General features: G+C 38.6%; 1 protein-coding gene across 2 annotated transcripts; it reads right to left on the reverse strand.

The window, feature by feature from the left end:
• Nucleotides 1–85,884: 85,884 nt before the first annotated feature.
• LOC134527150 (protein AF-9) lies at nucleotides 85,885–221,398 on the reverse strand. Of its 2 annotated transcripts, none has more exons than XM_063359542.1 (5): nucleotides 220,559–221,398; nucleotides 214,726–214,903; nucleotides 170,117–170,340; nucleotides 111,348–111,500; nucleotides 85,885–111,255 (listed from the first exon to the last, which is right to left on the reverse strand). In XM_063359542.1, exons 1-5 carry the CDS (start codon nucleotides 220,625–220,627, stop codon nucleotides 109,447–109,449), a joined length of 2,433 nt encoding a protein of 810 aa, XP_063215612.1. In that variant the 5' UTR covers nucleotides 220,628–221,398; the 3' UTR covers nucleotides 85,885–109,446. The 2 variants fall into 2 exon arrangements, with proteins under 2 accessions (XP_063215612.1, XP_063215613.1); XM_063359543.1 differs by having other exon boundaries at nucleotides 220,929–221,310.
• Nucleotides 221,399–288,358: the final 66,960 nt, after the last annotated feature.

Below are 288,358 nucleotides of genomic sequence, written 5' to 3' on the forward strand. Positions count from 1 at the left end.
GCGCTGACCCTATCAGCCGCTGACCCCGCACAGGCGCCACGACGCCGCCCCCGGAACGCCTGCCACGACGGCAACCGGGGCGGCGCGCACGTTGGCCCAGTCGGCCTTGATCACCAGGTCCAGTACGCGGAGCCAACCAGCTGCTGAGCCGCGAACCACGCCGGGATGGAGCGGCCGGAGCTAGGGGTGGCCCCATGTTAGCGGGACCATAAGCGGCACAAGGTCGGGCTTCACAGGGGGGGGGCGTTTGACGTCGTCTGGCCGACGACCACCCCAGAGCCCGACCTGCACCCGCCAGTATACGCTCCCGCTAACGGAACACACCCCTGGCCATGGCCCACCCGAGTCAGGCGACCCGAACAGCAATTAAAGACAAAGCCGCGGAAACCTGAGTAGACAAGAGAAGAACCGTACCCAATCCTCCTGAAACATTAAATGAGGATTTTAGCGACAATAAAATCTCTTCCAGACACACCCGTTTGGAGTCTAGCGTAATGAGGTCACGCCTGGCGCGAGAGAGGCCGAGCCTCCCTCGGACGCCATGCCAGTTCGGCAGTTCAGCGCAGCTCATGGACCGGGGCGGACCTACGTCCCACGGAGAGGCAACATCCTTTGTCTACATTGAAAGTAACGTCCGGTAAATATAGTCACTAATTAACCAAACCCCTTTTATTACTTAACCTCTCCGTGAGTACCCGGTCCCTTTTTTCGGTCCCGGACCTAATCCGGCCGCATCAACTTAAGGACACCCCGTACCACACTTGGTCAGCAGGGCTGCTCTTCAGCATACGGCACGGGCCGTCTCCCGCAACGTACAGAACTTTATTTAAGGTCACGCGCACGGCGCTGACCACAAACCCGCAAGGGAACTTGGACAGACTTAATTGCGGTGCGTGTTTCACCACAGTGGGCACAACACCCGCGCCGAGACATTTGCATACGGGATTGGCCGTCTCCAATCGCGCACCCCCTTCATTAAGTGTATTTTTGTATCCCGTATTTTGTATTGCTAACTTACGTTACCCGAGTAACGAGTGCCACGGAACTTGTGCGCACCCCCTTAATTCAGTGTATTTTTGTATCCCGTATTGTGTATTTCTAACTTACGTTACCCGAGTAACGAGTGCCACGGAACTTGTGCGCACCCCCTTAATTCAGTGTATTTTTGTATCCCGTATTGAGTATTGCTAACTTACGTTACCCGAGTAACGAGTGCCACGTAACCTGCAAGCGCCCCTTAATTCAGTGTATTTTGTGTCCCGCCTTTGTGTTACGAAAAACGTTACCTGCGTACCCAGTGAGACGTCTGAGACATAACAGCATCCGAGGCCACGTAACGCGGAACACAAACAATACGGCGCCACGGAATAACAAGTAAAACCCCCCTGGGGACCTCTGTAGAGTGTTGTATTGTGTACGACCCTCTGAATAAAAGGTACGACACCGCCACCTCAACTCCACGCTTCTTATTTAAAATCATCTCACGCAACACCGCCGCCGGCCCTAGTGGGCCACGCAGGTGCACATACATCCACGACCCCAAATTCATGACTAGAAACGAGCTAGTCTGGCGCCCACCCGGACAACACAGATCAAGAACTGCCTTTTCCCACTAGGAGCCACACCGGGACTCGAACCCGAGACCCCGGACGACGGCAATGCAAAGTATCAGCTTCGTGGCAACATCATCTGGTATCCATTTTATAGTTTTTCGAACTTGACCATTTAAAACCATACACTACTCCTTGTTCGAAGTGTTGAAAAAATGACAAAAACACTACATACGTGAGACAGGACTAGTGCTCCTTAAAGAACACAAGCCTGGGAGTAATGCAAAGTATCAACTTCGTGGCAACATCATCTGGTATCCATTTTACAGTGTTTCTAACATGACGATTCATTACCTCACACTTCTCAGAGAACTGATATAAAAAAAAATGTAAAAAACACTACGTACGTTATACAGGACTAGTGCTACTTAAAGAACACACTCCTGCGAGTAATGCAAAGAATCAGCTTCGTGGCAACATCATCTGGTTTCCATTTTATAGTGTTTCGAACTTGACCATTATAACCATACACTACTCATTGTTCGAAGTGTTGAAAGAATGTCAAAAACACTACGTACATTATACAGGACTAGTGCTCTTTAAAAAAAACACTCATGTGAGTAATGCAAATTATCAGCTTCGTGGCAACATCATCTGGTTTCCATTTTATAGTGTTTCTAATATGACCATTCATTACCTCACACATCTCAGAGAACGAAGTGTTGAAAAAATGTCAAAAACCCTACGTACATTATACAGGACTAGTGCTTCTTATAGAACACACTCCTGCGAGTAATGCAAAGTATCAGCTTCGTGGCAACATCATCTGGTTTCCATTTTATAGTGTTTAGAACTTGACCATTTATAACCATACATTACTCATTGTTCGAAGTGTTGAAAAAATGACAAAAACACTACGTAAATTATATAGGACTAGTGCTCCTTAAAAAACACACTCCTGCGAGTAATGCAAAGTATCGGCTTTGTGGCAACATCATCTGGTATCCATTTTATTGTGTTTCTAACATGACGAATCATTACCTCACACATCTCAGAGAACAAAGTGTTAAAAAAATTAAAAAAACACTACGTACATTATACAGGACTAGTGCTCCTTAAACAACACACTCCAACGAGTAAAGCAAACTATCAGCTTCGTAGCAACATCGTCTGGTTTCCATTTTATAGTGTTTAGAACTTGACAATTTATTAACATACTCTACTCATTGTTCGAAGTGTTAAAAAATTCTCAAAAACACTACATATGTTATACAGGACTAGTGCTCCTTAAAGAACAAACTCCTGCCAGTAATGCAAAGTATCAGCTTCGTGGCAACATCATCTGGTATTTAATAGTGTTGCTAACATGACGATCATTACCTCACACATCTTAAAGAACCAAGTGTTAAAAAAATGTAAAAAACACTACGTACGTTAAACAGGACTAGTGCTCTTTAAAGAACACACTCAAGCGTGTAATGCAAAGTATCAGCTTCGTGGCAACATCATCTGGTTTCCATTTTATAGTGTTTCGAACTTGACCATTATAACCATACACTACTCATTGTTCGAAGTGTGGAAAAAATGTCAAAAACACTACGTACATTATACAGGACTAGTGCTCTTTAAAAAAAACACTCATGTGAGTAATGCAAATTATCAGCTTCGTGGCAACATCATCTGGTTTCCATTTTATAGTGTTTCTAATATGACCATTCATTACCTCACACATCTCAGAGAACGAAGTGTTGAAAAAATGTCAAAAACCCTACGTACATTATACAGGACTAGTGCTTCTTATAGAACACACTCCTGCGAGTAATGCAAAGTATCAGCTTCGTGGCAACATCATCTGGTTTCCATTTTATAGTGTTTAGAACTTGATCATTTATAACCATACATTACTCATTGTTCGAATTGTTGAAAAAATGACAAAAACACTACGTACATTATACAGGACTAGTGCTCCTTAAAAAACACACTCCTGCGAGTAATGCAAAGTATCGGCTTTGTGGCAACATCATCTGGTATCCATTTTATTGTGTTTCTAACATGACGAATCATTACCTCACACATCTCAGAGTACGAAGTGTTAAAAAAATGAAAAAAACACTACGTACATTATACAGGACTAGTGCTCCTTAAACAACACACTCCAACGAGTAAAGCAAACTATCAGCTTCGTAGCAACATCGTCTGGTTTCCATTTTATAGTGTTTAGAACTTGACAATTTATTAACATACTCTACTCATTGTTCGAAGTGTTAAAAAATTCTCAAAAACACTACATATGTTATACAGGACTAGTGCTCCTTAAAGAACAAACTCCTGCCAGTAATGCAAAGAATAGCTTCGTGGCAACATCATCTGGTATTTTATAGTGTTGCTAACATGACGATTCATTACCTCACACATCTTAAAGAACCAAGTGTTAAAAAAATGTAAAAAACACTACGTACGTTATACAGGACTAGTGCTCTTTAAAGAACACACTCAAGCGTGTAATGCAAAGTATCAGCTTCGTGGCAACATCATCTGGTTTCCATTTTATAGTGTTTCTAACATGACGATTCATTACCAATCACATATCAGAGAACAAAGTGTTAAAAAAATGTAAAAAACACTACGTACGTTATACAGTACTAGTGTTCCTTAAAGAAGACACTCCTGCGAGTAATGCAAAGTATCAGCTTCGTGGAAACATCATCTGGTATCCAATTTATAGTTTTTCGAACTTGACCATTTAAAACCATACACTACTCCTTGTTCGAAGTGTTGAAAAAATGACAAAAACACTACATACGTGAGACAAGACTAGTGCTCCTTAAAGAACACAAGGCTGGGAGTAATGCAAAGTATCAGCTTCGTGGCAACATTATCTGGTATCCATTTTACAGTGTTTCTAACATGACGATTCATTACCTCACACTTCTCAGAGAACTGAGATAAAAAAAAATGTAAAAAACACTACGTACGTTATACAGGACTAGTGCTACTGAAAGAACACACTCCTGCGAGTAATGCAAAAAATCAGCTTCGTGGCAACATCATCTGGTTTCCATTTTATAGTGTTTCGAACTTGACCATTTATAACCATACACTACTCATTGTTCGAAGTGTTGAAAAAATGTCAAAAACACTACGTACGTTATACAGGACTAGTGCTCTTTAAAAAAAACACTCATGTGAGTAATGCAAATTATCAGCTTCGTGGCAACATCATCTGGTTTCCATTTTATAGTGTTTCTAAAATGACCATTCATTACCTCACACATCTCAGAGAACAAAGTGTTGAAAAAATGTCAAAAACCCTACGTACGTTATACAGGACTAGTGCTTCTTATAGAACACACTCCTGCGAGTAATGCAAAGTATCAGCTTCGTGGCAACATCATCTGGTTTCCATTTTATAGTGTTTAGAACTTGACCATTTATAACCATACATTACTCATTGTTCGAAGTGTTGAAAAAATGACAAAAACACTATGTACGTTATACAGGACTAGTGCTCTTTAAAAAAAACACTCATATGAGTAATCCAAATTATAAGCTTCGTGGCAACATCATCTGTTTTCCATTTTATAGTGTTTCTAAAATGACCATTCATTACCTCACACATCTCAGAGAACGAAGTGTTGAAAAAATGTCAAAAACCCTACGTATGTTATACAGGACTAGTGCTTCTTATAGAACACACTCCTGCGAGTAATGCAAAGTATCAGCTTCGTGGCAACATCATCTGGTTTCCATTTTATAGTGTTTAGAACTTGACCATTTATAACCATACATTACTCATTGTTCGAAGTGTTGAAAAAATGACAAAAACACTACGTACATTATACAGTACTAGTGCTCCTTAAAAAAACTCCTGCGAGTAATGCAAAGTATCGGCTTTGTGGCAACATCATCTGGTATCCATTTTATTGTGTTTCTAACATGACGAATCATTACCTCACACATCTCAGAGAACGAAGTGTTAAAAAAATGAAAAAAACACTACGTACATTATACAGGACTAGTGCTCCTTAAACAACACACTCCAACGAGTAAAGCAAACTATCAGCTTCGTAGCAACATCGTCTGGTTTCCATTTTATAGTGTTTAGAACTTGACAATTTATTAACATACTCTACTCATTGTTCGAAGTGTTAAAAAATTCTCAAAAACACTACATATGTTATACAGGACTAGTGCTCCTTAAAGAACAAACTCCTGCCAGTAATGCAAAGTATCAGCTTCGTGGCAACATCATCTGGTATTTAATAGTGTTGCTAACATGACGATTCATTACCTCACACATCTTAAAGAACCAAGTGTTAAAAAAATGTAAAAAACACTACGTACGTTAAACAGGACTAGTGCTCTTTAAAGAACACACTCAAGCGTGTAATGCAAAGTATCAGCTTCGTGGCAACATCATCTGGTTTCCATTTTATAGTGTTTCTAACATGACGAGTCAGTACCAATCACATATCAGAGAACGAAGTGTTAAAAAAATGTAAAAAACACTACGTACGTTATACAGGACTTGTGTTCCTTAAAGAAGACACTCCTGCGAGTAATGCAAAGTATCAGCTTCGTGGCAACATCATCTGGATTCCATTTTATAGTGTTTCGAACTTGACCATTTATAACCATACACTACTCATTGTTCGAAGTTTTGAAAAAATGTAAAAAACACTACGTACGTTATACAGGACTAAAGCTACTTAAAGAACACACTCCTGCGAGTAACGCAAACTATCAGCTTCGTGGCAACATCGTCTGGTTTCCATTTTATAGTGTTTCGAACTTGACAATATATTAAAATACTGTACTCATTAATCAAAGTGTTGAAAAAATGTCAAAAATACTACGTACGTTATACAGGACTAGTGCGCCTTAAAGAACACACTCCAGCGAGTAATGCAAAGTATCATCTTCGTGGCAACATCATCTGGCATCCATTTAATAGTGTTTCGAACTTACCATTTATAACCATACACATTTCAGAATTCGAAATGCTAAACGAATGCAAAAAACACTATGTACGTTATACAGGATTAAAGCTCCTTAAAGAACACACTCCTGCGAGTAATGCAAAGTATCAGCTTCGTGGCAACATCATCTGGTTTCCATTTTATAGTGTTTCGAACAGGACCATTTATAACCATAAACTACTCGTTGTTCGAAGTGTTGAAAAAATCTCAAAAACACTATGTACGTTATACAGGACTATTGCTCCTTTAAGAACACACTCCAGCGAGTAATGCAAACTATCAGCTTCGTGGCAACATCAACTGGCTTCCATTTTATAGTGTTTTGAACTTATCATTTATACCCATACACATCTCAGAGTTCAAAATGCTAAATGAATGCCAAAAACACTACGGACGTTGTACAGGACTAGTGCTCCTTAAAGAACAAACTCCTGCCAGTAATGCAAAGTATCAGCTTCGTGGCAACATCATCTGGTATTTTATAGTGTTGCTAATATGACGATTCATTACCTCACACATCTTAAAGAACCAAGTGTTGAAAAAATGTAAAAAACCCTACGTACGTTATACAGGACTAGTGCTCCTTAAAGAACACACTCAAGCGTGTAATGCAAAGTATCAGCTTCGTGGCAACATCATCTGGTTTCCATTTTATAGTGTTTCAAACATGACGATTCATTACCAATCACATATCAGAGAACGAAGTGTTAAATAAATGTAAAAAACACTACGTAAATTATACAGGACTAGTGCTCCTTAAAGAACACACTCCTGCGAGTAATGCAAACTATCAGCTTCGTGGCAACATCGTCTGGTTTCCATTTTATAGTGTTTAGAACTTGACAATATATTAACATAGTGTACTCATTGTTCGAAGTGTTAAAAAAATATCAAAAACACTACGTACGTTATACGGGACTAGTGCTCCTTAAAGAACACACTTCTGCAAGTAATGCAAAGAATCAGCTTCGTGGTAACATCATCTGGTTTCCATTTTACCGTGTTTCGAAACTTGACCATTTATAACCATACACTACACTACTTATTGTTCGAAGTGTTGAAAAAATGTCAAAAACACTACATACGTTATACAGGACTAGTGCTCCTTCAAGAACACACTTCTGCGAGTAATTCAAACTATCGGTTTTGCGGTAACATCATCTGGTATCCATTTTATAGTGTTTCTAACATGACGATTCATTACCTCACACATCTCAGAGAACGAATTGTTAAGAAAATTTAAAAAACACTACGTACGTTATACAGGACTAGTGCTCCTTAAAGAACACACTCCAGCGAGTAATGCAAAGAATCAGCTTCGTGGAAACATCACCAGGTTTCCATTTTATAGTGTTTGGAACTTACCATTTATAACCATACACATCTCAGAATTCGAAATGCTAAACGAATGCCAAAACACTACGTACTTTATACAGGACTAGTGCTCTTTAAAGAACATAATCCTGCAAGTAATGCAAAGTATCAGCTTCGTGGCAACATCTTCTGGGATCCATTTTATAGTGTTTCGAACTTGACCATTTATAACCATACACTACTCGTTGTTCGAAGTGTTGAAAAATGTCAAAAACACTACATACGTTATACAGGACTATTCCTCCTTTTAGAACACACTCCAGCGAGTAATGCAAAGTATCAGCTTTGTTGCAACATCACCTGGTTTCAATTTTATAGTGTTTCGAACTTTCCATTTATAACCATACACATCTCAGAGTTCGAAATACTAAACGAATGCCAAAAACACAACGTACATTATACAGGACTAGTGCTCCTTAAAGAACACACTCCTGCGAGTAATGCAAAGAATCGGCTTCGTGGCAACATCATCTGGTATTCATTTTATAGTGTTTAGAATTTATCATTTATAACCATATATATCTCAGAGTTCGAAATGCTAAACGAATGCCAAAACACTACGTTCGCTATACAGGACTAGTGCTCCTTAAAGAACACACTTCTGCAAGTAATGCAAAGAATCAGCTTCGTGGTAACATCATCTGGTTTCCATTTTACCGTGTTTCGAAACTTGACCATTTATAACCATACACTACACTACTTATTGTTCGAAGTGTTGAAAAAATGTCAAAAACACTACATACGTTATACAGGACTAGTGCTCCTTCAAGAACACACTTCTGCGAGTAATTCAAACTATCGGTTTTGCGGTAACATCATCTGGTATCCATTTTATAGTGTTTCTAACATGACGATTCATTACCTCACACATCTCAGAGAACGAATTGTTAAGAAAATTTAAAAAACACTACGTACGTTATACAGGACTAGTGCTCCTTAAAGAACACACTCCAGCGAGTAATGCAAAGAATCAGCTTCGTGGAAACATCACCAGGTTTCCATTTTATAGTGTTTGGAACTTACCATTTATAACCATACACATCTCAGAATTCGAAATGCTAAACGAATGCCAAAACACTACGTACTTTATACAGGACTAGTGCTCTTTAAAGAACATAATCCTGCAAGTAATGCAAAGTATCAGCTTCGTGGCAACATCATCTGGTTTCCACTTTATAGTGTTTCGAACTTGACCATTTATAACCATACACGACTCGTTTTTGAAGTGTTGAAAAAATTTCAAAAACACTAGGTATGTTATACAGGACTAGTGCTCCTTTAAGAACACACTCCAGCGAGTAATGCAAAGTATCACCTTCGTGGCAACATCACCAGGTTTCATTTTATAGTGTTTTAAACTTACCATTTATAAACATACACATCTCAATTCGAAATGCTAAACGAATGCCAAAAACACTACGTACGTTATACAGAACTAGTGCTTCTTAAAGAACACACGCCTGCGAGAAATTTAAAGTTTTAGCTTCGTAGCAACATCATCTGGTTTCCATTTTATAGTGTTTCGAACTTGACCATTTATAACCATACACTACTCGCTGTTCGAAGTGTTGAAAAAATGACAAAAACACTTTGTACGTTATACAGGACTAGTGCTCCTTTAAGAACATACTCCAGCGAGTAATGCAAAGTATCAGCTTCGTTGCATTGTCACCTGGTTTCCATTTTATAGTGTTTCGAACTTACTATTTATAACCATATATATCTCAGAGTTCGAAATGCTAAGCGAATGCCAAAACACTACGTTCGTTATACAGGACTAGTGCTTCTTAAAGAACACACTCCAGCGAGTAATGCAAAGTATCAGCTTCGTAGCAACATCATCTGGGATCCATTTTATAGTGTTTCGAACTTGACCATTTATAACCATACACTACTCGTTGTTCGAAGTGTTGAAAAATGTCAAAAACACTACATACGTTATACAGGACTATTCCTCCTTTTAGAACACACTCCAGCGAGTAATGCCAAGTATCAGCTTTGTTGCAACATCAACTGGTTTCCATTTTATAGTGTTTCGAACTTACCATTAATAACCATACACATCTCAGAGTTCGAAATACTAAACGAATGCCAAAAACACTACGTACATTATACAGGACTAGTGCTCCTTAAAGAACACACTCCTGCGAGTAATGCAAAGAATCGGCTTCGTGGCAACATCATCTGGTATTCATTTAATAGTGTTTCGAATTTATCATTTATAACCATATATATCTCAGAGTTCGAAATGCTAAGCGAATGCCAAAACACTACGTTCGTTATACAGGACTAGTGCTCCTTAAAGAACACACTCCAGCGAGTAATGCAAAGTATCAGCTTCGTGGCAACATCATCTGGGATCCATTTTATAGTGTTTCGAACTTGACCATTTATAACCATACACTACTCGTTGTTCGAAGTGTTGAAAAATGTCAAAAACACTACGTACGTTATACAGGACTATTCCTCCTTTTAGAACACACTCCAGCGAGTAATGCAAAGTATCAGCTTTGTTGCAACATCACCTGGTTTCAATTTTATAGTGTTTCGAACTTACCATTTATAACCATACACATCTCATAGTTCGAAATACTAAACGAATGCCAAAAACACAACGTACATTATACAGGACTAGTGCTCCTTAAAGAACACACTCCTGCGAGTAATGCAAAGAAACGGCTTCGTGGCAACATCATCTGGTTTCCATTTTATAGTGTTTCGAATTTATCATTTATAACAATATATATCTCAGAGTTCGAAATGCTAAACGAATGTCAAAAACACTACATACGTTATACAGGACTAGTGCTCCTTCAAGAACACACACCTGCGAGTAATTCAAAGTATCAGCTTTGCGGTAACATCATCTGGTATCCATTTTATAGTGTTTCTAACATGACGATTCATTACCTCACAGATCTCAGAGAACGAATTGTTAAGAAAATTTAAAAAACACTACGTACGTTATACAGGACTAGTGCTCCTTAAAGAACACACTCCAGCGAGTAATGCAAAGAATCAGCTTCGTGGAAACATCACCAGGTTTCCATTTTATAGTGTTTCGAACTTACCATTTATAACCATACACATCTCAGAATTCGAAATGGTAAACGAATGCCAAAAACACTACGTACTTTATACAGGACTAGTGCTCCTTAAAGAACTCATTCCTGCAAGTAATGCAAAGTATCAGCATCGTGGCAACATCATCTGGTTTCCATTTTATAGTGTTTCGAACTTGACCATTTATAACCATACACGACTCGTTTTTGAAGTGTTGAAAAAATGTCAAAAACACTTTGTACGTTATACAGGACTAGTGCTCCTTTAAGAACATACTCCAGCGAGTAATGCAAAGTATCAGCTTCGTTGCAACGTCACCTGGTTTCCATTTTATAGTGTTTCGAACTTACTATTTATAACCATACACATCTCAGAGTTCGAAATGCTAAACGAATGCCAAAAACACTACGTACGTTATACAGGACTAGTGCTCCTTAAAGAACACACTCCTGCGAGTAATTCAAAGTATCAGCTTCGTTTTACCATCATCATGTATCCATTTTATAGTGGCAAACTTGACCATTAATAACCATACACTACACGTTGTTCGAAGTTTTGAAAAAATGTCAAAAACACAACGTACGTTATACAGGACTAGTGCTCCTTAAAGAACACACTCCTGCGAGTAATGCAAAATATCAGCTTCGTGGCAACATCGTCTGGTTTCCATTTTATAGTGTTTAGAAATTGACATTTTATTAACATACTCTACTCATTGTTCGAAGTGTTAAAAAATTATCAATAACACTACGTATGAGTAGTATATAATAGGGCATCCGAGATCGTGATTCAGGATGTGGATTGTGATTGTCGGTCCGCCATCTTGGATTTGTTTCGTCACGGCGGCAAAAATTCCTCAATAATGACTCAAAATGACTCAAAAATTCCCGTCTAGAGGAAAAATTTCCCGTTTTAATCCGTATAAATCCCAGCGGCTAGAAAAGTCCTAAAAGTGGCTTAAATATCCTTAACTCAAGCCACTGTTAAGCCGCTATCAGGACTTGACTTTGACCTTGACCCCGATGGCCATCTTGGATCCGCCATTTTGGATGACGTTATTGTGTTTTCTCGAACATTCGGGCGTTGTGTGTTCCTTCATCGTGAATGATGTCGTCACCGTTGCAATTTTAGTTACGCTCGCCAACTTTAACTTTTTTATTTATTATCCGATTTTAATGGAAAAAAATTTAAAATTATAAAAAAAAATACAATTAATAAAACTTCAATAAAAATTTATTATATATTGTAATTTTTACAATACGGAGCTCGGAGTCCTCGGTTCGAACCCGGCAAAGGCAAAAAAATTAAAAAATTACAACCGATCCTTCCCCCCGTGGTGGCTGCTGGCAGACTGACTCCCATCACTTTTTTTCAAAGCATATATATCGCCAGTGAGCATGACGTCATGTCCGCCATCTTGTTTTCGATGCTTGAAGCCATCATCATTGTAACGTCGGCGAGAGTGCGCTGACGCCATGTTAGTTGAGTTATTATCCGCTAGAGAACAGTAATTATTTATAATTGCTGTGTTACCCGCCATCATGAAATTTGGCTGCCATCTTGAAAATCTGTAATTATTTAGCTAGGAATTCGGGAAAAGTTCCAAAATTCATTAAATAAATCACTCATTAATTTACATATTTATTCGATCTGCTCCTGTCCTCGGTTCGATACCCGATCGATGGAATAATGTTTAATTTTATGTAAAAAATAATAATTTCCATAAACCACGTTCAACATTCTTAAAGAGACTTTAAATCCTCTACTACCATCATCCTATCAGACATCAAGACCACCATATTGGAAATTCGTAATTGTATGCTAGAGATTCGGGAAATAGGTCAAAATGCATTAAATAAATTTGTAATCTATATACTGATTGATAAGATCGACTAAGGTCCTTGGTTCGATCCCTGGCCTATGCAAATCAACTTTATTTAAAAAAAGTACCAGAAAAGTGTAAGGTTCGAGAAATAAAACACCACAAAGTCTTTTACAAACATAATATTAATTACACAATTTCTACCCTACTACAGAATCACTTGAGAAAGCCAGCAATATTATAAACATTTAGCCCTGCATAGACGTGCAACGACTACTTCTTAGCTCCAACAGCTCCAAATGCTCTAAATGGCTCCAAAAGCTCCAAATGCTTCAACAGCTCCAACAGCTCCAAAAGCTCCAACTGCCTTTTCTTTCAACAGCTCCAATGATATTGGGCTACATTGCTAACAGTCTAAGAGACTACGAGGCTACAAGGCTACGAGTCTAAAAGGATCTAGCTGGTACCGAGTTATACATGGCTGCGAGACTGCATGACTAAAAGACCGCATGGCTACGAAAATACATGTCTATAAAGCTACATGGATACAAGTCTACTCGGCTCCAACATGCAATGTACACAGTACACACAGGAAACTGAACGTACACACAGTACACACAGGAAACTGAATGTACACACAGTACACACAGGAAACGGAATGTACACACAGTACACACAGGAAACGTAAAGTACACACAGTACACACAGGAAACAGAACGTACATACAGTACACACAGGAAACGGAACGTACACACAGTACACACAGGAAACGGAACGTACACACAGTACACACAGGAAACGGAACAAACACACAGTACACACAGGAAAATGAACGTACACACAGTACACACAGGAAACGGAATGTACACACAGTATACACAGGAAACTGAACGTACACACAGTACACACAGGAAACGGAACACACACAGTACACTCACAGGAAACGGAACGTACACACAGTACACACAGGAAACCGAAATGTACACACAGTACACACATGAAAACGAAATTTACACACAGTACACACAGATAAACCGTATGTACACACAGGAAAACGGAATGTACACACAGGAAAACGTAATGTACACACAGGAAATCGGAATGTACACATGGTACACACAGGAAAAAACGGAATGATCACAACTATAGTAGCGGAAACACATGCTTAGTTGGAAATCAGGATACAAGAAATAAATCATACTTTTTTAAAATATAAATAATTCATTTATTTTTCAATAGTACACACATGACAGTTAAACAAATGATTATTGTATGTAACCAGCTTTTCGCAGTTCGTTAAGTATGGACGATACTTCCTCGATATGGGAGTAGTTTCCTCTACGAACAGATGCCACCAACAGTCTAGCCGGTCATCCATAATGTTAGGATCTTTCCATGATGTGGAATCAATCTATTCTGCCACCATCTTCCTTGCTTGTTTATTATAAATATTATGATCTATTTTGTTTTCCGTTTTAACACCAACCTCAGGGTTACTTTCTTTATCGAGACAGTGATCATCACAAGCTTGATCAGATTTATTTAATATATCTCGTCGTTTCCATCGCTTCGGTCTTAGGACACCACCACATTCTTCGATCTTGTCAGCTTTAGGTTCTGCATCACAGTCTATGCCTTTGTAAATAGCCTCAGAGTCACTGTAGCAATCACCGTAGAAGACAACGTCTTCACCCAGATTACTGCAAGAACTAGATATCGTTGATGTCGAAGTGTCTTCATCACCTTTATGCTTCCTTTTGAGGAGTCCATCATTTTTACAAAGTATGGAGGATCTGCTAAATATAGGCTTCAATGTATTCTCACTTTTCACGCTGTTGATACTTTCATTAGTTTCAGTCTTCCTGAAGCCATCATCATCCATCAATTTATGTTCTTCGTCACGATCGGGTGAGCTAATAACATCATGCTCTGTTCAAGGAAAATTATTGTCGTAATGCAGATCTCTCTTCTTTAGTCTAGTGGATCCATCGATGTCCTCTATGTCGTAAGTAGTCTTGGCTTTACATGTTCTACCATGTCCTTTTAAGCTGTCAATTCGTGTTAACGACCTGCCACATCGATTGCAGCTTAACATTCTGCGTAGTGGGATTTTAGCACAATCATTTTTCTCATGTCGTCTAGCATTCCTTCTCATGACAAAATCCTTGCCACAGTATCTACAGCGGCTCCCTTCCGATTCAGCTGCAGATAACAAACCATGATCCATGGTAGCTTCTGTGACCAATGCCAGACGCAAACTAAGAGTTTTAAATTAGATATATTACTTAAATATAATTTTTTAATTATTTCATCAGCGAGAATTAATTTATCTCATTCAAAGGTACTTTTTGCAAGTAGTTCTGCTTTTCAACAACAGATGTCGCCACATGTTAATTGCAGGTAAATAATATTTAGTTATTTTATGCGGGATGCGGGATGCTCAATAACGATCGCAAAGGAAGGATGGCTTCGCTAGACTCCAAGGAGAAGGAAGTTCGTCCTTCATGTTAGTGCTTCTTAGACTTCTCAGAGATTATTAGACTGAGTAATGATTTTTTTTAAATTTCCACCTGATAAAAATATTACAAGTGTTGATTAAGTAGCAGAAATTCACTAATTACATGTTACCTTGAAAAAAAAATGACATGCCGCATTAAGTAAAAAAATCTTTCATGCAGATATCAATTTCTCATCTGTAACCAGAAGCACTCGGAGAAAACCATCAGATGTCTAGTCAGGAATAATCATAAGGACCCAGAGAAAACCATAAAAATATTGTCAAGAATAATCAGGAGCACACGGAGATAACCACCATAATATTGTCAAGAATAATCGGAAGCACACGAAGAAAACCATCAAAATATTGTCAATAATAATCAGGAGCACACGAAGAAAACCACCATAATATTGACAAGAATAATCAGGAGCACCCGGAGAAAACTACCATAATATTGACAAGAATAATCAGGAGCACACGGAGATATCCGCCATAATATTGTCAAGAATAAACGGGAGCACACGAAGAAAACCACCATAATATTGACAAGAATAATTAGGAGCACCCGGAGAAAACTATTATAATATTGACAAGAATAATCAGGAGCACACGGAGATATCCGTTATAATATTGTCAAGAATAAACGGGAGCACACGGAGAAAACCCCCATAATATTGACAAGAATAATCGGAAGCACACGGAGAAAACCGCCACAAGTTTTCTTTGATATAAAATTACAAAAAAAATTAATAAAAAATTTAAAAAAACGAAAAAAATACAAACATTCTGCTAGCTTGTGAACTTCTCTTTGTTGTGCTAAGTTAGAGTTCTAGTACAAGCCAGAATCAGTTTTTGAATTTTTTTCGTTTTTATTTAATTTTGTATTAATTTTTTTTGTAATTTTATGATATCAAAGAAAACTTGTGGCGGTTTTCTCCGTGTGCTTCCGATTATTCTTGTCAATATAATGGTGGTTTTCTCCGTGTGCTCCCGTTTATTCTTGACAATATTATGGCGGATATCTCCGTGTGCTCCTGATTATTCTTGTCAATATTATGGTAGTTTTCTCCGGGTGCTCCTGATTATTCTTGTCAATATTATGGTGGTTTTCTCCGTGTGCTCCCGTTTATTCTTGACAATATTATGGAGGATATCTCCGTGTGCTCCTGATTATTCTTGTCAATATTATGGTAGTTTTCTCCGGGTGCTCCTGATTATTCTTGTCAATATTATGGTGGTTTTCTTCGTGTGCTCCCGTTTATTCTTGACAATATTTTGGCGGATATCTCCGCGTGCTCCTGATTATTCTTGTCAATATTATGGTAGTTTTCTCCGTGTGCTCCTGATTATTCTTGACAATATTTTGATGCTTTTCTCTGGGTGCTACTGATTTTTCCTGACTAGACATCTGATGGTTTTCTCCGAGTGCTTCTGGTTACAGATGAGAAATTGATCTCTGCATGAAGGATTTTTTTACTTAATGAGGCATGTCATTTTTTTTTCAAGGTTACATTGACGTCGTCCGACCGAAGGCCACCCTAAAGCCCGATCTGCAACCGCCAGTATTCAACCCCGCTAACGGAACGCGCCCCTAGCCATGGCCCACCCGAGTCAGGCGAGCCACCAGCAACCAAGGTAGAACCCGGCCCCCCTAATAAACAGACCGTCATTACAGCCGACCACGTTGCAAAAACAAACACAGAATATTAAACAATATTACGTATAAATTAAAAGTTGATTAACGAAAGTGCGACGTAGGAGTGCCCGGGCACTCACGTGTGTAAATGCATTGATACGCGTGTGAGTGTCCCCCTGGCGGCCTTCTGCCTAAATTAGTTAATTAACCCATGTGACATAATTATTAACCCCTTGTGTTGCGTTATTACCTCCCACCAGAGCAGTCCGACAAGAGACGTACAGTCGCTGGTGTGACGTATAATTTAAAGGACATAATTCGTATACATACTAACTTCACTTTGTAGAAAGGAAGAGTGATGTTAATTTAGCCTTAATAATTAATGTAAGAATTTAACGCCCTTAAATTCTCATATTAACACATCACATTGGAAACTAACGTAATAAGGTCAAACCTGGCGCGAGGGCCACCGAGCCTCGGCCGGGCGCCATGACATCACGCCAGTACAGCGCGACTCGTGGACCGGGGCGGACGCACGTCCCACGGAGAGACATCATCCATTGTCTGCATTGAACTCACTTCTGGTAATTATAGTCACTTCCTCGAAACCTCTTTTTACTTATCTCTCCGTGCGTACCCGGTCCAATTTTTGGTCCAGGACTTAATCCGGCCGCATAACTTTTAAAACCCCCCGCACAACACTTGGTCTGCGGGGTAGTTTCAGCATACGGCACGGGCCGCCTCCCGAAGAACAGAACTTGAACTAAAACCAGTCGCTCCGGCGCTGACACCACCCCGTAAGGGAACTTCAGCGAATTTAGCTGCGGTCCGCGCTCCACTACAGTGGACGCGAACACCGCCTCGAGACATTGATATACGGGATTGGCCGCTTCCAATCGCCCTCACCCCTCTTTTGAGTAACCAGGCTCAGAACCGCCTTGTGCCATGCTAATACGTAATATTTAGTAACTTTGTGCGACGCCTTGAATCTGGAACGTTTTCTTTTGTAAACTTGTGCGACGCGCCACCGCGTAACATTTAATAAACTTGTGCAACGCACCTTCGCGTAACATTTTTTGTGAACTTGTGCCACGTCTTATTACGTAATTTTCAGACTAACTTTGTGTAATTGTGTAACTTCTGTATTGTGTGACGTCACCCTCTGTACGACGTGGCGTGTAATCAACGGTATTACACCAAAACCACAGTCGCATGAATAAATGACACACGTCATTTGTTGCATCCCTTCAGCATCTGATTAATTAACCATACGACTCCCAACCACCACCAAGTAGGGAAACCCTCATAACCCACGCAACACCGCCGACAGTCCTAGTGGGCCACGCAGGGCAATCGACCCCACGACCCACCAATCGACTAGAAACAGAGCTAGTCTGGCGCCCACCCGAAAACATTACATCCGCAACAGCCATTCCCGCTAGGAGCCGCACCGGGACTCGAGCCCGAGACACCGGACGACGGCAACGTGTAATTAGTGAATTTCTGCTACTTAATCAACACTTGTAATATTTTTATCAGGTGGAAATTAAAAAAAATATCATTACTCAGTCAAATAATAATCTAAGAAGCACTAACATGAAGGACGAACTTTCTTCTCCTTGGAGTCTAGCGAAGCCATCCTTCCTTTGCGATCGTTAGTGAGTATCCCGCATCCCGCATAAAAGAACTAAATATTATTTACCTGCAATTAACATGTGGCGACATCTGTTTTTGAAAAGCAGAACTACTTGCAACAAGTACCTTTGAATGAGATAAATTAATTCTCGCTGATGAAATAATTAAAAAATTATATTTAAGTAATATATCTAATTTAAAACTCTTAGTTTGCGTCTGGCATTAGTCACAGAAGCTACCATGGATCATGGTTTGTTATCTGCAGCTGAATCGGAAGGAAGCCGCTGTAGATACTATGGCAAGGATTTTGTCATGAGAAGGAATGCTAGACGACATGAGAAGAATGATTGTGCTAAAAACCCACTACGCAAAATGTTAAGCTGCAATCGATGTAGCAGGTCGTTAACACGAATTGACAGCTTAAAAAGACATGGTAGAACATGTAAAGCCAAGACTACTTACGACATAGAGGACATCGATTGATCCACTAGACTAAAGAAGAGAGATCTGCATTACGACAATAATTTTCCTTGTCCTGAGCGTAATGTTATTAGCTAACCCGATCGTGACGAAGAACATAAATTAATGGATGATGATGGCTTCGGGAAGACTGAAACTAATGAAAGTATCAACACCGTTAAAAGTGAGAATACATTGAAGCCTATATTTAGCAGATCCTCCATACTTTGTAAAAATGATGGACTCCTCAAAAGGAAGCATAAAGGTGATGAAGACATTTCGACATCAACGATATCGAGTTCTTGCAGTAATCTGGGTGAAGACGTTGTCTTCTACGGTGATTGCTACAGTGACTCTGAGGCTGTTTACAAAGGCATAGACTGTGATGCAGATCCTAAAGCTGACAAGATCGAAGAATGTGGTGGTGTCCTAAGACCAAAGCGTTGGAAACGACGTGATATATTAAATAAATCTGATCAAGCTTGTGATGATCACTGTCTCGATAAAGAAAGTAACACTGAGGTTGGTGTTAAAACGGAAAACAACAGAGATCATAATATTTATAATAAACAAGCAAGGAAGATGGTGGCAGAATAGATTGATTCCACATCATGGAAAGATCCAAACATTATGGTTGACCGGCTAGACTGTTGGTGGCATCTGTTCGTAGAGGAAAATTCTCCCATATCGAGGAAGTATCGTCCATACTTAACGAACTGCGAAAAGCTGGCTACATACAATAATCATCTGTTTAACTGTCATGTGTGTACTATTGAAAAATAAATGAATTATTTATATTTTAAAAAAAGTATGATTTATTTCTTGTATCCTGATTTCCAACTAAGCATGTGTTTCCGCTACTATATGTGTGATCATTCCGTTTTTTCCTGTGTGTACTATGTGTACATTCCGATTTCCAGTGTGTACATTACGTTTTCTTGTGTGTACATTCCGTTTTCCTGTGTTTACATACGGTTTTCCTGTGTGTACTGTGTGTACATTTCGTTTTCCTGTGTGTACATTCCGTTTTCCTGTGTGTACTGTGTGTACATTTCGGTTTCCTGTGTGTACTGTGTGTACGTCCCGTTTCCTGTGAGTGTACTGTGTGCGTTCCGTTTTCTGTGTGTACTGTGTGTACGTTCCGTTTCCTGTGTATACTGTGTAAACGTTCAGTTTCCTGTGTGTACTGTGTGTACATTCCGTTTCCTGTGTGTACTCTGTGTACGTTCAGTTTCCTGTGTGTACTGTGTGTTTGTTCCGTTTCCTGACTGTGCGTACGTTCCGTTTCCTGTGTGTATTGTGTGTACGTTCCGTTTCCTGTGTGTACTGTATGTACGTTCCGTTTCCTGTGTGTACTGTGTGTACGTTCCGTTTCCTGTGTGTACTGTGTGTACATTCCGTTTCCTGTGTGTACTGTGTGTACGTTCCCATTCCTGTGTGTACTGTGTGTACATTCAGTTTCCTGTGTGTACGTTCCGTTTCCTGTGTGTACTGTGTGTACGTTCAGTTTCCTGTGTGTACTGTGTACATTGCATGTTGCAGCCGAGTAGACTTGTATCCATGTAGCTTTATAGACATGTATTTTCGTGGCCATGTGGTCTTTTAGTCATGCAGTCTCGCAGCCATGTATAATTTGGAACCTACTAGATCCTTTTAGACTATTAGCCTTGTAGCCTCGTAGTCTCTTAGAATCGTAGCAATGTAGCCCAATATCATTGGAGCTGTTGAAAGAAAAGGCAGTTGGAGCTTTTGGAGCTGTTGGAGCTGTTGGAGCATTTGGAGCTGTTGGAGCCATTTGGAGCATTTGGAGCTGTTGGAGCTAAGAAGTAGTCGTTGCACGTCTATGCAGGGCTAAATGTTTATAAGATTGCTGGCTTTCTCAAGTGATTCTGTAGTAGGGTAGAAATTGTGTAATAAATATTATGTTTGTAAAAGACTTTGTGGTGTTTTATTTCTCGAACCTTACACTTTTCTGGTACTTTTTTAAAATTAAAGTTGTTTTGCATTGACCAGGGATCGAACCAAGGACCTTAGTCGATCTAATCAAACAGTATATAGAATACAAATTTATTTAATGCATTTTGACCTATTTCCCGAATCCTTAGTATTACAATTACGAATTTCCAATATGGTGGTCTTGATGTCTGATAGGATGATGGTAGTAGAGGATTTAAAGTCTCTTTAAGAATGTTGAACGTGGTTTATTGAAATTATTATTTTTTACATAAAATTAAACATTATTCCATCGATCGGGTATCGAACCGAGTACAGGAGCGGATCGAATCAATATGTAAATTAATGAGTGATTTATTTCATGAATTTTGGAACTTTTCCCGAATTCCTAGCTAAATAATTACAGATTTTCAAGATGGCAGCCAAATTTCAAGATGGCGGGTGACACAGCAATTATAAATGATTACTGCACTCTAGCGGATAATAATTCAACTAACATGGCGTCAGCGCACTCTCGCCGACGATACAATGATGATGGCTTCCAGCATCGAAGACAAGATGGCCGACATGACGTCATGCTCACTGGCGATATAAATGCTTTGAAAAAAAGTGGTGGGAGTCAGTCTGCCAGCAACCACCACGGGGGGAAGGATCAGTTGTTGTTTTTCAATTTTTTTTGCCTTTGCCGGGTTCGAACCGAGGACTCCGAGCTCCGTGTTGTAAAAGTACAATTTTTTATAAATGTTTTATTGAATTTTTATTAATTGAATTTTTTTATAATTTTTAAATTTTTTTATTATTATAATCGGATAATAAATTCAAAAAGTTAAAGATGGCGACCGTAACGAAAATTCCAACTGTGACGTCATCATTCACGATGGTGGAACACACAACGCCGGAATGTTCGAGAAAACACAATGACGTCATCCAAAATGGCCAATCCACATTGGCTGCCTGGGTCAATGTCAAGGTCAAGTCCTGATAGCGGCTTAACAGTGGCTTGAGTTAAGGATGCTAAAGCCACTTTTCGGATTTTTCTAGCCGCTGGGATTTTTACGGAATAAACGGAAAATTTTTCCTCTAGGCGGGAATTTTTGAGTCATTTTTAGTCATTTTTAAAAATTTTTTGCCACCGTGACGAAACAAATCCAAGATGGCGGACCTACAATCACAATCCACATCCTAAATACTGATCTCGGATGCCCTACTATATACTACTCGTACGTAGTGTTTTTGAGAATTTTTTAACACTTCGAACAATGAGTAGAGTATGTTAATAAATTGTCAAGTTCTAAACACAATAAAATGGAAACCAGACGATGTTGCCATTAAGCTGATAGTTTGCATTACTCGCTGGATTGTGTTGTTTAAGGACACTAGTCCTGTATAACATACGTAGTGTTTTTGGCATTCGTTTAGCATTTTAAACTCTGAGATGTGTATGGTTATAAATGATAAGTTCGAAACACTATACAATGGAAGCCAGATGATAATGCCACGAAGCTAATACTTTGCATTACTCGCTTGAGTGTGTCCATTAAGGAGCACTAGTCATGTATAACATACGTAGTGTTTTTGACATTTTTTCAACACTTCGAACAATGAGTAGTGTAAGGTTATAAATGGTCAAGTACGAAACACTATACAATGGAAAACTGGTGATATTGCCACCAAGCTGATACTTTGCATTACTCGCCGGAGTGTGTTCTTTAAGGAGCACTAGTCCTGTATAACGTACGTAGTGGTTTTGACATTTTTTCAACACTTCGTTCTCTGAGATGTGTGAGGTAATGAATCGTCATGTTATAAACACTATGAAATGGAAACCAGATGATGTTGCCACGAAGCTGATACTTTGCATTTCTCGCAGGACTGTGTTCTTTAAGGAGCACTAGTCCTGTATAACGTACATAGTGTTTGTGAAATTTTTTCAACACTTCGAAAACGAGTAGTGTATGGTTATAAATGGTCAAGTTCGAAACACTATAAAATGGAAACCAGATGATGTTGCCACGAAGCTGATACTTTGAATTACTCGCAGGAGTGTGTTCTTTAAGGAGCATTAGTCCTGAATAACGTACGCAGTGTTTGTTACATTTTTTTATCACTTCGTTTTCTGAGATGTGTGAGGTAATAAATCATCATGTTAGAAACACCATAAAATGGATACCCGATGATGTTGCCACGAAGCTGATACTTTGAGTTACTAGCAGGAGTGTGTTCTTTAAGGAGCACTAGTCATGTATAACGTACGTATTGTTTTTTACATTTTTTTAACACTTCGATCTCTGAGATATATATGGTTATAAATGGTAAGTTCGAAACACTATAAAATGGAAACCAGACGATGTTGCCACGAAGCTGATACTTTGCATAACTCGGTGAAGTGTGTTCTTCAAGGAGCACTTGTCCTGTATAACGTACGTAGTGTTTTTTACATTTTTTTAACACTTCATATTATAAGATGTGTGAGGTAATGATTCGTCATGTTAGAAACACTATTAAATGGATACCAGATATTAATGCCACGATGATGATACTTTGCATTACTCGCAGCAGTTTGTTCTTTAAGGAGCACAAGTTCTGTATAAAGTACTTAGTGTTTTTGAGAATTTTTTTATTCTTCGAACAATGAGAAGAGTATGTTAATAAATTGTCAAGATCTAAACACTATACAATGGAAACCAGATAATGTTGCCACGAAGCTGATACTTTGCATTACTCGCAGGAGTGTGTTCTTTAAGGAGCACTATTCCTGTATAACGTACGTAGAGTATTTTATATTTTTTTAACACTTCATTCTCTGAGATGTGTGAGGTAATGAATAGTCATGTTAGAAACACTATAAAATTTAACCAGATAATGTTGCTACGAAGCTGATACTTTGCATTACTCGCTGGAGTGTGTATTTAATGAGCACTAGTCCTGTAAAACGTACGTAGTGTTTTTTAGAATTATTTAACACTTCGAACAATGAGTAGAGTATGTTAATAAATTGTCAAGTTATAAACACTATAAAATGGAAACCAGACGATGTTGCCACGAACCTGATACTTTGAATTACTTGCTGGAGTGTGTGTTCTTTAAGGAACACTAGTCCTGTATAACCTACGTAGTGTTTGTTACATTTTTTTAACACTTCATTCTCTGAGATGTGTGAGGTAATGAATCGTCATGTTAGAAACACTATAAAATGGATACCAGATGATGTTGCCACGAAGCTAATACTTTGAATTTCTAGCAGGAGTGTGTTCTTTAAGGAGCACTAGTCCTGTATAATGTACGTAGTGTTTTTTTACATTTTTTTAACACTTCGTCCTCTGAGATGTGTGAGGTAATGAATCGTCATGTTAGAAACACTATAAAATCGATAGAAGATGATGTTGCCACGAAGCTGAAACTTTGAATTACTCGCAGGAGTGTGTTCTTTAAGGAGCACTAGTCCTGTATAACGTTTGTAGTGTTTTTGGCATATGTTTAGTATTTCGAACCCTGAGATGTGTATGGTTATAAATGGTAAGTTCGGAACACTATAAAATGAAAACCAGACGATGTTGCCACGAAGCTGATACTTTGCATTACTCGCTGGAGTGTGTTCTTTAAGGAGTACAAGTCCTGTATAAGGTACAGAGTGTTTTTGATAATTTTTTCTACACTTCGAACAATGAGTAGTGTATGGTTATAAATGGTAAGTTCGAAACACTATAAAATGGAAGCCAGACGATGTTGCCACAAAGCAGATACTTTGCATTACTCGCTGGAGTGTGTTCTTTAAGGAGTACTAGTCCTGTATAACATACGTAGTGTTTTTGAGGATTTTTAAGCACTTCGAACAATGAGTACAGTAAGTTAATAAATTGTCAAGTTCTAAACACTATAAAATGGAAACTAGACGTGGTTGCCACGAAACTGATAGTTTGCATTACTCGCTGGAGTTTGTTCTTTAAGGAGCACTAGTCCTGTATAACGTACGTAGTGTTTTTTACATTTTTTTAACACTTCGTTCTCTGATATGTAATTGGTAATGAATTGTCATGTTAGAAACACTATAAAATGGAAACCAGATGATGTTGACACGAAGCTGATTTTTTGAATTACTCGCAGGAGTGTGTTCTTTAAGGAGCACTATGCCTGTATAACGTACGTAGTGTTTTTGGCATTCGTTTAGCATTTAGAACTCTGAGATGTGTATGGTTATAAATGGTAAGTTCGAAACACTATAAAATGGAAACGGGGTGATGTTGCAACGAAGCTGATACTTTGAATTACTCGCATGAAAATGTTCTTTAAGGAGCATCATTTCTTTATAACGTACATAGTTTTTTTTTAAATATTTATAGCCTTCCGAACTTTGAGATTTTGAGGTTATGAATGATCAGGTTAGAAACACTTAATAATTTAAACCATATGAAGTTGCTAAGAAGCTGCTACTTTGCATTAATCGACACATTGTTTTCTAAAAAAGCACTAGTTTTTGTATTACATACATAGGTCTTAATAAAAAATTTTTTAGCTCTTCGAAGTTTGGGATAAATTATTTTCACTTAGTCCCTTGTTGCGTTAACTTCCTACAGATTATTTTCGCCATGTACGATAATTACGGTACAATTTTCGATTCGAAGCTGGGCTTCGAAGCTAACTTATCCTCAGTCAACTAAGTCTTGGAGCTGATTTACATTAATATTTGTGCTAGACTGTAATTCTTAAAATTTTATTTTCTGCAATGTTCCAAAGATCATTGCTTTATTTTGGAACAAAACAATTTAATCTGACAGTTTGTTACAAAACTATTCTTCATAAAACAATGCACATTAGCCTGTTAAATATGAATTATGTCTAACATAACAACTACAAACTGCACATTTGTACTTAAAATATTCATCAAACTGTTAGGGAAAGAGATTAAACATAACATTTAACTCTTAAATCGTCATACTTCATTTTAGTTATTACACTTACCTATGCTTGTATGTGAACGGGATCAGATATTAGCACTGCAAATGCACATTTAACACTAATAATTATATGAAACAAAAATGATATCAGTAACATATCATACTTCATTTTTGGTGTTACAGTAAGCTTCCGTAAATGTTTCTTTTTCTCAGAACATACATCAGAAAACTTTTCTTGAATTTAAACATTACAATAAATTTTTAAATAATGATTTGTTACATAGCAAACCTTCCAAATATGATTTACTTCTAATTTTTGGATAAACACCATTGAAGTTTTGCATTGTTTGCCATGGAAAACTATGGAAATAAATAAACAAATAAATAATTAAAAATATAACGACACAAATGAATCATCTGTAGTTGAACATACAGAACCAGCGAGGGGAATAAAAATATAATAAAATATAATATGTCTACTAAAGATATGCGATGAATGGAGGATGCCCTTTATTAATAATAATTAGTAACAGAGAACAAAGCAAATTTGTAGAAAAGAGACTTTTAACAATAGTAGAATAATAAAATTCCGAAAAGGGCTGTTTCAAAAATTGCAAACATTCCTACGCATAAGAAGCCCTTAATTTCAAAGACTTCATTCAGTATACTAATCATTACCTGCTGCTCATGATCTGTAAAGGTAAGGTAATTAAATTAATGGGGGAAAAGGTAAAAAGCATTTGGTTTGTGGTCTTATAAATGTGGTCATTAGAGGCAAACATTAGGTCTCTGTGTTTAAGTGCTCACTTTTCTGTCACCAAAGTGATCTGGGTTTGATTCTCAGCAGGGTCATTAATGGATCTTTTGATAGTGGGGGACATTATGACGTAAGTCAGTGAAGGCCACGCCTCCGTCTGCCGGTGTAGGGACCCACCCTATGGCATAGACTACGAACCTTTCGGACCGTCCGACATTTACATTGGTGGGGCCTAGTTCCAGTATGGCGTCGTGCTCGGTCAACCAAGGTTGCCCTAGCACGAGCTCCTCACTTAAGTCGCTCACAACGATGGCAGTCGCGTTAGTAATCAGCTCCCTTAGGCTTATCTGGACGTCTGCGTATCCCACCATCTGGCCGGCATGCATGGTGGTGGCCAGGCGCAACTCGCCCCGGTGTGGGCGAAGGGCGCCGGTTGGTACCAGTGAGGGGTGGATGAACACATGGCTCGCTCCCGTGTCCACGAGTGCAATGGCTGGCTGGTTGTTCATTTCCACTGGTATGCAAAGCAGGTTGTCTGGTGGTTGGGTCAGTTGTCCCAGTCTGGGTGGGGGGTGCCCCCCGGGGGCTGTGTTGGTCGTCGCGTTTGGTTGGTTTTTATTGTGGTTTGTTGACATTGCGTTTGCGTGTGCGGTGGTTCCCTCGACTGTTGTTGTCGCAGGGGGGTGGTCGGTGGTCACTTGGTGGGTTGGGGGACTCTGTTTCAGTTCCCCCTTGGTCCGTTTCCCGCTTGTTGTGTCTCGCGCGGAGGTTGTTGACGTGTGTTACTCTGCGCGTTCCCCCTCTGTGGGCACTCATTGTGCCAGTGGAAGGTGCCCCTTGGGCATACCAGTTGGCAGTGTGGTGGTCGGGGGGCCGCGTTGGCGTCCGCTTGAAGTGACTCTGGCGCATAGGGAGGTTGTCGGCCGTCGAGGGATGGGGCCCCCCGTTGTTGGGGTGGTGGTGCCCCTTGGATGGCTAGTAGGCGCCGGTAGTTTGGCGGGTGGTGGTCCTCCCGGTTTGCCCTGCGAGGGTTCCTCCACCAGACCCTCTGGAAGTTTTGTTCTGTGGCCACTGCCAGCTGGACGTAGTCCTCGACGGTGGTGGCACGGCTTATGCGTAGGAAAGGCTGTAGTTCGTCTCTGAGTAGTAGTGTGATCGTGGGCAGTGCCCTGGTCGGTTCTACGAGTGGCGTGATCCGGCGGAATAGCTGTAGTTTGTGGGCTATGAAATTTTCAACTGGTTCCCCTTCTCGCTGCGTGCTACTGTAAAATTGTGAGGTGAAACGGTGGTTGAGGGCCTTGGTGAACTCTGGCCAGTCCATGTCGGCCCGTCCCCATAGTTGCCACCATGCGTGGGCGGGTCCCCGCTGAGTTCGAAGATGCGGTGAACAATATCTTGCGTGAACAACGGGACGTGTTCACAACCACTGAGCCCCTACGGCGCACAACAGTAGCCGAACATTCCATTCACACCACCACCGACCAACCCATCTACGAAACACCCCGCGGATACGGCTTTAACTTTGTACGACGTACGACATGCGCGACCTTAGGGGAAAAGAAAATGTAAGTTGGAGTAAGGCGGTGGCCCTTGCCATAATGTACACGTTTATTGAATTTTATGTGTTTTGTCTAAATTCCTTTTCGATCGCCACCTGGAAAATTACTTTTGGTTTTCATGTAACTTGACTTAATTTAACGTAACTTCACCTTGTTTGTAACTGTTCTCCCCTGAGTCGTCAAAGTATGTAAAACGTAACGTAATTATTCATTTTTAGATAATGTAACTTACTTTTGTAACACACGTAATGCGCATCACACGGTTAGACACCGAGCTAGCCTGGCGCCCTCCCGGAACAGAAATCTCTAAGAAAGCCAGCCACCCCGCTAGTACCTGCGCCCGACCTCGAACACGAGACCGTGGCGGACGGCAAATGGCGCCCAACGTGGGGCTAAATTTTGAACAAAATACGTGAAAACCGAACAAACTGCAAGAAAACGACCATTTTGGACGCGCGAGGGTTAGACAGGCTGACGCGCCAGGAGCAGCGGACAAAGGATCCCTCTCACCCCTCCCCCAGTGCACGACATTCCAGCAGAACGCGCGACGCAGGCGAGCGACGTCACAGCCCAGCAGCCACCCCCAACCCCTCTTCACTTCTGCACCATCCCGCTTTCTCTTTCGCGTTACGGGCCGAACACCCTTCCCCCCACCTCCCCACCTCTCCGCCCACTAGCAACTCACCACTTCGCGTGGCCATCCGAACAGCTTCCCCCTCCTTCAAGCCTCCACCCGTCCACTTTGTGCAACTGTCCAGGCGCTCTCGGCCATCGCCTCACACGCCCATCCGCACCCCCTCCTCCGCCGTGGACAGTTTCGACCTCCGCTTTATGCGGCTGTCCGGGCGCTCGTGGCCATCGCCTCGCACGACCATCCACACCCCCGCCCGCGCCGCGGCCATTCTCGGCCTCCGTTTTGTGCGGCGGTCCGGGCATTTAACCCTTCCCTCCCCCCTCACCACTTCACAACTACACCCGCGTGGCGCGCGCGCGACTACGTGCGCCCGCCCTGTCAACAGAGCTCAGCTGTCAACAACATCGCGCCTAACCACGCGCTATGCTGCCACACGTAGCTCACGCGACATGCACACAATGCCAACGGCCTAGAGCAATGGATCTACTGACAGGCCCATTACCTTGGCGGAGCACCTGCCAATGCCCACCACTGGACAAAACACCACCGGGGACCGACATGAAACACGAACCATGGGAAGTAAATTGGGATCAGATATGGAAAGGAAAAATAGAGACGGGATTAGCCATGCCACTACAACCTATGCCAACAACCACGGCAACCGATACGAAACAGCAACCATGCCAGGAGTGTGGACACGCAACCCGCACCACCACCGCGGCCGAGGGCGGGATAATCACCCGACCCGACACCACACATGCATGCACGGCATGGACAGCGAACTACATGTCAAAATTACCGGAGTTTAGCGGAGCACCACACGAAGAACCCCTAGCATACACACATCAATGCGAAGTGCGCCTGGCGCGCAGCGGGATAACCATCGACGAGTGGCCTGTGAGGACCAGCGAACGGTTGCGGGGACCCGCCCACAAATGTTGGCAAAGATGGGGACTGGCCGACATGGAATGGTCAGAGTTCACCGAGGACCTCAACCACCGTTTACACGCCGGGTCTACACTGGTAAAATGCACCTCACAATTTCACAGTAGCACGCAGCGAGAAGAGGAACCTGTTGAAGAATTCATAGCCCACAAGATACAGCTATTCCGCCGGATATCGCCACTCGTAGAACCGATCAGGGCACTACCCACGATCACTCTACTACTCAGAGACGAACTCCAGCCTTTCCTACGCATAAGCCGCGCCACCTCCGTCGAAGACTACATCCAACTGGCAGTGGCCACAGAACAAAACTTCCAGAGGGCCTGGTAAAGGAACCCTCGCAGGGCAAACCGGAAGGACCACCACCCGCCTAATGACAGGCGCCTACTAGCCATCCAAGGGGCACCACCGTCCCCAACAACACAGGGCCCCACCCCTCGACGGCCGACAGCCTCCCTATGCGCCAGAGTCATCTCAAGCGGACGCTAACGCAGCCCCCCGACCACCACACTGCCAACTGGGATGCCCAAGGGGCACCTTCCACTGGCACAATGAGTGTCCACAGAGGGGGAACGCGCAGAGGAACACACGTCAACAACCGCCGCGCGAGACACATCCAGCGGGAAACGGACCAAGGGGGAACTAAAGCAGAGTCCCCCAACCCACCAAATGACCACCAACCACCCCCCAACGACAACAACAGTTGAGGGGACCACCGCCCATGTGAACGCAATGTCAACAAACCACAACAACGACCAACCAAACGCGACGACCAACACGGCCCCCGGGGGGCACCCCCCACCCAGACTGGGACAACTGACCCAACCACCGGACAACCTGCTTCGCATACCAGTGGAAATCAACAACCAGCCAGCCATTGTACTCGTGGACATGGGAGCGAGCCATGTGTTCATCCACCCCTCACTGGTACCCCCCCGGCACCCTTCGCCCACACCGGGGCGAGCTGCGCCTTGCCACCACCATGCATGCTGGCCAGATGGTGGGGTACCCAGACATCCAGATAAGCCTAAGGGAGCTGATTACTAACGCGACTGCCATCATTGTGAGCGACTTAAGTGAGGAGCTCGTGCTAGGGCAACCTTGGTTGACCGAGCACGACGCTGTACTGGAACTAGGCCCCGCCAAAGTAAACGTCGGACGTTCCGAAAGGTTCGTAGTCTACGCCATAGGGTGGGCCCCTACACCTGAGGACGGAGGCGTGACCCTCACTGACTTACGTCATAATGTCCCACCTGAGTTCGAAGACGCGGTGAACAAAATCTTGTGTGAACAACGGGACGTGTTCACAACCACTGAGCCCCTACGGCGCACAACAGTAGCCGAACATTCCATCCCCACCATTACCGACCAACCCATCTTCGAGTCACCCCACAGATTCGGCTTTCGCGAACAGCGAATAATACGCGAACAGGTGATGGAAATGCTGCACGGTGGGGTAATAGAGCCCTCCAACAGCCCATATAACGCATGCATAGTACTGGCAGCCAAGAAGGAGAGCACCTTATGTTTTTGCGCAGACTTCCGCGCACTAAATCTCGTGACAGTCAGTTCGCCACCCCCACAGATCAGCGTCGAGACCGCCCTCGCCGGTCTCGGTAGGGCCCGTATATTTAGCACACTAGACCTTAAATCGGGCTATTGGCAAGTGGCGCGACAGGGAGCTCACCCCTCCCCTCGCGCCAGGGCCAGACGCCAGTACAGCGTGACTCGCGGACCGGGATGGACGCACGTCCCACAAGGAGCCAGCATCTCTTTGTTTCACCGAACGTCCATCTGGTAATTATAGTCACAACCAAAACTTTTTTTTAAATACTCCCCGTGTGCGCCCGGTCCTTTTCCGGTGTAGGGCCTAACCCAGCCGCGTCAATTTAACACGCCCCACACATAGCATTATGTGGGGACGTGCAGTATACGGTACGGGCCGTCTCCCGCCACCCCAGAACTTTAGTTAATCGCCCAGTGCACAGGCACAGGCTACATCCAAGCTTAAACGTGTTTTTAATTTAGTACCGAGCCGCGGTCCACACAGGTGGGCCCGTGCATCGCAAGTTACCGATTACGAGATTAGCCGATGCTAATCGAACGCTCTCCCTCAACTGCGACTGGCGGGAGGACTTAATAAGTAAACACACGAAGAGGCACGCAGGTGTCCCTCTCAGATAACATGTGCAGTGTAATCATGTACGTAAAAGCACCACAGAATGCCGTTTTGTCAAGTGTAATTGTAATAATAGTGTAATCAAAACTTCTACGTGTTCCAACGCCTCATTGGCAGTCATGTACCGCCGAGTAGACCTTGACGTTGTACCGACCATGGCCTTTAAGCCCGTGCTCCGCACCGCCAGTACCGTATCCCATTTTTGGAGCGCGCCCCTTGCCCAGCCGGATTGAGTCAGGCGAGCGTCCCGGGCGTGACCCCAATAGACAACAAACCTCATTAAAAGTCACCACGGCCACTGGCCTTAATTAAAATGCCAGTGACTATGATCGTGTCAGATTAGAAGAAATCCAACTAAAACGGCTCACAGTGAGACAATATGTTGATAAATTTACAGTCGCCAACTTGATGCCACAATTCAAATAATTAAATACTACTATAAAACAGTTGTTAAGCCTTAAGCACACAATTACCAGGTGCTACCTTTTAATTGAGCACCTGGAACGTGTTTTTAGCTTATAATAGAGCAAAATAAGTTAATATAAGTTTTTTGACGCCGACTCACAAAGAAAAGAAAGTTTCACTTCCTTGCGAGGCGGCCATGTCCGGCAGTCTCGAACCACTCTGCGCCGGGAACAGACGTGTGTCCGTGGGCAGCATCCAAGTTTCTTTCATTGATTAATTTTTATTCTATACTAAATCTTTAAAGTTAAACCTCATTAATTCATAGCTGCCCACGTCGACTCGGCGCGTATTTTACGGAACCGGGCCTATCCCGACCATCTTCACCGTGATACCGTGCTGCAGATCCTATCACTCACGTAAGTGTTTCGCCTAATTTAGGAGCCCGCTCATAGAGCCCCCCCTGCACCCGTTAATGTTCGGCGCTGGCCGTCTCCAGCGAGCATCGACCCGCGTCCCGCGAAACTGCCGCGGTAACCATTAGTGTCGTGTAGTGTTATGTTTTTTCTGTGTTAATTGTGTAACGGCTAGACATCGCCAAGTGTTGGTGAGAGTGTTTTGTAGCGGGACTAGATTAAAGGTAATTCTCACCAACTTGTGTATACTAATTTTCCGGAGTCTCCCGTCCTCCACACGGCCGAGCGGCCTTCACAATCAAGGGAGAGCCATTCAGGGTAGATTCAAGCTGTGTACCTGGCGGGGCACGCGGGGGCAGAGTACCCACGACCCAACACCAACGGCCTAGCAGCCCGCTAGCCTGGCGCCCCTCCGGACAACAAGAGCACCGCGACGCCTGTAACGCCCGTCAGGTACCCCCCGGGCCTTTCACATAGGTCGGGTGACGGCAAATGGCGCCCTTGCGTTGGGCATAACTACAGCCGAAAATCAGACAAAGGGGACAGAAGACGGCCATTTTGGATGCGCGCAGTGGAATTTGGCACACAGAAGGGCAGCGACAAAGGGACCACCCGGAAGCGCGCGTCACCGCCCGCGCCGACCCTCGCCAACTTTCACTTTCATCCCCACCCCTCCCCTTTGGACCTTCAGCGAACATCCTCGCCCGCACACCACCCCCCCACCCACCTTCACATCCTCGCGCTCTCAGCTTTGTGCGGCTGTCCAGGCGCTCTCGGCCGCCGCTACACACGGCTATCCGCATCCCCCCTTCGCAGTGGCCGGTCTCGGCTCTCCCTTTAGTGCGGCTGTCCGGGCGCCTCTCGGCCATCGGCCCGAATCAGCGCGCGCGCCAACCCCCCTCACCATTCTTCATTCATCGGGAGTCTGTTTGTAAACAGAGCCACGTGCGCGCACGAAGCGACTGTCAACACCGACGCGCCGCGCGATGCAATGGCAGACAGACTCAAGATGAACACCTGTCGAGTCTGCTACTGGCCACAGGGCAGGGACCTGGTAACAGGGAAAGCGAACCCTCTACAGACATGTAAATGCGCACCGGATTACTACTTGCCGGCAATCAAGGTCGAAGCGCTCATAGAACCGTGGCACGACAGTACGGAGACGGAATTACAGGCGCGAACACCACCGGTGGACCACACATCCCTACCGAGCCGTACCACCTTGGCCATCACCGCCCCCCCAACCACCCACGCCAGTGACTGGAGCTCGCACCCTGGCTGCGCGACGCACATGCTGGACATCACCGAGGCCAAGTGCGTGTGGCCCGGCCTGGAAGACCTGGCACGAGCCCTGCCGCCCCACAGAGTGACTCTGCCAGAGTTCGCCGGCGCCCCGCACGAGGACCCAGGGGAATTCCTGACGCAGTGCGAGGCGCGCCTGACCGGGTGCCGGACGCACCAATCGGAGTGGGCAGAGCGGGTCATCGAGCAGCTGCGAGGGACCGCTCGGAGCTGGTGGAGCATGTGGGGCTGGTTTGCCATGCCATGGGGCGAGTTCACGGACACATTCCGACACCGGTTCGACACAGGATCGCCCCTCGTCGAGTGTTCCACCTCATTCTATAGGGCTCAGCAGAAGGACAGCGAGGCAGTGGAGGCATTCATCGCCCCTAAAATTCCAATTGTTTCGCTGCATCCCGCCCGGCACCCCCCTGTCCGGGGCACTGCCCATTATCACGGGCTTAGTGAGGGATGAGCTGCAGCCCTTCCTGCGTCGCTGCCACACCGGCGGTGTAGCGGAGTACGTGCAGGAAGCACGCGAGACAGAACGCAACTTCCAGAGAGCCTGCAAGCGCGGCCCGACCACGAGCACTCGAGGGGGTGACAGCCCACCAGAACCCCGGCGGAACACCGCACTACGGGACTCACCCTCACACCAACACCGAGGACCACGAGCCATCGAGGCGCCGCCAACTTGGCGAGCAGAGCGACCGCGGGACGCCGGAGCACGAGAGCAAGTCCCCCTGTGTCGCTTGGGATGCCCGCGTGGCGAACGTCACTGGCACAGCGAGTGCCCACGGGAATTCCGGGCGGCGCGACCCGCCACACCGCTGCGCCAGGAGACGCACGTGGTACCACCTCCGCCACAGCGCACCAGCCCGGCCCAGTCGGGAAAAGACCCCCGGGGGGACCGGGATTAATTCCCCCTCCCCCCGCACAGACCATCAACCCCGCGCCTGGCGGGGTGCGCGCCCTCCCGACCCTGGGACAGCTGGGCCGCCCGCGGGACAACCTGGTCTGCAATCCTGTGGAGGTGAACGGCCGGCCAGCTGCCGCGCTTGTCGACACTGGAGCAAGCGACGTGTTCGTACGCCCCGCGTTCGTGCCCGCAGGCACGTTGCGTCCGGACAGCGGCGAGCTGCGCCTGGCTACCACCACACACACCGGGCGGATGCTGGGGCATGCTGAGATCATGGTGAGTACGCAGGAATTGAACAGTAGTGTGTCCGCAGTAGTCGTGCAAGACTTGTGTGAGGAGGTGGTGCTAGGACTCCCCTGGTTGGTCCAGCAAGATGCGGTCTTGGAGCTAGGACCCCCCTACCTCAACCTGGGAAGAGCCGAGAGGTACGTGGTGTACGTGCTAGGACAGACCCCCCCCCGACAAGACGCGGTGCTGACCCTGGCGGACGTGCGCCACGACGTCCCCCCCTCCTACCAGGCTGAGGTAAACAAGGTCCTCGCCGCCCGACCCGAAGTGTTTGCCGTGGACGGAACCTTGAGGCGGACCACCGTCACCGAACACTGCATCCCCACCCTGACTGATGACCCAGTGTTCTACCCGCCCGCGGCTACGGGTTTCGCGAGCAGCGAATCATCCGGGAGCAGGTGGACGAGATGCTGCACGACGGAGTCATCGAGCCGTCCCACAGCCGGTACAATGCGTGCATTGTGCTGGCCAACAAGAAAGATGGGACAAGCCGATTCTGTGTGGACTTCCGGCCGTTAAATGCCGTGACTGTCAGCGCCCCGCCTCCCCAGACTAGCGTCGAGGCCGCCGTAGCCGGCTTGGGAAGGGCCCAGGTCTTCAGCACCTTGGACCTGAAGTCCGGGTACTGGCAAGTGCCCATACGACGCAGGGACCAGGAGAAGACGGCGTTCACGGTGCCAGACGGACGGAGGTTCCAGTTCGGAGCCATGCCGTTCGGCCTAAAGTGCGCCCCGTCTACCTTCCAGTGCATGATGACCTGTGTGCTGGAGGGCTACATCGGACAGTTCGCCCTAGCATACCTGGACGACGTCATAGTGTACTCAGACACCTGGGAGGACCACTGCCGCCATCTGGCCTTGGTGATGGAGCGGTTGGCCACAAACCACCTGACGGCCAACCCAGCCAAATGCCATCTCGGAGCCGCCGAGGTCGACTTCTTAGGCCACGTGGTCAACGCGGAGGGGAACCGCCCCCAACTAGGTCACCTCCAGTAGATCGCGATGGCAGAAGTCCCACGCACCCGGAAGCAACTGCAGCGCTTCATCGGGCTGCTGAACTGGCTCCGGAACTATATTCCGAATTTTTCACAAGTCATCGCGCCTCTGACGGACCTGTTGTCGCCCCAAGTCCGCTACCACTGGGGCTCGCCCGCCCAGACGGCATTCGAGGCCGTCAAGAGCACGTTCACCCGGTGCCACACACTGGCCCGCATCGACCCCGAGCGCCCACTCATCCTCCAGACGGACGAAAGCACCCTGGGAACCGGAGCCGTGCTGTACCAGGTGAACGACCACAGAGAACGGCAGGTGGTGGACTACGCCAGCGCGAAGTTTGGCGCGGCGGAGAGGCGGTACCACAGCAACGAACAGGAGTGCTTGGCGGTGGTGTGGGCCGTGAAGAAATACCGTCCACACCTGGAGGGCAGGCATTTTACCCTCCGCACCGACAACCGCTGCCTCACCTGGCTCCACACCATGCAGGGGAGGAAGGGGAAGCTGATCCGCTGGGCGCTGCTCCTACAGTCGTTCGACTTTACGGTCGAGCACATGCCAGGCGCGGAAAATCAGCTCCCCGACCTGCTCTCGCGCGAGCCAAACGGCAGACGGGAGGTGCTGGACGAGGAGGAGTGGGATGAAATCCTGCCTCCACCCCACACCAGCACGACTGCCGATGGACACCCTACCTGCACCCGCCTCACGCTCGGCGTAGAAGGGACCAAAGACCCCCCCAGTACCGAGGCCGACCTGAAACAGCGCGTCCTCACGGCCCAGCGCCGCTCGCCGGACGCCGACTGGCGCCGCGAGACAGCGCGCGGAGGAGACCACCCCGCCTGGCAGCTCCGGGGCGACCGGGTCATGAACAGACCGCCGGGGGAAGAGGACGAGTGGAAAACCTATGTCCCACCCGAAGCGCGCGAGGCAACACTGCGATTCTACCACGATCATGACCTCGCCGGACACCCAGGCTCGGACCAGACCCGGAGAGCCGTCTGCCGGTACTACCACTGGCCGGGGGTGAACCGGGATGTCCGGGTCTACGTCCGGGAGTGCGAGATCTGCCAGCGCCGCAAGGCCCGCAGAGGCGACGGCACGCAGCAACAGCAGCCTCGCCAGCCGTCAACACCGTACCAGACGCTCGCGCTGGACGTGATGGGGCTGTACCCCCGCTCGCCGCCGGGTAAGCGCTTCCTAGTGGTCGTGGCCGACATGTTCACCCGCTGGACAGAAGCCTACCCCTGCGGCAATGCACGGGCGGCCACCATCATCGAAGTCCTGACGCGTGAATTCCTCACTCGGTTCGGCTACCCGGAGTCCGTCTTGACGGACAACGGCAGCCAGTTCCTGGGGGCCCGGTGGAGAGGGTGGTGCCAAGAGGCACACATCATCCACCACACCACACCCTCATACCACCCCAGGGCCAATCCGACCCGCGCAGGAATCAGGATTTGAAAACTCAACTGCGGCTGCACCTAGGAGAGGACCACACCCAGTGGGACCCCCACGTCACCGACGCACTGTTCTGCGTCCGGCGGCGCGTGAACGCAGCCACTGGGATGACCCCCGCCGAGATGATCCAGGAGCGTAACCTGCCGCTGCCCGGCGAGCTGGCAACACACGGCGTACCGCACCCAGAAGAGCAACCAGAGGAGCGCGACGATCGACGAACCCAGGAGCACGACGTGGCACGCGCAAGACAAGCCCGCTACAGTCAGGGAATCACGCCCCAGACAGCGCGACCCCTGGCACAACTGCGGGCCGGCGATCGGGTGTACGCCCGAGCGTTCCCCCTATCGGCAGCGCCGCGCAATTACTGCGCCGGACTCGCTCCCCGCTGGGAGGGGCCCTACACCGTGATGCGGCGCCTGGGGGCGACATCCTACATGGTGGACTTGGGCGGCCGCCGCGTACAGAAATTCCACCGGGACCACCTGCGAGTGGCGGCGACCCCCGGGGAACCACTCCCGACCGAACCCGAACATGTGGACACAGCAGACGGACCAGACATCCCCCTTGATGCACTCCCTCCTGGAGGACTGGAGCAACAGCGAGAGGAAGCCGAGGACACAGCTTCAGACGAGCCCGAGTACCTCACCGACGGGGAACTGGACGTGGACGCACCCCACGACCCCGGCGAGGCACCCTGTCCCGCAGAAACCGCGCCACGAGGGGAGGCCCCCGAGAGCGAGCCGCCCCCGCGCATGAGGCACCTACGGAGACTCACACCACGCAGCGCCGGCGGAGAAGGGGCCAGCCCTGCCACGCCAGTTGCCGGGTGACAGAAGTCACGGGGACGACTCCGCAGACCCCGCCGGAGCGACCCCTGACCCCGAACCCATCATATCCGACCCAGACGAGGACAAAGAGGAATCGCCCCCGAGCACGAACAGAGGTGGGTGGGGGCACGCAGGCCTCCCTTGCCAATGCAACTTTCCGTGTCACCGTCACACAACCGCGCGAGGAGGGGGCTGGACGTCCCCGTCGGACACGACGCAGACCAGCGAGGCTGCGGGAGTTCGTCCTGAACACCACCCCGGGGCAGAGCTCACCCAGCCCGGCGCTGATACCCGAGCGGGAACGCCAGCCCTACCGACGGCAAGGCCCGACGAGCCCCGAGGGGAGTAGTCCGCGAGAGCGCCCCCGACGGGAGCGCCGGCCCCGGCCCACCTGGGCGAGTACATTCTGGGCAGTCCTGTCATGCCGCCCCACACAACACGCGCCGCGGCGCCGCCTCCCGGCCCAGATGCCCACGCAGCGACTGAGGCGGCGTCCGCCTGCCCCAGCACCTCATGCGCCGCGGTGCCGCTTCCCGGCCCAGCTGCCCACGCAGCGACCGAGGATGATCTTCGCCCGCGCCGACACCTCTTGTGATGCGGCGTCGCCTCCCGGCCCAGCTGCCCACGCAGCGACCGAGGCAGCGTCCGCCTGCGCCGACACTCCATGCGCCGCGGCGCCGCCTCCCGGCACAGCTGCCCACGCAGCGACCGAGGCGGCGTCCGCCTGCGCCGACCCCTCATGAGCCGCGGCGCCGCCTCCCGGCCCAGCTGCCCACGCAGCGACCGAGGCGGCGTCCGCCTGCGCCGACACCTCATGTGCCGCGGCGCCGCCTCCCGGCCCAGAAGCCCACCCAGCGACCGAGGCGGCGTCCGCCTGCGCCGACACCTCATGCACCGCGGCGCCGCCTCCCGGCCCAGCTGCCCACGCAGCGACCGAGGCGGCGTCCGCCTGCGCCGACACTCCATGTGCAGCGGCGCCGCCTCCCGGCCCAGCTGCCCACGCAGCGACCGAGGCGGCATCCGCCTGCGCCGACACTCCATGCGCCGCGGCGCCGCCTCCCGGCCCAGCTGCCCACGCAGCGACCGAGGCGGCGTCCGCCTGCGCTGACACTCCATGCGCCGCGGCGCCGCCTCCCGGCCCAGCAGCCCACGCAGCGACCGAGGCTGCGTCCGCCTGCGCCGAAACTCCATGCGCCGCGGCGCCGCCTCCCGGCCCAGCTGCCCACGCAGCGACCGAGGCGGCGTCCGCATGCGCCGACACTCCATGCGCCGCGGCGCCGCCTCCCGGCCCAGCTGCCCACGCAGCGACCGAGGCGGCGTCCGCCTGCGCCGACACTCCATGCGCCGCGGCGCCGCCTCCCGGCCCAGCTGCCCACGCAGCGACCGAGGCGGCGTCCGCCTGCGCCATAACCTCATGCGCCGCGGCGCCGCCTCCCGGCCCAGCTGCCGACGCAGCGACCGAGGCGGCGTCTGCCTGCGCCGACACCTCATGCGCCGCGGCACCGCCTCCCGGCCCTGCTGCCCACGCAGCGACCGATGCAGCGTCCGCCTGCGCCGACACGTCATGCGCCGCCGGCGCTAAGGCGCCACGCGCTATGAGTTCGCGTGTCGAAGTGTGCCGACTGAGCTAGGGGGTCGTCTTACTGCGGGAGCGGGAACACGGGGCGGAGACGGGCTTCCACTGGGGGGGGGGGGGTGCATTTGACGTCGTACCAACCATGGCCTTTAAGCCGGTGCTCCGCACCGCCAGTACCGTATCCCGTTTTCGGAGCGCGCCCCTTGCCCAGCAGGATTGAGTCAGGCGAGCGTCCCGGGCGTGACCCCAATAGACAACAAACCTCATTAAAAGTCACCGCGGCCACTGGCCTTAATTAAAATGCCTGTGACTATGATCGTGTCAGATTAGAAGAAATCCAACTAAAACGGCTCACAGTGAGACAATATGTTGATAAATTTACAGTCGCCAACTTGATGCCACAAATCAAATAATTAAATACTAATATAAAACAGTTGTTAAGCCTTAAGCACACAATTACCAGGTGCTACTTTTTAATTGAGCACCTGGAACGTGTTTTTAGCTTATAATAGAGCAAATTAAGTTAATATAAGTTTTTTGACGCCGACTCACAAAGAAGAGAAAGTTTCACTTCCTTGCGAGGCGGCCATGTCCGGCAGTCTCGAACCACTCTGCGCCGGGAACAGACGTGTGTCCGTGGGCAGCATCCAAGTTTCTTTCATTGATTAATTTTTATTCTATACTAAATCTTTAAATTTAAACCTCATTAATTCATAGCTGCCCACGTCGACTCGGCGTGTATTTTACGGAACCGGGCCTATCCCGACTGTCTTCACCGTGATACCGTGCTGCAGATCGTATCACTCACGTAAGTGTTTCGCCTAATTTAGGAGCCCGCTCATAGAGCCCCCCCTGCACCCGTTAATGTTCGGCGCTGGCCATCTCCAGCGAGCATCGACCCGCGTCCCGCGAGACTGCCGCAGTAACCATTAGTGTCGCGTAGTGTTATGTTTTTTCTGTGTTAATTGTGTAACGGCTAGACGTCGTCAAGTGTTGGTGAGAGTGTTTTGTAGCGGGACTAGATTAAAGGTAATTCTCACCAACTTGTGTATACTAATTTTCCGGAGTCACCCGTCCTCCACACGGCCGAGCGGCCTTCACAATCAAGGGAGAGCCATTCAGGGTAGATTTAAGCCGTGTACCTGGCGGGGCACGCGGGGGCAGAGTACCCACGACCCAACACCAACGGCCTAGCAGCCTGCTAGCCTGGCGCCCCTCCGGACAACAAGAGCACCGCGACGCCCGTAGCGCCCGTCAGGTACCCCCCGGGCCTTTCACATAGGTCGGGTGACGGCAACCTCGCGCCCAATGTAATGAACCAGTGTAAATCGTGAACAATAAAACGTCCACCCCGCACATCCCGTGCGACCCATAGAACAACCAGAACAGTGTATTAAATTAACCTAAACAACCCAACCTAATCAGGAAACAAATTCCATCACCGCCGACGGTTCTAGCGGACCACGCTGGGGCAACGAACCCACGACCACCACAGGGTTAGACACCGAGCTAGCCTGGCACCCTCCCGGAACAGAAATCTCTAAGAAAGCCAGCCACCCCGCTAGGACCTGCGCCCGACCTCGAACACGAGACCGCGGCAGACGGCAGTAGTTATGACTACCTACAAGCATTCAAATAAATGTGTTTCTGGAAAGGAAGGGTGGGAAGATAGAACAATAATTTCCCACTGTTTTGCTTTCAATTTATTTCCTCTTGTTGGGGGAAATGATAGATTTATATAGTTCTCTTATAATTTCTTGGCAGGGTGATGTATCCCAACCACCTCCCCCCTCCTCGACATGTATGCCCATGTTTCTGACAATCACAACTACAAAGCTACTAAGTGTTAATTAATGGAACTTTCATTGAAAAAGTAAGAATAAGAACTCCTAAAAAATACACTTTATTCCTATATTTTGCTGGAAAACTAAATAATTCTGTGCAAACAGCACTAATTATGAAAAAAATATTCCAGATGTCCATTGCCATGCAATGCTCTGTTCATGAAACTGTATGCCAAATTAGAAATTTGCATTTTCTTAAAGTTTTAAACTGATCCTCAACAAAAGTGTCACCTGACCAAATCATCATTCACTTCAAAAAAAAATCTGTCCATTTATTGTCAACTTTCTACAATTAACATTAATGCAAGTGTAATCTGCTCAGGGAAGCCTCTTTTATGCTGGCTATAATAGCTATTGAAACATTGTCTTGCCCACTGTGAAACTGTGTCACCATCATGGCTGCCGGCGATGGTTCAATTGGAATCAAAGATGGCTTCCCACTAGGAGTTTATATATCTCTAGGGGCCGGTCTTACCATCCTCTGGGCAAACTTCCAGGTAGCTACCCTGCGGATAAGCTACCCGGACCCTTTACCCGATGGCCCTGTCTTACCATCCCATTTACACCTCCGTGTAGCTAACTGGAACTTGTCCTGTGGATAGCGAGGATGTGTGTTAGGTTGGTATATTTTTGACAGAGATATTGAAGAAACGATGATTGTGATTGGCCCTCAGATTTTTATTTTATCTAGCTAAACATTAGAGTACCGAAGGCTTTGTGTATTTACATTGTGATGAAAATTTGCCCGGTAATTTGGGAATATAAATAAACACTTGTCAAGGAAAAGAGGTTGAGGTAGTTTTAATTAGAATTTCCTTTCTCTTTAAAACAATTCTTGTCAAATAAGGCTACAGCTGTAATTCACACTGTGACCATAGTTTCTGTTTACCAAGTGCAACAAAGGGGGGCAGCAAAACGTGCAAAAAACTAAAGCTCATGTATACGCAAACTTATGCCCTATTATAGTAATGAAACATGATTTTTAAAAAATACCCACCTGGGGACTTAAGTTTTACATGTGTGCAATCAATAGCACCAATTACTTTTGGAAACTGGGCCATTTCGTAGAAATTTGTCTGAAAATTTCTTATTTCTTGCTCAGTCGATGGCATCCTAATATATGCAGGTCTCAATGAAGCAATTCCAAATGTCACTTGTTTAATTATTTTACAAGCTGTTGCTTTACTGACACCTACAAAATCTCCAACACTGGATAGCATTGTTTCCAGGGCATAAAATTGCAGTGTCAGCAACAGTTTGTTCAGTGGCGAGATTGCATGATTTATGGGGGAAATAAAAGCAACAAGATGACAAACTGTTGTTTACATGTAGGTTAGGACACTGAGGTAGGAATACAAACAGGCACTTTGAGAATTCAGAACAGCCAAAATAAAGCACATTCTGAATGTAATTTACAAAATAAAAGCAGGAATATTTTATTGAAGCGATGTTGACAATGTAAACATTATGCTCATGTAATGGTCCGATATAACCTATAAACCTATCAGTTTCATTCAATTTTACAGAATATATAGCATAAGCATACATTTGTAATGTAAAAACAAATGCATTTTTTTTGGTAAAAGCAATCACCTGTCTGTTCGCGATCTAATCAGTGGTTCAAACTCTTCCAAGTGCAGAACTGTATCTTTACTTAGCCTGAATCTCGCTGAAAACTCTTTATCGTTCCATTAGTTCAAATGGTCTGGTCTTTCTCTAAAAATACGTGGACCTCTTGCTAAACGAGGGAAGAAAATTACAGTCCATGCACCACGTTTTGTCAAACGAGCACAATTCAACACATTGCAATAAACGCGCCACGATGTGGCGCACAGATTATATAGTTATCTGCCGGGTAGCGATTTACCCAGAGCTTCAACCTCCCGGTAAAATCGACAATTATTTATCTTCCGGGTACGCCTACTCATAGGTGGTAAGACGCATTTTGTCATTTGCCAAGGAGATAAATTTTACCCGGATCTTGCCAAGGGATGGTAAGACCGGCCCTAGGTCCTTGCAACATAATTTAAATTAGACAATGTTTAAAATCTATTAATTTTGGTTTAATTAGTAATTATTTTCCGAACTAGCATGACTAGGCTGAAAACAGGGCTTGAGTAGTCCTTCTGCACACTGCACATTTTCGTGGGAACCGAACTGGGCATAGTGCGCGAAAGCCACAGCCTCGGCCAGTTCGTCACTACCCTTCAAGCAGACCATGCGCGTATCACCCTGTGGGGTACATCAACCTTTGTTCATTGGCATTATCACTACAAAAGCATAAGTTTCCAAATCCTTCTGCTTCAGGCCCCGTGAGTAGTCTGGGGCCGGCCTGAACTCACCGGCCACATAACTTAAATGTGTGTGCCCACACATGGGACTTTTGCATTATACACAATTTTGCATTTTAGTCTGGGCGTGGGATGCGGCCCATACCTCAAGTAATGAACTTTAGTCCGGTGGAATTTTGCAGCTTCGCCCGCACTGGGCTGTCAGTTAGGCGACACGTGTAACAAACGTTCTTTTCAATGAAGACCCACGGACTTTCAGGGCCCGTTTGCTGTTCGTCCACATAACATGATAAGTGGTGCTTTTGTATTTGCTTCGTGCCGTGACCAAGGGTATTTGTTTTTATTCCACGTGTACAACAATTGAGGGATATCTATGCTACATGTGTAGCAGTGTAACTTTATCGTATGTTTATTGACCGTGTATCCAAGGCATCTGTTTCACTTCAATGCAGCATTGCAGTAATGTCTGCCCTTCTCTAATTAAGGCCAGAGGGCCTGTATATAAGAACCTACATAACTGTGTACACATGGACATCACTTCATTACCACTACTAATAACGTGTCGCATCGAGCCTCAGCTCTGGACATAATCAAGTCTTGTTCACAGCAGCACCATTTACAAGTGATACGTGTAATTAAAGGCAGTCTTACCACAATAACTACCTTTCTCTTAGTAGCATAAAGTCATGGTCAATATAGTGTCTCTGGTGGCTAGAACAGCCGGGGGTGCCTCTGCCTGATCACCACCTGCCGACATCATGCCCAGAGTAAGGAGTGTCTCAACCAACCTGTGAACTAGCACATAGGACCCACTTAACATGTTAGTTGGTGCCTTGGCCAATTACTTTCATCATAATAACCAATGGCAGAAGGTGGCAGGTTGACAATACATACATACACACACAAATAAAGGAACAGATGCTTCAGGGTGTTTCGTGCTGAATAAATAACTTCATAGGTACATCATGTAATTTGAAAATGTGTTATTGAAATTCATTATGTACCTTGGATGATGTCTGCACCATGCTGCGCACCCACAGTATTCCTCATGTAGAAAACCTACTCATTAGCGTTCCCTCCTCTACCATGGAACATTGGTACATACGGCCTATTGGCAGCTGGGTGTATACCATTTGTCCAAGTGTCCACTTCTCCAAGCGACCACTTCTCCAAGCTCCGTTTGTTCGAAGGACCATTTGTCCAAGTGACCATTTGTCCAACCGACCATCTCTCCAAGTTTTGAGGGGTGGATGTGTCTCCCACTTGCCTTCCCATTCACCGCCATTTCCCCTCTCTTGGAGCCAATGAACACACGGAAGTCTAACAGCAAATCAGCGCTAGCAATTTTTTTATTTTTATGGCGAGATAATCGAAAACAATACCATGTCGCCTTCGTACATAAAGTAGCTAAGTGCTGGTATGTAAAAAAGGTTACCGCACTTTAAAAAACGAGAGCTGTGTTCAGGGTCTCGACGAGCGCCAGTAATCACGCTATCACAGACGTATCGTTTTTCCGGGCGCAGTTTATGTCTGGTGTAGAGAAAGTGGGACACATATGATACGCGGTGTTGCATTCCGTTATCCACATGTGACGCTCGCAGCTAGGATTACAGATCCATTACTCCACGTGGAGCTCCGATCTCGTGGGCCGGGTCGTGTCTGGCGTCCTGGGCTACCGGCCGCGAGTTCCGCGGCTGCTTTCAGAGTTATCAGAGGGCAGCCAAGTAGTGCTCTGCAACCGAGCGCATCCTGCTGGGTTTCCATGAATATATTGAATAGAAGCTGTTTTGACCATCTGGCCGGCTGGTGTTTCTGGCAATATGTTGGAGAGGGCATTCTGATACGATTGAGAGGAAGAAATAATATCGTATATACCAAATTAAATTCAAATTAACAGAGTAGAACTGACAAAAATATATGCAAATATACTGAACTTTGAGGAATTTTTGTGGAATTTTGAGGGTCAAGGTCAAATTTCAAGGTCAAGGTTATCCAAAATGGCCGCCGTGACGTCAGGTTGGTCGGGGTCAATGACCACCGCACCAACCAGAACCAGTAGCAGTATTGGCTATCATATACTAAAACTGTATTTAATTCTGTGAAGTACCGTGTACTCATAAAAATCAACATTTTCTGTATTTTGGCTGGAACATTGCAATTGATTGTACCTACTAGTGCTGGGGTTAGGTATAATTACGAAGCTATTTCGTAAGACCAGATTGCATAGACAGAAATTGAATAGCAAGTGTGCGAACATTTTTTTGTGGTTATCCAAAAAAATATTGCTACTAGTCTCGATTAGAAAAATCCACAATGTAATGACGGAACACATAGGGCCAACTTGCATTTGCTGTATTAAATTATATGCTTCGATTCCAGTGCGACAACTATACCCACCTATTCAATAATTTAAAATACATTTTTAGTAAATGTGTGTTACAAAACCACTAAATTTTTTTAGAGAAAGCGGATTCGTTGTTGATCATCCTTCATCCATACAGTTACGTACTATACAAGTTAAAAAGTCACATTATCACTCTCCTCGTTATTTCGGTCAAATGAGAATGGAGGAAAACGTGGGACTATGTACAATGTGGCTTGAGAACAAACCAAAGCCTGGACGAAATCCTTCTAGGCCTTCGAATCTTGAAATCTGTCAAAGAGTTTTGTTCGCTTTTTACCGTAAGTAAAGGGCATATAAACAAATTTTTACACCTCAAAATATGTCGTGCCTATTTTAAATAAAACACGAAAAAGTGTAATTTTAATAGTTTTCAATGTTACCGACTGTCTTAATGACTTAGTTATAAAAATCTAAGGCGAGTACTCAAGCAGTAAACTAAAACAACGAATAAATGAATTCCTTAATGAGCAAAAATGAAGTAGCTATACTTTCAAGAATATTATATAGATAGGCCTACAAGTAAAGTGTATTAAGGTTACCTAATGAAACATGTTACATTATTTTCAATCATGAAATATCCCTATGTTCAATTAAATTAACTTAAGAAGAGATTAATGTGTATCATCTTAGCTCTCGGTGTACGTCATTTTTTTGGAGTGATTTTGGGAATGCGACTGAAATAAATGAACGGAAAATATGTAGCACAGAGTGCTGCTATGTATGGTGGATAGCGTGAACACATTTCACAAAGCCAAAGGGAATCTTTATAGTATTAACTGATAGGTTAATAATTTTGAATAAAAATTCCTGGTTGAAAAGCAGTTCCAAAGCTGGAGGTCAATATTTTTTGTAATTTTCTTTTACCCTTTAGTCAGAGTTTTATTTTTTAAAAAAGTCTTAAATTTCTTTCTGCAAATTGAATGTGCCGGTAGCGAATTCTAGTGGTGGGTGCGGAAAAAAACTGTGATTCGCGTACGTTAAATTTAGAATGCAAATTTTGTATTATAATTTTATTTGCAACATAAGTACACGCGAATTTGCTCATTACCGAGATTAATTTTACACGTCCATGGCGATGATTGAAGGACTGACTACTAAGCTTTCCTGCTGCGTCAGACTACTGATCACTTCACGAACGCCACTATTAAAGTACAATATAGTAAATATTATAGTTATGTTGATAAAATGAAATTATTTTTAAACCAATTAAATATCAAGTCTCTTAGAAACGCCTCAAAATTCCTAAAAAATTCAGCAAAATTTCTAAAAATTTTCCATCTCCGAGGGAAAACTTCCCGTTTTGAGAGAAAATTTCCAGTTTTAGTCCGCGAAAATACCAAACGCCACAAATGTCCAGGAAAAGGCTTAAGCATCCATGAAGCTAGTCTCCCAAGCCTGTTACCAAATATGGACTTGACTTCGTCCGCTATCCTGGAATGTTGCACGTTTTGTTGCACCTGCCATCTTGGATATTTTTATTTACTATCCGATTTTTATAGGAAAAAATAAATTAATAACAAAATAAATAATAAATATTTAATTAAAATGTACCCAGACATCTTGAGGTATGACGTCATGGCCGTTGCTCTTTCCGTTATGCCCTCCGCCATCTTAGGTTTTTTATCAAAAAAATTATAAAAGTTATTTAAATTAATAAAATTTAATAAAATATTATTTAATAAAATATACTTAAATAAAAAACGGACTTACGTCAAAATGTCTTCGTTTCGAACCCGGTGAGGTAAAATAAAGAGGGCGACGGATCCTTCCTCCACAGAAGCTTCCAGCATATTGACCTCCCACCATTAACGCCAACGTATATATTACATCAGCCGGTATGATGTCATGGTAGCCATCTTACATTTTTTCTGCTGGAGGCCATCATCTTGGTTTTTTATGTCGTACTCGTGGAAGCCATCTTGGATGACTTCTTGTTAGTTTATTTAACCCCCTATAATACAATATTAATTAATTGCCTGGGCGTCCGCACATTTTGTAACTTGACCGCCATCTTGTTACTTGGTCAAATTCATGAAAATCCACAATTTTAGTGCTAGAGAGTCAAGAAAATTTTTAAAATAACAAAAAAATACAATTATTAAAATACTAACATAAAATCGTTCCAGAATCTAGATGTTCTTCCACCCTATAGGAAAATTTGTAAACATTAAGCTATAAATTCGGGAAAAGGTCCAAAATGAAAAAAAAATTGTATATTTAAACAAAAAAATTAAAGTTCGAAAAATAAAACACCACAAATAAAAAAGGACACACAGTACACACAGCACACACAGACGACACAGTACTCACAAAACACACAACACCACACATTACACACAAACAGCACAGTACATACAGTCAACACAAATGACACATACAGAAAACACAAATGACACACACAGTCCAAACAAATGACACACAGTAGACACAGTACACACTGTTAACACAGTACAAACATTCCACACAAATGACACACAGTACCACTAATGGCACACAGTATACACCGTACATGCAACAGGCAACACAGGCAGTACAAACGACATCACAGGTAGCACAAATGGCACCACAGGCAGCAAAAACGTCAGCACAGGCAGCACAAATGACAGCACAGGCAGCACAAAGCACACTCAGGTACACTCCAAACATACTCAATGGACACTCAGGAACACTTAAAGTTGGTACACTCAAAGTACGCTCAGTTACACTCCAAGTATATTCAACAGACGCTCAGGGACAATCAAAGTATGCTCAAACGGATGCTCAGGAACACTAAAAGTACAATAAACGGATGCATAGGACCACTAAAATTACGCCCAAAGAATGCTCAGGTACACTTAAAGTACACTCAAACGATGCTCAGGAACACACAAAGTAAGCTCAAAGGATGCCAGGTACACTACAAGTACACTCAACGGATGCTCAGGTACATTAAAAGTATGCTCAGGACACTCAAAGTACACTCAAAGGATGGTCAGGTACACTCAATGATGCTCAGGTACACTCAAAGATGCTCAAGTACACTCAAAGGATGCTCAGGTACACTCCAAGCACACTCAATGGTCGCTCAGAGAACATTCAAAGTATGCTCAGGAACACTCAAAGTACACTCAAGAAATGATAAGGAACACTCAAAGTACACTCAAAGGATGCCCAGGAACAAGCAAATTACACGTACAGGTCACGCAAAGGACACACAGCTTCAATAGCTTCAATAGGCCTCTAACTGCCGAAGTACTCCAACTGCTACCACATAATTTGACTACAAAATTATGCAAATTCGAGACATAGCACCACGTTGATACGCGACTTCGAGGCTTAGCTTCACGAAAAGTCGTGACTACGATACATATGATCACGAAGCTACGCGACTATAAGAAGTAGGTTCACGATGCTCCCTGGCTTATGGCCACAAAACTTCGATGCTGCAAGACTACGAGTCATGTAGCCAGGGCTACAGTGACACAAGGCTACTTGATTAGGTGGATATTTGGCTACATGGATAGTTGGCTACCAAGCTCCGTGATAACGATACTAAGGATAATGAAGCTACGCGACTACTAGACTTAGGTTCACGAACTTACGAGAAGAAGGTTCACAAGGCTATTCGGCTACGAGACTAAGGATTACGAAACTACGAGAATCCAGACTGTGGCCTGTCATAACCAGTAGGTGGTCATGCACATCGACTTTGTTCTGTCAGGTAGTTTTGACAGACCTGCTCATCCAGGCTAATACACACAGTTAGTGGTAAGTGACGCATAGTCGTTCAGCCAGGCACACACAGACTATCGGTTCGTTAGACTAACATGCTTCAACGGGATACTATGTGTGATATCCTGACCAACTAACTGGACGTGTGTGCTTTATCACCTACTGGACATGGCTGGCTGTTGCCTGGACGAGATAGCATGACCAACCGCTGGATAAGCAAGGCTGTCCAACATCTCTGACATAACCAAGTAGATATGCCTGACCGCCTACTGGACATGACTGGCTGCATTCTGGACGATCCTAGTCACTGCTTGGACGAGATGTGTGTCCTTTTTTGTTCTTTGCATGGCTACCGACTGAATGTGTTAGCCTGACGAACCAACAGGCTGTGTGTGCCTGGCGTTAATTACCACCTACTATGTGAGTTAGCCTGGCCAACTGACTGGACGTGTGTGCTTGACCACCTACTGGATATGACAGGCCGCTGTCTGGAGTATCGTAGTTTCGTAATCCTTAGTCTCGTAGTTATGTATTTTCGTTAACCTTAGTCTCGTAGTTGCGTAGCTTGGTAGCCAAGTATCCATGTAGCCAAGTAGCTTCGTAGCAGAGTATGCACGTAATCAAGTAGCATTGTGTCTTTGTTGCCAAGTATCCAGTTGGAGCCTTGTAGAATCGAAGTATTGCAACTTCGAAGTCCTATAGTCTCTTTGGTTCGTGATCATGAAATCTCGTAGTCGTGTAGTTTCCCGATTCAATGTTTCGTAATCACGTAGTTTTGCGATCCTGATGTCTTGTTGTCGTGTAGTTTCGCGATTATACGTCTCAAAGTCACATAGTTATATGAACCTATGTCTCTTAATGTCGCGAAGTTATGTAATCCTATGTTTCGTAGCCGCAAAGCTTCGTGAACCTAAGTCTTGTAGTCGCGTAAGATCGTGCACCTAAGTCTCGTAGTCGCTTAGCTTCGTTATCCTAAGTCTTATAATCACGTAGCTAGGTAGCCAAGTAACCATGTAGTCAAGAAATTTCGTAGCCATGTATCCACCTAATCATGTAGCCTTGTGTCCCTGTAGACCTGGCTCCAGTCAGAGCCTTGCAGACTCGTAGTCTTGCAGCGTCGAAGTTTCGTGGCCATATAGTTTCTAAATTTCGTAGCCAGGTAGCAGCGTGATCCTATACATCTCATAGTCGCGTAGCTTCGTGATCGTAAATCTCGTTGTCACGGCGTTACGTGGAAATAAGCCTCGAAGTCGCGTATCTTCGTGGCGCTGTCTCGAAGTTGCATAGTTTGGTGTTCAAATTATGTCGTAGCAGTTAGAGCACTTGGGCAGTTGGAGTACTTGGGCAGTTAGACTTATTCAAGCTATTTGAGATTATGAAGCTGCATGTCCTTTGTGTGTCCTTTGTGTGTACCTGTGCATCCTTTGAGTGTACTTTGAGTGTTCCTGAGCATCCGTTGAGTGCACTTTGGGTGTTCCTGAGCATACTTTGAGTGTTCTCTGAACGTCCGTAAAGTGTGCTTGGAGTGTACCTGAGCATCTTTTAAGCATACTTTGAGCGTTCCTGAGCACTCATTGAGTGTGCTTGGAGTGAACGTGAACGTCCTTTCAGCGTACTTTGAGTGTTCCTGAGCGCCCGTTGAAGGTGCTTGGAGTGTACCTGTGCATCCTTTAAGCATACTTTGAGTACTCCTGAACATCCATTGAGTGTCCTCTGACCATACTTTGAGTGTACCTGAGCGTCCTTTGAGTGTGTTCTGAGTGAACTTTGAACATCCATTGAGAGTGCTAGGAGTGTGCCTGAACGTCCATTGATCATCCTTGGGGACCTTGGGGTGTTCCTCAGCGTTCGTTGAGTGTGCTCTGAGCATAGTTTAAGTGAATTGAGCGTCCTTTAGTGTGCTCGGAGTGAACATTCAGCGTCCGTTGAGTGTGCTAGTAGTGTACATGAGCGTCCTTTGAGCGTACCTGAGCGTCCTTTGAGTGTACCTGAGCATTATATGTACGTATGTTAAGTGATCCTGGGCATACTTTGAGTGTTCCTGAGCATCATTAGAGTGTACCTGAACATCCTTTCAGTGTACTTTGAGTGTTCTTGAGCGTCCGTTTAGTGTACTTTGAGTGTTCCTGAGCATCTGTTGAGTTTGCCTGGAGTGTACCTGAGCGTTCTTTGTGCTGCCTCTGCTGCTGTTTGTGCTGACTGTGCTGCTATTTGTGCTGCTGGTTGTGCTGTGTATGCAGCCGTTTGTGCTGCTTGTGCTGCAGTTTATTCTACCTGTGCTGCCTTTTGTGCTGCCTGTGCTATCTTTTATACTGTCTGTTCTGCCTGTGCTGGCTTTTATACTGCCTGTGCTACCTTTTGCATGTACTGTGTGTACTGTGTGCAATTTGAGTGTACTGTGTGTCATTTGTATGTACTGTTCTATGTTAACAGTTTGTCCTGTGTGTGTTTGTGTGGACTATTTTTAGTGAGCTGTCTGTGTGTAATGTGTGTTGTTGTGTGTACTGTGTGTCTGTTTTGTAATTGTGGTGTTTTATTTTTTCGAACCTGTCATTTTTTATTAAAATATACGAATTATTTTAATAATTTTGGACCTTTTCCCGAATTTATAGCTTAATATTTACAAATTTTCCAATATGATGTACGAAAATCAGATGCCAGATTGATTTTATGCTAGTATTTTATTAATTTAAATATTTTTGTAATTTTAAAAATTTTTGCCGGCTCTCTAGCACTAACATTAAGGATTTTCAAGTATTTGACCAAATAACAAGTTGGCGGCCAAGTTACAAAATGGCGGACGTCCAGGCAATTAATTAATACTGTACTCTAGCGGGAAAAAATTAAAATAACCTGAATTCATCCAAGAAGGCGTCCTCTAGCCGAAAAATTGCAAGATGGCTACCATGATATCATACTGGCTAACGTAATATATACGTTAGCATTAGTGGTGGGAGGTCAGTCTGCTGGAAGCCTCCGTGGAGGAAGTTCCTGTCGCCATCTTTACTTTACTCCACCGGGTTCGAACTGAGGACTTTTTGTCGTAGGTCCGTTATTTATTTAAGTATATTTTTAATAAAATTTTCTTAATAAATTTTCTTAAATGAAATTATTTTCATTACATTTTCTAACATTAAATAATATGTATTAATTTTTTGATTAAAAAACCGAAGTTGGTGGAGGGCGTTTCGAAAAGTGCAACGGACGTGACGTCATAACTTAAGATAGCAGCTACATTTTAATTAAATATCAGTTTCAATAATTTTAATTTTTTTTCATAAAAATTGGATAATAAATAAAGTATCCATGATGGCGGGCGTAACGAAAAGTTCAACATTTCGAAATGGCGGGCGCGTCAAATTCATATTTGGTAACAGAGTATTGGGAGGCTAGCTTCATAGATAAGCCTCTTCCTGGACTTAAGTGGCTTCTGATATTTTCGTGGACTAAAACGGGAAATTTTCTCTCGAAACGGAATTTTTCCCTCGATAATGGAAATTTTCAGAAATTTTGCGGAATTTTTGAGGAATTATGAGGTAATTTGACACCAAAAATGGCCGCCTTGACGTCAAAATCCAAGATGGCGGACATTGGCTCCGGCTCCACACTCCGACTCCAGTTTCCGGACCGGCCAAGCTATCCTACTTATATCTCCTAGCAACAAGTTCTTTTCTGTAAAAAATATATATTTACTCCCGCTGACGAAATATAAACAAACATAAATAAAAAATATTGAAGTAATTGTTCTAATTCAAAACTGTAAATTTGCATCTGGTATTCGTTGCAGAAACTAACGTGGACTCTGGTTCGAAGCCTGCAGCTGCATCGAAAGGACATCGCTGTAGATCCTGCACCAAGAAGTTTACCTTGAGAAAGAATGCTGAAAATTATGAGAATAGCGAGTGTATTTTTGGTCCTTACAAAAAAAAACTGTTTAGTTGCAGTCAGTGTCAGAAATCCTTCGTCAGAGTTATTTCTTGGATAAACCTCGTAAGATTTGTATTACTCAACCGTCTAGCGATATAGTGGATACAACACCGAGGAAGATAAATGATTGCTTGTAATGAGAAAATACCCATGTCAGCACTAAAATCTCACATCTCTCATATGATTTAAAATTGAAAACTTAGATGAAAGTAACATTCTCATGAGAAATGAAAAGATGATTACCTACTCCAAATTCAAGTTCGTCTTCACGAAATAATGAAGAACAGAGAACGAGATGAAGTTGGCAAGATCGAAGACTGTAATGAAGCATCTGAGGCTGACGTGATAGAATACTGTGACATCACTGAGGCTGACATGATCGAAAATAATATAATTATTTAACTTCATTAATTTTTTTCATTTCCCGAATCTGCTTCCTTGTGTTTACGTGCTTCCTGTGCTTCCTTGTGCTGCCTAGTGTGCTTTCTTGTGCTGTCTAGTGCTGCCAAATGTGCTGCCGGTTCTGCCTGATGTGCTGCCGGTGCTGCCAAAATGTACTGCCAAATGTGCTGCTGGTGCTGTCAAATGTGCTGCCTGATGTGCTGCCAAAATGTGCTGTCGGTGCTGCCAAATGTGCTGTCGGTGCTGTTAAATGTGCTGCCAGTGCTGCCGGTGCTGCAAAATGTGCTGTCAATGCTGCCTGATCTGCTGTCAGTGCTGCCTGATGTGCTGTCGGTGCTGCCAAATGTGCTGTCAGTGCTGTCAAATGTGCTGCTAGTCCTGCCTGATGTGCTGCCTAATGTGCTGCTAAATGTACTGCCGGTGCTGCCTTGTGTTTCCTAGTGTGCTTCCTGTGCTTCTGGATCTTTCATTATGTGGTCGGTTTACTGTTAGTTATTATCAGTTAGTTCATGGCTTGGCGTGTACATTAGTTCTTTACGCCTAAATGAATCGAATATTTTTTTTTTGATAAATAAGAATTGCCTACATCGTGGTCGTATCGGCTTATTGTCGTTTGGTAGACGATGGACTTTAGCTGGTTTCAAGATTTTAAACATGGTTTATTAAAAAAAAGTATTTTTGCGTGGTCAAGGAATCATCGGAGACGTTCGTATCGGTCGGTAAATAAAAGACCGAATTTTTTGAAGAATTTTGGAATTTTTCCCAAATTTCTAGCTTAAAAATTACGGATTTACCAGATAGCAACAGTTTAACAAGATGGCGGACGGTTAACGAGATGGTGGATGGTATGTGACTAATTAAATTAAGTGCACTTTAGCGGTAAGATATTAAACTAACAAGGTGACGGTCTCCAGCAGGCGAAAACAAATGACTGCTGTAAAAAATATGGCCTCCTCCAGTGAAAGATTAAAAAACCAAGATGGCGGCGATGACGTCATGTCGGATGACGTAATATATGCCTTGATCCTAGTGGTGGGAGGTCAGTCAGTTGGTGGCTTCCAAGGAGGATGGATCTGTCGCCATTTTTTTATTTTGGTCTCGTCGGGTTTGAACCCAGGACTATAAGACGCAAGTAGGATTTTTTAATAAATTTTTTTATAATTTTTAAATTTTATAACTTAATTTTTTTATAATTTTTTAAAAAATAATCGGATAATAAAATTATACAATATGGTGGTCGTAACGAAAAGTGCAGCGCTATGGAGTGGGGCGTTCGATGTCAAGATGGCAGCCCTATTTTATAAAATTTATAAAATTATTTTAAATTTTTAATTTTTTCCGCAATTTTTCTAAGTTAAAAATTACGTAATTCCAAGATGGCGGCCGAAATTTAATATGGTGGAACGATTTTTTGTTAAAATTTTATTTATTGATTTTTTATAATTTTTAAGACTTTTTCCGTTGAAATCCGATAAAAATTAAAGATTTTCATATTTTTGGGCGTAACGAAAAGTGCAACGGTAAAGGTCAAGTCAAGAGATAATTCCTGAAAGTGGCTTACGAGTGGCTTGTCTTCAGGACTCTTAAGCCGCTTTAAGGAAGAGTCAAATTTTTAAATTTTTTAAAATTAAATCGGGAAATTTTTTCTCGAAAACGGGAAATTTTCTCTCAAAAACGGGAATTTTTCCCTCAAAACAGGACATTTTGAGGAATTTTTGCGGAAATTTGACACCAAAATAACGTCAGAGCGGTCGGTCGGTGACCCCATCCTCAATCCTCGCCTCCACTCCTCCGCTCCGAGCCCCATTTATATACTCATTTCTTTTATTTAATTGGTTTGTTTTACTATGTTACCTTGTTCTCCCCCCTCCCCCAATCGATATGCTCATATGTTATCAAAATATTGTGTTGTCTGTGATTCTTTACGTGTACACAAAATTTCAAAACATTCTGACGGCAAAAATTAGACAACATTTGAATGGAAAGATTTTATTACGTTGTCCACACATACATAACTAGTCCTACATAATTCAGATAAAGCTAATAAACTACCATCTAAATAAAAATATATACACTTTTCTGAAATTTTTGAATTTTAAGGGCATTACGCCCTAACATGGATTCAGTTTTAGGTATTTTATAATGGCAATTTAATTTATATATTTTGAATTGTAATTTGGAAAAAAGATGAACCCCAGCCACATGTTCAACCATAACAGGACGACCTCAGAAACACTCTAAATCGGAAAGAATATATTTTTAAAATTTTCACACTATAGAGGGGTTCGTTACACTCCATTCATTACCTGAGCAGATTTTCCACCTAAAACTTACCATTTGGATCAAAACATACAAGATATAAAAGTCTCTATGTTTTAAAATTTTCAGAACTTTATGTCTTTAAGCCCACATCACAGTCGACACTGGGAAAATTCCCACCATGCTCCGGTCCTCATGAATAGAAAAAAAACTGGTAGATATGGTTGTCTGTAAAGTTGGTTTACGGATGATAATTTTAATTCATAACGTCGTAAGAAAATATTGATGAAGAAGAACAAATATATGAGATTATATTGCTAATCAAATGCTTAAAATGCAAGAATTAATTACTTTTTTTCCACAATTGTTGTTGTAATAAACAATGGAAACTACATAAACTTTTCACTTCACTTTATAAACAGTTGACAAAACAGTTCGCATGTAGGTTGTACGCTGCCACTGCCTCTCTTCTACTCGGAAGCATCGGCCGATGGAGTGGAAGAGAGATTGATGCGTCACAAGCCGCGCTCTCACTTGCACTCTCAGCTCAGGTGGAACGTGACACTTTTTCGTGCGTGCAGCCGGCGTTCATAGATTTATAAGATGTTATCACGTCACATACGGTTTATTACATGTAACTTCAAAATGGTGTTTTTTTTCTCCCATAAACCCAACCCATAATTCTTATTTCTAAGGTCTTAAGTCATGAAAATATTGAATTGTCAACGGTAGCTACTTAAAACTTGTGAAAATTTTAATTTCTGTCAGAGACACACAGTAAGCGAAATTAGTGGTGGATTATTCCATTACATTGATACATACAGGTAAAACCAATAAAAGTGTGTTAAGAAGAATACATTTACAAAAATTGTTATATTTAGAGGATGTTAACCACCCCCCCCCCCCCCTCCTTTTCTAGATAAAGAAAACTAATCACCGTGCACATTTTCCACCATAACCTCAACTCGGAAATAGCCTAGGGGGAGGTAAGAAGGGTGGTCAGCAGTTCAAACCACAATTCACCGATTTTCACCATGATCATCATTGCGGTGTGAGATGGTGCGTTGTCTCGGTGGGAAACATTTTTTTGCAGCAAATATTGTTGTTTTCTGCAATTTCCGCCTTCAGCTTAACAAGTTATTTTGTGCAGTATGCTCCTGTCACGGTTTATATTTTTCCAATATAATATATTCAATAGCTTTATGAATATCCTAGAAAGTATTCACAGTCACTTTCCCACCCAAAAGAACAGCATTAGCCTTGTTTGGAGCTGATTCCCATTTGCAATCAACTATTTGGTGTTAATCTAGTTTGACCCCTCTACCGTAAAAAAATAAATCCGAAACTTTTTTTATTTAGTGCTACAAAAATTCCTCTATTTATAGTAAAAGGCGTACATAAGAAATTCCAACCAGTTTAGAAAAATTACCGTTGATATGAAAGTTTACAGTAGCTACCTGTTCGGTAAGGCGTCAGCGGACATTAATTGCTATTGTTTCTAAATCCGTGAGTGTAATTTTGAGTACTTTTCAATTAAGTATCTGACGTTCCATATTTTTTTTTTACAACAACTTACATGAGTTCCAACATTTTTTCTTCTTAAAATACGTAACAAATCTTAGACACTAACATCTGTGTATTTTCATAGGTATAGCATTTATTTTGCCATTTCTTTTTATTGGAGAATTCAAACGTTGTACTATTTTGTAGTATGGGAGGTAATCATTCAAATGGATCCATACACTGTTAATTTTCATTGTTGAAAACTATTGTTTACTTCTTGCATGAATTGTTTCAGTCGTTCAAGTCAATTCGTCAATCAATGCCGCGATAAATTGTGTCTTGAATATGGCTATTTCTTCAAGGACTTTTGATTGGAAACTATGCGACGAATTCCGCACGTCGTCGGGTACTTTGTGGAATGTATGTTCCGTCGGAGGTATCCCAACGAACGTGAACAATTTCGCGAAGAAACTGTACCGCCTCCAACATAGGAACATTTCATGTTGAATCCACTCCATTCATCCTAATGGCATGATCTTGCACACCTGATCCTGTGGTACATGATACTTATTTATTTTTTAGCAGTGGTGAGGCGCATAGCGCCAACACTTTTTGCGTGATAGCGCGGAACCTGACGTAAAAATATAAAAATTACGTAATAATAATAAATTACGTAGAAAATAATAAATTACGGAAAATATGAACTATAAAAAATATAAATTAGGTACAAAATAAATTACTTGCTACGTGCCTCCTCAAAGCAAAAAAAAACAAAAAACATCATGTACCACAGGATCAAATGCACAGGATCAAGTGCACAGGACCATGTTATTAGCTTTAAAATGATTAAAAAAAAACGGATAATGTGATACAAATAAACGTAAACAAATAACAACATTGCGGCTACAGCAACAATGCTCAGGCTTTATAGTGTAAACAATAAACAGTAATTTATATGAAACGAGTAGGAATTTCGTATGTCCGCCTGTTGCTTTAGATAGAGAAATATTTGTAGCACCAATTAAAATTGTTTTGGGATTTTTATTTTAGTATTCAATTTTTTTTAAGGAAGAGAGACCAAACTAGAAAAATTTCCACTGTTTTGAATGTGCTTTTGTTTCCGTATTGTAATGGAGAATTCAAGTTTCATTCAAGGTGATTAATCTGTGCAAAAACTATACTTTATTGTGCCTCAACTGTGCCAGGTTATTACCCATAGCTCTTAATAAATGGTTTTTAACCCTATGACCCCCTCCACCTTTTTATTTTAAGGTTTTTAGTTATCAAAATCTCATATTGTCGCCAGCCCTTGACAAGTGTGCAAATTTTAAGTTAATAAAATGTCTTTAATTTAATGAAAATTATGTCGAAATTATCTTATCCGTTACATTGATAGATACATACAGGTGAAGCTAATAAAAACATGTGTAGAGTAAGGTAGTTGAACGGCTCTTAGTGCGAAGGGTATAGGAGATCGAGACAAGGATAAGGTTCGAGTATAAATTTGTATTTGTCTTATTTAGTCACAACTCTATCGTTAAAGCAATCAAATTTCATGTTATAATTAAATTACAACTTTTTATATGTGTAATTAAACATTTAAACATTAAATATATATATTTTTAAATCTCACATCAAAATCATGTCTTGAAACAGGACTGAGTTTCTCATCTCTGGGCGTCTAGGGCCGTGCCTGCCCGACATAGTCGCTTTATGCACGTAATTGTAAGAGCGGTTTAAGTTTCAGTAGCTCCCTTGCAGTGTGAGAACTGATGTCGCCGATTGGCGGCTTATCTGCCGTGCTGGGATTAGGTGTCGCGAGGAGGCAGGGCGGAGCAAGATTGCGCGGGTGGGAGACGCCACCCACCCCTCAAAACTTGGAGAGATGGTCGGTTGGACAAGTGGTCACTTGGACAAATGGTCCTTCGAACAAATGGAGCTTGGAGAAGTGGTTAGTTGGACAAGTGGACAGTTGGACAAATGGTGGGCCCCCTTGGCAGCCAACCCAGGCTTGGCAGCGGCTTGTCTCACCATTAGCAAATTAACTATTCAACTGCTTAACAAACTGAAACTAAACAAGAAGCACAGTCAAGCAGTTCAGATCGTAAATTATAATTTTCAACTGCCATAGCTGGAATCGTTGACGATACTGATACAGGATATTGCTCAGTTCTTTGTTCAGTTGTTTTTACTTATGTTCTGCCATATTGCATAAAATCAGGACAAATTGAGTGAGAGTTTCTTGAAATAGTAAAACGGCTGTACAATATACAAACGGACCAACTAGGATTTTAGTTTTGTTTTTGGACTTCAATATTGAAATTTGTTATCTGCAAGAATCGTGCAGTTGAGGGACAAGCAAATAAAGGGGGGAAAAAGGGGTAGGGGGGAAATTGCTGGGTCCCAGTCGAGTTTTGAGATGAATAGAATTCATAGGAAACCTTACAGGTTATGCAATGCATGTAGATCTCATCTACTGTTATGGCCACAGTAATTTTTACATGTTTTTAGAGTTATTTTTAAATTACGGACATTGAAAAGTTGTTCAATAAATAATAGGAAGGGGGCCTGTCAAAACTATTTGCCCCCGGGCCCTTTGTTTCTCTCAATGACCTCTGTGCAGCATTGTGTATATTGGCAAAATAAGGGGAGGAAGTGACGTCACTGTGACCTTGCCAGGGCAGTGGCCATACATGGGTGTCACACCAGTGCTGCAAACTGGTACTAGGGCAGGTGCTAGCAACATTCAAGACTTTGTTTCACAATGCTGACATCAGCCAGGGGCTATGCCCCTTCTATGAGTATGATGTGACCTGCCATCATCCACCCCTCCTCCATCTCTCACGTGTTTGAACCTTCCGCCAGAGACATCACGATCCTGCCCTGCATAAGGCAAGTTTAAATTAATGGAAATAACAATTATGTAAATTTTACTTCTATAATTTCATGCACCAAGTGTTTATATTTAACAGGTTTAGTATAATAAAGACGGAGCAGGGTCTGCGTGTCCATTCATGTAATGGTGCCAATGTTAAACAACTGACGCCTGCTGTAAGAAAAACTCTCAAAACCCTGGAACATCAATACTTTAGGTATTACAGCAATAAGGACTAGTTTTAAATTAGAATAAATAAAAATTTTATCTTGTACTCCAAAACTCCACATATTGCATAGAAGGTGCAGCGTAAAAAGTTTATTTTTCCTATTTTTTTTTGTAAACAAAAATTGGCATTTAATGAGTAAATGCAATATTAATATTTGACTTTTTCTTAATGTTTTAGAAGGTGCCAATAAATTAAATTAACATTTTACTTCACTGGCAACTATTGCATTATTTTTTGTAATTTTTAACTGAAGAGGGTGAAATTTTCTATCAAAAGCCCAGTCTACAAGCAGATGTTGCTATGAAGTTATGCAATAAGAATTTAATGATGTAATAAGTAAAAGTCACAAACTAACTACTGAGACACTTCAGGTGTCTCATGTGATTATGTTTAATGTTTTATTATGTTTAATTATAATGTTAACGTAATTATTTTAGGTAATGTTTTCATATTTATTTTTATATAGGTCTTCAGTAGTTTCAGTTAAAATTTAATTAAAGACTGTGGTTTTCCGTGCGGCCATTTACCTCTGCTGAATGGACTTGTCCACGTATGAAAGAGGGGGAATTAGCGGAGGGAGGTGGATGACGTCACGGGAGTGTGACGTATGCGGGGAGCGGACTGTTTGGACTCTAGGCAGGGAGAAGCTTGCGGGCGTTGACCGACGGCGGGTCAGTTGTGAATATGGGTTCCCAAGGTAACTCCGTGCAAGGGAGTTGGGACACGACCCACACATCGTTTTGAAATGTTAACCCGGGAGACTGCTACGCGGAGTTATCGTTGCCGCGGCCCGCATCAGCTGGTTTATATTTTATATAATTAGGAATGAAAGGCAACGTATTTCCCATCAACGATTTTAAACTTTTCGTGAGTCGCGAGTGTTAATCCACCACGCCCCGAAGTGCGTCGACCGTTGCCATTTGACTGTGCAACATGTGTCACCTACACCCAGTCTACAGTCCGGGTACCCGGGTCCGCTACAGTTTTGATAAATTTCTACAGCACGGCGAGAATTACTGTAAGTAAAACTTTAACTTGTTATTGGTGGAAGAAGAAGTTGTTTTGGGATGGTAGCCAAGATTTGGTGTGGACACCCCCCCCCCCCAACCCCCCCGCCCCCTCCTCATGCGTGTTGAAGCAAGGACTTAGACTTATGCGAAGGCAAGGCTTTTGTGCCGCAGGTAACGTGATCGCTACGGCCGGGCGTCACGTATAGGATTTGTAACTTTTATGTCGTTTTTATGTATTTTATTCCACTTGTCTGTAGTTCATGTATTATAATTTATCCGGAATAAATTTAAATGTTTACTTATAAAGTAATTGGTATGAACGCTGCAATAACCTACTGCATACATAATCAAACTTTTGATTTAGTTTTGCGTCTCTACCGTGTTTACGCAACTAGCCTTGGCGAAGTCAGGTTAGCTGGGTTTGAAAAGCAATGATTGTAACTGGCGGTGCAGGTAGAGATGGACGTGGGCTGTTCGCCCCTGCACGGGGTAATATTTTACACCCACAAGTGCGCCACTCTGCTTTTAGAGTTGCAGTGGTTATTGCAGTTGCAGTAGTTTTACATTTGTCATTGATTCGGTCCACCCTAGACATGGCAAACAGCTGGGTATTCAACTTAGAAAGGGAGCAGTTAATTGCCAATTTGCATGCCGCAGGACAAATGGTAGAGAACGATGATGACGTGCACTTACTACGTCTTAAATTAGTCCAATACATCAACGGGAGAGACGAGTGGTCATTTATGGAAAGCCCTGAGAATGCTCGTAAACGGGATTTGGCAGCAGATGTACTGGCAACTATTGGTGTCATCAGGTTGAAAAATTTTCCGCGATTAGAGGCAAATAATGGTGATGAGTTGAGGAAAATATTGCTTGAAGTCGAAATGTTGAATGATACAAAAATTTTTTGTGATGATTAAAGTATGTTGAGGTGTCTTTTGGGGAAAAGTACCGGCATAATGAGGGAAATTATTGCGCGTGGATTGGTAGAAAAGCGTAGTTGGGAGCAAGTTCGTGAGATGTTGTGGGAGAATTTGTGCCAGAGGAGAGTTAAATTTGGTTTGATATACGAGTATGTGAGTCGTTTTCAGAAGCGTGGAGAAAGTACTGCGCAATTCGTGGTCGATGTCGTTAGGCACATAAAAATATTTGGAGTGAGATTTTTGGATCACGAAGTTATTTCTATGATTATTGAAAATATGGCCCCTGAAATACGAGTGGAATAATCGTTTGTTAAGAGGCCGGAAAGTATTTCGGGATTAATGGACTGGGCGGTGGAAATGGATAATGTAAATTATGCCAGCAGGAGGTCCAGCGAAGGGGAAGTTAGTGTGGCCGCTCAGGAAATAGAAACCGGGAATGCCTTAATAGAGGTGGGAGGCAAAAATAGGGGTATAGAACTTTCTAGTGAAAGGTCCATTGAGGAAAATTCCCAGCTTAGGGCGACGCCCTTAATATGAGATTTTTGTAAGAAAAAAGGTCATATAAGATATACGTGTTTTTGTAGGAATGGTTATGTGGGTAATTCTAATAAAATTTGTTTTTGTTGTGGTAACATGGGACATGTACAAAAATGGTGTAAGCAATGGAGGAGTGGTAAGAAGCGTTGCGGGTTCTGTGGTAAAGGTGGTCATTTAACGAGTAGATGTTGGCAGAAGATGAAACTTAATCATTTTCGATTTAAAGATAAGCACCATATGTTAGTGATGCGAAGTGGAAATAATTTATGTGTGGAGGTAGAAGTGGGTAAGAATACAGTCAAAGCCCTTGTAGATACCGGAGCGAGTAAGAGTTTCGTGAGCGAAGAATTTTTTGAGCAATGCCTGAAACAAGGGAAACGAGTTGGGCATATTTTAGAGAGAGGGGAAGGTATACAGGTGCAAACAGCTGACGGGAAAATTCATAAGAGTGTTGTGAAAGTAATTATGCATATAAAAGTGGATAAATTCTCGTGGGATCGGGAATTTTATGTGATTTCTAATTTGGTGTATAACATGATATTGGGAATTGATTTTTTGAGTGATACTCGGGCGGTTATTGATTGCCGGACTCGTAGGTTAAGTTTCGGTTTTGCACCAAAGTATCGTATTGGATTGGAAAAATCCCAGGGTAGCGAACAGGTAATTTGTGGAGGGATAGAGGGGTGCCGAGAAAGGTTGAGTATAAGCGAAGTTGAGAAAATTCAGGGAGTGATTGATGAATTTCAGGATGTCATTACCAAAAGAGTAGGTAAATGTGTTTTGGACTCCTATAAAATTCAGTTGACGGACAATATCCCCATTAAATGCGTACCATACCAGTGTTCGCCCCCAAAAATGAAAGCCTTTAGGGAAATTATTCAGGATTTGCAAAAAGAAGGTATAATAACTGCCTCAAAGTCGAATAATGCATCACCCGCATTTTTAGTAAAGAAGAAGAAAGCTGGTGAATTTCGTATTGTTTTGGAGTACCGTCTTTTGAATCAGAAGATTAGGCTTGATCCGTTCCCATCACCAAAAATAGAAACTATTTTTCAATATCTAGGAAAGGCTAAGTTTTTTACCATCTTGGACCTAAATGCTGCATTCCACCAATGTATTTTAGATGAATCGAGCCGAAAATATACTGGTTTCGTCACCCCTTGGGGACATTATGAGTGGACCCGCGTGCCGTTTGGGGTGAATTTTGGGGCAAAATGTCTGTCAAGAATCTTAGGAAAAAATTTGCAGGACGTGCAATACAAGTGTGCTCTGAATTTTTTGGATGATATTTGCATGTATTCAAATAGTTTGGAGGAGCACATTGAGCATTTACGCATAGTGTTAGGTAAATTGAGAGAGGCTGGGTTTACCCTAAATCCTGAAAAAATTTGTTGGGCAAAGCGGCAAATACACTTTTTAGGTTTCATCATTGGTGAGGGTAAATTAGTGATGGATCCTTTGAAAATCTTGCCTATTGTCAGTTATCCTCCTCCAAAAAATGTTAAAGGGGTTATGAGATTTTTGGGGATGATTGGGTTTTTTAGCCGGTTCATCCCGAATTATTCGGAACTTTGTGCCCCCTTAAATAACTTAAAAAAGAAAGGGATATCCTTTGAGTGGGGGGGAGGAACAAGAAAAGGCGTTTAAAACACTCAAAATAGCAATTTCAAGCCCGCCTGTTTTATCCTTGCCCGATTTTGAAAAGAGGTTTGTGGTGCAGGTTGATGCCTCAAGTTTGGCTTTGGGAGGAGTATTATTGCAGGAAGGCCCCCTGGGAATGCAACCTATAATGTACATCAGTCGTACCCTAAACCAACATGAACAGAAGTACAGCATGTATGAAAAGGAGGCGCTGGCCTGTATTTATGCCTTGGAGAGATTAGAGACGTTTTTAGAGCACGCAGAGTTTGATTTGTGCACCGACAATCAGGCATTAACGTGGCTGTTTACCCACCCCCGTCAGTTGGGTAAGATTGGGAGGTGGGTAATGCGCTTAAGTAGATTTAATTTTAAAATCAAGCATGTAAAAGGATCTGAGAATGTGGTAGCGGATGCGCTATCGCGTATGTATAATGCCGAGGAGATTGATGAAGTAGGTAAAAGGTTAGACAAAGAGAGTGAGGAGAATTTTGATGGTTGTAATGTATTAGGAAATTTCCCAGAGGGTTTTGTCGATTTAAAGGAATGGCAAGAGAAAGATGAGGAGGTAGGAAAAATCCGGGAAAACATTCAACTCCCCCAATACAAAAATTTTGAGATTCATAATGAAAAACTGCACTACAGTAAAGGGGGAAAGAGAAGGTTGTATGTGCCACGTGTGTTGGTCAATATGTTGATGCGTTATTTCCATGACTCGCAAGTTGGAGCTCACAACGGCGTCGATAAAACCTTAGACAAAATTTATGATAATTTTTATTGGCCTACCATTAAAGAGGACGTAAGAAAATATGTTAAAGGATGTGTCTCCTGCCAGTTGGCGAAACAACCTCAAAATAGTAAAGTTGGGTACCATAGTGTGGAAAGTATTACGCGCCCCTGGCAGAGGGTATTTTTAGATGTTTTCGGTCATTTACCCAGGTCGACGAAAGGGAATAGTTGTTTGTTAATTTTGGTTGATGGTTTTAGTAAATATTGTGTATTTTTGCCGTTGAGGGATATGAAAAGTAGCCAGATTATAAAAGCCCTTGTGGAGAAGGTGTGGAGTTTGTTTGGTGGGCCCGAACAGGTTGTAACGGATAACGCCAGTTATTTTTGTAGTCAGCTGTTTCAAAGCATGTGTCTTAATTGGGGTATTAAACACATTAAAACGAGTCCCTATTATCCGAACCCAAATATTGTTGAAAGGGTAAATAAAAATGTGAAAATAGCAATGACCATCTTTAGTGAGAAAGACCATCAAAAATGGGATGAGCCTTTAATTTTTTTAAATATGGCTTTTAATATGACCAAGCATGGGGCTACTGGATTTACGCCAGCGTTAATATTCTTGGGGCGAGACATCTGCCATCCCCTATTAAATGTGTGGGGCATTTCGCCAGAGAATTTGTTAATTCATAGCCCGCGTAAGTTGGAAGAAGCGTGGGTAGATGTCGCGATGAATTTGGAAAAGAGTAAGGAGGTAGTTAGGGGTCAATACAATAAAGGGCGGTCGCCAAATCCGTTTACAGTAAACCAGGAAGTTTTGTGTAGGGAGCACCATCTTAGCGATAAAGGAAAGCGTAAGACGGCGAAATTGTTGTATGCCTTTGGGGGTCCTAATGTAATTAAGAAATTTTTGGGGCCCGTTACCGTTTTGTTAGAAGAATGTGGGAACCATTTCCGGGTGAAAAAGGCTCACCTTTCGCAGTTGAAGCCCTATTGTCGGGGGTAGTCCGAATGTAAATTGGTTTCTAATTGACATAAAGGAGTTGTGATGTAAATAAGTGAGAAAATTTATATACATTTATATCTATATTTATATTTAATTTATGATTGTAAGAATATATTTTGTAATTTTTGAAAGTGTTTTAGGGAGTCTTTTATATTTACATATTGTAATGTTTGCCGTAATTTTGGCAGGTAGCTGGATTTTTGGACTCTAATAAATTTAGTGTGTATTAGACGTTTATCTAAGTCAGGGGCGGATCCAGTGATCAGTTTTGGGGGGGGGGGGGGGGGGGAACTGGTGCCCGAAGAACATTGAACGGTATTGACAACATGGTTCTTATGGAATCCTGGGCATAAAATAATTGTTATAGAATATAACATAGGCATATAATAATACCAACCAGATGAAAAAAATCAAAAATTAATTTTAAAAAATTAAATATCAAAATTAGTAAGCAAAATTTTTTATTACTGGAACAATTTATCTCAAGTAGAATGTAATACTTGGGGCATTTACAAAGTCATGGGGAAATGAAGTGGGAGGAATTGCAAATTATTCATGAAAAAAATTGGTTATCTAACTGGATTACTTCAAAACTGGCTACTTACAAAATCTAGCTAATTTGAAGTACTGCAATTTTAAATTCTTAGAGACCTTCCTCGTTTCCAATAAAAAAATATATAAAAAAAATTAAACCATGTTTTTTGACTGTAAAATATGTTTGGTAATTTCCGTAAATCTTTAAAAATAGATTGAGCTGGTTTTGAATAAAAACACTTTAATTAATGTAATATACACTGTTTATTGAGTATTATTTTATATTAATGTAATAATATTCGTTGTATAAATATGACATGACATAGAACATGTAATATATGCTGAATAAAAGCATATGAAATAAATTATTTTGCATCATATTGCAATTTAAGAATCATCATTAAGTAAAAATATATAATTAGAGAAAGATACGGCGTTTGCCAGATTTTGAGAAACGCTCAATCACGTGAAAAGGGTACACTGGTATGTCATAATGATTATGGAGAAGAGCGAGACCCTCAAGTCGTCTCTCAATCATTGTAGTTCGGAGCCACGTTTTGGTGCGACGTAACGTTGAGAAAGTTCTCACTGCACTGGCATTGCTGACTGGAAATGTGCAAAGAACATGAAGCTGTGTATAAATAATGTTGTATATGTCCTTGTCACAAGCAGCTAGTGCATCAATAGCTGTTTTGGGAAGTTCGGCACACCTAGCTTTTTCAGTTTTCCATGTCTGCTGCCAGTGAAAAATTTCACCTTTTAACTTTATTAGCTGAATTTCTTTGGTGCCCTCTAGTAATTGAGAAAACTTGTTTACCAGGAACCGAATTGAATCGTTTATTTCAGCTAAGGTTGTGTTCACTATCAACTGTGGAAGTAGAACTGGGAGTCTAAATATATCAAGGACTTTAGAAGAAAATCTTGTCTTGATATCTTGTAATATGCCATCTAGAAGTGGTATGAATACTGAAATTCTGTAATAATCCTTTACAGATTGCGACTCTACTGGTACCGGGTAGTTACTGCGATGAACCTGTCGCCCAACAGTCCTGGGTTTCCGAAGCTCAACATTAAGTTTCTCTGCCATTTTCTCTGTCTCTGCATAAATTTCTTTGAAGTAACTGTCACAATCCGCACGACGAGTCTCTAAGACCGAAATAACATTTGTAATGCTCTTAGAAGCATGTACAAGGTCAAGTGTTTCTTTTTGAAGAAGTTTGCTCAAAGGAAGTGTAAGGGCCAGAACATTACTGAGGCAGAAGACAACAACCAAAAATTTACTTTCACATAGAGCAGCTATAAGTGATGCTACTTTTCCAGCTACAGTTTTGTCTTTCCAGCTAGAAATCTTCTCGAGAGATTCTATTATTTCTGGCACATCAAAAACAAACTGAAGTACACTGTCATGTCGTTCGACCCAACTTGTATCTGATAAATGAGCTAGTTTTTTCCCCAAGAAATTGAAGAAGAGTTTTACTGCATTTTGGAAAAGAAAAGAAAGAAATAGTTTCTTTCATGATACCCACTGCATTTTGGACCACATGTATCTTTGAAGACTGAGATAGAGAATTGTTAAGTTTGTGATTGTAACATGGCATTTCCACAGCATTGGTTGTCAAACTCTGCATTTCCTTTACTGCACCTCTATCTTCTGATAACATGACAGAGCAGCCATTAGTACCAATTGCTACACACTGGAGGGGAAGAAGCTGCAATGATTTTATTTTCCTGATAATAATTTGACCTAGTGACTTTCCTGTAAGAGACAGTTCTTCAGTGGCCGTTCTGACTGGATTGTTTGTTGAATTATCTTCGATACCATTCTCAAGTATTGGAAATTTGTTGTTTGTTTGGAGAGCTGTGGTTTCAGACATATCACCAAATGCATCTATAAATGAAACAAAATCTTCCCTTACAACCGTGTTCTGACCAATATGTACATAGTGAAGGACAAGACTCACTTGGGATTTATTTGACATGTCACTGGTTTCGTCAAATATAATAGCATAAAACCCAGATAATCTTACTCTCTTGAGAATTTTATCTAATATGTCTAGTCCACAGCAGTCAATAAGCTCGTTTTGCACAGTTTTGCTGATATATGTAGCATTAAAATGAGCAGTTTTAATGTGATTTTCAAGTAGTTTATCTCCAGCATCCACTCGAAAACGAAGCATTGCCCGAAAATTTCCTTCATTATGAGATGGAGCATCGGTAGTAAGTGGACCATCATCCCGATGACCACGGAAAGGAATATTTTGCCTTCCAAGTAGTATAACTGTTTTCACAATCGGTAGTAGTTTTTTTCCGATTTTCCTCAGCCTCTTCCAAATGTTGTTATTTGACAAGACTTACTACCTCGGAGCAAGGATTATGATATGTCTTAAGGAAGTTCTACCCCATGGCAACTGCAGTCATATGGTATTGATGGCTTGCATGTTGTTCCAAGTAACCTTTAGCTCCAATCAAATTTTTAAAATTTGTAAGAGGTTCTGTAACTAGAGTTTCGAGGGGAACATTTCTGCAGTACCCACCTTCATTCCTAGTTGTAAACCATGGACAATATTTACAAAACAGACCTTTTTTTACATCTGATAGAACCAGCCATTCTTTGTAGGTTTGCAGATGACTCCGCCTCACAAAATTCCGCACAGGCTTTCCAGAGACAACACGGGTGGAATGTGGAAACACATAAGATTCTGGTGGTTGCCACGGATTTTTTTAGCAGAACGGACTTAGTGTAGTCATCAATATTTCCTCCAATAAAGTGGCCAATGTCACTAGAAACACTTCCAACAGAAGACGAAGAGCTAAGTAATGCTGAATGTAATATGCCATTGTTAACATCATCTGGATAAGGCTTTTGGATATGATATTGGTCAGAAGAGCTTGAAGATGATGTAACTTTCTCATCATTATTGATAATCGATGTAAAATCATTTTCCAAAACAATATCATTGTGTGTTTTACCACAATTAAAATCAGTGGGCTGCTCAACTGATTCTGAGGCATCCTCAGAATTCACTTCCACACGTGACTTCTTCTGAGGTGGCCCAAAGAAAGAAGATAGCAAGATTTGTTTTCCTCCTTGTTGAACAGCCTGTTTGGAAAAAAAAAATCATAAACTAGTACAAAAGAATGTTGCAAATCAACATTTTGAGTTTCTGTAAAACAGTGAAACCAACACAAGAAAGTGTTTGGCAATTTGTTGCACTTTTGCCATGCCTATTTTGAGCTAGCTCCTTCACGACAAATTAGCTTGGACACGAGTGTAATGTGTAATTTTAAACAGGTGTTAAGTATTTGCGATATATTATTTTACCAACCCCTAGTGGATATAACTTCAGCAGCTGACAATAATATCTTTAGTTTGGTGGAACACTCGAGTATACAACATACCCGCAAATTTATGTAGGCGGTAGGCCCCTAATTTAATGAACTTGCGCGAGACACAGCAGTAGTATAACATAGCCGGTCCGAGATCTGGGTTCTGGGTGTGGATTGAAGATTGTCGTCCGCCATCTTGGATTTGTGACGTCACGGCGGTAAAAATTCCTCAAAAGTCCTCAAAAATGACTCAAAATGACTCAAAATTTCCCGTTTTAAGAAAAAATTCCCGATTTTCGAGGGAAAAATTCCCGTTTCGAGGGAAAATTTCCCGTTTTATTCCTTAAAAATCCCAGCGGCTGAAAATTCCTAAAACTGGCTTAAGCATCCTTAACTCAAGCCAACGTTAAGCCATTTATAGGATTATGACGTCACCGCTGCAGTTTCCGTTATGCCCGCCATCTTTAAATTTACTATCCAATTTTAATGAAATAGAAAATTTTTTAAAATTTATAAAAAAAATCAATTAATAAAATTTTAATAAAAAATATTTAAAAAACATACGTTAACGACACGGAGCTCGGAGTCCTCGGTTCGAACCCGGTGAGGGCGAAAAAAAATTAAAAATGGCGACCGATACTTTCACCACGGAAGTTACCTACAGACTAACCTACCACCACCAATAACAAGGTCATCTAGTATGATGTCATGTCCGCCATCATGTCTTCGTCTGCTGGTAGCCATCATCATCTTGTTATCGTCGGCGAGAGTGCGCTGACGCCATGTTAGTTTAATTCTTATCCGCTAGAGTGCAGTAATCTTTTATTACGGAGGTGTCCCACGCCATCTTAAAATTCGGCCCCCATCTTGAAATCATGTAATAATGTAGCTACAAAAGCGGGAAAAATTCCAAAATTCATTAAATAAATCACTCATTAATTTACATATTGATTCGATCCGCTCCAGTCCTCTGTTCGATACCCGATCGATGCAATAATGTTTAATTTAATGTAAAAAATAATAATTTCAATAAACCATGTTCAACATTCTTAAAGAGACTCTAAATCCTCTACGACCATCATCCTATCAGACATCAAGACCACCATATTGGAAATGTGTAATTTTAATGCTAGAGATCCGGGAAAAAGTTCAGAAATCATTAAATAAATTTCCGATCAATATACTGATTAATTAGATCGACTAAGGTCCTTGGTACGATCTAGGATGATGCAAAAAAAATTAAATATAACATCAATTTAACATAATAGTAACAGGTTCGAGGAATTAAACACCGCAAGTTCTTTTACAAACATAATATTTATTACATAATTTCTATTCTACTACAGGATCACTTACAAAAGCCAGCAATCTTATAATCATTTAGTTCCGCAGCGGTGTGAAATGACTAATTCTTAGCTCCAATCGGTTTATACTAGACAGAGTCCAGCCAGAACCTTAACAGACATAGTCCACCTCTTCTTGACAGAGTTTCTGGATACCGTTTTTAACAGTTTGCTTCACATCGTTAGAACTGTAAATTACTGCAGCCGATGTCTTGAATGCACACTTCTTCACTTTGTCATCGAACGGATATGGCTTTCCACATATACAGTCTAACCACAAGTTATATTTCAAAGGTCCGTTTGTTGCTACATCATCAGTAAGCTCATTGATTATCTTCTGTCTGATATCGTCAAGAAAATTACAAATGTCCTTCGACTCACCGAACGTATTTAGATAAAAGTAGTCTTTCAACGTTCCACGAAATGCAGACTGCGCCAAGTATAAGACATTATCGTTCACTTGTAATGCTCCGAACACAGTCTTAGGTTTAGTTCCATGTTCAGAAGTCATAACAATCGGTTGCTGGACATCTGTTTTTTTTTTGGTTATACGCTTTCGTGTCTCCAATCTAAAGCGAGGAGTCGAAATGTCGGCAGGTAGTTCAGCAGTAGGAACACAGACTCCACCTTTACATTTTTTCGCATGATGTCGCAAACTGTCAATTCGAGTAAACCATTTAAGGCACTCATCACATCGAAACTTCATGCGAGAAGGATTCTTCGTGCATTTGCTCCGCTCATGTCTTCGTGCATCATGGGAAAATGCGAACGACGTATCACAGTAGCTGCAAGGATACCGTGGTGATGAAGACGATCCTTTCAGACCCGATCCAGATACAGGCGTTGCAACAGTAGTACCATTTCCAGGCATTCTCTTATGCACATCGATGCATCGTTGTTGCGACGAAACCTTTACTTTCTGCCGCACAGCAGGACCTTTGCATGCCTTCATGTGCGTTTTCATATTATCTTTTCTGGCAAACTGCTTATGACATTTCTCACAAACAGACATTTTACGATATAGGTTCTTGACACATTCGCTCCTCTCGTGTCACCGAGCATTGCTGTTGTTTGAGAAAATCTTGTCGCAGTAACAGCACCGATGTTCGCTAGTTGTCATATCAGCATCCATTGAAGTCTCCATCGAGGTCGTATCGTCGATCGTCGTGGTTTCCTGCACATCCAGCTCAGTAGTCATTAAGCTATCTTCTGCTGGTGGTATCACATCTGTTGAAATCTCCTCCAATGTTGACGTCGTCGTCGTTGCCAACGAGATCTGCTCCACCATTGTCGTCGCTGACGTCAAGGTTCCCGTAGACGATGATACAACGTCCATCGAGTTCGGCGTTAAAGTCGGTAAAGATGCCATCGAGTTCTCAAGAACAGGTAATTATGCGACTTATGTACCAGATGAAATAATCTAGGTGATCCTTACACCGTCGTTGACAGTAACAAACTGAGCGACCTGCTGTCTAGGACTCGCTTATATACATGCACTGGATGGAATAATACGCTAGTCAAATCAAGAATCATTTACAATAATACTACAGTCAAAACAACATTAAAAATAGAAGGACCATCAACGAAAAGGCAGCACATTTGGAAACACCGACAACGAAAAGGCAGCACCGACAACGAAAAGGCAGCACATTTGGAAGCACCGACAAAGAAAAGGCAGCACCGCCAACGAAAAGGAAGCACATTTGGAAGCACCGACAAAGAAAAGGCAGCACCGCCAACGAAAAGGAAGCACATTTGGAAGCACCGACAACGAAAAGGCAGCACCGCCAAAGAAAAGACAGCACATTTGGAAGCACCGACAACGAAAAGGAAGCACCATCAACGAAAAGGCCGCACCGCCAACGAAAAGGAAGCACATTTGGAAGCACCGACAAAGAAAAGGCAGCACCGCCAACGAAAAGGAAGCACATTTGGAAGCACCGACAAAGAAAAGGCAGCACCGCCAACGAAAAGGCACCACATTTAGAAGCACCAACATCTAAAAGACAGCACCGCCATCGAAAAGGCAGCACATTTTGGAAGCCCCAACAACGAAAAGGCAGAACCGTCATCGTAAAGGCACGGACCGCATGACCGGGTCATGTCAATATCAGACATATAGACCATGAACTCAGTACACACAGGAAAAAGGAATGTACACGCAGCAAAACGGAACGTACACGCTGGAAAACAGAATTTACACTCAGGAAAACAGAATGTACACGCAGGAAATCGGAATATACACACAGGAAAACGGAATTTACACTCAGGAAAACGGAACATACACGCAGGAAAAACGGAATGTACGCGCAGGAAAAGGGAAGGTACACGCAGTAAAACAGAACGTACACGCAGAAAAACGTAACGTACACGCAGGAAAAACGGAATGTACCCGCAGGAAAAACGGAACGTACACGCAGGAAAACGAAAGGTACACGCAGGAAAACGGAATGTACACGCAGGAAAACGGATCGTACACGCAGGAAAACGGAATATACACACAGGAAAAGGGAATTTACACTCAGGAAAACGGAACGTACACGCAGGAAAAACGGAATGTACGCGCAGGAAAACGGAAGGTACACGCAGTAAAACGGAACGTACACGCAGGAAAAACGGAACGTACACGCAGGAAAAACGGAACGTACACGCAGGAAAACAGAATGTTCACGCAGGAAAATGGAACGTACACGCAGGAAAACTGAATTTACACGCAGGAAAACGGAACGTACACGCAGGAAAACGGAAGGTACACGCAGGTAAACGGAACGTACACGCAGGAAAACGGAACGTACACGCAGGAAAACGGAACGTACACGCAGGAAAACGGAACGTACAACCAGGAAAACGGAACGTACACGCAGGAAAACGGAATTTACACACAGGAAAACAGAAAGTACATGCAGGAAACCGAACGTACACGCAGGAAAACGGAACGTACACGCAGGAAAAACGGAACGTACACACAGGAAACGGAACGTACACGCAGGAAACGGAATGATCACAGGCTCCAAAATTCATTGGCTCCAATATTCATTGACTCCAATATTCATTGGCTCCAATATTCATTTACTCCAATATATATTGACTCCAATATTCATTGGCTTCAATATTCATTGGCTCCATCAGTCATTGTCACCAACAGTCTTTTGGTTCCAAAAGTATTTTGGCTCTAAATATATTTGGCTAGAATTCTTCGAGTCTAAGAGACTATGAGGCCACATGGCTACGAGTCTAAAATGATCTAATATATTTTCGAGTTATACACGGCTTGCGAGGGTAGAGCTACGAAGCTTCTAATTCACAAGTTTACGTGACTGCGAGGATATAGGACTACTAGTCTACATGAGAACTTGACTACGAAGCTACTCGTCTACAAGGCTCCAATTACTACATTTGTCTTCGACGGAATTTTCTCTTTTACTACATCTGCTCCATCACCATTATGTTATAAGATTACAAGGCTACTTGCTTATGTAGCTTCAAGTCTACGAGGCTCCAATGCATCATGACTACGAGACTACGAGCCATGAGGTTACGAGACTATGCGATTGCAAGTCTTCAAGGTTACGTGATCCCGAGGCTATAGGACTACCAAGCTTCCAGAACGTATGGTTACGAGACTGCATGACTAATTGGCGGCGAGGCTACGAAACTTCATGTCTCTAACTGACTACAATAGCACTATTCAGTGGTGAGAGTAAATTTATCTCATGCAAAGGTACTTGCTGCAAGCAGTTCCGCTTTTCAACATCAGATGACGTCACGTTTTGCTTGCAGGTAAAATAATATTTATTTTATGCGGGATGCTCACTATCGATCGCATAAGAAGGATGGCTTCGTTAGTCTCCAAGGAGAAGGAAGTTCGTCCTTCCTGCTAGTGCTTCTCAGATTTCTCACGGTCCACCATCTTGGATTGCGACGTTACGGCGATCATCTTTGATGGGTGTGACCTTGACCTTTGACCGAAACCGCAGGAATGATCGCAAGCACTCGGATTAATCATCAAAATATTGATAAGAATAATCAGGAGCACACGGAGAAAACCATCATAATATTGGCAAGAATAATCAGGAGCACACAGAGAAAAACGACACACGTTTTCTTTGATATCATAAAATTACAGAAAAAAATATTTAAAATAAAAATAAATTAATAAAAAATTTAAAATAAAAACAAAAAATACATAAAATTCTGGCTTGGACTAGAACTCTATCTTTGCTCAAGAATGATAAGTTTACAAGCTAGCAGAATCTGTTTATGTATTTTTTGTTTTTATTTTAAATTTTTTATTAATTTATTTTTATTTTAAATATTTTTTTCTGTAATTTTATGATATCAAAGAAAACGTGTGTCGTTTTTCTCTGTGTGCTCCTGATTATTCTTGCCAATATTATGATGGTTTTCTCCGTGTGCTCCTGATTATTCTTATCAATATTTTGATGATTAATCCGAGTGCTTGCGATCACTCCTGCGGTTTCGGTCAAAGGTCAAGGTCACACCCATCAAAGATGATCGCCGTAATGTCGCAATCCAAGATGGTGGACCGTGAGAAATCTGAGAAGCACTAGCAGGAAGGACGAACTTCCTTCTCCTTGGAGACTAACGAAGCCATCCTTCTTATGCGATCGATAGTGAGCATCCCGCATAAAATAAATATTATTTTACCTGCAAGCAAAACGTGACGTCATCTGATGTTAAAAAGCGGAACTGCTTGCAGCAAGTACCTTTGCATGAGATAAATTAACTCTCACCACTGAATAGTGCTATTGTAGTCAGTTAGAGACATGAAGTTTCGTAGCCTCGCCGCCAATTAGTCATGCAGTCTCGTAACCATACGTTCTGGAAGCTTGGTAGTCCTATAGCCTCGGGATCACGTAACCTTGAAGACTTGCAATCGCATAGTCTCGTAACCTCATGGCTCGTAGTCTCGTAGTCATGATGCATTGGAGCCTCGTAGACTTGAAGCTACGTAAGCAAGTAGCCTTGTAATCTTATAACATAATGGTGATGGAGCAGATGTAGTAAAAGAGAAAATTCCGTCGAAGACAAATGTAGTAATTGGAGCCTTGTAGACGAGTAGCTTCGTAGTCAAGTACTCATGTAGACTAGTAGTCCTGTATCCTCGCAGTCACGTAAACTTGTGAACTAGAAGCTTCGTAGCTCTAGCCTCGCAAGCCGTGTATAACTCGAAAATATCTAGATCATTTTAGACTCGTAGCCATGTGGCCTCATAGTCTCTTAGACTCGAAGAATTCTAGCCAAATATATTTAGAGCCAAAAGACTTTTGGAACCAAAAGACTGTTGGTGACAATGACTGATGGAGCCAATGAATATTGAAGCCAATGAATATTGGAGTCAATGTATATTGGAGTAAATGAATATTGGAGCCAATGAATATTGGAGTCAATGAATATTGGAGCCAATGAATTTTGGAGCCTGTGATCATTCCGTTTCCTGCGTGTACGTTCCGTTTCCTGTGTGTACGTTCCGTTTTTCCTGCGTGTACGTTCCGTTTTCCTGCGTGTACGTTCGGTTTCCTGCGTGTACTTTCTGTTTTCCTGTGTGTAAATTCCGTTTTCCTGCGTGTACGTTCCGTTTTCCTGCGTGTACGATCCGTTTTCCTGCGTGTACGTTCCGTTTTCCTGCGTGTACGTTCCATTTTTTTGCGTGTACGTTCCGTTTTCCTGCGTGTACATTCCGTTTTCCTGCGTGTACGTTCTGTTTTCCTGCGTGTACGTTCCGTTTTCCTGCGTGTACCTTCCGTTTTCCTGCGTGTACGTTCCGTTTTTCCTGCGTGTACGTTCCGTTTTTCCTGCGTGTACGTTCCGTTTTCCTGCGTGTAAATTCCGTTTTCCTGCGTGAACATTCCGTTTTCCTGCGTGTACGATCCGTTTTCCTGCGTGTACCTTCCGTTTTCCTGCGTGTACCTTCCGTTTTCCTGCGTGTACGTTCCGTTTTTCCTGCGTGTACGTTCCGTTTTTCCTGCGTGTACGTTCCGTTTTACTGCGTGTACCTTCCGTTTTCCTGAGTGTAAATTCCCTTTTCCTGTGTGTATATTCCGTTTTCCTGCGTGTACGATCCGTTTTCCTGCGTGTACCTACCGTTTTCCTGCGTGTACATTCCGTTTTCCTGCGTGTACCTTCCGTTTTCCTGCGTGTACGTTCCGTTTTTCCTGCGGGTACATTCCGTTTTTCCTGGGTGTACGTTCCGTTTTTCCTGCGTGTACGTTCCGTTTTACTGCGTGTACCTTCCCTTTTCCTGCGCGTACATTCCGTTTTTCCTGCGTGTATGTTCCGTTTTCCTGAGTGTAAATTCCGTTTTCCTGTGTGTATATTCCGTTTTCCTGCGTGTACATTCCGTTTTCCAGCGTGTACGTTCCGTTTTCCTGCGTGTACATTCCTTTTTCCTGTGTGTACTGAGTTCATGGTCTATATGTCTGATATTGACATGACCCGGTTTTGCGGTCCGTGCCTTTACGATGACGGTGCTGCCTTTTCGTTGTTGGTGCTTCCAAAATGTGCTGCCTTTTCGATGGCGGTGCTGTCTTTTAGATGTTGGTGCTTCTATATGTGGTGCCTTTTCGTTGGCGGTGCTGCCTTTTCTTTGTCGGTGCTTCCAAATGTGCTTCCTTTTCGTTGGCGGTGCTGCCTTTTCTTTGTCGGTGCTTCCAAATGTGCTTCCCTTTCGTTGGCGGTGCGGCCTTTTCGTTGATGGTGCTTCCTTTTCGTTGTCGGTGCTTCCAAATGTGCTGTCTTTTCTTTGGCGGTGCTGCCTTTACGTTGTCGGTGCTTCCAAATGTGCTTCCTTTTCGTTGGCGGTGCTGCCTTTTCTTTGTCGGTGCTTCCAAATGTGCTTCCTTTACGTTGGCGGTGCTTCCAAATGTGCTGCCTTTTCGTTGTCGGTGCTTCCAAATGTGCTGCCTTTTCGTTGATGGTCCTTCTATTTTTAATGTTGTTTTGACTGTAGTATTATTGTAAATGATTCTTGATTTGACTAGCGTATTATTCCATCCGGTGCATGTATATAAGCTAGTCCTAGACAGCAGGTCGCTCAGTTTGTTACTGTCAACGACGGTGTAAGGATCACCTAGATTATTTCATCTGGTACATAAGTCGCATAATTACCTGTTCTTGAGAACTCGATGGCATCTTTACCGACTTTAACGCCGAACTCGATGGACGTTGTATCATCGTCTACGGGAACCTTGACGTCAGCGACGACAATGGTGGAGCAGATCTCGTTGGCAACGACGACGACGTCAACATTGGAGGAGATTTCAACAGATGTGATACCACCAGCAGAAGATAGCTTAATGACTACTGAGCTGGATGTGCAGGAAACCACGACGATCGACGATACGACCTCGATGGAGACTTCAATGGATGCTGATATGACAACTAGCGAACATCGGTGCTGTTACTGCGACAAGATTTTCTCAAACAACAGCAATGCTCGGCGACACGAGAGGAGCGAATGTGTCAAGAACCTATATCGTAAAATGTCTGTTTGTGAGAAATGTCATAAGCAGTTTGCCAGAAAAGATAATATGAAAACGCACATGAAGGCATGCAAAGGTCCTGCTGTGCGGCAGAAAGTAAAGGTTTCGTCGCAACAACGATGCATCGATGTGCATAAGAGAATGCCTGGAAATGGTACTACTGTTGCAACGCCTGTATCTGGATCGGGTCTGAAAGGATCGTCTTCATCACCACGGTATCCTTGCAGCTACTGTGATACGTCGTTCGTATTTTCCCATGATGCACGAAGACATGAGCGGAGCAAATGCACGAAGAATCCTTCTCGCATGAAGTTTCGATGTGATGAGTGCCTTAAATGGTTTACTCGAATTGACAGTTTGCGACATCATGCGAAAAAATGTAAAGGTGGAGTCTGTGCTCCTACTGCTGAACTACCTGCCGACATTTCGACTCCTCGCTTTAGATTGGAGACACGAAAGCGTATAACCAAAAAAAAAACAATGTCCAGCAACCGATTGTTATGACGTCTGAACATGGAACTAAACCTAAGACTGTGTTCGGAGCATTACAAGTGAACGATAATGTCTTATACTTGGCGCAGTCTGCATTTCGTGGAACGTTGAAAGACTACTATTATCTAAATACGTTCGGTGAGTCGAAGGACATTTGTAATTTTCTTGACGATATCAGACAGAAGATAATCAATGAGCTTACTGATGATGTAGTCAATAACGGACCTTTGAAATATAACTTGTGGTTGGACTGTATATGTGGAAAGCCATATCCGTTCGATGACAAAGTGAAGAAGTGTGCATTCAAGACATCGGCTGCAGTAATTTACAGTTCTAACGATGTGAAGCAAACTGTTAAAAACGGTATCCAGAAACTCTGTCAAGAAGAGGTGGACTATGTCTGTAAAGGTTCTGGCTGGACTCTGTCTAGTATAAACCGATTGGAGCTAAGAATTAGTCATTTCACACCGCTGCGGAACTAAATGATTATAAGATTGCTGGCTTTCGTAAGTGATCCTGTAGTAGAATAGAAATTATGTAATAAATATTATGTTTGTAAAAGAACTTGCGGTGTTTAATTCCTCGAACCTGTTAGTATTATGTTAAATTGATGTTATATTTAATTTTTTTTGCATCATCCTAGATCGTACCAAGGACCTTAGTCGATCTAATTAATCAGTATATTGATCGGAAATTTATTTAATGATTTCTGAACTTTTTCCCGGATCTCTAGCATTAAAATTACACATTTCCAATATGGTGGTCTTGATGTCTGATAGGATGATGGTCGTAGAGGATTTAGAGTCTCTTTAAGAATGTTGAACATGGTTTATTGAAATTATTATTTTTTACATTAAATTAAACATTATTGCATCGATCGGGTATCGAACAGAGGACTGGAGCGGATCGAATCAATATGTAAATTAATGAGTGATTTATTTAATGAATTTTGGAATTTTTCCCGCTTTTGTAGCTACATTATTACATGATTTCAAGATGGCGGCCGAATTTCAAGATGGCGCGGGGGCACCTCCGTAATAAATGATTACTGCACTCTAGCGGATAAGAATTAAACTAACATGGCGTCAGCGCACTCTCGCCGACGATAACAAGATGATGATGGCTACCAGCAGACGAAGACAAGATGGCGGACATGTCATCACACTAGATGACCTTGTTATTGGTGGTGGTAGGTTAGTCTGTAGGTGACTTCCGTGGTGGAAGAATCGGTCGCCATTTTTAATTTTTTTTCGCCCTCACCGGGTTTGAACCGAGGACTCCGAGCTCCGTGTCGTTAATGTATGTTTTTTAAATATTTTTTATTAAAATTTTATTAATTGAATTTTTTTATAAATTTTAAAAAATTTTCTATTTCATTAAAATTGGATAGTAAATTTAAAGATGGCAGGCGTAATGGAAACTGCAGCGGTGACGTCATAATCCTATAAATGGCTTAACGTTGGCTTGAGTTAAGGATGCTTAAGCCAGTTTTAGGAATTTTCAGCCGCTGGGATTTTTAAGGAATAAAACGGGAAATTTTCCCTCGAAACGGGAATTTTTCCCTCGAAAATCGGGAATTTTTTCTTAAAACGGGAAATTTTGAGTCATTTTGAGTCGTTTTTGAGGACTTTTGAGGAATTTTTACCGCCGTGACGTCACAAATCCAAGATGGCGGACGACAATCTTCAATCCACACCCAGAACCCAGATCTCGGACCGGCTATGTTATACTACTCACAGCATTAAACATGTTTGGGTTAACTGTATAAATCCGCACATATCATATACATAATTTTGTGACAGTATTAGACTGTGGTAATTTGTGAAGAGTAAGAAAACAGTTATAAAATGTCGCTTACTGCGAGCAATTTAAATGTGTCTTTGATGTTAGAATATGAAACGATGGAGTGTTTTAATATTTGTAATGCTTTGGATGTAGTTGTTTTAAGGTCTTTATATAAACTATTATATTTCTAATGCTTTTTAATATTTATAAAATACATGGTCACCTTTGACTTTGTATCACAGTTTAGTTTTATTCTGCTGACTTCCCTTTTTTTATTAATTATTACTTTATAAATGCACATTTAATAGTTTTTTTTTTTGCATTTGACTAAGAAATTATTTGCATGCGGATTTCTTAGCTAGGTTACAATTTAATATTCGCCAGATGAGACTTTTTAAACAGTTTGTAACTGTGGTTGGTGTATTAAACATACTGGTAAAAATATTATTAACTTCAGATGTTATTTTATTTGTTTTAATTAATTCAAATCTTTTCATAACAGTTAGGTTTGCTTCTGCTTATTGTTTTTGATTTTTTATAATTTTCGAAAGTTAGAGTATTTGAATAAATAATTTTTCTTAAATTTTAGAAAGTTTACTGTTTGGGACTGTGGGGCCAGAGAGCCAGAGTTGTTCGCTGATGAAGTCATGAAGTGAGACACTGGTCATGGTGTAACAAACTATACTTAGTGATGAGATACTTGCGCCTGTTATCTCGCAAAAACTTGTGTTGACTTCACTGAAAGGCATTCGTGTAGCTACAGTAGGCTATTCTAAGAGACACTCACCATGCTCGAGTAATCCTTGCCACCATACACCTCACAAAAACATGATTTACTGAACACTCACTATTACATTTTCTATCACTGTCTTTCTGCTAGTTTTCTTTTAAAGCGCGCGATACAATCTCAGACACTACAGTTATCAAACAGAGTTGCCACATCCGAATTGAGAAATCCTTCCAAAAAAAAGGCACAAATTTCCCATTCAAGATACATGCTATCATTATACAGTTGTTACCAAGCAATGTTCCCAATTTAGTTGTAATAAATTCCTCGACAAAATCATAAAATAGTAATATTTGATACAAAAAATATTTTCAGATCCTTCGACAAATGAATGTACGGTGATAAAAAAAAACAGCCTTCCATTTTGTTTTGCCACTGGCTTTTGGGGGGGGAAATTTCCCCCATTTCCCCCCCTTTGAATCCGCCCCTGATCTAAGTTACCTATAGCCGTTTGTGGAAAATTGTTTTGAGAAGAAAGTTTCATGGCCGCTGTATTTTTTTTTTTGAAATGGTTAAATTTACATCCAGGATTAAATTATTTTAGTTCAGTTTAATTTTCTTTGTAAAACCTTTGGAGAGATTAGCTATGGGTCGCGCTTTACAGTTATTGTTTGGTGCTATTTCGATTTTGCTATCTGTGTCTTAGTTTTGTGTTTTTCTCTTTCCCGGCTCTTTTGAGTCTTTCTTACTTCGTCTTCTATGTGTGGCTTTTAGTGTTACTTACTTTACGCGGACCTAATAGTTAGATAACTCAAAGGGGTAGTACATATTTTTTATTTTTTTTTTTTGTCGGGGAGGTTGAGACACTTCAGGTGTCTCATGTGATTATGTTTAATGTTTTATTATGTTTAATTATAATGTTAACGTAATTATTTTAGGTAATGTTTTCATATTTATTTTTATATAGGTCTTCAGTAGTTTCAGTTAAAATTTAATTAAAGACTGTGGTTTTCCGTGCGGCCATTTACCTCTGCTGAATGGACTTGTCCACGTATGAAAGAGGGGGAATTAGCGGAGGGAGGTGGATGACGTCACGGGAGTGTGACGTATGCGGGGAGCGGACTGTTTGGACTCTAGGCAGGGAGAAGCTTGCGGGCGTTGACCGACGGCGGGTCAGTTGTGAATATGGGTTCCCAAGGTAACTCCGTGCAAGGGAGTTGGGACACGACCCACACATCGTTTTGAAATGTTAACCCGGGAGACTGCTACGCGGAGTTATCGTTGCCGCGGCCCGCATCAGCTGGTTTATATTTTATATAATTAGGAATGAAAGGCAACGTATTTCCCATCAACGATTTTAAACTTTTCGTGAGTCGCGAGTGTTAATCCACCACGCCCCGAAGTGCGTCGACCGTGGCCATTTGACTGTGCAACATGTGTCACCTACGCCCAGTCTACAGTCCGGGTACCCGGGTCCGCTACAGTTTTGGTAAATTTCTACAGCACGGCGAGAATTACTGTAAGTAAAACTTTAATTTGTTATTGGTGGAAGAAGAAGTTGTTTTGGGACGGTAGCCAAGATTTGGTGTGGACTCCCCCCCCCCCCCCCAACCCCCCCGCCCCCTCCTCATGCGTGTTGAAGCAAGGACTTAGACTTATGCGAAGGCAAGGCTTTTGTGCCGCAGGTAACGTGATCGCTACGGCCGGGCGTCACGTATAGGATTTGTAACTTTTATGTCGTTTTTATGTATTTTATTCCACTTGTCTGTAGTTCATGTATTATAATTTATCCGGAATAAATTTAAATGTTTACTTATAAAGTAATTGGTATGAACGCTGCAATAACCTACTGCATACATAATCAAACTTTTGATTTAGTTTTGCGTCTCTACCGTGTTTACGCAACTAGCCTTGGCGAAGTCAGGTTAGCTGGGTTTGAAAAGCAATGATTGTAACTGGCGGTGCAGGTAGAGATGGACGTGGGCTGTTCGCCCCCGCACGGGGTAATATTTTACACCCACACTACATATAAATTTATGCTTGCAGTCTGGGCCTTTGACTAAAAATATAATCTAGTTATTTTATCATTAAAATTATACGTATATGAATATTGTAATATTTTCTGGATGAAATAAATATTTTCTGTTCTTTAAAACATGTAAAGTGCCCTTGTCAGTTGGCGAGATCCAAAAGTCAATCAGTACAATCTTCAAATGGTTTGGCACTTGCTGAGCAGGCATGAGTCATTCCTTGAATACTGAGGTCAAAATACTACTGAATGACTGTATAAACTGCTGTATGGTTTGTTACTTAAGTTGTTAAATAAAAGCATTTAAGTTGTGAGATTTGTTTTTGTTATGATTGAAATATATTTGTCCCAAATATGAAAACACTTTTATATCTTTTATGATGATAAAACTTGATGCATATTAATGGAAACCTACCAACAAAACGTTTACTAAAGTATCTCAATGTAATAAAATTCACACAAAAATATTTATTCGTCTCAAAGGCAGAAAAACAAAGTGTGGCAGAAAACTGTTGCTTTTACCTTAAGAGTTCACCACACATTCATCAAGCTGGTTGTTAGTGAACATTACAGCATTAGTTACAAGTTCTAGAAATAATGTATCAGTTGACCTTGAAGGAAAATGCATGATCAACAACATTGCATATTTTCTTAGAGGACAAAATCATTATATAGTCATTTTAAATAAACCTAGATTTATTTTTTGAAAATTATTTGTGACTGCAAGTAAAGAGCTACATATTGCAAAAAAAAAAAAAATAAATAAATAAAAATAATAATAATTTAATTCTGAATTCTACAAATGAGTAGTGTGAACACAACTAACTGAAGCAGCCGAGGCTCAAATGCATCACATCTGCAAACTAAAGAAACAACCACTGATGTAACAACACTGAACGTTAGTAAACATCAAAATACATAAGCAACAATATAACAAAACTTACCTACAGTGTAAGTTAAAAAAATTAAATTATTATAACAGTTTAAATTCCATTTAACTATGAACAGCATTAAGAAAATCTAACTCGCATAACAAATACTATTGCCACTTTGTTATTTCAGTATCATATGCACATCCGGAAATAATTCATCATCCCACATCACTACAGATCTCCCTTGACATCACACATGGTCCACAGTTTGTTTTCCATTCCTCAACTAGAATACATAAAATACATGCGCTTAGATGAAGAAACCATTAGAATATTTCCAGAAAAATAACAACACAATCACACTACTCTCAAAACTAACCAAATTGCTGCCTAAGGTACATGTAGCGGACAAACAAATTAATATCAGAAATTTACGATGCAACAAGAATGTAAAACAAAGCCATTATATGTGTGGTTCAAAAGATTTAACAAACTGCAACCTTTATTTTTGGTACAGTGACAGAAACTTAAAATTATGTATCATACTGCATTAACATTAAAATAAAAAACAAAATGATACAGTTTTCACATCTTTTAAACATAGTGATATCTCTAGCACATACATTAGTATGTTAATATAATGGTATGCATTTGAAAAGTTCAAGACAACAGACTTTCTTACAGTACAATTTGTAATTGTATGTTATATAAGTACAAAAGCAGTTGTTTCCATCAATTTAAAACAACTGAGGGATGCGCTCAATTTGTTGGAAACTTTATTTGTGGACTTGTTCACAGAAATGTACAGCAATCACATACAATTACCACTTAATGAACAGTCGCCAATAATTTGGTGAATTTAATTAATTTAACTTAGTAGTCCTAACACAAATGCTGATAAAAGTTTGTACGATTGCTAGTTACAACACTTCACAAACATGATTTTGTTTATAAAAAATAGTCTTTGGTGAAAAGATTGAATTAAGACAAGTGCTCCTAATCTAAAAGCCATCACCAGTTATAGGTTACATTTCTAAATAGCTACAGTATATCCCAGAGTACTAAGTAGATGTGTTTATAGTAATTTACAATTTCTGCACTCGTACATCCACTTATTTCCAACATACTAATGCATTTCAATTAGAAAGTAAGACACACAAAATAACAAACAGTAGCTGCAGACAAATTTACTTTTTTGATCTTGAATTATTTTGTATGCTGTTATTAAGATATAGGTATTAATTATAAATTTTTGTTGAAGGACATTCAGAAAAAATACTGATCCGAATATGTGACTTGCTCAATTCAGCTGACACTACTAACAGTATGAAAAACAAAGTGATTTCACAATGAAAGCTAAAATTCACTGTATTTATATTGCTATTACATAACAAACTGTACCTTTTTTTAACACACATGTTCTTTACAAACAATTCAAGACATAAGTACATCCATCATTTCAAATATTTCTGGGACCAAAGAAAAACAGTCATAATAAGATATACTATGCAACTTAAGAAAATAATAGTGTTCTGTTATCATGCAAAATTCGCTATCTACAAGCAACAACAAACATGGAGGACAAAATTAATATGTTTTTTCACATGTAGAACTAAAACCCTCCCAATTTTATCAACTAATGGTAATAACATTGTGAACCATTATTAGGAGTTACATTTTTTTTCAGTAAAGAAAACTTACATAATATTTTGATAACTTTACAATAATAGTAACAAAGCATTTCAGCTTATTGAATATGTTGGAATTTACTTCTTACAGACATTTCGTTAAACTTAAACATACAAGGACAAGCAAACTTATTTTTTAGTGTCTACTTGACTTAGTAAAACACTTAGAAAAACAAACTCAAGATAGTAATAACTTAATGTGCTAGAACTTCATTTCAAAAATATATGCTGCCACATAGACCAGTCCAAAGACCAAATGCAATCACTGGCACCGTACTTGCACAGCTAAACGTCTGAAAGGAATCAGTACAGATAGCTGGGTGAGAAGAAGGCAATATAAGAGAAAAGTTAACTTAATAAGGCAGTTTACTTGACCAGACCATTTAAGGCAGTTTATGATTGTGTCATAAGACATGGTGCATCTCAGTACTAACAGTATGAAAATATACAGTACTCAAGTGAGCCCCAAAAACAGTAGTGGAAGTAATGCATGTAGATATCAACCACAAAGAATGTTAATTTAACATCGGAACCAGCTAGCTTAGTTTTTGATATGTAGTACAGGTGTGTGTGTCTGACACTGTACAGTAAAAAAAAAAAAAAAAACTCAATTTTAAATAAACAGAGACTGTTTCCATGATTCCTGAACATAATTGAAAAAGCCCATAACACTGCTATGCGGGCCCCAGTGGAAAATACTCACTACAGTACTACCAGCTTTTATCCCATTGCCTTCTCTATCAATCTATCAAACACACATAAGATGGCGCTTGTATGGCTTCCATTACATATCTCTGGATGTTCCTAAAGTTGTAAACAATTATACTCTATGTTAATGTGGGATTGAAAATGGAACAAAATAAATTAGTTTCATAGCACTGTCATGAAATAAAGTAATGTAGCTTTTCAACAACTATTCTTAAAATTAGTACCCAGAACCATTTAAATATTTGGATTTTTATTTAAATGTTCTATTAACTATTAGTATTATAGAAAAATACTGATGCAAGAAAGTTTTCAACTATAAGATATGACTTCAGTAGAAAAATGTTTAGTATTCAAGTTCTTTTTGTCATCAACACTATTTCCTGCACTTTTTTTGATATGTTGATAGTTTAATTTTTTTTTAATTTTATGAAAAATTAAGTGTTATGTCTCTGCGAATGCAAATCACAACTAAAAATAATATTTTTGTAAACTGCATAAACTTAAAACGTATAATATTCTCAGAATTTTGATAGTTCAATGCTTTTAAACAAACTTTCGGGCCAGCCTTTCACAGCCTCGCTTGTTGGTTGAGACATTTCTAGCATTGCAACTAGCACTACTCCCCACCTCTCCCCACCTCAGGCTCAGGCCATTGCCATCGGGTCCTCCAAGGAAGCTCTTCACAACAAGAAACAGTTCCAGCCTCACGACTTTCACTTTCAACAAGCTACACGACTGCTGCAGACATACGTGTCACTCTACCGTATTTCCTTCCCTCTAGCATATAGCAATACTGTACAAGCTGTTGCTCACTCATGTGCAGTCCTTCCCAATATGCTTTATCACCCTTTAACATATAGCAATACTTCACAAGCTGTTTCTCACTCATCTGCAGTCCTTCCCAATATGCTTTATCACCCTTTAACAAGTAGTAATACTTTAAAAGTTGTTGTTCGCTCATCTGCAGTTCCTTCCCCGGCTGGCTCCCATCGCTCTATAGGGTATAGCAATATCGCACAAGTTGTTGCTTACTCATGTGCAGTTCCTTCACCTAGCATATAGCCCTCTAGCATATAGCAATATTGCACAAGTTGTTGCTTACTCATGTGAAGTTCCTTCCTCATAGCAATACTGTACAAGTTGTTGTTCACTCATCTACCGTTTCTTCTCCTACATGCTTCTATCACCCTATAGCATATCACAGTACTGCAAAAGATGTTAGTTACTTATGTCCATTTCCTTCCCCGAAATGCTTCCTTCGTTAGCAATATTGCACAAGTTGTTGCTTACTCATCTGCAGTTCCTTCACCTATACGCTTCCATTTCCCTCTAGCAAATAGCAATATTGCACAAGTTGTTGCTTACTCATGTGAAGTTTCTTCCTCATAGCAATACTGTACAAGTTGTTGCTCACTCATCTGCCATTCCTTCTCCTATATGCTTCCAACCCCCTATAGCATGTAGCAGTATTGCAAAAGCTGTTGCTTACTAATGTGAAGTTCCTTCCTCATGTGCTATACACTTCCATTGCTCTCTTGCATATAGCAATACTGTATTAGTTGTTGCTTACAATGGCATCCTTTTCAAATAAAAAAAAAAGTTTTTGAATATATTTTTGGCTGTTTTTGAGTATGCATTGTTGATAGTTCACACACGAAAAATCATGCGGTTCGGGTCATGTCATGTCAACACACAATGCCAAATATGCAAAAAAAAATATTGCAAGTAACTTTTGATGCAATTCAGCATGACCTATAATGTTTTCTATGGCTCACTAATTAAACACACAAAATGACAACCCAAGGATGGCATTGGTAATTTATGAGGACCTTTTTTCCATATCATGTTAGGTTTCAAGTTCATTACTTGTATATGTTACATTAATGGAAGTCAGCTAGCTCTGTTAAAGGTACTGATAGTTGCAATCAATCACTATCCACTAGGCAAGTCACAAACTGCAATCCAGAATACTGTCATTAGATTTTATAAAATATTTTGGCTTTTGATCTGGACATATCCCATACCTTAGGCTTTCTTAAATAGAACAAGTCTGCTGCTTTCACTATTGTAGTCAAATTTTTGTAACAACAAATTGCTTCCATATGGGGAGTTGTCTGAGACCACATATGTTCAATTATTAATAGTAATAGTCAATAGACTCTAAGCCACATGATGCCCAAAGACCAATAGACAAGCAACTTTAGTGAAGGCCACTTACTTCATGTCTTATTTCGGGACTGACTTTAGTCTGTAGTTTTTAGAGCCAAGTTTATCTTTTTTCTCCCAATAAAAAAAACTCCTAGAAATTGCAAACTTCTTTAAGATCAAATGAACTGCTTTTTAAGAGGTAGTTAACAGTATCTCTGTCTCCACCTCAGTTCATTAAACTGGCTGCCATTATTTTCTCAAAGAATTCTTTTGAAGACAGCTAGTCAAGCTGCTCTCCAGGAAATGCTAGGATTAGGTGACAGCCAGGCAGACACCCAGAGGGCCACAAGCCTTCTGCTCTAGCAAAACCTGCTCACCTTGGCTCCTGTGCCGCATCACGCAAGCTGGGGCTTTCTTTGACGCACAGCGGCAGAGGCTGTCGCGCGCTCTTGACCGTCCCACAAGCCACGACATGTCGGGCTTCAGAACCACGTGAAGACTGTTCGGCGAGCACCGCCAGGGCAGTGTTTTAGGGGGCAGAGTATAGGGGCCACACCGCATGAGCCATATTTCACAAAAAGGTTATTTACAATTTTATCATATCAATTTGACATTCCTAAATATTACATGTAACATTTGAGTATCCTTACATGTAATAAATAATACAAACAATAAGTTTTCATGTTGTGACAGTATCCCAAAAATTCAAACATGTATTCATGAAATCTATTACATATATTGAAACTAGAATTTACCACATTGGCACTTGTGTACAGTAAGTAAGTTTAGTTAATCTTGATGGTAGACTTTAAATTCATGTGTAATTTTTTTTGTAACTGCCATCAAAAACATTTATTATGTTATTATAATTCAGTTAAAATTCAAATTTTCAAATTGTTAAAAGAGAACTGAAGGAGCCTCTAGAATTGTGTATTGTTTTCTCCTGGCCTTAGACTCCTTACAATTACAGTGAGCATTACTTTTCCCAAGTTTAAAGCAAAAAAGCAAATAACAAAAAAACCAAAGCTAAAACAACATTTTAACGAAAATATTATGTATGACATTGCATTTCAGTTAGCAGCTACTGAGATTTAAATCACCTAGACAAGAGCTAGATAATATTTTCAATAGATTACCAGAGACCTTCCTGTTCAGGTATGTGTATCAAAGATCAGTAAACCAATTAAGCTCCCACTAAACAAGTACGTACACAAAATTCTGACATTAACGGCTTGAAACAATGACACATGCACTCGTCACTGTTTTTATAAGTAGAGAGGAAGGCGAAGGGGGAGGAAGCCCGGTTGGTTTCAAGATTTTTTCTAATAGAAAATTTCAAGTCTATTGATAAAAGAATTCATTGGAAATCTTACAAGTTACGCAATACGTGCAGGTCACATTTGCAGTTATGGACACAGTAATGTTTACAGTAAAAAAAAAATTGTTATTAAATTGTAGGGTTTGAGAAGTTGTAGTTAATAACCAAATAATTTGCCCCTGGACCCTAGTTTCTCGCGATGGCCCTGGTGGTAGTCCGGGCAACCACTAGGGGCAGAATCCTGTCAGCCTACCCTCCCGTCCAACCATGGTTCTAAAAATACAGAAGCAGCCTGCAAATTACCTGCACAATAATCTTTTTAAAAACATAAGTAAAATCCTAATGTAAGTTGAGTCTAATCACACAATTTCCTTACCTGGTTCGAAAAATCATCAACAGCTAATGAAAGGGTCAGTTTATGGTTGACTCTAAATTCTCATTTCTTAACAAAATAATATTCAAAACTGAATTAATAATTATAATTTTAAATGGTATTATGGTGTGTTGTATTGTTCACAATTTTAACTCTTATTTAGTCAACATTATTTGATTGTAATACTGCATGTTTTATATTTACTTTTGTATTGAGCTACCTTTGAATTTTTTCCCCCCCATTGTTTTGATTGATATAAAAAAATACAACCTGCCATTTAAAATGTATTTACATGACAGATTATGTATATTGCTGGTTACGTTGTTAGACAGTAAGTACAAAAAATAGTTCTCAAAATTATATTCATAAAATTAATCTTGTATAAATACTTAATGTTTTGATTTTATTTTTTAATTTAAAACTTGTTTATAATTTTTAGGAGTTATATGTATAACATGAAGGATGGTAACAAATAAACCCAACAGACTATGAGTAGATGGTACTTTGTGGAATGTCCGTTGTCGAGTCTAGAATACTTGTAGATATAAGGGCCTACATGTACATGTGAGAATTCAAAGCACACAATTGCCGCAGGATGAATGCTAGACACTTTGAAAGAATTTAGAAAATAACATGCAATATTATAAAGCATCTAAGTTAATTAATTTTATTTTAATATTTAATATTAAATGATAATTCCTATTTAGGCAATCTGTGAAGCACATAAAGAGCTGCTATATAACGGCGTATTGCGTACTGAGTAGTTACAGTTTGTCTTGCAAGATGGTGATGACGATGTTCATACCTCAGTGATAATTCAATTGGTGTACTTTAATCCAACACACTTCGGCACATTCTGCAATTTGGTATCACTCAAGTAGCTCGTGTTTAGATATTTTGTGGGTGGATTCGGATGTTTATTGAGATCCGAATTATGGATACATGATATCACAGAATTTGACTCGTGTAATTTTTTTGTCATATAGAAGATTATTTAATATTATGTATTTATTATTATAAATATAATAATTAATAAATTATAAATATATAAATATCACTGAACTTAAATTTTCTTTCGTATTGCTGTTAAAAATAAATTGAAGTTCCATAATCTGGCCAAATCGCTAATCCGACATAGCTATAGTATTGGAAGTGACGCATTAAAGAGCATTTACTGTAAATTTGTTTCCACAAAAGTTAGTGTTTATTTTAATTCCCACACATTCACAGTCAATTCAGAATTTCTTTTAAGAAATCATGCAAGAACTGATTTATAAAAGTATGTATGTTAGGAATAACATGAAGCAGATTTTTCAAGTTTCGGGTTTGTGAAATTAGTTTATCATTTTCAGAATTGATTCATTATTATTTGAAATGGTCTTTAAAATGTTAAGTGTGGTATTAGTTCTACCAATAAATATTAAACTGTCACAGGTGCTTTACAAAATTGCATGAAAAATACTTTAAACAGACAAACAGTACACAAATTTATTGTGTTATTTTTACATAAGCCGTAATATTCAATTGAATAAAAAGTTTCTAGCAGAATTTTTTGTAAACATTTTTTAGTGACTTCTGTTACCAACATAAACACAAACAGCATCAATCATGCTGACAACAGACTAGGACATTCCAAACAGTGATTAAACACTTGAGTTGGGTTGGTAGGATGTTAGGTCTAACTGTGGGGTGACCAGCTTCTGAATTTACCAGCAGGTGCTAAAATCAGTGATTAGTGATGTTATGATTTCTACATACTTAATATTAAGAGAATTTGTAATAGTTAACACATTAATTAATAATCTGAGGATAATACCCAACGTTTCCTTGACATATTGCCAGTTGCATCATTAAAGTTCTGGTATGATCTCGTTTCACTAACTGGTTTGATCATGGCTCGACTAAATTTCCTGTTGCACCATTGTGTTTTCAGCACAGAGCGAAGATCATTGGGAATTTGATCTGAATTTAGTTATCATTTTCTAATTTACATTGAGTTCATACAAATTTTGGACATATGTAGATATGTAGATGACATGTGTAGATTCGAGGTCGTCATTTGTATGAACTCAATGTAAATTAGAAAATGATAACTAAATTCAGATCATATATACAACATGTAAAAAAATTTTTTTTGCGTAACAAATACTCTCCACGTGTCTTTCAAATGCTAGTTATTTTAGTTTAAAGATTTAATAAGGATTTTCATTTTATTACAATACAGGCTTTTTCTTAGCAAAACATATTTATATTTCAGACTGTTTTGTTTTACAACAGCTTTTAAATACTATATGTGTTTATCAGAATTGTGCAACTGGCAATAAGGGAAAGCCTTGATTATACCAATGTCCTTGAGTACATATGATATTAAAACAAGGTGAGTGAGACCTGGGTAGTTGTAAGTTGCACACAAAGAACCTGTCTCTAGAGTCTAGACAAGAATTCAGTCAAAAACAAAGCTTATTCTATGCAGAGGTGAGGAATTTTCTGGCTACTACAGAATAACGTAACACAGATTATGTCAGGTGCTAAAAATACTGAAAATAAAGTGAAAATCACCATGTTATGAATATCTTCTGATAAACCATTTACAGTAAAAACATTATTTCACATAATGAGAATAATTTAAGGTTCTTTAACTTTTACTGAGTAACATATGTCTTTTAAAAAACTTGGAAGATAACTTCTTAAATTTCAGTGGTAAAATCATAAAATAAATACTAATGATGGTTCTAGTTTATCATTACTTAAATAATTACTTTATAAACTTAAAATCACATGTCTACAAATCCTTTTGTTCCATATCAAGATCACAATATCAAAAAAAAACACCAACAATTTACAATCTTAAAATAAACTTTTTAGTTAAGACTTTTTACAACTCACACTCAAGCACACATATTAAATATTATTTCAATTAAAAAATTAACAATACCAATCCATAAAGAACAAAAACTTATAAGTATTTCAAAATTTCAGTCTGCAATAGTAAATAGATTCAGTTCATAAGTGCATGATTAAAAGATTAAAATCAATCAACAGATCTAAAAATATCTACCTCAAAAATAAAAAGCTGCTATTTGTACTAAATCTGCAATCACTATACTGCTCACAATTTATGCCAAAATACCTGGCACTTCCACTTGAAATTGTTTGAAAACTTACACAGACACCTGTAAGTTAGCATTACATAAAACAAAACTAATAATTAAACAACAGACTATGCACTAACATTTTCATTAAATAAACTTCAAGACAGCTTTCTGATACAATAAATTAAATAAAGAAATTTTTTGTAGGGATTTCACATCCCAAGATTAATACCAGTACTATATCCAGTGAATGAGAGATATTGCCAAGAAAACATGTTCGGTAGACTCTGTATCACAATGTTGCACAGCTGATGTTTTATTAAGTAGGTACATAATTATGTGAAGAACCAACACTGCAGGGGCATCATGCAGACACACGTGATCATTATGAGATCAGGATGCCTTTAAGGATCCTGCTATCTGGACACACAATCAGAGCTTAGAACTCACGTGATTTAAAAACTGCTCAACATATAACACTGGTGTCTGCCTGCAAACAGCTACCAAAGAAAATGTTAATGTCAGATAGTAGTTCTGTTTCCAGATATTGTTTTTAAACTTTGTTTTGGTGAGTGAAAATGGCTAAAAACTGGTGTTTTTAGAATATTTACTTATTAAACTTCTGGTAGCAAATCTCGAAACACTTGAGGGACTTACATTACCCTTTTATCTACATTTATACGCCATATGATGTTATGCCCACCATCAAATCTTAAAGTTGTCCTATGCAAGACCGTAGGATTACTTGACAGTTCAGAGCCTTGTACTTAAAGGCGACACCACCAAGCATCATACTTATCTCGCATCACCGACACAAATACACTCCTGGCTGAGCAGATACCTTAAGGTATCTGTGCCCTGCTTCAGTTTATGAGGAACTGATAAGCATCATCTCTCCAATACTGTTGTTTTGTTGGCCACTACCTCTCATCCCAGCAGCACAGCAAGACAATGTATCTTGACATCTCTGAATGATGCTGCCTGATGATACTAAACAACCACAACTATTCCTTACAGGAGGGGAATGGAGGGCAGGCAAACCACAGAGTGTCTAACACTGTTGTACTTCCGGCAGCATAAATAGGTCCTTCTAGTTTCCGTATACCTTACATTTTCATTTAAAATAGTGGTGGCATTATAAGTGAAATGGTAATGTTTTAGCTACAGCTAACAGTTTTAAAGACTGGCTATTGCCATATTCTTCATGATAAATGGCATGTTGTTGCAAAAGGGATAAACATTTAGTACAATAGCCTGTTTCAGAGAACCTCTAAAGCTAATTATATGTTTAAACACCATGTAACTTAAATACATTCTGTAATAAAATGCAGTCTTGTCGTTGCTACAATACACAATGAAGGCTTTATAAAAATGTAAAAAGAATAGGTTACAATTATTTGCTTACCCGCAATTGCCCTAACACAGCGGATTCTTGATTTTTCATCACATATTTAAAAAAAATTAAAGAAAAGCTGACCAAATTTTCAATTATATTGCTGTGTGATGTGTGTTTTCCCTTGGGGGATGAAAGTGCATCACAAGCCTTCACAGTTTGATAAAGAAAAGTTTTCACATTTTTTTGATAAAAAAAAAATCCAATATCTCATTACCTCTTTACACTAGATATGCATTCTTTTATTATTCTTCTTTTCAGAGTTCCTTTGGCCAGATTATGCTGTGGTACGTGGCATGACAGAATACTGCAGTATCTCAATAAGCAGGCAGTATTTCATTCTACACCACATCACTCTCAAGGCATTAGGTGCATGGAGCACACAATAAGTGTTGGCTGGATGTGCCACGGAATTTTGGCCGGATCTATGGTGTCACTGCAGCTGCGCTTGACTGTCAAGGGAGTCCCAGTGCTAGCTCATTCTCTCCACTGAACTTGTCTCGAGCGTGTACTGGTAGTTCTCTTTCTTTCTGGTAAGTATTGCTTTAAATGCAAATAAACTCGTCTTTAACAATCATTTTTAATATGACAAATAAGCTTCTTAAAAATTTACAACTGCATTATTTATCCATCAAATATCTAAATATTGAGGGCAATTATCATGATGCTTTATGTTATGGCAAGAATTAGGACATGCATGTGTTGCGTATTTTATTAAAAACATTATCAGTATTTACGATTAGGGCTAGATAAAATAAACGTATTGGACAGACAGAAAAACAAAAACGTTTGTTGAAAATGTCAGAAATTTCTCCATTTATAAATTTGCTTACAAAACTTTGTGACCAGTTTGACATCACGAAGTGACACTTTCTTGGCGGGACTCAAGCTTTCTCCTCTAGTACGTCAATATAAATATGCATGCATGTTGTGGAAATGAAAATTTTTGCTTGTTTCAATAAATTAGAGCATAGTATGTTGTAAGATTACAGTTTGTTGAAAACCGCTAACAAATTCTTGCTGAATAAAGTCTGTACCATATGGTGCACATAAATGTTTTGTGTTTAAAAAATACTTTTATTACGAATTAATAACAATTTACAACAAGAAAATGGTTGATACCTGTTTAAACATACATCTATGTGAATCTCATGCATGGAAGCGATTGTCACAGAATTTCACGAAATAAATTTGTGTCAGTGTCAGCATGAAAACGTCTCAGTGGGTACTAATAATTTACTATATAGGTTCTTGCCTGTATTATCGGAACATTACAGTTTAAGAAAATATGTAAATGTTTTGTCAAACGTTAAATTTGACTGACCTCATTAGTTAACTTGCTTCTCACGATAACTGGTAGGCGGACTGAGGATGCCACCATGCTGGGCAAGCTGCAACCAAATACAGCAGTGGCAAGGAGACACCTGCCATGTTGAAGTGAGGATATCAGTGCTAATTTGAGTTTTTATTCTTTCCTTGAAAATATATCATTATAAGCATAAAAAGTTATAAGTTAGTTGTAATTAAGAATGCTAGTAGAATTTAATGAAATCTTAAGAAATAATTAGATATGTTTCAAATTAGACTATGGATATGTTGATAAAATCATTTTTTTATTAAAAACTAAATGATTCACCTATGCTTCAGTACAGCAGTCTACAGGCAGAACACTCTCACACATGCCCTCCTCGTTGGTATGCCATTGCCACACCTCAAACAAATAGAAAAAAATAAATTGAATTATGAAAATCAACTTATGAAAAAAAATTTGTTAGAACTAAGATAACCGGAAGAAATATAAACCAAAGACACCATCTTGGATTGAACAGTTTTTCAGGGTCTTCAAGTTTGCATTTATTCAACCAATACTATATATAGTATTAAAAATGCAATAGCTGTTGCCAGGAGAAGAAAGCATCATCAACAATTTAATAGACATGGCTATGGAGATTATAGAGAAAAATTGGTCAAAAATCACAACAAAAAAAATAATAATAATTCAAACAAAAAAATAAAATTAATTTATCTCTGACGTGCAAACAGACCCACTCTAGAGAATCTATGTACCAAATTTCACGGATTTACGTCTCACTACCTCCACACTGTGCAAACTATAGACAGACAAACTCTCCCTTTTATATATATTTAAAATATGGATTGTGAAATAGAAAAGTGTAATTTCAAATCATTTTTCCACATAATCTTGTAACATTGCAGATTTCCTGCCCACTACTATTAGTAACAATATAGCTAAGAATGTTTTATGTTAATGGTTTATCGAATATTTTTATAATTATTATTATTATTAATGTTTCTTTTACTATTCATAAGTATTGCAAGTATTTCATTTGTGTTTTGATAGTGAATATTATTAATTTGTGTTATATTTCGTATAAAGCTAAATGTAATGTTTTATTATTGTTTGTATAATTTATAATTTACAATTAACAGGAGTATTAATTATGTTTTATCAATATTTTAAGGCATATTCTGAGTAGAAAGACTGTATGGAACTTTCGAGAACATTCTAGAAGGTTTTGAAAGAAAGGAAGATACGAGTGCGACACATTGTCGCCGGAAAGTCATTTTTCACGCCTCAAGTTAGTGTGTCGTTGGAAAAACCCAGTACGTGAAGGCACAACTGCGCAGCATTAAACTGGAACTTTTGCTGGGCACAGTCTCACCAGCCAATCAGGGCGAGCCTTGAGGTGGTGTGATGTGTCTTTCCAGACTTGGAGAGAAATGTTCTGTTTTGTGATTGATCAGTTGGTGCAGTTGCCTCCCTTTGTTTTGTCTCTGTAAAAGGAAGGTAACTGGGTGGTGCCAACCAGTTGTTGCTCTATCGTCACGACGTGAGGACGTGTCGTCGGCAACTCACAAGAAAAAATTTTCAGTCGTCAATTGTCTGTTTTTGGGTTGTCGCGCGATTGTCACAATGGGCGGCCGCGGCAGTCCGCTAAAGAAAATGAAATTAAAGATGTAACTCACAAACTAAAATTTTTCAAGTGTTTTAATTGTAATTTGTTACTATTCCGGATTGTGTTCCAGGGCCAACTTGGACTGTAACAATCTTAACTCAACACACAAAAGGCCATGGTGCATGGTCACTAAACTTTGTAAGGAGAGAAGTTGACGCATCCTTATTGTTCGAAATTAGCAACCATCACTTTAACAACATTTATTGTTCCCATTATATCAAAAAAATGTTATGGTTCTGACATGACTGATACAAAAGACACTTCACCCAGACAGGCTGCGATATCCTGATGGCACGGCACTGCCACCACAGACAGTCCATCCGTGAGGTGGGAAGTATGTGTCCTAGCTTGTCCCCACACTGTCTCACGTCCAGAATCTTTCAGCCCAAGGATTATTTCATGTGCAGGAGATGCAAGTGGTAGTGGTGCCATCGCAGGAGCCTCGGGACAAAACCAGCAGGTGATGATACTGACACGTGTTGGCCCACGACTGCATGATGCTGACAGATCCAGCTAGCATTTGTCATGCCTTGTCTTCGACCAACACACACACTACAGTAAAACCTTTTTGTTGCGACCCCATTTATTGCGACCACCTCTCTATTACAACCCGATTTCGAGGAACCGTGAAAAAATTGCCGAAAATCCCGAAGAAAATCGGACAGAAAATAAGTTTCTTGTGGTGAGTAGTGTGTTACTGCGTTTCTCTTGCCGAGTGCTGTACTGCCGTCGGCAGCGCATACCTATCTGTCAGCGCTTGACCACCCCCATTACACGTCCCTTTGCCGGCAGGGTGCAGATAAAGGTTTTTGTGGCAACGTGTTTACGACCGCTGTCAGCGCTTAACAACCCCCATTCCACGTCCCTTTGCCGGCAGGGTGCAGATAAAGGTTTTTGTGGAAACGTGTTTACGTTTAGCTTTTTGCGAGTGTCTAGTGTGGTACGCAGTTAAGGCAAAGCTACCTGCTGGGTTTTTCTTGACTTTGATTACTATCGGTTGACAATACACAGCGACCGACTGGATGCACACCCGCCTCGACTTGTTTTAACTGCCGCAGCGATGTTTATTTTGACAGCTAAAGCAATTATCTTTTCCCGTGGGTTGATAGAAAAAGGTCGCTTTACCCAGCATAAAAAAAAGGCTACGCCACTTATTCCCCACACAGGAAACACACTGGCTGCCGTCTGTCTCCCCCGCATTTATCATTCTTCTAACATTCCACGTCTCGCCTCTCGCACGAGCAATAACGAAGCGACCACGCATTGGGCCATTTTATGCTTTGTTTGGTGACAGCAGCTTGATTTTATTCGGTATATTCCTTTTCATTGGACCCTTGCTATTAAAATACATTTATATTTAGGTTTGAAAGCTTGTAAATTCCTTGCCAGAGATGACTGAACTCGAACTTGATGTGAAAAGTGACATATTTTGACCCCTCCCTCACCGCTTTAGTACCCCATTCATAATAGCCCAATTTTACGGGAGAAGGGAGGGTCAAATAAGCATTTTCTCACTGAAGGTTTTTCAAAGGAAGCGAAGTTGGGGTGTTATAAGGGAGGACACTAAATGGTTTGTGTGTGGGAGGGATGATTTGTGTGTGGGAGGGATGATTTGTGTGTGGGAGGGATGAGCTAGCCTTGAAGAATGCTACAGAGGGGCGGGAGGGGTGAGCTTATGCGTCATGAAGCCGCTGCCGCCAGCCAGCCGGGCGAGCTTCGTGTGCACCCACTCGCGTTGCAGAACCTACAGCTGCCATATTTTTAAAAGAAATGTCCCATTATTTTTTTGTTATTATTACATAAACATTATTGGAAGCATTAAAGCCGATACAAAAATACGCTGTGTGTTAAAATTAACAGATTTTAATAATCTTTCATTTTGTTTTTTTTTTTTAATTTTTTTTTCTTCTGATTTTTACATTTTGGTCAAAATGTTCAATTTTTTGACGGTTCCCGTAATGTATTCGTAAAATCACTGCTTCGTTAAATCCGGTTCGTGACATCGGGGTTCTAGTGTATTTAACTACGGCAAGCAGAAAACGTACATGTAAACTAACCAGTAAAAATAAACTGTCTTTTGACATATTTTCTTTAGAGGTGGCCTGTAGGGCGACAGACTTGTCATGAAGGTTGAAGTGGGTTTAAAGCAAAGCCGTCTAGCATTGTGAGTGACAGCATCCTGCCATTGTACGGCTGGTTTCTTTGGTTTGTGAAAAGGGGTGGGGGGTTTGAAATGAACTGAAAATTTCGGAAAACATCTATTACGACCCCCCCTCTATTACGACCCTATTCCTGGGAACCGTGAGGGGTCGTTTCAGAGAGGTTTGACTGTATCTACTAAAAGTCAGTTACATCAATAAATCTATAAACTTGAAAAAAAATATTTGGTGAAATGCTTTGTGATTTTTCATTCCTCAGCATGTTCCTTTGATTTTAGAATTACTCTGAAGTATGAGTTTCTAGATCTAACTCATTTAATGATTACTAATGCCTCAAATTGTGTTCAATGATGCCATAGTTCCAATTAACTTATGCATGGGGGGTTTCTAGATTAATACACTTGCAAGAGATTGCTCAATAAAGTCACAGTTTATGCCTGACATCCTCCATAAAAAAGAGTGAGTTTTTGCAAAATTTATTCAAGTAATTTAGATCCAAAAGAATAAAATTGTGTTATGATCATATAAAACTACACTGAGCATGTTGATATCAAAATATTACTTATGCTATATCTAGCTTAGTCCTCCATTTCTGTGGTATCAGAGATGCTTCCAGGAAATCTGAACACACACAAGGTATTTACCGAGTTTATGTCAAACAACCTTAACAGGCAGTTCACAACACGACAAGCAAAATACTGGTAAACAAATTGCATGCTAGTAAAATTAAATCTTTCTTCATTTTCTAATCACTACTTTATGGCGGAAAAAAAAAAAACTTCTCAACCAACTATTTTCAATCTACCGACACTGTTGATAACAAAAAATACTCTGAAGCACATTCATATTTATATAAATTCTTCACCTGCAAGTGAAACTAAAAAAATAGTTTCATTTATCGTAACACATATTGTTCATACATCTGAAAATTATGAAATTATTGGCTGTAAGTCACACACAGGAAAAATATTTTTTCATAATACAATAAATAACCAATAACCAAAATTCTGTGGAAGAACCAGTTAAAAGAACATTCATTATTAGGCACAAAAAGTGCTTTTAAACTATTATCATTAACAAATATTGTATAACTTGAAATTATAAACTCAGAATTACAAAAATCACAAAATAATTACATTCACAACTTTAACTGGTAAAGTATCACATAATGATGTAAAAATCTTGTCATAAAAATGAGAAGAAAAACTGATGACTTTTCTGACGCTTTAACTGAGAATGAAACAACCAATAAAAAAATGTAATTACTGACAGTATTAAAAAATCTGCCTTGCTACAGGCTACAAGATTTTTCTTTCAAAAATCTTTTCAATTTTAAACTACAAAATTTTTTTTTTGATGTTGACAAATGTAAAAATATACTGTGTTTTAGTTGAGCATGTTAGGGTGTGCACCTTCGTCTATACTACTCTCACTAAACAACAGTGGACAGCAGTAATTTTTAACCTGACAGTTGTATCACACAAGTTTTGGATTTTAAACTGTCACTTTACCTCATTTCAGAAAGAGAGAAATTCAAATTACTTCTTATAATTCTGTTAGATAGGTTTTAATAATGATTACTGAAAATTGCAATTTAAATTTATCAATTTTAAAAACTAATGATGAACCATTAAAATGGGAGTTTCTTAAATACTAATCTATTGTGGATTCAACATTACTTATAATTTCTCAATTTAAGAAAAATATATACTTCATTAAAAGCAATAAAAGCAACTCATGTTATCTTAACATCAAAAAACATTACTTAGTAAGTGGATAAGTGAAATAGAACGGCGGAGTTAACCAGATTGCAAAGTCAAGAATTACTGAGCATGAAGGTGTCAAGATGGTGGATCAACTTCCTGAGATAAGGCTCCTCAATATTTCCAGTCACCAGTTAAAGTTTCATGGATTACAAAGTATAATCTGCTGGCTTGCAATAGTGTATTGTACTATGAGGTGTTCTGAATATACCTGTTCCCACAGTATGGTACCATCAGCATACACAGTATCTAGAGTCATATGTCATGAAGCAGACTAACCTGTAGTAACTCGAGGGGTTGAAGGTTAAAGGGGTGTCAGAGGTATGTTATAGGGTTGCTATGCAAGCTTGGGGTTACTGAGGATCCAGCATAGGTCAAACCAAATCCTGGGAATGATTCTAATGGTTCATGACACTTCAAGAAAACATTACACCTGTATGCATATTCAAAATTTAAAAAATCAGAATGAATAACTTATTTGAACTGAATTAAATTCCCAAAACTTACACATCGATCAATGCAAAACTATATGTATATATACATTCAAAAGAATTCTAAGTTTGTAGTTGTCTTTTAGTATCTATAACCACTGATGTGAAACATTTATTGCAAGTACTAGTAATTGTTAAAATATTACTATTGAACTAAAATAAAAATTGTTTTTAAAATTTTTTCCCCACTCTTACTATTCAAATTTGATATTTGTATTCAATAATATTTTGTTATAGTAGACTTCCAATTGTTCGGCATCCAACGTCCTGAACACCCGATGGTCCGGTACTAGTCAGAAACATATGGACAAGCCAACTAAGCAAACTTAACAATAATTTTAGCTGAGGTCGAAAATTCTTTTACAGTACGCATATAAGTGGTAGTTTGTAAGCGCCTGGAGAGGACCAGGATTAGTCGGGAGCATTCAGCATGTTTCGGGATTGCTAGGAAGTGATCAACGTGCTTGTAGGTTGTAATGCATTACTAAGTTGTAACTTCTATGTATGCACATAAGAGCATTTAAAATGTAAACTAAAAATTTTGTTTAGGTCTGTATTTGTGTTGAAATGTTTATGCTTAAGTTACTGCCAAAAATATTAGCTGTCTCACACCTATTTACAGAGTTTAGCGATTGCTGGAGATACCACCCGACAATTCAGCATTTCCGGTTATCTGGCACCTGCACAGTCCCGATGTGCCGGATTACCAGAAGTCTACAGAATGTGTTCAAAATTGTTTTGGGGGAAAAAAAATTTACAGGCCTCAGCTGGTCATTATTTCCTGTAACACTTGGGAACAACTATACTCAAGATGGACTCTGTGCAGGATCCAAGCACCACCCGCAGTGTGCTATAGCACAATATTCCTTCTGGCTGATGCAATCAAGGCAACCGAGGTACCTCAGGCCGTTAGTCTCTATCTACTGAATATCTGTCTGGAGAATATACCTTTGGGCATTTTATGCCCAAATGCAGTGGGAGCATGACCTTTCCAGCTACGAAAAACATAGCTTTGATCCAAATAATTTCTTGTTCCCCAATATCAGGGATGATTTAGATTCTAAGTGAAGTACTCTTCTCGGGACTTACACTCATATTAGAATGTGCTTAAGCCAGATTTTTCCAGAACAAATGAGGACTGACAGTGCACTTTCCGCAGACTATATCCATATTTTGGTTGTATTCCAAATATCTACAACTACAGTAAAACCCCTTTATAACAAAAACCTCTTTTTACTGAGTCCCAGTTAAAACTGTATCTAAAACATTTACACCTCAATATATAAGAATATTTTTTTCTTTTCTTTTAGATGTAAATTCCTTTAAAACAAAGTGACAGAATATTTATATAATTTTTATTTAAAATGGCTAAAATTTACTAAAATATGATTAATTATGTTGAATGAACAAAATATTGATTAAAATATTTAATGGAACACTGCAATACTATTTCAAAAATACAGAGGATTGTTAATAAATTAAAGGGAAACTGAACAAGAAAAATACATTATTATTATAAGTGTGACTCACTCTTTTAAGAAAATTGTTTTTCACTGCATATTATGTGATGGTTGATTGACACAACTTAATAACTGTTAAGAGTTTGATGCATCTCTATTATGGATGGAATACTTCTATAAATTATTTTATTTTAGAACTCAATTGATAAGATTAAATACACTGCAATTTTGTGAGTCACACTAAAAATTTCACGTGTTGTGTCCTTGAATAGTGGAAAATCAGATACCATACACTTACTATCCCTGTTTCGTTTCAATCCTTTGTAACAAACACACAAAAATTCAGTCCTTTCAATCTTGTTGTAAAGAAGTTTTACTCTAGTGTGGTTTATGCCAGGGTATTTTATGTCTACACGAGAACACATTGTACTGTTTGGCTTGCCACTGACTGTTAAATGTATTAACTATTCAATTCTTACTAGACGGCAGTTTGATTCTGGCCAAACGACCTACAATTCCATTTACGTTTTCACAAGAACATAACCTAGTCCATCATAGACAGCATGAGTGGATAAAAGCTATATAAAAACCAGCTCCTTTAGAATATAAAAGTGATATATCAGAAAACTTATACACATCAAATATAAAATACCTATACCAGACACCTTCATGCTACCAACACAGGTGAGAATTTGACAAATAACCTAATAGCAGAGAGAAACAATATTATATTATTTTATAAATACATAGTTAAATGATGTATTTTATTATCTGGTGGCACACATATTTTATTTATATTAGAAAATTTGAAGCATTAGATGTTTAATTTTACCACAAAATTTAATTACAATTAAAAAGGTCTTCCTATGAGAAAAGAAAGATAGTTTGTTATAACAATATCACATAGTAAATTTCAAACAAATACAATGTTAATAGTGTACACAACTTCTATAATATATTGAACCGGACACTACCAGGTTTTCGCACATAAATCTTGGAGCTACCTGTATTATTCTCTAGTGTATGTGTATACTCACTTAGTTTCATAACATAGTAAACCTTTTCATCCTCCAAGTTCAACAGTACATTCAGCAGCATGGGTTTTTTTTAAATTCGTTAATAGTTCATCTCAGTTAAAGTTGTCATCAGTGTGCTTTTAGTGCATACATCAGTTCACACATTTGGATAAAAGTACAGTAGAACCTCGATTATCCGCGACTCGATCATCCGATTCGCGGATTAACCGCAATTTATGTCCATCAAGTCCAATTTTTTAGTTACATATAACCAATGATTCAAAATGTATGTAAATGTTAAAATACTTTGCAAAATGTATGTTGGTCAAAATGCTTTGACTCAGTTATGTTTATATACACAGAAAGTTTAAAAAAAAATACTAGTACATACATACGTATGTACATAATATTTTTGTGTTCCATGTTACATGAATAGATTATACACTGGTGCGCGATTCCACGTCCGCATGACCGGACTGTACAGTCCTGCGCGCAGCACGGCGCCGTGCCACAGAGATTACCCGGCGCATGGAGACAGTCCATTCCATTAGTGTACGTTGTTGAAGCGTGAAGGTGGTGATAATTTTATGTATTGTAACAGTGATCTGCATTCCGACGGATTATACTGTTGTGTTGTGCGGAAGTGTTGAGCGCAACATTTCATAATGTCATCAAATGAACAGAAAAGAAAGCGAGTGGTACTGTCCATCGACAGCAAAACAAAAATTATAGAAAGATTTCAGAGTGGAGAAACGATTGCAAACTTGCGACTGAGTTTAATGTCGGTAACACAACAGTGCGCGACATCATAAAAAATCGCGAAAAAATCCTTCAGTTTGCTTCACAGGTTGACACTTCAAGTGGATTAAATAAACGCAAGACGATGAACGAATCCACATTTAGCAGCTTGGACACTTGTTTGTTTGAATGGTTTCAACAGAAAATGTCGGAGGGTGTAGCATTAAGTGGCGTAATTTTATCACAGCAGACGTAATTTTTTTAAAAAAACTAGGTTTGACAGAAGAACCATTTTCCTGTTATATTACTTCTCCGTTATTTTATGAGCACCGACTGTACGGAAGTGTGTGTGTTGCAACTAGTGCTTGGCACGCAAGATATATTCAGCCTATCACTTGCTGACGCGGCACAGTGATACGACGGTGTTTGTTTATTTCAAAACTCAGCTAAGAGTGAACGGAGAATAGATATAACGACCCCTCACGGTTCCCGAGATTAGGGTCGTTATAGAGAGGTGGTCGTTATATGATTTCCGACCCATCTGCAACACTAAGTCTAGGCCGTTTTTGCACTAATTCCACGTTCAGCAAGCTAAAAATAAAAAATCTAACATTTTAAATTCATATAAATAAAGGGGGATAAAAACACCGTGAATTATACGAGACAGAGACACCGTTTCAAAACCATCAAATCAAGTCTCAATGCACTGGTATGAAAAATCTTATCTCGAAAAGAATTTTGAAGGCAGTCGTTCTGTAAAACAATAACCAGCCCGATGGTGTTACTGACAACAGAGCAATGAGCTAAGTGTGGCAGCGTCGCTTACGGGCGATGAAAAGAATGCGTGACCTTGGCAGCTATCAGCTGTCTTGGGCCCTCGGACTGGCGGGCGGCTAGTCACACACCTCGGTGCAACAACGACTCGCGTGCCCACGTCTCCGCACACGAAAGACTTAATAACCACTGCTGCCCAGCACTAAGCAGTCCGCTTCTATGTGAACAACGCACACGCACACAAAGCATGTGTATATATGTAATCTCCGAATGTCCACAGATGGCTGTCTGTGGGCTAATGACCTTTGAGGCAAGCATGACTCGGCTAACCGCGATTTTCGATTATCCGACTCACTCGTCCCCTTCATTAACACGGATAATCGGGGTTCTACTGTAATTCAAGATATTCTAAACAACTTTCTAAAACAATAACCAACACAACTAGGTATCCAAAAATTTCGCTGATTCATTTTACGACAAGTTAAACTCTCAACGGTTGTATGTTTTCGCAACATCTTCAATTGGGCCACTGTTGTTTCGACACAACTTACAGCATTCCATATTAATAACAAACCAACAGCAGCAGAACAGCTGAATTACATTTAGATCATTCTAAACACGACTACTTTCTCCCAAGGACAGCTGCCGAAGAACAAATGAATGAGGCTTGAAATAGAACACCACCATTGAGTCTAGCCCGTAGGTCATTGAACCCGCAAAATTTCTGTGTCTAAATATAACTCAACTGAAATTTAACTCTGCAATAAATACTAACAACATACGAAACTACTCCAAGTTAGTTATTTTGTACAGCTAAACTGAGAACAAAATATTAAAAATATTTTGGCGCTGTTTCAAATTAACAACATATAACAAAAACATCAGCCATTTCATGCATAATGTATAGTCAAAAAGTTATATTTTATAATTTTACTATTCAAATTTATAGCAGGTATATACAATATTTATTATTTAAATAAATAACTTTGTCAGTAATACAATTGTATTAACTACTTTGCATCTGTAGTACTGTCACTCATACATACAAATAGTTCATTTAAGGGCAAGAAAGATAACTATACAATTTAGAATGAAGTGAACATCTAATCAACTATTAGACAATTTTTGCAGTGTTTTTGTGTCATATAACTGCATTTCAAATTGCCGGCACATTTAACCACAGCCATTCAAAAAATACTAATAAATGTATCATCATGCAAAATACTTGTTTTTAGTGATCTGCAAAAAGGAAATACATTCCAGTGCATTTGATTGCAGAAAAATCTTTTCTTTGCCACTCACGATATATAGACAAGCTATGTTAATGTACACAAACACGATGTCATTCAACTACACTGTCACGAAGAAGCAGTGAAGAATTCTTGCAGTCTCTTCACCGTCCGCCTATCTAAAGCACACAGGTCAAAGTCAAACGTCTTCTTGGTGATCTCGTACTGGCCCGTCTCAGCGATAACTTGCACCACCCTCTGAAGCTCAGTGTTGTCCTCCAAGGTCATGATTTTGTGCTGCAAGTCCTTCAGCTGAGACACGTAATCTGGAGTGAAGCACTCAGGGGCAGGCGGGGCCCCGAACTCCTCCTTGACACTGCCGCTGCCGTCGTCCTCGTCTTCCGACTTGCTCTGTTCCACCCGAGCTGCTTCCGGCTTCTCGTCCACGTCCATCACCTCCTCGTCCGGTGCTTTGGCCATCTCCTCATCCTGCTTCGCCTCTTCCACCCTTGGCGTCTTCGCCACTGGCTCGCTCTCATCCAACTTTGCCTTCGTGCTGCTTTTCCTTTTCCTCTTCTTGTTTGCATCGTTCTTCTCCGCCTTTTCCCCTTGTTCCTTGTATTTCCGCTCTTTCTTCTCTTTTTTGGAGCTCGACTTATCCTTCTGATTGCTGGCACCCGGTGAGCCACTCTTGTGGGTGCCTGACGGCTTGCTCATCGTCCCCACGCTGTTCTCCGGCTTAACCGCGCTCGGAGGAGACTTCCCATCTGCGACCTCATCTGGTGAAGGAGCCGTCAATTCTGAATCGCTACTAGAATGTTCTGGTAACTGGTCCAGTAGTTTCTTCAGAGGTCTTTGAGGAGGCTTCTCTCTAGGAACTGTTGAGGGTATGATGGGAGATGGACTTCTAGACTTTTTTCTGTTTGGAATCTCTGTGATGCTAGCAGGTGATTCAAAACCAACGCCATTTTTTTCGTGGTCTTTATTTTCATTTTTATAATTCACATCATCTTTTTTAGCCAATTTTTCTCTATCCTTCTCACGGTCTTTAAACCCCGTGCTATCATCTTTCTTATCTTTTTTATCCTTTTTTTTGTGTTTGTGCCTTTGTTTCTCTTTGTCTTTTTCCTTGTCTCTATCTCCTCTAGAATGTTTTTCTTTCTCCTTCTCTTTTTCCTTTTCCTTGTCTTTATCTCTGTCCTTTTCTCTATCCTTTTCTTTTTCCTTTTCTTTCTCTCTCCCCCTGGGTTTCTCAGAAATCTTAGCAGCATCTTTTACTGATTTCTCATTAGAACTGTTTTCTTTTTCCTTAGTTTCTTTGATACTGTTTTTCTCGATTTTCTCAGATTTTCTGAATCTATCATTTTCAGTGCTAGTTTTCTCATGCTTGTCATTTTTTTCAATTTTATCTGTTTTATCCTGTTTATCAACTTTTTCAGTTAAATGTTTTTTTTCACCATGTTCTCTGTCTTTATGTCTCTCTTTCTTTGCTGCTTTTTCATCTTTGTTTCTTTTGTCTTTCTTTTTCTTCTCACCCCTGCTGGTTTCCACACTCGAAGACTTTAATTCCTTGCTACCGTCCTCATGCGAAGGCTTTCTACTCTCGTCCTTGTCTGGTTTTACATGTGGCTGAGGTGGAAGGGGTGTGGGCTTGGAAGGTGGAGATGAATGTTTGGATGCAGAAGACAATGATTTCTCCTTGCTCTTCTCGTGGTCCCGGGGACGATCTTTCGAGCTGCTTGAACGTTCACCATCTTTGTCTTTAGGGCGAGAAGATTTTCCAGATTGTTTGTCCTTATCCGGAAGTTTGTTTAATATCTGAGGTGATGTAGAAGATGACTTTTTTGGATCTGGTGAAACTTTGGTAGTCTTCTGAATTGGTGGGCCAAAGAGTTCTGCAAATGAACTACTAACACGTGGCTCTTCAATCTTGTGTTCCTACAAAAGTATCAATCCAGTTAGTGGTATCTCTACTAATAATTTCTGGGGGAGAAACATGGGTATACTAATGCAATACCAAGTGAACATACCTTGACTTTGTGCTTCTTTGGAGTGTCAGCCCCCCCTAACTTAGGCTTTCCTATCAGTGGGGGGGCCAAATTTTTAGATGAACCGTCCTCCACAACAACTGCCTTTTCTGTTGGCACCAGCTGAACTCCAGGATCAGATCCTACAACACCCACCTGTGCACACCAACACATACTAAATAGTGTTACAATAACAAAACATTGGTTTTGTATTTTAAAAAAAAACCTGTAACTAGAAGAGTTATTGTGAAGTATAGTGTATTTTTCACTAATACTTCCAGTGAAAAACCATAATGTCCTAATGAACATAACTACAGTGCACATTAATCTCACCTTGAAGTACCATCCCAAATCTTTGTCGCCTTATATACAATGTCCTTTGTGAGGCCCTGGGCCATTCACTTTTGCCAGGCCCTAATATATTGGACAGGGTCCTTACTTGGGGTATGGAAAAGGCCTGCGGATTTATCTTAATAAATAGTCATTTTATTGAAATTTGAATAAATTGCATTCACATTTTAAAGTGAATAATGTAATGACAGTTGCATTTTTAACGAAAAGACCTGCACGGGGCACTGGGATGCTGCCCGGCTTCCCCGGCCGTGCAACTGACCATGTATGATGCCCTGACAGAGTTATATAAAGAACCTTGCTCTGCCTAATAGGTACTGCTCCCTGTAAGGATCCCACATACTACCCAGATAGTTTCTCAATAAGGGTGACTTGGCTTTGCCCCACAGCAACACAGAATAGCGTGCTACTATTGTAACATTACCCAGAACTAGCCCAAATCACTAAAATATTAGTTTCTGATCTTCTAATTCCAACTGTAATATATAAATATGTGTGTTTATTTAGTTTTGCAAAATAATTAATCATAAAGAACATCAGGAAATAATTTTTAATACAGTAGCTAATTATAAAAGACCAATTTAAATTTCTCGTGCACAGTAAATGAATGCTTGCTAAACAAAGACATAATGGAAGCACTAGCTGTTGAAAAGAGCTACCTTATCCCAAATACAGTTAAGGAAACACTAATTAATTTCCATATATTACTGTAACTTGATGTTTTAGCCAAGTTAAGAAAGTGCAAACATATAATATAGTACACATAGTAAAACACATCTGGGGATGGTAGGACAAAAATTTACTCCAATACCAGCAACAGTAAAATCTAGTACTAATTCATTAATAATCTCAAAAATATTTTATAAAAATTGTCAATTTTAACATGTACATTTCAGTAGTAATTTTTTGAAAACCAATAATAATATTTATTATTATTTCCATAGAGCAGGTAATAACAATTACTGTTTTAATATATATTTTTTTTATTTTTCATTGGTATTCCCATTGAAATTATATTGACATCCGATATTAAGACAAAACCTCTACATGGCAGTGGTCCCAAATGTCTAGATTAAAGATCTTTTACATTACATAGTTTCCCTTAAAGACATAAATAACAATTGTGATGCTGTTTCTTCCCACACGAAGTAACTCTTTTACAACCAAGTGGACCGAGTTGTGCCGTTTCTAGTTATAGCACTCGTGATTTTATGAGCAATTAAATTATTCACTTTTTTTTTTAATCTTTCGTGATAAATAAATTTTAAATATTTTATGCAAAGATTGTATTTAATATTTATTTATCTTTACGTATTTTCATTAACTTAATGTTAAAGTTTTGTGTAGCTATTTAATTAATAATGTATTAAATGTGTTTGTTTCTATTATAATGAAATGTGTAGGGGAAACACTAAGTACTACAATACTGGTTCTATGAATATTTTGTTTTGTTTGTATACCCTCTACTTATTGTAAATTCTATGATTTCTGTCATGCCAAACGAAAGAGACTTACCTTGCCTTTTTCAATTTCTTTTCGGCCATTTGGCCTGTATTTTTTTGGTGCTGATGTAAAAACCATCATAAAATGTAACAACCTATCTGTTACCGCCGTTTCGAGTGAGTAAATGTTTCGTCTGTGGGAAAAGTGTATCCCATGATAATTATTTTATGTATGGAGGTTAATATTTTTGTGGTTTCATTCCATAGCGGTTCGAGTCATGGGCCTCATCCTGGCTTTGGTGTTCCAGGAATCTAAATTCATTTATGGGAATCGACCTCTTCAAATCTAAGGCCAGAAATTTGATTTTATTATTATTATTATTATTTTAAGGTTATATAACAGTTTTCAACTTCTACGTGATCATCATGCAAGTTTCTGTTATTGAACTTGAATCAACGAAGTAACATGGATTTCTACACTTTGGAACATTTTCGGCAATTAATTTTCATTCTGAAGAAAGAATTCTAAGAAGACTTCAATAATTTAATATTTGTTTGATGATTTAATTTTTTTTAAATAATGTTTTTTTTTTACTTCAATCGAATAAAAATACTTGGTACGTACCTAGTTGTCCACGAGCCCGTTACTTAATATATAATACTCAATAATGTTTTGTTAATATGTTAATTGTTTTGTTGATGTTTGTTTTACATTGTTTTATTTTTTACAAAGGCCTATAATTACAACCAGCACCAATCTGATATTTGCGTGTTATTTTGTTTCCCAGTTTATTACAATATGTCTTAATTCTTTTTAACATGTTATGTTTGGTTATAATTTATACTAATTCTTTGGTTAATACATAATACATAATAACATAGTACAGTAAATGTAAACGATCCGACATGTCTGAAACTTTCATATGTTATAGTGTCTTTGGGTAACTTTCAATGCTACACATTGAGGTTATGTAGGATGCTATAACAGATGAATACCTTTCAGTCAAAATATGTCTCTCAATAATGGTAGCAGAGCGTGGATTGCTGTTTACTATGTTATTATTTTGTTTTATATATATATATATATATATATATATAATTGTGAAGAAACTAAATCATAATTTTAATTTTAAGATTCTATAACCTTAAATAAGTTGTTGTGTAAAATTTCTCATAAACATTCTCTTTTGTGATATAATCTCTTACATTCTTAAATAATTTTTTTTTTATGAATTTTAATAGTATTTTTAATATTTGTAAACTAATTTTTTTTTAATCCTATATTTTAAAGTACTTAACTGTAATTGTTTTAATGATAGATAATATTATTTGCATATTCTTTATTAACATAATTCTAAATGGTATTAAATAGGTATTGATGCAAGTTTTGTTTGTTGAGAGAATTTTTTTAATATTATTTCCCGTTTTCATAATATATTTTAATTTTTTAAACTTATTTTGCAGGTTTTCATATGTTGTGTGGTCTGTGGTTTCTTTTGTTACTTCAGTAAAAAAATTTATTTGGTGTTGTTTTATTTACTCTTTGTGTATCACCAATTGGGGCACGTTTTTCATAACCTAACCATGATAGGTATTTTTGGTTTTTGTTGCCATCGTTTAGTATTTTTTTTTTAGCCAGTTGTTTTAATTATCTTAATGTTGTTTCTTTTGCCCATGTTTTGTTATAGGTCATCTTGGGTATGTATTTTTATTTATTTTCTTAGAAGAGTCATTTTGTCGTTGTCCTCGTATGTTGATTTAATGAGTGTTCTAGTGCTTTTCATTGCACTGTTTAATAATTGAGGTTATGGTAACCTAAGTTTAATGAGGAATGGCATTGTTTAGTAAGTGTTTAATTTGTAGTAAACTTACCTTCTGATTAAGTATTGGGTTGATATTTTGTCGTGAGCTGTTTTTGGTCTTCATTTAAATTTATTCTTCTTGAGCCTATTGTTTTGTCTTCATTTAAATTACATTATTTTGCTTTTGTTTTGTTCTTAATTATTTTCTTTCAGTGAGTTCCAGTAAAAGGTCAGTGGTTTTCTTCTGTTAAAATTTTTCGTTTATCTTTTTATTTTTTTAAAGCACTATTATAGAAAGTTTTATAGTTTTAAGGCATTGTTATATGCAATTTTGTATTGTTTGGAGTAAGTGACTTCCAGATGATAATTGGTTGTTTTTTTAATATTATTTTGTGGATTTTGGTCAAGTTTAGCCAGTAAGCAAACTTTTTAAATTAATATTTGTTTTGGGTCCTCTGAGCCAGTGAGCCATCAATAAGTGTTTAGGCTTCACCAGCACTTTCCCTTTGCAGACCTCAGTCATTTTTATGAAACCATATATCTGTCATGGAATATCTAATCGCTCATTTTAATAGTAGTTTCATTTTAGGTTCATAATCTGTTTTGTGATTTATTTGTTTTGAATAATAATTAAATTTTGAGTGCTAACTTTGAATTATTATTTTTTTATATTTTGTTTATCTTATTAGTGTCATCATTTAAAATAACACTATTAGCTTTGTTTTGTTCCTTGTATTGTCATCCAAAATTTATACATTTGTTTTTAGAAATTTCTGTTTGTAGGTTATGTAGTGTGTGTTAGCTCATGTGGTATGTTGTCTTAGGGGTGTCTCATGTGAGTCACACATCATAATCAATTTCTTGCAGGTTTTTTCTGTTTTGAACTTTGATATTCCTCTTGTTTTGATTTTGTGTGATAGGTTTGTTGCTGTAAGGCATCTCTCCTGTGGGGTGTCTGCTGCATGGAGTTTGCTAGGGTGGTTGCGGCTTCGGCTCGGTGTTGCTGCGACTCACCGTTTCAGCCATCTCTGGTGAATTTCGTGTAGTGGAGTTCTGCTTGGTGAGACTGTCGTATAGTGGCATATTATTCATTTTAAGGGCGCCGTCTGGCTAGAGAGTAAACGCGTGACCGCGTACATAGCATGTCGTTCTTGCTCGGAGCTGAGTGGCGACATTCGGAACTACTCTTATCTCCTCCTTCTCACTGCCCCACCCCACTAGTGCCCACCCTCCTCCCCACGCCGACACTGCTGGCCAGATAAGAGCCGCCCTGCCACCTCGCCATGTGTCTGAATCACTCTGCGTCCTTTAGTTTACCGTAGCCGGCGTGCCAATTGCATATATGTTTAGTGTAGCGATATAGCAAAATACTTATTTTAGTGGTTGATAGTAACGTGTTAACACTAAGTTATTGTGTATATGTCACACAGACAAATGTGACTGCATACGTAAAAAATAATTCTGTCTGAATTACTGACTTAGAAATACATGTCTAGACACTACTTTACATTGATGGTTGATTACAATGTGATGTTTTCCCGGTAATTCGCAAAACTACTTGAAAACCTCTATGATGCCACCAGTACAGTCACGCTGTGAATGAGCATTTTAATTTATATATATTTAATACCAAAAATGTTTAACTTTTGAACTTTTTCTTAATTTTTATGTATATATATTTTTTAAATTTTGATCGGTTACTAAATTAACAGCATTTCTGCACCAAGGGCGCGGGCAGTTTTATTCAGTCACAAGAGTGTCAAAAATACGTAGGCAAGCAGGCAAATTTCCAGACTAAAATCAGTAGTACGGATATTTTAAATACAAATAATTTAAAAGGCTCACATTTTTAACTAACGGCTGTTACATTTTGAGTTTTGATAATGGAATTTTTTTTTAAGTTTAAGAATGTTTGGTATGAAATAAAAAGTAGATAAGTTTTAAAAAAGTTTGATAACAAATGAAACAAATCTAAATTTAAAAAAAAATTATTCAATAATATAAAATCATCAAGTAACAAAATAAAAATATACCTTACAGCAAAAAACATTTTCTTCAAGGCAGCTGCAAAATAAATTTTTGTCATTCAACTTTCTTCATAAGCACTGCACTACGCAGTTTTTCCAGTATGACAAATTGAGTAAACGAAATCCATCCCTCTCGGCACAGACTACAGGTTTAGGTAGATTTCGAAGTACCTATCGCTTCATGAAATGTTCAAAAAAACTTCTATAAACTTCTGAAACTTTTTAAGCATCCTGTACGTTCTAAACTATTCAAAATGATCGAATGAACACTGTCTTATCCCATGGCCCAAAATTATTTTAAAAGATTTAGTTCAATTCATCCAGGACTGAATATCATAGAACGTATTTCATATTATGCCTACAAATTTATTACCTTCTAACACTACTTTTCATACCTTGCACTAATAAGTGGTCACAAAAAAATTTTGCTCTGGATCATTGTTTATGATAATATGAAAATAGTAAAAAATACATTTCTACATATTTGATAGGAACTATAAAACTATTTTCAACCTCTATTATAACTGTAAATAGTTTGTTGTATCAACAATTGTTTCAGCCAAAGGTTTTGGATAATGTTTAGGAATTTGGCAATAAATTATTTCATTTTTGATAGTATATCAACTAAAAAGTTATGATTTTTTTTTGTCTTTTAACAGTTTTTATTCCCATGGCTTGCAGTAATGGCTGGTTACATAATATTTTACTTCATATAATCGTTCTTGACAATATATAGAAAGTTAAATAAAAATATGAATGACTTTGATAGTGTAGGTACATGGTACGGAAGTTTTGTTTAGTTCTTATCTCCACATGAGTTTTTTTTTTTCAACTTCTTGCGGTCTAATCAAAAATTGTTTTTGACCAAAGTTTTAGATAAAAAATAAAAATATACATTTAACATTAATTGTTATATAATTCATTTTTAAGGGTTTTACCATAAATAAGAAAGTATTTAATATTTTACATGGTATGAAAATTGAGTTTTTTTATATTTCTACCCTTGCTATTTACAACCCCTTGAGCAATCGTTTGGCTTATCAAAAATTGTTTCAGACAAAAAATTGTGTTATAAATTATAACATTTACAAACAATACTAACAGATTTGATGATGTGTCTCCTAAGGAAGTTACGAACTTTTCTGTCCTCAAACTCATGTTTTTTCCGACCCTTGCGCATTTATGGTTGTTCGTATCAAAAAATGTATTCAAAGGTTTTTGGTATTACTCCTACGAGTTATAATACGTTCAAACGATGCAATATTTGTCATACTATGGGATTTCATGCGATTGTTAAGTTAATCAAAACATTCCTAATTTTACCCCTTTGGTGGGATTATGTCCATTAAAGAATTCGACCAAAATTTTGTTACTACCGTATTTACCCAAATAGAGGCCGAGGTTTTTATCTCCAAAAATTACCTTCAAAATATTGGGTTGGCCTAGAAACGCACATCAAGACAAAAAGCATTGAATCAAATCAATTAAAATAATTACTTATCGGTACTTTAAAAATGAAAAGTATTCTATAACCGCATTTAATGATTTACACAATTGAATTTGGTTTTCCGTGGACAATAGCAATTTCACTAACTAATATATTGGTTGGGGAATACTGTATGTATGTAAGCAACATACGTTAAGAATTATAGGTAAAGAAAACATTAGCCTGCAGAGTTACCAACATCTGTGCTTATTAGGGTTGTGTTCTATTATGAAACAGTGTAACTGCAAAATGGCGTCACATTTGAGCATGAAACATCATGGATGTTGGCACAACTGGTGTTTCATCATAGATAAATACTGTTTTCTAACTTTCAATACTGGTATTGACGTCTTTCGTTAGTAGGTATATTACTGTAACCTATGATCAGATTCCAGTGACAAACTACGGTAACCTACAAAAAAACTTTGTTAGTAAACACGTGGTACATAACGTAAGGTGTAATTTAGTGTTTATTATAATATTTATCAGATATATTATATTTATTATAATATTTATAAGATGATGATTTGTGGCAAGACAGAATAAGTGGAAGTGAGCAACATGACAGTGAGGAAGAAGAAGAAGACAATACAAGTGATTGTGATTCTAATGTGGAGGATGACAACTAACTTTTTTTCCACTGGACAGTGAACAGGATTTAGGGGCCGGCCTATAATCGAGGTCGGCCTCTATTCGGGTAAATACGGTATTATAAACCAACCAGTAGTTTATAGTAATTGATAGTTTTATTTAATTTCAAAATTTATATATATATATATATATATATATATATATATATATATATTTGTGAAGTATTGCCACAACTTGTGTTTTACGGAACTTTCTTCTTTTTCTTTTCATTATACTTGATAGTAAATTTTAACAACGATATCTTTGGATTTTAAATACTTATTTGCCTATTTCCTCTATTCTTGCTTTTGAATTACAAGGTCGATGGAGGGTTTTTATTAGGAATGTGGAATTCGAACAGTGAGCATAAAAGAAAATGATAAGCAACAGACTTGACTGAGACTTTGAGATATACGACTCTAAAATTTATATAAAACTTATAGTTCATCGCTGGCAATATTCATCAAGAACTACATAATCATCATCGAAGATAGTCAAGAACTACATAGTCGTCCTCGAAGATAGTCAAGAACTACATAGTCGTCATCGAGGATAGTAAAGAACTACATCATTATCAAGAATGTGAACAACTGTCCATCGTCATCAAGAATCACCGCTTTGGAGACCCATCAACTACCAATCGCTGTCCACATCGGAACCTGTACAACATCCAGTCGTATACACTGAGGGCCGCTGTTCCTGTGGAGCCATCATTGTGAAGATCGAGAACTAGGACATCACTACGTCATTACGAATGTTGTCACTGAGATGCGCAGATCATGGTATAGTTGAAATACCCTATATTAAGGTTGTATTGTCCTTAACTTGCGGCATATTCTGAGGTAACTATGAACTACGAGAACTTGTTACATCTTTCCAACTCCACAAGTTTCTAATTAGTAGTAGTACATAACCCGATAGCAGTTTATCAATCTTATTTCTGATTCACCTAATTACACCCATATAACCTGAGATACTAACTGAAGAGTCCCGATTGAGCTAAAATAAGTTAAAACTTTCGTTACATTTGAATATAGCAAGATTTGTAATATCAAGTTCCAAGATATTATTTCAATATAAATATTAAATTTTTATTTGAAGAGGTGTTCTATTACACAGGTTGTGCAATATTAATCGTTTAAAACATTCTACTGAATATAGCATACCTGCCAACCTATGAAAATCTGAATTAGGAAGATTATTAACACAAATAAAATTACCGATTTCGACAAAAAAAATTACCTATATGGCTACAATGCAGACTTGTACTGCTAAAATACAACTAAATTACACAAATCACCCACTATCAAATAATATATAGCTACATTAAAAAATATTTGTGTGTTGTTACCTGTTGACTGTGATACTTGAAGATCAGCACAATATTTCACACAAGAATACAACTCACAGAATCTATCTTGGCTTCCGATAATAATTTTACCAGAAAATTAATATAACATAGTCAAACAATGTGGATTATAAGAAGAAGAAAAATAATAAATAAATGCTTAGCTAATTTGGAGCACTGGAGCACTGTGGCTTTAAAGAAGCAACTGTTGCCTTCTTTGCTCTCTTTAAGAACTCAGAACTAAAATTTTGTTCATAATACAAATTTGATTTTCTTGTCTTCAATATTGAAAGGGATTCTAAAGTGTCACTGGACATGGAGTATCTGAATTGTGTTCTGTTCTTTTTCACCAAACTGAAAATCCTTTCACATTCCGCATTGCTGTGTGGAATGGAAAGTATTGACAGCATTATTCTACAAATTTTATCATATTTCAAAATACCATCAACTCCACGAATTTAGCTCGTAAATTATAAATCAAAATCACCCGTCTTAACTAACCATCGAACGAACAAGCGACAACGTACTCTCTGTAGAACTGTGTAAACGAGAAAAAACAATCGATAGTCATGAGCACAACACGCGATACATCGATCGACATGAATGTTGAATCGATTTGGAAGACACCGACTTTTTTTTTTTTACCGCGAAGCTATTTTAAAATAGGAAGAATTCAGACAATTTCGGAAAATCGTAAAGAGCAGTTATAATTCGGAAGACTTCCGGAAAAATCGGAAAGGTTGGCAGGTATGATATAGTATTCGTGTAAAAATTCAAGTTATGTTATAATGTGAAAACAATTTCATTTCCAGTAATACAACTAGTAATATTACAATAGTGAATAGTTTGTGTTATTCTTTGAATTGGAGTCAAAATTAAGATTAATGATAAAGTATAACTTTGCGTTTATTAATAACACAGTGGATTACCTTAACGTAAAGTGTTACCGATTGTTATTGATTAACCACCAATAATCATAAACATATACTCAGAGATCATATATGTTCTTTAGAGTTTCTCAAATTTGGTAATAACCAAATTACTATCTTTGTCTGCCAATAACCGGGCTAGTCATATTGTAATTTGGCGATCACACTATATTTTATTTATTAGTTTGGAAATGATTTGTGCACAATTAAGGCAGTATCGTGTCCATAAATTTTATATGTATGTATATACACACAAATTTTTTATTTTACGATGGCTTCGGTATCTATAGAACATTAAATGAAAAATTATCTTAAAATTTTCCTGCACTCGTTCTTTGTAAACTGCTTCAATAACAATAGGTAGTCTGTCTTCAAAATATACCTAAGAATCCACAAACCAAACAAAATAGAAGAAGAAAATAATGCATAGAGATAACCCACAAAATAAAATTGTTTTTAAATATAGAACTGTGTTAAAGATTAATTAAATTTTTGAATGTATTTACATACAATCCAAAAATAAACATTATTTTTTCCAACAATGTCCACACCTTTACTTTCTTATTTATGCAGATACCAATTTTACATGTTCTGTTTGAAATCACCTTCTGCATTTAGTTTTCTTAAACTCACCACACACATATGCACGAGCACATTTAAACTGGTTTTCATGTTAAACATCATTTCCCAATCAGAATGACACTTAGCATATTACCTGTATAAATACTAGTCCTATATAAAGTACATTGTAAAACACAATATTTAAGTTGAAATTAAACCGCTGTGTTTTCTAAATATCTTCATTGAAGGACTACATCATGACACGTTAGTGTGGTTCTGACAAATAAAATGTAAGATTGAGCAGCGAGCTTGATAACATCTTCAACAACTTGTTTGTAAATATCATAAATCCTTTCAACCCATTACAATCCCTCTGCTTATGAATGTGTTAATTCACTGTCATTGTTATGGAAAGAAATTCCATATTGTTTTTGTTTCCTTCTTAAATATATATGTATGTTATTTATAAATATACTTATAATATAATTTTTAATATTGTTCTTCTTACGTAGTCCACAGACGATACTGAACAAAATTGATACCTAATTTTTACTTAGGTTCTCTCTTATGGGAAGATTGCGGGTGTATCTTGGGTCGACCAACTCTGGCAGTAATGAATTCATGTAGAACTGTATAAGTTTTTCGTCCATTAAACTTTTCCAGAAATGGTCATCTTTTGTGATTTTTCTGAAAAAGCATTCCTTTTGAGTCCAAACGACAAAAAGGCAGAATTGGCGATCTGTAATGTGGAGTTGTCCCTGAATTTGGTACATGTACATATGACCGATCTTGAGATGCATTTTTCCATCCTTCAGTTCACAAAAATTAATTTTTTTTTCTCCAGAATTGCCGTTTCAGGAAGCTTAGTCTTGGCAGTTGCAGGGCATTTGATTTCAATGATGCCATCACTACCAATGAGCCCATCAGGCGATGCTGCTAGAAGTTGACTTTTCGTCAATGAAAAGTCCTGAAGGAATTATGACTAAGCCCAGCTCCTGTTCCAGCTGAGTGACTGCATGAGATTCGTTCTCAATTCCATATTTAGTTGCTTTGTTTCCAGAGAAGGTTGAATATAAAATAGATTGAACTGGTTTAGAGCGCGGTGTTGTTTCTCTCATTCGACATATTTTTCCGAAATTTGAAGCCGTCAAGACACTTTGCTTTTTCACATTTCCACAAGATACAGTGCCTTTGTCCAGTGGATGATAACTGGATATCCTGAATTTTTTTGCTGTCACGCTGCAGTCCTCTCAAGAATTCTTCTTTTTTCTTTTCGTATTCTTCAGGATTCATGTCTGGTATCTGAGAAACATTGCCATAATGTGAGTCTTCTGAAAAGTTAATTTTGTTTTTAGTCTTCTTTGTGGGGTTTTCCAAGCGCTTTTTTTTTTCTTTTTTCAGTAGAATTTATTTTTTTGCTTTTAAATATATAATTACATATTTTAATATTCACCAGGACTGTGATTTGTGAATTTTTTGTAAATTTTGGCTTGTTCGTTACCATCTGCATTGCACGAAATCACGGAAAGTTCACTTCTGGTAAGGTATCCACCACGGAGAGAAAAGTTGACTCTTTTACCACTAACAAACTTTGCCACTGTATTATTAAAAGACTCAGCTCTATTTGTTGTCATGTTTTTCAAGAGACTTTCTGCATGATGAACAACCAGATTATTTGCTGACATTATTTCATCCCACATGCCCATACTTTTCATACTTGGAACTATATTCTCTTCTGTGCTTCTACAACCATTATAATAGTATTCTCGTTCACTGCTCTTTGAATGGTCCCCGAATACGTGAAATGGTCTATTGTGAATATCACTCCATAATTCCTTTACACATTCTTGTTCCGTTATTCCTCCGACAGGGGGAAGAGGAGGAGAAGGGCCACTATCGCCCTGAGTAGGCAAGTCCTCCCCCCTCCTCCCCCCGTCCACGCTCCGCGCCACCGCGGCGGGAGAGATAGCAGCCGGCTACCGGTACAGCTACAAAGGGCGCCACGAGGTGGCTAGCAGTTTCGCCCGTGCATACGTTTACCTTTATTAGTGCCTCAGAAGATTTTCCGCGGTGACATGCCTGTTCAAATGCAGGAATCAATGCAAGAAGGTCTAGGGCGCGTCTGACTGGTGAGTTCCTTTAATTCTGACGATTTTTACTGCACAAAAAATAGGTTGAAAAGAGCCATTTTCTTGATATTGGCGGGGTCGCAAAAGTGTTAAGGTGGGTATGTAACAACTTAAATCCACCAGACCGACGTCGAATGTTCTTTTTATTCCTTTCCTGCCCAAACAAAAATTGAAAATCTCAAGTTCTTTCTAAAGGAGAGATATAGAGGTAAATGTCTACAGTGGTTTCCTTCCATCGTACAGACGGCGCCCTTAAGGTATGGTTTCTACTTTGATTTCCTCTCTAAAATTTTTCTTTGAATAATTTGCAGGCAGTTAGTTTTTATTCACTTCCCTTTTGCTGACTCTTAACTTTGTTGATGTTAAATTTTGTGTTAGTGGTCAAGTTTGCTTTTGCAGGTGCTAATTTGTTTCTTGAGTGTCTAGGGTATGGGACCTAGTCATTCATCTTTGGACTGCCATTTTCTTAATTTTTTCATTTTCAATTTTGTGTTGTCACTTTGAATAAGCATTTTAGAATTTTGATCTTCTTTTTTTTTTTGGCTCATGTTTCATGTGCTTTTGATCTTTATTGTCAATGTAAGTATTGTTAAACTTTGATTAGGTCTTCTTCTATTTGACAATTTTTTTAATTTTATCATGATGTGTTGTATGAACTGCAGTGTTTAGAGCGGTATCCTCTAGGATCAGGATCTTAGCGACCAGGATTTGTTTTTATAATTTAATATGCAGGGGTGTATAGTCCCCATTTTTCTTTATAAGCCGACGGGCATTTTATATGAGGTATCGTCCTCTTTCGCTGTAGTATATACTGGCTGTCCTGGGTACTTGTACCACCATTCTGTCCTGTCTTGTTTCTACAATTACACACTGATTTTTTTTGTCCTTTGGCATTTTGATCTTCGGTTTTCATTTCCACTTTAGCTTTGAGATTTGTCTCTCGTAGGTATGTGATCATCCTACGTTCAGATAATTGATCTCGATTCCGAGACCGAGTTTTTTTGTTTAGCTTACTTGAGCGAGCATTTAATAATTTTTAATAAGCAGGGGTGAATAGTCCCCATTTTGTTTTAATAATTGTATGTAGAGGTGTATATTCCTCATTGTGCATTGAGTTTATAAGGATAGTGTTCCACTGATTCTCAGTAATTATCTGGGTTTTATGCTCGTGTCTGTCCGTGAATGTTGACTATTTCCTGGATCTGAGATTTTTTTTAAGACGGTAGCGTCGGTTTTGAGGGGAGGAGTGTGTGCCGTTTCTAGTTATGGCACTCGTGATTTTATGAGCAATTAAATTATTCACTTTTCTATTAATCTTTCGTGATAAATAAATTTTAAATATTTTATGCAAAGATTGTATTTAATATTTATTTACCTTTACGAATTTTCATTAACTTAATGTTAAAGTTTTGTGTAGCTATGTAATTAATAATGTATTAAATGTGTTTGTTTCTATTATAATGAAATGTGTAAGGGAAACACTAAGTACTACAATACTGGTTCTATGAATATTTTGTTTTGTTTGTATACCCTCTACTTATTGTAAATTCTATGATTTCTGTCATGCCAAACGAAAGAGACTTACCTTGCCTTTTTCAATTTCTTTTCGGCCATTTGGCCTGTATTTTTTTGGTGCTGATGTAAAAACCATCATAAAATGTAACAACCTATCTGTTATCGCCGTTTCGGGTGAGTAAATGTTTCGTCTGTGAGAAAAGTGTATCCCATGATAATTATTTTTATGTATGGAGGTTAATATTTTTTGTGGTTTCATTCCATAGCGGTTCGAGTCATGGGCCTCATCCTGGCTTTGGTGTTCCAGGAATCTAAATTCATTTATGGGAATTGACCTCTTCAAAACCAAGCCAGAAATTTCATTTTATTATTATTATTATTTTAAAAGGTTATATAACAGTTTTCAACTTCTACGTGATCATCATGCAAGTTTCTGTTATTGAACTTGAATCAACGAAGTACCATGGATTTATACACTTTGGAACATTTCCGGCAATTAATTTTCATTCTGAAGAAAGAATTCTAAGAAGACTTCAATAATTTAATATTTGTTTGATGATTTAATTTTTTTAAATAATGTTTGTTGAGTAACTTAAATTGTTTTTTTTTTTACATCAATCTAATATAAATACTTGGTACGTATCTAGTTGTCTACGAGCTCGTTACTTAATATATAATACTCAGTAATGTTTTGTTAATATGTTAATTGTTTTGTTGATGTTTGTTTTACATTGTTTTATTTTTTAAAAGGCCTATAATTACAACCAGCACCAATCTGATATTTGTGTGTTATTTTGTTTCCCAGTTTATTACAATATGTCTTAATTCTTTTTAACATATTATGTTTGGTTATAAATGGCAATATGTTCTTATTTCTCTATAGTAATTTATACAAATTCTTTGGTTAATACATAATAACATAGTACAGTAAATGTAAACGATCCGACATGTCTGAAACATGTATATGTTATAGTGTCTTTGGGTAACTTTCAATGCCACACAATGAGGTTATGTAGGATGCTATAACAGATGAATACCTTTCAGTCACAATATATGTCACAATAGTGTGTGGCCGAGGAAATTAGTATGTGCTTCTGTTCATAATTCATTTAAACCTAGTTTATTTTTTTGATATTTCAGCTGTGTATTGTTTCTTTAAAATTTGTGGAGTGTACCTAAACTATACTAATGGTCATTCTACAGGGTCACTCTGTCAACCTATGCCTTCCCATGCTGCCAACTTCCCAGTCTTTCTACATACACTGCCTAACGCAGGATGCTCTAAGCACCCCAAGGACTTCAGCTGTGATATTCATTGACCTTTGTAGTATTTATGAATGCAGAACATTCTAATTTTAATAATAATCATTATTATTTTTGTCAATTTATTTTGCTTACAATTAATATAAAAATACTTAATTTCATTTATTCGTGGCACTATATACTATCAAAATAAGCACCCATCAATGTGTCTAGCTCTTGTTTTGATTTTGTTAGTGATCACCGAAGTGGTGCAAACACTTTCCTCTTCTGTGAAAATGTTTCTTAATTAATTTGTGTAGGTGTAGGTTGTTTTTCCTCACATTTCTTAAGTGACATTGAGAAGATGATTTTTCGGATATTAAGTCTATTTATTTAAATCTACTGTTTCATTAACTACTGAGCTGTGAATTACATTTTATCATAAAGTTTATTAAATATTGAATGGTTTACTAATCATTTCTTCTGTTGTCAATGTACGTGACACTAATGTTGACATAGTTTCTAAGTTCCTTTTCCTATCAGTTTTGTTCAAGTTTTCCTCGGCAAAGCTTCTCTGAGTGTATAAGTATTTAATTTGTAAAAAGAAGTTATTTAAATTCAATTAGAGAAACACGAGTGAATCTGACCTCAACCTAAGCTGTTTGAGCACCATAAGGTCTATAGCTATTGTGTCAACTGCAATTGACAAGCTGTAACAAGTGAAATAGTTTTGTGAATCAGAACAGATGCACAGAGTTTGAACGAAGCATGCTTTCATCCAGATTTAAGCGAGCCCATAATTATTTATATTTTGTAGGAATGATGCATGAGAATCGAGTCTAGTACCCACACGGGCAATGTCACACCTTAAAGCTTTACTTCCATTTATTTGCCAGAAATTAAATTAAGGCTTATTAGGCCCTCGGCTACGAGGATACGTTTCCGATACTAACACATCTGTTGGTCGTTTCCAGAAACATAGGGCAAGAAAGAGACAAAAGTTCAACTGTTGCTTGTAGGATAGCGCTGCCTCCGTTGTCCCTTTCCTCCTCCCCACCTCACCCCCCCCCCACCTCACCCCCCCCCCCACCTCACCCCCCCCCCCACACCACACCCATTTCTTATCTTTATCTTTGACACCATTCTCTCGTGTTCATAGCCGATTATCAGAAATGATGCTGGGCTCGCCTCCTCCCTGGTTGTCGCCCTCTCCGTTGTTGCCAAACTGCAGACAGAGCGATAGAGTTGGAGTGCAGTCTACGGCATTTTCGGTTCTGTCAAAATGCCAAAGTGGCGCAAAGGTGTTACGAAAGGGTGAAAACGTTCAAAACACACTTTATTGACGTGACGTCTAGTAAATCGATGGATGCCGGCTGCACGCACGAAAAAGTGTCCAGTAACGCACATTGTCCCGTTATGCTGTGTCCCGTTACGCTAATTGTGCGCTCACGCCGCATATATCTCTTTTCTACTCGATTGGAACAACCATCAATTTGACTTTTTCGAGGCACATTAAACTTGAAACACTCCCATTCGTTTCCTACTTTTCTTATCATCGTCCTATCCTTAACAGAATAACACAGATTGGAAGAAGTTAAATAGCAACCAGGTATAAAAGTTATAGTTAATATAATCTCTTCTTTAAAGTAATAAACATATTTGAATTAATGAGTGCAAATAAAAGTAAATTTATCAATTAAATTGTAGATTTCATTTCACTCCTTCTTTGTATCCATACAAAATAGTGATCATTCAATAACAATGTTTCAATTTTATTCATAACAGTATTCAATTTTTTCATCAATGTTTTGTTATGACGTCACGTTAAACTATCGTCCGTAAACCGACTTTACAGACAACCTATTTTTTTTAGATTTAAAAAAGATACCTGATATCATCATAAGGCTGATGATATAATAAGTTGCGAAACATCATTCGAAATTTTTACGTTATTAACGTAAGAATAAATTGTCCGTCCAGGTATGGCCATTTTGTTAATGCTTTGTCACTAACGCTAGCCTATACCGACGCCACGCAACATATTGTTACGATTTACAGCGGGTTCGTTAAGGATAGCCCAATTAATAGATTTTATTTCACACACACACAGTTTTATTTATTACCACTACTTGTCACTTAAAATTAATCTTCTAAGATGGCAAATGATTAACTACACTTAAAGAAATGTCTATTCTCCAGTCACTTGTTTCATACACCTCGCTGGGCCGCACTTCCGGTGCAACTCTCGCCGCAGCACCCCTCGTGGGTCTCCGCCGCGGGACTCCGTCGCCGCACTCCGCCGCCGCCGTCACACCCTCCGCCGAGATCCCACACGACGACTCGCTCGCCACTTCACTCGGGACTCCGCCGCGCCCGCGACTCTATCGCCCGGAAACTCCCGACTCCACTGAGCTCACTCACTCCCTGCCCTGGAACCTTTGTCCAAGGACTTCGCCACTCTGCCGCACCCGCGGCACTATCGCCCGGAAACTCCGCCGCGGGAGAACTCCCGACTCCACTCACTCAGACTCTCACTCTCTGCCCTGGAACCTTCGTCCAAGGACTTCGCCATTCTGCCGCACCCGCGGCACTATCGCCCGGAAACTCCGCCGCGGGAGAACTCCCCACTGAACTCCTCTTGAAGGTCGGCCCAACCTCCTTATATAGCCCTTGGGTTCCCGTCCAGAACAATCGGGCATGTCTCCGAGATATCGCGCGACCTTCGCCGTCGAAATGTCCAGAAACGCGTCGTAAGTTCTGTCGAAGGACGCGGCGGCTGTTCAAAGAACGCCGATAAACGCAACAAGCATCGGGTTCCCACAAAACGCGCCGATAAACATGTCTGAGTCCTTTTATTCCGCAGTGCGGCCTCTTTTAAGTAACTCGATCTGAGGCAGGTGCGCGCTGCGACGGTCAGGATGTCGCGCGATAGTATGACACGAGATACCAGGGAGAGGAAGGGGGCGCAGACAGGCCGAACGAGCGCGGCGATGCCAAGCACTGCAGCCAAGCGCGATCGTAACATTATTAACATTTGCAAGCGATATTTTGATTGCATTGACATTACGTTAATAAACTTTAACCCGCCACTCTTAAATATTATATTAAATAATTTCATTAGCCTCTTTGAAGTGTTAAATGGCACAATTATACAAATATTCAAATACACAACTGACTTACAGATATTAAGACTATAATAGATCTCAAGTTCTACCGGACAATTGATTAAATTTATGAGCTAGCAAACATTCAAAACGTAAATTTATTTGTACATTTGTAACGGTGTGCTCATCGCATAGGTGTACCCAGGAATTTTTTTCGGGGGGTGTTCTTCCAGATTTTTAAGAAAAATTACATAAACACTAAAATTTAATTATTTCTTGAGTAAATAAATAGAATAGTCTCAAATTTCATTTTTTAACCTGGGCTATTGTTGATATGTAATATGTACGTAATTTTTCTTTCTATTAACTTAAGTAAGTTCACATTACAATATTAAAATACCTACAAAAAAACCCAAAAAGATGTATGTATGTGTGTGAGTGTATGTATATGTATGTATGTATGTATGTATGTATGTATGTATGTATGTATGTGTGTGTGTCTATATATATATATATATATATATATATATATATATATATATATATATATATATATAAATAATTAGTTAACGAATTTACGTACGCACTTTAAAAACTTATTCCTAATAAGTTGACGGCATTACAAAAGAATAATTGCTGTATAATTTAATTGTAAGGGTGTTAGAACTAAGGCCGGAATTACAATAGCCCGTCCATCCGTTATCCGTCTTGTCAATTATGTGACCTGCACCCAATAAGATGGACTGAAAAATGTCATCCACTCGTCCGTCTAAAGCTTGGTAACTTTATACTTTTGACGGGTGAACGGATGAAACTATAACCTCCTAATGTCTTCTAGGTGTTTGCATATAAAATATTATATTAAAATGTATTAAAGTTTGTTTAATTGTTTAGCTGATTCCAAAATCATTTCTTAGCTTACGTTTAGACACATTTCGAAAGCTCTTTATTGAAACAAAAATGGTCTAAGTCACGGAAGTATTATAATTATTTATGGTAACTCTGGAAATGTGAAAATACATACAAAAAAACACTATGAGTTTAATAAGTTTCAAGTACTTACTTTACATAATTGTTTAAGTAATATAATTACATATGATAATTTTTTTCCCCCCAAATTGTTAAGTTTTCTCAACAGTTATCAGCATTGACTTGGAGAAATATTATGACGGATGAGCGGAGTTTTGTAAATCGCCAGCCGACCTCCGTAGCGTAGTTGGATGCACACCGGCTTATGGTGGGAGAAGTTCTGGGTTTGAGTCCCGGGTAAGGCATGGGAGTAAAATTGAGACTTGATGAAAAAGAATAATTAAATTGACATTTCTGGCTAAACGGATACCGCTAAAGGCCAAAATCCAAGCAGTGGAGTGAAGTCAAGTGAAGTTGTATATCGCTTGGCGGCTGACGGACGAACGGATAACGCTCGGATGTGACGGGCTGTTGTAATTCGGGCTTTACAATTCAAGTGCAGCAGAACAGAATTAAATCTTTATATATAAAAATCTCGTGTCACAATGTTTGTCCGGGCTAATTTCCAAAACTACTGCATTCATTTTAATGAAATTTCGCACAAATATTTGTAACTTTGTCCAACTTTATATATATAGGCTACATTTTATTTCGATTAATGACAGCGTTTTCCGAAAATCAGCTCCCAAGGGTGGTTAAGCACTGGCAACAGTGGGTACTCCATCTCCATGACAACGGGATTTTGCATTGTTTATGCCTTCTGCGTCTTCATTGCAATGGGCATCGCTTAGATCAATTTTTTTTTCAATTCGAGGCATATTTCTGTATAGATTTAATTATTATTTTATGTAAAATATTTAAATTTAAAAATATATTTGTGCCAAATATCACTGACTGACTCATTACGATTGACTTGAAATCTTTCAACTGATTGAAACTTAGCATAGTTACTCATTTTGTGATGTATGTAGATGCTCACTAAGATATGATTTTCGAAGGGAGTTTTGGGAGTTTTGGGGGTGTAAAACATCAAAATTCCAGTTTTTGGTAGAAAATCACCATGGCAACGGCTGTTGCTTTGTTGATGCTTCATTCTTCTTTATGGCAACAACTGATTCACTGTTAGTGCAGTCCTCATCACCGTTGAAATTTTACGGGGACTTTAAATATCAATAATTGCCTTTTTTTTCAATTTTATATCCTACAGACTTGAACTTGACAGTAATGTTCCTCATGTTATGCAGAATGACGTTTTCCGAAAATCAACTCCCAAGGGTGGTTAAGCCCGGGCAACAGTGGGACAGCAGGATTTTGCATTGTTTATGCCTTCTGCGTCTCCATGGCAACGAGCATTGCTTTTATTTTTTTTTTCCATTCGAGGTGCGACAGTGGCGTACCCACAAGGAGGGGCATGTATAATGAGCGGCGCAAGTGTTCTGCCTGTAGACTGCCATAGCGAAGTACGGGTATGGTCTACATCAGTTGTACATTGCGTGCTCGAGAAACGGGAAACCATTGGTGCTACTCATTTTCTCTCCGGTACATTACAAAGCATTGTAATAAATTTTTGTCGAAATTAATTGCATTTTATTTCATTTATTATTACTGTAAATAAGATATTTAGTCTCATTTTTCCCCATTAGTATAGCAGTGCGAAGCTTGGTCGGGCAGCTAGTATAATATATATTAAATTATATTGTTCTTTTACAATATTCGCTAAGAACACCTACACATTAAGTTGAGGCCATTAAGCTACTGACTCAAACACAACTTCACACCACGTTGCACTCAACGAGGTCCCTTTCATCTGAGGCGAGAAATTTACATTTCAGCTTTTCAATGTTTGTAACAGTCGTTTAAAATTACCCACCTTGCGATAATCAAACTTTTTTCTTCGTGTTATACGTACAGATGAACAGTATTTAAATGAAAGTACCTGACTTGACAAAACCAACGACCAAAAAACGTCCCCTCCAACGTTTTAATAGTTTTATAGAGTTTTGTATGAAATTAGGTCACAATCACTACTGTTACTCAATGCCCAATTCTACTAAGCAAATCTAAAACATAATCAAAGTAGAGCTCAACTGATTATTCCATAGACCAATCACAGCGATTTGAGAATTTAGACTGACCTATCACGAACCAACCACTGCAATTCAAATTTGTTTACGTTTACTTACCAATTGGGCTGCTTGGTGACGTTATTTCTCTCGTTGCTCTGTGTTTAGAAATTGAGCTCGAATGACATGAGTGTTCATAATATTCTAGCCTTTTTTCAGTGAGGGGGGGGGGGGGGGGGGGTTGAACCCCCAAAACACCCCCCCTTGGGTATGCATATGGATCATCGTATCTCACCACGATATATAGGAAAAACCTGAATGTTATTTCGGTTCAACGTAAATACTGAATTTAGGAATACATGGTATTTATTTATTTGTGTTTAATTAATATATTAGTTTTAAAATAATTTTATTATTTTGTATACCTATTTATGATTCTGCCAAAAGTAAATGTCAGCTATTCATGGGTTATGTATATCATGACAAATATTTATTTTTTTTACTAATTGATATTTTATCTTTTTGCAACTAATGTGCATAGTGCAGTGCACTAGACACCACAACCAGTGAGTGGCATTGTGTTACAGTGTAACAAAATAAGTAATAAGATAATAAAAAATTTGTAAAGTATGTGTGGATGTATTATCATATTAAGATAAATGTAGGGCTAATGAATTTTGTGTTTAATGTTCTACAAGTTATGTTTGTATAATACTGTAGTTTTTGTTACAGTATTAAGAAATTATATAAAAAAAAAGTGCCGCTCTTCGAGTGTAGTGTTTTGAAATTTTGTTTGTGCCACTTCAATACATATATTATTTCTGGTAGTATAGCAATTATGATGAATCGTTTATACGCATTGAAGTGTTAAAATTACAATCATGCTGCTAAATTATTAATGTTTTATCCAAACTAGCGTGTACTAATTTCAAATAAAATTGTGAAATTCCCTTGTAATAATTAGCCTGTGTGTTGCTTGGGTCATGCCTCCAATAAATAACTTTTCCGTGGAGAATACGAAATTTTATGCTAGGTTATTTAATTTTTTCGCTATTGCTTTGCTGCATCATTTTTAACCAACGTTCAAAACTTATTTTCATGGCAATACAAATGTGAAAACATACAGTATTTCTCATGCTATTCGTTTATTGCTATGATGGTTTATGTCAGCAACTTTGCGTGAAATTGCAAATATTTTCTTCATTCCCAAATGTTACTGTCCGATTTCTGCTTTCCTGACAATAGGTAAGGAAGTAATTTCTCAATAGTGTAACTGTGTGCCCACATGAGGGCTGTTTAATATAATTATGTTAATATAAAATATGTAAATATATGTAACTATAAAAATATTAGTTCAGTTATAACCAGTTATTTTTGTGTTTTGCACGAGTGTTCCTAGAGAATTCCTTTCATTCTGGTACTTTTAAATGGTTTCAACCAAAAGTTTGCAGTAAATGTTATTGAGTACAATTTAAAACATGTTTTCAATTTAATGATAGGCCGATTCAAGTATTATATATATAAATTTTAATTTCTCTTTAATATTTTTTCAAACAAAGGCATTTTTAAAATTTTACATAAATGTTACCTAAGTTCAACTCGTTAACGAAAACAATTTTTGACTTGTTCTCATTATTATCATTAGTATATTACTACATACAACTTGTCATACGTTTTAACACACCTTGCACCAAACCCTATGCCTAAGCGTTTTTGACTTATATTTTTTTCCACTCACCCAGTTGGTAATATTCCTCTAAAAATTAGCGACATGTTTCGGTGGCGTGTGACGTAATACGTTAATGGCATAAACCACGAACTTTCTTATATCTTTGTCTTATTAATTTAGTACTACATATTTTAATATTCGTTTGAATGAAAGTCATTAATAATTTTCTTTTTACACAAATATGTTACATTGACTTCCTTTACATCCCCAATTCCTCCGTCTCCCATCGCCGTATTAAACGTTTTTCTTAAACAAACCTTAAGTGCAATGTATTCAATAAGAACAAACTTATTTCATGCATTGCCGAAGATAAAATTTACTGCAAATATTTTTTGCATTAAGATATTTAAGATTGTATCTCACTTTGAAAATGGTGCATAGAATGACTCGAGTCAGTTGAAAATCTACAAAAGAAAAAGGTCCTTTCACAGTGCGTCACTATAATTAAACTGCTTAGTATACCTTGTATTGAATGCCTTACAATTGTAGTATAACTAATTCATGTCATTTTGGATGTTATTATATTACCGAAGTAACTAATAAATCCATTTATTTATCTCCATATCTTGGCTGGACCGCTCATATAACTGGACGCCTGGGCGTTTGCCCCTTTCGATCCTCCCCTCCAGACGGCCCATTACAAACAGGTGTAATTAATATCCGAATGGCAAAAACTAATACATATCGCAATATGTTTAAATGAACATGAGCCCCTATATGTGTATTTTTAGAAAATATTACAATAATAAATCTTAAAAAGCCTGTAAGCAAGTAAAAGCGTCCATAAAATTGTTTAAGCAAAATAAAATTATTTTTTTTGTATCTTTTTTTTTGTTGATAAACATAAATCGATAACGAATGCAATGACTGATACAAAAAATTTGCTTGATGTTCATTTATTAAATTTGTTGGTGTAATGTGTAAGTTTTTAGGATACCATGCATCGTTTACTTCTTAATTAGTGTATCGCGGCCTCTTCTCGTCACTCAATACGACCTCCCTCAAGATTTATAAAAATTATTTTAGCCACACAACGCTCTGTGCCCAATATCGCTCGGAACTGCCACTCGCTTGAGCAGTCTAGCCTTCCACTGCGCGTGGCTGAGCATTCCTGCCAGAAGGACATCTGGCAACGCTGTTCTGGGCCCTTCCTACTTCCCCCACGTGCAGAAAGAAGACCGCGTGATCCACCGCCGATAGCATGTCAAACAACACCTTGGCTCCATTCACACAACCTTGGAGAGGGGTAGGGGGAAAATACGTGGCGAGTCCAAGCAGTTTGCCTCTTTGCCACGAGAGCGCTGCACTGTACGGCCTTTGAATATTACATCTGTTTGAAAAATGCAAGCCTTTGTCTTAGCTGCTCCAGCAAGAAAGCTACGCAATTAAACTTCAACATTGTTGAAGATATACATCATTTAAATATTTAAAAATGCACCTGTGGTAAAATGTTTCTACCTTTTTGATACAAATTCATTTTAATTTAGTGTTGAAAGTTGCTAGAGCGCTACTTGAAAAAATGTATTTTCATCTGAATTTAAAACTCAATATTTTAAACTTTTGAAGCACCGTTTTAAGAATAGTTTTGCATCAGGGCAGTCTTTATACTTTATTGTTTTGTAAAAACAAGTTACTTGGAAAAAATGTTGCACTTGCTTCATGCTGGAGGTGCTGCAAAACATGATACAATTTAAAATTAAAAAGTTCAAAAATTCATTAATAAATTTTTTTATATTTTATTTTTTTACAGGAACTCATATTTGTAATGTAATGAACAATTTCACGAAAGGAAATCTTTATCTGAGCAATTTTAATTTAGGGATCAATACCCCTTAAAAATAGATATTATTCACCAAGAATCTTAGAATGATGCAAAACAAATTACTAGAAGTGACTGTAATGGTTTGTTTGCTATTCTGTTACACATATGTATAGTTTTATAGTACCAGTGATTTGATGAATCATATGTCTCTAAAGTCTGCTGGGGTTTTGAAAAATTGTAGCTTAAAAACTAATTCAGCTAGCTATATGTGGTCTTTGTTGCAGAATGATGTTACGCTTAAAGTACTGAATTTGTGATATTTCATTTAAAGAAATTAGTATTCAGTAATTTATAATATACTCTTACCTTTGCTAATTAATTTTCCTTGACCATACTGTAACAATTTGATATGCATATAACAAAACTTATTTGAAGGATTCTAAAATTGAAGACTCCAAATTATTAAAAAAATGTAATGAATGGCATTGGATTTAAATGGTATAGTCTGCAAGATTTTGTATGAAATCAGGCAAATGGGTTGTTTAATTTTAACCATTCTTGTATTCTCAATCATGTCTACTTATTACATGTTGACAAAGGCATATTCAAGACATTGAATGAAATATTAAAGTTTTATGCCTTGAAAATTCATTGAGGATTTATTGTTACTGCCAGAAAATCCAGGAGCCAGTTATAGATATAAAACAATATGGTAATTTTTAGATATTATTTTAAACATGAAAGTATTAAACGGTGCAATTTGCCAGGGCAATGACACCCAAAATGCTGATTCGTTTTCAGGTTGCACTGTTGCTGCTTTCTCAGTGAATGGAGAATACTGACAATCTATCTAAACCAAGTACATTACTTGTCTACAAGCACATGTTGTGCTGGGCACCCGAAAGAAAATATTCTCACACTTGTTTAAATACAATCCTGGTTTCTTGGACCCAGTCATTTCAATACAAGATTTTGTTACAAAAAATTTTGCTGATTGTTTGAAAACCACTGTGTAGTTATCTTGGTACATTAGCAGAAGTTAGTCGCCAGTAAGGGTACGTTAGGTGTCATTGTGACCTAGGATTTATAGAGCCCTGTCCTCAATTATTTTTTTTTACCTATTTTTTTTTTAATGTTAGAAAATCCAGTTTAAATTCATCATTGTTTATAATATTTTAAAACATTAAATTCTCTACCACCCAGTGGTATGAGTTGTAGAACTTTTGTTTTCAAACTAATTTAGTGGGATAGAATTTGAACCATTACGAAACTAATCTTGAGAAGATTTTGAAGATTAATTTGATGAACTGTAATACAGAATTTAAATAACTGTATTGAACATTTATCATCCAAACTACTAGTTATATTTTTGGCTTAGAAGTCAAGATCTTTTCAATGATGAATTTGGTTGTTCACACCTATTACCCATGACAAAATATAACTTAGTACCCAGTTACCATTGACATATTATTTAAATGGAAAAACTAGTACATTTTAAATATCAGAATACAACACAATGTATTACTAACAATATTAAAAGGAAATAAAAAAAAAACATTAAAGATTAATGGGGAAATAATTGCAAATAGTTCAAAAAAGTTTTCAAATGCTATTTCACCACCATTTTCAGTTCATAAGAAACAAATCTACACAAAAATGTCTTCATTATGGGGAACTGAATAAAAACAAAACAATTTTTGTAAATCATTACAACCTGGCCGGTCACTTCTTTTGTAATCATGGAGGCTACCGGTTTTTAGCAAATATTGTTGCCAGTTTATTAATATGTAGTATAAGAATTTGCCTTGGCATGTACCTCATTATTTATTCAGCTTTTGAAGAGTATTATGAAGCTCCATTATATATATATATTTTAATTTTTTGTTTCTTATGGGGTCCTTTTAACTTAAATTTCACCTTATTTTCTTTGGGGCATTTCTATATTTTACATGGGATCTTTTCATTTTAACTTCTCTGGTTCTATGGTCTTATCATTTTCTTTCCTGGCATGGAAGTTCGGCTGCCTTACGGCATCAGTAGGACTTTCAGGCCAGATGATGTACGCCCTCTCGCTCTCTCTGTGCTCAGTTTAAGCGGCCGCTCCCTTCCGTGCCGTCATGCATGCGTTTTCAGGCACACACGGTGGAGCGCATCTGGCATGCACAAACACAGTTTTGCACAGTGACAATACTTCCCAGTATCCCCCCCCCCCTTTTCACAGACTAACATTCCATACTTTCAGACTCTCCTTCCCTTCTTTTTTCTTTAGCCCTCTGTGGGAGTGTTTTTTGAATTTTTAGTCTCCAGCCCATCCCCGGGGCAGTCTCTCTGATATGCCATCATAGTGCGATCCGAATGGTCTACACATACGGAGTCGGGACGGGAGTGCGGCTGCGGAAAACTAACCAACATGTAATTCAGATAGTTTAGGGACTTAGTCCCTCGCCAGCCTTCATTTCGATATCACATAGTTTTTTTTGTACATTTGCTGGTTTTGTGCCTGCCGTCTTCTCCGAATTTTGTGTTTTGTTTTGGCATCTACAGACTAGTTTATAGATACCCCCAAGCCATGCGTTAAGTGGAAACACCAACCTAACTTCACCTGTCTTTCGAGATTCATTTCATAACGTCATTTTCCATTCATTTTTCATTCCTCTAACAGAGTCGTAATTATCATTGCCTGATTTTGTGTGCGCAGTGGGTTTCACCGTCTGGGAGTATTCCGTCTTCAAACTTTTAGTTCCTACATCTGCCACCTATCCTGACGACTCTGTTGGCACTCTTCACCAATCTCTCGACACATGCACAACTACTTTCTTGTGGAGCCAATCAGTTAATTTCACTGGTTAGCATCCAGCCTCCCTGGACCAACCCCCACCATCATCCGGCAAGCAATACTCATTTAAGTCTAGTAGCATGGGAACCAACTCCTTTATTTTGGTCTGAACATAATCTTTTTTTTTTTTTTTTTTAACATATTTGATTATAAACTCAACTAGTTCAAAGAGACTCATCTACCAAAAGTATATAAACTTTATGAAAGTATAAAATGTTAAAATAAATCAAACAAAGTTAAAATGAATTAGGGTAATCAGCGAAATTGTGTAAATGCCGAATTAAGTAAATAATGTTCACTGTTATTTTTCTGCTACTCAAAACAGTAACTCCAATTTATATCAGTCAGTAAATAGGAGCAACCCACCAGACTTCGTATCTTGTTATTTTATTCCTAAATTCCTGTCATCACTATATCAGCTCCCAATCTACAAAAATCAAAGACGCGAAAAAGCATCACAATACTTTCTTTAAATTTAAAGTCGTTTTATGCTGTTTTTTTTCTCTAATCCACGACTTCCATTTTCTCTGTTCATCTGAATACAGAAATTTTTTTTTTTGTAAATAAATTCGAGGGAAGGAGAATTACCAAATCATCTGCTCTAATTTCATTCAGTGTGAACAACAAAAACAGTCATTACGACTGAGTTTAAAAAAGCCACATCATACGCACAGTCGTAATAATTTCACAAACAATTGAGTGTTATATGTTGATGCAAAAATAATCTCTCAACATTTTTCTTTAATATGCTGGAAAAGGCATATGGCTTGCCCAATTTATAAGTTTATCCATGTCCATATTTAAAACCCCTTGTAAAAACGCAGAATTTCTGCCCCTACTATCATTAACACTTGGAGTGAGAATGTTTTGTGTTGATGTTGTCATAATTATTTTGTACTAATGTTTCTTTCATTGTGCATAGGCATTTCAAGTATTTCGTTTGTGTTTTAATAGTGATTATTATTAATTTGGGTTAGGTTTTATGTAAAGCTGAATGAAGTATATTGTTACGATTTACTGCGGGTTCGTAAAGGATAGCCCAAGTAAAGATTTTTATAAGGGATGTGCCGATTCATGAAAAACCAATTCCGATTCAAACTGCCGATTCAAAGATTGGCCGATTCCGATTATTTAATTAATTTCTGGTAAACATTTGGTACAATAATTTTTTTTTGTAGTATTTAATAGTATGTATATAAAACTTTATCAGTTAATGTAGGTACTTACATCATTTGAAGGCGAGACTTTTATTTATTTCAATTTTTCTTGTTTTACCCCGAACTATCCCTCCTCCCACATTTTACTACTTATAATGAAATTATTTAGTCCTTGCAGTGACATTTTTTCAATTTGCCTGGGTTGAATAAGCCTACTAAATATCAGTGTCTGCAGCAAAGTAAAAAAAAATTATATTTAAAACACTATTTCCAATTATTTTAATTTTAAAATAGGTTGGAAATATCTCATTTTCTAGATAATGACCAACTACCTAAAATTAATTCTTTATTTTGAAAACTAAATCAGTAAGTGTATCCGAACACTGTAAGATTATTTTTCAAGAACATCAGCTTTTGAAGAGTCTGTGGCTGCAGTCTGTTACATTTCTTGTATGCTATATCCCCAGCAACACTAAACAGTCTTTCAGAGTTGACACTGCTCGGAGGAATACCCAAGAACTTCCGTGCGACTGATCTAGTTTCAAGTGTTGAGAATGATGCCAGTAGTTAAAAATGTCAGCAATAATTGACAAATTTGGTTCACTGAGATAATTATTGAGTCAATTCATTTTATGCAGCTTGACTTGGGGAAGGTTAATGACTGGAAATGTCAGATGCACTCAAAAGCTCTTCACAAATTGCCCACAAAGAAGCTTCTTTGACACTAGTGACTGCAGTGTTTACTTCAGTCACTTTGGGCTTTGAAATGTTGTCATTCAAACCAGTACATGTGATTGTCATTGCTTTTAAGAGCTCCTCTTTTACTAGTTTCACTGTATTCTCCTCTTGAAATGGTCTACAACAAATAAGAAATGCAGTCATATACACCAGTTAGTCTAAAGTTTTAGATGCATTTAAAGGTTTGGATGTTCGTACAGCCTAGTTTTTCAGTTGCTTGTAAATCTGAAATTATATGAACATGATGTAGTATCCACTTGCAACTGCATTATTTCAGCATGATTTCCACGTGGGAAAACTGGGAGTGATCCAACCAGGAATCGAACCTGCATCTATTTTAATGGGAAGCAAGCCCTATTATCTCTTTGACCACAACTGCCCCGTGGACATATGTCAGCAATAGGCCTACTATTGTTTGCATGTCAAGAATCACAAATAAAGAAAAGACTATTTGTCATCCTTACCTAATTTTGTAACGAGGATCAACAGCAGTTGCTATCAAGTAGAACGGGTCATCTTTAATATGACCAAATCTTGTATCAAGTGACCTTTTAATATCTCTCGCTATACAACCCAATCCTTGAATTGTATGAACTTCTCTGCTGCACACTTTAGGCTTGTAATAATAGGTATTACATCTCCGAGTGTAGCTTTAGATGAGCTGAGAGAATGTGTTGCCTCATCAAATAACTTGAGGATCTTCACCAAATTTTCTGCAAGCACCCAGTCACTGTTGGTTAGTTCTAAATTCAAACTGATTGAGGCAGTGGCCACTGCAATAGCAGTGCGTTGCTCGCACAGCATCTGCAGCATGTGGAATGTGGAGTTCCAACGCGTGGGTTCGTCTTGGATCAGTTCATGTTGAGGAAGTCCCAAGGATACTTGCGTCTGCCTCAGAACTTTGGAAGAATTAGCTGAAAGATGGATGTGGGTTACTATTTTTTTTTGCAATTTGACACAAGGTTCGAGACAGGACTCTTGATGAAACAACTGTCTTTCAATACAAGTTGAAGTGTGTGTATGTTGCATGTTAAACCCTTAACAGGTGAATGTGTTGATGAAAGGGCCAACTTCATGTTCGCAGCACCATCCGTTACAATGGCAACTATTTTGTTGGAGAGCCCCACTTATAAAACACAGTTTCCCAGTTTTCTACAACCAATGCCACAGTATGTGAGGCACATTCGATAAGAATCACTTCCAGAGCCAGTTCTGTGAGTGCCCAGTCTTTTTTAATGAAATGGGCTGTAACACTAAGGTAGTCTTGTCCTCGGACAGATGTCCAATGTCACTAGTTACTACGATGTTTTCTGCACTTGCTAATTCATTCTTGACTTGACACTTCAATTTCTCATACATATCTGGTATCACAGTATTTGCCTGATGCTGCCTTGTTACCATATGGTATCTTGGCTCTAGATGGGCAAACCGATATCTTCAACAACAGAAAATGGTTGACTGTCAGTGCAGACCATTTCTGCTATTTTTTTGGTTATTGCCTTACTCCTCGGATCATCACTGCCAAACGTCTTTGTTTTGTTTATGATGGCCATCAATGTTGGTTGCCTTAGAACTCTGAGTGATGAAGCTGAAGCAGTTTTCACTACATCTTTCTGTAAATTTATTCCTGGAGCTGAAGTTACAGTGGAACTTGAAGATGAAAGGGAAAATTATATTTGTGCACTACTACCAGCACTGAAACTGGGGATGCCAGGATCATCTTCACTTTGTGAACTTGATACAGGATCAGTGTGTGACACAACACGGTTATTAACAATGACGATGTCATGTTTCCTTCGCAAGTGATTTTGACGATTTGTGGTACTGAATGATCGTTTGTTTTTTCCACCTCTCTTAATACAACATTCGCACAAATTACAAATCGCGATCGACTCGTCAGTTGCTTTAAAGGAAAAATAATTCCAAACAATACTCTTAGCCATCACATTTAGTAATTATAACCAAACACTCAAACAGCACCTCACATTAGAAGCTTTCTATATATTTTTGACGTGAATTGTTTACGTTAGGAAGATCAATGTTATAAGTTTGGCACACTAAATGGTTTCGTCGCTAGATAGCAGTGTTGTTTGATCCAAGCACCACATTCATTTGTTTTAATGCTTTCATGGCGGTCTTTTGCATATTAATTTCAAAGTGAAAGAGTAATTTGTGTATAACTTGCCAGTTCATATTAAATTCAGAGTAAGAAAAGCGTAATTTTATCTTGTAGTAGAATTAAACTTAACATTGCTTAAAAAAAACATAGTACCAACACATCTGCAAGAAATTACCATTAAACTAATGGTTTTTCTTCACGTACGCAAAAGCAACAAAAAGAGTTCTAGAATTCATATATTCTTAATGGAAAAATTGTTCATTACAATTTCCGCAATCAAAACGCATTCAACTAAATACCAAACAAACTAACGTATTTGACTTACCGTCGCATTTAACTCTCATTCTCACCACCACAGCAGGACACTTTTTTTAAAATAAAAAAAGTAAACAAGATATACTGCTGCTATACCAGCGCCCACTGGAAAAAAATAACAATGTTCGACCTTGGTAATTATTGAGTGTTTCCATTAATATAAATCTGGGTATCGTAGTAAAGTCTGTACTGAACTTTAATTAAAAAATTATCTGTATAAAGTATAAATCTATAAATTATTACAATCGGAATCGGAATAAATCAGTCGTTTTCCGATTCTTTGAGAATCGGTGATTTACCTGAAATCGGCCGGTTCCGATCTCTTGCCGATGCATCGGTAACATCCCTAATTTTTATCACACACAGTTTTATTTATTGCCACTATTTACATTACTAGCTAATAATCTAAAAATGCCAATTAATCAATTGTATTTAAAAAATGTTGCTTCCTCCAGTCACTCGTTTCTTATAATCCACACGCCTCGCTGGGCCGCACCTCTGGCGCATTTCGCCGCAGCACGCCTCGTGGTCCACCGCCGCAGGACTCTGTCGCCGCACTCCGCCGTCGCCGTCGCACTTCCCCTTCGCCGAGATCCCACTCAACGCCTCACTCAGAACTTCGCTAGGAACTGAACTCTTTGCCCTGGAACCTTCGTCCAAGGACTTCGCCACTCCACCGCGGGAAAACTCCCGACTTCACTCTGAACTCACTCACTTACTGCCCTGGAACCTTCGTCCAAGGACTTTGCCACTCTGCCGCACCCGCGCACTATCGCCCCGGAAGCTCTGCCGCGGGAAGGCTCCCACCTGAACTCTTTCTCCATTCCCACTCAGATTAACTCTCTCGAGGCCGCCATCCTCGTTTTATCTAGCCGCAATTTCCAGAACTCGCGAGCGCTGCCAGGGCCAGTTGCGTCATTCCGCACCGACCCGACAGCAAAAATCTCTCGAAACACATGTCGGCGGCTCGCTTAACTCCGCAGCTGTCCGGTGTCAGTTACGTGTCAAAGGCAGGGCGCCGCGCGGGGAGTGGTGGGAAGGAGGGGGGAAAGCGAAAATCCTTGTTATCTTTCATTGCGCGCGGCGCATATGATGTTGCGGCAGCCGCCATCCAGCTCTGCACCTGCACGTGTCCCGGCCTTGTTCACATTCGTAACATTATTTTATTATTATTTGTTTCATTGCAGTTTACTTAATCACTTAAAATTAACATGTATATAAATTATGTTTTGTCAAATTTTAAAGCATAGTCTGGGTAGTAAGAATGTAACATTCTAGAAGGGTTCAAAAGAAAGGAAGACAGAAGTGCCGTTTCAGTACTACTTGCAAGCACAAATGTACGATTTACTTAATTTTACAAAATTTTTAAATTGTTTTTTTATTTTATCTTCCATATGATGTCCCACTGCTCTATTCCTCAACGAGTTTCTAGGCGTCACGCGTCGAGCTGTTCACCCTAGACGGTGGCGTGACTAGAAAAGCTGTTCTCTGCTTCCAAAGATGCTAACTCCTCTTCTTGGAGCTGTGCTGACGTTAGATGTCCCTCTCACGAAACGGTGTTCCGTTCATCAGCCCAGCAACACGTATCGTCGCATCGGACCAGCCTGTTTCCAGGCCATGTCAGTCACCGGTCGTACCCACCCACCCCCCCCTTTTTTTCTGGTCCACGGTGGTCATAACCCACAGCCACGCCAATGCCCGGGATGAAGGCCACAGCCCCTCGCACCCCAGATGACCGCCGTCCTGCATCCTCACGACATCTCACAGGAGTTTCGCAAACTACCGGGCATGCTCCCTCGCCTCTCCGTCAGAGGACAGCATAGTCCCCCCCCTATCCAATTAAGGCCTTAAGGATCAACTTGCATCCAAGTCGAGAAGTCGTTTAGGGCTTGTAGTTCCGTGCACACTCGCCAGGGCGCGCTAGAGTGCGGCTACTCCAATCGGAACCATTCGGGTTCCCTTCGGGTTTTCCAAAGCCCCTCCACTGGATAGGCGACCAAAGGCAGTTTTAATTAGGCGAGCTGGCGCCATTTTTGACGATTCGGCGGGCAGCACTCGGTAAGGGCGCATCTTTCTTCGCAGCCCGAGACAACGCGCTTCTGAAAAGTCGTGAGCGGCTTTCTCTAAAGCAAGTAGTCAGTTATCAACAAGGCCTTAGCACTAAATTTTTAATTTTTTTTAGCTGCCCAAAATAGTTTAGTTTTTGAAATAGTTTTTTTGTCTTAACTTATTATTATTCATGGCTACTGCGAACTTCCGCGCCGCGTGTCACCTGGCCATCTCCAGGGACCGACTGATCTACTCCACCCCGCAGCTTAGACAGGGCTCAAGAATTAGGACGAGAAATTCCGCTCCAAATTCAACTCCCGAATGCGCAGTTCATGAGTTAGTTAACCGAAATTAATTCTCCTGCAATCGGGGAATTTCTCAAGAATTCCAGCATTCAACGTCTTTTCCCCGAGTGGAAAAACCACAAAATAATTTATAATTCTAAACAACCAGTTTCAGGACATTTTTTTATTTATTTAACGAGTAAATGTGATTTTTTATAATTTTTTTTATGAAGAGCCTGCGCGCTCAATATTCAATGGCCTGTAAAGTTAAGAGACCAAATGATCTACGATTCAGTCGAGTATAACAATTGTTACTTATGTTTAATATCTCGCCCCGGGGCCTCCCCATTTTGTTTTTTGTTTAACAAGATTTAATGTATTAAGTACTATAGCAAATAAGGTCAACAATTTTCTTGGTATTTTGTTTCGGCTGTAATGCCATGGGTAATCTTCAGTTGGATAACGTTTGTAAAGACAAAAACAACAGCAAACAAAATCATTAAGTAAGATTTAGTAAATGCCTATACAAACCAAACCAGATATTATTATTATCTTATCCTGTGATCATGATCCACATAACCTTCCCAAGTTTTAAGGAGGTTAATCATAAATTTTATTGTGTGTGTGCTGTGCCCCCATGGGTGTGTTTAGTACTGTTTTCTGCCTGACGCTTCCACGGCCAATCTATATTTGTTCTTTAGACAAAATTTCACCTTGAGCACAGCCACCCGTTATACAGGTGCGACACTCTCTCGCCAGTAAGTTATTTTTCATGTCTCAAGATAGTGTGTTGGAAAAACCCAGCACGTGGACATATGCCTGCGCAGCAATAGAAGGGAACTTTCGCTGGGCGCAGTCTCGCCAGTCAATCAGAGTGAGCCTTGAGGTGGTGTGATATGTCTTCCCAGACTTTTAGAGAGAAACATTTTTTTCAGTATTTTTCCCTATATGGTCCGGTACTGGGTTCTGCTAAAGAGTAACTTTTTTTAAAATATTGTTTGGGCTTTCAACTGGAAATTTGACTACTGCGTCTGCGTCTTTATTGGCCCAGGGTGACTGTCAAAATCTACCCGAGAAAAATTTCCACAGGAGGACGTACCTGGTTAAGTGAATATAACCCAAGGACTCAATTTTTTTAATATGGAGCGACAGAAAGCTTTGAAGACTAACTGGAACTGTGATGGTATGTCGTGTAAATTTTTTTTATCAGAAAACAATTCACCCAGAATAAAAACTTTTCTGGTTAACAAATTTTGATCAGAGGACCGAACTGTGGTTGGTATTCTGTGTTCTGTGAAAGTTCAAGTGTTTCTTTTTATGAGAAAGCAATAAACAAAAGAAGTTTGAAACTGTTGTGCTGGGGATCTTTAAAGTTTCACAATGTTATTAGAAATGAACAGAAACAAGGTGAGATTCCGTCTGAATATAATTACGTTAAATATATTAAAGGAAAAATTTATATTATAACAGGTATTAAAAAAATAAAAACATATAATATCAATTAAGTACTTAAACAGATCTCAGGTATATTCAGAGGGAAAAAAAATATGGGTCGACCCTAAATTCAATAATAAAAAGTTTCATTTACTAAAAATACCTAAACCAATAAAAAAATACAAATATATTTAAACTATCCCAGTATAGGTATGTACTTAAAGTCCAGAAATTATGTTTATATGATGAAATTCGTCTGACGGCATAATTTAGGAAAGTTCAAAGAAAGTTGAAAAATGCAGTAGCACCGGAGGTCGGGGCTTAGTTTACCGGAGATCACGCGGGAACATGATGCCAGGGCGCCTGTGTGCTGTTGAGGAAGGGAGATGAAAATGCCAATTCGGCGTCCGGCTCTCGGACCCTGTCTGCGAACAGTCCAAATCAAAACTGATCAGAACTTGTACACAGACAGTATACGGGGCAGAAAGTGCCCACAATGTTGGGAGAGGGGGGGGGAAAGTTGCAGATCGTCACTCACCAGACAGGGAAGTTGGCTTCTATTTACCGATGCGTCGCCAGCCAGGAACTTGATCCCGCGAATACGCGGCTGGGCGCGGACGTTTTCATCATTTCAAAAGAAATAATTTAAAAGAAAAATAACTATTATGTTTCTTACTGTCGAGACGGACTAAACTACATAAAGAAGATTACAGGGATAGCATCCCTTATTTAAGCGACTACATAGTCGGTTGCGGCCGGATGGAAGTCTTGCAGTTTCTCGTCGACTCGCCGACTATCGCAAACGGTCCGTCTGCAGTCGCGACGTGAAGTGTCCCGCGAAGAACCGCGTCTCGTAATTAAAAGTAAATGTTCTATCAAAAGTGGAGGGGAAGGACTGGGAGTCCGGACCGAAAGGTTCCGAAGTTCCCCGAGTGGGCGTCATAAAAAAAACTCTGACATGTCTCGAAGTTGGTAGCACTGGCCGACCTTAGCGCTACCTGTTGATGGTGTCTGAAATAAAACAAAATCTACTCGCTCAAGGCGTCTGCTCTAACAAGGGAATAAAGGGCAGTCAGGTGCAGCTCTCTGGCGGCCTACAGGGGAAGTTGGCTGGGAGGTTAGCGAATTTGCCGCTAGATGTCGTGGGGTGGTCCATCTTTGCACTCACATTTTTTTATGCAAGTCGTCCTTGACGCCGGCCAACACTTGGCGGGGTTAACTGCAGGACAATGCTCCGGAGGTGAATTCTCAGAACTAAAGGGGGGGAGCGGAGTAAGTGGGGGGCATAAAACGCAACGACGCTGGGAATGCGCGTCCTATGACGTGCTTTTCGAGGAGAGAACCTAATACGTGTTCATGACGTTAAAGGCTATGGTCAGCTCGCCTCTGAGAAATGGTAACAGCTCGTCCAGAGCTGCTGTATGCAGTTTTAGTCATGAAGTGAAGTAATATTACAGACCTGGGACGTGTCTGGAAGCGAGGGAAATGTTAAATGGGCTGCCAACAAAGTCTTAGATCTGCAAAAGATTTTATAGGTCTCTGGGAAAGGTGGTTCTGTCTACTGGCACAAAGTTTTACTTAGGGGAGTACACCAGCCTAACAAAGAGTAAATCACCCAAAATAACCAAATTATAAAGAAAAATAAAATTTCCAAAAATAATTTAAAATTATATAAACAATATAAAAAAGTGTCGAAATACCAATTTTCCAGGATATACTCCCCCACTGAAAGGCGGAGCCAAGGTAAGCAACCAACACTGAACATAAAATGATTGAAATCTGGCATACTTATCCTGTACCAGAATCGACTTAGTTAAAGTACTTACAATACCTGATGAACTTACTAGGTAACATGGTCATTCAAAACAACTTTAAAAACTAAGATACATGCTTATTCATTGCTTATACCTAACTTTATGAACTAGGTATCATCATTCTCTTACGAACTAAGTTACATATTTATCTAATGGTTTAAGTGCTCTTATGTACTAAGTTGTCTTATATACTAAGTGGATTTTACAGACTAAGTGTTCTTATGTACTATGTGGACCTTATGGACTAAGTGTTCTTATGTATTAAGTGGCGCCACTTAAAAATAATATCTTATCCTAACACATTCTTAATACTAAACATCTGAAATGTAAACACTCTTACAAAATAGTACCATGGATTTTTATTACTTATAATTAGAACCTAGGATTTTTGTATCTCAACACTGCGTGTTGCAGATGGCATGCCGAAGCTTTGTTTAAGACTCCTCGAATAGGAGTAGACGGCTGCACCTAATTTAAGTTGGGGTGCACCTTCTTTAGATGCGAAATGTGCGCGCGCGTTATGTACGCACCAGAACTTGGGTCGGCTAGGGCGACCGTTACTGGAGTTAAAAAGCGCTGGATTTGCCACTGGCCATTCCAACGATAAGCAAGTTTGGCTGATCGCTTGTCGATCGCCTTACTTAGTGGGTGTGATCTGCACAACACCATATCACCTACCCTATATGGATTAGGCGAACGTTTCTTGTTATATCTCTGCCTGCTTGCAGCATGGGCTAAGTTCAGGTTATGCTGAGCTCTTCTCCAGACCTCTTTTATGTTGCGAGGATTATCTGGGAGAAGCTCTTGTAGTGACCAGAGATTAGAAAGTGGATTGTTGGGTTTATACGTGAACATGATTTCAAATGGTGTGGTTTTGTGTCCCTCATGTCGGGCATAGTTGAAAGCCATTTGTAACCAAACCAAGTTAGTGTCCCATTTATCCTGCGAGTTCGCATGATATGCTTTTAAAGCGGATCGGAGGTTCCTATTAAAACGCTCCGCATGTGAAGGCTGTGGATAATAGGGAGAAGTGGTTACGTGCTGTATGCCATGGGAAAAGCACATATTCTTGAAAAGTCTGGATGTAAATAGTGATGCGTTATCTAACACAATTATTGAAGGTAAGCCTGATATTTTAAAAATGTTATTTTGCAATGCTAGTATTGTGGTTTCTGCGGTGGCTCGCCGGAGGGGAATGAGCCATACAAATTTAGAAAATGCATCAATAGCTACGAGAAGCATGGTGTGTCCAGTTTTAGAACGGGGGAAGGGGCCAACAAAATCTATAAATAATTTTTGCATAGGCCTTTCAGCCACATCTGATGTTAGAAATCCAAATTGTGTGTTTTCTGTGCTGGTTTACTCAGGGCGCATAATTTACATAATTTTACCTTCTCAGCAATGTCTTTATGCATTCCATCCCAAATAAAATGGCGGCGTATGCCGTCAATTGTTTTGTATGTGCCCAGGTGTGCTCCAATGGGTGAGCTGTGATAATATTTAAAAACCATGTCTCTTAAATTCTGAGGAAGGGCTATTCTGTAAGTTTTGCATTGTGCTGTTCGTCAATACAAGAGACCTTATGAAATCTTGCAATATTTTGACGGTGTACCTGATTTTATCTGCTGAATAATATCTGAAATGTAAGGATCTGAATTTTGGTGACACTGTAAGTCTGAAAACGCTAAAGGGAAATCTGTGAGTAGAGCATTACATGAAACTCTGGGTTCCTCCTGAAGATTAGGTTTGGAGGGATTCTCGAACATTCGAGAAAGAGCATCTGCTACAATATTCTGCGTACCTCTGATATGTTGAATAGTGAATTTAAGTGAGGAAATATTTGCTATGCACCTGCCTAGTTTTCCTAGTTGCTTGGGGTGAGCCAAAAGCCAAGCTAGGGCCTGATTGTCAGTCTCTAATAAAAATTCTCTGTGTTCAAGGTATTGCCGAAACTTGTCGATTCCGAATACAACTGCTAGGCACTCGAGTTCATAAACTGAGGACAATTTTTTCTCTTAATGAGTTAGGGTGCGAGAGGCGAAAGCTATTGGTTGCCTGTGACCATCGAACTCTTGTGATAGAACTGCGCCAATGGCGACACTCGATGCATCAGTCTGTAGTATGAATGGTTTAGTGAAATCCGCCATTCGAAGAACAGGTGGGCTGGCTATAGCTTGTTTCAAATAACTAAAAGCTTTGTCTTTTTCAGGACCCCATTTGAATGATGTGTTTTTTTTTTTTTTCCGAAGAGCATTTAAAGGGGCTGCATGTTCTGCAAAATTTAGGATGGCTTGAGTGCGGCTTGGGTCAATTGTTACTCCTCTACTGGAAATTATGTGTCCTAGGAAAGAAATTTCAGAAACAGCAAATTTAACCTTCTTTGTGTTTACTGTCAGTCCTGCTTTACGCAGCCGGGTGAGAACTTCAGACAAATGAGCTAGGTGGTCTTCAAAAGATTCGGAATACACAACAACGTCATCCAGGTAATTAAATACAAATTTAAATTTTAAATCGCCAAAAACTTGGTCTAGGAGCCGAGTCAGTACCTGTGCGCCTGTGGCTAGTCCAAATGGAACTACTTTATATTGATACAAATTCCAGGGCACCAAAAGCCGGTGATGTGTATTGATTTTGGTGTTAATGGTATTTGATGCTAAGCCGAATTAAGATAAAAAACGCTAAAATATTTGGCTTTGCTAAACCAATGACAAGCTGAATTCAAATCAGGTAATGGTACCATTTCTGTGTCTATCTGTTTGTTAATTTTTCGAAAATCCACAACTAAGCGGTGACCTTGACCTTTAGGGACCAAAAATGCTGGAGAGGAAAAACTGAAAGACGATGGTTCAATAACGTCATTGTCCAATAGGTCTTGTATGTGTTCGCCCATGATTTCTATTTTGGGACCCAATAATTGATACGGGTGACATCTGACTGGGGATTTATCCAAAAGTTTTATATCATATTGCACTAAGTGTGTGCGACCTAGTTTTTTTGTCAAGACATCTGGGAAGTTATGACATAGATTTTCCACTGCTTCTCTTTGCGATGTGTCGAGGTGTGTCAGGGATAACTCACATTCATCCTCAGCTTCTGTATGAGTTGCATTCACATTACTCTGATGCTGTATTTTAGGTGAAACAAATGGGATAACAACAGATTTATTAAATTTGAATTTGAAATTTCTTGCTCACAAATCAATTACTAAGCCTGTTTTAGAAATGAAATCCGATCCAAAAATTAGATCAGTAGCTAAGTCCTGTGCAACTAAAAATGGAAACATCCAGGTAAATAAATCAATTTTAACTTTAATGACGGCTACTTGGTTAACCTTTAGTGGTTGCTCTGATGCGGTGAAACATTTTATTTTTACTGGTTTAATTTCCTGAACCAATTTCTCCTTTTCTAAAACATGAAAAAGATTTGCTGAAATAAAACTTCCGAATGAGCCTGTATCAATCAGTCCTGGAATTTCGTGTTTGCCAATTAAAGTGCTCGCATAAGGTAATACTGTTGGTATACCTGTAAAGATATTACAGGGTTCCTACCAACTTGTTTCAGTAAATTTCCCTGAGTTTTCCCTGTTTTCCCTGTCCTATAATATATTTTCCCTGTGCTAAATTTAAAAAATAATGCAATAAACTAATCACAATAAGAACAATTTTACATAATATACAGGCATACCTATGCTACTAATATAAGGGTATTATCAGCTATTTTATTACCTGCTAAATTGCTGTGAACATTTAGACATACATAGGCCTAATGTTATACCACTTCTGCTGCATAGGAAAAAAATGTTTAGGTATCTTGCATATTCAATGTACATTCACAAAATATTACAAATATGTACTGGCTATTCTTTAAGCCCATTACATATTTTTCTTAATTTTTTTAATTTTCATCTCTAAATTCTCTTTTTGTTTCTCTATTTCCAGTTTTTTTATTTAGCAGCTCTTGAATTCCTACAGTCTTGGGTTTTCTTTCTTTCTTACAATATCTGTCCAACTTCTTGTCCTCTTCTTCATTTTGACGTTTTTGCTCCAGGGCACCTTTGTACCTTGAAGTTGCTCCTCTGGCATATTTTATCATTTCCTGATATACTTGAATACAATTTTCACCACCAGCATTACTAACTCCATCCCAAACTCGTTGCAGGCCAATCAAAGATTCCTCATGGAGATTTTCAACAAGCATCTCCTTATTGATGGAGAATCCAGATTCCACAAAAGCATTACCATGTGAGAGAATTAATATAATTTTCACTGCAAGCCATATATCTTTAAACTGTTCTTCTCCACTCAACATATCTGCAAAAAAAGTGTCCAATCTGTTATTGTGTATATGAAATGATGCAAGTTTGTCAGAATTGATATTAGTAACAAATTTGGTAAACTGAACACTAGCTCTATCAGATTGAAGAGCAGTTAGGTGCTTGGCAGACATAAGAATTTGCAAACATGTGTCCATGCTTGTCCTACACTCTTCCTGTTTGTCCAACAATTTTCTAGGGTCCAAACAAGAAGCAGCTTTAACCATTTTGTATTTTATTGGGCTACGTTCAACAAGTTTCTTGGCAATCTGTTAGGAACCTTTGTTTCTGAAGTTCTTTTACATCAACCACACGTAACTCATGCTTTGCAGCAAATCCAATTTTCAACTTTGAGAGTGGAAGTCCAGACTTACATCGTCCAAATTAATACTAATAAGCTGATATGCAGTTGTCTTGGCTTTCAAAATTTCCATCTTAATGAAACGTCCCAGCAACTCTCTTAGCAAGTCCTCCAATTCCTTATGCAGAAATGGTAACATTGGTTTCGATGTTTGGAACTTCTTTAAAAATGGTTCAAGTGAAGAAGCCATTGTCAAGAAAAAAACTCAGCTTAGCTAGCAACAAATGATCCCTCAAACAATCCTTCACTTTCTCAACAAAATATGTATTAGGTAATTTACTGGTCTTAAAAAAAATTTTCAAGTGAGGAAAAATTTGTATTGCTCTCACACACACTGGGACATTTTCCAACCACCGACAATCACAAAATTTGATTGGAAGAACACTGCAACTTGTAACTTGTCTGAAGTCTGATCGTCGAGCAGGTGAGTCTTTGAACACAGAATATATGGCCCTTAAAAATTGAACAACATCCCACCCGGTCTTTCTAAAACCCATTTGAAAGGCACCATGAACAACATGGAGACCACAAGATCCCAGGTCTAATATATCTGGATCTTCTTCGCACACCTTAGTTTTTGTATTCAATTTTTTCATGAACAACCAATTGACATTCGGCCCATCCATGGATACTTGTATAATTTTGGATAGTTCCACATCCTTACGTCCCTCTCGAAACCCTTCTAAGAGATCATCAGCTCATCATCATGATGGCTCTTCACAGACTGCCTACCCATACTACTCAAAGAAAATACCTTTTTACACAAAATACACTTTGCACTATTGTCATCACCCTCAACACGACGTAGCCACTTTTTCCAGTCAGGAAACAGTAATCCACCTAGCCAAGCAGGATTGAATTTAGACATTGTGAATGTCACACAATTATCCACTCAGACTATCAAGAATAGGCCTAGGCCTAATGTAGAGTAGCAAAACACATTCGATACTGAATCGCTTAGTCTCACAAGTTTCACCGTGTTTTCATTGCACAATTAAGGAAACTGAGCTAGCACACACCCGTGAACGTAACCTATATTTCTAATGAGAAAATAATGAGAGGACCGCCGTTAATTTCTTCTGGGAAAAAAAACACTTCTCACAATTGACTAAAAAATTTCAAATATATTTAACTGCTTCTGTAAAACTCTTGACTCAGAATAACACAATGTGTAACTATTTTAGCGGTGTTTTTGTTGTGTTTGATAGACAAAAATCTCGTCATGAAACCATAATACTACCAACAACACAAATTACAGTGATACAAAAACACCACCACAGCTGCAGCACTTTTGAAAAAAATACATCTAAATAAATGAAAATATGTTCACTAAACAATCTTCAAAAAGTTTCCAGCGTACTGGATACTTCAAAGTTATGACACAAACGGCCAAACGTATACGAACAACGGTGGCGCAGTTTTCTACAACTGGCTTGGCGCTGCTCGGCACGGTCCGGGGCCGCCTTGCATGAAATTCGGCACGTCACAGCTGTATGGTGAACCAAATTTCCCCGGATTCGTGGCTTATCTATTACTTTGATTTACATGTACGACCCGCACCCCAACTTTCCGATTTTGTTTTTAAGAATAAATGTGCTTGTGATACATGTATTAATCAATATATAAACATATATATACACACACACTGTGATTGCCGCACAACAAATTTCCCTGAGTTTTCCCTGTGTTTTTGACCCATTTCAATTTCCCTGAATTTTCCCTGTTTTCCCTATCGTTGGGAACCCTGTATTGTACCATGTCCTCCTGCCTGAATTTTTTGGATTTATGCAATTTTCACTGTGTGTCCTAGGGTCGGTAGAATTTTTTACCTTATTTGAGTTTGTGTACATTTTGCGTTTTTGCCTTATATGAGACTTGTTTGACTTTTGTGACCTATTTGACATTTTTGTGTATTTGTGTTGTTGTTGCGTAGTGTGATTACCTCTTGGGTGGTAATTAAATCTGTTATTGTATCTACTCGGTGCATGTGGAGTAGTGACTGTATTGCAGAAATTATCTGAAGATGATTTTTGTTTAGGTGGCACAGAGAGTTTCTTTCTGGCCCCCTCGTTTCTCGTTTTTTTGGTTGCTGTTGTTGTGATTGTTGTAGTTGTAATAATTTTTCTGTCTATTTTGTGCGGCATTGTTCAATCACATGCACAGTTCTTTTACAGAATTTACAAAATGGCATCTGTTGCTGGTTATGATTACATCCACTCTGATGGTGACTGTAGTCATTTTGTTTTGTTTTGTGAAAAGTGTTCATGTTCTCTTTTCTCATTTGGGGTTGTGATACTGACAGAATGGGGTGTTGATCAAGGGAACTCGGGTAACGATTCCTTTGGTGGTCGGCGAATTCTACATTAGTGGCATGTATACACAAACGGTCCAGCTCCGCAAAAGTATGTGGTCTGCTCTGAAAAACTGCTCGCGACCTCTCTGCAGGGCTAATTCCATCTAGGATATTAGAAACAATTTCGCACTCTGAGGCGCCTAATCGAAGGACTCGAGCGGCTACCTTAATGTAAGCAATGTATTTGCTTAATGGTTCGTCTTTCTGTTGAAGCCTGTTGTACCAATCAAGTCGCAGGTTAGTGAGCATGCGCGCTGGAATAAAAAAATCTAGTATGTCAGCATGGTACTGATCGAAGGTTAGGTTATTTTCTATTGCCAATGAGGTTCGTTCGCCGAGAGGTGGGTGGGTAAGGGAAAAAACTATCTCAAACAATTCTTTGTCTGGTAGGTTGCATTTTTGGTGTAGTTTGAGTAACTGTCACAAAAACTCAATCAGTTTTTTAGGATCCAACCCATTGGTTTCCGGGAGATTGGTGAGTAGTCTTTCTGCTGGGTGGGCGATTTTGTTGTAGAAATGTGTTGTTTGGCCTTGGCCAGGTGGTGGTGGGGGGTGATTTGGTGCAGGATTAGGGTTGTGTGGAGGGAGGGGTGCTGCAGGTGCCAGAGGGAGGTACGAGGTTGAAGGACTGACTTGGGGAATTTGTAGGTCTGGTTGGGGAATAGCTGTCATGGCGGTGGACTGTGCAAGTGAAGTCGCGGTGCTAGATGCACTTACCTGAGGTAGGGGTGAGATTTGCGTGCCAACGGCCGCAGAGGGAGTGTGGAGTTCTGGGGTGGTCTGGAAGGATGAAAATGCTGACTGGAACTGGAGATATAGGTTAAACATTCCCGCCATGTTTGGTGGAAGGTACATTGGTTGGGTGGGGTGAGAGGGGTGCGCAATGACTTCGGGAATAGGCCAAGTGTAGGTGACCTTGGTGACTGGCTGGGGTACCGGCTTCGCGATAGAGGCGGAGGGAAACCACATGTGGGTGGATAAGTGGCCAATCGTATTGATTGCCGGAAATGGGATTGATGTAAAGGAAACTGGTGGCGGCGATGAAGGCGGAGGCGGGGTCTATACTGGTAATGGAGACACCAGAGTGACCTTGGTCTGTAGGCCCGGTATTTCTGTCGGCGCAGTTTCAGGCTGTGTACTTGTACCAGGCATCTGTTCCTGAGGGCTGGGAATTATGTCAGTGATACTCTCGAAGAGTGGTTCCTGTAAGGTAATGAGTTTTGCACTCAACTTATGTGTGAGGTCAGGTATCTGTTGTCGGCATTTGTCAATTTCTTTGGTGTGGATACCATTCAATTTACAGGGTGTCTACCAGATCTAGTAAATGAAATTCCCTGATTTTTCCAGGTTTTCCAGGTCTAAAACTGAATATTTCCAGGTTTTCTTTAACACAATTACAACATTCCACGAAACTGAAAAAACTGCATAACAATACATTGATGGTTTTCAAAGTATTTCAACTTACTTAAATTAGTAAAAATATTACCTTCTTCTAGACGTGGCCAAAGTGACTCAATTGATGTCAAATAAAACATGCTGCTACAAATATTTCACACACTTACTTTTGCAAAAAACATTAGTAAAAGGAAGCTTCCGTCAATTTCGCAGTGACTCAACTTTTGCGTCTATAGCACTTGCTTCAGAACAAGCCCAATCCAACACTCGAGCCTTCTTAAACTGCAATGCCTTGATCTCCTCTTCAACTCTTCTTTTTTCTGCCTTATTCTTGTCTGTAGCTTCCTTTTCTTTTTGTTTTGTTTGCAGGGCTTCTTTACGCCTACAACTAGCATTTCTTACATACTGTAACATGGACTTGATGATATCAACATGCTCTACACCTCCAGAACGTTGAACAAAGTCATACACCAGTCTTTGTGCAATCAGTGTTTCTTCCTGCAAGTTTTCAGTCAGCAGATTAGAATTCACTGAAAATCCTCTTTCCAATGATGCATTTCCATCATCATCCTCACAAACTTTAGAAGGCCTGTTTTGGCAACTACTGTATGTGCCTTAAGAATGATCAAGGCGCCCATCTTCTCGAGAAAAGGACGAGAACAGTGCTTCAGAATCTTGCGAGGAACATACCAACTGATATGATCACTCAATGTTATCAGCTTCTTGTCCTGATAGCAACCTGTTTCGAAGACAAAATTCTAAACTGTACTTCACACGCTGTTTCCTCACACCCGAATTTAAAGCCATAGACGGACATAAGCAGGAAATTCCTTTGGTAAGTTTGTACTTTAGGGGACTTTTGCCTTGAAGTTTTTTTACCATAACCTTTGGACAAGTCCTAACATCAATTTTCAGTAACAGGACAGACTTTTCTGGTACTTTCTCTTTCTTGATGGCATGGCGTACTGCATAACCCAACTTGATATTGTTAGCAGGCAATAGATTTTCCTGGTTATCTACATCCAATCGAGATACATTGCGTTTTTCCCTTAAGCTTTTCAGTAAACTTTCCTGCCAAAGCTAATAAAATGTTTACCAGTATATCATACAGAAAAGGTGCCATGGGTGCTTCACTTTGGAACATTGTAAGAAACAATTCCCGCTCTGATGCCAAAGAGTGGAAGAATGTAAATTTTACTTCTAGAAGACATGGTGGCCACTCACAGTCACCAAAAATATTCCCTGATTTTTCCCTGATTTCCCTGATTAAAAATTCAAAATTTCCCTGATATTTACAATTACAAAAAAACATACTTTTGATGAAAAAATATAATATTATAGAAAGAGATTACTCATATTTTAGCACCCTGCTGTATTTTCTTCATTATATACATACGGATGTTCGTTAAATAACAAATACATTTTAAATATGTCACTTTACATTATAGCGTCCCGTTCAATGACCTGCAATCTGTGTTTTGTTTTATGTAATGGGGTATTTCAGTGTCGAGCGCTCAATCATTTTTTCACGCAACTTTTGATAACTGTTCTTTAATTCATTTTTGAAGTGTAACATTTCTAGTTGTGAAATATTCTTAGTCTTAGTACTCTCAACAAGGGATAACAGTACAGTGCAAATTTTACCTTGTGTTTGATTTAAAAATGAAACAACTAATGGATAAATCTTCACTGCATTACAATCAGTACTCCCATCTGTAGCTAAAGCAAATGGTCCACTTACTAAAGATTCAACAGTTTCAATTTAGTTTCACCAGCTATATACTCCACTAAGGCAGATGTTTTTGCTCTCGCACAGCTGTATTTAAGTGCAATTTTTGAGTCTGGAAACATAGCTCTATACAAATTACCCGAATGATCGGCTACTGCTATCGGTAAATTGTGTTCTACCAAAAAACTTGTAAACAATAACTCTGCGTTTGTTACTTTCGTTTCTTCAGATGTAGCGAAAAACGACGATATAGATTTATTGCTCGTCACGGCTTTAAAATGTTCTGCATGTTTCTTTGATTCAATATGCCGTCCTCAGTCATCCCTTCCACCATGCGCAATCGAAAAGTCACACGTGCATACATTACAAAAAGCGTGGTGTTCCAAAACATTTGAAGATGACAAGCATGGCCATTCTTTTATATAGTTTGGTCGAAAGTTCTGAAGAATAACGTTCTTTTTTTTTTTGCCCCAGATACACATTGTTCTGTCACACACTTCATTTCTACAACCGGCACTGAAGAACACAACACTATCGAACAACATAAACAGGTTTCACGTCTGTACACACGACAAAAACACTTTGATGAAAAAAATGGCTTTCAAGAAAGTAAATAACACAAGACAGGTTAGCCAAAGTACCGTACAAAAATTATCGTGATGTAAGTAGCTAACAAACGAAAAGACAGAGAATATGTACTAGTTGTATCGTACAACGGACGTAATACCGTACCATTTCTATTACAAAACACAACAATTAATCTACTTATTTCGACAGTACATGCGCACATTTATCAGTTCCGTTATCTGCGCAACCACGTGATGTATTCGAACTGCGTTCACGAAACACGCACACCAGAAACGGAATTTTTTTCCGTTACCCAGCAGCACAAAGCCTCGTTTCCGTAATAAACCAGCGATGTTCCATAATTCCGTAATATTGTGTTAAATCCGTAATAATTACGGAAAATCTGTAATGGTTGGCAGCTCTGCGGAAATATACATGACACAAAATATTCCCGGTTATTAAAAAAATTCCCTGACATTTCCCTGATAATTCCCGATCAACGTGATTTCCCTGATAAATCCCGGTTTTCCCGGTTTTCCCGGTGAGTGGCCACCCTGGAAGAGTATCTTCAAGAGCACTACATTGAAAGACAGATGAAATAGAAACTTCACTAAAAAATTTCTTTGGAACATTGTAAGAAACAATTCTAGCTCTGATGCCAAAGAGTGGAAAAATGTAAATTTTACTTCTAGAAGATTATCTTCAAGAGCACTTTCCACTACCTACATTGAAAGACAGATGAAATAGAAACTTCAATAACAAATTTCTTTAGGTGGGGTAACGTTTTCATGGCACGCTCAGCAACTGCAGTATTTTCAAACCATCTGATTGCACAAAATTTCTTGGGAAAAAGCTCTGATCTAGTTATTCTAATGTAATCTGCCCTCCTTGCAGGTACATGCTTAAACAAAAAGTAACTGTGCCTCAAAAAACTAACAACGTCCCATTGTGTAGCAGAAATTCCAGTTTTGAAAGCACCATGGACTGTATGAAGCCCACAGCTACCAATTTCTAGCAACGATGGCGAATCTTCACCAAAAGTGTCTGTGATATGTATTTTCAAAGCTAACAAAAATGCCCAGTTTACGTTGGGGGCATCCATAATTACTTAAAATTAAATGCATCTGTCGGTGTAATCCGAGCGCGGGAAGAACATGCCGCAGCACATACGTCAGCAGGATAACAGACCAGCTTGAACCAGTTTGTATCACGTGATTAAACGCAACTTCCGAATCCGATGGTAAATAAAAGAAAATGGACGTGGGAACTGTTCGTTATTTGCCATTCAAAAATAAAAATGGGAGGGGATACACTTGATGCTACGTCAACGCAAGCTGATCAATAAACAAAAAAGTATTGCCAACTACAACCTACCAAACAAAAATTCCCTGATTTTTGAAAAAATTCCCTGATTTTTCCCTGATTACAATATTCCCTGATTTTTCCAGGTTTTCCAGGGTCAGTAGATACCCTGAATTTACCTCCTGATAAGATGGACAGGTTGTGGAATCTAGTGGCAACGTGGTTAAGTCGTGTGATGATTTGTAGTATGTTTGATTTGTTTGTCTCGTTGTGAATGTCATTAGCATAAGCGCTTATGGCTTGGAATTTACTACAGACAATATTGAACTCCTCTAGTGGGTCCAAATGTACATTCCAGGCAATTGGCTGTACTTGTTTCTGGCAAACGGCTCTGAGTCGTTTCCGACAAACGGCTCTGAGTCGTTTCCTGAGCTCTTGGGTATCTCCTGAGGTCGGTTGTCCTCGAAGTGTGAGCTCATGTATTATCTCGTCATTAAGGAGATACTCCGGAGTGATCATGATTAACTAATTTTACAAACTCTAAAGCAACATATAACTCTTACTCTAGGTTGACATGCAATGGTCAAAACACTCTAAACTTAAACTTAAATTAACACTTAAACTATTTGGTTGCGCCCTAACTCTGCATAATCAGTGGGTCGCGTACTTATAATATTTTGCATTCCCGCCGACGAAAGGAGGGCAGTGTCTTCACAGGTGATGAGGCGGGGGGAAGGAGGAGGTTAGCCTCCAGCGAGCACGCACGCACGCACGCCTGATAAGATAAGGCCGGTCGTCGCTCCGTGCGGCGGCTCGGGTCGTCGGGCGAGGTGAAAAGGGGGGGGGGGGGGGGGGGGGGGGGTGTTTGTCTGTGACCTTGTGTGGAGCACGTCTGTTGACGTGCCGCGGTAAGGACAGCTGTGGGCCGCTGGGCGACGTCTTGCGTGAAAGTTAGATTAATATTACCTATAAGGAATAAAAATTAATGTTACTTATATTCGCACTAAGAAAATATAACGATTCCCGCACAAATATTTATATTAAAAAAATCAAATATCTTAAAATTTAATTTACTTTATGATATTTCTACTGGGATTATTTAGAGACGAAATCACACACTAATAAACTATAAACTCCAGCTCTGCTACCATTTATGTGCTGGGGATCTTTAAGGTTTCACAATGTTATTAGAAATGAACAGAAACAAGGTGTAATTCCGTCTGAATATAATTACGTCAAATTTATTAAAGGAAAAATTTATAACAGGTATTAAAAAAATATAAACATACAATATCAATTAAGTTCTTAAACAGATCTCAGGTATACTCAGAGAAAAAAAACATATGGATCGACCCTAAATTCAATTATAAAAAGTTTCATTTACTAAAAATACCTAAACCAATAAAAAAATACATATATATTTAAACTATCCCAGTATAGGTATGTACTTAAAGTCCAGAAATTATGTTTATTGGATGAAATTCGTCTGCCAGCGTAATTTAGGAAAATTCAAAGAAAGTTGAAAAATGCAGTAGCACCGGAGGTCGGGGCTTAGATTACCGGAGATCACGCGGGAACATGATGCCAGGGCGCCTGTGTGCTGTTGAGGAAGGGAGATGAAAATGCCAATTCGGCGTCCGGCTCTCGGACCCTGTCTGCGAACAGTCCAAATCAAAACTGATCAGAACTTGTACACAGACAGTATACGGGGCAGAAAATGCCCACAATGTTGGGAGAGGGGGGGGGGGGGGGGGGGAAGTTGCAGATCGTCACTCACCAGACAGGGAAGTTGGCTTCTATTTACCGATGCGTCGCCAGCCAGGAACTGGATCCCGCGAATACGCGGCTGGGCGCGGACGTTTTCATCATTTCAAAAGAAATAATTTAAAAGAAAAATAACTATTATGTTTCTTACTGTCGAGACAGACTAAACTACATAAAGAAGATTACAGGGATAGCATCCCTCATTTAAGCGACTACATAGTCGGTTGCGGCCGGATGGAAGTCTTGCAGTGTCTCGTCGACTCACTGATAATCGCAAACGGTCCGTCTGCAGTCGCGACGCAAAGTGTCCCGCGAAGAACCGCATCTCGTAATTAAAAGTAAATGTTCTATCAAAAGTGGAGGGGGGGGGGGGGGGAAGGGAGTCCGGACCGAAAGGTTCCGAAGTTCCCCGAGTGGGCGTCATAAAAAAAACTCTGACATGTCTCGAAGTTGGTAGCACTGGCCGACCTTAGCGCTACCTGTTGATGGTGTCTGAAATAAAACAAAATCTACTCGCTCAAGGCATCTGCTCTAACAAGGGAATAAAGGGGCAGTCAGGTGCAGCTCTCTGGCGGCCTACAGGGGAAGTTGGCTGGGAGGTTAGCGAATTTGCCGCTAGATGTCGTGGGGTGGTCCATCTTTGCACTCACATTTTTTTATGCAAGTCGTCTTTGACGCCGGCCAACACTTGGCGGGGTTAACGGCAGGGCAATGCTCCGGAGGTGAATTCTCAGAACTAAAGGGGGGGAGCGGAGTAAGTGGGGGGCATAAAACGCAACGACGCTGGGAATGCGCGTCCTATGACGTGCTTTTCGAGGAGAGAACCTAATACGTGTTCATGACGTTAAAGGCTATGGTCAGCTCGCCTCTGAGAAATGGTAACAGCTCGTCCAGAGCTGCTGTATGCAGTTTTAGTCATGAAGTGAAGTAATATTACAGACCTGGGACGTGTCTGGAAGCGAGGGAAATGTTAAACGGGCTGCCAACAAAGTCTTAGATCTGCAAAAGATTTTATAGGTCTCTGGGAAAGGTGGTTCTGTCTACTGGCACAAAGTTTAACATAGGAGAGTACACCAGCCTAACAAAGAGTAAATCACCCAAAGTAACCAAATTATAAAGAAAAATAAAATTTCCAAAAATAATTTAAAATTATATAAACAATAAAAAAAAAACGTGTCGAAATACCAAATTTCCGGCACACCATTTAAGTTTTTCATAATAAAAACTTCCAAATCACACAGTAACTCAAAAACAATCTTTAAGTAACTACCTACAACTGTAAGTTTTCAAGTGTCTTTGTTATTTTTCTGAGTTGTATTGCCGGGCCAAACTGGAATGTAACAACCTAGTGGACTTGGAGACACACCTGCATTTGTTTTTTTGTATTAATTAAGTTAAGAACAACAAGTAATTATTTCTACTTGATCCATTCATTTTTACATGTCTTTATTAACACAATTTCATCATAAAAGTAAAACCTAAATTAGTTTAAACTCGAAAATGGTTCTGATTTGGGGTACTGGTTTTTATAATAATCAGGTGGCATCTGTAGTGAGACAAAATCAGTGCTTCAAAAGTTAGATAACTATAAACAGTATAAACATATAATAAGGTAAAATAATAATCACTGAAAAATTTTCTGCAGCAGAAATAGATCAGTACATTTATCTGTTAACAATATACTGACCTGCAATATAATTTGTTTAATTTTACAAGTGTTTGTATTACTAGCAAATTCTAAAGTGGATAGTGGACATTTATTTATGTATGCCATTCTGACCAAAGAGAAAATTTAAAAATTTCAGATCTAAATGATTAAGCGTAATGGCACAACAGGAGCATGAAGATCTGTAATAAGGGCAGGATTAGCCAGGAAAGAGACCCATGGAATCCGGACACTTACTTCCAGGATATAGAAGAAAATAAATGAGCAGAGACAGAATAAGAAAATTACAGCATCTTAACTACCTACATACAGGTAACATTAGGTTACAGAGAGAATATTTTGAAAGGATTATTGTACTCCTTAGCAGGCTACAATAATGCATTTTCTCCTTATTATAGCTCATCATACACAGAAGTGGCAGGATATGATTTTCAAAGTAATCTATAAATGACAGTTTGCAAGTGTGTCTTTCACACTTGATGTGTGTTTCATACATTAATATGTATGTATTTATGGATTGAAATCATTGAACAGTTGATTTAACAAAAAAGTATAAATAAACAAATAAAAAAAAAATACAAAATGTTCAGTTTTCTTTTCACAAGCAATATCATTACATAAATTTCTATGTGTAAAGGGTGAAGTTCTAAAGTCTACTATTTCCTAGGATTTAGGTATGACAGTCGATTTTCTTTAATAAAAAAATAATAAGAAGAAATACACAGTTTGGGTCCACGTTGTAGATTTTTGTGAAAATATCAGGATTAAATTCGTATTGATATGTAATTTAATCATCAATTGTAACAATCACGCATGCACTTACACTGGTACGATAACATCACAGGCAAAACAAATACTGCGCGACAAACACGTATAAACATGACACTACCTATCTCCTCGCACCGAGCCCTCTTGGGTGAGAGCCCGGTATCCTGTAGAGAAGGTCCAGCTGGTCTTGCGGCAACATTCACATCCGGCTGGTATGCAGGTGAATAGCTAGTGGGGTGAGCGATTGGGCTAAACTATTCATTGAGAATGACGGTATGAACACAAGAGTACTTTAATTGTCCTGGATAATTATACAGTTCAGTTGGTCGTCTGTGATGACTTTCACATGCACAAAATTTACACTATACACCCTAGCATCGAGGGGGGGGGGGGGGGGAGAGAACAAATTTCCTATGCCGAGATATGTCCTCGGATGCCCTGACTCGCGAAGGAGGGGTGCGAGCTGCAGAAAACGGATAGCCAGTTGTTCTGCTGCTCCCCCTAGGATCGTCCTATGGTCAGTGGGCGGATTCCAGCCTCATTGGCCGTCGGGCCGATCAACTAACTTCGGGTGGATGACCTTCCCTTTCTATAGGGAGAAAAGCGCGGGAACAAAGAAAGGAAGAGAGGGGCGAACTAAGTTCCCTTTGGAAGGGATGAGATGCGTGCGCATAAATCTCGCCAAAATTTCCCTGCCCTGGTGGTGGAAGTATAAACTAGATATTAATAATTAAAAAGAAAAGATAAACGTGGCATAAATAATTATATGTACATACATATATATTCAATCCTATGTATTAAAAAGTATTTAAACTTGCTTTCACAGCTTAATTTTATACTTTTATAAAATATAAATATAGTTGGTAGATCGCCGGCCACAAGATGGCATCTCAATGTACATGTTCGGCTGTGGCGAAAGAAAAATATCCATTTGTGTACATAACTCGTCCATATTTACTATTATATCCCGAAGTAAGTAAATATGTGTGGTTATAGCAACGTAAAAAATAAAGGGCGAAGATGGTTGGTTGCTTTAATGAATTTTTCTATTGTTCGTCGCTTTGTTTATAACCTACGACGTCGCACAGATTCCTCGCCGCATATTACGTGAGTAGGTCTACTGCCGAAATACCTTTTTCCCTGAATTGCTTCTGAGCTTATTAAAACTCGTTTTGGGTTTAATTATAAACGTAAAGTAACGTGATATTTAATATAGAGGGCGGGCAAGCGTCAATTTCCCCGCTAGTGGCGAGCGTTACTTTACGGGAGAAGAAGCTAGGACGTCTTGGAGGAATTCTTTACACATAGATAACTGTCAGTCTCTGTAGTGTACGAGTCTCTGGGTTATCACTTCGTATATGTCTTCTTTAGCTTTCCGGAAGTCCTGATTGGGGTCAGCTGCTAGTGGTCTCCGGGGAACGCCTATTGGGACAGCTGCCGGTGGTTTCCTGGGAACGCCTATTGGGACAGCTGCCGGTGGTTATAGGATTCGGCCATTGGTAAGGCCGTCGGTTTGGTGGCCACCAAACCGTCTCTCTGTACCGTCCTGGTAGGTCCTTGGGGTCTCCTTTGCAGATCCGCCACGGCATCTGGCGACGCTGTGGAGGCTGGTAGAGGCCTAGTTGGGGTTTGACTGGCCTCTGCTGTATGAGCTCCGTTGGTTTTGGGTGCTGTCCTGTGTTGATTTGCTCAGAGTTCAGGGACTGCCTTGAGGCAAACGGTTGCTCTGGAGCAGTTGGTTGTCCTTTCCCTGGGAGATGTTCTGGATCCTTGCCCTTGGAGTGGTTGGTCGAGCCCTGGTTATCCTGGAATTGGGTTGGTTGAACCTCCCTTGGAGTGGTTAGGAGCGGGATTCTGGTCGGGGTCTCATGTGCTTTCCATGGGTTCGTGGTAGGCATTGCACCTTCTGGCTGAAAAGCCATGGGAGGATAAGTTTCCTTGGTTACAGAGGGCAAGATGATGGGTTTATTACTTGCTTTTCCCGTGGTGACTTGGCGGTTTTTATTGTCAGCTACTGAGCTCGGACAACCTTCATCTTCCTGATTTTCCATTGCTGGGGTGAGGATGGCTCTTCTTCTTACTTGTGTGGGAGGAGGACTAGGAGCCTCCCTCGGTATAGTAGTTGATAGTGCTGGCTTGAGCTTGTCACGGGATATTTTCCGTATTTTCCCATGTGGGTCCTCTATCCAGTAGATATTTCCTTGTCACTGGAGGACTTGGTAGGGTCCTTCCCACTTTGGTGCGAATCCAGCGCAGAAGTGGTTAGGCTTATTGCTGAGTAGATGGGTCTTGGCTAGTACCATTTGTCCTTCGGCAAGCTGGTGGTTGGGCGGATTCTTCAGTGTAGGAGACTTGCGGGCTAGGTACCCTAGTTGAGCCTTTCGTGCTGCGTCTATTCTGGTGGCAGCTGGTAGACAGATCTCTTCGGCTGAAGGGCGGTATGTGGGGTTGGAACTCAATTTCCAATCTCCGGGTCTCTGGATCCGTCGTCCCAAGTTCAATTCGCTGGGGCTGGTTCTGATTGTTTCATTGTGTCTACGCCGCAGTGTGAAGAGGATTTCTCCCAGGTAGCGATCCCAGTGGCGATGATTGGCCGCGGTACGCAACCTGAGTTCTTTCTTCAGTTCCTGATTACGGCGCTCAGTAGGGTTTGCCTGGGGATGGTAAACTGGAGTGGCCCAGGTTTCTATTTCTCATTTGGCGGAAGTGTCGGCCCATAGTTTGCTAGTGAATTGCACCCCATTGTCTGTAAGTATGCTTTTGGGGTATCCCCATCGAGGGAACACTTCATCTTGGAGTTTTTTTAAGATAGAAAATGAATCAGCTTTTGCGAGGGGAAAGGCTTCGACCAATCGCGAGAAAAGGTCTGTGACGAGTAGGAAGCACTTACCTGTCGTGCTTCTGGGGTAAGGTCCCATCAGATCTAGGGCTAATTGGTTCCATGGTGTTGTTGGGTGCCAGGAGGGGAGGCTGTTCCCCTCCGTTGTCTTGGTCTGCTTTCGGGAATCCCTGGTGGTAGGAAGGTCAGGAGCACTTGCCTGCTTGCTGCTGTTCCTGGAGTGGGCCATGGTGTGCCTGCTGTTGTTGGTTAAGTCTTCTATGAGCTGCAAGCGGTGGCAGAGATCCATTCCAGTGGTTGTTGGCTAGTCCGTTTGGTAGAGCTAGCAATGGGTCTTCACGGGTATTGTAGAACAATCAACGGGCCCCGCGTTGGTGCGCCAGAAAAATTCTCCTCGCACCGCGAAGGAGGGGTGCAAGCTGCAGAAAACGGATAGCCAGTTGTTCTGCTGCTCCCCCTAGGATCGTCCTGTGGTCAGTGGGCGGATTCCAGCCTCACTGGCCGTCGGGCCGATCAACTAACTTCGGGTGGATGACCTTCCCTTTATATAGGGAGAAAAGCACGGGAACGAAGAAAGGAAGGGAGGGGCAAACTAACTCCTCTTTGGAAGGGATGAGATGCGTGCGCATAAATCTCGCCAAAATTTCCCTGCCCTGGTGGTGGAAGTATAAACTAGATATTAATAATTAAAAATAAAAGATAAACGTGGCATAAATAACTATATGTACATACATATATATTCAATCCTATGTATTAAAAAGTATTTAAACTTGCTTTCACAACTTAATTTTATACTTTTATAAAATATAAATATAGTTGGTAGATCGCCGGCCACAAGATGGCGTCCCAATGTACATGTTCGGCTGTGGCGAAAGAAAAATATCCATTTGTGTACATAACTCGTCCATATTTACTATTATATCCCGAAGTAAATATGTGTGGTTATAGCAACGTAAAAAATAAAGTACGAAGATGGTTGGTTGCTTTAATGAATTATTCTATTGTTCATCGCTTTGTTTATAACCTACGACGTCGCACAGATTCCTCGCCGCATATTACGTGAGTAGGCCTACTGCCGAAATACCTTTTTCCCTGAATTGCTTCTGAGCTTATTAAAACTCGTTTAGGGTTTAATTATAAACATAAAGTAACGTGATATTTAATATAGAGAGGGCGGGCAAGCGTCACCTATTGTGGGCTCAACCATTGTTGACGCATAATTAGTTATTTCATATCCTTTTTGATGCTGCCGTAGCTCTTGCATTTGTTTGACACTGGACATTTAAGGCATTTTGGATTCCTTTCCTCTGACTTACATTTTCATTATTACAAGTCATATGAGACGAGACGACATCTTTAAATATTTTGTAATTTTCAATTTAATATTGATTTTCATTTATATTCCGGTGAATATTTTTAATGTCTCATTTTGGGTTCTACTAGTGCTCCGCAAGCTCTTTACAATGACACCCGAATCAATGTCCTAGCTAAACACACTTCCATGCCACACCAATTAATAACATGCATGTGCCTACACTGGTACGATGACATAACAGGCAAAATAAATAATGTGCTAAAACCACGACAGACATGATGTATCTGTTGTGGGCTCAACCATTGTTGACGCATTATTAGTATCATAGTTATCAGCTATTTCAATGTGATGGTATTTTGTTACACAAGAAAGTTTGACTAACTATCACTATAACCACCAAATAGACATTTTCAATGACCAAAAATTTTTCTCATAAAAAATTGTTATAATGGTTATACTGAAACCCTCTTTCACAAAGTCCAGGTTACAGCCCTTTGAGAGAAGGTACACCATGGCATGGAGACAGAAGTGCCTGCTACCAATAACATGGGCACTGTGCAACTCACCCCTCCACCCTTGATGAGCCGTCTCCTCAGATCCTCTGGCGGGTTCGGAAAGATGAACGTCTCTCGAAGCACATTCTTCACCGGAGGACCGCTTGGCTGCAGATCCAGGTCATACTCAAACCTCACTTTCTTGGGTTCATCCTTGTTCTTGAAGTATATTTCGATGGGAATGATGAACCCCGCATAGCCTGATTCTTTAACGGAATACGGGGGCTCCTTGATGGCTGTAGATCACACAGAGTACAGAACAGCCTCAGGTTCACGTACAACAGCAACAACTGTTCAAGTTTACACTACATTAAAACTTGGTAACTTTAACATAAGAGACAATAAAAAAAAAAAACTCAAGTGTTAGTCATACAAAAAAGCTTTACTAAAAGAAACTGTTTATTTTATACAACAAAATAATTCTTGGGAATACAATATATTTAAAGATACTTTTAGCACTACGACCATTATGGTTGTTTGCTTTCATGTGAGGTCATTTGTCATACATACAAAGTTTATTTGAATAATAAATGAAGATACAGTTAAGGTAAGTGTACCAGAAGTCGTCATCCCACCAGTAGTCGTCACTTATAAATAAAAAAATTAATATTAAGTGCAAGTATGCAAAGTCTCGCGATTCGAACGTATTAAAATTCAGATTGATAGTCACTTATTTTTGTCGACATAAAGATTTTCGGAACGCACCCGATTACATAAGGGGAATTCCCGCATCTAAGAGGCTGTGCACCATACTCCGAGAAGTGGTATATACTGCTGTTGGTTTGTGCAAAGAAGGTAAGTAATTAGTTTTTTCAATTATTGCATTCGTATTTCTTTCAGGGTAATGTTTGCATTTTTATGTTTCTAAGAGGTGTTTAGCAAAATATCTGGCATATTAAGTCTAGCGATATTATGCAAAGTTACAAAACAAATGTGGGTGACGAGCACTGGATCACTTAATACCATAAATCACCAGTTTTCGTCATGCCTGACGAACACTGGTACATGTCAGTTATTTTTAAAATCGAATATCTGCATTCGTTAAAATGTATATTACATCATGATAAGTTAACTGTGTTTGTAAAACATCCAATCAGTGATCAGGACCAGTAGTCATCACAGGTGACGAACACTGGTACAGAATCATGACGAATACTAGAACATTAGCTTAAAAAATAATTAACATACTAAAATTAGAACTATTTGAAAACTTACCCTCATTAGTGTATTTTGCTTCCTCCCCGATAATATATAATTTTGGTTACATATAAGTATTGGATTATTTTCATTAAAATAAACATTTCTCGATATGATTTGAAAATAGTTTGTAAGTATTTCATTCGGTATTAGTTTGATGTCAAATCATAAATTAACACAATAAAACTCATTTGCAGTGCCATGCTGAGAGGAAGCATACTGAAATATGAGCCCCACCAGATGGAAGAGGCTTTGCAGGCTGTGAAGGACGGGATGTCCATAAAACAGGCAGCGGAAAGACATGGTGTTCCGAGGAACACACTTTCGGATAAAGTAAAGGGCAAGACACCTATAGGACGAAAAATGGGACCCGAATCTTGGCTTAAGAAAGAGGAAGAGAGCATGCTAGTGCAGTGGGCTCTTTCTCTCTGTAAAGCAGGATTCCCGATTACCATAGACGACTTGCAGAATAGTGTGCAGCAGTTAACTAAGGAGTTAAGGAGGCCTTTTCCTTTTAAAGATGGGCGGCCAGGTAGGAAATGGTGCACATCTTTCCTTAAAAGGAATCCAGGTTTAACCTTGAGAACTGCACAAAATCTGACTTCCAGTCGGGCAGCTGTCTCGCAGGAACAGATATCAGCATGGTTTAGGGAAGTATACAAGTACTTGGAGGAGAACAAGCTGGAAGATGTTCTGTCTGACCCAAGAAGAATTTTCAACGGAGACGAGTCTGCTTTTTTCCTGAACCCTAAGGGTAACAAAGTTCTGGCCAAAAAAGGAGACAAAAACATTTTTCAGCAAGTCAACTCTGACGAAAAGGAATGTATCACTGTATTACTGACTGGAAATACAGCTGGTGAACTTTGCCCACCACTGCTGTGCCTCAAGTATGAAAGGCTTCCACAGGATATTGTAGCAGGAATACCTTCCGAGTGGGGAATTGGCAAGTCACCAAATGGTTGGATGACTGGTGAAGTATTTTATGAATTTCTGACTAACATATTTCACCCATGGTTGGTGAAGAAGGAGATAACTTTACCAGCAATTATTTTCATTGATGGCCATTCATCACATCTGACTCTGAACAGCAGCACATTCTGCAAAGATCATGGGATAGTTTTAGTGGCGTTATTGCCTAATTCCACCCACATACTGCAGCCCATGGATGTCGGAGTCTTCAAGCCACTCAAAAGTGCATGGAAAAATGTAGTTCATGAGTGGCGACTGCAGCGTGTGGCTCACAAGGAAGACCCCACACTAAAGAAGAAAGATTTCGCCAAACTGCTGGATACTGTGATCGCGAAAGTTGTCACCCCAGAAATACTGCAGCACTCGTTCAGGAAAAGTGGAATTTTCCCATGGGATCCTTCTGCAGTGGATGAGGACAAGTTCGTTTCTAGGCCCTCCAGTGTCCCATGCACACCAGCATCAACACTTTCCTCACCTACACCCAAGACTCCAGAAAGTAATATTGGTAGTTCTCGGGTTGTTGAGCACTTGGAAAAGTTTCTGGGACATAACAAATTGAAGCTTTTCAATGAATCGGGAGATGTGTGGCAGGGAGATGTTAGAGACACGTCCATATTTGAATATTGGAGACATGTTAGAAATTACGACAAGGTCGAAACCAGCTCTTCTGTCCAACATGAGGAACCACACCCCCAAATTGAAGAACCAACAGTACCTGAAAAACCATCAAACCCTCCAACTGCTGTTGAAGAAGAACTACCAATCATTGAAGACACCATTTCCTCAATTAATCCTGAGCCTACTCCATCAACATCCAAAGATCTTACTGCTGTGCCCACAGACAAATCCATTCCCTCACCCTTCAAGCGAGCATTGTTTTGGCCTTCTCAGAAAACCAAGTTAAAGAAACGTGCACCAAGAGAGAAAATTCCTTCTGTTGCTAGTTCGAGTGCTTGGCAAGATTACTTTTCTAAGAAAGAGAAGGCCAAAATTGACTTGCAAAAGCAAAAGGAAGAACGGGCAGCTGAAAGATTGCGAAAGAGGTTGGAGAAAGAAAAACAGACTGCCAAGAAGAGGAAAGTGGATGACAATTCTACATCATCATCATCGGAGGAAGAAATCATTCCTATGGAATCTTCTGATGAATGGAGTGGGGAACATGAAGAAGAAGAATGTGTAGAGTTAGAAGAGGTGACTGATGAAAATTTGCGGCCTGGATCTTTTGTTCTTGTGACATTTATGGGTGGGAAAAGGGGCGCAACAAAATACAGATTTGTTTGCATCATCCAAGAAACTGAAGGGGAAGAAGTAAGAGTTATGGGCATGCGAGCTCAAGACGAGAGTAAGAAGGTATTTGTGACAAAAGAAAATGATGTTTCTTATGTAAGTAGGTCACAGATTAATGGCATTCTTCCATCTCCAAGCATGAATCAACAAGGTGCCAGGGTCAACTACATTTTTAGTGCATCTGTTGATGTTAATGAAAATTAAGTTTAGAGAACTTGTGGAAGATTGCACGAACTAATACAATTATTGAACAATTATTAATTAGATAATTTTTAAGAAATATAACTTTAGGTTTAATTATTTTCAATGTTTTATTGCATTTTCATTAGGCAAATGTTCATACTGTTGTGAAATTTAATCACGAAACAAAAATGATCACTTTAAAGAATGTTTTTTGACTGAATATTTTAAATACTTGTACATTTTTTGTTTTACATGTGTTATGTAAAAATGTACTTAATAACTTCTTATCACGTTTGTATTTTCCAATGTTTATATGTAAGTGTTGGCACAATGTATCTTGTTTCCAGCTTTATTTATTGCGACCAATTGCGACTGCCGAAAGCAATGTATAGGTCGGTAAGTTGAGTATAAGTAATATAATTTTTATGTTTGTGTATTTACATTACAATGTTATGTTAGCAGTTCCATTTAATAGTTTGCATTATCATTTAAAATAAAGTGTTAAACCCAAAATGGTACTATATAATAATTGCAAATTCTTGTTTACAATCTATAGGCATCGAAATTACGCATGACGACTACTGGCACAAAGATGTGACGAGTACTGGTAAATACGAAAATTGGCATGACGACTACTGGCTCAAAATAACACTTTTTTTAAAATTGTAAATATACTAAAATAATTTGTCTTTATACAAAAGTGAGTTATATTATTGTAGAGGAATGTTTGAGGTTCAACTCAAACACATAATAAGCGCTAATACACCAAAAAGGTTAGGTAGGCGATTTTTTTCCCTTAAATTGTTCTTAGCATGACGACTACTGGTGCACTTACCTTAATTAATTTGTACATGTAATTCAATTTCATTTCATTTTATTCCACTTTAATAATGAGCAACAAGCAAGTCTAAAAACATGATGAAGCACATACTGCCAATACATTTCTAATTAAGCACAGCAGCTTTAAAACATTTCGCAAGTACACCAAATGTAATGGAAAGAAGTAAGACTGGCAAGAAGCCTGGCCTCCAGGGGGCAGGTCCACAGTGGCATAGAGGGAACGCCCTGACCCATCGATGGCCAACTTCACTCTCTTCGAGGGCTAAATATAGTTTTTAAAACTTGTCACAGTTTACTACAAATACTTTAATTATTTAATAGCTATGTAAGAGTTCTGTAAAACAAGCAATAATATTTTCATATGAATTGAGTATAATAAATAACCAAATAATAAATCTTTACTAAACATACTCACAAAAACATTCAAATTCTAAGAAGATTTACTGTGATGCCAACAAAGTAGTTAGTATGTATTGTGAATTCCACATTGCAGCCTGATAAAAAGGTCATAATGCTTCATTTTAATGATTTGTCTTCAAAACTCCACTTGCTGGCTCGGACTGTATACAGTAGTGTCTTGATCAACCAGGGTTTCATAATATTGGAGCCGACCTAAAGCGACATTACCAGACAAGACTGTTGAAAACTTTTCTTGAGGACCTATAAAATGATTTAACTTTTGTCGAAAGCCAAAAGAAAATTAATCTCAAGATGCTATTTTCTGGCTGGGTGAATCATGAAGTGATGTGAATGAATCTACACCCAAGAAACGCTGGAAAAACATCACCCAGAAAAACATTACCACTGAGCCAACTGAAAACCAAGACAATTTTCTTATTACATCAGTGTCATCAGATAGGTATTTGCTTATCCGAGGTTGCCAGTCAACATTAACTCAGTTAATTGAGACTGCTGTAATTTAATTATTGTGACACATGATTGTGTTCTTGCAAGGGCAAACTGAGATAACTGTACAGTAGAACCCTGTTATAATGTTTTTTTCAAGGTTGCATAAGGAAAAAAACATCATAAGCACAAAAACATTGTAAGCAGGAAATATAAATTTAGCACTTTTCAGTGTTTGAACGTTTTACCAATTGACAAAGCAAGCTATGTAAACAAATTTAAAATTAAAACCACTGATGGATACTCAATGCTCAAATTTGCTTAACCAAGCCAACAATTTTTCAACTTCATCATGCTTCCAGCTTCTATTTTATTTGTCTAAAGACACACTGGAACATTTCTGTAAAACGATTCATGACGTCAAAATAAATTAAACTCTTTAACAGCAATAGAAAACACTTTACTTTTTTATTCTAGTCATTGCGGAATATCTGGCTAACTAAAATATTGCAGGACTACGTACGTATATCTGAAAACACACTGTAATGGAAAGGAATGGCAGGATTTGTAATTTTTTTGCCTTCAAGACATGGGTGCCAACAGACATGTAACTGCGAACATTAGGTATGTACCTTTGATATATTGAATACACAGCGTTAGCCAGGACTACCATGTAGCGCTAGTGTTCTGGCACACAAACATTTTTTTTTTCTTAATACATTCCTATTTGAACAATCTACATCTAATGTATAGCAGTTTTTCAACACAAAAACACATGTAAAGTATAAAGTAAACTTTTTAACTTTAAACTTCACAGATGGAATAAGTGTAAGAATAATTAGGTTTTTAAAACTTCTTTTACAATTATTGAAATTTATAAAGCAAACAATACAAGCACCAAAATGCACTATTCGTGAATCATTATATGCAGGAAATAAATACATTATCCTTATGGGGAAAATGTTGGGACTTTAAAAATATGACATAAGCAAGAAAACATTATAAGCAGGAACATTATAGCAGGGTTCTACTATACAGCTAACAGTTTATGCAAGAAGCAAGTGGGTTTATATGTTTTAATCTGTAACACTTGTTAACACCAGTCAAAAAATGTGGCGGCAGTTTAATGTCATGTTTATCTGTGTCTACATAGACCATATGAAACAAAATCATGGTCTGCCAGTAGGTTATAACTGTCCTGTGTTGAGGCAAGTGGTTGAGACGGCTCTGAAGGTGCAGTGGAAGCTATCTCTCTTGGGAGAAGTAATTTGGCCAATGCCCTGATCCTTGGGAAACAACATGCAATCATCTGCTCGGAATAATATCACCAGGAGACTGAATGCTGAAGCTCAATGAGGTACTTAGTGAAGTGACACCACGTTGACAGACATAATCAGAGACTCAAGAAAGCCAGGATAAGCTTCAGAGAATGTTGGCAATAACATCACTATCATAGTAGAATCATTAAGGAAAAAAAATTCACAGTAAGGAATGTACACCTAGGTTGAGAGAAAACTGCTGATGCAGGTTCATAAATCAAGGATGCAAGTAGCTCTGTAATAATGATTAATACATGAATGCTTAGACAAAAAAAAACTATGGGAGTACTCAAAGAGAAGAGTAAGTAAAGGTTCGCTTCTAAGACCAACTAAGCAAATACATGAACATAGTAGTAATCCATTGACATATAAAAAAATTTTAAATTATAAATCCATTCCATCAGCACAAATTTATACGTGATCTTATAATGAGAAATCTCAAGTCTAAAAGTAAGACACTAATTAGAAAAAGTCTTGAAGACTGCTAATGGATTGTACAAAAGAGTTTAGATGAGAAATAAAAGACAGGCTTTAAAAACATAAATTAACATTTGTGTCTAACAAATATACAATATGTCCAACAATATATTGTACTTTCGCCGATATACTCTATCACTAGGGCCTGGAATTTTTTGCGATCGCGAATTTTGCGAAAATTCGCGCGAATTTCGCATTAAAACGCGAAAAGTAAGTACATTCGCGAAAACCACAACATTTCTATATTACACTGCGAATATATCCTCGAAAAGTACCATTACAGTAGAATCCCGCCGATGCGACCCCCCTCTGATGCGTCCATTCCGTTTATACGACCGTTTTTTGAGAAACCGTAAAAAATTTGAGCAGAGAAAGTCGAAAATTTGAGTAAAATCGGCTGAAAAACAAGTCTGTTACACTTTGTTGGGCACTGTGTTCAACTGTCCACGCGGCAGTGTCTAGCCGAGCTCGGCGCGTCCACTATCGCACGAAAAGCCGTCTCAGCTGTCATGTTATCTTACCCGCCCGCACGAAAAGCCGCTGAGGTAGCTTCTGCGAGAGCGTAAGAAACTCGTCCGGCCAGGCTGGCGGTAGCGGCGGCTTGACGTCATACGTGACGTGACGCGACGCTTACCTCTCCTATCCCCTGCTAATTCTTCAGGGCTCATCACTCCCAGAGTCACAAACCATGTAAAAACACCCCCCCCCCCCTTTTTCCATCTAACATTTCAACACATTCCCTTCCTTATTTCAACCTTCTGCGTGAGAAACTGTCAGCATCCTCCTCCCCTCCCACACCGCGTGCGCCAAAAGCCAGGTTGTATAGTCCATTCTCGGTAAAATAAATATTTTTATGGGCTTATACGACTGTCCTTCGCCGTTAATAAATACTTTATAAGTTTAAGTTATTATGAAACAATTTGTTTATTAGTCACACAGCAGTTTCTGCTGAAAAATCACTAATACCTCGAATTTTATTGAATAGAAACATTTAGCAGGGCCGTAAATATATTTATTCTACTGCATAGTTACTTTTCCATTTTTTTTTTTTTTTTTTTTTTACGCTGTGAAGGGACGTGGACAAGATAATTGCTTGAGCTGTCAAAATAAACATCGCTGCCTGCAAAGGCGGGCGCGCATCCTGTCGGGCTATCGCTGTGATTATCTACTCCAAAAACACGTCACAGCATTTCAGGATAGCATTGTTCTTATATCTTTCGTTTATAGCCGAATGTTTTCTACCTGATCCACACAAGTTCCTTCGTCACGTTTTGAACGAAAATAACCACCAGCTGGCTAGCATAGCCGAACTCGCGTGACGCGAATTCACTTAGCGCGAGTATTTATCGGACCCCACTGTTCAGGGTATGCGAGTCCGAGGTGTAAAATGAATTTTAAAAAGTTGTCTTTTTTACTCCATAGACTATTTGAATATGAAATCTATGCGAACAAAGGCGATTTTTTTTGTATTTGGATATATTTGGGGGGGGGGGGGGGGGGAATTGGCCCGAATTCTCTATTGCGACCATTCTGTTTATAAGTCCGTTTTTCCGGGAACCGTGAGGGGTCGCATCAGCGGGATTCTACGTATTTGCTGATCACTTATACTCACGTAAGGTTAAAGTATCATTTAACCCAAAAAATTCCATTGACAAATATCTAAATTGGGCTAAGCATGTGGCATCGGCAGCCGAAAAAAAAAAAAATTGTAGTTGCAAACATCTATAGCAACGTGTCTGTTTTGTGTAACTGTTTTGGATTTAATTGGCTGTTATTATGCATATTAGTCTATTCCTAGTATACATGGATTGTTTATTAAATATGTAAACTATTATATTCAATAACTGCACAACATAGTCAACATTTAAAATACCGGTAAAATTTTCATTGCATAACGAAAATACCGACTTTAAACCACCGCTTTTCTAATTTGAAAGTACCGCTTTTTGCATACTGAAAACACCGAAATTTTCCAGGCCCTATCTATCACATAGTCTTGTAAACTGTCTAAATTATGGGCTCACTAAGCATACCCATTCTGCAACCAGCAAGGCAGCTATAAAAAAAGTGTTTCCTGCAAAAAAATGTTTTACGCAATAGGTAGTTGGACTCTGCATCGAGCTGCTTGTTGGCGAAGGAAGAATATTCTAAGCCCAGTTAACAGCTGCGCAAGTTGGGTATAAAAATCACCTGTACTGTCTTCGAGACAGCAGAGGCTCATTGATGACCAACGAGGAACAACCAGCCACACTGAAGTTCCAGCTTGCTATAGCTCTGCAAGGTAAGGATTGGAATTTGGACATTCACACAGACATTTCTTGTTGATGGTATCACCGATGATTTGATTCTAGGAGTGTACATCATAAACCGATACGGATTCGTTATTGACATGGAAGGGCAGGTACTGCGTATTAAGGATGAAGAGGTGGCCTTGTTTACCCCTGACCAATTGGAAGTTCTTGTGATGCAAGTGGCAATTAACGAATCTGTTTCAATCCCAGTAAACCATGATCTAGGATTATGGGGGATCCTAAGGGCAACATAAACTAAATCATAAAGCCAGATAAGAAGTTAGGATTGAAGACACTCCTGGTCGCTGGAAGCATTGCAAGGTTCGGCAAGGTCGTACCAGTCAGGGTGGCCATCCTCGATTTTCGAAAAAGGGTTCTTAAACAGGGAGACACAATAGCTAGCTGCGAACCAGTCTCTTAGGTAGGCCAGTGTGAGTCTACCGCACATATTAGACGTGATATGCAGCCACTGAACCCAAATATAGAACATCACTAAGGTGATACCAAAATAATCTAACAGATGGAGAAATAGAAGAAGTCAAAGCTTTTCTTGTAAGCAAACAGAATGTCTTTCCTTAGGGGATACTGACCTTGGGAGTACAAGTCTGGTCTGCCATCGCATCAACACAGGTGATGCAGAGCCAATCCAACAGGCACCACAGCAGCTGCCTCCAGCAAAACAGGAAGTTTATCGTGGGTATGATGGAGGGTGGTGTAATAGAACCATCAGCATGTCCTTGGGTTTACACAGTTGTTTTGGTGGTGAAGAAGAATGGCCAACTTAGGTTCTGTGTGGACTACCGAAAGCTGAATGACATCACCAAAAAGGACAGCTACCCCCTCCCACGTATTGATGAATAACTTGATACACTCTCTGGTACCAGATGGTTCTCTACACTGGACCTGAAGAGTGGTTACTATAGAGCATCCCACTCTTAGATTGCAGTGTGGAAGTAAATGGGCGCATTCTCTCTCTCTCTAACACACGCCGATTGCCGTTAGCACTGTCCTTGTTTCTTCGTGCGTTGTTGCCAAATATCAAACGAAATTTAAAATTTTAATTTTTGGAACAAGCTTTTTTTCATATTGTATAGAATCAAAATACGCATCAGGCAATGTTTATTTTGAAGACTTAACAATATTTTAAGTGTCCGAAAAAATTAAAAAACATAACTTATTCGCTGCAAACTGTTTTGAAGTATTCCTATATGTTTCACATCAAAAAAAGAAAACCTACTTGTGTATTTCATTCAGATTTTTTTTATTAGTAAATTAATGCCTTAGGACGCCACCGCACAAATGTTAAGACAAAAACTGTACAGGTTTAACTTAAATAATTTTTTTAATATATTGAAATGCATTTTCTCACAAACTGACACATCAAAAAGTTGACCCGCGGAAAACTTTTTTTCTGTTAAAGATAGATGGGGGACGAAAGCGAGAAAAATGTTCACAATGAATTGAATTAGTTTTTAAAAGCAGCCCCATCTCAATTGCTTCTACAGTTTCCGTGGAAATAGCAGTTAAAGATGTGTCTTATCAGTACAAGAGCACGCGCTGCCGTCGTAAGAGGAAACAGGGTCGTGTGTTTAGATAAGTGGGGTTCTGTCCTAAAAGCAATTTCAAATACATGGCTTCCTTAGTCAACAAAAAATATTATAATTGATTCTTGAACATAATATGTAAAATGTATGAAATAAATATGAAGGAATTCAATAGCGATCATGGTACAAAATTTTGAATTATTTTTCTATCCTTCTCAACACCAAGCATCTTATCAAACATTGTTTTAGACAAAGTTTTGGAAAATAATTATGATATTATTACAAACAATTTAAACATTTGATAAGGTGTTTACTAAGGCAGTTACGTTTTTTTGTCCGGTGAAAATTTTTTTCGAACCCATGCAGTTATGGCTGGTCGTATCAAAAATGTATTTAGAAAACATTTTTCGGCATTAGGTAATCCGAGTTATCATACGTTAAAACGGATTCGAAATTATTCATATTATGGGAGTTATTGCCATTTTTCTGTTTTTCAAAAAATCTTCCCCATTTCGAACCAATTGTTCGGATTTTTCCCATAACTTACTCGACCGAGAATTTCCATTACCGTATTTTATTTATAATTTTGAACATGACTTGTCCAAAAATACGGCATTTATCGGGCCCATGAAAATGTAATATATATATATATATATATATATATATATATATATATATATATATATATATATATATATATATATATATATGGGATTTTTAGAACAGAAAAGAAAACTATAAGAAATTTTCGTCTACAATAGGTAGTTTTTATTTGAAATTTACGTAAAAGTGGCATTATTACAAATTTATGTGTGTAAAAGTATAAAATATTATAAATTACGATATGATATCTTAAAATACTTCTTGTTCAATCCAAATTACAAAGACACGCATCTCCTGAAATTCGTAATGTGTTAGAGATTTGGCAACAGCGCGCGCCATAAGCCGTGTACTGCAATCTAAGAGTGGGACCGGCTATAGCAAGTGGAGCCAGAGGATAAGGAGAAGACTGCTTTCACGACGGGTAGTGGGTTGTTCCAGTTCACTGTGTTACCATTCAGGTTATAAAATGCTCCTGCAACTTTTGAGAGATTGATGGAACTTGTCCTGCATGGCTTGACTTGGAAAACATACCTAGTATACCATGACGACATTATTGTGGTAGGAAATACAGTGAAGAAACATTTGCGAAGTCTCCAAGATGTATTTGACAGGCTTCGCCATGCCCAACTTAAGTTAAGTCCAAAGAAGTGCTTCTTGTTCCAGCATAAGGTAACATTCCTGGGGCATATTGTATCACAGGATGGAGTGCGAACAGATCCTGAGAAGATCCGGTCTGTTAAGGAGTGGCCTCAACCTAAGAATAAGCATGAAGTAAGAAGTTTCTTGGGACTCTGTACCTAATATAGATGGTTTGTACCTGGGTTCTCAACAATCACAAAACCATTGCATCAGCTGACTGAGGACAAGAGACAATTTATATGGACTTCAGCATGTGAGACTGCCTTTCAAGACTTCAATGAATCCCTGTGCACTAGCCCCATACTTGCTTACCCCCATCAACATGGAGTGCATATCCTCGACACAGATTCAAGCGGAGATGGTTTGGGTAATGTACTTTCCCAGGTTTAAGATGGAAATGAACAAGTAATAGTTTAATAAAGCAACATTTTGTCAAAGCCTGAATGCAACTATTGCAACACACGACGATAACTCTTAGCTGTAGTGAAGTCTGTGCAACATTTCTACAAATATTTATATGGGAGAAAATTCCTTTTTACGCACTGACCGTGCTGCATTTAAGTGGCTGTTAAAGAATCCAGAGGGACAACTTACTAGGTGGATTGAACAGATACATCAATATGATTGTCGGATAGAACACACTAAAGGCCGAATTCACAGCAATGCAGATGCTGAAGATGTTCGGCGAACAACAACAACAACAACAACAACAACAACAACAACAACAAACAGGGAAGATAAATGGGATAATGCAGCTTGAAAACAGCGCAGCAGCAAGATCCTGACCAGGCATCTATCATAAGCTGACTGGAGAGTGGTACTGGACGTCCAATATGGCATGAGATCTCCAGTGACAGGGCTGTGAAAGCTTACTGGGTACAGTGGGATTCCTTGAGGATTGTGAATGGGCTACTAATGAGGGCATAGGAGAGTCCCAATGGAAAAGTAATTACAATGCAACTACTCCTTCCAATAAGTCTAGTGGCAGATGTGTTGAAAGAAATCCACGATGGTACCTCTGGTGGTCATCTAGGGGTGAACACAACTCTAGCCAAGACACATCAACACTAATATTGGTTGAGCTGTCACCAGGATGTGGAGGCATGGTGTAGACAATGCGAAGCATTCTCTGCTTAAAAAGGGCCACAACACCGGAGTCGTGGGAAAATAAGTGCCTACAATTTAGAGGCCCCCTTTGAGAGGATAGCCATTGATATCGCTGGACCATTTCCCAAGACTAAAGATGGTAACCGGTATACGTATTCTGGTAGCAATGGATTACTTCTCTAAATGGCCAGAGGCTTATGCACTTCCTAACCAAGAAGCCACTACCATTGCAGATGCAATGGTCAACAACTTCATTTGAAGATTTGGGGTACCAATTAAGCTCCACTCAGACAAAGGCTGCAAGTTTGAATCAACAATATTTCAGGAGGTGTGTCGGTTGCTGGAAATAAATAAAACCAGGACTACAGCCCTACATCCTCAGTCCGATGGCATGGTGGAGAGCTTCAACAGAACTCTTGAGGAACATCTTGCCAAGGTTGTGGCCGAGTGTCAACAGGATTGGGATCAACACATCTAGTTGTTCCTAATGGCATATAGGTCTGCTATCCATGACTCCACTGGGCATACCCCTGGAAGTATTGTATTTGGACAGAAGTAGAGGCTGCCCTGTGATGTCAAGTTTGGTCGTCCTCGCAGGGAGACGATCAGCACCACTGGTTATGTGAATTGTCTAGAGGAGCAAATAGTGCTCATTCATGAAGAAGCCTACAAAAATCTTCGATTAGCGACTAATCGAATGAAGAAGAGGTACGACCTGAAGGCTAACTCAACTGGATTTCAGGAGGGAAATTTGGTGTGGCTGTACAACCCGCAAAGACGGAAGGGAAGGTGTCCTAAACTTCAAGCATCATGGGAAGGCCCGTATTAAGTCTTTAAGAGCCTAAATTATGTGGTCTACCGGATCCAGAGAAGAAATAGGGGACGGATGAAAGTGATACATTTGGACCGGTTGAGGGAAAATGCTGGAAGGGATATGTTACCTGTTCGGGACAAACAGGTTTAAGGAGGTGGCAGTGTTACAAATGCAAACAGAACCGTGACATGTGTCCGGTTCGGAGCTGGCTGGCGACTCTGCCAGGCCACTGGCATCATGCACATATCACGTAGCCTCCACTGACGTAAGGCATGCTATGCGTGCCTGGCCAGATTATAAGGGTCTTCGTTACCTCCCCCCCCCCCCTCAGCTCCCCGCCAATTGTCCTGCCTCAGCGCCGTTATCTATCGCTGAGTGGCCTTGGGAATTCTGCGGGTTGCCGCATGAAGTCACGTGAGCAACAACGCTATTCTCGATACTTCGGGCATTGGGTCGGCCCGCGATGATGCGACTCATCACAGCTTCAAGAAGCTTCAGGTTCAAGAAGGACGCCACTCACTACTTAAGCAGCAACGCCAGCCTCTGAGCAATTCCAAGTGGATTCCGAGCTAATGGAATTGGGACATCGGCGAAGAGGGTGAGAGACCCCTCCCCCCCCCTACAGTGGCACGATGTGGAGTTCGACTGGATTGTGAAAGTGCGGCAACTGAGTGGCGCGAGACTGTGTGTGTGGATAGGTGCATGGTAAGGGGCAAACCACTGTTGAGCCTAGATCCAGCGAGGAGTAGGAACTGCGGAACTTGACAGACATTGCGTGACTTGAGGGCAGTGGCGGTTTTACCAGCAGGTTAAGTAGACTGAAGCCTATGGTAGCAAATTTTAGGGGCGGAAAATTTGGGGACAAAATTTTTTTTATGTCTTAAAGAAATTAAAAAAAAAAAAGCACGTGTACAGAGTTCACTTGTCAAAAGTGAAACTTCTTTGGCAATCTAAATTTTAAATTTGTTAAGCCGGTAAGTTGCAGATCGATGTCAGACACTGAGAGAAAGATAAAGAGTGAAATAGTTTAGTTGTTCAGATTTTTGTATTCATTTTTAAAGCATTTAAATGAGAAAAGTTTGCTTAAATATAAGTTATTATTTTTTTAATTTTGGTTATGGCAAAATCCGGGAAATTTTCCTATAGATTTGATGCGACATACTGTAGTTGTAACCAATGCAATATCTTACATTAAAAACAAAAGAAAATCCACCTCGGTTGATTGTGGCCAGCAATTAATAATAATGGCAAATTTTTCTAGTTGTGTGCTGTAATTTTTCAAAGTGTTTCGTGGGTTGTATGAATAACTTCATAACATCACTGGTACATACAAACTTATAGTAGGTAAGTAATCACAATATTTTATAATAAATCATACTTTATGAATCAGTAACATGTAATTTTGATTTTTTTATTTCATCATACTTATGAAAATGTCTCGTACTTTCAGTTCTTGGATGAAAAAATTGTTGGAATGAGTGACGGGAGAAAACGACTTAGTGGAGCTGAGTATAAAAAGAAGGCCAAAATGAAAAAAATAACAAAAACAGGTTATCCGTAACATGTTGAAAATTGACAGTTTTTTTAAGTGGAAATGGAAGTAGTGTTGAAAAACCAGGAACTCTGACAACATACACTGACACAATAACATCTAGAACAGATGGAATGGATTTGAACCCTGAAGTCCAGCAAAAACAGTCATTTGTTAAACAATCAACTTTTGAAAAAAACCGATACAGTGAAATTCCGTTACAACGTACTTTAGAATAACGTATCTTTCAGTTCAAGGTATGATTTTAAATTCCCGCTCAAAACACCAATGTAAACAATGTAAAAATATTTCACTTTAACATTAAAAACGTATCCTACCTTTCAATACAACGACCATTCTTTTCCGGTTATCAGGAAAATTTTATATACATAATTGTTAATGTTTTTGCGCAGGGGTTCTTTAATACAAATGTACATTATGATTAATTTTTATCACTTTCAAGAATCGTTAACAAGTATAAAATGTAAACAAATACTGTCTCAACGATTCATAGAATCATAGTACAGTATAACGTGCCATTCTTCCTCCTCCATTGATCACACACTTTAGTGCACGAGATGATCTAAGCAATTGATTGCTGTCTCGCCTCTCTTCAAGACCATTGTTTTTAGCTGCGTCATATTTTGGTTATTTGTAGAGCACGTTTTAAAAGTTTTAATTAACGCAGATACAAACGTTAAATAAAAATTATATTTTAACTTAAATACGAAATAGAAAATCCAATAATGTTAATTTATGCAGGTTAAGTTATGAACTGTTTGGTGTCACAACATGGCTGACACGCTTTGTGTTGCCATTAAGGTCAAAATGTCGCCTGGCACAGCCATGCTTGCGACGCGCGCTACTAGTGCGGCGCTATTGTTATCTATGGATGCGAGGTTTGTTTACGTTTGACGTGGCGCGAGGCAAACAATATTGTTTTTTGAATATTTTAATCAGGATGGATGGCCAAAAAGAAACACAAGCAGTTCGTTTGAAGGAAAATGTGGAAATTTTGAAAGAAGTTGACAAAGGCAGGAAAAATGTAGATGTGGCACGGTCATTTGGTTTGGTGCCCACTACACTGTCAACAATAATAAAAGATCGTGAAAAAATTATTAAACTGTACGACAGTCATCTTTATTTGCTGGTCGCAAGAGACTTCGCCTAGGAGATAACAAGGGAATTCTATCTCCATAAATGTATACATCTGCAAAATAGTTTAATCCATTTGTCATTTTGTGTTCGACAGATTTAAATTTTGTACATGTAGGCCTAGAATTTAGGCTACTGTATTAAGTTCAGTAATTTTTTTTTAAATTCTTGTTGTTTTACAAATATTTGCTTCCAAGCTAATGTAACATTTGATCCCCTACTACTTTATTTTTAAAAATTCAAAGATACTACATTTTAAAGGTAAATAATATTTATATATTTATATATTATATAGACTTTCAGAATAAAGTACTTTCATTACTAAGTATGAAAGTTGAGGCTTTATTGATGTACTTAATAACAAGATTCTACTGTATTCATGTTTTTGACAAAGTGGCGGTATATGAATCATCAATAAGTATAATAATTGAAGATGTGTCTCTAAACCAGACGTTAAGGCTAAGATCCTTAGTTTTGCAGCCTCCAAGAAAATTATTTCTGCCATGAATATCATAGTAGAATATATAAACGGCAGAATTGTAAACAAAACTTTAAATTTTGTAAATATGATGATTAAAGTGTCTCAAAAAATGCTTTCTTATTTAATTTTAATTTTGAAATTTTCAAAACTAAATATTAGGTATATATTTAAACGGTACACGGCTGTTACTTTGCACACAACTTAAAGGAGGTACAATGAACAATTCTGCCGTATAATTTTTTTAATACAACGTACAGAATTTAAATAATCTGAGTATAAAATATTGTGATTTAACTGTCACTTGCCGCTCATGAAAGGAACGAGTTCAACAGTTTGCCGCTAGAGCTCCGATTAGTTCCGAGTTTACTCACTAGATGCCTCGAATATCACAGGAGTTCAGGCGGGAATATTACCGCTCCGAAACGGTCAAAACACAACACTAGTATCAGCAATAGTAATCAATGAATTGAAAACCGTCTCACGTTGTCGACAATTTCTAGAGATATATTTGTCAGCTTCTCAGTGATGTAAATTATAATTAATATGCTTCACTTGTCGTGACAAATTTATTCATAGAATATTTTTGATTTAAAATCATCTAACTACAATTACTGAATTGTTTTAGTAGATAGAGATTTATTATAATAGTTGGGCGCCTTAAAAAAACTTATTTTGGAAACACTAAAGTGCTAAATATGATTATAATATCTAACCTGTTTCGTTTACGGGCATCTACGTGAACGTCGCAAATTACATTTATTACAACATTATTTCACATATTATCTTAGTGACTTCATTATGTATTTTGATATGACTCTTTACCGTAACACATGAATGAATCCTGCAATCACGGTGTATTAAAATAATAGCAAAATGGTTTCATATAATAATATAACTTCCAAAATCAATTTAAATTATTATTTATACTTCTATTCAAGAATCGTACATTCAAGACAAATATATAATGTTTAAGATTTTATTAGAATATTTCAATAATTATTGTAAAAAAATTGATTTGCAAAATGACAATGATTTTGTCTAAATTAATTTAATTATGTTTCTTTAGTTATAATTTATTTAATTATGTTTCTTTAATTATATTTGTACCTCGACTTTAGCTCTGGTAGTATGGGCTATACCTATGGGTGTAATGTTCCATAAATGAGTTATGATCAAAATATTAATAGATGTTTAAAAAAAAATAGTAACTGAAGGACCAGCCGCCTATGGCAACTTCCTCCCGTAATGATTTAGTTATGTATATAACGATACAAAAATAAGGGACAATCTCTCGATGCTGTCGTTCAAGTATGGTTAACTAAAGGTCGTTTAAAATTACCTTTGGTTTTTAACAATGGATTTTTCACTACCCAAGCATTTATTTTATCACTAACCTTGAGCATTTTCGTTAGTTACACAAGTTCGTTAGAAACGCAATTACAAGGCAGTGGCGATTCTTTTATTTTTTTTTTTGCTTCTGGGGTCATGTAAAATTAAGTTTTAAAACAAATATTGGCCAAAAAGAATTATATATTTTTCAATTTAACTTCCGCTACATTATTTGCAACTATAAATGATCATAGAAACATAAGTTCCACGTGCGCGCACACACGCACGCATATGTATACATGTAAATACTTTTGAACAAGTGAAATGAGGAGTTTTAGCAAATAAACATTCAGGTAATTTTCCAAAATACAATTTTAAAGACATTTATACTGTGTTCTTGCATTTGCAGTTAGATTTATTTAAATTCTTTGGCAAATATTACAATTTAAAAACTTTTTTAAGTATGTCCCGTAATTTTTTTAGGTAATTTTATTTGTGTTACAAGAAACCGAAGACCTTGCTGAAGTAAAATTATTATGTATATAAAATGTGTTTAAATGGGTGTGTAATACTTTGATGAAATTGATAAATTATATGAAATAAAATTCTATTGTTTTACCAGCCTTTGAGCTATCTAGTTTACGTGAAATTGTTATAATTAAATTTTAGGGCCTAAATTTTGAATTGCTCGAATATGCAAAAAGTAGTTCCCTCGCTCACATACTGGCCAATACAAATTCTAACCCACTGCCAAAAGAGCTGGAAACTTGAAATTTGGGTCGCAGCCTCAATGAGGAAATTCGGAAAAGTACCAATTTTTATTTTCTAATTATTAAAAAAATAAAATTAAGAAATAGGCACGCACCTTTAAAATCGGTGTATACCTTCTTTCGGAAGAACGTTGTTGCAGAAATTATTGTTTACTTCTCATGCTTGTAAAAATTGAACAGTACTGTAAATGTATTTGATGACATAAGCAATAATAAGTTATTAGCTGATATTGAATACAAACAATTTTTTTCGTGACTAAAAAAAATAAGGTTCAATGCTTGGCGAGTGATAAAATTATACTAATGTCAAAAATATGTTATTGGGAAAAAATAAATGAAGTTATTTTATACCACTGATTCACTACCCATAAAATCAAACTGCAAAGTCTTTGCAACTGGTATCTCACACAAGAAATATAAAACATAATCGTGCTTCATTTTGTATAAAAATAAAACACATATATAATATCGGGAGACAGCCTTGAAAATCGTGCATATCACCAACATGGCCAATCAGACTCATAGTAATGTTTATGATGGCAATATTTTCGGGGTAGTTTTACGCTCAAAATTAATACAAAACCAAATCAGCAATCTTTGTATGATCATTTATAATACTACAAAAAATCTTCCATTTCCTTCTAATTGTATTAAGCACTAAAATATTGATTTACTTTTGGCCCAGATTTTATTTGAAGATACTCTGTACAGTACCGCTTGTTTGCATTGTTTATTTATCAGGTTTAAATCATGGCCAAATTAATTGAAGTGTAACACAAATTATTTATATATGTGTGTCTGGTTTGGAATCAGTATGATGTACTGAAAAACTATGTCCTATCAGTGTAATGAATGGTTGTACCCTTATAAGCGTTGAATATTTATGAAACATTTTATTTCTTTGGTTTTTAAAGCCGCAGACTTGTATTTTATTTATTTCATTTAGACAACAACATGCGTCCGTGTTTTCTACATGGCACGCTCTGTAATATTTTGAATGTTATAGTAATTTTGGCTTTTTAAAATCTGTGATTTATGTGCAGTAGATTAATTTGTAATTTTTTATAATTTCTTTTCATATTTTTAATGATCCATATACAATTCTCCATTTATTATAATAAACACATATTCCATTATTGGAATTCGATCATAATGGGTATCACAAGACTACAAAAACTATTCTCCTGCATAAGAAAGGTGATAATAACAGTAAAGAAAATTATCGTCCGAGAGCAATTACGTCTTATATCTAGGGACATCTTTATTTCGCGAATACATTTCGTGTCAAGGTATTTTACAAAACACTGTAGATTTTTCTTGTAATTATTGGCTGTGGTCGATGAAGGCTGTTTTCCCGCACTTGACGAGGCCAATGAGGATGTAGTTACCGTACTGCTGCACGCCCGCAATTCGCCAAACCTCTAAGAAAAAAGCTACAGTTATGTGTGAAATAGCCTGACACGAGATGTATTCGCGAAATACAGGTGTCCTTACTTATATCAAAAAATATTTGATCATTGTATGATAATTTGAAGTATGAAAAGCACAATTTACTTTCAAATTTAATACATGGTTTTACATGAACTCTAAGTACTAAAACACATACTGCTTATTTTCTACAAAATAAATCTATACACGGCAACTGATTATGAATCAATTGATTTTTTTTTATAAAGCATCTAAGGCCTTGATTGTTTAAATATATTGTTGGATAAATTAACTAAACTAGGAATACTATGAAATGCACAAAAATAGAAGAGTTTGATCTTAATGACATAAAGCATAATCTATCTATTTATCACAGCCTGAATAATTCATTCCCCATTGTCAAGACTAAAATTAAAAAAACCGCGAAAGAAGCAGTATAAAATAACTATCTCATTATCTTTGCGGGTGACTCAAACATCAAAAAACAAAACGAAATATTCTTAAATGCAAGAAAGCATATTTTAAACACTGTAAATAACTTAGATTTTAAATCAAAGGATAATTATCAGTCTGTAAAATTTAGTTAACGATGAGTTGGAAACAGAACATCAAACATATATCATATGTGTTACTACCAACAGAGAACTCTCACAAACAATACAATTCCTTTCTGCGCAACCTGCAAGCTCCGGTACCTTCTGTAAAAACAAATATATGCAAAACTTTTCCGGAAGTCGTACCATGGTAACGACTGAAATATGAAGCCTTACTTCTAAATCTACTTATCTAGAGAACAAATTGTATTACATTATTTTCATAAAATTAACACCTACATACGAACAGAACTAAGCTCTTTCATTAATTTTTTTAGTTACGTGATAATTTTTTGAGTTATAAAGGAATCTAACTTGAACAGTAAAAAAGAAAGGCTTTTATTGAACAAACCAACTAAGTCATTATAGATAACTGTTCAAACCATTTAAGATTCATCCTGTTACATAATTTTTTTATATTTATATACATCTAATGTATAAACAAATCTGAAAAAAAAGGCAATTAATTCAGATTGACTTCATTATCGAACTAGAATAAAACACAAAATACACTTGCAGAGAACCACCAAATATATTGCGTAAGTGTTTCTGCAATGGAGTTAAACTTTAAAATTGCCTTTATTATTTCAAAAAAAAATAATTTAAAACTCCAAGCAAATGTAAGAACACGTCTTCTAGATATAATGGCAGATTATAATGCCGTGTCCGAATTCGCCTGAAGAATATACTTGTAGATACTTTGGAAGTGACTTCGCAAGGCTGTCAAAAATGGACGTGAAGTATGCTATGCAATACGCAAGTAAATGAATCTGTGTAATTCTCGCATACTTCCAGTTGAAAATACGTTTTCATTTGAAAAATGTTTGGTCATATTTTATATATCATTTAAATAATTTAAGAGGTCCTAAAATAAATATCATTTATTTTGTATTTGACTGGTATAGATAAATCAATTGACAAAATTAATTTATGGATGTTTAAAACGAAGTTTCAACAAACACATGTACATATTTAGCCTACCGATCGTTACTACAAAACAAAAGTACAACAATAATGTAAGTTGCCGTAAATTCACGTGACAGCGATTAAGTGTTAAAAAAAAAAGGACTAATTTCACATACGTTTAAAAATAAAATCTAAACATCTTTTTCGGCTGGCTAAACATTGAACCTATCCGGATTCGTCAAAGGCAAGTGAAGACGCAAGGTTGCAAACATGTAACTGCATTACTTTCTGATTAATTTTAATAAAATTATGCATAGCTCCAAAAAATGTTCAGTTAAAATTAGTATTGTATTGGTGTTTGTATTAAAATATAATGTAGACCAGGTATATTTTTATTGTGTTTTAAGATTTGTTGACTTTTGTGCCTCATGTAGGTACTTTTGGTGAAAAGTGAAAATGTAATTATGTATTATTATCAGGGCACAAAGCATAACTATATGTTCGTTGGCCGAAAATGAATTGTAGTTATACTTGTATATCTAAGAAAAAGATTTGTATTTTGTATGAATGTAAGTATTTTATTATGTAAATTTTATTACTTAAACAAATATTTCGTACTCATAATATCTAGTTTCCATTTGTCTTAAGACATAATCAAATGATACACTAAGCAAAAAATATTTATTGGTTCACAATTTTTCATTGTTACAATATTTTAAAATTTGAATTTGCTATTCAGCAATATCAACTTCTAAAAAGTGAGTAAAAATTATCATTAAATTATATCAATGGCATATTTATTGCATTAGTATTCCTTACTCCTAATCACTTACTCTGGTTATTACCTTCTGTATAACCTCAGTGATTGTAATTTATGTACACCTTTTCCCCACTAAGACGATTCAGGTGCAGATTCTGGAGCAGTGTTTTTTTATGTACGGATGTGTCAATAAATCCATCAGTTTGTGGGTGGTGTTGGGGGAGGGGGGAATTACTACTCTTAAAATATCACTTTATCTGTATGCACGATAAAATATCCTTTGGTTAGCTCCCTCCGAAATATTCTTATACAACCTATGACGTGTAGCCTACTCCTTAGATATTTTACTTCAAACACGTTTGATTGCGTAGAGAAGGCGATTCTTCGAGTATGTGGCCCTTTCAGAATTAAATTATTATTATTAGTTACAACTGATGTTTATTTCAAGCCTCTTTGACTTCCAGTTCATACATAAAAGACGAACTACCAGTGATGCTTGACGTCACCAGTAGGGATAGCGTGAAGGAGCTCCTCATTTCACCAGACGCGACTGACATACACAAGTATTTATATTGCAATAATAAATTACTAAATTATAGCTTAATTTTCGAAAATATGATTATTTTTTTACAAGAAGTACGAATGCCAGGACATTTACTAATAACATCGTTTTTAAACATCACATATAAAAAAGTAAGTGTAATCAAAAGCCACAAGCTTCAGGTCAGCTAAAAAAGCAAACCAAACATTTTTCTAGCTCTAGCCTCATGTATACATACTTAAAAACATAATACATTTAAAACACTAAAATTATTGCAATAACCTGAAATATTTTGAAGACAGATATTCAGCTACAAAAAATTCTCCGATAGTATAAAAAGTTCGCCTGTATATATAGTTGCACAGAAAAATACAGTCCTAATCAGATATCAAATATAGCAAATAATACCGCTTTGCAACATAACGTGTTAGGTATTCAACGTTTAACTGTTTGTGTAATACATATACGCACACACCTGTGACAAAATGCGTAAAGAAATAAAATTTGTAGAAGCGCAAAACCTTTGTTGTACACACACAGTTAAATATTTTTTTTTACGGAGGCAGGACAACTACATTACTGGCCAACTTATTTGAATGTAGTGGTTAGCTGTGAACGAGCGTTCTTGCAAAAGAGATCAAATCTGATAGTTTTGGCCACATAATCAACACAGTAAAACATACAATTTGTATATTGTATATGTGTAGTGCACCAAATTAATATTTATTATAATTACCTTGGGTTGCACTCGGTTATGTACGGGTTTCTAACTGAAATGTACCAAAAATAGTAATATTTATTCTCTTGCGCTTTGTTGAGGATTCAGTATTCTTGGGTGGGTGTGAGGGACATGGACAGAGAGGCAAAGGGATTGGAAATCTAATACTCACCGAGGCAGAGTACACCCTTCACCCACCCCCTCTCCCTGACAGGTCGTAAACATGACTCCCCGCTGGGCGATAAGAATTCTGAGAACAGCATCCTCTTTCCCACCCCCCTTCCATTCCCCCCGCGTCAATACATCGTTCAACCGTACTGCTAGTGCCCTCTGTTGAGGACATAGATAACTACGCGTGTTTTTGCCCGCTCGCGAGAAACTCAGGATCTTAGCCTTAAGTAATGATCAATTGCAAACAACACTAAATCTAAACTAAGATCCAGCTTTATGGGAAATCAACGATACCTTAAGGGAGATTATTGGAAGGTGTGGTTTCGATCAAAACAAGTCTTGTGACTTCTCTAAAAGTGAAAAAAATATGCTGATCAGCGTTGTTTATTGCCAGTGAGTATCTTCCAAAGGAAAATGAAAAATAATGAAGTAAATGACCGAAATTGGCTAGTTTATTCTGAAATTAAAAGAGCTGTATATTGCGGGCCCTATTTAGCATTTGGTCCATTGGAGAATAAGACTCACTTTGAGAACAAAGGATTTTTAATAACTGGAAAAATTCAGACCAATGAGTAGCTCAGCATAAAAACTCTGCACATCATAAATATAGTATTATTAGTTTGAAAGTTAGAAGTGAGATTAATGGCTGACTCAACAATTTACTGCATGTCCAGCGTGATAAAGAAATTACTTATTGGAGAAAAGTTTTGAAGAGAGTTGTTGCAGTAGTGAAACGAGGCAATACATACTGTTTATATTACCACACTTAGTCATTTGATGATTTCTTAAATGAAGTTCTAGGGCCTGCTGGGTGGTAAAAATGGACATAAACATCATGATTTTCTATGCTTGTAGCTACTATTACCCCAATCCACCACTGTCCTTCATAAATGCAGGCAACTGTGACATTTTCTTGCAGAGTAAGTGATATCTTGCTAGTTTTGTGATCTTCGTACTCCTGTGATTCTGAAGTGAGGTAGCACCTGATCTTGTTTTCAGACACAACCTGGAATTTGTGAAACCTTCGTGTCCCAACAATTCTTTCACACTGCATATTTCTTCCTTGCAGCTTTTCAGTATGTTGTATTTCTTCTTTTTTTACAAGAAAATATTTAATACCTTTGATATGTTCAGTACAAAATGAAAACATTTGGTCTACATTCAGGATATGGTCTTGTACAGTTTGTTGCAAACTTGTCTTGGTGACCTCACATTTTGTTGTTCCCCCTACTCCATCGCATGCATTTTTACCATGACATGCGAAAAAATGCCACTCTCCTTTAACACCAAAATCTTTTTCATGATTAGGTACATATGTTAGCAAATTTTTTTTTTTGTTTTGTACTGGCTGCTGCTACCATCAGAGAAGTAAATAATTGTCTCAATGTCAGGTTTAATGTCCTTTAAGTGGTTCATTAATTTAGATTGAAAAGCATGAACTACTTCTGTATTGTGATCCAAGCAGTCGCTCAAAACACAAATGCTAAGGCTTTTAAGTTTGTCTCCCTCTCTCAAGTATGCAACAAAAGGATGTACTGTAGCTTGATCATATACCCAATTATATCCTTGGATTTCATCCTGAATGATGAAGGTGTAGTTTTCAGAAAAGTCTGCAAGAACAATGCAGTCTGAACTAGTAAGAACTTCTTTCTTTTTCTTCAGTACTCTTCCTTGAACCTTAGAAATGTAATGATGAACTTTCAGTTTGTCCACATTTTCTGCTAGACATTCAAAATATTCATCACGGGACTTCACAACAGTAATCATTTCTGATCTGTCTGTCATGACCCACTGTTTGTACTGTATATTATCACCAATAAATCTTCTTCATCAGACCCTTTTAGCAAATCTAGTAACGTGTCTTTCCCAGGACATTCTTCACAGCCATTTGTCATGCATCTGTAATTATTGCTGTCACACACAAGTATTTCTAACAAGTCTTGTAACGTTGCAAGAACCCTGCCCTCCTAGCTAAATATTTTTCTTTTAAACTAATTTTTATGCATGTAAATATTTCTTAAAAATCTTTCTAATTATATTTTACCGTTTTCATGTATTTTAGGGTTGATGTTTGCACTTGCTTTGTATTTTAAGAGTGTACCTTGTATTTTAAGAGACGTTTTCAATCATTACTATTTTTTATGTAATTATTCACAAAGAAGTCGCTGTACTAGATTTTTGCCGGTTTAGGCCTACTTTTTCAGGTTTTTTCTAAATGAGTTTAATTTTGTAAAGTAATTTGTATTATAATTGCTGTTTGTAATGTTCATTAACGTGTGGAATGATTCTAGAACAAGGGACGGTGTCTGGTGGGATGGTTAGAAAGAGAGGCATGAGAGGCCTGTAAGTGTAAGTGAGAAAGAAACAGGAATTCCCCTCAGAGATAGATAAAGACGGGAATTCCCCCACTGCGTGGGAACTGAGTGATAACTGCTGTCTGTGTGGGAGAGAGAACAAGAATGGGAGTCCCCGATTTTGATTGGAAATTGAAAAGAGACAGATCAAGGGAAGCCCCGAGTTATGTGTGTACAGGGTTTTTTCATGTATTGTAATTTGTTCTGTGATTGGCTTGTATCTGTAAGTGCGAATGAAGCGTGCGTGTGATTGGTCGGTGAGGTCATGTGACTTTTCCTCCCTGCGTGGAGGAGAGTGTGGCAAGACTTCAGCCAGTCGTCCGTCGAACGCTGCACAAGTAGGTCGCGTTCGGTGGCTTCTCGCAAATTATGTAAAAGTATTTGAAGAGATAATTTAACGTTGGTGGTCAGAGCCATGCCGAGTATTAAATTAACCTAATTTTCTTTTTATTTTGTTCTGGCAGTATTTAGAAATTGCGACCACCTTCGTCGGCGTTTTGGCTCGTGGCGAAATTCGTTTTCGCTGGGTGCGGTCATGTTTAAGGCCGCACTAATTTTGTGTACTTGCAGTAAAAGATTACTGAAGGACGTTATTTTTCGTTAATTCACATCACGCAAACTATGAGCATTTTTCGATGGGCAGATGTACATGTTGAACGAGTGAGAAAAACTGTGAAAATGATTGGATTCGTCTATGCATTCTAGTTTGAAAAATAAAACAACAAAATTTGCAATCGGCGTTGAACATCTGTTTATTTTTATATGTAACGAACCGTTATAGTCTTTGTAATCAACACAAAGACGAGCTCCTTCGATCATCAGTTTTACATTTTGATGATAAATGCAGACACATACAGAATGGGTCCCAGATGCCCCAGCGATTATGCACGATCTAGGCCGCAATTCACAAAATGTTGACCTTCCAATTTTGCACTCAGGGTGGGTATGTTTGAAAGCCACAAACAATTTGTTTAAGTTTGTTAACACCAATCTTTTTTTGTTTTTCAACTTTTTGGCAATTTATTATGACTTTTATGCATTCCTTTTTGCCAGCACAAAGTCGACTATTGTCATCATCTTCGTAAAAGTCAATGACTTTATGAATTGTGTCTTCACTGATTCCTAAACCTTTTCTTTTGGTCATGTCTGGTAAGATACCTTGCTCTTTAACAAGTTCCTTGGTAAGTCTTACTAATCGTTCAGATACATTGAACTCAGTTGTGATTTTTTTTCTCGACCAAGAAGGGTGAATTAAACTATTTTTTTATATTTTCTTCTTTTGATGCAATCTCACATTTTTCTTTCAATTTACCAATTAAATCTTGATATTCTACTTGTATGTGCTTCTCCATTTGTGAATCATCCATAATCGATTGATCAAAACAGGTTTCAAGGCTCTTTCTTAATGTTTTTGATACTTTATGTATTTTAGATGTTATAGCATGTTCCCTTTTATCACTACTTGCATATTTTTGAAAAAGGAGATAGGCCTAAGGTGGAAAATGCAGAATCTACCTGGTCTAATATGTTTGCAGGGTCATTGAAATCATCCTGTGAGAACTCTGCATCCACATGCTTTGTTTCCTTCAAAACAAATATTTTTGAATAACAATTGCAGCAAAGAGATTTGCCTGGAGTAAGGTCAACAGAAACATTTCTAGGCATGTCGATGTGTTCGATCTGTATTTCTCTCAAACCTTTCGTAACTGATTTCTTATGTTTTTGAAATGGGTCACTACAAGATTTGCCAAAAATATGATGGTATTTGTATAGGAACTTTTTTTCATGGTACTCACAAACTGTTGAAATACTACGGCACACCCTTGACTTGATCAATCTTTGTTTTTCTACATCATAACCGTGAAGATCTTTGATAGTTTGGGAAAATTGTCCATAACAACTTTTGTACAAAAACTCCCAATGGAACATTGCTCCATTTTTGACAGAATTATGTAACTGTTAATCAAAATAATTAAGGAAGAATTGATATCTAACAAGTTGACTGTCTGAACATGAATGATAGGATTCTTCTGAGATCACAATCTAAATTCTTGATATTTAACAAAATACTTCTCAATTCACAACTTTTTAAACCCAATAAGATACTTTTGATTGTTGGTTGACTACAATATTAACTGCATTTACTGCCCTAATGCTTTGTTTTATTGTGTAACAAAATATAAACAACATGGCCAAACTCGGAGATATGATACATACCAAACTCATGGCTTCCCACATAGCAACTTACCTTAACACTCTGTGTTACTTTTTAATACTACTGCACAAACACGATGTCACCTATCATTTACACATATATCCAATCATCTATGGACTTAGTACTGTAAATTCCAACAAAATAACAAAGCCATTTTAACTAGATATTTAAAATTCTGAAACTTTTTTCAGACTCAAATATCAAAGTTGAAATTTATACTGTAGTTTACTATCATATAGGGGCACTTGCTGTATAAAAATTACATTTTTATCACTTGTCCCACCAGAGATATATAACCTCAAAAATTGCAAAATTTGAAAATTTTCAATTTTTGAAAATTTTCATAAATTAAGTGAGGCAAATATCAATGTTCAAAATTTTCACACATATAGTTTAGTATCATGACTACTTGAAATAAAAAAAAATTATTCATCATATATTATTCCTTCCATTAAAAAATTTATCTTAAAAAGTGTCTTTTGTATGCTCAAGACACTAAACTTCAGGAGTTAATTTCACAAGTTAGATGAAATATTATGCTGTCTATGAACAGATAATAGTAAAGAGAGAAATATAAGGTAAACATTGGTTTTTGTTTGAAATGCCTATGTCAAACCATTGTTGAAAAATTACATTTCTCGCAAACGTCTGCAATTCCCAAAACTGCTCCTTTCCACATTACCAAATTGGCCGCCATTCGCAAAAAGTTCAATTAAAATTTTTTATGAAAATAGTCAAGCAACCAGTGCTGGACCACTTGATATGGATTGACCCCAATGGAAAAACTATTATTGTAACCTTTACTAAAAATTTCATTCAATTAATTTTAATTATGAACAAGTAAATCAAACACTTATCAAGAACAAAATGCTTAAAGATTTAGGTCTCACACTTGATTCCAAATTACTTTTCAATTATCACATTGAATAAATTACAACAAATGCTAATAGAACACTTGCACTTATTAAATACATTTATTATTTTGCCTCTAGTATTAAGTCGTCAGCAAACAGTAGCCATGATCAATGATATGTCTTTATAAGTCCTTCTTGAGACCCAAATTAGAACAATCTAATTAAATCTAACCCTACCAAAATTGGCAAAAAAAAAAAAAAAAAAAATTCACACAAAATAAAAAATTTACAAATTACAATATAGATGTACACACTATACTAGGCTCTTTAAAAATAAGTAACATTTCACATGAAAAGTTAGTAAGCAACTGCTCCAAACACCAATTAGATTCAATTATTTAATTGAATATCAAAATTCCTACATTTAATAAATTCTATCATCCTTTATTTTGTACTATTAGTAAAAATAATGTTATATAGACAAGTAAATAATTTTAACAAACTTGGTAGTATTTTTCCATTAATAAAAAAGAAGTCCATGTTCATTCCTTACATGCTTATAATAATATTTAGGTATTAAACTATAGTTATTAATCCTAAATTTAAAAATAAAAAAATTAAACATGTACATCAATAAATTAAAATTTTTTGGTATTCATATTTTTAAATACATATAGTAAGTTTTTTTTTTAGACTCCGTGGAATCTATTTGCAATCCAATGTTTACTGTCTAGTAGATATTTTTCGTAGTTTTTACTTGCAAAATTAGATGTGTGGCATTGTATTGTATTATAATGCACTATACTTTTTACTGACTAATTATGAAATTTAAGTTGTATGTCTTGTTTTGTCTATGTTTTTATTTTTTGTCTATGTATTTCCTGTACTATCAAAGTCTTTGTCACTCTTTTCCTTGTTTGAGTTTTTTATGTATGGTGTCTACCACCTTGGTTCACTGCTGTACGTTAACATTTTACCACTGATAGATAAATAAATAAGTAAATACATAAATAAAATAGAATAATTCTAACTAATGTATTAATCTTTATAATCACATTTCTATTCAAGCCATACATTCAATTTGTTTATAAATAACTAGCAGCTTTTGCAAAGCATAATTCCATTTGTATTTTTGACGTAATGTTGATAATTTTTATCCCACAGAATAGGCAATGACTGAGAAGTAAGAATAAATTATTTTTTCCAGTCTAACCACATAGGAGCAGACACTGTTAGCTGGGACATTCCATGGAAAATCACCCAAAGGTGTTTGCTGATTCATTTTGAAAAAATTTGAAATTTTGTCACATAAAAAGTACATATTTCAACAGTGCAAACCTGAAGGTCCTGATTTTTATATGCCAACATTTTGATTTTACAGACCAAAATGGCCACTGCCATGTACCAAAATTTACATTTTCAAGCCTTTATATTTTGTTTAATATCTTAATATCTGTAGTGTAGAGAGTAAAGGTTGGCGACAGTGAAAAAGATAAACATGGCAGACTGGGATGCTGATGTGGGACAGCAAGAGCAATGTGAACATGAATGATTGTAGTAGTGATGTATTTAGTAGTAATATAGTGAGGAAATAAATAAACATTGCATGGCGCAGTCAGTGACGTGAATTGGTAACGGCAACATGACTGTGGATCACTAGTTCACAATCTCGGCGTGGCGTGTCATGGAGTAAAGATGGCGAGTTCGTTTAACGTACCAGCAAAATTGAATTTAGAAGGGAACATCAGTGAAAAATGGAAGAAATTTAGACAGGCCTTCGAAATATATTTGGAAGATTCCGATTTGAAGACAAAAAGCAAACAGAGGAAGATAGCAATTTTTCTAAATGTAGATGGCGACGATGCACTAGACGTATACAATACTTTCACCTTCACCGATGACGAAAAAGAACGAACCTTGGAAATAGTGTTGGCGAGGTTTCAAACGTACTCAGGGTGGCTACAGAATGGTAGAAATTAATTTCCCTGACTTTTCCCACCTGAATGTAAGGTTTTCCCTGACAAAAATAGATTTGAAAAAAAAAAACACATTTAATGCTTGCTTGAAATAAATTACAATTAGTGGTTGTGTGTGCTTTCACGGCTACTCAATACCTATACAAGTTACCTAAAAATTAAATTACTGCAATACCTCAATGTACTGGGCAGGATTGGAAAAGAATTATTTAAATTATGACTTCTATGGCATACTAAAGTAATGGCCATAATGTGCAAATTAAATGTACAAACTTAATTGTAGGAATAATTCATAGTTCATAAAAAATGCAAAATATATTTACAAAACAACAACACCGGAATGTTAAAATTACAACCACACTGTGGAAAAAAAAGTTATTAAAATAAAAATATCAATATCTTGTGGATTTCAGACACAAAAAGTACACATAATAGTTTTAAACCACCATTTTTCACTTAAATTTCCCTGCTCCAGGACAAAAACATTTGACACACACAAAAGAATATATTTACAGAGACATTTAACATTTAAAATATTAAAAACCACGTAACAATATCAGTATCAATTACGTCTTGGAAATTTGTTCAATTCTGTCTTCAATCATTCCAATTTCTCTTTGGGCATCTTCCATCAGTTTTAACTTTTTAGCCTTTAGTTCCTTGACCTCTTGTGCTGCATGTCTCCTTCTATCTGCTTCTTCTTTCTATAATTTGTCCTCTTTGCGACGTCTTTCTTTGTCTTCCTGAAATCTTGCCCGGGCATTGCGAGCTGCATGGATGAGGGATTTCGTTATTGGGACATTTGCAACACCACCAAATGAACTAACAGCATCATATGTTGTTCGCCTTGCTACCAATGTCTGCTCTCTCATATTTTCTATTATGCAGTCTTCATTTACAGAAAATCCTCGTTCCATCTGCGCATTTCCGTGAGACAGTATCATAACCATCTTCATTACTTCTGTTATATGCTGCATTTTCCCCATATCAAATATTTTCCACCAGAAGTGATCCACTCTTTCATTCACCCTACAAAACTCCTTCATTTCATTATTCACACCAGGTTTTGAGCTGCAAACAGAAAATTCTCGAGCTGCATTGTCTGCAGCAGTTCCATGGAGATAAGATACACGAGAAGGGACGAGAATGGAAATACACGAGGGGTGAGGTGACGGGAAGCATTCGTGAAAACAAAGCAAGGTCTATTTTCCTTCCCTTGTCTATGTCACACGCATAAAAAAAAGGCACCAAGTTTGGTTGCGTTAAAAGAAAGAGATAATCACAATGCATGTTGAGTTGGCAACGAGAAATGAAAAGTTTTACTGAAAATGCACTTAACAGTAAAATAAGAGACGACGTGCTACCGTACATTTTTTAAAACAGTATTTTTTACAGCAACGAAACTTCTTACATATCTTTTTGCAATATTAATTTATTAACAAGTCATCTGACCGTCGAAATATAGTTAATATTATATAAAGAAACAGCTACTTTTACCGTGGGATGTCGCTAAAAATGCACTTAACGCACAGTAAATTACGAGGCTGGATGCTAGGCTTATTAAAACGGTAAGTTTTACAGAAACGAAACTTCGTACATATCGTTTTGCAATATTAATTCATTCCCAAGTCATCTGACCGCCAAAATATAGTTAATAATATATAAAGAAACAGCTACTTTTACCGTGGGATGTCGCTGAAAATGAACTTAACACACAGTAAGTTACGAGGCGGCGTGCTAGGAATTGAATTGGAAATTTCGAATATTCGCAGAACTCTACACACCGATACACGAGTCACTAACATTACATGTATACGTGACTTCCATCCAATCGCATCATATAAATACCACTGTCCTGGAAACTGAGAGCCAAGAAAAATTATAAATGTTTATTAAGTTCTTAACTGATATATATTGAAACAAAAACAGTTAAACTGTAAACACAACAGATTTGCATCCCTGCCAGCTCACACTTGCGTCCGTCAGGGAAGGCTGTTATAAACATGCAAAATAACCACACAAAAGAAACCCAAATACTTACCACGCAAATTATTCTTCGCTTTTGCTTCGTTGGCACGGAAACATTAAAAAATGTGACATTCGCTATACCGTGCTGGACTGATAATAAATTCTACTCCTCCTTTGTGCGTGTGTTCTCACACTGACTTCGGCTGCGCGCGGCAAGTGTGCTTGCTCCGGCGACCAAAAACACCCCTTCCCCCCTCCAACTTAACTACCACAGGCCAAAGGATCCTTCGAAACCCTTGCCCCTTGTCAAAGTCAGGTTGACAAATTACTTCTGCCTTTTTGTTGCGTTCATGGCTTAAGGCAAAAGGAAATTAGCCTTTTAGTAAAAAAATATTTTTTGGTGAATACAATTTTTTTCCCTGACTATTCCCTGACCTTTCCAGGCTAGTAAAATTCCCTGACTATTCCCGGTTTTCCCGCCCTGTCGCCACCATGGTACTGCAACCCAAAAAAAACTTACTCCACGCACGTTTTCTATTCTACTCACGGACACATAAAGACGGGGAGAGATTTGATAACTTCCTCACGGACCTCAAGATGCTATCACGGGACTGCGAGTTCAAACATCCCTACGAGCTACTGAGAGACAGAATTGTTTTCGGAACAAATGATAAAATTACTCAAGAAAAGATCATCAAATCTGGAAATGTTGAATTGGAGGAAACAATACAACAGTTCCGAACAGCTGAAATAACCTCTACTCAGGCGACGGAAGTGATGCAGCCAACACGGGACTCGACTTATGCAAGTGTGGATGAAACGAAGTTTCACAAAACTGGGGCCCCACCTTTCTCGAAACAGACTAGTAGGCCCACACAAAGTACACCTGGTGAAGTACTGTGTAAGTGGTGTGGCTACCATCATATTAAAGATCCAGTGAACTGTCCGGCGAGAGGAAAAACATGCTCTTTGAGAAACCGACCATATTGCAACAATTTGCTGGAAAGAAACAGGGTGTTTGGAAAATATAATTGATGTAACTTTTAAGCTGGACTCTGGTGCATGTGTGAACATACTGCCTCTGGAAACATTTTCTCTTTTAAAACAATGTGCCCCTAAAACTGTGATACTGAAGAAAGAAACTAGATTATTGGCCGCATATAATAACTCAGAAATCAAGGTAGTGGGATGCACTGATATCAACTTGACTATAAATGGGGTTCGCTTCCGAGAAACATTCATAGTAGTTGATGAAAAATCTGTACCTATACTAGGTCTTCAAACATGTGAGAAGATGGGACTGCTACATCAAAATGTAATCAGTGAAGTTGGAGACCAGTCAAAGGACAACATAGTCACCCAGTATAGTTCTCAGGTATTGGTAAATTTAAAAATGACTATTCACTTAAGTTGAACACAGCAGTGTTCCCTCATCCAATCCACCAACAAAGGTACCTTTGGTAATAAAAGACAGACTTAAAACAGAACTAGATAGGCTGTGTGAACTAGACATCATAGTAAAATGTACATCACCCACAGAATGGGTCAACAGATTAGTGGTCGTAGAAATGTCCAATGGCAACCTTAGACTTTGTCTTGATCCACAAGACTTCAATGATTCCCTGATTAAAGAGTATTTTGAAATACCTACTGTTAGAGATGTGACAGCCAAATTAGTTTTAGTGTTCTTGACCTCAAAGATTCCTTTTGGCATATACAGTCGGACCAGCAAAGCTCAACGTATTGTGCATTTTCAACTCCATTTGGTTGTTATTTTTTCAAGAGATTGCCATTCGGCATAAATATCTCGGCAGAAGTGTTTCAAAAATATAACACACAAACGTTTGGTGACATTGACGGTGTAATGATATATGTTGATGACATACTTATCTATGCCCCAGATGAACAAACACATGACAGAATACTGACACAGGTATCAGACAGGGCACGAAAATGTAACGTCAAGTTTAATGTACCGAAATTTCAGTACAATGTACAAACTGTCAAATATGTAGGTCATACATTTAGTGGTGGCTGTTTTAGTCCTGACAAAGATAAGGTTAAAGCACTAGTAAACTATGATATTCCAAAAAATAGGCAAGATCTTCAACGTTTTCTTGGTCTAGTCAATTACCTGAAAGATTTCATCCCAAAACTTACAGAAATCACGTCTCCATTGCGAAGTCTGCTTAGAAAAGACACTGAGTTCGAGTGGAACAAACTTGTTCATGGTAAAAGTATTGAGACATTCAAAACTGTTCTTGCATTAGAACCCGTATTACAAACTTTTGATGAGAGTAAACCAATAGTAATTCAAACAGACAGTAGTAAAGTGGGTATCGGGTGTGTTTTGTTGCAGAAACACAAGCCGGTATGTTATGCATCGAAGACACTCTCCCAGACAGAAGTTAACTATGGACAGATAGACAAAGAGTTTCTAGCAGTCCTCTTTGCATGTCGACACTTTCACCAGTACGTCTATGGTCATGATATAACCATCCAAACAGATCACCAACCATTGGTCTCCTTAATGAAGAAAGAAATTTGCCGGATTCCATCAAAGTGATTTAAAAGTATTAAACTTAAACTTAGCATATACAGGATCAATCTTGTGTATGTATCAGGATCGAAAATGTTCATAGCAGATGCTCTAAGTAGAGCATGTTCAAAAGCTCCAGAGCGTGATTTAGATGTCTCTGAATGAAGTTGTACACTCCATCAATATGTCAGATGAAAAGAAACTTTTGTTCCAACAACACAGTAAAAAGGATGTTTTACTCACACAGTTAAGTACCTTGTTTCAGGAGGGTTGGCCGACGTCGAAAACAAAAGTTCCTGACATTGCAAAATTTTACTTCAAGTTCCGACACGACATCGTTGTTGGAGATGGTTTAGTGTTCCTAGGTGAGTGGATCATAGTTCCCACTACACTGCAACAAACAGTGCTTAGGGATCTCCACCAATCTCATTTTGGCATGTCCAAGACTAAAGCTAGGGAGAAGACTCTGTTTTACTGGCAAGAATGGACACAGACATTGAGGAGTTTGTAGCAAGGTGTAGGCTATGTGAGAAATACAGCGCAAAAAATACTAACGAGCCAATGATCACACAAGACCCTCAAAAGTATCTATTCCTCAAGGTGGTATGTGACATTCTTGAGTTTAAAACACATTCATACCTCATACTCTGCGACTACTACTCAAAATGGATAGAACTGGTTCCCCTAACATCCAAAGATTCACCTACTATAGTACAAACTCTGAAAGTCATTTTCTCAACACATGGAATACCAAATAGCTTGATTGCTGACAACATGCCATTCTGCTCTCGACATATGAGCCAGTTCAGTTCTGACTATGGCTTCAAAATCCAAACATCAAGTCCATACTACCCTCGGAGCAATGGCCTAGCTGAACGAGCAGTAGGAATTTGTAAACAAATGCTAAAAAAAGTACAGAAGAAAACCAGGACATATACATTATGCTGCTAGAATATCGCAATACACCAGTGTTGGGTTCACAGTTCAGCCCCTCACAACTTCTGTATAGTAGGCGAAAAAGAACAACACTACCGATCCATTACAACTTGTTAAAACCTCGCATTGTAACAAACTTCCACAACACACAGTTAAAGTAAGACTACAGAAATAAGAAACATTATGACAAAAACACCAAGTCCAGATATCTTGAGTTCAAAAAAGGGGAGCACATAGTATACCATGACCAGGGTATTTGGAAACCAGCCACAGTGATACAGGTGTGTGAAGCTCCAAGGTCTATCCTCATTGAAGATGAATTTGGGAGAGTCAAAAGAAGAAACACATATCACCTCAGAAAATCCAGAGTCCAACAGGAACGCACAAAAGCACACCAGTCTGTTCAACACGCACACCATGTACAACCTTACTGGACTGGAGAAAGAGTTAACAGTGGGACACGCAACTTCTGGGGGAACAGAAAGAAAGGGTCAGGAAGGGGGTTTTAAAGGTTTTTCACCTGACGAAGTTAACCCAGTTGAAAGACAAAGAGAAGAACCAGTGCACTCACGACCACATTGAACTGTCAAAACCCCCAATTACCTAAGTAGTTACGTGTTAAAGTAAAGTTAAAATAAATAAAACAGTACTGAAATTATAAAGAATAGGAAGATGTAGTGTAGAGAGTAAAGGTTGGCCACAGTGAAAAAGATAAACATGGCGGACTGGGATGCTGATGTGGGACAGCAAGAGCAATGTGAACATGTACCATTGTAGTAGTGATGTATTTAGTAGTAATATAGTGAAGAAATAAATAAACATTACAATATCTATAAAATATACAAAGTCATGTGGGATGGCATTGCAAAGAGGAGACTTAGGGCTATTAATAATGCCACTAAAAATAAACAGAATGTTGTTTATATGTCTTCATTTATAGACATGAAAGTTGACCTTGAAACCGACTTTTTGTTAATTTTCAACTGCTCCTACTTTCTTTCAAAATTCAAAAAAAACACAATGAAATCTTAAGGCCAGTAAGTCTACTGGAGTACTCGGCAATGATATAATATCAAAAGAATGTACTCAATCCCTTCTTGGTGAAAAAAATTCCTACTGTATGTTTTTTTTTTTTTGGAAAAAAATTCATTTTATGAGGAGCTGTAAAAAAAGGGCAAGTGCAAAAATTCTGAAAACTTGGCAAAACAATGCCATGATATCCCTTAACACACCACTAAAATATCTTTGTGTTTTTTTTAATTGGTTTATTCTCTGTAGCAGACTAAAAATGCAAAAAATGTTATTGTATTCAAGTTCATCACTTTGGTAAGGCGCAATGTCTTCCACCTTCCCTAACCACCACTGTGAATCATAAAAACATGCTACATAGTCTTTTAGTTTTACATCTAATTTTGTATATTCTTCCTGAATGAAGCAAACTTGATGGTCCTCAGACAAGGAAGTAGTGAACACTTTAATATTAGTTTCATTTATTGAAATGAAGGCATGTGAACCTCATGTATTAGGAATAACTTTTGCTTTGAAGAACCTTTGGAATAACATGTCTTTTTCGCCCTCAATAGCTTCTTTTGATACATATCAGAAATTTATTCCAGTTATATTTGCTGAACAGTAGTTAAAACATCTGCAGAGGAGTGGTTATTTGTTCTGCATTCACACGCTGCAGGCTAGCTTTGGAAACTATTCTTTTTACTGTACCACCTATCCCATCGCAAGCATTCTTACCATGGGATGTGACAAAAAAATATCATTCTGCATCTATCCTAAGTCAGTTTTGTGATGACAATAGGTTTATAAACTTCATGTTTTTATATTGGGCTACACAGCCATCTGAAGATAAGTCACTTTCTCAGTATCTGTGTTAAGTTTTGATAATTCAGTAATGAGAGCTGCTTGAAAGCAATATACAGATTAAGTTGTGTGGTTTAAAGAATTGCTTATTACACAAAAGCTTTTAGATTTCATTATAACTTCATTCTCCATGTCAGACTGGAAATATGCCACAAAGAGATGTATGCTAGCTTGGCTATTTACCCAATGATAGCTCTGAATTTCATCTTAAATCAGAAATGTAAAATTTTCAGAAAAATCCCCTACAACCAAAAATTAATTTAATTTTAACCTCTGTTTTCTTAACCTCAGATATTCGGCATTTTCATTTTTGAAATAAAATGGAGTTTCTTCAAAAAAAACTCAAGATAATCAATTAACGTGTCTATAAATTCATTGTATGGCTTGCACACTGTTTTAAGTTCATACCTGTCTACAGTAACCAATGGATGATATTTTATTTCATTTTCAGTCATCAGCAATATCATCATCTTCATCTTCTGCCTCGTCATTTTTGCACAAAACTTGTTTGACTTCTTTTCCAGTTGGGCAGAACTCACACTTAATGAACATACAATTTTCATTGTTAAGATCACATGTGAGTAATTGTAGGAGTTCTTTGTAATTGAAATAACCATTTCTTACAGCACTAACCATTAGTTTGACATTTTGTCTGCTACAGAGAATAAACCAATTAAAAAAACCACAAAGATATTTTAGTGGTGTGTTAAGGGTTATCATAGCAATGTTTTGCCAAATTTTCAGAATTTTTGCAATGGTCCTTTTTTTTACAGCTCCTCAAAAAATGAATTTTTTTTTCCAAAAAACACAAACATTAGGAATTTTTTTCACCAAGAAGGGATTGAGTACATTATTTTGACAATATATAATTGCCGAGTACTCCAATAGACTTACTTGCCTCAAGGTATCATTGTGTTTTTTTGAATTTTGAAAGAAAGTAGGAGCAGTTGAAAATTAACAAAAAGTCTGTTTCTAGGTCAACTTTCATGTCTATAAATGAAAATATGTAAACAACATTCTGTTTATTTTTAGTGGCATTATTAATAGACCTAAGTCTCCTCTTTGCAATGACATCGCACATGACATTGTATCTTTTATAGATATTAAGATATTAAACAAAATATAAAGGCTTGAAAATGTAAATTTTGGTACATGGCAGCGGCCATTTTGGTCTGTAAAATCAAAATGGTGGCAGATAAAAATCAGTACCTTCAGGTTTGCACTGTTGGAATATGTACTTTTTATGTGACAAAATTTCAAAATTTTTTAAATAGAGCTAGCAACCAAATTAATTGAAATTGGGTGATATTCCATGGAATGACCCAGCTGTCCCAGTAGTGACTGAAGCGAGACTGATGGAAATGTGGTTACACAATCAGTCTGGTATCAGTCTTGCTTGGACTGACACAAATTATCAAAATATTTAAAAAAAAAATCAGTCCGGTTCATCATTCCGTCAGTAAATAAATACATTACATGCTCTGACCAAAATCAGTCTAACCAGTCACGGACTGAACTGATGCCAGACTGAATGTGTAATACCCATCGTAGGCCTAATGTCATTCTTAAACAGACCTGCATGCTATTTTTGGAGCAACTGATCTTTGAAAATAGTTAACATAAACTATATGAGAAATACAAACTAACAAATTATTTACACCTTGTATCAAAAACTTGTATTTGTTTTCTAACAATAAAAATGCAATTGTTAAGTACAAAATATTGTCAGTAAATGTGATTCCTTTCCTGTTAGTGTATTAAAGCATCAATAAAAAGCACGAAATTTGCAGAAGTTGCATAATTTTGGAAACATATAACATACCTATAATTATTTAATATAATACTTGTGGTTGAAACTTTCCCAGGATACAGCAAACATACCTAAAGACTTAAGGCAGAAGTCAAGAAAAACATTAAATAATTTAACTCATTAACCCCTTAACATATTAACCCGAGTATATTCGTATTTTTTTTTACATTTGGCACGTAATTATTAACCCGAGTTTACTCTGATTAACAAAAATGTGCGTCCGATTATATTATTTCAAGTTTTCTCGAAAGAGTTACATGAGCTCTCGCTAGATGTCGCAGTAGGTATTGCGAACCTTTGAAACAGACTTCCAGTAGTTTTATGTTACCCACTAGATGTCAGGGCAGATCCGATCCATCACAGTAGCCTACTTACACGCGTTTTCCGTTTGTGTTTGAACAATTGTTAAATTAGATGTCTCTAATAGTACTATTATGAATTTATGATTTTCCCGCCAATTTTTATATATTTTAGCTGAGGTGTCAACATTACTGTAATGTGAATAATAGAAATTGTTCAAAATGAGTGATTCCGACAGTGAAGGAAGCGACATGAGTGATCTTGATAAATCGGGATCTGATAGTAGCGACAATTATAATGACATTTCAAGCTCAGAAGAATCAGGTAGTGAAGAGATATCTGGCAGAATGTGGTGTGAGATAAACTGTAGTGTGCCAACTATCTCTCCTCCAAGATACCCATTTACAGGTAAACCAGGCGTAAATGTAAATGTTGACAATAATTTTCTTCGTTATTTTCTCTTATTTTTTGATAATGATTTGGCTGAACTCATAGCTACAGAAACGAACCGTTTTGCATCACAGTACATTCAAACACATCCTCAAACCAAATGGAAACCAACAAACAAAGAGGAAATCTATGTTTTTCTTGCACTAGTTGTGGCTCAAAGCATAGTCAAAAAACCTACATATCAAATGTACTGGGCTAAGAACCCAATATTTGACACACCATTTTTTAGGAAAACCATGCCATTAGGCAGATTTGTTCAGCTGAAACAGTTTCTTCATTTTGTGGCTAATGAGTCATATGATGCAGCCACCCATCCAAACCCTAAACTGAACAAAATATGGCCTATATATATTCATTTGCAAAATAAATTTTCTGACCTTTACACTCCAGAAAAAGATGTCACAGTAGATGAAAGCCTTATGTTATATAAAGGGCGTCTAGGTTGTAAACAGTACTTACCTCTCAAAAGGGCATGGTTCGGAATAAAGTCATTCATGTTATATGAATCGTCAAGTGGATGTATATTCCTTCGTAATTTACACCGGACGAGGAACAAATTTTGATGATGAATACAAAGGCTTGCCAATGTCGTCACAAGTAGTTATGTCATTAGTGAAACCTTTTCATGGGAAAGGTTATTGTATCATTACTGACAATTTTTATACCTCACCACAGCTATCAGATATGTTGCTATCACATGAACAGATTCTTATGGGACTGTGAAAACTACAAGAAAAGAAATGCCACCAGAATTGCAGAAACAAAAATTGCTGAAAGGCAGTGTCATGGCTTTCCAAAGAGGGAAACTACTGGCATTGAAGTGGATGGACATGAAACCAGTCACAATGTTGTCTACAATCCACAATTCTGAAATGAAAAGTGTTACAATCTATGGACAACGGCACATGAAACCACAAGTTGTGTTAGATTACAACAGTACAATGGGAGGTGTGGACCTTGTTGACCATCGCACAACAGACTATGCAGTACCTAGGAAGAGGGGAAAAAAATACTATAAGAAGATTTTTTTCCATTTAGTGGACCTAGCAATATGGGATTCATTTTTGTTATATTCAAAGTTGGGAGGGAAGCAGTCACATTTAGAGTACAGAGAGGCTGTTGTCAAAAATTTGATTGAACAGTTTCACAAGCCAACAATGTCGCCAGAACGAGGTAGGCCTGGAAAATCAACGAATCCACTGAGAATGACTGAACGTCACTTTCCAGCTACGATCCCGCCAACTGAAAAAAAAAAGCAATCCTACACGCCAGTGTGCAATGTGCAGCAGGATGACAGATGCACGGGGGAAAAAAATATGGCGTGAAACACTGTACATGTGTGAAGACTGTGGTGTGCCACTGTGTGTAGTGCTGTGCTTCAGAGTTTATCATACAACAGCAGACATTTAGGCAGAAAATAGTTAGGCTTACAGTCAGAGTGAAATGCATTCAAGAATAACTCCACAAATGTCAATACAGGCTCGTCACATTATTCAGCTACTGTATTCAAATAAACATTCTTTTATTTATTGTGCTGTGAAAAAAACTGAATGTCTCACATAAAAACTTTGTTTTTTGTAAAGAATGTCCTCCTTGACATTACAATGATTTTTTGTGTATTTGTGAATGTTCAGCTATTGCAATTAGTATATAGGTACTGCAAAAACCTTGTGAAGTAAATTTTTATACGAAGATCTATTCAGACTGACAACATTTACATACCATATGTACATATTTTGTTTTTCATGTTATTCAGGCAATTTTATAAAAGTAGATGTAATTTTTTAAAAGAAATACGGTATGTTGCAAAAGTTATTTAATTGGTTTCTATGTAAGCTTATACAAAATATGGCTAATTTTATAAATATTTTTAGTAATCTTAGTGAATATTAGCACTGACGAATAATATACACAGGTTAGTAAACCAGTGTCCATTCAAAATGACATGATGGTGTGATAAACATTAATTTTAATGTATTTTGTGTGGTATGTCTATTTTTTGCATATTGAATAGGTACATTATATTGCTGCATAAATGTGATTTTCAGATAACTACTTTTGAGAAATAATTCTAATCATGCTCAACATTAGTAATGTTGTTATATAATAACTGTTCAACTTCCAATATGTGTTAAATGTTTTTTATCTAAATATTTATCAATTTGATTATATTCCATAAATATTTATAATGTATTTACATATATTTCAACAATGACGAGTATACTCGGGTTAGTAAAACAGTGTGCATTAAAAATTAGGGCTACATAATTTTGAAATAAATGTAAAAACATAGGTATGTTTTACATGTGGTACGTTTATTTGCATATTGAAAACAATACATTACTGAAAAAAATTTTAAAAATGTTTTTTTTGGACGCATATATCTAGCCATAATATATATGTTAAGGGGTTAAAGTACGCCATTCTACATTAGATATTCAAACCATTTTCTACCAAGATGTCTCAAAATCAGTACTAGATGTACACTTTATGCTAATGTTACATTTTACTGTTATGAATTTACCAATGAAAAAAATAAGTATAAACATGATTCCAATTTTATTGGTGAAAAAATGTTCTATTGAAATGAACATGTTATACCTCATTCCTGTTTTCATTTTTTTAGGAAATAATTAAATAAATAAAATATTGATGTTAGTCCACTAATCCTTGTTTTGCTACAGCTAATGACTCAGAATTTTCAGTGTGACCTGGTTATTATTGCATGTACAGGCAACTATGACACCACACAATCGTGTTTGCACACATTACGCACATTCTCCCTATTAGTTCCATTGCACGGCACTCACACGCACATCACTGACTCACACATTCAATGTGCAGTTACCTCGTTTTGGCTTGGGGAAAGTCGTGTGCAGGTAGAACACTACCTTCTCAACAAAGTGGTGGATCTCTGTATTGTCAGCACCTCTGACGAAGATCTCCCAGTCATGGGTAAAACCGTCTGGTGTTTTCTTTGTACGTCTTAGTGCTTCATGACCAATCTCAAATGCCACTCGAACGCACTTTGAACAGAAACAGGTGAATAAGAAAAACATGTTCACCCGTGCACACACAGATACACAACTTTAATAATGTTATAAATATATTTTAACTAATATTAACACATTTAACAATATGAAGATGATTTTTACAATACTGAAGCATTAACATAAATGTTAAATATCTTGAAATAACTTTAACATACAAAAATTTACATTAAAATTTAGTAACGTGAGTAATTTTGATATCATTGAAATGATAACATGTGTCATATGTTCTGGTTTAATAATTAGCTTTACAAAGAAAACAAAAGCATCAAAACTGTTTAAGCTGTAAGTAGAATTTACATTTCCAATTTCAAAATAGGTTTTATATAAAATAGTTTTTTCATATAAAAGTTTTCATAGTTTTCAAATAAAATTTTTCTTTCATGAAAATTATCTAGGCTTTAAAGATAGGTATTTTTGAACACACAGTAGGTACAAAATGTAACCTATATTTATGTCATTCTGGTACATAGCACATGGAAACACATAAAAGAACTAACGGCTGTTCCTAACCAAATGCACAGCTGAATGCTCCTTGGTTTCCCTTGGGACCTGGGCTAACAATACAATATGTTAAACTCAGTGTTCCAACTAACTAGTTAGGCTAGTTACTTTGCTGCTGATTAAAGGAGGGGGAAAAAACCAGCTGTGTAAAGTACCGTAGTGATGATAACGATTTTATGGCTGTAAGAATCTAATACCATAAAAATCCCCAGACAAAAATTAAATAAAATACTAATTAATTTTACCACAACAATGAATGGTATTATTATAATTACATTACTGGCAGATTGTCAAATAGTGTAAGGGCAATATTCATTCAGAGAAGTTATAACGAATACTTTGAAATAGGTAGTTGTAGAAAAATAATTTCCCACATTATCAGTACTGATGATTCATAACTTGTTAAGCAATACTAATTTACCATGACATTTATAAAATCTTTATCTAAAAATCTAACTGAGGCCTATGCCAAACAGCCAACAACCAAAAAATCTGACAATTATAAGTTAACATGAGCAGCATGTTTGCATTTTCCCCTGTGTGCCCTTTTTTAATACTTTCTGTATCTTCATCATTCTACCATAACCTTTTCTCCTGTACATTCGTAATTCAATCCTTTCCATCACCTCAATTTTTCTTGTTCTCTAATTGCTTTCTAATACTTAGCATGCCTTTTCTTTTAATATCTTGTATCATGATCCCTCTTTACTGCTGTACCTGCTAAGAAAACCTAGCATTCAAACCTTGTCCACACACACTTGAATAATCTCTATCACTAGTTTGTTCAACTTAATCTAGCATGTTTTCAATATGGCTGACTGGACCTCACCACGGATGTCCACTCACAGTCCTTGTTCCCCGTAACCCACCCCACAGCCATGCTTGCCAAGTGATACAACAAACATTTAGGACAATACATAGTGCCAAACAACTGAGTAGCTTCCCATACAGGTAACTGAACATACACTACACATTTACAAACCAATTCAAAATATTATATATTCACTAAAATTAATATAATTCTATTTTATGGATTATAAACATAACAGAATCCATTAAAATTTTATTAAAAAATTAAACAGCATACAATGACTAATTAATCCTAAAATAGCATAAATAATAATTAAAACAACCTGCTGCGCTAATAATTATCAAACTTGCTGTGAATAAACAGCTATGAAAACAGCTAACGGTAACTTACGATGTAGGCTATATATTTGTAGCAATACTTCAGAATGGTTGCCGAAAGTTTTTCCCCATTTAATCATCAAAAACATTTAGGTAACTAACTGATTAAATAATACCTAAGTTACATTAAAACATAAGCTTCCACAAAGTCAAACATAAACTGCAAATAGTTATCAAAAATAAAAGTTATCAATAGAAATAATTATGTAACATGAATAAAATTAATCAAAATAATTAAAAAGCTATGATGCTTGTAATACTATCACATTCATAATTACTTTATTTTATTTTCTATTTCATTTATCTTGCACTGAATTTCATAGATCATCTTTTACCTAAAGAGAGGTGTTTAGGTTATGAGATGCTGGTTACTTAAGGTGTCTAGCCAGCAGTGTATTTGAGATATTGATGTACGATGACATGTGATAATCCCTGGAGGTTATAGTGTGGTATTGTGTACAAGTGCAAGGCTATGGACTGGCGCTAACTCCGTAACATTAAATTAGAAATGAAGATAATAGTGTAATGCACCAAAAATTTCATACCTACATAAAATATTTTAGTAATTCATTCTCAATTTTTTTTTTTAATTGAAGCAGAAAACAGAACTACCCTAACAACCTCAAACATTTTAAAAATGGTTTTTGTAAACAGACAGCCCCCAGACACATTGAGAAATTTTAAAATTGCATGGGTAGGATAGGACCTACTTCTGAAGCTCTCTGCACTGTGTAAGCCCAGGTAGGCAGGAAATGAAGAAAATTATTTTAAAATTGAATGCAAAAAAAGTAAATGATTTTGTGAAACATTTTGAGCTACATGTACTTAGGTTTTTCAGACAGTATTTCTGTAATCAACTGTTACTACTTAATGCATTTTATAATGCACTGGATTAAATTTATGTTTTGAATGGTAGTCATTAACACTTGTACAGCAAAATGATAGAAATTTATAATTTTAATTTAATTTAAAGCTTAATAATTATGACATATTCCTGGTGCTCTTATTTATATTTTCTTTCCTGGAAATGTTTTTAATATTATTTCTTAAACTAACAGTGGTACTGTGCAATAAATTAATCATTTTCAATAAATTATGTTCATTTTGTAAAATTTGTGATTTTTATAATTTACATATTTTTAACATTAAGCAAATTTCATTTGGTTTAAGGACTTATGATACATGTATTTTATATATAAATGAATTTTGTATATATATATTTATGTGTATATATATATATATACAATATATATATATATATACACATACACACACTCACGTGTAGGCCTAACTGACATTCTATATCCCAAAACCTATGCTCATTCAGTATCAACAAAATGTAAATTAATAAAAGGACAAAAAAAACTTAACAAATTATATGTTTTTAAGGTGATATGGTTGTTTAGATCGAATATTTTAGTTCCTATCTACTTTATTTATTTTTTAAAGTTTTTATTATCATGAAAGGTCTTTCACAAGTGAAAAGAAATAGTGTTCTATTTGGGATGGTAAAATTCCAGTATGTTCTACCAAAGTTCCTTGCAGCTCAGTTTGTGCTGTGCATCTTGGTCATCACTTGACAGATGCTCTGGCGTGCCACTCGATAGCTCTGCAACTATGTAGAAATTGTCCCCAGAGACAGTGGCTCTTGACTTAAGTTTGGGACCGCTGGGATGTTTTTGTTGGTTCAAGCAAAAAACATTCATTTCAGTCTACACAAATGTACTGGTATGGTTTCATGAGTGTATAACACAACTGTTTCTGTGCCCAGTAAAATTTCAAAAATTTGGAACTAAGATCCTTCAACAACATGTTTTGATCCTAAATCATAATTGAAAACATCAGAATTTTAAAATTTTTGTTTTTATCCAGTGTTGAAATATAAAAAGGGAAGGGGTAAATATTTACTTTGGCGGTATTTCCGAAAAAAAATGTTAAAAATCCGAAAATACCTTTATTTTATGCTCTTCAACTTCCTCTTTTCATTAAAAGTGGCGGAGGTAAGAAATTCCAAATACTTTAGGAGATATCGAATTTTTAAATTTCATCATATGTAGTTGAGCGGTATTTGCAAAAAAAAATGTTAAAAATCCGAAAATACCTTTATCATATGCTCTTCAACTTCCTCTTTTCATTAAAAGCGGTGGAGATAAGAAATTCCAAATACTTTAGGAGATATCGAATTTTTTATTTTTGCAATACAAGACCTGTGGAAACATTCGAGCGGCGCCATTTTTGTTATTTTTCCGTGTTCGTGAATACGTGAATCGTGAATGCGTAATTAATAAAATGGTTGATTAGGTCAGGTCAGTTACATTATTAATACTTTCAAACAAAGCCGACATTAAAAATTATTTTGTGAATTAATTTTAATGGCTGTTTAGTTTTAAAATATTTATAATGTAACTGACCTGACCAAACAAACCCGGACAGAGGGTGAACAGTAAACTAAAATGGTCGATTAGGTCAGGTCAGTTACATTATAAATACTTTCAAACTAAGGTGATATTAAAAATAATGTGAATTAATTTTAATTATTCTTTAGTTTTAATTATTTATAATGTAACTGACCTTACCTAACAAACCCGTAACAAAGGATGTACAGTAACAACTCACGTAAATTTTTTTGTTACTTATTACTTGCGCAACAATATCAAAATAACAAATAAGACTTTAAAATTAGAAACGTTAAAAACTCACCTAAGTTGGAGGCGGTAATTAAACACCGTTTTAAACAATAATTGAACTAAATAATCACGTATTAGTTCATTTGAATTCTGGCCTATCACGAACAATCACGTGACATCATTATCCAATAAAAAAAGATACTCGTACGTAAACAAGAAACAATGGTGCACCCACGCCACAGGAATGCGCTGGTTTTGTGCTGAAATTTAAAAATTCAATATCTCCTAAAGTATTTGGAATTTCTAATCTCCACCGCTTTTAATGAAAAGAGGAAGTTGAAGAGCATATAATAAAGGTATTTTCGGATTTTTAACATTTTTTTTCGCAAATACCGCTCAACTACATATGAAGAAATTTAAAAATTCGTTATCTCCTAAAGTATTTCGAATTTCTAATCTCCGCCGCTTTTAATGAAAAGAGGAAGTTGAAGAGCATAAAATAAAGGTATTTTCGGATTTTTAACATTTTTTTTCGGAAATACCGCCCAAGTAAATAAATACCAGGGAAGGCAACTGGTGCAATCATGGGAACACAGAGGGAGGAGGTAGAGCCCAGGGCTCATTTCCCCCCTATAGCCACAATGATGTCTGGAATGAATTAAAAATGTATAGTTCAGTAGAATTTCATTATTTTGCTAAGATGAAATTTAAATATAATAATATAAACAATATAACTATATTTTAACGTCACACAAAACCTTTGCTTAACTATTTCTTCTGACATGATTAATTGGGATAAGTAAAATATGTGTCCTCGTACGATGATCAAAGGGTTCAATCCAGTAGAGAACACACACATAACACAAATTTTGAGCAATAAATGGGTACCTAAGTGGCTTGGAACCCACTATAATCTTGGATTTCCCATCACCTCATCTCTGTGTATACCTGTGCAACATAAAAATCATATTAAAAACCAAGAATCAAGCGAATGTGCCGAGTTATACATATTTGTGGGGTTTTATATGTATATATTACATTAGAATAGTTGCGGAATTATAGTTTATTTGATTATAAAAATACATATTTCTGTATTACATATACTTAAATGGTTATGTGTGTTTCATATTCTATAATATATTATACCTAAGTTAACTTAAACACAAATAAATTAAAAATAATACAACAGAGGCTACCCTGATTTTAAAAGATATAGGTATATCAGAATAACATTACCTGATATATTACAAGTGCAAGACACACTTCACGTGAGTATGATATGCAGTACAAGACTGTAATATATTTTACTCACTGTATTTGTATTCCTCAAGTCTTCACCTACAACACAATAGTCTGAGAGTCTAGGGCATTTCGACACCATATCAGGTTATACTGTATTTATTCAAAAATAAAGTTTTTGAAACCTTTTTAATGGGGAATGTTATCTCTTTTCCCCTGTTTACATAACAGAACTGAAAACTGCAGTAAAATGTCAATCGTTACTCTTATCAACATTAAATGCGTTACTGTTTATAAACAAACACCCGCCGTTGGTAATCGTGTTTTACTGCAGTTTGCAAAGTCTTGCGAAGAAACAATTAAACCAGCAAATTATATAAATGAGTAACTGCTTTCATTTAGTAACCTCCTTCTAACCATAATAAAATTTCGACTAGACCCACCGAATAAGCCATAGCCTATTCACACCGACGTAAACACGACCATTCTTGATGTTCAAAGTTCTATTTCACCATTATCTTAAAATGTTCTGAAAAAGGAACTTGGAAATAACATTACAATTTCAAATCCTAGAAGTAATTACTCTAGTGATTTCCATCTCCCGTACAAATTTCAATTATTATTCACAGAACATTAAAAACTTTTTTCGTCGTAATACATCGAGCCACATTCGTAACGATCACAAACCATCAAGCTTCACATGTCAACAACTTGTATAAAAATTAAACACAAAAATTCTCTTTAATAAAATCTGTATTTAAAATATAATGAATTTTAGAACACATATAATTTTTAGGTAAAATTTTTTAAAATCATCTCTGTACTAAAAACTTTTAATTTAAAAAAATAATTTAAGATTTCACGGAAATGAATTCAGTGAAATTTTTGGCTTTAATTAATACTGGCCCCTTTCCCTTTTCTGGTCATAGAATTGATGTTACAAAGAACTGGACAGTAGCAATTTAGGCCAGTAGCATTATACAAAAAACACCAAATTCGGAAATAATTCCTACAAAAGGTTTTTTTTGCGTCAAAGGCTTCATTTATGGCCCAATATGACTCTTCTAAGTTTTTCCCTCGGGGAAAACTGGTGGGGGGTGAAAATGTACCCCCAAAAGGGATACGTTTGCAGTTTTTCACTTGTATCTCCTGAACTGAACAAAATTTTGAAAAATTACATACCTTTTGTAAAAGTTGTAGAGCATTAAATTCTGTGTAGAATAAAACCAGGGAATTTTTTTTTTAACTACCTGTTGTTAAACTACAAAAGGTGATATTCGTATCAATTTCTTAATTTTACGAATAATTTTCGTTTTAATAATAGCAGTTCTTAAATATCTACGAATTAACCTTTTTATCAAACAGTTATTTTACACAACATTCTTTAAGAATTAAATTTTGCATCGAATGGGATCAAGAGCGAATTTTTCGGCCAACGCATTACCAAACTACAACAGGTTAACGTTGGACAAGTTTTCAACAATAGCAGAAATGGTTGGTAACAATTAGGGATGGGTAGTTTGCGAACTACCAGTTCATTTTGAACTGTTCTGACGAGCGAACTAGGTGACTAGTTCGCTGTTACCAAAAACAATCGTTCTTTCGTTCTTTGCAGTTTCTCGTCTCCTACTCTGTTTGGTCCTTACTGTGCATGCGCGAAAGATCCCCCCCCCCCCTCAAAAACCGTTACTCAATATGCCACATCTTTCTTTCTTCCCTCTCTTACGTTTGTTCTTTATTTGGTCTCACCCCCCCCCCCCTACCCTCTTTTAACGACAGTCCCACGGACTGTTATTTAACACCATCCTGTCCATATTATTTTACCTATATTTCCCCATCGCTTCCTCAGTTCCAAGTACTGATCTGAACTACGAAGACCGAAGAGAAAGGGAGTACATATACACACTGAACTAGCTAGTTCAAATACCCAAATAGTTCACACAGTAAGTTTTGACGTCCCTCGGCTTTAGGTCCCTGATTCCCCGTTTACGTAATCGTCCTGTTGTGCCCGTACTGCTCTCGTCGGTGAGGTGTGGGTCCAGGTCAACGTGGCCGGGACCGGGAAATATGGGACCTGGAGGGAGAGTGAGGTGAGGAGGAAGAATAGTAGGCAGTTCCAAGGATAACTCGGTGTTAACAGTTCCACGAGCCCCTTTTATTGTCGTTTTGAGAGCCTGCCGCAGCCTGGCGGACCCGTCGCGGAACGAGCGCCCTTACCGCGACGACCCGGACTCCCGGAAGACCGTCCCGTCCGTTAACACGTCCCGACACAAACTGGAAATTTTCCCACGTAACAATGTCCCTGATTAAGGTTGCTCCGCAAAGATGCGCAACACGTGCGCAGTCCGTTATATAAAAAAAGTCTCGCAATGACGGCGAAGGTTCGGCGGTTCGTAACTGCGCTTACGCGTTCTAGGACGTTCGACTGGTGACGTAACTCGTAAGACTTGTAAACTCAACAGAGTGAGCGACTCGACGGATGCAGCTCAGCTGCCGCGACAACCCGTGAAGTTACCCTGTCGTCGGACCACGAGCTCAGAAGACGCGCCTCGCGAGCAGCGCAGAGCGGCGTGCACGTCTGTCTCTGATCGCGCCCTGAACAACACTGCCCTTCCCCGCCCGCCAGCGGACCGAGGCCCGCAGGCCGCGGAGGAGGGGAGGAGAAATCGGCCGGCGTGGGAGAGGCCCCACCCCGCAACGCGCCAGGCTGCGATTACATTAGTAGCACTGCGAAACATTTGAGAAAAGTTACAAAATTATTTACACAACTTAGCGAGACAATAATCAAACAGCGAATTTACACATCAGTTAATTAGTTATGATTACAAAATATCCACAGTTATCGAGGCTCGTGACCATTTGAAAAAAATATATAAAATACAGAATTATTTATCACACAAAAGAAGCTCACTGACATGCTAGGGCGCACATGGGTGCATCCCTGGCCGTCGCACTACCCAGATGGTGCACTCGTATCGCAAGGGAGGACGTTGGCGAGGCATAATGGCCTGAAGGAGCCGAGGAGACACTTGGGTCGACATCATTTTGTTTAATTGTGTAGTTAGGCTGTCGGTTATTATTTTCGTTTCGTTCTTTCTTGCGCAATGATGTATCGTTTGACGATCGCGAACTCTTAATTTTTATCTAATATTCTTTAGACATTTACATTACATATTGGCATTAAAAAACGTGTCACGTAAATAAGTGTAATTACGTTAAATTTCAGATAGCCTATACAATCTGAAATTAAAGTTTGATTACACATAGACCACACATTACAAAACTACACAAAATTTAAAGAAACATAATAAAACTTACCTAATACAAACAAAATCAGCTTAGGTTGTCACATATGAGAAAACACTATACCATTATTTTGTTTTGTACACATGTGAAAATAAGCACTTTACTTATAGAAAATAAATTAATACACATTTAAAAATGTTTCACATAACTAATACTGTTTTGAAGACACTTTGTAGTCTATTTCATATTGCTGTAAAGGAACACAAGTTGCGAGGTTTTTGAAGATGACAACCTGTTTCTTTTTTCAGCAAGGATTTGTCCAGCTTTGGAAAATATTCTTTCGCAGGGTACAGATGTTGGTACAATACAAAGCCGTCTTTGGACAAGTGTGTACAGGCGAGGGTATACATACTGACGTGTCCCGGCAACAGCGTCCCATGCTGGAGAGGTTTGAAGTGGGGTGAAAATCTTCGAGATGTGGTGAGCTCTGGTGCAGCTGAAGAGTTCCTGTTGTCGAACGGCGAGTCGGGCCAAGGTGGGCTGCTGGCGAGGGTCTTGAAGCAGGAAAGGGGAGGGTAATAGCAAAAAGGGGGAGGTACAGATGAGCAAGAAGGAGCCTAGAGCGTAATCCCCAAGGGGCCGCTCCAGGGAGGGGAGGGAGCCTAGAGCGTAATCCCCGAGGGGCCACTCCAGGAGGAATGTCCTAGAGCGTAATCCTCAAAGAGGCCACTCCAGGGGATGAGGAATTCCAGAGCGTAATACCGAAGGGCCGCTCCAGAAGAAGGAGAAAGAGTAGGAAAGGAGAGTGAGAAGGGAGAGCAGAAAGCACTATAACAAGATTTAGTATTCTGCTTTATTCCCCCAGATTACTCTGGGGTAAGGATCCCTGTCTGGTCAAACATTGCTGGATGATTATGTCCCCCAGCTTTACAAATTAGTCAGTGAAAAACCATTATAATACACGGTTATACATCATATCACAGCACCCTGCATATTATTAACTCAATATTTATAACTCTTATGTAATACATTTGACGGATAATTAGTGCTAGAATTCCATTGCGGCAAAGGCACAATAAATATTTTATCTGTTTGTACATTCCTCGGTTGTCACCAACTATGGGCACTTGCTGCACTAACGTCCCATAGAGGTGCCAGGTAGGAGATATGTATAATGTCTTTCAGATGGGGGTCTGTTCCTAAAAGGGGCGGGTTTACTGGCCGAGGTCAAAATAAGGGATAAGACAATTCGCCCCCTCCCTCTGTGGCCTCGGCCGGTACTTTTGGTATCGTTGCACTTGCCTGGAGTCAGCACGCTGGGCTTCAGTCCCAGGACTGACCCCTCTACACAGGCCACTGCACTGGACTGTTCTCTTAGCTGATGACTGGAGGTTCTCTGGGGGTTTGGCGGTCTTGGACAGATCTGTTTTCTGTCTTCATGGCTGCAGGTGAATCCTGTTCTGGAGAATCCATGTTCCTCGATCTTGAAAGGACTCTTTATCACGGTTGCATCTGGCCTTTATGGAGGTGCCGCTCAGCGGCTGTCTCCATGACCGCATGATCGATTTCCCCTTTGGGGTTCCTCCTTTCTGGCACCACTGAAACCCACTGCCTGAGTTATTTTGGCTTAGCTTGGTTGTGGCAGAGCGTGGGGGAGGAGTCTCTTGGGGTCGCTGGTCCCCTTGCACCAACACAACCATAGGGTGGTCTCTTTGTTCTGTGCAGATTCCAGGGTCAGTGTTAACACCAATTTGATTAGGGGCGTTCGGGTCACACATTCCTGTGGTGCCCCAGTTAAGAGTTCGGCGGGACGTTCGTTCGACGCATATAGTTTTATCTTCGAAGTCCAATGTCGCCTGCTGCTGCGTGAGCCAATCTTGGCCCAGCACGAGTTCTTTTCGAAGATCCTTTGCGACAAGACATGGGATCTCCATCTCCACATCGGCTATGCAGCATTGCACCACAGCATTGCCCAGTAAGGTCATGGTGGATCCCTGGGTGGCAAGCTGGGCCATTTGGGGTTGGGACTTAATAGGGGTCCCTGTTATCTGCACAACACACTCGCGCACAAAATTAGTGGTGGCAGCTGTGTCGATAAGGGCCTGAATGGGCTGTGAGTCCAGTTGCACCTTGACTCTTGGCAGTTCTTGTTGTGGGTGGTGCTGTATGCACATAACGCTCAGGGTCGGTCTACTTTCGAGCCGAGCTTGGGAGTTGAGGTCTTCTGCCTTGGGTGTAGGGGTAGGGCTCGTTGGCACCACTTTTTTCCTCCAGGGGCCTACTGTGATGAGGCTGTCCCTTTCAGATTGTTTGCAGCGGAGCACTGGGCAGTCTTGATGAAAGTGTTGTTCAGGACAGTGCCAACACTTGGGCACTCTTTTGTTGGGGGTAGCATATTCTTGTACCAGGGTTGGTGGTGACCATGGTTTGCTTGTTACAGTGCCCCTAGTCTCGAGACAGTCTCACTGCACAGCAGTGGCTCGAACCATAAGTTCTGATAAATTCTCGGGAGGTGGATGCCGCAGAAATGGCCGTAGGTTGGGCCGCACCAGCTCCAACAAGGTAGGGAGAAATTCATTTGGGTCTCTCCCTGGGTGTAGCCTCTCATAAAGTTTCCTTTTCTGTAGTAACAAACTTTCGACATCCTCTCCTTCCTTTTGTTTGGAACCATATAATTGGGCGGTAAGCTTTGCCAATCTTTGCTGGTTTCCAAAATGGTTCAGGTAGCCCCCTGTGAACTTTTTCCAGGTGTCATACAGCCCCTCATGGTTATTCCACCATCTAGAGGCTTTCCCAAGTAGTAATGGACCTATCCGGTCCACCCATTCGGTGGGGTTGATTGCATATGCCCATAGGGCTTGCTCCCATTTGTGGATGGATTGCACAGGGTCCTCATGATCCTGACCTCTAAAGGGCCTAGGTGTACTTGCAGATCTTGTACTTGAAGGTGCAGTGGGATTAACTATACACTGGGCGCAGGTAAATGACATCTCAGCAAGGTTCAGTGGTGTATCTTCCCAGCCTAGACAGGCGAGATGGTAGTCGCGATGGCAGGCCTGGCAGGTTACGAGGACTATGGCTGTCCCAGGGCAGTTCGGCGCAAAGCAGCGCTGGGGAGCTGGAACTGTTGGCTTCTTCTCCACCAGAATTCGTCTGCAGGGCTGGCATATGTGGATATATGCCTGTTCAATGACTTGTTCCACCAGTCCCAGGCATTGTAGATGGAACTGGGCATTGCAGCATACACAAGGAATGCTTGGTCCATCTGGTGCACTGCAGCGAAGTGCTGCACAGTATCCAGAAGACATATTACAGATTGGTTGGGCACCACCAGGTGTTTACTGCACTCCTGGAAGTGGATGTTACTCCGGCTGTGATGAGAGTGGTAGGTCGGGGTCCTAAGCCTATCTCGACTGACACAGGCCCAGCGTTGGGCGCCAAATTGATGTGTCCCGGCAACAGCGCCCCATGCTGGAGAGGCTTGAAGTGGGGTGAAAATCCCCGAGATGTGGTGAGCTCTGGTGCAGCCGAAGAGTTCCTGTTGTCGAATGGCGAGTCGGACCAAGGTGGGCTGCTGGCGAGGGTCTTGAAGCAGGAAAGGGGAGGGTAATGGCAAAAAGGGGGAGGTACAGATGAGTAAGAAGGAGCCTAGAGTGTAATCCCCAAGGGGCCGCTCCAGGGAGGGGAGGGAGCCTAGAGCGTAATCTCCGAGGGGCCGCTCCAGGAGGAATGTCCTAGAGCGTAATCCTCAAGAGGCCGCTCCAGGGGATGAGAGATTCCAGAGCGTAATCCCGAAGGCCGCTCCGGAAAAAGGAGAGAGGGCAGAAAGCACTATAACAAGATTTAGTATTCTGCTTTATTCCCCCAGATTACTCTGGGGTAAGGATCTCTGTCTGATCAAAAATTGCTGGATGATTATGTCCCCCAGCTTTACAAATTAGTCAGTGAGAAACCATTATAATACACGGTTATACATCATATCACAGCACCCTGCATATTATTAACTCAATATTTATAACTCTTATGTAATACATTTGACGGATAATTAGTGCTAGAGTTCCATTGCGGCAAAGAAACAATAATTATTTAGTCTGTTTGTTCATTCCTCGGTTGTCACCATCATGGGGCGCTTGCTGCACTAACGTCCCATAGAGGTGACAGGTAGGAGATATGTATAATGCCTTTCAGACAGGGGTCTGTTCCTAAAAGGGGCGGGTTTACTGGCCGATGTCAAAATAAGAGGTAATATTTTCCGAGACGAATGTATAACACCACTTAACTGTAACGCAAACCCATCACATCGATACTACCGAAATGTATTCATTTCGCAGTAGTCTTTTGTAATTTTCGAACGAACTAGTTCGGAAGAGCGCTCTCACAGAGGAACTACGGTAACTAGATACTTAGTTCCGAGGAGTCTGCGCATGCGCAGGTCCCAAGGTCAGCGGCGGATGATTTGACGAGAGCGTTGAGCAGGGGAGGGGGTTCAGCCGCTTCCTGGCTTTCTGGCTGATAACGCCCGGCTACTCGGCAGTCTGGCAGTTAGCAGTCCTAGTTGTAGTTACTCGAACCGATCCAGGAAATGAATGGCCTTTACGCTACAATTATAGTCTATAATGTTGCAAACCATTTCAGTGAACAATGAAAGTAGTAGAATTTAAATCCATTCTCTGTCGAAGACCGATGAATTATACAAGAAGTGTGTGAAAGAAAAACAATATGATAGTCTTTTATTTGTAATGGGAGATATTGTTTACAAGTATCGGATTACTGTGTGCCTCTTTTATTTATAGAAAAATATATGCCCATAAAACAAAAAGTCTGTGACGATTGTGTTGGTGTCATGTATGGAATATTTTGTTTGAACATTGCAAACCGCGACACAGTCCGCGACCGATGTAGTTCAATATAACGGTTCCTAAAGAACTAGTCTTTGAAGTGACTAGTTCCGAACGAACTAGTTCTTTCCAAAGAACTATATTTCCCATCCCTAGTAACAATCTAACAACAGTCACGGCCCTAACTGCCAAACAAAAAATTCCTACATGGTATCAACCGCCGAAATAAAAATCCCTGCTCACAACTCGACCTTAACACTAGCACCAAAGGTCGCCCGACAGGCAGAGACATCACACAGCGCCTCAAACAACTACGCCTCGGACGCCGCGTAACTGCACCCACAGAGCGCAGGTAAGGCATAAAACCACACAAATGCAAGCAAAACTAGCGAAAAAAAGTGGCCTACAGTTATATGATAAACATGTTTCCGCGCGATACAATATGACGGATACGTGTGCTGTGTGTGAAGTGACAATAGAGAATGGTGAGGCTGTGACTGTGAAAGCAAGAGGAATCAGAACTTTGGTTGAGTGCAGTAAGAAACGAGGTGATGGAAAGCATACTCGCTTTCAGACATGTGAGACTGTAAAGCTACACATCTCATGTCATAAATCTTACACCAGGGAAAAGAATGTGACTGCTGCAATGAAAGCAAGTGGGAGTAGAGCATGTCAATGCCGAGCAGGTCAGTCGAGGTTTAGTTTCAGAACACTGTGTTTTTTTTGTAACAAGGATGCCATTGATGATTTCATCTCCCAACAACTAAGACTGAATGTTAATCGGCGGGTAAATGTCAGTTTAGTAACCACTATAAATTTCTAGAACAATGTGTTAGAAACTGCAGCTTCCCGGGGAGACCAGTGGGCGGAAGAAGTCAAATCACGTTTGGCCACAGTTAGTGATTTGGTTGCCAGTGATGGGAGATACCATCAGAACTGCATGAGAAAATTTGTTTTACCTGTTCACCCAACGAGTTCCAAGGGTAGGCCCCCAGATTAATACATCACTGCTTCTTTTGAACATGTTTGCAATTACATTGAGAGCATGCAAGAAGAATGCCAGTTTTCGATTAAAGAAATCATGAAAGATTTTTATGGCCCTAAAGCGACCGATAAACAACTGAAGAGAAGGTTGAAAGACCATTACAGGAGTGACATTATTATATCAGTTGGTCAAAACCGAGAGACAATACTCTGTTTCCACAATACTGGCTACAAAATTTTGACCCAACAATGGTATGAATCTAAACAGGCAAATAAGGAGGAAGAACGCCTACGAATTGTTAGAGCTGCAGCTGACATAATCAGGGAAGATATCCATGCAAAAGTGTACTCCCTTGATGCCTATCCAGACCCACAACATTTTGTTGAAACCTGCGAGGATGATGTTCCACAAACCTTGCAGGTATTGCTTGGTTCTATCATATTGAAAGGCAAACGAGGAACACTTAAAAAAGAAAAAAAAACTAAGTGACTTCTATCACTCATTCAGTAATATCAGCCACCAGACCAAGGTCGTTCCATTCACCCCTCCAAGTTGGGGTCGGGGCCCTCCTGGCCAGGAAATATGGCTCAAGGGATCTGTTTCAAATAGCCAATGGACTTGGGTTCTGCTGTTCCTATGAGGAAGCCAGAATTTTTGAGGTATCATGTATGAACCATCCACCCAGCTCTGTTCATCCAGACACTTTTTCCCAATTTTTGTGGGACAATGCGGATGTTAATGTTGACACCATAGATGGCTCAAATACTTTCCATGCTATGGGTGGTATCCACTGTGTAACTCCAGCGATTTCTGCATCTTGAAGTAGTAAAGGTATAGCTAGTCAGTACTGTTCCAAAAGCAAGCATTGTAGGAAAATTTGGTGTAATTCCAATTACAACAATTGAAAAAAAAAAACAGAGCAACTTTCAAAAACATTGTGTTTAAGGACTTGACGGAAAATTTCTCCAGCGTGATCATTCAACAGGCTGATTTCGACTGGATTGTGGGAAAATGGAAAGGATATGAACTCCCAGGTTGGATTGGTTTTATGGAGCAGCTCATGTCCTCAATACCTACTCAACATTACTCGCGGTTTTCCTTCCATTCATCAATACACCTCCCAGTAACTATGACACCATTTATACTTCACTTCTCTCAGCAGTTGAAAAATGCAAGATCCTCGACCAAAATGTCTGTTTTGTCACATTTGACCAGCCTCTCTATCTAAAGGCATGTGAGATAGTGGCATCTTCCACTCCCGATTCTGAGTTGAACATAGTGTACGGTTGGGGATTTTTCATCTTTTAATGTCGTACCTGGGAACCATTGGCTACATTATGAATGGAAGTGGGCTGCAAGAGCTATTCAGCATTGCTTATGCCAAAGCTTCAACAGAAAAAATTATGGCTGGGTGTGCTTATTCAAGGGCAGTTCGTGCACATGCTATCTGCAATTTGGCTCTTGCAAATGTCATCCTTACGAAAATGAGGGGTAATGAGGAATCAGAAGAAACTTCCCATTCAAAGACTCCCTTGGAAGAACTTGATCACGAATATTTGAAGCAGCTGTTCACTGAGAAATTCGAAGAACTGGAGGATAATGGTCCCACTGCCAAGTTATGGGTGCTCTACTTCAAAATGACCACCCTCTTGAAGCAGTTCATACAGGCAGAGAGGACTGGTGACTGGGAGCTGCATCTGAGTACTGTGAAGAAGATGATGCCCTTATTCCATGCAAGTGGGCATTATTTGTATGCTAAGTCAGCACAGCTATATCTGCAAGACATGATGGACCTACAAGAGAAACTATCTCAAAAATAGTATGAGAGGTTTGTGCTGAATGGATGGTTTACAATCAGAAGATCTGATAAATTTTGGAGTGGGATTTGGTCTGATATGACCATTGAGCAGACCCACATGCACTCATTGAAAAGTAGTGGAGGGCTTAGTCATGGTTGTGGTGTTTCAGATAGTACTCTCAGCAGATGGGCAGTCACCATGCCAATAGTTACAACAGTGGCTCAACAGGTCGAGGATTTTAGCGGGGTTTCATTCACCACCTCTGAGCAGCATGTTGATGCCAGAGATGCTAGAGTCCAGCGTGATAATGGATATGTACAGAGGTTTGTGGAGTGGTTTCAATCTCACGATCCTTTTCCAGCAAGCGACTTCATGATGTCCATCAGTACACGTGTCATGGGAGATGTATCAATAAACTGTCACAGAGCCTTTGAAAGTGGGAATTCGGCAATGCTTACCTTGGTGGGACAAAACTTTGACCAAATCAAGTTTTTCAGAAAGAATCGTGTCATGAAAATTCAAGGTTTCAAGTCAAAGTTTACCATTCATGGGGAGAATGTACCATTCAATCCTGAGACAATATTTCACCGTATCGCACTCCTAAAGAAATCTGATAAAGAGCTAAGGGAATTCTTCCAATACGAGCTGGCACCATATCCCCTGTCTCTATTCGATGAGGTTGGAATGAGGAAGGCACCTAAGTTTGTACTTTATGACTTTTTTGATCCTGTAGGATCCTGTAGGATTTTCACATAGTTGGTAATCTAAAGTCAATTTATATCCTAAAGCACTAGCAAAAAATTATAACACATATTATAGACATATTAAAATGAAAAAAAAACACACTGCTATAACCTTATTACACTCAGCTTACTACAACAATGGCAATAGTAAGAACAAAACTAAAACAAGCTTAAAGAGTAAAAAATGTAACTGCCTTTTAAATAATAGTGGTGTGAAAGTATGCACAAATACGGGGAATTACATACTCACTAATAATAATTATTACATGGTTTTGAGAAGTTACAACCTTGTTCCACGTACCTCAAAGGAACATTTAATACAGGAACAGCCAAATTTCGTGCACTGATATATCTTTTCCAGAATATCTAGCCTTCTTTCTTGCAACACATTTACATTCTGAAATGTTTCTGCGCCACTTTTTGTCTCTATTTATGTGATTTGACATAGCTACAGACAACCTCATGTCAGAATGTGCTGCCATGGTGAAAATGATACAACGTTGTTCCAGGATGGCCAATATTCACAACACTACAATCCTGTATTATTAGTAGACTGAGGTGACATCTCTTTTTCACAGCATAAACTACATCAAATATAACACTGTTCCATGCATAACAGGCATTCTGGAAAAATGTAAGTTACAACGTTGTTCCGGCCCGCTCTTCAATTATTTATAAATGGTACTGGTAATATGAGAAATTGTATAATTTGTGCTAAACTAGAATGCTCTACTGTAAACAATATGTTGACGTCCCTCGGCCTGCGGTCCCTAAGTCCCTACTGCGAATTGTTCTGAGACTTGCCCAGATTTGCCCGCGAAGCTCCAGTCAGAGAGAATGTGGAGTTTAGGCCAACGTGGCCGGGACCGTGAAACATGGGACCGGGAGGGAAATTTGCATAGGTAGAAGGAAATGTAGAAGGTTGCAAGGAGAAGATGTCGCTGTCGGTTTTCACGAGCTCCTTTATTCCGTCGAAGCCCTATCGCAGCCTGGCCGACATGTTGCGGGACGAGCGTCCTCCCTCGCCGCGACCCGGACTCCCGGAAATACACTAGTAACAACTGGAACGCGACTCGATGTGACTGCGGAGGCAGTCCCGTGACGAAAAGTATGGTTATGAAAGTTCAGACGTGCACAGCGTGCGTCTCGAGCGGAGCGAGTTGCGAAGTGGAGAAGACGCGATCTTGTTAACGAGATTAATCACTGGAAATCCTGTCACAGCCTGGACGACCACGTCGGGTGACGGACGTTTCATCCACGCTGCGACCAGGACTCCGTAACGTGCTACTTCTCGCGTAGCGGAGCGAAGCAGGTCTGCTCCGTGCGGCAGCCAGATAGCAACTGACGCTCCGCCGCCCGCCCGCTTGGGCTGCGGAGGGGAAGGGGAAGCGGGCCGGCGTGGGAGAGATGCGACTCGCGCGGCGGGCCAGGCTTGCGGTTCTACATGATAACATAGGCACTGAAAATATATACAAAAATAGTTAAATGCAAATTATTTAAGAATTACGAAACATTAATAATTACTTTTAAAAGATGTAAACACAAGTTAAGAACTATTACAAAGTATTATACAAATCGTATTTGACAACAGGAAATATTTAACTAGGTAATTACAATATAGAAGGAATTATTTACAAACACGTATTCTTTTAAGGACGTTCCAGGGCGCACGTGGGTGCGTCCCTGATCGTAACCACCACACTGCACTTCACTTAATGCAAGAGAGGATGCTGACGAGGCATAACGGTCTGAAGGAGCCGGGGAGATACTTGGGTCGACGTCAATGTGTTATATGGTCAAGACACAGTTTATCAAAACTATTATAAAATTTCTAACTGCCAAGCTACCCAATCCACATACTGTTAAATCATAACATTTTTTGCAGTCACATTAGCACTGAAAACTGTGTTAATCAATGCCGTACGTGCTGCTGTCGCTTGTATTCTTTGTGGCCTATCTTGCACGGGCACCGGAACAGGACCATAAGCTTGTACACCTGGGTTGACATCGGGATCCACTGGAGCTTCATCTTCTTTGGAACCTATCGCAATGTTATGAAGCACTACTGTAGCTACTATCACCTGAAGTACTGTGTTCAGTTTCACACACAGTTTCATTGCCAAGCATGGGAAACGCCTTTTAAGAACACCAAACATCCTTTCAATGGTGTTTCTTGTAGCCTTGTGAGACGAATTATACCTGAGTTCAGCTCTAGTGGCTGGCTGGAGTAAGGGTGTATGCAAAAAGTGGTTACATGCATAGCCATTATCACCGAGTAACACACCCTCAGGAATGTCTCCGGTCTCAAGCTGAGCACGAATACTATTCTGATTAAAAATGGTGCTGTCATGGGTAAATACCGGCCACCGTGCAACAACATTGGTTAACAATAAGTTTGAATCACATACTGCTTGAACATTGTTTGAAAAATACTGCTTACAGTTAAGATACAGCTCTGCATTATTTCCACCAGGGGACTGTATTGGAATGTGTGTGCAGTCTATGCAACCAATCACTACATGGTACCCAGCAATGCTATGAAAACCACTCATCACAGATCTTCTTTCAATATCGTTGCTGGTAATTTTTTTTTACTTTACGACCCAACATTGCCAAATTGTAGGTGACTCTCTTTATTTTTTTTGAGACAGTAGATTTGTGGATCCCTACCAAGTCACCACACAAAACCATAAATTCACCAGTAGCATAAAACATCAGATACAACAAGAGCTGATTCATAGGTGATACAGGCCTGCTTCTATTAGAGATGAATGTCAGGTTGTCTTCAATTTTCGCCAAAACACGAACAAAAGTTTCTTTTGACAAACGGAACCTCATAACAAATTTTTTTATCATCGTAGGTACTCTTTAAATGGATTCGACCATGGTAAATAAATTCTTCGTGTAGGAATTTCATTTTGTCGGCCTACATCCAACAACCTTTCCACGACGTCGTCTTCGCTTTCTCAGCCTGAAGATAACATTATGTTGACAATTACCGTACTTCAGGCATACCTAAAAATATATCGGCCTAAATTTCCTGTAAACTATTGTAGCCCATCAAAATATTAATCGTAAACAAACCAGTACCTATGCGAACACGACTACAAAACACAACAAACCAACGAAGAATACACAAGATCTCGGATCCAACTGCTCTGAACCATCAATTTCGGTGGTTCAAACAGAGGTTCACCTAAATCCTCTGTCAGAAGATGAACTCGAATGGTGCAATCCGTTTGTGTGACGATCCTGGTTCATTACCTCGTATGATTTCTGATCGACCAGCGATCTTCAATGGTACAACCGGCCCTAAGTTAGTCCCATTTTGCTTAATGACATAAACTTAAAATTTGCTTTAAAACTCAAAACAATGTAACATTTATATGTCAGTAGAGATTACCAATATCTCAAAGAAATCAACGTGATTCAGTTTGTGACACTAGTTTCTCTATCTTTTCAAATTCTTCGAAAAAAAAAATGTACGCTCATATTTTCCTTTTGGTTGAGGAAGTGAAATTTTACATATTATTTCATCAGAAAAAAATATTCTGATGACTGTCGCGGGACTCTTTATAATAAAATGAGCTAGAAAGTACAGTTCTGGACCTAGCCATAAATTTGATTTTTATGTTTCGCCTTTCACCAGTCATCTCAACAGCCATAACTTGTCCTGGGTACCAAGATTTTTCAAAAAGAACAGCCACCCAATCACCAACAGAAATTCCGTCTCTTCTGTTATAATCATCAATCAAAATTCCTTCTCCTCTAACATCTAGTGCAGGAACAGAGGAACTCCTGCTACTACAAGATGGCAAAGTTACACGTGATGATTCAAGTTGTTTAGATGACTGTGAAGATGGTTGTGCTTCCTTAGCTTTGAATTTAGTTTTTCCTGTCATGTGTCATGTACTTGGGTTTGCAGAAATCACATTGTTTGCAGGGATGATGGCTTTCACTTGAATGAGTACAACTAAATGTTCTTAGATATAGTTCATCATTATTTTGCTTTCACCAAACCAGTTGATGCACATGTCTTATTCCTGAAGCAAGTTTAATTTCAGCTGAGAATAATTTCTCGATTTGGTTGATCTCTTCTGAGGTTACAAGAAACAGCTGTTAATCAATTTCACTAATAGCATTAATGAAAGCTTTAGCATTTGTCACGTCTATTCCTTTTGCTACTTGTCTGTCAGCTTTGGTTTCGCAAACAGCCCCTACTCCATCTGACGGTCCTTTCCCATGGCCACTTTCCCAGAAATTCCAAGTAAAGGTTTGGAACTGAAGTAAGTTTGCAAAATAACAAAGGAGGAAAACGTTTATTCTGTTTTTGTACTGGCCACATGCCCCATCACTGAATATGTGTAGTATTGTTAAATCTTGTTGCCGAAGAGATTTCAAAACTGGATGCAAGTGAGCCCAAACTGACAGAGCTGTGTGTCGCAAATCTTCGGAGATGGAGCAGAAAAAATGACACTTCAATTTCTTGTTTTGCGATTCAGAAGCACCATCCTCCAAGACATAATACACTCCAGTATGAAGAGTTAGCTGTTTCCTGGAACCTCCAAGTGTAGAGCCTGTATTTCTTCAAAATACTTACAATTATAGTTTTCTGAGAAATCAATTTTGACAATAGCTGCATTCTCATCGATTATTTCTTCGATCTGTCTTAAATACTGATACTGGTTCTTAATGGTGTATATGTGAACGAGGTACTCTGGAATTTCTTTAGCTGTCAACGCAACAAGTTTCTCCTGACTCATTATGATTTTGTCCTTGCACTGTATTTTAAACAATACATTTTTTTCCTGCTTATTAACTCTTTCTTGTTCGTATGAATCCATTGGTAGCAAAAAACTTCTTCGTTCTTCTCATAGTCCTTAACTTGAAGAGTTTTGTTTTTTTCACTTTTCGCATTTTCCCAACATTCAATCTTGAGACATTTTGCCATCACAAGTCAGAGATCTTGTAACTTCGTCCATGTTGTTTGATTCAATTATCCGCAAATGCTTTAATTTCGTCAGTTTTAACTGCATGTTGAAATGCCTAAAACAGCACACATATCTCTAGCATTCACTTTAAGATGGGTAACGAAGTAAGGTTTCAGCTTGCAGAAGGTTGAATATCCAAGAACGTATCCATTTCTCTCTAGGAACATTTTGTGTAAGTTTTTCATAGTGTCAGTTAGGTATCTTTTGTTCTTCCTTTCCTTGTTTAATGTTATGAAATCGTTTTTACGTGGTGCTTGTGTGGTTATCTCATTATCACAAAAAAATTCATGAACACTCGTCTTCAACATTTCCATTTTCTCTTTACATTTCCAATTTTTCTTTTGTAGCAGGCCAGGCATGTTCTTGGCAGCTCTATAACGATGTAGGAATATTACTTTTTTCAAACCATTTGTCATTCTATACTTTTTTAGTAATTTTCCTGCTAAAACCTTTGAAATGGCTGATTTTTCTTTTCGCAAATCTGACTTGTAATTTGCTTTAATTTTCTTCGTAACACAGACAGCCAACTTTAAGTTTCGTTGTACTTCATGTTTTCCTTTGCTTATAATTTGATTAACCACTTTATTTGGGTAAAGAGAGAGATTTGAAGATTTCTTACTTCTTGCTCTTTCAACACTTTTACGATATTTTTCTGCTTGCCGTTTATACTTTTGAACACTTTTTTTCAGTCTCTTATTTTCCTTTTTAAGTTGTTCCCTAAAACACCTTGCTCGTTTTTTTTTTCCTTCCAGAAGAGCTTCTCTCATCATGTTGACTGCTGGTAATGCCTAATTCTGAAAGTAAAGCAGGTGGTGTGCAGACATAGGCGTGCGCACGGTAGGTGCCACAGGTGCCTTGGCACCACCATTAGGGTTAACGTTATTTTGTTTTTTACAAGCAGAAATAATACATACTTACAAAAATCCGTATTATTTCCAAAAAAATATGTTTTCCACTCGTGTCGAGTTACAGATATGTGCTCATAACACTATCAGTATATCAATTATCAATCGAACCAACTATACACACGGAAACAAGCCAGGTGCAATTACTTGTGTTGTACACGTGGGCCGCGGCTACGAAACTTTTGAAATGTAAATACTTCTCATAGTTCTCCTCGTATTACATAGAATGCGCGCTCGGTGTCCACTGTTCACTCCACTCGGCAGGCGCACAGAATAATAGCCACCGTCCGCCAGGGTTTATTTAAAAAAAGAGAGAGAGTTTAGTTAGTTAAAATGATAGGCTTACTCGATAACTTATATGCAGTTGCCGACAAAACATTTTTGTTGTATTCCAAAAGTTAAAACTTTTGCCCACTCTTATTTGTGTATTTTTATTATTTTAATATTTTACATATTTTAGGTATGTTACAAAAACTCCCTTCATTTGTTGATTTTAAAACTTAACATTTGAGAATGTTTTTTCAAGCATTTATTTGGCGTCTTCAGAAAACATATAAGTACGGTTTTTCAAAGCCACCAGCATGAATTCCGTGCAAACAATTTGTGCAATTTACTTTATGGCTCAACAAAGCTTAAAACTGTAAATAGTTTAGTAGTTTTCCTGGTGATTATAACGTTCAAAGCAATAATTTGTCATAAAAAATGTTAAAATTTTTACATCTGTGTATTTAATGTTTTTGTTCAGAAACACCTTAAATAGCACCATTTTGCGCTTTCAAATCAACATTTTCCCGGGGGAGGACCCCCGGACCCCCCGCTTTAGGCTCGGGGTCCATGAATGACAGGGCTGTTGTGTAATCTGTAGGGACCGGAAAAATTCGCGGATTCAATGACCTCTAGGATAGCCTCCATTATCCTTTGCATTTCTCAAGTAAACACGCGTGTTCATTGGGTACTAAATTGTGAGGCGTCTCCACTGGGTAGCTTGTGATTCGACGCTTCTTTGGTCGATAGTGTCTCATTGGCCGAGAGAGCTCCAGTTAAACTGCGAGCCAATAGCAGAAACAGCACGATTGTACACATGTTTGAATTTCAGCCTATCACAAAATGAATCCGCGAATTTTTCCGGTCTCTAGTAATCTGGCACCACCAATACTGAAGTCCTTCGCACGCGTATGGTGCAGATAGCCAATAACTCTTTATCTTCTTTCTTGTTTTTTCTATGGTTACATTGCCTAACTTTCCACTTTCTTCTTTCCAAAGTCTGTTGTCGTTAATTTTTTTGCAGTATTGGGTACAATTCTATCTTCCTTTTTTTTCTTTTGGTAATACAGCTTTTGAGTGTGAAGAAAATCAGCATGCATGTTTTCATCAGCATAAATCTTTGCCCTTTGTTTAGGTTTATTTACCGCTCATATGCTTTCTTTTTTCACTTGTGATAGATTTTTCTTCTTTTTTTTGTTTTTGCAATGACGACTTTCTTGGGAGTTGTAGGTTTAGGATCATTAACTTTCAATGGCTCTGTTTTTTTTTACCAGATTTTCGGGTATTACATATTCAAGGACCAGGATTTGATTGAGCAAGATAGGAAACTTTTGCTTTGTCATTTTTATTATCAGGATTACTGTTTTGTAACTGTTGTCCATTTCTCTTTCTTTCATAATACTTGATTTTCTGCTTTATTCCTTTATTTTCACGTTTTTCATCCATTTTCTTCATTCGTGACTTGTAAGCATCCTCACGAGCTTGCTTTAACTATTTCTTCAAGCCTTCTATGCTTGAAAGAGTATTAGGTACTCGTGACACTCCTTTTTTCAATCACACATTCTGTAGATTCCAACAACATTTCATTGATGAAAGTGATACTTTATTTTTTGAAGATTTTGATCACGTGGAAGAAACTTTATAGTAAAAATATTGTAAATGAAGGGCTTCGTGCAGTATAGTTACAAGCCACGTTATGCTCAAAAATAGATATAGCAATTTTAAACTTTTACCCAATTCTATAAATCTATTTATTGCTTTATTTAATGTGAGGATTAATGATTATCTAACTTAATTATTGGAAAGCATATTGGCCACTTGTATTTTCACCAATGGTGTAAATTGAGACCAGTAGTATTTTTTAAACTTTCATTTGTTTAAATATTTGTGGCTTATCACTTTATTGCTCATCTCATAAGTCGCTCAATGTAGATAAATAATACTGTGATAATGTGGGGCATGTCATATTATTGTCTTGCTTTAATTATCAAATTATATATGTAATAAACACATGTGGTACATATGGAAAATGTCTGATCAGTTACTATAACATTATTGCGACTTATTTAACATAAATTACGCGAACATACAGCAATAGCAAATAGGCAGTAAGTGGAAATAGCACTCAAAGTACAGTATATTATATTGTTTTTACATAACAAAGTTTATGTCAACAGTTCCACTTCTGCGTCAACATCCGTAGCACTATCAGGTTGAAGTCAATTATAGAAGTTGTGGTGGACAGGAGGAACAAACAGAAGAAGGCTTCGCACATCATCCAACTTCTTCTTGTTAACCTTCAGTATTTCCTCAGCAGATTACAAAGTTTTTTTCCCCTTAGGTCTGCCAACCTTGCACAAATTCACTTCTTTGTAATGTTAATTCACTGCATGCTTAATGAAGAAGCTAGTTAGTTTTTCAGAAGTGAATTTGAATGCAAGCGTGGAAGATAATTTTACTACTTGGCCACATTTGTTTCCTTAGATTTCCTTATATTTTTTAAAAGACTTTCCATACTAACAAAATCAACTTGTGACATACTTATCACTTTGAAGGGTCTCTTTTTGTCTGCTTTTTTTAAATATATTGAGCCATTCTGTTGGTGAAAATATTTGAGTAACCTTCCTGTAGCACTTCTCTATTAAAGCAAAATCTCTGTCAGATGGCATATGTGTGTGTCCAGCTATAAGAAAATAATGATGAATTTCCTTAAGGCGTTGTTCTTTGATGAGTTGATGCCAAAGATCTACTACTGGCCAGTTCTTATTTTGACCTGGACAGTTGTCTGTGAATACTACAAGCTCTTCAGATTCAGAGTGCTCTTCTAGAAATTTGAGAACAACACTACATATCTCATCACTTCCTCTTTTTGCAATGTTTTCTGTCCATATAAACATGTTCCCTTGTCGAGTTCTGCAGTTGCGGACTCAGAGATTATACATCTTCAATTTTGTGCAGTTAAATGCCGGCCCTGCTGTGAGCTTTGGTACTGGAAGAGCTTGTTGTAAATCAATACTAATTACCAATTTCTTCGGATTAGTAATCTGTGACTCTTTCTTCATGAGTTCCTGCATTGCTTGAGCTCTTTTTTGGTGTAGTTGCAAGTTTTCTTTAAACTCTCGTGCGGCATTGTCTTCACCATTCAATAGTAATGCTTCTATTTTAATTGCAGATTCATCACATACCTTACAAGTATCAGATTTTGGTAACTTAAATCCAATGTTGTATTTAGTGCAGAATATACGTCTGTATGTAGGTTGATTAACTGCTGGCTGTCCTACATTATTTCTACACACCAAGGAAGATAGAAGTCTTCATAAAGACGTGCAATAGACATATCACTATCCAAAAACACCTTTCCAATATTCACAGACCTACTATAATGACTTTCATATTTAGGTATGCTATTAATATGGTCTCTAACAGACTGCAGGCGAATGTCATCTATCTTATTCGGTCGATTTACATGTTTTCCTCTTGCATCAGCTTTAGGTGTTGTAGCACCACATGCTATATGTGAAACAATGTTGTCCACTCTTCCCCTACATTTCTGTAAACCATGAACATTCAAAAACTCTTTTTGACGTGAAAATGTCTAATAAATCGATGAACGCCGGCTACACGCACGAAAATGTCTCCCGTTGCACACATTGTCCCGTTTCGCAGTGTCCCGTTACGCTCATTTTATATTGCTCTTTGGTAACCTGAACCTCTAGCATTGCGACCGAGTCCGTGGCGTAATTATGTTTTCATGCATTTCAATGTAACATTTTCATTGCTGTTTGCTAACCCGTTCCTCCTAGCATTGCTGCAGAGTGCGTGGCGCAAATATATTATTTTTGTCTGCAATTTGGTGTTGGGTAAGCCATTTTCCTTCACATCATCCTTGAAACACTCCCATTCGTTTCCTACATTTCCTATCATCGTCCTATCCTTAACAGATAAACATAGATTGGAAGAAGTTAAATAGCAAACATGTATAAAAGTTATAGTTGAAATAATCTGTTCGTTAAAGTAATAAACATATTTGAATTATTGAGTGCAAATAAAAGGAAATTTATCAATTAAATTGTAGATTTCATTTCACTCCTTCTTTGTATCCATACAAAATAGTGATAATTCAATAAAAATGATTCAATTTTATTCATAAAAGTATGCAATCATTTCATCAATGTTTTGTTATGACGTTGTCACGTTAAACTATCGTCCGTAAACCGACTTTACAGGCAACCAAGTTTTTTTACACACTACTGTTTCCACTCCATTTATTTTAATGGAGTACTGCGCACTGATCTTCCTACTAGAAACAGCTTTTTTTTTTTTTGTTTTTCTTGGGTAACTTTTTTTTTCTTTTTACACGCTTTATATTAGCTTCACCTGTATGTTTGTTTGTTTGTATGTTTGTTTGTTTGTATGTTTGTAACCGACTCCTTTGGGTGCGATTTTGACCCACTTTAAATGGCCAGATTTCATTCAAACTTTATAGATTTATCGAGGATCGATGACAATACACTAGTTTGATAAGATTATTCCATTATTCAATTTGCAAAATAAGATTTTTGTCAATTTATATAATTTCACAAGAAAGAGTTCGCACATGAGCAAAATGGTTTTCCTTACAATGTGCGAACTCTTTTCTTTCAGTTTGTCTTTGGCGCGATATAAACAAAGCCTACTAAATATTGTGACATTTAATTAAATGAAAAGTGAGAATGGGTTATGATTATTGTGAACAATATACTTTCTTGAAGAGAATATTACCTATATTTGTAAAAATATGAAGAAAAAAAAACTGAAATAAGGGCTTTAAATGTTGTTTCTTTCGTTAAATAGAGAAACACAATCACGTCTTTGTTTCATTTTACCAATTAACCAAGAGTGAAACATTATTATAAAACAACATTTTCTGCAAATATTTCACGAAACATGGAAAAATTGAGGTTTGATTTTGCTGTGAAACCAACAGCAGATGGGAAATAAAACACCATATGCATAACCTCATTAGTTAGATGGGCAGATTTTTAAAATTCCACTCGAACACCAACCTGCAAATCTACACCAAGCAGTTACAAATACTCCAAACTATGCCAAGGTCAGTAAATCATTAAATCTATACTAATATTATAAAGCTGAAGAGTTTGTTTGTTTGAACGCGCTAATCTCAGGAACCATTGGTCCGATTTGAAAAATTCTTTCAGTGTTGGATAGTACATTTATCGAGGAAGGCTATAGGCTATATTATATTATCAATAACAATAGGAATCCTTACTAAAAGTCCAATTTAGAATCAAATGCGTTGGAGGGGTTAGATACAACATGCAGTACACGTACGAAGTGTGTGTTGACGATGCCGCAGGCGCTAGAAGTTAACGACTATTTCATTGTTAGTGCAGTCCTCATCACCGTTGAAATTTTGCGGGTACTTTAAATATCAAAAATTGCCCTTTTTTTTCAAGTATATATATTTTACAGACTTGAAACTTCACTTGAAACTTCCTTATGTTACGCAGGATGACATTTTCCGAAAATTAGATCCCATGGGTGGTTAAAACCAGGCAACAGTGGGTACTTTGTCTGCATGAGAACAGGATTTTGCATTGTTCATGCCTTCTGCGTCTCCATGGCAACTGGCATCGCGCGGCAGTGGCGTACCCACAAGGAGGAGCATGTATAATGAGCGGCGCAAGAGTGATCTGCCTGTAGACTTCCGTAGCGAAGTACGGGTACATCAGTTGTACGTTGCTTGCACGAATCGGGAAACCATCGGTGCTATTCATTTTCTCTCCGGTACATTATACAGCATTGTAATACATTTTCACTGATTTTTTTTAATTTACCATTACTGTAAATGGGAGATGTGGCTTAATTTTTTTCCATTAGTATAGCCGTGCGAAGCCGGGTCAGGCAGCTATTAAGACATAAAACACGGAAAATATGGCTAAGTTTGACAGATGATATATCAAAAACATATTTGGATAGAGAGCAAAACTTTCAGTTGAAGGATTTTTACCGGGAAGAAATTGAGGGAAAAAAAGTGCTGAATCTATAGCTAGTGGATCAAATAAAAAATTGGAAAAACTGTTAGAACAATTTCTTGAAGGAAAAAAAAAACTATATCTGAAACTCAAAATTTAAGGAAAATTGCAAAAGATTTCATGATTGAGAAATTCACGGGCAGAAACTCAAATGCTTACCAGTGGATTAAAGATTTCAACAAAGAATGTGAACGTTTCCTAATCAAAGAAGACAAAGAAGAAAATAAAAATTTTAAAACATTTCTTAGAATACTCCAGTGTAGTTTGGTACAACTGCATGCAAATGAAACTTACAGTGGAAACGGACTGGAACAAATGGGAGAAAATTTTTAGTGAGACATTTGCAAACAAAGGATGGTCACCCATCAGATATGCTGAATTAGAATAAACATCAATGACTTCCCGAATATATCAATTTTCATAGCAGTATATTGAAATGATTGAGTACATAACGCGCTATATTGGATATATATTTTAGATGCAGCCAATATCTACTCAAATTCACTGAAAGGCAAAGTCATGTAATAAACAAAAAGCGTGTGGTGTGTGGTGTCAATAGTTATAAATATTTCATTGACATATATGAGTAGAAGGATTATCATTTAGATAATATCTTAAAAAGCAACCCACACTTTTTTTTAATAAAATACATTTTTTTCTTATATACACTATTATTAATTTATATTTATTAAAAATTTGTACACTATTCTTAATTAAAAAAATTCAATGTATTTTCTATTTTTTAGGTTGGTTTTCTATATAAAGTGTGTTTTTTAGTTTTTGAAACTATTATTTATTTTACAACTCTTATACATCCGAAAAGGTAGCAATTTTGTGTATCAAATGACCCCATATCCCAAAAGTTATTAAAAATGTATTTTTCCTTATGTAAAAGTTTACCCCTACACTTTTTTCTACAGACATATGGAGGTCCCATAATGCGGCTTTCTACAGTTTTCTTAGTTGTTTCACATACGTATTGTTTGCCTGGACTGCGCCTATGCTTTCTCTTGTTTCTGGAAAGAGAGGACGAACTTCGTTTTCTCCAATGTCGGGAAGAGGTTTTTTGTGGAGTGATTTCACAGGAGCGTGACATGCGTTTGCTGGTATTCCAACTATTGTCATTTCCATCCTGAAACAAAACCACATAAACTATTAGTGCTTGGGCATTGTTTAAGACACGTATTTTTTTGTAAATAGAAAGAAAGAAAGGAGGTAAGGTAAGTGGACTTTACATCTCGTCAACATAGATTTTTTAAACCATAATATTTTTGCCTTTAAAATTTCATTTATAACAATAACATGACGACTGCTCATTGCAATCAATATATTGGCTACTGCCAACTGCCGATTGAAGACTGCTAAGCAACAGCACTCTTTCCTATATTTTATATAAAAATGTAATAATATATACTGACGCCGTCCCCGCTGACTGTCCTGAAGTTACGTTAATTAAAATGATATAAAGAAAATTCGGTCTCAAGGGCGGGGTTCCTGGCCTCGTGGCTGCAGGCAGGGATGCGTCGACAAAGGACCTCCCGGGCTGTTATGGCCTCCCAGGACGCCGTATTAGTGAAATACACACGTAACTTTGATTGTTTTATTCCGGTAGCACACGTTACAGAACGTCACACAAGGCACTGGCACGTGACTGGCCGTATCGTCGTCAACCTTCACTCCGCCTACACGGTCCTCGAATGGCGGCACTGATTACTTCTCACGGTGTTTCGAGGAATACTCCAACGAAGGGTGCAGGCTAACCTGAGCTACGGTGATGGCGGCGCGTGGCGCGGCAAGTCTGGTGCATAGCACGTGATAGTTCGTGATATACTTACTACGTGAATCTGCTACTGTCTGTGCGGGTTTACAATTAACACTGACTTATACATGAACGTGATGATAACGACACACACTAATCCTAGCACGGCAAGTAACACTAAATAATTATGAGGATGTCCCGGACTCGAGGTGGGTTCGGTACCCGGACTTCTAATGATCACGTGATGCGAGACTGGTTCTCACAGTGGCGTGAGCCACGTTTAAACTGGGAACGGGCGCGACGGGACCCAACGTGGTCTCTCGTTAGGTTCGTTGCACGTCCCAGGGGTTGAAGTGTTCGTAAGTTCAGTTACGCATTTGGTGCAATGCCGCCCTGTGCGGGCAAAGTTCTAATTCTCCGTGGGGAGGTTTTATAGCGTGAGGCGCAGGCGCCTCGGCGGGCCGCCTTAAAACACAGGAATACGTATTACGTTGAAAGACCCGTGGCCGGGTTGCACACTTTATCTAAGGACCGCACGTAATGACGTACGGCCGGTTAGGGCCGACCGGGGAGCTGTTGAAAGAAGATTCGGAGATAATTACCTATTGATGCTAAATGTGGAAACTGGCGCGAAAACTGGATGCTCCCCGTGCGCGGGGCTACCGGCCCTTGTGAGTGCTGGATGGCGACTGACGACTCTCCCTGGCAACCGGGCCAGGGAGGGGAGGAAAACCCGCGGGAAAACGACGGAGCGCGGGAAGGCGATGCCGGCCAGTTTTGTGAGCGGAAATATTTGACACAACCATTAATTAATTAAAGACAATTTTTATACTTATTAAAAGTTTTAGTTTCTGTTTGTTAAATGAATAGATACCTGATGCGCATTGCCACACCCGGCCAGGCGCTTTGAGCGTTTAGATGGCCGTGACTGATGTCACGCCGTTCGAGGCACTGCACTAAGTCACACGCGCGGGCGTGTTCGTTGCACTAGCACTGACTCAGGTGTTGAGTACACATAGCGGCCTGTGCTCTCAGAGGGAGCACCGACGGCGGCGTCAATACTAATATTGTTGTGTGATAATGCCTTGCTAATGTAAACATACCAGCAAGATGATGATATGCCACACTTATTTTCACACCGGGGATTTTTATATAGGTTATAAATTATCCAGACAATATAACATAATTTACAACATAGGTACAACTTATGTAGGTAAATAAAACTTCTTATCTAGTGATAGGGATAAAATTCGGAATTGTATTCATGATTGTATTAATATTTTGGCATATCATTAAATGTGACAGTACGTAAATACTATTGGGAGCAAGAGTATGATAAGCCACAATTTACAATTAATGCTTACATCAGACGAATTACTTACATATTCGTCATCCTTTGGTTTGTACGTTTCATCCGCATCACTATCATCAAAAATGGAACAATTACTTACATTGACACTGTCACAACTTGCCTCAGAAACACGTTTTCTTGAGCTACATTTAGCCATGTGTTCACTGATGTCGACCATCTTGAACTGTGGTTTATCATGTTATAGAAGAGAAACACATTATAATGGCAGTTGAGCATTAAGATGATTTTGAGGTACTGCTGCTATCTACTGAGATATTTACTAACCTTTTGCACACACGGTATATACAGCAACACAGGCTCTGTAAATAATAAAATCTCACTTTTCATAAAAGTGTGGCTTGTCACTATACTGCACGAAACTGTTCAAATTAATTGTTATAATCATAAAACTTCAGACATACCATGAATATTATTATTTATTTTGTAAGACACAACTGTTTTACTTATGTCACTACTGTCCCTTTTATGTCACTGCTGTCCCATTTCATTGAATATAACCAGGGGACAGCAGTGACAGGGACAGCAGTGACAATCTGTCAATTTTCTGCTCACAACAAAAGTAAAGTTATAATGAAAACATTGCAAGGTGTAATATATATTGTAGTGGCCATCATGGCCACATGGAGGTGCAGAGGCGATGAGGCAGGAGGAAGAAGGTAGAGAAAAGATAGAGGAGATGAATCTTGTGGAATAGAGAATAAAGGTGTGAACAAGAAATAAAACATGGTGTCAGATGTGAATTGTGCTTGTGCCTAACGTAGATTTGCAGAGAGACATGGGGACTCAAAGTGCGGACGGGTATTATAGTTTACCGGAGGTGCTGGACTTGTCATCAAATGTAGCTGAGAATTGGAAAAGATTCCGACAGCGTTTTGACATATTTCTACGAGCGTCTGGCAAGGACAAAGGAGATGATGGGTTGAAAGTGGCATTGCTGTTGAACTGCATCGGAAATGATGGGTTGTAAATTTTTAATATGTTTAACATTGATGAGGCATCTGGCAATAGTTATAAGCAAGTGGTAGATACCTGTGAAGAGTATTGTGGGCCACAGAAAAATGTGATAGTGTAACGGTTCAAGTTCGGAAATATAATACAAGTGGAAGGACAGTGTTTTGACAGTTTTCTAACGGCGTTAAAAACAGCAGTCAAGACGTGTGAATATACAGATAGGGAGGCAATGGTTCGTGATCGAGTGGTAATAGGTATTGGAGACAAAATGGTGCAAGAACGACTGTTACGGGAACCAGCACTGGATTTGAAGAAATCGGTGGTGTTGTGTAAAGCAGCGGAGACAAGCAAACAACAGACGAGGATATTGCAGGAGAGTGCGGAGATAACATCAGCCATTAATTCAACAAGATCACTTTACCTGCAACAGCCGCGGCCCATGATGCTATCATGGTGCAGTAATTGTGGGTCTAATCATCAGAAGGGAAGATGTCCGGCATATAATAAAAGTTGTGCGAAGTGTCACAGGAAAAATCACTTTGCCAAGGTATGTAGACAACGTGATGGGAAGGAGGTACTAAGGACGAGCGAAGGTAAAACAGTCAACTCTGTGCGTGAGGTGCAGGATACTGAAGATGATCGGTAGCGCATGTGTAAAAGCTCAGTTGATGGCAGTACAAAATCAAGGGCGTGGTATGAACACATTTTATTTAATGATAAGCAGAGGGTACTAGTAAAGTTAGACTCGGGTGCTGATGTGTCTGTATTACCGTTGGAAATGTACACACAGTTAGGATTCAGTGTTGATAAGTTGAAACAGACCAACACTGTCATTCTGTCATATGTAAATCCAGAATTTAAGACAAATGTGTTAGGAATTGGGGTCTTGCAATGTAAGTCAAAAGGTATGGAGAATAATGTAGGTGTGTTGTTTCTAGTTTTAGATGTAGCTGGTCAGCCAGCATTGCTGGGTTTAGGGAACTGTGTTAAATTGAATTTACTTAAACGTGTCCATTTAATTAATAATGGTAGCACAAGTATGCCAATCATGCCTAAGTTACTTCATGAATATGATGTATTCTCAGGTCTAGAATTTTTTCCGTCCACATATAAAATTGTACTAGCTGATGAATCATATCCACACATATAGGCTACTAGGAGAGTACCGTGTGGACTAGTTGAGAGGCTGAAAAGCAAGTTAGAGGAGTTGGAAGTGTTAGGCGTAGTTAAAAAATTGGACAAACCAACTGAATGGGTTAATGCATTGGTAATTGTAGAGAAACCCAATAAAGAAGTGCGATTATGTTTGGATCCAGTGCACCTCAATGCAGCAATGCAATGGGAACATTTCGTCATACCAACAGGTGATGACATTACAGCTCAAATGGCAGGCAACAGTTTTTTTACAGTGTTGGACATGAAGGATGGCTATTATCAGGTACCACTAGATCCGAGTAGTGCCGATTTATGTGTGTTTGGGACACCATTTGGCAGATACCAATTTTTGCGTATGCCATTTGGAATCAAGTCGGCCCTGAAAGTATTTCAAAGGAAAAATGTAGAATTGTTTGGTGACTTACGGGGGGTCCAAATATATTTTGACGATATCATAGTAGCGGGAAAAACTGAACAGGAACATGACAGCAGACTGGTTACAGTGCTAGAACGCGCTAGGCGATACAATGTTAAGTTAAATCGAAAGAAAGTGCAAATAAAAAGGAGTAGCGAGAAGTTTATGGGGCAAATATTTTGTGCAGAAGGTGTTAGACCAGATGAGGGGTATGTGCAGGCAGTATTGAAGATGAAGGAACCTCAGTGTAGGGGTGATGAATTAAGGTTTCTGGGGATGGTGAATTATGTAGGGAAATTTATCCCCAACTTGTCTCATGTGTCGGCCCCCTTAAGGATGTTAACGCGGCAAGAGGCAGAGTGGAGGTGGGAGTTGGAGCACAAGGAGAGCTTTGAGAAACTAAAAGTGCTGCTGTGTAGTAAACTGGTGCTTGCATTTTATGATCCGAAAGAGGCTATACAGGTGTTTGCGGATGCTAGCAAAGATTGGCTGGGGGCCTGCCTAATGCAGAAAGACCACCCTGTGGCCTTCTCTTCACGCAGTCTTAATGAACACGAAGAGCACTATGCACAAGTTGAAAAGGAGCTGCTGGCTGTGCAGTTTGGAATGTCTAAGTTTCACAACTTTGTATATGGCTATCACAAGGTTACAGTATTCACAGATCATAAGCCGCTTGTATCAATCGGTAAGCAGGATCTGAACAAACTGTCGGCCAGGCTTCAACGACTGAGGTTAAAAATGCTCGAATATTATGTAAATGTTTGCTATCTCCCTGGGAAGTTGCAATACATAGCAGACACATAATCCGGGGCATGCATGGGACAACTGGAGCAGAATCAAGATATGGAGGTGACACATGCAGTACAAGTACTAGTAGACCACATTCTTGTAGCAGACAGGCAAACACAAGAATTACAACACAACCCACTAGCAGATGCGCAGTTAAACAAGATGCTCCATTACATTAGAGAAGGTATGGCCAGAATAAAAAAAAACGGGTAGAGCAGAAGGTGGAGATATATTGGAAAAACAGGGAGGCTCTATCTGAGTGGGAAGGAATAGTGTTGTTGGGAAACAAGATAGTTGTACCACAAGTTTGTAGAGCAGAGGTATTAAGGCAAATTCATGAGGGTCACATGGGTATTGAAAAGACTAAATCAAGGGCGTGGCAATTATATTACTGGCCAGGAATCAGTACAGATGTGGAGACATGTGTGAAACATTGTGCAACATGTGAAAGGGCCAGTAGGCAGAATTTCAAAGAGCCACTACACCCGTGGCCAATAGCAGAACGACTGAGCTGAAATTTTTACATACGGGACACAGTCATACTTGTTATAGATGCTTGTTCTAACTGGGTGGAGATGCGGGCAATTAGAGACAAATCAGCATCTAGCATAATAGGGGAATGCAAGTCAATATTTACAACACAAATGGTGTGCCAGATGTGGTAAGTGCAGACAGTGCACCATTTGGCATTCACACATTCAGGCAGTTTGCAGAGCAGTGTAAGTTTGAGGTAAAACTCAGAAGTCCAAATTACCCGCAGAGTAACAGGCTAGCGGAAAAAGGGGTGGGAATCTGTAAACAGATGTGTCGCAAACTAGGCCTGCACTCTGGGGATATCTGGAGCATGTTATTGGAGCACAGGAATATGCCGCTCAAACATATGGGACACTCGCCAGCTCAGTTGCTGATGGGAAGAGTTTGAAAAACGAAGATGCCAGTCCACTCAGAGATTGTAGAGCCATGCCCAATCAAATCGGCAGAGGTGATCAAGCCAAAAATGGAGCAATCAGATCGTCGTAAAACGTATTATGATAAAGAGAGTAAAAGGTTGCCAGTTCTAAAGCCGGAGCAAGAGGTCGTGATGAGAGATCCGGTGACAGGTACATGGCAGCCAGGTCGAATAGTAAAGGAAAGTATATATCCACAGTCCTATGTTGTGAGTGATAGGTGGGGACGAGAACTAAGAAGAAATAGGATAGATTTAAAGGAATCAGGAAGGAAACAGACGTGTCGATGTAGATATCGATAGGGACATGAATGAGTCCGATAAACAGACCAGTGTAGGCGTGGATAACAATGGGGAATTAAATGAGCAAATATTGAAGAGGGTGAACAGGGAACCACCCCAAGTAAGGACGAACCTAAGGAGAGGTGGGCGAGATCGGGGAGATGTGTACCTACATAAACATAGGTGGCTAGCAGAATATGAGTAAACACAGGTATGGAAGTGAGAGGTTAGGAGTATTGTTATGTAATGAGTGATATTAGTAGTATCTTATGTTGCAGTAAGAGATGGTGAGGTTATGTAACTGGTCAGTTAATAAAGTATTTATATGTTTGTTTGATGTATCATGGCCACATGGTGGTGGAGAGGCCATGAGGCAGGAGGAAGAAGGTAGAGAAAAGATGGAGGAAATGTATCGTGTGGAATAGAGTATAAAGGTGTGAACAAGAAATAAAACACAGGGTGTTCTATTTTTAAAAAATATATAAACACCTATTAAAACAACAATACATTGGTTAGTTAATGCAAAAACTTACCATAGCAAAATAGAGGACAGCTGTGACACCATTAAATTACTATAGAGGTAGGTACATACTGCAGCCTCATAGAATTATTATATTTCAACTTAAATGTTAATTTTACTGTCTTAATATGACTTAAGTCACATGTTAATTTAGAGTTTTGTTCTCTATGCAATTGTATTATTTTCAATAGTTGTTTTGCTGAGATTACTTGCTCTAAGCACGGTGTTTGGTTTTTTAAAAACAAAACAAAAAAGAAAGAGAACAGGAATATTTTTTGAAGCTAAAAACTATAATGAAATTTAAATTTGTTTTCTGTTATTAAAATATAAGTTTATTATGATTACATTAATAATGAAGCATTTATAATCTGAAATAAATAATATTTAATTACGTTCTTCATTCTCGTCGGAAGATTAATCAATACCTATATGTAAAAGACTGGAAGATTACTTATATTAACAAATCGTCGAAGTTGCTACATAGCTATATGAAGAGGTAGCAACCAATTTCAAGATAAAAAACGAAATATATTAACTACACTAACAGCAGTGCTTAGCCATTCCACGAAGTTACTCCACGAGATTTACCGAGAAGAATCCACGTTAGTATCATCCACAAAGGAAGGATGTGATTCTACCAACGGAGACGACAGCACAACCGACTTCGGGACAGCATGATCGGGTCGAACCCTGGTTCCTGCAGCACGCAAATTTCGATACTACCCAACTAGAAGGAAGTTCATCACCCATGCCGGTAGCTGCGAATACCTCATCGCGAAATGAGTCCTGGCACTAAAAGACTACCATTATCATATTTATCGGTAAACTACGGACTAAGGTGGGTCATGCACCACAGGATCCCGACAGTACCATCTTTACTTTTCTGTGCCAATTCAAACTGATAGACTTGACAGAATTTTAATGCCTATTATTTATTGTTAATTTAGTTCACGAAATCCATTCTGTTGAATGGTTTAGATACCAAAAAAGTAAACTGATAATAACTTTTATTGAAATATTAGCTAGGAAAGTTCCATATTTGCCAGTGGTCCTTTGCAAAGCCACTGAGTATTTTAGCTGAGGTAATTATAACAGATCAGCTTATTCTACGGATATAATTATGAATATGAAGAAAAATAACATGTAAGTTTTAATTTAATACTATTTCTATTTAAAACCTAAAACAAAGACGTAGATACTCTTACCAATCTTGTTAAATCCTAACATCAATAGCAGCCAATGATAATTATGTATAATTATTCAGTGTAAGTGTGTTGTAGTATTAGTCAAAGGTACGTGATTGAGATCTTGTAAAGTGCGTTGTCAACGTATATTAAAAACACGTAATAATTAAGTATATAAAATAAAAATTTTAAACTCAATTAATCTTCTTTGTCAGTTACCTACTTATTAACTGAACTTAACAAGTAAATATTCCTGATTTGATAAATGTAATGACATCTTTTTTTTGTTTTATTGACTGACCAAAGTTTTAATTTTTCATGATAGTTTTGTTTTTCCATTTATCTAAATCTGTGGTACTTATACAACTTTAGGTAAATATGTAGTTGGGAGATCTGTGTTAAAAAAAATTTAAAATCCGATATTACTTTTATTCTGTGCTATTTAACTTCCTCTTTTCATTAAACCCGGCGAGATAAGAAATTCCAAATACTTTAGGAAATATCGAATTTTTTAATTTTCAATACAATACCTGTGCATTCATGCGGCGTTAACTTTGTTTCTTGTTTACGAGTATGATTTTATTTTCTTGCGGCGTTCACCATTGTTTCATTTTTACGAGTATCAATTTTTTTTATGGTAGAATGTTGTCACGTGATAGTTGCGTGATAAGCCAATATTCAAATGAACCAATACGTGATTATTTATTCATTTATTGTTCAAAACGGTGTGTAATTACAACGGTCACTTCCGCCATTTGATGATTAGATGTTGTTGTTGATCTGGGAATTCGTGTATCATTATCGTGTTACATTCTGTCTTTGAAATGGCCTGTGTTTCTGGTATTAGTCAGCTATGCGGTGGGTGTTCCTTGCATGTATTCGAGTTTGTGTATTTGTGTGATGATTGGAATTCATTTCCGTCGGAGATAGCGTGACGTAGATGAACGACTACATTATTTTCTACTAATGGCAAAGGAATTGTAGACGCCTCTAACTTAGGTGAGTTTTTAACGTTTAAAATTTTAATGTTTTATTTGTTATTTGGATATTGTTGCACAAGTAATAATTAAAAAAATATACGTGAGTTCCTACTGTTCATCCTTTGTCCCGGTTTGTTAGGTCAGGTCAGTTACATTATAAATACTTTAAAACTAAACAACCATTAAAATTAATTCATATTATTTTTAGTGTCCGCTTAGTTTGAAATGTAACTGACCTGACCTAATCGACCATTTTAATTAATTAGGCATTCACGAACACATGGCAAAATAAAAATTGTGACGGTCGAATGTTTGCACAGGTCTTGTATTGCAAAATAAGAACGGCAATATCTCCTAAAGTATTTTTAATTTCTTATCTCCGCCGGGTTTTATGAAAAGAGGAAGTTAAAAACCATATAATAAAAGTATTTTCGGAATTTAATTTTTTTTTAACAAATATCGCCCAACTTCATATTTACCCAACTTTAAAAGTTGAAAGTTACTTTACTACTAATAACTTTCTTATAACTTGGATATGTGTTACCTACAGATATTTTGGCGCCCAAAGTGTTGGCCATCGATAGGAACGATGTTAGCTAATATATAGTAGTTATCAGTATTCAATAGTAATAAAGATCGAACTTAGAATTACTGAATAATGTCAGATGCAGTTCGAGAGCCTTACTTTTTGAGAGTAGGAAAGGACAGTTCTAGCTCAAGTTATGAGGAACATCATACAGAAATGTTAGCAAGTGAGGATAATGCACGGGTAATTGGCATGGTGGTGAGACAGGAAACACAGGGAACAAAAGTCTCACACGTACCAACAGCTACCTTTGAGCAACTGTTTTGTTTTATGCAAGACAAAGAACGCGAAGAGAAGCAGGAACGGGAACGTGAAAAACAGGAACGGGAACACAAGGAACGTGAAACTAGCAATAGACTGGACAATAATGTTCAACTCCTAGATACGGCGTTAAACAAGATAGCTAGAGAAACAGGACAAATTAGGAACGACTTAGTTCAAACACAGAGGGAAGTAGAACAAAATTTTGCATTGGTTCAAACTCGTATAGAAACATTGGAATAAATAAGTAAAAATACTGATGTTAAACAGGGTATGTTGATTTTAATCATCATGATTTAAATCGTGATTTTAATCATGATTTAAATCATGTGATTTTTTTTTAAATCTCATGATTTAAATCATGTGATTTTTTTTAAATTCAGTGAATAAAATCAATTTATAATATGATAATATGAACGTTAATATTTCCTATACTGTATTGTTTAAACCAAGTAATCATGCCTACTTACATAAAAATTGACTGCTGCAAAGATAGAATGAAAATTGAATAGTACTTAATTTCTTCTACAATGTATTTATAGTTATTTTGAAACACATTAAATATAGGTGGGTGGAATGTAACTTTAAATGCCATCTCATTTTCTCTCTTCTCTCCTCTACCTCATGTGTTTGTGTTGTGTGTGTGTCATATCTCTTTGGCAACAGGTTTGTCTTCCAACAATGTCAAATGCTAATTTTAGAACTGTAGGAAGGAAATTTTCAGTTCTTTGGTATGTCTGGTTTGGTTCAGTCAACATTAAGAAATCGAATGGGTACAGAAAAGCTGCAAAACTTGTATTTTTGTTTAAAATTTTTAATAAGTAATATTTTATTTAGAAGTTTTACTTTGAATACTCTCGAATGTGTGCAATTCTGAGAAGAACAAAAGGAAATTGTGGTTTTGATTTAAATTACTTTATTTAGAACAATTGTACTATAAGACTATAAGGGATGACAGAAGTGACAAAGTTACATTTAAATATTAAATATTTTAAATGATGTAGTTATTTTCTATAAGACATATTTTTTTTTACTAATGTTAACTATGTTACTGTACTAAAAATTTTCATAAAGTGACATCATTAATGTTTCCTTAAAACATTATTCAATGTAAAATGTGGTTATTTCAAAGAAAGAAAATTAGGCTAGTTGTCTTTACAAAATGAATTAATCTGTTATTAATTGTACTGTAGAGCAAAGTCAAGTCATGAAAACAGTCATGAAAATGTACTGTATACTACACAGATTACCATTTTTTAAATTTTAATCAAAAAAAATCTGATTTTAATAAAAAAAAACAGATTTTAATAAAAAAACAGATTTTTTTGATTTAAAAAAAAAATCAGGATTTTTTCATACCCTGATAGTAAAGTTGACGAGGTACGAGATAACTTATAAGGTAAACTGAGTTCGTACAGCACGCTAACTTATACATTACAAGGCCTACTGATGATAATGAAGCTATTGAAACGACTAGGGAAGACGAATATAGCTAGTTCTACCGGAATTCTCATAATAAAGCCTTCCGCTAACTACAATGTTATTCCTATGTCTAACGATCCAGTGCTTACTCTACATCATCCTGCGCGAAAATGGTTAGACGATGTTCCAACATACGTTGGCAAAAGTAACGAAAACCCTTAGCGATTTATGAGACAATTCGAGGAGTATTGCAAGACGTTTAACTTATCGAATGCAGAGAGATTAAGATGCGTCAGCCACTGTTTAAAGAACACGGCTTATTTCTGGTGGGTATTGTTACAAAAAAACAGTGACTGAATATGACTCGTTAAAAAAAATTACTTCTTCAACAATTTTGGAGTACTAAGATTTAGAGCAACCTTAGAATACAACTTCACTTTGAAAAATTCGAAAATAGAAAATGCCAAAACTTAGAATCACACACTAGTGACATGTATGAACGTACTCGCTACTTGGACTACTTACAAAATGGATGAAGAAGAAATTATTTCTTTGATTCTGTCGCAGTTGCCAATTAAATACCAACTTCAACTCACAGGACGACAGTATAGCAGCATAGTCGACTTTAAAGAACTACTGACTTACGATCGACTGGAAAAGCTAGGAAGTACCACGATTAGCAAGGAAAACTACGAACGAAAGAAAAATAGTCAGTCAAGACCACTTTATCAAAACTGGCGTACCAAGAGAGATGAACACGTTAGCGAACAAAAACCACCACAGGTAAACACGTTGGATGTTACTTACTTTGGAAATAATTGGTACAACAAGGGATACAGAGGTCTCCGATGTAACCGTAATTATCGCAATTATCAAAGTCGCGGAAATAGGAACGAGGAAGAATCGAACAGTCAAGGCAATAGGCAACAATCGCTTGATTCTCGTCAAGGAGGTGCAGCTGAGTCGATAACAAAACAGAATTATACAGAAAATGTTAATAGACAGTATGTGCATAACACAGGGACATTAGGAAACCAATATAGTGTTAACGCTCAGACCTTTGTACCGTCTGCGAAATGAAATGGTTTCGCAAATTGGAGTTACGGAACAGGACAAGGAGCAAACATGACAGATTTTAGTCCGCCTAGTACGCAAAACACTTACATAAAATGGCCGAACACCCAAGCAAATGGATTCACCGAGATAATCCAAAGAGAAAACCCCGCGCAACCCACACTGCAAAATGCTAGTAATAACATAACTAATTGTGAGCCTATCCATTTGAAAGGCTTCTTGAACAACGCGGTAAAATAGTCAGGGAAGGCGGAACACAGCTTCGTTCGTCTTTCCCTAGTGACAGTATGGAAGGGGCTACTTCTCAAGACGCATCTATAACTGACGTTAATAAAGAAACTACTATTAATAAATACGTAAACACTATCATGTTCAGAGAAAACGAAAGCGAGTTTTTATTAAATGAACCAGCCGAATCTAAAATTTTTTCTAAACGTGTTCTATGTCCAGAAATTTTACTAGCGGTAAACGGAGTAATAATGCCCGTCTTGTTGGATAGCGGCGCTGAAATATCTTGTATCAGCGACGACTGCGTTGAAATTATAGAGAGTACAGGAGTAAAGCTACGACGAATACCCGTACCGAGTTTGAAGATTTTAGATGTTACTTCAAGGGCTAGTCCTATCATTAACAGGCAAACATTATTAGAAGTAGAAAGCCTAGGTAACACAAAACATGTAACCGTGGTAATAGTGAAAGGTTTAGCCAAACCAGTTATTTTGGGAGTCGATTTTCTCACCAACCATAAAATACTGTTATATTTTGCTGGATGGATGGCTACAGCCATGGATGAAGCAGAAAATCCTACAACGACAGAAAAATGGGAAATTTCAGATAAATGTGTTTCTCTTATCGACAAGGAAAACCCGTACCCGTATATATGTACTAACAATTTGTAAAATTTGATAGCGACTGAAACTGATTTGAATGATACCATGAGCGGGATCATAATGGTTGGTGACGAAAGTAAGAATATACTTTTCCAGGTTTTAAAAATTTACCAAAATGTATTCTCAGACAAACCAGGTCTAAACAACCTATATCAAGCTAGTATCGAGTTCAAGCCCGGCGAATCATTTCATAAGAAATCATATCCGATTCCAGTAGTATGTTTTGGGGGCTACGAGCGCAGGCTTTAAGGCTGAGGTGCCTGAGGTGCCGACCGCCATATTGGATTGTGACGTCACGTCGGCCATCTTGGATGGTTGTGAACTTGACCTTTGACCTAGAATTTTACCCTCAAAATTAGTCAATATTGGGAAAAATTTGCCCAAAATTCCTCAAAAATCGCCAAAAATTCCATCTTTCTGGAAAAAAAATTCCGCCAAAAATTCTCAAAAAATTTCACACAAAAAATTTCTCTTTTCGAGGGAAAAATTCTCGTTTCGAGGGAAAATTTCCCGTTTTTAGTCCTTAAAAATCCCGGCGGCTAGAAATGTCCATATAGAGGCTTAAGCATCCATGTCTACAGCCTCCGATAAGCCTCTGACGTCATCATGGAATATGTCATCTTGGATTATGACGTCACCGTTGCAATTTCCGTTATGCCTGCCATCTTTAACTTTTTATTTATTATCCGATTTTAATGAATTTTTTTTATATTCATAAAAATTTAATAAATAAAATTTTAATAAAAATATTAAAAAAAAAACATTTACGACACGGAGCTCGGAATCCTCGGTTCGAACCCGGCGAGGGCAAAAAAATAAAAATGGCGTCCAATCCTTCCCTCACGGTGGCTGTAGGCAGACTGACCCCACACCACTTATGTCAAAGTATATATCATCACCTAGTATGACGCCATGTCTGCCATCTTGAAAATCCGTAATTTCAATGCTAGAAATGAGGGAAAAATTTCAAAATTCGTTAAATAAATTGGCAATTAATATACTGATTGATTCGATCGATTCCCGTCCTTGGTTCGATCCCTAGACGATGCAAAACATTTAATTTTATGTAAAAAATAATAATATTAATAAATAATGATCAAAGTCCTAAAATAAACATAGTTTCCAAATCAACCATCATCATACATATAAGCCAGTACGTCCATCATCTTGGATATTTGTATTTATTATCCGATTTCAATGAAAAAAAATTAATTTTCATTAAATAATTCACTCATTAATTAACATATTGATTCGATCGATTCCTGTCCTTGGTTCGATCCCTGGCCGATACAAAACAACTTTAATTTTAAAAAAGTACCACTTAAGCGGCAGGTTTGAGAAATAAAACACCGCAAGTTCTTTTACAAACATAATATTTATTACACAATTTTTATTTTACTACACGAACACTTGCGTAAGCCAGCAATTTATAATCACTTAGTTCCGCATCGGTGTGAAATGACTAATTCGTAGCTCCAATCGGTTTATACTAGACAGAGACCAACCAGAACCTTTACTGACATAATCCTCCTCTCCTTGACAGAGTTTCTGGATACCGTGTTTAACAGTTTGCTTCACATCGTCAGAACTGTAAATTACTGCAGCCGAAGTCTTGAATGCACACTTCTTCTCTTTGTCATCTAACGGATATGGCTTTCCATATATACAGTCGAACCACAAGTTATATTTCAATGGTCCGATTGATTATGTTCTGTCTAATATCGTCAAGAAAATTACAAATGTCTTTCGACTCATCTAACGTATTTAGATAATAGTAGTCTTTCAATGTTCCACGAAATGCAGACTGCGCCCAGTAGAAGCCATTATCATTCACCTGTAGAGCACCGATCACAGTCTTAGGTTTAGTTCCATGTCCAGACGACATACCAATCGGTTAATGCGCATCTGTTTTCTTGTTTGTACGCTTACGAGTCTCCAATCTAAAGCGAGGAGTCGAAATTTCTGCAGGTAGTTCAGCAGTAGGCGCACAGACTTTACTGTTGCATTTGCTCGCATGTCGTCGCAAATTATCAATTCGAGTAAACCATTCATGACACTCATCGCAGCGAAACTTCATGCGAGAAGGATTCTTTGTACATTTACTCCTCTCATGTCTCCGTGCTACATGGGAAAATGCAAACGTCATATCGCAGTAGCTACAAGGATACCGCGGTGATGAAGACGAGCCTTTCAGACTCGATCCAGATACTGACGTTGCCGCCGTCGTACCATTTCCAGGCATACTCTTATGCACATCAATCATTCGCTGTTGTATAGACACCTTTACTTTCTGCCGCGCAACAGGTCCTTTGCATGTCTCCAAGTGTTGCTGCAAATTAGCATTTCTTGTAAACTTCTTACGACATTTCTCACAGCCAAACATTTTTCGATAAAGGTTCTTAACACATTCTCTCTTCTCGTGTCGTCGAGCATTACTGTTGTTTGAGAAAATCTTGTCGCAGTAACGGCACCGATGTTCGTTGTTTGTTGTCGAATCACCATCCATTGAAGTCACCATCGAGGGTGAAACAGCGTTCGTCCAGGTTTCCTGTACAGCCAGCACTACCGGCATTAAAGTCTCTTCTGCTGGTGGTATCACGTCTGTTGAAGTCTCCTCCAGTGTTGACGTCGTCGTTGCCAACGGGATCTGCTCCTTCTCCGTCGTAGCTGTCGTCAAGGTTCCCGTAGACGATGGTACAACCTCCTTCGAGTTCGTCGTTAAAGTCCGTAAAGATGCCAGTGAGTTCGCAAGAACAGGTAATTACGTGACTAATGCACCAGAAGAAACAAACTAGGTGATCCGTACACCGTCGACGACAGTAACAACTGAGCGACCTGCTGTCTAGGACTCGCTTATATACATGCACTGGATGGAATAATACGCTAGTCAAATCAAGAACAATTTATTATAATGCTAGAGTCAAAACTACATTTAAAATAGAAGCACCATCAACAAAAAGGAAGCACATTCTGGAAGCACAATAAAAAGGCAGCACATTTGGAAGCACCGTCAACGAAAAGGAAGCACATTTTGGAAGCACCGACAACGAAAAGGCAGCACATTTGGAAGCACCGCCAAAGAAAAGGCAGCACATTTGGAAGCACCGACAACGAAAAGGCAGCACATTTGGAAGCACCGCCAACGAAAAGGCAGCACATTTGGAAGAACCGACAACGAAAAGGCAGCCCATTTGGAAGCACCGACAACGAAAAGGCAGCACCATCATCTAAAAGGCCGCACATATGTCATTGGCTCCAATATTCATTGGCTCCAATATTCATTGGTTCCATCAGTCTATTGATTCCATCAGTCTAGTGACTCCATCAGTCATTGGCTCCTACAGTCATTGGCTCCAACTGTCTTTTGTCTCATCAACTCCAAATATATTTGGCTATAATTCTACGAGTCTAAGAGACTATGAGGCCTCAAGGCTACGAGTCTTAAAGGATCTAGCTGGTTACGAGTTATACATAGCTACGAGACTGCATTGCTAAAAGACCGCGTGGCTACGAAACTACATGTCTTTGAAGCTACAAGAATACAAGTCTACTCAGCTCCAACTACTCCAGCAGCATTATGTTATTATATTGCATGACTACTTGTTTACATAGCTACAAGTCTACGAGGCTACTTGGCTACATAGCTACAATTCTACGAGATCCCAAGACATCATGACTACGCGACTACGAGCCATGAGGTTACGAGACTACACGACTACGAATCTTCAAGTTTACGAAGCTGCAAGGCTACAGAGCTACGAAGCTTCTAGAACACAAGTTTACGTGACTGCGAGGATACAGGACTTCAAGTCTGCATGAGTTCTTGACTACGAAGCTACTCGTCTACAAGGCTCCAATTACCGTATCTTTCTTCGACGGAATTTTCTCTTTTGCTCCAACTGCACCATCAGCTTTATGTTATAAGATTACAAGGCTACTTGCTTACGTAGCTTCAAGTCTACGAGGCTCCAATGCATCATGACTGCGAGACTACGAGACTATACGATTGCAAATCTTCAAGGTTACGTGATCTCGAGGCTATAGGACTATGAAGCTTACAGAACGCATGGTTACGAGACTACCTGACTAATTGGCCGCGTGGCTACAAAACTTCATGTCTCTAACTGACTAAAATAGCACCATTCAGTGGTGAGACTTAAGTAATCTCATGCAAAGGTTCTAGTTGCAAGTAGTTCCGCTTTTCAACAACAGATAACAATACGTGTTGCTTACAGGTAAATAATATGTATTTCTTTTATGCCGGATGCAGGATGCTCACTAACGATCGCAATATAGGGACGGCTTTGCTAGACTCCAAGGAGAAGGAAGTTTGTTCTTCCAGTTAGTGTTTCTCAGATTTCTCAGAGCATATTACTAGACTGAGTAATAATATATTTTTTTTATTTACACCGCATAAAAATATTGCAAGTGCCGATTTAGTAGCCGAAAATCACTAACTAAATGTAACTCTGAATAAAATGACATGACTCATTAAGTAAAAAATCCTTCATGGAGAGATCGGTTTCTCAGAAATAACCAGAAGCACTTGGAGAAAGCACAGGAATGATCGTAAGCACACGGAAAAAACCATCATAATATTGACAAGAATAATCAGGAGCACACGGAGAAAAAACATCATAATATTGACAAGTATAATCAGGAGCGCACGGAGAAAACCGACATAATATTGACAAGAATTATCAGGAGCACACGGAGAAAACCCCCACACATTTCCTTTGATAAAATAAAATTTAAAAAAATTAAAAATTAAATATAAAAAAATACAAAAAAAAATACAAAAACTGATTCTGATAGCTTGTACACGTCTCATTGTTGAGCAAAGATAGAGTTCTAGATCAAGCCAGAATTAATGAGTGAATTATTTTAGAATTTTAATTTTTTTTCATTGAAATCGGATAATAAATGCAAATATCCAAGATGATGGACGTACTGGCTTATATGTTGATGGTTGATTTGGAAACTATGTTTATTTTAGGACATTGATCATTATTTATTAAAATTATTATTTTTTACATAAAATTAAATGTTTTGCATCGTCTAGGAATTGAACCAAGGACGGGAATTGATCGAATCAATCAGTATATTTATTGCCAATTTATTTAACGAATTTTGAAATTTTTCCCTCATTTCTAGCATTGAAATTACGGATTTTCAAGATGGCGGACATGACATCATACTAGGTGACGATATATACTTTGACATAAGTGGTGGGGGTCAGTCTGCCTGCAGCCACCGTGAGGGAAGGATTGGACGCCATTTTTATTTTTTTGCCCTCGCCGGGTTCGAACCGAGGACTCCGAGCTCCGTGTCGTAAATGTTTGTTTTTTTTAAATATTTTTATTAAAATTTTATTTATTAAATTTTTTATGAATTTAAAAAAAAATTCATTAAAATCGGATAATAAATAAAAAGTTAAAGATGGCGGGCGTAAAGGTAATCCAACGGTGACGTCATAATACAAGATGACATATTCCATGATGACGTCAGAGGCTTATCGGAGGCTGTAGACATGGATGCTTAAGCCTCTATATGGACATTTCTAGCCGCCGGGATTTTAAGGACTAAAAACGGGAAATTTTCCCTTGAAACGGGAATTTTTCCCTCGAAAAGAGAAATTTTTAATTTGTGGAATTTTTTTTTCAGAAAAATGGAAATTTTGGCGATTTTTGAGGAATTTTGGGCAAATTTTGCCCAATTTTGACTAATTTTGAGGGTAAAATTCAAGGTCAAGGTCAAAGTCACAACCATCCAATATGGCCGACGTGACGTCACAATCCAAGATGGCGGTCGGCACCTCAGGAACCTCAGCCTTAAAGCCTGCGCTCGTAGCCCCCAAAACATACTACTGATTCCTGCCAAGTATTTAAGCAAAGAAGAATAATATTTGAATTTAATGTTGGACTGGAATGTTATCAAACAAGCGCCTAGTCCTTTTACTAACGCCATTCTCCGTGTAAGAAAAAAAAATTGGTTGCCTGTAAAGTCGATTCACGGACAATAGTATAACGTGACAACGTCATAATAAAACATTGATGAAATGATTGCATTCTTTTATGAATAAAATTGAATCATTTTATTTGAATTATCACTATTTTGTATGGATACAAAGAAGGAGTGAAATGAAATCTACAATTTAATTGATAAATTTACTTTTATTTGCACTCATTAATTCAAATATGTTTATTACTTTAACGAAAAAGATTATTTTAACTATAACTTTTATACATGTTTGCTATTTAACTTCTTCCAATCTGTGTTATTCTGTTAAGGATAGGACGATGATAGGAAAATTAGGAAACGAATGGGAGTGTTTCAAGTTTAATGTGCCTCGAAAAAGTCAAAAGGATGGTTGTTCCAATCGAGTGGAAGAGAGATAGATGCGGCGCAAGCGTACAATGAGCGTAACGGGACACAGCGTTACGGGACAATGTGCGCAAAGGGACACTTTCTCGTACGTGCAGCCTGCGTTCATCGATTTATTAGACGTTGTCACGTCAAAAATATTTTAAAATTATATTAATAAAGATAATGTACTTCTTAAGACATTGTTAATTTAAATTCAATAACTTGTAAATCATTTTAAAAGCTGGCGTTTAGCTATAAAGTTTAAATATTAGATATTATGAACAAGTTTTCATGTAAATAAACTGTAATAAAATATCTATAATCAATTATATGAATCACCATAATTTTTTAGTCAATTTTAACATAACATATTATTACTGCACTTTATGAACAAGTTTTTACATAAATAAACTGTAATCAAATATATAACATAAACTAAATACTTTAAATTATACAAGTAATCAGATTTTTAAAATGCAAGAATAAGTATCCTTTATTGCCGAAATTGTTGTTGTAATAAGCAATGAAAACCACATTAACTTTTCACTTCACTTTATAAACAGTCGACGAAACAGTTCACGTGTAGATGACTTGTAATTAATTTTAAAACTGGTGTTTAGCTATAAAGTTTAAATAAAATTATGAATAAGTTTTCATATAAATAAACTGTAATCAAATATCTATCATCAATTATATGAATCACCATAATTTTTTAGTCAATTGTAACATAACCTATTATTACTGCACTTTATGAAGTTTTCATATAAATAAACTGTAATCAAATATCTGAAATAACCTAAATACTTGAAATTATACTAGTAATCAGATGTTTAAAATGCAAGAATAATTAACCCTTAATGCCGAAATTGTTGTTGTAATAAGCAATGAAAACCACATTAACTTTTCACTTCACTTTATAACCAGTCGACGAAACAGTTCACGTGTAGATGTAAGTTGTGTCCTGCCGCTGTCTTTCTTCTCCTCGGACGCATAGACCAATCGAGTGGAAGAGAGCATACAATGAGCGTAACGGGACACAGTGTAACGGAACAATGAGCGTAACGGGACACAGCGCAACGGAACAATGTGCGTTACGGGACACTTTTTCGTGCGTGCAGCCGGCGTTCATCGATTTATTAGACGTCATATCAAAAGATGGGTCGGTGCGTTTATGCCTAGATGCTCGCGAAATAAACAAAATCACTGTCAGAGATCGAGAAAGTCCAAGGCCAACTAATAACATCCTACACCGAGAGAAAGGTTTGTTTGCCACAGCAACATATTTGTTTTTATATGAGGAAAGACATTTATTTTGTTGATTCAAACAAATATTTTGTTGTTGGAAAGATTTTGTTGATCCAGAAAAATGGTTTGGTCAGTTTAACTGTATATTTTGTTAGGTGTAATGAATTAATTTTGTTACCTACTCACAAAATTTGGTTTGGCCAACAAAATATTTTGTTACAGGAAGTAAATATTTGTTTCGCCATATATAAACAACCTTTTTCTCCTTGTTAATTTGTATCATGGTGTTAAATTATTAACCACGCTTGACTTGTCGGCGGATTACTGGCAAATTCCACTCAAAGAAAACTCCCGAAAATACACGTTATTTTAATTTTAAAATTACCAGTATGTTTTCCAAGTCATGCCTTTCGGCCTATATAACGCCGTTGCCGAATTTACTAGGTGTTTAGACGAGACCCTAGGACCTGAATGTAAACAATTCGCCCGTGCGTATATCGATGACATCTTAATTAATTCATCCACCTATGAAGAGCACGTTGAACATATTAGTATAGTACTGACTACGTTACGTGATGCCGGCATGACAGTGAAGTTTAGAAAATCAATATTATGCCGTCAAGAACTACCATTCTTGGGTTACATATTGACACCGACCGGTATTCGCAGTTCGCCAGATAAATTGCATAGCATTACAAACTTTCCAATGCCGAAAAACGTAAAATGTATAGGTTTCTATCGCAATTATAACGATCAAAAAATAGCTGTACCTTTGTTCAGACTATTGAAGAAGGACCAGGTTTGGAAATGGTGCGAAGAAAAGAAATCAGCTTTTGAAAATTTGAAGAAAATTTTTCTAGAAGAACAGGTTATATATCACCCTATCTTAGGTAAAGAGTTTCTGTTATACACAGACGCTTCTGCTTATGCACTAGGCGCTAAATTGGCTCAGAATGACGACGATGATATTTAAAGAACAGTAGCGATGGCGAGTAGGACTCTAAATAACGCAGAGAAAAATTATACAGTCACGGAAAAAGAAGCTTTAGCAATAGTATGGGCTTTACAAAAATTCCGAGATTTGCTCCTAGGAGAACGTATAAAACTCCTTACCGATCATCAAGCGTTAATGTGCTTAAAAACCGGTAACGTTTTTGGAAGTAGACTGGCCCGATGGTGCCTGCTAATGCAAGAGTTTGACATCGAGATATGTCATAAGTAGTATGTAAATGTATTTCCTGCGCCTGGCTTCTGGCTGTGGAGCTGGGAGCCGAGCCACCATCTTGGATTTGTGACGTCACGGCGGCCATTTTTGACTCAAAATTTTTCAAAATTCCTCAAAAATGACTCAAAATGACTCAAAAATTCCCGTTTTGAGGAAAAAATTTCCCGTTTTCGAGGGAAAAATTCCCGTTTCGAGGGAAAATTAGAATTTCGAAAAACCACAAAAGTCGTTTTGCCTTAAAAACCATGAAACTCTTGATATAGGCTTAAGCATCCATGTCTACAGCCTCCGATAAGCCTCTTTTAGGATTATGACGTCACTGTTGCAATTTTCGTTACGCCCGCCATCTTGAAAATCCGCAATTTTATGTTAGAAAATCGGGATGAATTTTAAAAATTATTATAAAAATTATTTGATCGAATTAAATACAAATCTTAAAAACCACTGTTGCAGTTATCGTTACGGTCGCCATCTTGGTTTATATAAATATTGCATATTTCGTTACACCCACCATCTTGGTTGAGTACCATGTCATTCTTACACTTTACTTTACGACCACCATATTGGATCCTATTAATGTTGCAATTATCGTTATGGTCGCCATCTTGAAATTTAGACGCCATCTTGGAAATCCGTATTTTTTATGTTAGAAAATCGGTAAAAATTCCAAAATTCATCAAAAAATTAACTTAATAGAATTATGATTGATTATATCGATTCCCGTCCTTGGTTCGAAACCGGTGAGGGCAAAAAATAAAAAAAACATCAGATCCTTCCTCCACAGAAGCCACCTACAGACTGACCTACCACCACCATTAACAAGGTATTTACCATCAGCTGGTATGACGTCATGTACGCCATCTTGTCTTCGTCCGCTGGAGACCGCCATCTTGTTTTCGTCTGCTAGAGTGTGCTGGTGACATGTTGATATAATTTTCTGTTCACCATACCTTTAACCTCGTCTGTTGACCTTGAACTTTGACCTTGACCTTGATCTTTGACCTTGACCTTGAACTTTGACCTTGACCTTGAACTTTTGCCTTGACCTTGAAATTTGACCCTGACCTTGAACTTTGACCTTGACCTTGAACTTTGACCATGACCTTGAAATTTGACCATGACCTTGAAATATGACCATGACCTTGAAATTTGACCATGACCTTGATCTTTGACTTTGACCATGATGTACATCATGGATCCGTCATTGTATTTTCAGTACATACTACCAGGAGCTACCATATTCTAGCGGTCATTGCCACCATCTTGTTTTCGTCTGCTGGAGGTCACCATATTGTATGTACTCGTCTTACCATCAGGTTAGTTTTATTCTAACCTGCTACAGTGCAATAATCATTTATTATTACTGAGGTGCCCAACATCTTCAAATTTGGCCGCCATCTTGAATTCTTGTAATTATTTAGCTAGAAATGCGGGGAAAATTCCAAAAGTCTCCGAAAAAATCAATTATTATTTTACAAATTGAATCGATGGATTCCTGTCCACGGTTCGATTCCTGACCAGTGACAGTTGTAACTAATTATGAAATTAATTTTATATTCTGTTTTCCATTACCTTTCGCGGAGTTTATTAATCATTCGCTCTACGAAAAACAACTCAAGTCATTATACCTGACCAACGAATTAATACAGTGTCCATTAGCCTATTATGAAAGTCTAATTTTTCAATAATCTGAATAACCTATAAGCCGTTCATGTACAAAGCCACACATATAGATCAATTGTCTTCAGTCCATGAGACCGAGTCATGTCATTATCAGACGTATAGGCTAGTCATTTCAGGACCACGTGACCTTCGTCGTTAGCTAATTATATTCAATTAATCCATCGTGACATTTTTATACATTCTAAAGGACCAAGTAACCTTGAAAAATATTTTAGTAACATCAAGAGGTTTTAAACTAGTAAATATTCAAACACTACATTTTGTACTACGTGCAATCAACAAAAAGGAAGCACCAACAACGAAAAGGCAGCACCACCAACGAAAAGGCAGCACCACCAACGAAAAGGCAGCACCACCAACGAAAAGGCAGCACATTTGGAAGCACCGACAACGATAAGGCAGCACCGCCAACGAAAAGGCAGCACATTTGGAATCACCGACAACGAAAAGGCAGCACCGTCAGCAAAAAGGCAGCTCATTTGGAAGCACCGACAACGAAAAGGCAGCACCGTCAGCAAAAAGGCAGCTCATTTGGAAGCACCGACAACGAAAAGGCAGCACCGCCATCGAAAAGGCAGCACATTTGGAAGCACCGACAATGAAAAGGCAGCACCGTCAGCAAAAAGGCAGCTCATTTGGAAGCGCCGACATCGTAAAGGCAGCACCACCAACGAAAATGCTGCACATTTGGAAGCGCCGACAACGAAAAGGCAGCACCGCTAACAAAAAGACAGATCATTTAGAAGCACCGACTACGTAAAGGCAGCACCGCCAACGAAAAGGCAGCACATTTGGAAGCACCGTAATCAAAAAGGCAGCTCATTTGGAAGCACCGACATCGTAAAGGCAGCACCGCCAACGAAAAGGCAGCACATTTGGAAGCGCCGACAACGAAAAGGCAGCACCGCCAACAAAAAGACAGATCATTTGGAAGCACCGACAACGTAAAGGCAGCACCGCCAACGAAAAGGCAGTACATTTGGAAGCACCGACATCGAAAAGGCGGCACATTTGGAAGCACCGTCAACGAAAAGGCAGCACCATCAATGAAAAGGCAACACATTTGTCATTTACTCCAATATTCATTGGCTCCAATATTCATTAGCGCCAATATGCATTGAATCCAATATTCATTAGCGCCAATATTCATTGGCTCCAAAAGGTCCCAAAAGGTTCCAAAGGCTACAAAAGGCTCCAAATGCTCCAATGCTCCAAATGCTCCAAAAGGCTCCAAAGGCTCCAATTGGCCCAAAAGGCTCCAAATGCTCCAAAAGGCTCCAAATGCTCCAAAAGGATCCAAATGCTACAAAAGGCTCCAAATGCTCCAAATGGCTCCAATGCGCCAAAACGCTCCAACGGCTCAAATTGCTCTAAAAGACTCCAAAAGGCTCCATCAGTCTCTTGGCTCCAACAGGTTTTTGACTCCTATAGTCATTGGCTCCAATAGTCATTGCCTAAAATATGCATTGGCTCCAATATTCATTTACTCCAATATTCATTGGCTCCAATATTCATTGGCACCAATATTCATTGGCTCCAATATTCGTTGGCTCCAATATTCATTGGCGCCATCAGTCATTGACAAAAACAGTCTTTTGGTTCCAAATATATTTGGCTAGAATTCTTCCAGTCTAAGAGACTATGAGACCACATGACTACGAGTCTAAAATTATCTAGCTGGTTACGAGTTATACACGCCTTGCGAGGCTACAGAAGCTTCTAGTACACGAGTTTACGTGACTGCGTGGATACAGGAATACAAGTATGCATGAGTTCTTGACTACGAAGCTACTCGTCTACAAGGCTAATTATCACATCTGTCTTCGTCGAAATTTTCTCTTTTGCTACATCTGCACCATCAGCATTATGTTATAAGATTACAAGGCCACTTGCTTACGTAGCTTCAAGTCTACGAGGCTCCAATGCATCATCACTACGAAGCTTCCAGAACGCATGGTTACGAGACTGCGAGGCTACAATTCAACGAGGTCCCAAGACATCTTGCCTATGCGACTACGAGCCATGATGTTACGAGACTACGTGACTACGAATCTTCAAGTTTACGAGACTGCGATGCTACAGAGCTACGAAGTCTCTAGAAAACGAGTTTACATGACTGCGAGGATAGAGGTCTACAAGTCTGCATGAGTACTTGACTACGAAGCTACTCGTCTACAAGGCTCCAATTGGCGAATCTGTCTTTGTCGGAATTTTCTCTTTTACTCCAATTACACCACCAGCATTATGTTATGAGATTACAAGGTTGCTTGCTTACGTAGCTTCAAGTCTACGAGGCTCCTTAGCATCATGACTACGAAGCTTCCAGAACGCATGGTTACGAGACTGCGAGACTACAATTCAACGAGGTCCCAAGACATCTTGCCTACACGACTACGAGCCATGTGGTTACGAGACTACGTGACTACGAATCTTCAAGTTTACGAGACTGCGAGGCTACAGAGCTACGAAGCTTCTAGTACACGAGTTTATGTGACTGCGTGGATACAGCTTGACTACGAAGCTACTCGTCTACAAGGCTAATTGTCACATCTGTCTTCGACGGAATTTTCTCTTTTGATACATCTGTACCATCAACATTATGTTATAAGATTACAAGGCTACTTGCTTACGTAGCTTCAAGTCTACGAGGCTCCAATGCACCATGACTACGAGACTACGAACCATGAGGTTACGAGACTATGCGATTGCTAGTCTTCAAGGTTACGTGATCGCGAGGCTTTAGGACTACGAAGCTTCCAGAACGCATGCTTACGAGACTGCATGGCAAAAAGGCCGCATGGCTACGAAACTACATGACTCTAACTGACTTAGAGTTAATTTATCTCATGCAAAATAACCTGTTTAAAGTAGTGTCAATTATTGTCATCAGATGACACCACGTGTTTCTTACAGGTAAATATTATTTATTTCTTTTATTCAGGATGCGGAATGCTCACTAACGATCGCAATAGAACGATGGCTTCGCTAGACTCCAAGGAAAAAGTATGTTTGTTCTTCCAGTCAGTGTTTCACAGATTTCTCAAAGCATATTATTAATTTTACTGAGTAATGATATTTTTTTTAAATTCCACCTGATAAAAATATTGCAAGTTTTGATTTAGTAGCAGAAATTATCGAATTAAATGTAACTTCAAATAAAATGTCATGACTCATTAGACAAAAAAATCCATGCAGAGAGCGGTTTCTCAGAATAGTCAGAAGCACTTGAAGAAACCACAGGATTGATAGCAAGAACACGGGAAAAACCATCAAAATATTGACAAGAATAATCAGGAGCTCACGGAGAAAACCATCATAATATTGGTAATAATAATCAGGAGCTCATGGAGAAAACCACCATAATATTGACCATATTAATCAGAAGCACTCGGAGAAATCCGCCACACGTTTTCTTTGATATCATAAAATTTAAAAAAAATAATAATAAATAAAAATAAAAATAAATTAATAAAAAATTTAAAACAGAAAAAAAATTACAAAAAATACATAAAATTCTGGCTTGTACTAAAACTCTATCTTTGCTCAACAATGATAAGTTTACAAGCTAGCAGAGTCTTGGCCCAGCTGGCCACCGTACTGAGACCGTCCTCCGCCGTTCCGCTCCCAGTTCGCCTCACCGCATATCGCTCATATGTCATCTCACATTTCATCTACGCATGCCCGGTCTGGGTTCACTCATCTCGTTACAACCTTCGCCCTGTCACGCGCACATATTTCCTTGGTGCCCGCCTTCTCCTCGGCCTCCCTCGTGCCACGCTCCGCCAGACACTATTGGACAGGACGGGACTTCCGCACCTCCACCACCTGCTCTGTCAGACGACCGACACTTTCCTCCGACGTTGCCGACGTAGCGACAATCCGTACATTCGACAGCTGGCAGAGCCGCCGCCCGACGCAACGCACCCACGACGTCCGCTTTTCAGTTACGATCACATACTTGACGAAGGACAGCCGGACGACGACGACGCGGCCGGTGGGCCGGACAGATGACCCTGGGGCCTCCACATCGACTGGTAGCACTGTGGGAACCCCCTCCTCCTCGGCGCCGCCATGGTGATCATCTCTCCGCTGTTCCGCGCCGGCCCATCAACGGCGCAGCGCCGTCCGAGCCCTGCGGACCCCCAGCAGCCATGAAGAACTCGCCCATCAATAAGTAGCTGAGCATCAAGGACGACCTCGTCGGGGACGCTCTGCTTTGTTGAATAAAGACTTTTGTCGCCTTACAGGCCTTGTGCCCATGTATCAATCTTTTATTGTATCTTGTACCCTTTTTTATTAAATGATGGATTTTTTGGTGGGTGACTCCCTTCAGTGGGAATCCCCTTTATAAAAAAAAAAAAAAAACTTACGAAATTACCAAACAGTGAAAGCACATGAATATTTTTTAATGAAATTACAAAGAACTGCTATCTTTGACATTAAAATTACTTTTATAAATAAGCCAAATGTAAATAGTTTCCACATTTGTGTTGTTTCAAGTTGCAGGGTCGGCTATGTCTAGCGTCTGGCGTATTTTACCTATAAATTGCCGCAGTTTTATTGCACTTGTTGCATGTAGCGTCATGTGCGTTTGCTTTTCTTGCGAAGTTTATAACATTAGCCTTGTAGCCAACTAGTAAACACCTTAAGGTGTAGCCAAACTATACTTGTTTATTTTATTTTATTTCAGACGCCCGTGGTCACTTCTTAAACATAATTTACTATAGTTACATCCAATTGTTAAACTGTCATGTATTTCACACTTCTTCCACGTGAAAAGTGCCACGTATCTACCGCTCAAGCCCGCTCCACAATGTGTAATGGAACTTCAAGAAATTTAGGTTTCAATATGCGTTCGCTGCTTCCACAGTGTGTGAAAACTTAACAAATGGTAATGAAGTGATTGAATTTCACGGTTACGAAAAAATAAATTAACTGAAAATTGGTTCAGTTACGATAAAATAACCACGGTCATGATTTACATACACACGCCTACACACAAACATGTATATAAACATAATTATATGATTAAATATAATTAAAAAACAAAGTAATGATTTTGGAGGCAAACTGAAAATAATGTCTTATAATAGCGTATTACATATTAAAAATTCTCAAATAAACTCTTGGAAAACAACCGCATACTCTGTTTATTATTTACTGAAATCCAGCGCTATTGGACGTCTACACTTTCAACTACCATGATTCACAACTGCATTTGCTTTACGAGAACTTGCAAAAAAAATCAGTGTAAAAACAACAACCCACAGGTTACATACAGGATTAGCATATATGAATGACCAGATGTAAAAAAAATCATATTTTCAAAGATATTATTCTATCAGTGATACTGAAAATAATAATAAAAAAATTCAAATTTCTTATCAAAATCGTTCACTTCATGGCAGCTTTACCTTAGAACTCGATGATAATAAGAAAAAATGATGTGTTTATAAACCAAGTATACATTAATAGTTAATAATCAGGCATTGATATGTTTACATCTCATGACCTAACTTCGTATTACGCTTCATATCCTAGTAATTTCGTCACTATAGATCCACAAAATGTACTATTACTATATAGGCCCAATTTACATATGGGTCCACCAGGCATTCGCCCAGATTTCCAGTTTTTGAGCGGCGAAAGAATTCGAGGTACGAAAAAAATTGGACGAAAAGGTTTGAGGGACGAGAAATAATGCCTAAAAATATAAATTATTAAAGAAAAGAATTTAGAAAAAGATTTAAAATTCGTTTAACAGTATACTGTAACTCATATTTTATTACGGTACCTAAAACAGCCGTATAAAAATGCTACAAGCATTTATTAAATAAAAAAAATACACACAGCCTTTGTCTTTGAGAAACCTTAGTATTTAGTTGCATAATGTGCTGTTTTAAAACTTATTATAAATAAGCTTGACTTTTAAAAGTTTTATTATTTTTGCGGGGAACTGGATCGAAAGGGGGGCGGCTAAAAATTATTTTCCCAGAGCGCTGGCTCCTGAAATCGGGGCCTGGCTAGTACATAATACAAGAGCAACCAAATTTCTCAAATTATCTACGATGAAATGTACTTATTTTCCACTTTCCCTACAACCAATTCTATAGATTTTGGCGTAAAGTCAAAATCGTCCTCAAAACGAATCAAGTGAAAGCTTACATACGAAAATATCTTAAAATAAATGTTTTGTACAAATAAAACAGAAAGGCTGTTTGCAAAACAATCTGTTATTCACAAATGCAAGGATACGCACAGTTAAAACATACTTCTTTTTCCAACACTCTACCCACTTAGTATTAAAGAACACATACTGAGAACTAAAATCAACTTAGCCAAACTCAAGAAATAATTATTCTTAGATGACGCTGTGGGAACTATTCATTTGGTTAGAATTTTTATATAAGGAGTATAAAATCTATATTGTAACACAAAAAATTAGGATAGGTTCCTAATATGGTAATTTTATAAAATAGCAGCTTCTTGTAAATAAGTTTAATACAAAACCGTCAAGTGGAAGATTCGTTGCGTAAATTCAGAAGTAATAATATTTATTTGGTACGTAAGTAAAACTTTATACGTAATTAATAAAGGCAACCTTACTAACCTTTAACTTTAGTTACTATACAAATTGTTTTCCAGGAGACGCTACTCTGTAATTTTCCCCTAAAACATTCTGATGTGGCATACGAGTAATATATAAATGTGTGTCCGGCATCTGGTGCCAGTACATTGTGTGTGGTTGAGGTCCATCATCTTGGATTGGGACTTCACGGCGGCCATCTTGCATGACCTTGACTTTGACCTCGGCCACTTGTTATTCCTGACAACATTTTGTTGGTGTTCTCCCTGTGCTCCTGGTTATTCCTGTCAAAACTGTTGTTGAATTTCTTAGCGTGCTTCTGGTTAATCATAAAAAAGTAGGTAATCATTTCAAGGATTTTTTCGATATGAGACATGCAATTGTATTCAGTTTTGCGTTTATTTAGTGAATTCCTATTACCAAATTACTTTCGATATGAGACATGGAATTTTATTCAGTTTTACGTTTAGTTAGTGAATTCCTGTTACCAAATTACTACTTCAAATTAAATCAGGTGAAACTCACACATAAACTATATTTATCACTGAGTCGATTTCTATGTATTAAAACAGCTGAGAACCACAGCATGCAAGACTATTCTCCTTCTGCTTGAGGTCTAGCAAAGCTCTCCTTCTATTCCGATCGTGAGTGAGCATCCCGCATCACGCCTAAAACAGTGACCGCTTTTACAACATAACAAATAACGAATGTTTTATACTTGCATTATTATACAAGGTAAATTGTACTAGATGGATTAAGATATATTGTTTAAAGCACGAACACTGTGAGCAATTACATGAAGAGACACATGTTGGTGAAAAGCAGATCTACTAGGAGAAGAATTTTTCAACAAATGTAAAATTAACTCTAGCTGATGGTTTACTGAAATTCCTACTTGAATGTATGTTTTAGATTGGAACACTCAGTATGCTTCTGACCACATTCACAGAAGCTAGTATGGATTCCGTAGCGATATCTGTAGCCGTTATCGAACGGACACAAGTGTAGTTATCGCAGCAAGAAATTTACCTTGCAATAAATGTTAAACATCATGAGAGAAGGGAGTGTATTTTGGGTCATTACCAAAAATTATTTGGTTGCACTCAGCATCATTAAGTTGACGAAATATCTTGAATAAACATCACAAGATCTGTACAACCAAGCTAACTGATGATAAAAAAGAACGGTGCTTCAACATCCAGAAAGTGAAATAAAGACAACACTATGCCAGATTTCGTTAATGATTTGAAATTAAATGCTAACGAAGAAAGTAGCATCTTTAATGGAAATAAAAAAAATGTCAATAGCAAATTCAAGTCATCTTTGCAGAACTGAAAACAATATAAAAGCATCTGAAGCTGACAAGTTCGAATAACGTGATGACGCACTTGAACCTTTCAAGATCGAAGACCAAGCTGAAGCACCTGAATCTTACAAGATCGGCAATTGTGATGAAGTACTGAGACCTAAACGATGGAAGCGACATGTTAAAATTATCAATTCTGATCATTTCCGTGATGATCAATGGGACGATTATGATTATAATAACTATGAGGCTGGTTTTAAAACAGAAGACTATCGAGTTTCTCAGAAAATTGGCAGTAATAGCGCAAAGAAGATGGAGGCAGCAGCAGAAGAGATTGATTACACTACATGAGAAGATCCTAAAATATTGGTCGATAGGTTAAGACTTCTACTTGCTTCCCAAAATGTTAAAAATATATCCATCACTAAAGAAAAATGTACTATACTTCATGAACTAAGATGTACGGGATAGTACAATAAAGCCTTGTTTTACCTGCAAGTGTGTTTTATTGAAAAATAAATTATATTTTGTATTTTGGAAAAAGTGTTTTATTTCTTGTATTTTAATTTATCACCTAAGATTGTTTTCTCACACTACAATTTCTAACAAAAATATGCAAAAATCGTCACCAAACAAAATAATAAGTAACAAAAATGCCTTCTCAGCAATCGAGGCAGTTTCGAGCTAAATATGATTGATACCAATTGGAGCCAAACTCAGTTGTAGCTGTTGTAGAGAGTTGGAGCCATTGTAGCCGTTGTTGCCAGTTGGAGCTGCTGTAGCCATTGTAGCCGTCGTAGCCAGTTGGAGCTGTGGAAGCCAGAGCAATTTGGAGTTGTTGATTTTAATCTTTACTCGGACTGGACGGTAACAGTCGCAACAACGACGAAGACCTTGGAGGTTCTTCAATTCAGTCTGACCTTCACCTACAACAACAGTAATGCTGACTATCGTCATTAGAGATCATTGTGGAAGGTCTACCATCACCGTTTACATACTAGAGGAGACTTGAACGGGTTTAGTGACTTTATCAGCAGTAAAAACATAACAAGTATCGAAAACGAATACATCGTGGTTCGGATATGCTTGACCTACAAGGCTGACATTGTAAATGATCTGTTCGAAAGTATGCTGAAAATCTATGAATTAGATCTTTTGGTTCGGGATACTTTGTCTATACCTGAAATGGTACATGAGTAAGCTGATGGGGTTTCCAAACCTCTTGGTGTGGAGACGCTTGTCATACGGCCTGTCTAGAGAGAGGTTTCGTTGTAAGGCCAACTATCCAATTGTCAGATGGTAAAGAGAGAAATAAAAAACATATTTTTAGTTTAAAATCCCTTTTTTTACATCGACCAATGATCGAACCGCGGACTGAAATCGATTGATTAAATCGCTATATAATTTGGCTAATTTTCTAATATTTTGTCGATTTTTCTCGATTATTTATTTAATAAGTACAGAATTTCAATATGGCGACCTACCTACATCTGCGGCTCACTGGAAGCTGATAGATCAGGAAAGTAAATATATATATTTTGTATTTTTAAATGAATTAAATTAAATTTTAAACATAAAACTTTATTTGTATTGGTCAAGTATTGAACCAAAGACTTAAATCAATCGGGTCAGTCATTACATTAATGGGCGATCTTGTTTTTAATCTTTTTTGGAATCATTTCCGGATATATAGGTTAATAATTACAGAATTACAATATGACGGCTATGATGTCCGAAAAGATGGCGGAAGTGACAACATTCTTGCAATAAATACTCCTGCACTCTTGCCAACATATCATACGGATGGACACTAACGTGCCTGGTAGCAAGAACTGAAAACATAGATGGTGGCAGCCATACGCGTGCGTAGGACTTCAGTATTGGTGGTGCCAGATTACTAGAGACCGGAAAAATTCGCGGATTCATTTCGTGATAGGCTGAAATTCAAACATGTGTACAATTCTGCTGTTTCTGCTATTGGCTCGCAGTTTAACTGGAGCTCTCTGGGCCAATGAGAGACTATCGACCAAAGAACAGGGTTGTAGTGGTGGCGGAGCGGAGCGGAGCGACGCTCCGCCACTGCTCTTGAGTCAGGAGCGGAAGCTCCGCCACTGTTTTGGTGGGAGGAAAATAATTATATATATAATTATATATATGCGATAAACGTTCTAAACAAATGATTGTTGATGTGCGCGCGTGTCCTTTTTTTTTACTCTTGTCCCGTAATTTACTGTGCTCTTTACTAAATATCTCTATAGATTTGTTGATTGCTGTGTTACGATTCGTAACTTACGAATATGTAAAGCTGGCATTGTGCCGATATTTGTTACATTAATACCTCCATATAAGTTTATGTTAAAATCTTTTTGTTATTTCTGCCAGTAAAATTGCCAATATAGCTTCAATTAGCACCTGGAAATTCCAAATTTCCCGGAGGAGGACCCCCGGACCCCCCCCCCCCCCCACCGCTTTTATTAGCAGGATGGGTGAACCAAAGAGTCTTAAATACAAAGAGCTCCGGCACTGTAAAATTTGGAACTACACCACTGCCAAAGAAGCGTCCAATCACATGCTACCCAGTGGAGACGCCTCACAATTTAGTACCCAATGAACACGCGTGTTTACTTGAGAAATGCAAAGGATAATGGAGGCTATCCTAGAGGTCATTGAATCCGCGAATTTTTCCGGTCCCTACAGATTACACAACAGCCCTGTCATTCATGGACCCCGAGCCTAAAGCGGGGGGTCCGGGGGTCCTCCCCCGGGAAAATGTTGATTTGAAAGCGCAAAATGGTGCTATTTAAGGTGTTTCTGAACAAAAACATTAAATACACAGATGTAAAAATTTTAACATTTTTTATGACAAATTATTGCTTTGAACGTTATAATCACCAGGAAAACTACTAAACTATTTACAGTTTTAAGCTTTGTTGAGCCATAAAGTAAATTGCACAAATTGTTTGCACGGAATTCATGCTGGTGGCTTTGAAAAACCGTACTTATATGTTTTCTGAAGACGCCAAATAAATGCTTGAAAAAACATTCTCAAATGTTAAGTTTTAAAATCAACAAATGAAGGGAGTTTTTGTAACATACCTAAAATATGTAAAATATTAAAATAATAAAAATACACAAATAAGAGTGGGCAAAAGTTTTAACTTTTGGAATACAACAAAAATATTTTGTCGGCAACTGCATATAAGTTATCCAGTAAGCCTATCATTTTAACTAACTAAACTCTCTCTCTTTTTTTAAATAAACCCTGGCGGACGGTGGCTATTATTCTGTGCGCCTGCCGAGTGGAGTGAACAGTGGACACCGAGCGCGCATTCTATGTAATACGAGGAGAACTATGAGAAGTATTTACATTTCAAAAGTTTCGTAGCCGCGGCCCACGTGTACAACACAAGTAATTGCACCTGGCTTGTTTCCGTGTGTATAGTTGGTTCGATTGATAATTGATATACTGATAGTGTTATGAGCACATATCTGTAACTCGACACGAGTGGAAAACATATTTTTTTGGAAATAATACGGATTTTTGTAAGTGTGTATTATTTCTGCTTGTAAAAAACAAAATAACGTTAACCCTAATGGTGGTGCCAAGGCACCTGTGGCACCTACCGTGCGCACGCCTATGCTGGCAGCGCCCTCTAGGTTATGGTTGGTGTAATACGTGACACTCGCACTCTTATTATTGTGAATTGAAAACAAGTATGGCGACAGTTCCCTCTAACAAATTCTGCTATTTTTATTTCATCATATTGAAAAAAATTACAAGTCCGAATATGCGACATTTTTTTATATATACCTTATATTATTCTCAGTCTGTTAAATGTCTCGATAGTCATGTGGTAAAAGGCGTAAGTTTCTAATCCAGAGTTCCGAACTGTCATGGTTCGAATCACCTAACTGCCAATGTATAAAGTATAAAAAATTAAATTTAATATGGCGATTAGGGTCATAGCCTCATTAGTAGGTAACGGAACATCGAACTTATGTACATGAGACAGAGAGTAGCTGACACACACTAGGAAAAAGTAGCAGACACAAAAATGGTAGACATTACATAATCCAAGATGGCAACCTCCAGTAGAAGAAAGAAAAGCAAGATGACTACTTCCGGCAGATAAAAATCAGATGATGGAAAAACCAGATTGCGGCCGTAACGTAAAGTGCAACGTTCGAGATTGGGGCATTCGATTTTAAGATTGTGGAAAGTTTCAGAAACAAAATGGTGGATTCCAATATGGCGGCGAGATCATAGTCAAGGTCATTCAAGATGGCCACCGTGATGTCACAATCCAAGATGGCGGACCCCAAACACACCACGCACCGACTTCAGTTTCCGGACATACATTTATACACTTATACTGTATGTTAGAAAAAAAGTTTATTTTGAATGCATACTGGCATGAACTTCTTATTAATTATAAATACTTTTTTGGTTAAGAATTCTTTAAAAATATATCAAAAGGAGTTTTATGTGTTTCAAGGGAAAGGACCTAATGTTACTTTCAGCTGCAAAAAAATAAGTCAAAATATGACAAAACAACACAAGTGAATTGTTCAAATTACTAGTCAATGGATTGAAGATCTATGAGGCAAAAAGCGACAGACTAATATAATGTAGGTCTACACATAACATAACCAACCACAGACATTCAATTAAGTAATTGTGTCAGCATTTTTCTCAAGAAAACAATTAGTTAACTCATTTGTGAATAATGCCTCTCCACTCACCTACTCGCAAAGTGGAGTAAATAGTCATCTGGTTGCAAGCAATAGAGCTTAAAATTTTCGTCCAAATCACCTTACACAGTTCTTTTAGAGTAAAGTAAAAGGGAAAAGGGAATTTTTTTCATAGAAGCATTAAAATACATAATATTAATTTTTTAAGTTTATTGTGCAAAATACGAAATCAAAAATAATGTAATCATTAATTGATGAATAACCCTATATTGTCAATACTTAACTATAAAAAGGGGGGGGGGGGTAACTGCCGTAGTACGTACATTACAACTTATTTACTAAGGCATTGGAAACTTAAAAGTCTGTAGACATAATACGCTGCAATCTTACGTGATGGAAGAGAAAGTCCGCGAGAGATAATAACATTTCTGATTTAGACGTAGGGCATAACGCAGGTCACACCGAGCAGATCTACCCACCTTTTCAGCCACATGAGTCACGCTGAAATATGAACTGTATCATGGGCGCACCCAGAAATTTTTTTTCGGGGGGGGGGGGGGGGGTTTGGGGTTTCCCATAATTTGTTAAATGAAAACTCACCTGCATATTTGTAGTTCCTGATTATGTAATAGTATTTTATCTGAACTGGTCACAATTATGATAAATAATACAGTCAATTAACTCAAGAACAAAAGGTTTTTTTTTTATCGTACGAAAACTGTTTTAGGTATATGAAGAGTTATTTTCAAATTTGGTTTAATTTACAATACAAAATTTATGTATCGTTTTAGCTTACCACTTTGCCTTGCTCTCAACCCTGATTTCATTTTTTTTAGCTCTCTTAAATATATAAAGCATGTATTGAAATATGGTTTCTTACAGACTTTACAGTGCAGTGCAGCATATCCTTCATACAGGGATGCCTACGTTTCACAAAGGGTTGAGGACCAACCCGAACATGCCCGAAGACTTCACCTTCGGCCAACTTCGTGACTTTGTTTTTATTTTCATAACAGCACGGCCATGTTGATGGATATCAAAAACACTTATTAATAATAATTGTGAGGTTAAGTGTTTAATTCATAGAAAGAAAGTGCATATTTAGTAATAATTTTAAGATTATTATTCACTGTTATATTACAAGTATTCGTTATGTTCAGGATCTTTCAACGCAATAAATTAAAACAGCAAGCATCATGTACCTCGGGATCAAGTGAAAAACTTGGATATGCGATACTGAACTTTAACTAACTTTCAGATTTGCGTGTAAATTAAGAGATATGTATCATCATTTAATTCATATTTTCTCTCTACAGGTTTTAAAGTTTAGCCTAGGTTGACGTAATTTTTTTCGTATCACGTGTCCAAATTGATCCCTTGGTTTTGTGGTACAAGATGCTTGCTGTTTTTATTTGTTACGTCGAAAGAGTATGGACATAACAAATACTAGAACATCACAAGACAAACAAATTATCTCAGGTGTTGTGAAATAATTTCTTTTGTAACTGTTTTACATTCATATATAAATTGTAATAACACAAGTTAGTATGCCCATGTTCTTTCAATGTACCAAATCAAAACATCAAGCAAAATGTACCACAGGAACAATGTATACAAGATCATGCCTTCTGGATCAAGGGATTAATTTGAATATGTTATACGGAACTTTTACCAATTTCACTTTCGGGACAAGTATGTATCACAATATCATTATCACATTAATGACGACATTAAGATGGCACATTTATGTCATTACCATATCTGCATTATTATGTGACTAGCATGATTATATGGGGGTTTTAGTTGGGGAGTATTCTAATGCTTGTTTTGCACAAAATATGTTTGTGTATTAAACTAGCTTTCTGGTAACGTATTTTATGCTATGGCCATGCTTATTCTAGATTTAGAACATACCTACTACAGTATATATTTTACCTGTGGTATCATATTCTATACTTAAGAACAAGCCCTACCTGTACTAGTATAATAGAACACCATACTGAAGATATATTACATTTCATTATTATTTCTCAAGATATATATCTGATGTAACAGAAGCATATGAATGTCCTCCGTCCAAAAGTTTTTTTTCCAGTGTTTGTACTTTAAGAACGTACAGTTATGTGTGAATGCACAGGTATTATAATGTAAGCTTTAAACTTTGATTACTTGCTAACCTGTAGGAATTTAAAGTCTGTTTTCAGGATAAATTCAGGGCTATGACTAGTGTCAAAAAAAGTTTTTGTCTAATTTTTTTTTAGTTTGTGGAAAAGCCACAACGTAAGATTATTACCCACCTCTCTCCTAACAGCAAATAAAATGCACAGAGTAATTGTATTTTTTTGCGGCTTTTAAATGAACAAAGAAAAAAATTCTGAAAAACTTTTTTTCACATCCTGACATGTATCGAAATATTTCCCAAGAGAATGTTGAGGTACTTTAAGTTGTTTATCGTTTTTAAAACTGCACAAGATTTTATTAAGTTTGTTTTAATCAACAAAAGTAAGAAGAGTAAAAATTATAACTTTTTTTTTTTTACTTTATGATATGTTTTTCAGTCATTACCCAAGAGAGAAATACTTGCAGCAAGAAACACATAACTCCATATGTGACAAAATCTGATTATGAGGCCCTTGTTTTTTATTGAAGCAAGCTTTTTGCAAGCACAGCAGGGACTCGCACATGGCGGCGCTTGCGATATCGCAATCATGAATGTTAAAACTATAAAACTATTGGTAGACTGCTTGATGTAACACAGTGCTGTCTTACAAAATGATTCCAAAGCATTTCAGGAAGCAAAAGGTATTTTGTAATTTTTATTTTCTTGTTTGCAAAAAATCTGATAAACTGTAAAATTACAATGAACACAAAACACTACTACTTAATTACTATAACATTTTATAAAATCACTAGCTGACCCGGCGAACTTCGTACCGCCTTAGCGTAGCAATGATGCACTACTTTATTTTGTATAGCTGACCTATCTTAGGTATGAGTACCTATTCAATTTGAACTGGAATCTATAATATCCTCCATATAAAAATGAATCCATAATTCCCTGGTATCACTATAACTGAAAAAGACCTTAATAATTTAATTAAATAAAAAACAAAATATACATTGTCAAAATAGTGTTTATTCCATAGGATTCAATAATTCCACTAATGTTTTTACAAATTGCTATTGAACAACTTGGCATTTTTAAGTAAACAATGAGCTCAATACCACGCGCGCTCTATAAATCAACTAATAGTCTCTGTACCCCTCACTGCTTCTCTCTACTCTAATGCTTTTTGATAAACTATATTTTTAGTTTTATGTTCTGGCGCGTAAATAAATAATGTTGATGGTTTTCCGACACGGGAACAGGCGACATATAATTGGCCATGTGAAAAACATGGATTTTCTAGGTTGATGCCACATACACTTAGCGACTGCCCTTGCGATTTATTTATTGACATTGCAAATGCAAGCCGCACTGGAAACTGTAAACGCTTAAAGCTGAATGTCATAAGGTTACTTTAAAAATATTTATATTGTACAAAGTGTTGGGTTAGTTTGGAAATAATTTTATATATGGTGGTTCAGTATTCTTAAATTTTCTAATTTTCCGTTAAATTTTTTCTTTCATAAGAACCTTCTCGTGACAATAACAAACACAACAAAAAAAGAATTAGTGAAATCGGTTCAGTCATTTACGCGTGATGGCGTGACCAAGGGAAATAGGAATTCATTATTCTTAAATTTTCTAATTTTCCGCACAATTTTCTTAATTTTTTCTTTCATAAGAACCTTCTCCTGACCATAGCAAACACAAAAAAAAAAAAATTAGTGAAATCGGTCCAGCCGTTCACGCGTGATGCCGTGACCAAGGAAAACGGGTTTCATTTTTATATATAAAATCATAAAAATAAACCACCTACTTTTCTGGCTGCTTGTCTTAAGTTTACACAAAAAATATTTCCTCTTCTGCCATTAATCTCACTTAGTGTTGCAGCATACAGTATCGCAAAATGCAGTCAATACTACAATCACCACACGTTTATATTCTATACATCTACCTGAGAAACATTAAGAGCTAAGTACTGTTAACTATTGTTACCACTTGTATTTATAAGCAGTAGTAGTTTTTTTTTTAATTTATGTGTGTAGGTGCTAATTTTGCCATTGCATTAAATCACCAAACACTCTTTGTGATGTAGGTATATGATATTTCCAATTTTTTATGTAACTGAATGCTTGACAAATTTTAAAAACAAAAACAAAATATTGAAAGCTGTGAATACATGAAGAACAGTATACATTTAAATAAGATAGGCCTACCAAAACTATTGAGCTTATCAAATTATACATATACTTACCAAATGAAATGTGTTGACCATCTGGTGTGTATCATGTTGCCATGAATATTATTTTTATGCTATATAGTTTCTGTTAAATACTATGTATTACTTTATTGCTCTACAGTTTCTGTTATGGACTTTGTCTCCAGATTGCCATTTATATGACTTATTCTCTACATTCTCAGTACTTGTAATTGTTTCTGTTTGTTGCAGGTATGTAAGGAAATTAGAAAATGAGCTGAAACATTAAACTCCTTGGACACTCCATAGAAAGGAAGAATTATTTTCTGTTTAATGCTGGCATGTGAAGACATTAGAACATTTTCTTTTAGATTAAATTCTTTGGACATTCAATGAAAATGAATTATTTTGTGAATTTTTGTTATAATAGTGCTTTTTTTATTTCACCTAGAATTTTATTTCATTGCCAGTTAATTGATAGTAACTAAGAAAGTGAAATAAAAATTTTTTTTTGGAGAAATAAAGAGTATTTTTTACAACCTTATATTTCATGATTGTCTATCTTCAAAACTTACCAAACTTGGGTGATTTATATGGAAAAAAATAATGCTGTCATTTAAAGGAAAGAAAAGTGTAAAGATTTTTGCTGAACGTTCATAATAAATAATTTTACCTTTTGACATGTCAGTTATCTTTAAAACACATTGTAGTTATTAGTATGTACAAGAAAGAAAGTGCAAGATTTTATGCCTTTAAAATATTAGTGTTTAAATATTCAATGTGTCTTCATTTTTTTCATTCCACAGCACATAAATGAATTTTTTTATTAAGTGAACATATAAATTTAAATGTAACATGTAACCTTTTATGTGGTATCGCTTTCAAGATACATTCACCCACTGTGTTGGTATGTATCAAGTAAACCAACGAACAATTAGGAAAGCTACAATGATAGGGTGTTTTATACAGGAATGTTACGGATAAAATAAAACAATGGAAAGAGATTACTGTGGACACAAAAAAAAATTAATATTTATGTGTTTTTTTTTTCATAAAAAAAATATTCTTTAGTGACAATCTAGGCTGCAAATGTCTCATACATTACTGAATTTCTATACTGAGCATTACCTTTGAATATATATACTGTATAGAAGTCGCCAGCCCAGGTTAAAACTTCTAATACGGTTTTGAGGTAGTTGGTTAATTCACCGCCGAAATCGCCACCATCTCTAGGGCATCGACTTGTGGTGGTCCCTAGCGGACAAGTGTCGAACTCTTCAAACACCCCTTCCCCCTCCTGTTGAACGAACTTGAGCTGCAGTGAATGATAGGTGGGGGGTGCGGGGAATGACAGCGGGCGACAGGGCTGCGCTCTAACGTGTAAATAACAACTAAGACGATACAGGGCTTTACGGCAGCGCACTGCAGCGGTGAAGTTCCCAAGCTGCTCATCTTACGCTTTTGAAAAACGTAGAGTAAATCCTATCCACTCGCGACTTTATACAGTATATATATTCAAAGGCATTACTAACACAGAGCTTACACAGTAATATTTCCTCTTTACATTATACCATCAGGTGACACTACAAAGTCTCATAACATGCTATTGTTTTAAACAACCTCAGTATGTACCTTTATGCATAATTACTTTTATGGTGAAAAACAGAATGTAGTAATTTGTGCATAAAATAATTGTTTATATAATTTACTTAATAGTCATGCAGTATAGCTGCACAGTATGAACCTCACAAATATAATGAAACCAGTTTTTAGTGAATGACCACAATATTAACTCTCAGCATTTTCACACACATGTCTTGAAATATTGTGGTAAATGTTTTATAGACTTTCTCACCTCTAAATCTTTTTTCTCTCGTTACCCACACATCCCTGGGTCATCTTTGCGGAGCCAGGCTTATCCCAACCGCCTTAGATTTAACCCTGCCACGTGACCACGCCGCAGGGTCGACAATTATGGAACTCGCTGACTCCAGAGGTAAGCGTTTTAATTTAATGTAGCCGTGCATATGTCTGCTGGCCCAAACAAAGACATTAAAGCACTTGTAGATTCACG

This window comes from Bacillus rossius, chromosome 1 (genome assembly GCF_032445375.1).
Source record: "Bacillus rossius redtenbacheri isolate Brsri chromosome 1, Brsri_v3, whole genome shotgun sequence".
NCBI lineage: Eukaryota > Metazoa > Arthropoda > Insecta > Phasmatodea > Bacillidae > Bacillus > Bacillus rossius.

Excerpts from the sequence above, each read along its gene's own strand:
- LOC134527150 (XM_063359542.1), bottom strand. The coding sequence starts at position 220,627 with ATGGTGTCGAAATGCCCTAGACTCTCAGACTATTGTGTTGTAGGTGAA. Across the intron at positions 111,501-170,116 it reads GGCTCATCAAGGGTGGAGGG|GTGGGTGTTGTAGGATCTGA; the intron begins GTGAGTTGCACA and ends TGGTGTGCACAG. Across the intron at positions 111,256-111,347 it reads CAAAGAAGCACAAAGTCAAG|GAACACAAGATTGAAGAGCC; the intron begins GTATGTTCACTT and ends ATACTTTTGTAG.